The 207750-nt window shown below is 35.0% G+C and overlaps 2 protein-coding genes across 5 annotated transcripts; one reads left to right on the top strand and one right to left on the bottom strand.

Annotated features, from left to right (window-relative positions):
• Positions 1–4789: 4789 nt before the first annotated feature.
• LOC149805168 (RAC serine/threonine-protein kinase-like) lies at positions 4790–124705 on the bottom strand. Of its 2 annotated transcripts, none has more exons than XM_089947978.1 (11): positions 124619–124705; positions 106983–107062; positions 94723–94845; positions 89665–89876; positions 87495–87626; positions 79750–79815; positions 77827–78018; positions 74679–74807; positions 70930–71144; positions 62770–62857; positions 4790–11396 (listed from the first exon to the last, which is right to left on the bottom strand). In XM_089947978.1, the coding sequence occupies exons 2-11, from the start codon at positions 107038–107040 to the stop codon at positions 11151–11153; spliced, it is 1461 nt and encodes a 486-aa protein (XP_089804104.1). In that variant the 5' UTR covers positions 107041–107062; positions 124619–124705; the 3' UTR covers positions 4790–11150. The 2 variants fall into 2 exon arrangements, with proteins under 2 accessions (XP_089804104.1, XP_089804108.1); XM_089947982.1 differs by lacking the exon at positions 4790–11396 and adding an exon at positions 22309–33942.
• Positions 124706–124768: 63 nt separating this feature from the next.
• On the top strand, positions 124769–186456 carry LOC149805167 (AP-4 complex subunit mu-1-like). 3 transcript variants are annotated; one of them, XR_016418039.1, is made up of 13 exons: positions 124769–124921; positions 136233–136321; positions 139518–139624; positions 144605–144701; positions 149186–149299; positions 160110–160181; positions 163501–163566; positions 167349–167472; positions 168803–168909; positions 169281–169372; positions 170377–170475; positions 172504–172653; positions 180438–180555. XR_016418039.1 is itself a non-coding variant. In XM_089947962.1 (13 exons), the coding sequence occupies exons 1-13, from the start codon at positions 124864–124866 to the stop codon at positions 184565–184567; spliced, it is 1338 nt and encodes a 445-aa protein (XP_089804088.1). In that variant the 5' UTR covers positions 124769–124863; the 3' UTR covers positions 184568–186456. The 3 variants fall into 3 exon arrangements, 2 of the variants coding, with proteins under 2 accessions (XP_089804088.1, XP_089804097.1); XM_089947962.1 differs by lacking the exon at positions 172504–172653 and adding an exon at positions 184373–186456; XM_089947971.1 differs by lacking the exon at positions 172504–172653 and adding an exon at positions 184373–186456 and having other exon boundaries at positions 139518–139629.
• The last annotated feature ends 21294 nt before the right edge of the window (positions 186457–207750 follow it).

Below are 207750 nucleotides of genomic sequence, written 5' to 3'. Positions count from 1 at the left end.
AAGTCAAATTAAGTTCTCCTTATAACTTTAGAGCCATTTGAGATGAATGGATGAACCTTGATATAATTATATATCATCACATTGGGGGTCCTTCAGGGTCAAGGACATGAATCGAGATTCTGTTTTTCGTGATACTTTTTGCTATCTAATGTAAGAGTCATTTTAGATAAATGACACTTGACATGCATGCCTTGTTTGGAATCCTATCTTTACGGTTAAGATTTTAAGCTTTTGCAAAAGCTGCTTGAGGTACAGGGATGAACCTTGGTACACTTGTGTCTCTCAGTTTGATGGCATGTCACATATTACTGTTAAGGCCGCATCAAAGTCAAGTTTATTTTCCCCCTATACATTATTACTCTGAATCCCTTTGAGATAGTATCACAGGGTTCATAGGGAACCTTGAAAAATGAATTGTTCCTTCAAGGCCTTGAAAACACCATGAAAATTCAAAATATTGTCTGGGTACCCATGATAAGCCATGCTTTTCTTGAAACCAAAAAGAATTATTAATTAGTTTTTGTTTTACAGAACTAGATAAAAAGAAATGGGGAAAAAAACAACAGAAAAACAATCCCTCGCAAAGTTTGTGGCGGAACAGAAATTTTTCCACAACTGGCCACTGTGCACATTTTGAATTTCCAATTGTACGAAGCCCAGATTATCAGTGATATAAATTTGAATCATTCGCTTTGACATGGCTGGCTGCTGATTCCAACTTCAGTGGCTAGATGAAGAAAAATATAAAGTTTGGATTATGAGATTTTTCTTGGAGAGCTTTGCAAAATTATGCCAGAAGGATATTGATTTGCATGCAATGGGAAGGAGTGCTCCTTGGTCGCATGCTGCTGAAGAAAATAAAACCAAGCTCTTGTAATGGTGCTTAGTACAGGTAGAACAAGAAGCCTTCAGTATGAAGTCATTTTTGATGAAAGAGGTACGTCTGTGAACACAGAGATTCAAGTTTTACAATAGAAACTGTATATAGTCTTAATTGTGAATCAGGTTCTATTTTGGGACTGAGTGGAAATAGGACAGATGATAATTGCAATGAACAGGATAAATCTAAAAATATTGAATATGGCAGAGCTGAGAGAAATATTAATATGTCTAATATGAAATGGTTTAAAATATCCACATATAGTTTTTAAAAAAGCAATAATAAAAAAAATATCTGCTTTTTTTGTTTATGGCGATGAGTGAAGAAGACAGGAAGGTACTGAAAAAGACATTGAGACAGTGACAGCTGCTGCTGATGACTATGCATTGAAAGCAAAGATCCATAGGAAAATTTCCTTTATCATGACATTAAAATAATTTGAGGAAAAGTGAAAAGGACAAAATCGCTGAACTTGGAGCTCTTGAAAAATAGCTTGATGACAAGCTACAAGAACTGAAAAATTCACTCTAAAATATTTTGGACTTTTTAAATAGTGTAGTGTAGACAGAGTAAAATGAACTTTGTTCAGTGCCTCCATTATTCTAATGCCCAGATGTAGGATGTTTAATATTAATGGTAAAGATGTCAATGATCATACTATAGACATTATATTTTATTTTGTTTCTTTTAAAAATAAATTTGCAAGAAATGTTCCTCATATTGAGTAAGTAAGCATTGTGTTTACATAGTTTTATTTATGTATCCTTTAAAATTAATGTAATAATGCACCTTAAAAAAAATGATTTGGAACCTTGAAAAACCTTGAAAATTTTGAATGAAATATGCTACTAACCCTGGTGTCACGATATTAGTTTGTCCTGTCATTCTACAACTTTGTCACAAAGATCAGAGTTCATCTTGTGACAAATTTAGCAACCTTGCATGGTAAACGTGAGGTCTAAAAAAATTACAGTTTGCTTATTATAAGATAGAAGAGACAAAATATATCGTGAAACCCCTCAAGACCAAAACTTAAGGTAACTGAAATCCCCTTGAAACTAATGTAATATTTTGCCTCTAATTTGCCTTCATTTAATAATATACCTCAACTGAAATTGCCTTGAAAGTGGTAGATTACTGATGTTTAATTTGCCTTTATTTAATAAATATAACTTGGTTAACTGAAATCCCCTTGAAAATAAATAAGGTTTTGGTCTCTAATTTGTTGAGTCATACCAAAGACTTATAAAAATGGTACTAACAGCTGCCTCACTTGGCATTCAGCATTAAGAGGTTAATGTTAGGACTGGTTGGCCTGATGTCAGGATAATGTGACTGGGTGGGACATCATGCTACATGTCTGCGGCATGATGCCGCAGTGCTAGATATCACTATAAACTGCCACAATGCAGACATCATAACGATATGACTGAAACATTGTTAAAGCTAAGTTAAAAATCCAAATCACACACACGCACTCAAGCACGCGCGCACACGCACTCTAATTTGCCCTCTTTAATTAAATTTAACTCGGTTAACTGAAATCTCAAAACCAAACTTTTATGTTTGGTCCCAAGGACTTTGAGTTTTAAAAGGTTATACTATACAACTCAAGCCAGAATCCTATGACCAGTCTACATTACAGACCATTGTCAGTTTTCAGTTGCTGTTTCTGCTTATTGGAAAGCATATGTTACAACCATGTACTGCAGTCTGTCCATCCACCTGCCTGTTATAAATTTGGTTTATGTTTTTCTTTACATACCTTAGGTAATGCTCTACAGTTTCATAGTTTGCCTATAATTAGATTTTTAAAGAGAACACAAATATCCCAGGTTATCTCCACTAGGTTGTCCAGGCTGTTTACAAAAGACCTTGTATATCTTAGGTATTATTAAAAGAACTGCTAGGTGTAATTTTGGTTATAGAGTATACAGCTTGGCCTTACTTAATATGGGCACCTAAAAAAACAACTACCAGCTCTGCTAGTAACTTTAACTTCCTGGATTTCAAAGGAAAATTATAAAAAAAAAGCTGATAACTTTTTTTGCTTTTTATATATTTTGTAATTCATTCAATACACTTTTAGAGCTGGTATTGCTTCCTCTGGCAAAATTTGTTTTCCTTAGTTTAGTAACTGCTAAAGTTAGTGTGCTCTGAACTAATTCAGACTGATTATTTAAGCATATGGATTAAAGATCAACTAAGTAGTATTTCTGGATCTTGCTCATTAATGAAACCATCCAACATCTTCATAATATAAGCATATCTCTCCAGTTTGACCAGTTAGGTATATGACCTCCAGAAGGGTAACAAGCTCAGCCAATTGAATGCAAAATCACCTCATTAGTATGTATGGATATCACTCGTGATTGAACTTGTCAAAGATCTTAATGATATATGCATATTATTCTGAGTTTCATCGTAACTTGATCAGAAAAATGGCCTCCAGAGTCGTTAACCAAAGATCACCTCATTAATATCCATTGATCTTGCTTCTTATCTTATGTTACGTGTTTAGGCTCGAGTAAACAGTAACAAAAGAAAGAGTGAAAATGACAAGCTTTGTAAAACTGAACAAATAATTCATTTCCCTGAAGAAAGAAAAAACACTGTAAAAATGAAAAAGTAAGAACTAAATTTTTGAAGTCCTAGTAATGAAATGCTTTAAGGAATTCAAGTTAGAGTCCCGACGAAAAGTCCAAGATGGAAAGTGAGGACGTATAATGTAGCCTTTATGGTTGTAAGGTCTACAGTTCTGTGTTATTTACAAACAATAATCTGGTGTTTGAATTTTCGAATAAAATTTAATGAAATGGCTTTGTGCAAGAATTCTGTAAGGGCACTCAAATATTTCCAGGAAAAAGAATTAATCTTTTTGAATCCAAATAATTTGAATAAAAACTAAAATATAACTCCAAACTGCCACAAAGATGCTTTCCAGTGTAGAGAAAAAGCCAAACTGAGAAATATCTCTATAGACATTGGTATAAAACCAGACTACTAAATAGAGGTTGTTTACATACAAAAATAATGTACATGACCTTGATAAAAACCAACATTTTACTCCAAGAATAAAATAAAATAAAATGTTGTTTTCTTGTCTCTGATTTCTGAACCCAGGTCATGAACTAAGTCTAAGTTAGAAACGGTGTTTCCATTATTTGGTATTGGGAAAATACCAAATTCCTAGTAAACAAAAATACATTACATTGACATGTAATAAAATTAATAATTAAAAAATTTAAAACTTATAAACAGACAGTTAAATTAAATCAAATAAACACAACACTGAGATTTGGTGATATAAATCCACATTCCAAGTTGACTGAAATTGGATTAGAAATAAGGGCTCCAGAATGATAACAAGGAATTGTTGATGGAAAGTATATGAAGGCCAATGCAGTCCAGAGGGTCATACCATAAACTTACTTGGTTATGGCTAGGTAGGCTAAAAACATTACAAATTAAGTGAAGACAGCAAATTAGGTCACACTGGCCTATTGTTTAAAGTGTGAACATCAGTCTTTATGTCTTTGAAAGCTCTACATGGTACATTATCAGGGATATAGGCTAGAAAAACAAATGCCTTAAGCATGCTAGAATGTGAAAAGTGGGTCACAGAACAGATATGGCTAGCACTAATTACTTTTGGAGATTCATGTACCCATGTGACTGTACATGCAACAATACTTAAATCTTAATTTCTATTAGAGAAAAAAAAGAATAACCCAGAACATTAACAACAATGTCATCAAGAAAGTAGTACATGTCCTTGTGTCTTATTTGAACTTTGTGGACACAAAAGCATCTCTGGGGTATGGGAAGTATTTTGCTGTATATTTGATATTAACTTGCCAATGAGAAATGTGTATTTTATCATGCATAACAAAAAACAGAAAGACAGTCTTACATTGCAACCATTTTTAATTTAATTTTACAGTCCAAACAACTTGTGCCACTGAGGTATAACAGACTAAAAGTTAAGACATTACACATTTTAACATTACATATAGTACAAGAACAAGATATTATATATCACTACTGTCAAATACAGCTGCTGTAACAATTATAATCAGCCAGGCAATTGATTGAGTACAGTACAATTCTGAAGAGTGTGGTGGGCTATTACTGGATGTACCAATGCTCAGGTAGAAATTGAGAACAGTATAACTGACATTGAAATTGATCTTAAGTCATTACCTTTTTGTGATCTACAAATCATGTTTCACGAAATTTCAAGCATTTTCAATCTAAAACTATATTTCTATTATTTACTTGGAACTTGCATAGTTAGATCATTCGCCACCATTCAAAACAGGATGTCATGAAAAAGTCTACTAAAACCCAAACTGTATGCAAGGCTGTTAATGAGACAATAAGAATAGTACAAGTACTATTAAGCCCCCTTTTCTTCTCAGCAGTAACCTGTAGAGGGGATGAGCATCTAATGCAAATTTAGATCTAATAATGGAAGATTCTGAGGCAATTAGGTGTGGGAGGGGTGATTACTGGATTAGAATAAAAACAATTAGTCTCTAAAGATGCCAAAAAAGCACATCTACTCAAAAGGTCAGTGAGATTTCATTTAAAATACACTGTATACTGAGCTTTCTTACAGTTTTTTTAATTCATTTAAAATTATGAACATGAAATGGGATGTTGCTAGTTTTTAACCAATTCTATGTACATGTAAATCTAAAGCAAGATATCTTGTTAAATCAACATTTGTTTTTCAACAAAAAAATCATTTTGCTGGCCCCCACTCTTGGAGGATATTTTATCAATGACACAGACTGTACAAAATTTCTTATAACAAAGAGATAGGTTTGAGTTTGAGTTTTGTCTGACGAGTGGTCAAATCGGTGACAAAATATTGGCTGAAATATGTAGAGAAATACATGATGCGTTAAAATCTAATCACTGATCAATCATAGAAAGTTTATTTAAAATGTATATTTCTGCCAACAGCACTTTCTCCATAGGAAGAACTGCTCCTAAGACTTAATTCTTGAAACTTGCATTTAACATGCTCATCTATATGTCACTATCACAACATCAAAGTTTCAACGCAAGATTGATTTGTACATAACACAATATTGGATGAACAGAGGGAAATACTATAAAATGGATGAACATGACTGTACACCCCAGGCCATATTCAATGCAGGGTCATAAAATTAAAAAAACAATTAAAAAAAGAAAAACAAGAAAATAACACAAATCTGACAATACCTTACTTACTAGGGTATACTGTGCAACATACTATAAACTTGACCCTGATGTGCCTTTGGACGAATGTCTTAGCTGTTCACTTGTAATTTGTAATAGAATGAACAGTATAGACCCAGATCTTTCAACACTTTGTGCAAATATGGCTTTTGTGTTATGCAGATTGTATCTAGTTAAATATGGTCGGTCAGTCTCAACAAAAATTCTGTTGACTTCATGTCTACAACATGCTCTGCTGAGGCATATTTCAAATACCCACCAAAATCCCTGGAGCACGAAAACTAGGTCCCTCTGACCTCCATCTGCCTATGATGGGCAGTACCTCCAAGATGAACTGTCATTTTGTTTTATGACTGTAAATGCAATTGTTGGAGACATTGAGCTAAATACAAAAGCTGGGGCCCCGAGTGGCCGAGTGGTCTAAAGCGCTCTCCATTACGGATCACTACCATGTCACCTCTGTCTGCGGTGGTTCGAGTCTCGGATTCAGCCAATGTGGGTATGTGAGAAAGCTTGCCAGTAGCTTCTCGTGGGTTGGTGGTTCTTTCCAGGGTTTTCCCAGGTTCTTCCTCCACCATTAATACTGGCCACCATGTATAGCCTATCGTGTGCTGAAAAATGGCGTTAAACCCCACAACAACAACAACAAAAGCTGAATGTCCCCAATGCCACAACAGTGAAACCATCAGAAAAAAATGAGACATTTGTATGCATGCAGGAAAGTGCAAGGTGCATCCAGTCATGGGATCTTCAGACTAAAATTTTCAACTGAAAGCTTCTTGCATGTGAATTTTGCCAATAGAATTCAACTAGGAATAAATAAAGGTTGATTTGGCTTTTTTTGATTTTTGATGATACATGCGTGACTAAAAAAAGCAGAATATTTTTGTTCAGTAACAAGTTAGTACATGCAAAACGAATATATTCTAGATTTAAAAAGATATGTAATGACTTGTAACATTCTGTAATAGAATAAGTTAGGACAGTCTATATGTGCACATCTATCTCATCTGTACATGTGTAGAATAGATGGTATATCAAAAGTAAGTAATAAAGAATAATTTACATGAAAGAAAAGGTCGGTGACAGTGATTAAAACTCAATAGACAATATAGATAGGCCTTTCTGCAATACTCATTTGTAATTTGACAGAAAAATATAATTTTGTTCATGACAATTGTCACCAACTCATTGAAAGGAACCCATTTCAATAAAACATAAAACGCTATTGCTGATCACATAAAATTATAGAAATCATGTAAATTTTGATAATTTGGGGGGAAAATCTTAAACCACAATGCCTAGGTCATTGGTAACTAATTTATTTACAACTGAATTTCATCCAACAATGTATTTTAACCAGGTTTCCTTTGTGATCTCTAATACTGTTAAAATGATATCTCTCTGCTGCTGACAATTCCCACTCTACAGTATATACAATTTGCAGCAGAAACTTAAATTATTCTTTGAGCATTCAAAAAAAATATAATATACTGACACATTTGCAAAAGAGGTGTATATCATCAGCCATGTCGCATTATGCTATGTAATATTATATCTGTTTTTGACATTATGTATCACGATGTATCACATAAACTACAAAATACCTGCGTCCATGCTTGCAGAACGACTATCACTTGTATGATTGCATTATATCTAGCATAGGATATGTTTAGTTTCTGGGATGAATAAAAATGATGTGTTGTTTGTTTCTGTCTTTAAATGTTCACTGACCTGATATACTAAAATTATTTTAAAAACACCTTTATTATCATATACTGCTTAATAGACACATCAAACATATGATAATAGGTGGACTATTATCATATTTAAGACCTCAATAGCTAAAGTATCTTGTTCTAATTACATTTTTGTGCATGTACTTAAACATTTGGTTCACTCAAGACAAAAATAGATAGCATCCTTCAGGCTATGAGAACTCTAAAAATAACTTGAGATGATGTCATTTTCCCACATAAACATGTCTTCAGTAGAATTGTAAAGTGCTGAATTGGCATTATGACTGCATGCTCATGTTATGTTTTGTTCTGAATTTTGTCTTTCTTTGATATCTTTTGGCATATTATGTTTAACTTCCTTGTATTTGTACTCTATCAAGATAAATGATATTTTGTTTGCTTTCACAACTTGCCATCTTTCAGTCATATTGGCCCTGACCATCAGCCTTTTATTCTAAGAGTTGATAGGCTTATTCTTTACCACAGGTTTAAGTCATTCACAAGTTTGGTTCAGACCTGTGGTGCATAACTAATGTTTTACTGTGTAGAAACCATTCTTCTCCTTTTGGTCAGTGACCTTGGCCTTTGACTTTTTGACTCCAAAATTGATAGGTTTCCTCCTTAACCCATGTGAAAAAATATTCCAGATGTTTGATTTGGGTGTTACAGGCATGTGCAACTTTCTCCAGGGCACAGGCTGGATAGTGATATTTCAATGTACCCATATGATGTAAATGTAACCTGACAGAACCAGGTCATGGGCTGGACATGGCCTTCTGGTTGTAGGCTGCACATGCATCTGATATTTGCAGTAGAACCCGTGTTATTCTGTAGAAACCATTTTTATTCTTCCAATCCAATGACTTTTACCCAAGTATCAGCCAAGTTCTTCCTTATCCAAATGCAAGCCACCTATAAAGTTTGGTAATTGCAGATGGTGGTGACCTTGAGTTACTGCATAGAAACCAATTTTGTTCTTCAGTCACAGGTACCTTAACCTTTGATTGAATTCAAAATCAAAGATAGATAGTTGCTTATATTTAAATGAGTGGGTGCATTAATTTAAGCAGATTGTGGCATGCAAATTTACCTGAGGTGGACCAATGATCAATGTAAAGTATGGAGTAAGCTGCAAATGGAAACAATGCTCATCGGACATAAATATTTACCATAATGATCAGTCTAAAGTAGGGAATAAGCATAAAAATGGAAACAATGCATAGTGAAGAATACAAATTGTTCCTGTGTTATTGTTTCTTACCAGTTATGTACAAAATATCTTCATTAAATCAAGTTTTGTAGCTAATTATAATAATATAATTATTTTCATTAGAGGTCATCATCTGACAGCTGCGACCTGTATACATGTAAAGAAGTAAGATTTGGTAATTCAACTTTGAGCTCGAGCTTTTTTCTCAGCATATCAAAAAGTATACTGCATTTGTGAGTTCTCTGACACTAGTTTAGTACAAAATCTCAAAAGCAGTATGATATCCAGGCCTGGTTTAAAATGTCCTTTTCATCCACTGAATAATGGACATTTACCTGTACATCCCAGACTAATACATTTTTGGCTTTGTCTTCTGTTTGTTAATACTCTATTAATAATATGTATTATTATACAGAGTATGTATCTGATACTGGAGGTGTTCGTGTAAACAGCAGTCAGCAAATTAATTTTCAGTACATTCTGTAGTGAAGTAAAATTATTCTGGTGTTATTAATGCATACTTAACTATGTACAAAATTCCTTCACTTAAACAATGCTAAAAATTTTTTTGACATTAATGCAATTTGGTTCTTAATGCGTACCTAATGATTAGCTTCATCAAGAGAATTAAACCACAGCTACAGGCATTATAATATACAAAAGGCTGAGTTTAATATACAAGTAATAAATATTAAAACTAAATTATTACATACTGCAATAGTTTTTAAACATTTTCATTTTGAACAATGTAGCAAACAATTCAATCATTGTGTCAAAAAGATACTGGCCATGGCATGCATGTCAAGCCCTCCAATGAGGGCATTCTTTTAGCAAGAAAATTTAACATTGAGATTAATTTAGGGTATAGATAGCCATACATGCGCATGGATGCCAAAGCAATCACTATATTGAACGTTTGCACAGAGGGCACCACAACAATGCTATGGTGTATGGCACAAACTTTATATAAATTTGTATAAATATATTTTCATAAATTTATGCTTGTAATTCATCCCTTGGTAAGGGAGGATGATAAAGACATGAACTAATGCAGATAATAATGTTGCTTTGAATGTGTTGGAAATGGGCAATATTAGTAACTCTGCTTCCAAACAAATGTGAAAATGGAAAGAGGTACACTGACAGCAGCATTGTCATTGGATCTGGAGAACAGTGTTATAACATGTGATGATTACACCCTTACAAGTTGGATCCAAGTGCAAACTGCAAATACCCAGACCTGCCACTGCATAATGTGCAGGCAGATCATAATCTGTTTACAACTGGACTGGACTTACAAGTGTGTATATTATTAACTCTTTGCATTATGCTATGTAATACAATATCATTTTAAAATTATTTTACAAGACAATGCATTTCAAGGAACACTTTGTTTCCCCCTGGAATGTCCTTTTTGAAATGTTAGACATATAAAGTAGAATTTAATTGTAAACACTGACAAACTAGTTCTATTATGTCAAGTCTTGTACTGCTAAATACAATAAAATTTGTATATTAACATATAACTTTTTATATACGTGATAGTCCGTAGCAGCATTACCTTCAAATAAAATTGTAAGTGGTCATCATTGTTTGTGGACCTTTCTGATAAGACATGCAGTCAAACCTTCATTAGTGGTCATCAGCTGACCGCAGTAATCTGTAGACACATATAGAAGTACAGTCTGGTGTTCATTACACTCTGAGCTCTGTTATGAACCAATCAAAATGAATGTTGCATAAGTAAACTTATCTGAATGGTACAAAATCTCAAGCTGTACACATGTATAGAAGTAAGGTCTGGTAATCATTAAACTCTGAGTTCTGTTCCCAACCAATCAAAATGAATGTTGCATAAGTAAACTCATCTGATTGGTACAAAATCACAAGCTCAAGAGCTGTTTGATATCCAGTCCTGGTTTAAAATGTCCCATTTATCCATTAAATAATGGATATCCACCTGTACATCACCCACTAATAATGGACAGTTTAAAGTAGTCCAGTGGGTGCATTATACAGACAAGTTAATTTAACAACATGCATTTATAGGTCTCAGAAAATTTTGAGTCAGACAACTGAGTCTGTGCAGTTAAAATGTTTCATCCGGTGCTGCTGAAGTGCTGAAGTAGCTCCCAAAGCTGTCACGACTACCTCCATGGTACGAGAATGCTTCAAAGTAAGGCAATTCTGCATCCTCACTAATGGAGTCCAAATGTCCATGTGTGCCCATTCGGTCGTTTGGTGGAGAAAGAGCTAATGTCTCCTTGGCAAACTCATCAGGGATGTACTTTGTGTCCCATGAATTCTTCACATCGGGCTTCCAAGGGGGTGGAATCTGAAAAATAAGCACAGGTTATAGCCGTTAGGGCTTCCTAGTGTTATGTTACAACTGTTGCGAATCTTGTTTCATTCATAAATTCTTCAAATCAAACTCCAATGCTTTCATCTGCTGCACTTTATAGTGTAATAATTCATTATAATGATACATATCAGGGTTAAAAATAAAAACCTACTCAAAGAAAGAATATTTACATGCATCCTTGCCATTGACAGTGCAATGTTTATGCCCTTAGAGATAACACATTTCAAGGTTTATCAAACTGACATAAACAGCTTTAAAGGTAAAAGGGTAATTCATACTCAAACAAACAGGTCTTGTACTTGTGATCTTCATAAAGGATATCATTTTTATTAAGTTCTCATTTAAGTGACACACATGGCAATGCAGAGTATCCAATGGTGTCACTTTACCGCATTGGTAATCAAATATATTGTAAATTCCCACATCCTGATTTTGATAAACTGAAGTGGCTGACCTGACATAATGAAAATTATTGCAGTGGAACTAACAACAAAACCTAGGAACCAATGCAATGTGTTCTTTACAAACAGACTTTTATCAAAATGGGAGAAAAATTAAACAGATTAATTACAATTAGAACTTGCATATTAACTTTCACACAGACACACACATAAACAAAGATCAAAACAAGTTATCAATGGGTTCCATGTATTTTATGAAAAAGTTTGCATATGAAGTCATCATAAGGGTGGCTGATCCTATAATCAGCTGTTGCCCACACACTATGTATAATCAATAAATTAAGCTGTTCCTTCTACCTGAAATGCAGCCCAGCTACGGAGTTTGACATAAAATTGCTACAGGTAACTTACTGCATGCAAACAAGAGTCTCTCAAAGGGACTTATCCTCCACTGCCTGAAATTATCCAGGATTTAAGAAAGGGCCATTTCTTCTTTTAACTGCCAATTGCTGAAGCCATCTCTTGTATTCTTGAGTGATATAATTTTTATTCATGCTAGATGTTAAGACCAACACCATATATAAACAGAATACTGCATTGTTCTGAAGAATAGCCAATGTTGAAATTAAAACAAAATTCCACTTCCAGCTGATTGGTGGAACAATCCTGTTTGACAACACATTATGTTCATAATGAATGGTTTACAGGTGCCTGTAGATATGATATATTATTCACTTATTTTTCCTCCATTAGCACGGTTATAGAGAATTATGTTCAGTACAATATCCTACTGTCTGATAGCAAGCTTGTCTCAGTCAGCATTGTAATGTGGTTAACAGATACTTTTTTTTTACATGTCCTTTCAGTAGTAAAAATTTCATCTTATGTATTTCTTCAATACTTTTAATTTCAAAGATCCCATCTATTTGTTGGAGTGCTGACATTGTATGGTGTTTTTTTTTTTTTAATGGTTCTTTGTTCCTTCAGCTGAATCAAGTCTTACAGCCATGTCAATAATTATGAATAATTCCATATTAAACCTAGGGTATCATGGCAGTTTAAAGTGTGAACAATTCATCATTAAGTCTAGCATGGGATAGAAAAATTCCTCCTCATGGTAGGTAAGTAGCTCTGAAAGTCTTCTTCCTGACACCCAATCATTCAACTCATTTTACACTTACCAAACAGATGAACATAAATATTTTACTTACTCTGATTTCACTTTTATTTGTTGGGTATCAATTTTCATATATCATGAACTGAAATACCCAATGTAAAATGTCTCCCCCCACCACAATAAATGTAGGGATTTTGTTTTACTGAGCTTGTATTAAAAAATGTTAACTATGTAATACTTACCAGGTATATTTTTTCTGGCATTAGTTCCTAGTCCAAAGACATTATTCCCTCCAATTAGCAATTAAAGGTCCAGAATAAAAAATGATTCCAGTCTGATATCCCAGTGATTTTCAGTCAATGAGAATATCTTCCTTCTTTGAAATGAACTAAGACATCAGAGCAGGGAGGGAGGGAGGGAACCGTGCAACAAAAGCAGGTAAATATTATGCATTAAAATTTGTTTTACCTATTCAAGCTACATTTGAATAGCAGTAATAAATGACATGCTATTATTGCATTGTTCAATCTGCAAACCTGGTGGGAGACTGTAGGCCAAAGAGAAGCTGTCAAGTGAACTTAAAATTGTTGTCAGTAGGATGTTCCACAGATGACTGGTGGATGGCCTGAAAACTTGTTGGGCTGCTCCCATTGAATCCAAAGCATAAATACCCTCATTCTGATGTACCTCTGAATGAAGGTAAAATGACTCAAAATGGGACGAGAATACCAAAAGGCAGCTTTAATGACACCATCTAAAATGGAATGGATCAAAAAGGCCCCATACAACATCAACAGACTCAACCACATGGGATTCGATCTGAAAGAGTCAGTGAGAGATTGATAAGCTCTTTTCAAAAGTACAGTCAAACCATCTTGAATGATGGCTGCTGAAGAACCCATGTTTCTAGCAGTCCAACCAAACTCTGGAAAATGGCTTCTATTGGCATCTATCTGGACAACATGAAGAAGGGCACCTTGCTGGAAAGGGTGTAGAATATTAGCAACCCTATCTCCTTCGTTGCTTGGGTACTTTCAATATTCCTATATGCATCAATGCAGCAGAGGTGTGTGCATCACACCCAGCATTTTTTCAGCATCTTGTCTGAATGTTTGAAAATGTTACATATCCAATCAAATGGTCACCTTGTTTAATAATGACGACATACATATGATTGATATGAGACTAAATACAAAAGGTTTTAACATAGGTCACTCAAATGTACAAAGTATAGTGGGAAAAATAGACCGGATTAAGTTAATGTTGTCTTCCAAGGAAAATAATATACGTGTTTTAGGACTCACTGAAACCAAATTAAATGCTAACCACAATGATAATCTATTTCACTGTCAAGGGTACAATAAACCATTATGCAGGGACAGAGAGACAAAAGAGGGAGGTCTTGTTTTATACATTAGGGAAGATGTAAATGCAGAGAGACGACTTGACTTGGAGTCACATGAAATTGAGAGTACAGTATCTGGGTGAAAATTTCTCAAAATAATGCAAAATCATTCCTAATTTGTTTTAATTACAGGCCACCTTCCTCCAAAGCAATTTGAAATGAAAACTTTTTTAAACAAATGGAAAATGTTCTTGCAAAGGAGAAAGAAACATAAATACTCAGCAATATAAATAAAGACCTTCTCAATACTCAAATAAGGAACAACTAGATGGAATTTATTAAATCATCAGGCCTAACGCAGCTGGTACATGAGCCCACAAGTGTTACAGAAAAATCAAGCACTTTTATTGATCACATTTATACCAACCTATCAGATAATGTGGTTTGTGTTAACATTCCAAATGTTGGTCTTAGTGACCACTGTCCTACTTCTTTGACAAGAAAGTTTAAATACAAGAGAAATAAGAAGAAAAAAAACAATCTCTTACAGATCGTTAATTTTTTTTAATGAAGAACAATTTCTCAATGAACTTTATAAATTTCCATGGAATATGATCCAAAATTTGGATGACATAGATGATTCAGCTCTGATGGTGTGGACTGACTTATTTATAGATGTAATCTCTAAGCATGCACCATTGAAAGTACATCAAGTAAAGAATGAAATCCAACTTAATTGGCTTACTATTGAAATCCTAGATGCTGTGAAAACACAAGACCAATTCAAGGCTATGGGAAACCATGCGCAATATTAAGTATGGAGAAGTAAAATAATAAGTATGATTAAAAAAGCTTAAAAACTGAATTATCAATCATTGCTTGAAAACAAAAAGAGCAACACAAACTCCATCTGGAAAGTCTTCAATAAACTCACTGGAGGAACACACAAAGATCAGACAAATTAAATTCACTCACTGCTGGTAAATGACACCATAGTCACTGATGACAATGACACTGCAAATATTTTCAATGATTTTTTCACCAACAATACCACAAAATTATAAGAACCAGTGATAGAAAACGACTTTAATGAACCAAAAAAGTTCTGCAGCAGCAAAATCTCTAAGGAGGTATGTTTCTCTATCCCACCCATATCCAAAAACTTTGTTAAAAAATGTCTCAGTGAACTTGATACCAAGAAAGCAACAGGATTTGATCAGATTTGTCCACGACTCATTAAATCTTCTGCCTTTGCTATTTCAGATAGCATAACATTCATAATCAATTTAAGTATTGCAACCTCATCTGTCCCCAAAATAGGGAAAACTGCAAAAGTAACTCCTATTCACAAATCTGGTTCTAAGGATGATGCTGATAACTACCCGCCAATCTCAATACTACCAAACTTGTCAAAATTGATTGAAAAACATGTCCATGACTCATTCATGTCATATTTAACTAAACACTTGCTGTTACACCCTAATCAATCAGGCTTTAGACAGAAACATTCATGTCAGACTACCTTGATCTCCCTAACTGATAAATGGCTTCAAGCACTTGACCAAGGTATAATAATAGGATCTGCATTTGTAGATTTCAGGAAAGCTTTTGACACAGTGGATCATGAAATCCTTTGAAGAAACTGGAAATCTACCGATGTGATGAAAGCACAGTTAGATGGTTGATTTCATACGTAAGTGAGAGAAGACAACATGATGTTTATATAAATAATGTTCTGTCTGAACCCATAACAATTAGATAGGGAGTACCACAAGGCTCAATTCTAGGTCCATTACTATTTATTTTATTTATTAATGACCAACCACTTTTACTAAGGGAGTCAATATCATCTCCAGATCTCTAACTGGACAACTGGTGCACATGCAATGGCAGTCGTAAATACTGGTACATGTAAAACTAAAATATTACTTATCTCAGCATGGCACAAAAAGCCAAATCTTGATAGTGATGAACTATGTCTGACATGGAAGATACAAATTTGCAAATGGTCTGTCATGATAGAATACTTGGTGTTTTGGTAGATAATAACCTATCATGGACTGAACATATCAAACATATCAGTAAAATAGTCAATTCAAGTTTATGGCTTCTCAGTAGGATAAGACATTTTCTCCCTGAAAGACACAGAAAACTATTTTATAACAGTTACATACAACCCTATTTAGACTACTGTAATACAGTATGGGGTAATTCAAATGATAAAAACATAGCAAAGCTGGCACATCTTTGAAAAAGAGCATTTGGGCTAATATCAATCCAGAAAGAGAGCAAGGAAAATTTATCTGGTAAGTTAAAAATATTACCTACTACAGACCGAATCCATTTGAGAAAAGCCAAATTAATGTACAGGATATCCAATAATAGTGCTCCTGAATATTTACAATAATCACTGTTCCAGTATAGGCTACCTGGTAACACTCCCCACCTGTGATCCATGTCTACCAAACAGTATAAAATTCCCAAACCAAATAAGGAATTATTTTTAAAAAGTTTCCAATACTCTGGAACTTTGCTCTGGAATAGTATTCCAGTTGAGATTAGAAATGCCCACTCTATTTCCTTCTTCCAAACCCAATATATCCAGTGGCTTCAGAGATGCAGCTAAAATAAATAAATTCCTTTGTATGAGGACCTTAAGGTACTTAAGGAAGATTAGTTCTTAACTAATTGTGTTACCATCTTTTAAAAAAGTCATTATTATTATTATTATTACAGAATTCCTGAATTTCATCACACAAATTTTGCAACTAATTCTTCCATCACATTAGTTCATCTAATTAATACTACTCCCAGTTTCATTCTTGTTTTTCTGTGTGCCATATAAAATAAGAACATTGCAACCTTCATTGGAAATGCAAATGGATTGTAGTAAATAAGACTTGCTTTGAATGAGAGTTAGTGATTGAAATGACAATAAAGATGTATTGAATTTATGACCCATAATTGCTGTTCAAATGCTGTGTCATCTAATAATAATATATTACCGACTATTCAACTATAGTACACATTATTTGGAAAACGAATTACTGTAAATATATTGTGTCATCAGTAATTATTGACAAAATATGGTAAATATAAATATACAAATGTATTTTATCTTATATAGGCTTAATAACTTTATCATAAGTCATTCATTAACTTTACTTATGTAGTAAATTTTAATTAAGTTCATTTTGACTATAGTTTCTTTTGTTCCACTGCAAGGCATTGGATCACAATGTAATTTGAGTGGGTGTGACACCATTTAAGTAGCTATCTCCCTCCATATGAAAGGGATTGGGATCCTTAGACTTTCTCTGCTGACCCCTCCTGCCACTTCACCATGACAATGACTGGCATAATGGGTTCAAACTGGGATGTGATTTTGATTTCGATTGTTTTTTTGCTTAAAGTACATGAGAGTGGGAGCCATGGACCTTCCAGAATGTGGGCATTTCACCAGTTTAGCCAGGCAAAGTACCATGTAAAGGGAACAGTGTTGTTGATCCCCTAGATCTTATGAGGCTAATATAGAGATTAGCCCTATGAACTAGCCTTTGCATCCATATGGGTGGCTAATAAAAGGCTTTTGCTGTGATCCAATAAAACATTGTCGTCTCCAATGCCACATCCTGCTTGAGGTGAAGCAGCTCTGCTGAAACACCATAGACATCAGGAGTCCATATCTTGAGGTATAAACCAAGGCCTCAAACAGTTTCTGAAAGGCCACCGAAGACAATGATTCCTCCTTCAACAGGCTGAAGGAGGCCTCCAAAAGAGGTCAGCGTGTGAGACAATAGTAACTAGTGTCACTGCCTTCAGTTCCAATGCCTTAAGAACCTTGATGGGCAGATGGGTCCAAATCCCAGCAATAATTCCACAGGCACCTAATTTCAAAGTGGAAGACATAAATGGCCAAGAAGGCAAATGGAACCTGTGGCTACTGGCTGAGAATAGGGGTTAAAACACAAAAGTGGGGACAGACCACCACTGATGATAAGGGAGCAACATTAGGTCTGACTTGGGCTGAATCTGGAGAGCCTATCCAAACTAGACAGGATCTTGGTCTTGGAAGACATGGAAGGCTTGGGACATAGATCTGGTGTAAGTGGTAAACCCTTGATTAACACCTTATTAAAAAGCCACATCTCTTCCTTCTTTGTCACCTGTCCCATGTAGTGGGAATAAGGAAGCAAACCAAACTGATGGAGAAGACCAGGTATGATTTTTTTTCTGGGATTCATCTGTGTCCAGAAAAAACCATTCTATGTCCATCTGTTAGCACATGTTTATTATTGTCCTCTTGGGGCAATGCAGGACTATTTTGTCTAATGTCCCATGTGGGGAGATGCAACTAGCTCTTTGATCCCCTCTCCATGGAGAATGGGATTGGCAATTCCCTCTTGGTGCCAGAGCTTGCAAAAGCTAGTTCCAGTCCCATTTCCTAAAAAATGAGGTCAGAGGAAGCAGGGTAGATCTGGGCTGTGCCAGGTCTGCCAGACCCTGGTACCATGGCAGTCACCATGGTGGCATGCTTGGAAAATGAGACATGAGCAACTCACCACTGGGAGGTAGGAGTCTCAAACCTTCATAGTGTTGAACAGAAACATCAAAAGGAGGAACTGACTTGATCCCTTCCCTTTGATTGGTTCTCAATACTCAAAAGGTACATTCTGGTAGGGATTTAAATGAAAAATAAAAGAAGCATCATTGAACTGATCCTTTCCTCTACACTGGTGGTTAAAAACTGGTACTCAGTACAAAGACAATATTGAATGCCCAGCTTATGCTGATCAGTGCTCAGCACTCAAAACAGAAGAAAAGCACCATATTCCATAGGCAGTGAGAGGTGCCTGGTGATTGGAGCCCAGTGACAGAAACTATAAATGTTGCTTAGGGCATCACTCTGTGAATGGTGTCTGAAACCTGGAGCCAGTTACCCAGTGACCCAATGCAAGCCTTCTATAAAACTGTCAATTGTCACATATCCCAGTGACTAACATGCACTGACCCAAAAGCCAGTAATGGGTGACAGATCTATGATGACTCATCTGACACACTTTGTGGTGACTGGTGCTCAGTCACAGCACAAAGACCTGACACAAGTCACCACATAGTGTGTCAGATGACAGTGCAGATTTGTCACCAAACATTGACCTCTGGGTCAGTCAGTGTCGGTCACTGGGATGTGTTTATTTAAAGTTTGAGTAGATTTGGCACTGGGTTCCAGGTTTTTGACACTGTTCACCAAGTGACTCAGATCTTATTAGAAAGCCTCTATTCTGGGACATTGACTCCAATGAACAAGATCATATTTTCATTCTAGGTCAACAGGGCAAGACAATGACCATGCTTCCCTGGCATCTGGACGGTGAGGCTTGTTATCTGGGGCTGGCATCTTCCCTATGCATGGAGGAGTTGAAGATCCCTAACTCTGAGTTAACCCTTTAGTGGAAGCAGGCAATTTCCTAACTCTGTATATCCATCTCACTGAATCTGGCAACTTCTGTACACTAGGAAGAGTTGTCATTGATGCTGGCAACTTCTATATGCAGGAAGTGACATAGCTATAGGTGACCTCTGTACAATGGTAAGTGCCTAGCAACCTCTCTCATTAATCAGGCAACTTTCTTACACCAAAAGTGCTGTCACTGAAGCTGGTGACTTCCATACACTGAAAAGTATAATCGTAGCAGGTAACTTTTGTACACTGGGGAGTGCCTTAGCCTCTCCAGGGAATGGAAGGGGTCTTCCTGGCTCTATTGGCAAGGCAACTTTCCACTAAGTACCAAACTTCATCAGGGGACAAACAAATGCAGCAGTCATCCGTATGTACACATTTATGCAAGGCAGGTGGTGTAAGTGTCCTATGCTGCATTTTTATGACCACACTTTTGTGTACCTTTGAGGCATTATTGAATGCTGAATGTAAATACATACACAAAACAAAAAACTGGAATAATCAAAGAGTAGGCAATACTTATCCTAACAGAATTTATGAGTAGTTTGCTAGAAATGTACTCAAATGTATACAAGAAGGAAAAGAACGCATATATCCTGATTTTTGGAAGTGGACTAAGGTATCAAACTGGGACCAAGGATTTTTTGTTTTCTAGACCTCAAATCACTAACTTGTGGATGGAATAACATCCTTGGACTGGGGAATAGCACCAGGAAAAGATTTAGTAATGAGGTAACAGCAAGTAATGTAATACAGCTATTAAAATTCCACTTTTTTATGTCAGACTAGCATTAGTAAGTATAATGTCAGTTTTCCTGTTCCACAAAAATAGATCCCCATTAAAATAAATGAATTTTGTCCTCTGTGTTGTTTCATATTTTTATCTAAGTGCAGAAAAATCTACCATAGCACAAGGCATTAGCAGATTATAGTCTTGATGTCTACTGAAACATCAAGAATCGAGTGCTATCATCATTCTGTACACATGTAAAATATTCTGGCTACTGCCACTGCCAATCTTTGTCTCTTGAATCTTATCCATTATAAGTGAGTGATCGGGTACAAACAAATAAAGAGAGTTATCAGTGACCAATTATTTGCTATCAAATACATTTTCAGGCTGAATCAGTCTGAAGAAATAAGGACAATGAACAGCTCATACAGTAGAAAGAAGCACTATATATATATATATATATATATATATATATATATATATATATATATAAATGCAAAATACCATGTGTGGATGCAAGAACTTTCATAACAGTGGCATAACATTTTTTAATGGGGTTACTGCTGCTAATAATGCTGAACCAAATGAAAAATTTGGTATTGCACACTGTCCTGATAATTATACTTGTAATATTTCAAGCATTGTCCAACAAGGTATGCACATCTAAGCCAACAATGACTGATGTCCAGCCACTATCTTACAGTGTACTGGGAAAGCCTGCCAGTAGCTTCTCGTGGGTCGGTGGTTCTTTCCTGGGTTTTCCAGGGTTCTTCCTCCACCAGTTATACTGGCCGCCATATATGGCCTATCTTGTGCTGAAAAATGGCGTTAAACCTTAGAACAACAACAGTGTACTGGTAGTCACAAAACACATGTACATAACCTGTAAATCATTCATGAGATGATGAAGCCCAAGTGGTCTAAAACTGCTATTACAACTGCCTAATAGCCAACTGGAAAAGCGATTGGCTGTGCATCTGGGGTAAAAGGATGCTGCAACATTTATTTAAAAAATCTGTGGATTTATTTACTTAAAGAAGTATTTGAAGGTTTATTCTTCTTTCAAAAGTATTTTCAGCAGTATTTGATAGCAGACTGGCATCACATGCACAAATTTGAAAGGCCTCCATACAAGAATGCTTTACACAACAACCTAGTAAAATTTAATGGCAGAGATTTTCCAAAAAAATAATTTAAAGAGCGTCAATTCTTTTGAAACAGCTTCTATAATTTATACCAACTTGATTTTATGACACAATCAGTATCATTTCAAAAAAATTTTGATGCCTTCGTTCTAGGATGCTTTGTTAAATTAGTAATCTGTGTTAACATTTCTTACCAAACTTTTTAGAGTTGCAATTTTTAGTATCAGCAGCCTTAATGGCCTGTGAATTGTAAAAATGAAACCACTATGCTGTGGTGCTTTCTCTCTTTTGCCATGACTTTAGCTGTCGAATCTGATCCAATTAAGTCAAGCTTCTAGAAACTATTTTTGCATCAGTGGCCATACTTGACAGATCAGCAATCATTTTAAACACATCTGAACAAGACTTTCATGCTTGCATGCATTCTACCATATTTGTGTCAAAGTCTGATAAGCTTTTAGAAACTGTTTTTTGTATTGTGGCATTATTCTGAAATTATTTATAGGTTTTTCTATTTTAGTAAAGACAGCCATTTTTGAAAAATCTGAAAGTGCTTCATGCCAGTATGTATTCTTTTAAATTTGGTCCAGTGATTTTGGAGAAGGTGGCAAACAGCAACTGTGAATGGACAATATCACAAAATCTTTTGGCCTTACAGCCATGTGAATAAAAATAAGACTTAATATGTGTATACATTTTTATTTAAAATATATAACCGGTATTCTTCACTGATGCTAAAAATGAATCAATTGTGTATACAGAATTGTACTAATAAAATGAACCAATTGTGTATACAGAACTGTACTAATAAAATGAACCAATTGTGTATACAGAACTGTATTAATAAAATGAACCAATTGTGTATACAGAATTGTACTAATAAAATGAACCAATTGTGTATACAGAACTGTACTAATAAAATGCTGAGGTAAAGACATGGTTTGATAAAACAATGTTCAACCTTCTGTTCTTCACCTGACCACAATAATCAAGGCCATATGAGGTATAATCATATTTTTATAATTCTTCATGCTATTCAATCTTGATATGTTCCTCCCTAAAATTAACATGCAGAATCAATGAATTTGCATCCCCCACCTGCCATGGTAAAGTCATAAAAAATTCATTAATAAATCTGACTATGACCAATAAGACAAAGCTGTAAAGTTACTAGGCAGACACAGAAAGTAACCAACTGGTGAAAACTGTGTGATGGAAAGCTTAAAATATTCAGTTGCAACTTTGACCTTGAAGACAAGAACTAGATGATGGTTCATAATGTATCTTTCCATAATAATACTTTTAAGGATTTTTAAGTTTCATCTCTGAATTATTAAAGACTTTATCATAGAGTGGTAGGCAAAATAAGATGGAAAACTTAAAATACTGAGTTGTAACCTTGACCTTCATAACAGAAACCCAGTGTGGTACCTGACATACCTTCTGTCATGTATATGAATCCCAATATCAATTGATCTCAAATGACTCTAAAGTTACAGAGCTGAACTAGCGAAAAATATTTCAAAAAATTTCACAATTATTATTAAAAATTATAAATATTGAGCCATGACCTTGACCTTGAAGACAGAAACCCTAATGTGGCACAAAATACACCTTCTGGTGATGAAATTATGGGTATAACAATTCTCATCAATTAATCTCAAATGGCTCTAAGTTATAAAACAGAGGAAAGTGTGATGGACAAATAAAATACTGAGCCATGACCTTGACCTTGAAGACAGCACCCCTAATGTAGTAGCAATGCACCATATAATGATGATGAACAAAATTATACAAAGTTTCATCCCTTAATCTCCAATAGCATCAAAGTTTTCGATCACAAGGGAACATATGACAATAGCAAAATACCAAACCACAGCCTTGACCTTGAAGATATAGCACCCATTGTAGTGTGCAACACATCTGCTAGTGACTATGTACAAGTATACCATGTTCCATTCTTAAATTTCAAACGGTTATAATGTTAGCAGAAGATGGAAAGCTGAAAATAATAAGTTGTGACCTTGACCTTAAAGACAGGATCCCCAATGTGATAAAAGACATGTCTTCTAATGGTGATAAGCATACCAAGTTTCATTCAATAATAACAGTTTTCAAGGTATAAAACAGAAACGAAAGTGTGAACGACAGATGGAAATGCAGACCCTAAGTGAACTGCTTTTCTTTGAAACAGCAGAGGACAATAAGAATTCTGTAGAATATCATGTCTTGCCTGTCTTCTGATTCACAATTCAAAATCCCTGCAAAGGCATAAAAGCAAGAAAAGTAGTTTTTATAACTTATTTCTCCCTTGGTACATAGTACCCTTCAAGATGAATACAGTCATCATGGTGCAAGATTGTACATACAACATTACCAGTGTAATAACGAGATTTGCCAAACCCAAGCTTTATTTTGCTACAAAGTATAAACTTGAGATATGTTTCTGGATTGTAAAAATCTCAAAGAATCTGAGCTAATGAAAAAACTTAATTGCTGGAGAATAAAAAGTAGGTAACAGTGACCTACTTTTGCTTGTGATAAACAGTAACCTGCAATAATAATACAACTAAACATGTTTTTAAGAATATCAGAAACCAAGTTAAATGCAAACCTTTTATGCTGATGTCATCAAGAAAAATTATCTCTATGTCTCACATCTGCTTCACGGGCAAAGGAAACAAATGCATGATCAGTGAGAAAACCAATTCACCATCACATGTACATATTTGTATTAAGTTTATAACTGTACACAGTCTGGTCCCTTACCTTATTGATATGTTTTTACCCATTTCTAACACCCACTCCACAACAAAACATTGCGACCTTGATCTGTCTTTGAATCATGCAATGTCAGATCTACATTTACATAGTTTGCTGGTAATCATATACAGATTGAATAACACATCATAATCTGTCATGACTACTGAATTTATTATGGGCAACATTCAGGAAAAAGAAAGATTGATTCTTCAATAGTGATTCTGTGTTGCAGTAGAAATATAAGCAAAAATGAATCACTGAGATTAAACTATTTCATCAAACAGTATTGGTAAGATTCTGAAAAGCCTGAACTGCATTTCTCTAAAAAGTGAAGCCCAACATATACAAAAATGAAGAAACAATTTTTAGAACTAGGAGGCCTAAACCTGAGACTGTACCTTCTTATCAAGAGATCTGATAAACTGTCAGAACATAATGCAAACATGAACATTTCATTTGGTAGGTGGTTTATCCAACAAACAGGAAACTATTTTATTCAATGTGCCATCCGACACAAGGGTTGGCATTATTATAAATGAAAGACATGCAAGTTCAGGCACAAATAGACATCATGATATATTTAATATAATTCATTCCAGTTATGTGTTCTGCAAAAATTCACAAGTAATGAAAAAATCAAACAACAATTACAATGTGACACAGGAACTCACAACTTCAAAAAAAAAAGGCTTACAGACTGATGCATCAGTTCACCATGCAACAACAGCTCAAATGTTTGTGTCCAAATAAATACAACATGCTGAAAAAATCTGTCTCACAGGTATATTTCGATGGAATAAATTTAATTGAAAATAAAGAAAAACCATCAATAGTTAAAATATATGCAGGCATTATTAACTATGCTTAAATTTTTTTTGATAGCCAAAGTTTTCATTAATTTCATGCAAGGTTTGAAAAGTAGTGAACAAATTATTAAAAGCATAAAGTCATTAAAATTGCAAAACCTTCGTTGACCAGCAACATTTTGTAAGGCTGACAAGTATTTACAAATATTTAGAATTTTTTTATTACTGTATCCACTGAAACCTTGCATGATAAATGTCCTGAGAACATGTATAATTAGCTAAAGCTTCTAGGATGAAACAGGTGCCAATATGAGCATTCCCTTGGTTGCAAAAGAAAAAAAAAAATTGTGATTGTGGACTACTAGCTAAAGAGCAATGAAAATACAACTAAAAAATACTGCTGTTATTATTTCCTGGTACAGCATCTCCAATGCGAAGTATTAATGTAATTACCATACATGTTAGGACATGATAAAAAAAAAAAAAGTCCCAAAACTTATGGTAAAATTTTTTTCCACATAGGTCATATCCCAAGACTTAAGAAATGAAATAAATTCATATTGCATTTGTGATCCCCCCACTGCACGTTGCAATAAAACAGATAAAAAACTTATTTGATTTTTATAAAAAAAAGAAACTAACCTTGTATTGTTATAATTTATTCCTTTTTTTCAACATCAGCATTAAAGAATGAAATATATCCATGAAATCTGTATATAAAGCATATGCTTTAATACTGTATCAATTATATCTGATAACACACGCCACATTGTTCAATGACATGAACATTGAGAACAAATTGCGTGTGGTTGTGCTCATTTTCAATATGTTATCTGACTGAAAACTGGATCCAACAAAATCACAAAGAGGAAAATAATCAACCCATATCTTGAAGACAACTGTCATTCATGCATGATACGGTGTTGGGTGCAAAATAACCAAGACTGAATTATATCCAGGTCTACTGTATGACACTATCTCACAAATAAAAATCATTTGAAAACACATTCACTTGAGTGCAAGTGATCTCTTTGCCAGCATGGGTTACAAATGTATCACTACTATTTACCCACAGACATCAATGCTCCTCTGTATTAATTTTAACTACAGATGCCAAGCACATAGAAGCCTGGGTGAATAAACACAACTGGCAGCAAACAGTAAGCTCCTTCTTTGAACTTACAGACTGGACATCAAATACAAAGGTTATTTTTATTACAAAGCAATCCAACCTCGAAAGCCGACTTGGGGCGCTCTGAAGCTGGTTTTATTTTTAAAGGATATCAATACAACGGTTAATTCATTGCAAGGCAAGTGACTTCAGAAGCCAACAATGGATTCTTTTAAGTGTGCCAATTTTTTGTTTTTGATTATACAAAGACAGCTGAGATATGGAAGCTAACTTTGGTTCCTCATGGGAAATTCTGAAATTAAATTGAAACAATGGAACAATTTTTAAAGTGACACAATATAGTGCTTTGTGCATGACTTCGATGACCCAGCGTCACCCAGAAGATTTGAAGAAACAATAATATGGGGTTCAAAAGTGTGAGAATTAGCAAGACTGGTGTAGATTTGAAAAATTCTGACTTTACTTCTTGCAGTTTCCGCTTCAGGTGAGTTGCCTCCAACAATTTTTCACTGTATGAGAAAGCTATAAAAAAAATATTCATTTACTGAAAAAATGGATCGTACATGTGCAGGAGAAGGGTTGTGTTGATGAGATGCTGCTGCAATGGATTAAAGAGTTATTTTTTTTTTAAAAATAAAATTTCAGTTTTAGTACATTTTCCAACATGTAATTTTCAAAAAACTTAAAAGGTATTCCACAACTTACGACTAGAAAATAACGATGTGTCTGAGAACGTACGTGGTGCACAAAAAAATAACTTTTTAGTGTCCCAACAAATATGGTGTCCCAACATATATGGTAAATACAGTATTTACTCTGAACAACATGGCTATCATAAAAAATATAATCAGTATTCATTATTTATATGTAATGTTAGTTTATAGTGATACTTTGATAAATGAAAGTTTGAGTCATTTTGCTGATGTTAGTGTGAGGTGTGTATTACATTAAAGCAAATGCTTTCTAGAATAACAAGCATACATAAATATCTTATCTGGGCAATCAAATATTTTTCATACACAGGTATCAAAAGCTAACTTCAGTTGTTTATTTTCTTATAAACATTTTAATAATACTAAAAATCATATATTCTTTTGATCCTAAGTTTTACAAATGCAGCTGTGACAACACAAAGGTTACAAAATGAGGACTATTCAACCAAAGCTGCTTCCTAGGACATTCTGAAAGGTCCTAAGCAGTCTTGTTGATAGCCTGTTCAAGGGGGGTACCCAGCCCTCTCTAGGGTGCACTGTCCTCTTCCAGGATTACCCTTTTAAGATCCCAAGGGGTTTAATACTTGCATATGGTAACACTGAATATGTACAATTTGTGCATCAATACATCAGTCATTTATTCTGTTGCAGTGCAAGTACTAAAGTAAAAGTCATACAAGAAATGTTGGTATTCAACACTTGATATTTTAGTAATTGGTGTCAATTTATAGAACTTGATTCTGCATACCTCTAAATGGCAATTATTCACTTTATTTGGATCCTCATACATCAATATTCCTTCAAAAGGTCATTATTTACACACATCGAAAAGTACATAAGGCAAAATCAATGTTAAAGTATGCAGACAGTTTTGGGCAAGATCAACCTAAATGCGTGATACAGTACAATCTGGATTGAATGTCATGTACTGTGGTGTTTTATGCACGTTGATAAATTTATACTACCCTATATTGCAATGATTAGACTGAACATGCTCTTTTCTTGGCTCATTTAATACTTGGCCACCAGTGTAAATGTCCCAAAGTGATAATTTTCATCTGGAGGTTTCTTGATGACAATTAAAGTGCAGAGTGTCCAATAATCTGGATAGAATAGACTCTGGTTCAACAAAATCAGTATTATATTTTAAAACAATTTGTATTCAATTTAGGATGAATATGTACATACATGGCCTGTATGTCTTCTACTATAGTGTAGTGCATAAAAGTGCACTCTCAAAGAGAGGGTGTCTTCAGAAGATAATACTATGCTTACAATGCTGACTGGGGATCAGTTCTTGATTGAATTTGCTCTTTACCCCTTCAAATTACACAGTAACCATTCCATTTGTGCACTAGGCAAACTACCAAAGAACACAAAACTCCATGTCAATGTTTTTCATAATTCTGATTTTGAAAGTAAAGCAAAAAATATATTTTGATTACAGATTTTTTTAAAAGATATTTTGCAAGATTCCAAGAATCAAAGAACCAATTTTCACTGTATTTTTCTAGAATGAAAGACAGGTTTAAAATTCCTTGAAATTTAAATGATGCTGATTTCATAGAGAGACCCAAGCCTTCATAAAATACATATATAAAAGACAGTATGATATTATTTCAATAGGAAATGTAATCAACAATTTATAGGCATAACATTATTTACTTGATTACCATAAATTAAAAAAATTAATATAGTTCCACCTACCATGATTCATGATTTGAAAATATCTGCTTAGAATCTATTTTTCTTCAACATTTAAGAAATGAAAATGTGAACCCTTGCTACAAAATGGTTCACTTAACATGTGTTGCCTTACATTAGTGGTTCCCAACCTTCCTTGGTCATGACCATAAAAAAACAATTCTGAGTCTCATGACCCTGTTTCTACATTTTGATAAGTTATGCCACCCTAAAAATGAAACGTCTATGCGACCCTCCCCAATAATCCAGAACATTCTCACAACACTGATCAGGATTGCAACCGGTGTGGGTGGCTGGTGGTGGTGGCTTGCATTATTATTTACAAAATGTTCGTACCCAGTGATCAAGTAGGAAAGTGGGTCAGCACCCTTTCACATCTGCTCACAAGAATGAAATAGTCCTGACAGTGACCATACTGAGGATTCCTCATACACAAGCAAATAATTTAAATTCAGTTTATCTGCTGTGCAAATAAAATATGCTGTCAATCTGAAAATTGCTCTCCAATTTATCACCTATGAGTCTATTACCCATAACACTCAAATTATTATTAACATTTATATATTTATTATAATTATTATTATTATTAATTAAGAGAAAGGATGGCAATGGTACTCTGAGAGTCTGGTTCAATGAAAAATTAAAGTATTCACATGCTGGAGGTAGAAATAAAACGTTTGCATTCTCAGTTTATGTTATGGTTTAAATTTTTTTAAATCCTATGAAAAAAGAAAAAGAAATAAAAAGAGTAGTATTAATTACAGCAGAAATTTTGTATAGATGCTGGTGTAAAAGCCTTTAACATTTCTACATTAAAAACATTGAAGTATCTATATTCTGAAATGTATCCACTGAAAGCCATGTGACATGATATCTTGATACAAACATATTTTAATAAATGTGAACCATGGTAAGTGGTCTTTTAGCATTTTCATCCCTAAATCAGATGCCTCAAACATAAGGTTAAACCAGTGTTCAACAATCAACGTTTTCAGACAGAAAAACTTTAACTGGATATATAAAACTCCTAATTGTATCCTTCTAATGGCATGTAGTCCAAAACATATAATTTATTTAAATTATCATAAAAATATCTCAGATTGAATATTAGCTAATTCAGCTGATGATATCATGTGCAAAAAAATGTGTCTTTTATGGACTTGATATGCATCCTGACAGTATCATTTCAGCAATTGTAGCTAAGAATGCCAATTTATACTGCTACACAATTACACAGGCTTTATACCACTACACAATTACATAAGCTAGACTCAATCAAGGCCTTGCTATAATTACTATACAATCACACAGACTAAGAGTCAATCAAGGCTTTGCTATAAATCACAATACAATCACACCGACTAAGAGTCATTCAAGGCTTTGCTATAATCACTATACAATCACACAGACTAAGAGTCAAACAAGGCTTTGCTATACATCATTATACAATCACACATACTAGAGTCAATCAAGGCTTTGCTATGAATCATTATACAATCACATAGACTAAGAGTCAATCAAGGCTTTGCTATGAATCATTACACAATCACACATACTAGAGTCAATCAAGGCTTTGCTATAATCACTATACAATCACACAAAGAGTCAATCAAGGCTTTGCTATAATCACTATATAATCACACAAAGAGTCAATCAAGGCTTTGCTATAATCACTATATAATCACACAAAGAGTCAATCAAGGCTTTGCTGTTATCACTATACAATCACAAAGACAAGAGTCAGTCAAGGCTTTGCTATAAATCAGAACACAATCACACAGACTAAAAGTCAATCAAGGCTTTGCTATAAATCAGTATACAATCACACAAACTAGAGTCAATCAAGGCTTTGCTGTATAACATTAACATTTCAATGAAGCATCTCAATGCTTACTCAGGCCCACAATTTTATTTTTAAATTTCAACTGTCCTTTGTCTAGATTTAAGGAACCAATATTAATTCATTATCACAAATTAGGTAAACTTTTAAAAAATGAAAACAACCCGTGTATCTTTCAAACTGCTAATATTATTGGTGTGCTTGTGTGTACGTGTGTGTGTGTCTTCATTAATTTTCAATACAATATTAGGTATGTTTGTATATTATGTCAATTTTCTTACAATCAGTGTTTCCTGATGCACATGAAACCCTGACCAATAAAGCAACATGGCTGAAGGAAAAAAAACTAGAATATCAAGTTTTAAAGTTATTTAGAAGACCTATATTCAGAATGTTCAACAAAAGAAATTAAGATCAAATTAAATTTATCAAAATTACTGCAGGAAATTATTTTGGTTATGATTATGTAAAACATGCTTTCTATAACTGATAGTCTGCTATAGACACATGCAAGAACTGGTCCCCAGCCCAGGTGTGATCTGTGGATAACAAATGCCTAATGCACATGATAACACACAGCTCTCTGGCATGACATAAGACACTAAGACTTCTGACAAAAGCAGCTGACAATAGTTACGTAACTTTAGATACATCAATAAAACAGCTCTTTGACATGACATAAGACACTAAGACTTCTGACAAAAGTAGCTGACAATTGTTATGTAACTTTAGATACATCAATAAAACAGCTCTTTGACATGACATAAGACACTAAGACTTCTGACAAAAGCAGCTGACAATAGTTATGTAACTTTAGATACATCAATAAAACAGCTCTTTGACATAAGACACTAAGACTTCTGACAAAAGCAGCTGACAATTGTTATGTAACTTTAGATACATCAACAAAACAGCTCTTTGGCATGATATAAGACACTAAGACTTCTGACAAAAGCACCCAAAATAGTCCCATGAGCTTTACTTACATCTAAAGCAGTGACAGATTTGTGTAAAATTGTGAAAGCCATATAACAGTGAAGGCCATAACAGCCTTGCAATAAGCATGAGGTACTTAGTTTTGATCCTCATTACCACTACCTGAATGAAAACTGCCATAAAATTATTCGTCTTCTTGCTTTATTGCAATTTTTTAACTCAATGAGATTTTGTCTGAGACATAAGCAAATACAGAAGACAGTGGTGCTTTTTCCTTTATAAAAATCTTTTAGAGGGTCCTGAAAACTACATTATAAGCACCCCTCCATATGTTTAATAGTCCTACATGTAGGTAATAGTAGGGTAATGGTTTTTCTGGTAAATATTGACTAATGGATCTAAATGACCTTGACCTTACTGTGTAGAAACCATGATTTTCTTATCAGACTGAGCATGACTTTGACCTCTGTCCTTAAGACTATAAAATATACGGTTTTACTTCTACTATAAGTACAAACCATCCAAAATAGATGGTTTTACTTTTACCATAAGTACAAACCATCCAAAATATACGGTTTTACTTTTACCATAAGTACAAACCATTCAAAAAGTTCAAAGAACTTACTCTAGAACAAAAATTATTAAGTAAAAATCCATTTTTCTTTCATCAACATTGACCTTTGACTTTTTGATCCCAAATCAATAGGCCTTTTCCATACTTGAAGCGAGTGCCTTCCACGAACTTTGGTCACGGTTATAAAGCTATCATTTAAAAAAGAAAAATTCTTTCTGTCAGTGACCCCTACATTTGGTTGACTTCTTTTACCAAAGTATGTCATCCAAATTATAGTGGAGGTAAATGGTCAAGAATGTTTAGTGCAGAGGCCATGTTTTATTATTCAGCCTCAGTTACCTAACCTTTTTCAGACAAAATCAACAGATTTCTTCCTTATTCCATGTGCAAGCCATCCACAAGCATCAGGTTAGTGAAGCAGAATTAATTTTACTGAGAAGAAACCATTTTTTTCTCCTCCCTGTTACAGTGACCTTGAACTCTGACATTTTTTAAACCCCAAAATCAATAAACTTCTATTTTAATCAAAGTGAAAGTCATCCATAAAGTGGAGTCCAGGCTTGTCATATTTAATGTAACTGTGTTGAAACCCCTTTTCTTTTTTCAGTCGCAGTGATTACATCCTTTTACAAAGCTTGGTCAAAGTACCAGGTAAACAAGCCAAACTATTATGGAGACAGTTTTCCATCCATCAGTCCCTATGATCTTTATCTATAGCCTTCCTTGCCCAAAACTGATAGATTTCTTCCCTGCCCAAAATGGAAGTTACTTACAAAATTTGGGAATAGCAGATGATGGAGAACTTGAGTTACTGTCCAGAAACAAAATAGGATGCAGCTGATTATACATGTCATAGCATTACACTCATGTATAAACACTTCAAGAGGCTCTCTTATATGTAAGTGTTTAATTGCAGCCAATGTTTGACAGCTTCATGGATAGATTACAAGGATCTGTTGAACCATAACATAATGCTTGACAAGAAATGCAAACCATTTCTCAGATGCTAACACTTTTCAAAGTGAATTTATATGTATAACACCTTCATGTACCGACCTGAACATGACTTATGCATGAAACCATGTGACTCACACCATATATGAGAAAATTATGTAGCTAAATAAAATTTCACAAATGATGCAATTTAATATCCATCTGCACTTTCAAGAAAACTTTCAGTATCTAAAAATTCTCAAAACTTCATTTGAATTCTTTAGGGAAATGACATACATTGATCTTACACTTATACTTCTGGCTATGTTAACTTTCAAAATAAATTCATAAACTCAGGTTTACACGTACACCTTTAGGATGGAAAAATAGAGCTAAATAGAAATTTCAGATACCCAAAAAATGTTAATACACATAAGCAATCTCTTAGTCTCACAGATTATTTTGAAAACCGAGGGCAGAGAAAACTTCATATCTACTTCATGTTAGCAATGACATGATGAATACAGCACCTAATAATTGTGGTATTCATTGGTATTCATTAAACAATAACATTAGCTTGGAATTTATTTCTCCTTTGATGATAATAAATATTCAAGAAAATATTGTCAATTGAATGAAGGGTGTTTGCTGTACGAAGTCATGGAGAGGTGATGACACAGTTTTCCTACATGGACCACGTTGTTTCAAAACTCATAACACTGCCAGCCAGGCTAGCTTTACTGCCGTGATAAGAAAACTTTTCGAAGTAAGGCATGGCCTCCATCTCCTCCTCTATGCTCTCAAGCTGATGCGAAGATGAAGGAGGAGTAAGTTCTACAGATTCTCCAGTAAAAACATCATCAAAGTAGCGGGTATCTGTCTCTGAGGTCACTTGCGGCTTGAAAGGTGGGGTGATCTGATTAATGGAGATGAAAAAGATGATAATTATTATCATTATCATTACTATTAATCATAGGAATATTGGTTAATTTTTTTCAGTTTCAACAACATACTGAGTCACATTGATCATCCAAGTTCATTCACTTCTCTCAAGGTATCTCCCTTCCCCTTGATACAATTCAAATACTATCCACTGGAGAAGTTTTTGAGAATAATTACTGACCGACTTGTGTGGGTATAGTTTGAAATTAAGTCCAAAAGAAACACTTAAGCCACATGTTTTGGGAAACTGAGTTTTTACCTCCCTCGAATGACTTCAAATACTGACCATAATGCATGTCTGTTTATTTTAACTGACTGAACTGCATCTGATTTTCTTGATTGCGTTGTTCATGTGAATATTCCACAAGTTCCATACTGGTCCATCTGTAGGTACAGTATATGCATCAATAATGAGAAAATTAATTGGTTAATATCTAACACTTTCTGAGCCAAAGAAGGCTGGCCTATAAGCCAAATGTAGACACATTTGGACCTGGCTGACCTATAATCCAAATGATATACATACTTGCCAGGCTGACCTATAAACCAAGCTGTACAGATACTTGGGCCTCTTGTCCATCATTTGAAAGCAATGATTATAGTTTTAGGTAATGGAATATAATTGCAACTGTCACTTAACATTATCAACAAATCAATGTTTACCCATACTGCTTATCTTGGTACAGTGGCTAAAAGCCAGATGTCACCACAATTCACTAGATAATCTGGGTAGAGAGACCTTGGAAGCAAGCAAGTTCCTCCAAAAAATTGGGTGTGCATTTCTTAAGTCATTTAAGTTTTTCAACTTCAGATCAGCACCAATTCCATTTAGGACCAACTAGAATCATAAGAATTTTGTTTAGTGAGAAGGAGTGGGGATAGCAAGATTTTCCAGATGGCCACCATTTTTTTAAAAATAGTTATAAGCAAACTTCATCTATGTCTTATTAATAAAAAGCCTCATACCACAATTATTTTGAATCCATTAAGTCCTTTAAATGCTAATAAACTGATATGAAACTAATTAGATTGCATTGTATGTATGTGTTTATGTATGTATGTTTGTTTGTTTGTTGTGGGGTTTAACACCATTTTTCAGCACACAATAGGCTATGCATGGCAGCCAGTATTAATGGTGGAGGAAGAAACCGGGAGAACCCCAGGAAGAACCACCAACCCATGAGAAGCTACTGGCAAGCTTTCTCACATACCCATATTGGTCGAATCCTAGACTCAAACCCACGCAGACAGAGGTGAGATGTCAGTGACCTGTAACGGAGAGCACTTTAGACCACTCGGGGCCCCATGTGTGTGTGTGTGTAAGCATGCATGTATGTAGAGTCACAGCACTTCAGCACAATCCTGGCTACTGTGCCATGTAATTTTAGACATCAAGAAAAAGCCCCTCTCCCCAAAGATAAAGTCAAATGGGGGCCTCAACTATCAAATTCTATTTTAAGAATGGTGAAAATCAAGCTTGATATAGGTCTTCTTAATGTAAAGATCCATCAAAACCCAATAAATTTGAAAACCATGGAATTCATTCAAAAGTTATTGAGGGGAACACAATTTGTGGGACACATGGTGATGTCATGGGCAGACTGTATGACCACAACACAAATATTTTTGTGATTTTAACAGCAGTTTTAACATATTGGTTAAATGATGCTAAGGCAATGGGAGCTAAGTGTTTTTCACAAGGACACACCTGGGTGTGATTTTGTAACTAAGATCCTTGAATTATTACTGATCCTCTACCAATGGATCAACCCCTCTGCAAAAATATGGTCAGGTTATAAAAATATGTCCATGTGCACAAACAGCAAGTAGTTATACCTCAATAATCTGTACGGCCTGGTGAGGTTGCAAAATTTCTGTCACTGTTCTGGAGCAACAAATTCTTATAGGAATTGGTTTGTGTTTATGTTTTGTGTTTAATTTTAAAAAATTTAACATTGCTTTAACAATTTTAGTCATATTGCTATGATGTCTGAGTGTGGCAGTTTATTGTGATGTCCAGCACTGGGGCATGATGCCACAGACATGTAGCATCATGTCCACTCTGTCACATTATCCAGATATCAGGCTGACCAGTCCTAACACTAGTATCTGAATGCTGAGTACCAAGCGAGGAAGCTGCAAGTACTATGTTTATTAAGTCTTTGGTATGACTTGTCCTGGGTTCAAAAACAAGACCTCCCGGGTCTGAGGTGGACACTCTTAACTACTTAGGCCCCCAGAGTGGTCTACAGGAATCGGTGTGGACATATAGGTGTAAGTAATGACACTATGTATATAAACTACCAACCATTGATGGCAACCTCAAACTGTCTGCTGTCTAAAGAAAAAAAGGCATCAAACACTGTACCTTAGTGATGCAAAAGAAAATGCTGACCATAGTTATGTGAGCTAAGTATGGCCCTAACTTCAAGCAATGAATAAGCCATTTTAGCTCTGAAAGGGTTACATTAACTATTAGGAAAGTAAATTGAGAGAAAGACAAAAAGTTCTGGACCTGCATGTTGATTCCACCAGTGAAGCATTACTCTAATATAAGACCTTGACCTATTGGTCAAAAGATTAGGCAAGCATGCTGCTGAATGCAATATCTTAGCTTTGTAATAATAATAATAATAATAATAATAATGAGGACTTTGTATAGCGCCTAATCTTTAGAAGCTCTAAGCGCTTTACAACATTAGACAACAACTATAAGATAAAAATCATATATAATATGATTAAAACACAAACACCACGAAATTAGAAAACATAAGAAAACATGCTGAGAATATTTAAGATAGGAAACATTATTAGGTTTTTAAGTTTGTTCTTTCACTCGAAATAAGTGAGTTTTGAGAGCACTCTTGAATGTGATCACTGTCTTTATGTCTAAGTTCAGTGGGCAATTCATTCCACGTTGCTGGGCCCTGGTATGCAAAAGAACGCCATCCATACGACTTTGTTTTCATAGTGGGAATAATGAGTATACGATTGTCAGAAGAGGAACCTAAGTATCTTGCTGGTGTGTACACAAGGGTGAGATCAGATAGGTATGTTGAACTAGAGTCCGACAGTGAAATGTAGCACAGAGAACAAATTTTGTGTTTGATTCTGGATCGAATGGATAGCCAGTGTAGGGTACAGAGCAGCAGGGAGGTGTGCTCTGATCGTGGTACTCTAAGTATGATCCGAGCAGCTGTGTTTTTAACTTTTTGAAGTTTCTGGAGTAGATATTGAGATGAACCAGACAGAATTAAGTTACAATAGTCCAGTCTTGAAAGTACTAATGAACACACAAGTGTTTTTGTGGCATCAACTGAAAGATATTTGCGAATGGAGCTGATGCGGCACAGCTCAAGATATGCAGCCTTGCATATGTTCATGACATGTTGGTGCAATGTGAGAGTACTGTCCAGAGTAACACCTAGGTTTCGTACTGATTGTGTGAATTTAATGCTGGTGATGCAGATATTTATTGTTTGAGGTAAAGGATGTGAATGAGAAAGTCTTTGTGTTGTGATCAGAATGGCCTCAGTTTTATCATCATTCACCTGCAGCTTGTTACATGTCATCCATGATTTCACATCAGAAATGCACCTCTCTACACCTTGGATGGTAGCTTTAGTTGGGTGACTAGATTTGTATATTTGGGTGTCATCAGCATACAATTGGTGAGACAGTGGATGATAATCCATGACACTTGAGAGTGGCTGAGTGTATAGAATGAAGAGAACAGGTCCAATAACAGACCCCTGTGGAACACCACAACAGAGATCAACTGGGCTGGAGTGTATTCCATTTGCAGACACAATTTGTGTCCTGTTGACCAAGTAGGACTAGAACCACAGTAAGGCTGTATCATGAATGCCAAATACATGCTGGAGACGGTGAAGTAATATATCATGGTCTGTTGTGTCAAATGCTGCAGACAAATCAAGAAATCAAGGAGGGTGAGGACTGTAATCTTTCCGCTATCCAAAGCAGAGAGAATGTCATTAACTAATTTTAGAAGAGTAGTTTCAGTACTGAGGCAAGGGCGATATGCAGATTGTACATTGCTAAAAAGACTGTTTGAATTCAGATGAGATACAATCTGAGATTGAACAACCTTTTCTAAGACTTTTTATATGAATGGGAGATTAGAAACTGGGCGGTAGTCCTTTAAATCGTTATGGTCCAGTGTTGGTTTCTTCAGCAGAGGCTTTACAATGGCAGTTTTGAAAAATGATGGGAATTCCCCTGATGAGAGAGGTATTAATAACATCAGTTAGTGAAGGCAATACTGGATCTAAGCACTCAAGCAGCAGTGATGTTGAAATTGGAAGTTCACATGACTTTGGTGCACTCTTCATCAGGATTGTATGTACGAAATCCATAGAAACAAGTTCAAATGCTGATAATGGTTGCTTCTCAAATTTTGTATCCCAACTGTATGGTGACGACGAGTCAATTGAAATTGTTGTGTCAAGCTTTATATCTTATGGTTTGTACTTTGTCACAGAAGAAATTTGCAGAGATGTCATGAAGGTCGACTGGAGAGAAGGTAGTTGGAAGTGGTGTAGATTTGTTCCTTGTCATTAGCTTGTTAGTAATCTCTTTGCAGCTGGAACTTTCCATGATCTTAATAGACTGATTTCGCTGCATGGACAATATTTGTGACATTCTTCTTAGCAGCTTCATAGATTTGCTTATGAATAGTAAGTCTGGTGGAAAGCCAAAGCCTTTCAGCTTTACAGCGGTTTATTTTAACAGTGCGAAACTGGTCCCTAACACTGCTATACCATGGAGAACACTTTTGAACTGATACTCTTGGTAGCTGGGGCATGTTTGTCGAGCAATGAATGCAGACAATTATCGAGTTGTTCTGCTGTAGGAGGTAAGCAAGTTGTTAGGTTTGCTTGGTTGTCATGCATTAGTTTGGTTCTATTTATCATACAGAGGTTTCTCTTAGTAGAATATAAAGGTGGAGGGTTAGGGACTGATTCTTCCAGGATAAACAAATTTCATCATAAGCAAATAAACATATTTTTTGTTTGTGCCCTTGATCCCATGGTCAAAAAAAAAAAAGTGTCAAGATAACTATGAACAAAATCAATCAACAGGTTTGGATATATATTTCAAGTCTCTAGCAAAAGGTCAAAGAGACTACCAAGCATTAGAGAATGAACCGTCTTCACTTTGTAATGATTCATCTTGAGATTTAGAAAGGGTAAGCAAATGAAAATACAATCATCAAAAACTGGAGTAGAAAGAAAGTCTACAACACCTTGCTGGCCTAACAAAATATGACTGTTTCCAGTTCATGCAAAACAAATTGGATGGTTGGAATAGGACTTTTTAAAAACTCATTTATCAGCCGGCATCTACCAGAAGTCAACCGTGGTCACATGACCCCATTTTATTCCTTTGAGAAAAGACCTTGCCATAGTACAAGATATTTTACAATAGTAAGATGTACACTTTTTATATAATTACTTACATAATTTGCATTTGTTTGATATAACTTGATGAAAATTTTAATCAACCATGACTATCGAACAACATACAATGGAAGCCGTTATTATTTTTGCCTATTTCTGGTAGTCTATGTCCAGTAGGCACTATAAAATACTGGAAGAAAAGTCAATATGAGCATGATAATGCTATCACTGAATGAATTGAAATGTGGTCTGGACACAACAGTAACATCTGCTGGAACGTGTGCTGTTGTTTTTTCTTAAAATTTTGTTTTATTGTAAGAAAATTTCAAGGGTTGACATCAGGAAAATCAGTAGATCCATATATTTATGTTAATGATGGTTGTGGAGAAAAAAATAATGGTTATTATTTTGTTTTTTATTATTATTATTAAATGCCAAAAATATATTTAAATAATGTATATGAAGAAGAAAATAAACACTCCAAAAATATTTCAGGCAGTTTAATACAGCAATACCATTTTAATATCTAAATGACTTTGACATTTTCTCAGGCAATGATGTTACTGGTGCACATCAGAAACACCCAAACAATACCAACCTAGTTTTTAAGCATGACAAAGCAAAGCTATTCCCAACATTCTAGACACAAGTAAGTCTACACAGGGCTTTCTCTAACTAATCAAATGCATGATCACCTCATTAATATGCATGATTTTTGCTCACTGAATTCAAATATTTTTATGATATAAACACATATTCCAAGTACGATGGAAATCAAATCAGAAATATGGACGTGAGAGTAGTGTGTGTGTGTGTGTGATATGGATTTTTAACGCAGCTTTAACAATTTTTCAGTCATATCGCTACGATGTCTGCAGTGTGGCAGTTTATAGTGATGTCTAGCACTGGGGCAACATGCCGCAGACACGTAGCATGATGTCCCACCCAGTCACATTATCCTGACACCAGGCCTACCAGTTCTAACACTAACCTCTTAATGCTGTGCACCAAGCGAGGCAGCTGTTAGTACCATTTTTGTAAGTCTTTGGTATGACTCAGCTGGAGTTCGAACCCATGAACTCCCGCTTCCGAGGCAGACACTCTAACCACTAGGCCACCGGAGTGGTCTGTTGAGAGTAGTAACCAGTAAGTGCTGATGGACAATAAAAATGGACACTGGGCTAAACCATTAAGTCCACTTGATCTTATGGCTAGGTGGACTAATTTGATGAGATTAATACTGTTGTGGCTGCCAGAGGAAAAGAGATTGCTATGACTTGCTTTTTCACTAACATAGGCTCAGCAAATATTGGAGGAAAGAGGCAAGCTACAGAGAGTTAAATGGAACATTTTAAATGAATGAACTTTTGTGTCAAAGATTCTTTTGACAAATTGTTTTTCCTTCTTTTCTCTTATTTTTCTTAATATTCTAAATGTGCAACCAGTCTAGCATGATTCCAAATATGAACATAAATAATTAATGGCAGGTTCCATCTAACTGAGGGTGTTTAGTCAAATGACAAAGTTTAATGCTAACTTGGCATCACGATAGCACATCCATCTGAAGTGAAAGGCTCTCCTAATTTTAATCCCATGCCATTTTAACCCTGGTGATTTTCAATGTCGATTGATTATCATGACCCCTCAATGCTTCTTATTTTGGATGTGAGAATGAGTTTGAGCTGACAAGAGTGAGCAGTTTTAAACTGACTGACTAGCTTCAGAGAAATTCCTAAAAGTCCCTAAAAATCATGGTTACCACGAGGTATATCGGGCACCAATCTCATGGTACTGGATCAATATTAGCACAGCATATCACTTCAAACTTATGGTTTTGCATTGAAATACAAAACACTGGTTTGAAAAGCTAAAATATTTTAGAGAAGTGAATAATTTTCATCCATTTTCAGCAACACTCAGATTTTTTTTAGTCCAATCTAGATAGGTATGCAAGTCTCAAAGCTATAAATCCTTTGGCAGATGACTTTTTTTTACCCACACACTTCAAATTGTACTGTTTACCAGGTCACAAAGGTCTATAAACTGTAATGCAAACACTGTATAACATGACCTTCCTAATGCATATGTAGCTTTGGCAACAGGTAAAATGAAACAAGATTACATTTTCTTTCTCTGTTCTTGACCTCTGAGACGATGTCTGCAACACAGTCTTGTATAGCTTGACCAGTTTTTAAAAATGCGAATGGTAGTTCAACTGTGTATGTGTGTGTGTAAGATTTGGACTTTTAACGTAGCTTAAAAAATTTTCAGTCATATTGCTATGATGTCTGCAGTGTGGCAGTTTATAGTGATGTTTATCACTGGAGCATCATGTCGCAGACATGTAGTGTCAGGTCCCACCCAGTCACATTATCCTGAAACCAGGCCGACCATTCCTAGCACTAACCTCTTAATGCTGAGCGCCTAGCAAGGCAGTTGTTTAGTACCATTTGTATGAGTCTTTGTTATGACTTGGCCGGGGTTCAAACCCACTACCTCCAGCATCTGAGGTGGACGCTCAAACCACTTGGCCACCTGAGTGGTCCCAATTGTGTGTTAGTAAGTTGAAAAGATATAAGTGTGTTTATAAGCACTTCATTGCTTTGTTTTATGTAAAGAACAGAAGTGTGTCAATAAGTACTTAGTTTAGGTAGCTTGTCAAGAAATTGTATATGTCATTTATAATTTTCTTACTACACTGAAAATGACACTTAGATGTTCTATCTACGCAAAAAAAAAAAAACCCAACCCAGCCTCGGATAAAGATGACATCCTATTCCTTGGTTATCATATGGAGTCAGAATTTCTGGCTTTCAACCAGATGCAATTGATAAAGTCCTAGTAAGGGCACATTAACTATCTGAAATATAGTAATTAGAGAATAATAAGCCAAAAACCCCAACCTAGACTGAAATTAGTCACCTATGTTGTTAAACAGCATGGTTATTATTCTATAAATTTGTTAATACCCCTTTTAAACCTATATTCCCAATTAAATTTTGTTCCCAGTCAAACAAAGTAGTGGATGTTTAAATCTGTTGGATAAGATGCTACTATGTTTTAACATTCTGGGGAAAAAAATTGTTTTAAACATTTTTCTGGTTCCAAAACCAAATGGGAAGTTGTGACCTGTAATAAATTTGAAGGAATTTAATCAATTAGTCATAAACATTGGACTTTTGTCTTGGACTCAATTCAGAAAATGATTTTTTCCCCCACTTCTTTAGATCAGAAGGATGCACAATTTAATGTACCCATAAAGACTAACATAAATATTTACAATTTTCATGGAAGGGTACTTTGTTCCAGTTTGTCTCCTCCTGGGGATCCATTCTACTCCACAGGTCTTCACACAGATTTTAAAACAGGACTCAGATGGTCTTTTTATACTGTGGTGGTTTTCTAGCCAGATGAGAAGGTACAGACGATGCTTTCTTTGGCCAAGAGTCTTTTGGGGCAAATAGTTTGTGCCTGTACGGGAATTTGGCACATTTATTGGATTGTAAGGAAATGCCTTTCATGCCATTTTCAAACAGCCTTTACGTTCTTAATCCTTTCTGAGAAGGACAAGAAACAATATTTGGGACTTAGGATTGGTGACGTATATTGACTCAGTTCTGTCAGATAAACTGATGGATTACAAATACAGCCACTCAAGACAGTCTGAAAAATTCCTGCTCAATTTCTGGTGCATTCTTTTTAAGTTGGGTGAGTAAACTGCCCAAAATTAAAATTAATCTTTTAGCACTACATGAACAGTAGTAGGATTCAAGAATTACATAATATTCCTTGAATTGTCTGGTATGTTTTTTATGTAAAGATCAATATTCCACAATCACTATCATGTACATATTGGATATCAATCAAATATTACCAATGCCATTGCTTACATCAATAGTATAGTTGGCATAGTTTCATTGAATCTGTATTATTTTGAGAGGGCTGATTGCCAAAGATGTTCAGATAGAAATATTTACATTTCTACTTGCTATCTTCCGAGAATAAATACCAATTATGCACATTTTCCTCTAGAAATTTTGTCAGATTCCACATAGTAAATGTTCAAGAGGTAGAGAGAGATTCTGAGATAGTTTTTTCAACCTAATATTGACCTTTTTGTCAAGAGTACATTTTCAAATTGAGAAATTTGTTACCTGGATGCCTTGAGGCAGGAGCTTTTCATGTAGATGCCTTTTCACTTTGTTGGTCAGGATTCAAACCATGTATTTTTCCACGTTTTAAGCTTCTAGGCTGGGGTATCATAAGATTATAGACAACAGTGTTGATAAAGCAATATTTTTTGTATTTCCCATTGACCTTAACAAACCTGGTTTTCCATTTTTATGGCATGTCTTATTTCCTTTCCAATTAGACGTCCCAGACACAAAGACATTGTAACACTTGTCACTGTGGGGAGCTGCATTCTTTGGGGAAAAGGTTGACACTAACCACACAACTTGCATCAAGAAAGTCCTCCCAAGTCAACATGCTCTAGCAGCAGCTGTTAAAAGCATCATTGATTCTCAAAGTGAAAGTACAAGAAAACAATATGACTTGGCATGGGAAGTAATGGACAAGGTTTGACAAATATCAGTTCCTTTCATACCACTGAAATTTTAGTTATTTCATACCTGCCTGCTCAGAAAGATTTAGGCAAATTGTATAATATGATGACAATTAAATCCATGCTTTCAGAACTTTTACATTATTTGGGAGAAAATGGCATAAAGTCCTGTTCTACTAACTAAATTCTAGAAATAACCAGCTAGGAGCTTCCCTCCTAACCTTAGATATGTATGGACATGAGATGTGTGACACGTTTTAGTTTTTGTCAACAATGTATGCTTTACCATCATTCAACTTGAGGATGTTGTCTCTGAAGATGGCAGCTTTAACAACATTGTTTATTGCACCTAGGTACAAATGTTTAGGTCAGTGAACCTGAACAAGATCATTGTGTTTGATGTGGAAAAAGTTATCTCTTTCTGGAAATTTATACAAGTACAAGGATCTTTGTGCAGTGCACACTTTACTGTTTTGTATCTGGAAGACAAAGGATGGCTTAAAAGCAGTATTAAGTTTATCTGATATGGACAGTTTAAAGGCTTTTGCTCAGCAGTCATGTATGCAGTCTTCAAAAAGGATGTTAACAGGATATTTTTAAACGGCTGACAGGAGTTCAGACAAAAAGGTTCTGAAATTTTATTTTGGAAAAGTTGGTCTTTCAAAGAAAGGTTTTACTGATACAGTCATAAGTTTTGCAACCAAGGACTAGTCCATATATAAATATGTACCATATATGTTCAAGTCATTTCAAGAGAACATTATTTTCCTTTGCATGTAAAGGGTGATATTCTTGTTCTTTTTTAACATACTAGTGTACACATGTGAAGACTTACAAAAAATAATGGCACCCTCATCTAACCATTTTAGGATGGATCTGGGGCAGTGTTGGATTAAAGCTCAAGGCTGTTCCCTCTGTGCATTGTTCATTGTGTATGGTGATTGTACACCATGAGTTTGTCCCACCATGTGCTGGTTGATTGCTTTTAATTTTCCATGTAAATTTTCAGGAATTCTAACCTCACTTTTACAATCTGGCCTATGGTTTTGATGGGACTGAGAAACTTTAAACAGGCTGCTTTTTAATTGTCCAAGTCAGTGTCTTCTGAGGCATGCTTACATTTAATCCCCTCAATTTTATTTCACTTAATTTTGCATCTGTCTCTTTTCAAGAACTATGGATAAGGACCAAGGATATGGAATATTTTCACATGTTGTTGTTGTTGTTGTGGGGTTTAATGCCATTTTTCAGCACATGACAGGCTATGCATGGCGGCCAGTATTAATGGTGGAGGAAGAATCCGAGAAAACCCTGGGAAGAACCACCGACTCATGAGAAGCTACTGGCAGGCTTTCTCACATACCCACATTGGTCGAATCCTAGACTCAAACCCACGCAGACAGAGGTCAGATGGCAGTGATCCATAACATAGAGCGCTTTAGACCACTCAGCCACTCGGGGCCCCATTTTCACAGTACTGTTCTTATCTGTATGCAGAAGTTATAATCAATTAATCCATAGTCAATGAAAAGTCGCTTTCTCGCATTTTTTTATTTTGTACACTACTGCTTTGTTTGGTCAATGACCAACTTTACGTCATCACAAGTCTAGTGAAAAACAGCTGGCTGATATGACCATCCATTCAGACGAAGTAGCCATAACAAGATTTTCAAGATGGCTGTCATACTGGATGTCCACTTGGAACCATTTTGATTTAGGACTAACTAGACCACATGGAACCATTTTGATTTAGGACTAACTAGACCACATGGAACTATTTTCATTTAGGACTAACTCGACCACAAGGAACCATTTTCATTTAGGACTAACTAGACCACATGGAACTATTTTCATTTAGGACTAACTAGACCACAAGGAACCATTTTCATTTAGAACTAACTAGACCACATGGAACTATTTTCATTTAGGAACAACTAGACCACATGGAACCATTTTCATTTAGAACTAACTAGACCACATGGAACCATTTTCATTTAGGACTAACTAGACCACATGGAACTATTTTCATTTAGGACTAACTAGACCACATGGAACCATTTTCATTTAGGACTAACTAGACCACATGGAACTATTTTCATTTAGGAACAACTAGACCACATGGAACCATTTTCATTTAGAACTAACTAGACCACATGGAACCATTTTCATTTAGGACTAACTAGACCACATGGAACTATTTTCATTTAGGAACAACTAGACCACATGGAACCATTTTCATTTAGAACTAACTAGACCACATGGAACCATTTTCATTTAGGAACAACTAGACCACATGGAACCATTTTCATTTAGGAACAACTAGACCACATGGAACCATTTTCATTTAGGAACAACTAGACCACATGGAACCATTTTCATTTAGGAACAACTAGACCACATGGAACCATTTTCATTTAGGACTAACTAGACCACAAGGAACCATTTTCATTTAGGACTAACTAGACCACAAGGAACCATTTTCATTTAGGACAAACTAGACCACATGGAACCATTTTCATTTAGAACTAACTAGACCACATGGAACCATTTTCATTTAGAACTAACTAGACCACATGGAACCATTTTCATTTAGAACTAACTAGACCACATGGAACCATTTTCATTTAGGAACAACTAGACCACATGGAACCATTTTCATTTAGGAACAACTAGACCACATGGAACCATTTTCATTTAGGAACAACTAGACCACATGGAACCATTTTCATTTAGGACTAACTAGACCACAAGGAACCATTTTCATTTAGGTCTAACTAGACCACATGGAACCATTTTCATTTAGAACTAACTAGACCACATGGAACCATTTTCATTTAGGAACAACCAGACCACATGGAACCATTTTCATTTAGGAACAACTAGACTACATGGAACCATTTTCATTTAGGAACAACTAGACCACATGGAACCATTTTCATTTAGGAACAACTAGACCACATGGAACCATTTTCATTTAGGACTAACTAGACCACATGGAACCATTTTCATTTAGAACTAACTAGACCACATGGAACCATTTTGATTTAGGACTAACTAGACCACATGGAACCATTTTCATTTAGGACTAACTAGACCACAAGGAACCATTTTCATTTAGGACTAACTAGACCACATGGAACCATTTTGATTTAGGACTAACTAGACCACATGGAACCATTTTCATTTAGGACTAACTAGACCACATGGAACCATTTTCATTTAGGACTAACTAGACCACATGGAACCATTTTCATTTAGAACTAACTAGACCACATGGAACCATTTTCATTTAGGAACAACTAGACCACATGGAACCATTTTCATTTAGGAACAACTAGACCACATGGAACCATTTTCATTTAGGAACAACTAGACCACATGGAACCATTTTCATTTAGGACTAACTAGACCACAAGGAACCATTTTCATTTAGGACTAACTAGACCACAAGGAACCATTTTCATTTAGAACTAACTGGACCACAAGGAACCATTTTCATTTAGGACTAACTTGACCACATGGAACCATTTTCATTTAGGACAAACTAGACCACATGGAACCATTTTCATTTAGGACTAACTAGACCACATGGAACCATTTTCATTTAGGACTAACTAGACCACATGGAACCATTTTCATTTAGAACTAACTAGACCACATGGAACCATTTTCATTTAGGACTAACTAGACCACATGGAACCATTTTCATTTAGGACTAACTAGACCACATGGAACCATTTTCATTTAGGAACAACTAGACCACATGGAACCATTTTCATTTAGGACTAACTAGACCACATGGAACCATTTTCATTTAGGACTAACTAGACCACATGGAACCATTTTCATTTAGGACTAACTAGACCACAAGGAACCATTTTCATTTAGAACTAACTGGACCACAAGGAACCATTTTCATTTAGGACTAACTTGACCACATGGAACCATTTTCATTTAGGACAAACTAGACCACATGGAACCATTTTCATTTAGGACTAACTAGACCACATGGAACCATTTTCATTTAGGACTAACTAGACCACATGGAACCATTTTCATTTAGAACTAACTAGACCACATGGAACCATTTTCATTTAGGACTAACTAGACCACATGGAACCATTTTCATTTAGGACTAACTAGACCACATGGAACCATTTTCATTTAGGAACAACTAGACCACATGGAACCATTTTCATTTAGGACTAACTAGACCACATGGAACCATTTTCATTTAGGACTAACTAGACCACATGGAACCATTTTCATTTAGAACTAACTAGACCACATGGAATCATTTTCACTTAGGACCAACTAGATATCATAACCAGTCTTTTGCTGAAAACCAGGGGCAGGACTGGTACTGAATGAAGGGCTGTACTTGAGCATATATTGCAAAACATAAACTGGAAAGAAGTTGTGAAAATCTAAGTGCTGATAAAAACGTTAAAGTATAACAATATACTGATATATCATTATGTATCAGTACACTAAGTATCACAATCTGCATCAGTTCAAATTACTCTGTTCTGATATTTTAACCTTATCTGTTTATTACATATACTTGTTCATGGAACTAGTTTTAGTTAATGGCAATAATACTTAGTATCATGAAAGAACACCATAATTGGTAGAATCTGTGGTTTGGTAATGGATTATGGTCAATTACCATTGAATATGCCTCAGGCAGATCTATTAATCAATAAGCAGGCAAAGAGCACTGTTGAACTTTTGTTGTTTTTAAACATCAGAAAAGACGGTGAAATTTTTAAAAATTGTGTGTGTATGTATGTGTGTCCTTCCTTAACATACCTCAACAACATCCGTCTGAAAGCTTATGATTACTTACCTTTAACTTTCAATGGCCATACACATGCTGTGGGCTTAATGCTATTATTTCAGCATGTGATGCATGGTGGGAAGTTTATCAGGTGAAGGAAAAACCTTGGGAAAAACCACAAATCCATGGGAAGCTATTTGCAAGCTTTCTCAAACACACAACTGGCTGAACCCAAGACTTAATTCACACAGACAGAGGTGAGATGTCAGTGATCTGTAAAGGAGAGCACCTTAGACACCCAGTCACCTGGAGCCCCCTGCTATACACTTAATCCATTACTGTTTTACCCAAAATATGGAGAAACACATCTGACAGGGATTGTTATTTATTATAATAAAAACTTACAGACTTGGCAAATAATGCTGACAGCCAGTATCACATGGCTTTTCAAAATGGTTTGCCTGGGAGTAGTATATATTAATACATATTGCAATACAATCATTTTTAAGACAATATATTGCAATACAATTTCATCTGGCAATACCAATCCCAAACCAATATGTATCCCCATTATAATGTTTCATCCCAGGAAACAGGACTGGTAGTATGATGAAAGGGTTGGGTGGTATATGATGATATTATATTCCAAGTATGAAGTGAAATTAAGTAACACAATTTTATTCAGCTCATAGGTGGAAAACAGTTCAACCCAAAAATATAACTCTTCACTGCAATATTCCACCCATGGACGGAACACACTTATAGGAGTGGTATCAACCTTTCCATTATGGTTTCAATGGGTGCAGCCATATTTGCATCATATGAGATTCTATAATTAATGTTTTAATATGTGCCTGTGAATATTATATTAAAAATATATTTGTTCAGACAAGTTTAATTTACTATAACTATCACTTATCTGCACAAGAATTTAAGTTTATTCATTGCTTTGGCATCCTGAAGTTTCACTGTTTTATTCATCAATTAGAATACATATTTGCTAACTTGGGTAAAATGAAGTTTCACTGTTAACTCATCACTTTGAAACAATATTTGCTGATCAGGGTACCCTAAATGTTGAACCATTATAAATTGGGCTTTCTCCATGCAACTTCATCTGATTAGATATTCATGGGATGATATTTCTGTCCAAAATTATCAGACAGATCAACATTACATTTTTTTAAACTACAGTATTTGTGTACTATCAAAAATATTATTTCAAAATTTGTTCCCTTTATCATGCCAGCTAGAGCAGGTAATAATTTCTTTACCTTTGATCACATATTCTTAAGCTTCCGTGAAGATGGCATTAGGTAAAGAATTAAATATACACCAAAACAAGTAACTGAATAAATTCAAGAATTAAGCAAATGCAATAATTAATCAATCAAGAAAGAAAATTCTGTTCAGTACACCCATGAATATCAAATTTCCAAAATGAACTGAAGCTTTAAAATCAATCAGTTATTTTTAGTTTAATCACAATATGTTGGCAACATTGCAATAATTATAAATAGGCACAATGAAATATGTGTGTGTATGAGTTGGATTTTTAACATAGTTTTAACAATTTTTCAGTCATATCGCTACGATGTCTGCAGTGTGGAAGTTTATAGTGATGTCTAGCACTTGGGCATCATGCTGCCGACATGTATCATGACGTCCCACCCAGTCACATTATCCTGACACCAGGCTGACCAGTCCTAACAATAACCTCTTAATGCTGAGCACCAAGTGAGGCAGCTGTTAGTACCATTTTTGTAAGTCACTGGTATGACTCGGCCGGGGATTGGACCCACAACCTTCCGCTTCCGAGGCTGATGCTCTAACCACTAGGCCACTGGAGTGGTTCATGCTCTAACCACTAGGCCACTGGAGTGGTTCACAAGGAAATAAATAGATAACATAATGAAATACTCTCACATTCATCATGACTACATTTCGGTATGTTTTGATATTTTCAGTATAAATGAAGCCATTTTCTACATAGTGCAGTGTTTACTATAATGACTAGACTGGTTTAATAGTCCTCTATGTAGATAACTCAAACTTCTAGGCAGAAACTGTTTCTTCTTTCAGTCACAATAGGCCTGACCTTTAACCTTTTGACCCCAATATATATATATATATATATATATATATATATATATATATATATATATATATAAGCTTTATTCTAAACACAAGTGCAAGCCAACCACAATGTATAGTCCAGGTATGTAATTTAGTATTATATACTGTAGTGACCATGGACAGGTAAATATAGTTATAGTACAGGTAGACTTTCCTACCGATGGAATGTTGTTGTTGTTGTAGAGTTTAACGCCATTTTTCAGCACAAGATAGGCTATACATGGCGGTCATTATAAATGGTGGAGGAAAAACCAGGGAAAACCACAGGAAGAACCACCAACCCACGAGAAGCTACTTACTGGCAAGCTTTCTCACATACCCACATTGGCCGAGCCCATGACTCGAACCCACACAGACCAAGTTGAGATGGCAATGATCCGTAAGAGTGAGCGCTTTAGACCACTCGGCCACTCGGGGCCCCACTGATGGAATGTGTGTACAAGACAATGTTACATTATGTGATGAAAAAGAAAAACAAGGGGTAATGAGCAACCGGAAACTTCTTTAACCCAAACAGAGGTGGAAACCAGGGACATGAGTTGCACCAAGAGAAGGTATCTATGTGATGATGTTTTATTTGAAAAAAATGAAGTGGTACAGGGATTACAGAAATATAAGTGATGAAAAAATTTGATTGCCAAAAACAATAAATGTACTCCTGCTATAATTCCTGACCCAGGGTAGAAGTATGAGTTGTGGTCATATTATATTCTGATATTCAGGTATTGAGCTGCTAGCATAGATAAAAAATATTTTTTAACCAAAATGTGTCTCCATTATATATCTAATTCTTGAAGCATTGTCTCCACCCAGGGATAATAATGGTACTATGGCATGTGATAATATATTCAAAATAATGACGTGAATTATGTAGGGAGTTAACGAGCCACAAATGCGGAGAACAACTTTCACCAAGTGGCAAGCCACTTTATCCAATCAAAATTAAGTTGTTTGAATTTGAACATGTTAAGTACATGATCAAGACAAAGGGAGCACATAACTTGTATACCTGTGATGGTTTCTCTCTAGTACGTAGTCATCCTTTTGATGTTAAACTTACAAAATATCCATTTGATGTTAATTGCCTCCACCATACACAATGCACCATTGATACATGCTATTGGTTAGGTGGCATAACATATTAAGAGAGGCAACTCATGAAATCCAAGAATTGTCACCAGGACAAAGTACTAAAGTGGCTCTCTACAGTTTCGTATTTTGCAGTGGGTTAGAATTTTAAAGAGAATGACCCCCCCCCCCCCAAGCAGTGGGTTAGAATTTTAAAGAGAATGACCCCCCCCCCCCCAGGTTTCCTCACTGATTATACTCGCTACTTAAAAAAGGTCTTGTATATCTTTAATTCCCTTTGATTTGGTGTATGATTGATGGGTGTAATATGGGTTATATAGTATACAGCTTGGCCCTACTCCAGATGTGCTTCTTTCAAATACTGTATTATTATTGTATGATTTATTTTTTATTGTATTGCTGAAAAGTTTTAGTTGCAAGCATAAAAACAGTCCTTCTGAATAATTCTCCTGTATTTCCCTCCACAGAACAATATTTATTAATGTTAGAATTTCACACAAGCCTCCTCCCCACCCTGAAAAGTTAGCTATTTTGAAAAAGCACATTACAAAATTCTGTCAACATAGCAACCAATGTTATGCTGAAAGACAGGAAAATGAAACTTGCCAGATTTATTCCTGAGATGTCACCAATAAATTTTACAGTTTGAAAAGGGATCGAACAGATGCCGTTCATTAAGGCCAAAGGTCAAAGGTTAAAATATTTGCTTACTGTTTAATATAGAAGAAAGCAAATTTTCTTGGTCATCATTTATTTTTTAATTTCATTGCAAATAAATAAAAAGAAACATTTTCACTATATATTTCTTTCACTTAATGTAAGTTCTAAATTAAGCTGACTTCATTCCAATATTCTAAGACTTCTAATTTCCCCATAATTAAGGTCACTACTCACACAATTCTGCCTCAAGGCATATTGTGTAAGCAAGAGCAAAATAAGCATAATTAGCTTATTTTCATGGATAAAATCAATGTTAATGTACCATTTTGTTCAGAACATATGAAAATAAGAAAAAGAATTGCATAAATTTTCAAATTTGCATTAAGGTGGCGCTCTACAGTTTCGTATTTTGCATAGGGTTAGAATTTTAAAGAGAAAGAATTTACCAGGGTTTCCTCACTGGTTATACTGGCTACTTAAAAAGACCCTGTATATCTTAGGCTAAGTTCAAAGAACCTTTAATTCCCTTTAATTTTGGTGTATGATTGATGGGTATAATATGGGTTATAGAGTATACAGCTTGGCCTTACTCCAGATGTGCATCTTTCAAAAACTGCTAGCTCCACTTGGTCATATCCACTTCCTGGACTTCAGTGGTAAATTGTAAAAATAAAAAAAAAGAGCCGATAACTTTTTAAAACTTTTATATGTGTAATAATTCATTCATTGCACTTTCTGAAGCTGGTATTGTCTGGATGGGCAAAATTCATTTTCCCTATTTTAACAGATGCTAAAGATAATGAACTTTAGACTAATTCTAACTGATTTTTTTATCATAAGGGAACAGTCATTTTAGTTAGCAGTGTGCTTAGATCATGTACAATTACCGTAAGTACAATATTCAAAGAAATGTCAACCATATTACATCAAAGTAGCATAGAGGTATGCCATCATTATCACCACTGTGTACATTTCAAATGTAAACCACTTCACCTTACATATGTCACTCTCTCAAAAGTACATATTAACTGGTGAGTGCACCTTAAAACATTTGCGTGATCCGCCAAGGTGAAGATGGGTTTAACATATCAGAACCTTGGCTAGCGAAGATGGGTTTGGGACTTGTGATGGAATATCCTTATCTCTAGTTGTCCAAGTAAAGACTTAAGAGTATCAAAGATGCGAGTTCACACATATATGAACCAAATCAATGTATAAAGGAATGAAATGCTCTATTCCTTCAACAAATTAGTTTTGAGGCATGTTCTTTTGATAAAGCATGTCATAAAGTTTGGTGGGGACTAATACTATAAAATACATCCACTGGTGACTGTTAGCTTGATAGAAATTTTTTTAATAACTGTGAGAATAAAAACATTTCTTTCCAAAGTAGACCACCATGACCTAATTTTTTAATCACAAGTAAAAAAAACAACTGATGACATATCCATATGCAAAGTTGAAGGGTTTTAAAACTGACACTGTTTAGTCTAAGAATAAATGCTGATGCAAGCCAAACATGTGGATAACCTTAATTTACCATACAAAGTAAATCTATAAATATCAAAATTATTTTTTTATATAAATTTTTCTAACATATGTATGTTTAATTTTTCACAATTTTCATCCTAGTGCAGTCTCAAATTTAAGTTCAACAGTAAAATTTTAATAAAAGTCATAATATTTTATTTTAAAAAAGGGCACCAATAATGTTGAAGGCATAGACCCAATGGTGCCCATGATGACACCGGACAACAGAAATATACATATCAATCTTTTATGCCATTTCAATAAAATTAATATTTGCTAAACTGCAACAGCAATCATCAACTTGTATACTTTTGACAAAAGATTTAGATCTAAATTTATTTACAATTTAATTTTTTCTTCTTAATCAATGCTCATTCTTTGTATTAGAAGTTTCTTTCCCTTGCTTTGCTGTCCTTACTAGACCCCTAACTGGTAAATCAAGTGTTCGTATTTTATTGTATTGTATCGTATTCTATTGTAATGAAGACTACAGGAAGTGTGCATGCACATATTGACAAAAGGTATTGGTGATTTCACTTGTAGGACAACACAATGGGCCACAAAATGGGAGAAGTGAGTGTTGAAAGTTCAAAACTGATGTTCAAAAAGTCAGCTGAACTTCTGTTTTGCATATTATCTGGTAAGATGATTAAAAATACTAATAAAGTACTGTTAATACTATAAAAATACTGAAACGTGAATTATTTTCCTTCACTATGGTTGTTCTATAACAGCTACTGCATAAAACAGCAGCCATGAAAATTGTTTACAACAGAAAATCTGGAACCATTTCTACATTAGAAGTCATTTTGTCCTATGTTTGTATGATGGAATAATGGATAAAATTATTAACTTTTGTAAATAAAGGACCTGGATACATCCGTTGAGTTATAATTTGCATTCATTTAGTCTACAAAAGGTCTATTTTTGGCCTTTTTTTTTAAACCTCCAAGGATCATATCTGAAAAAAGTCAACAGTTACTATGTATATAGAATTGTCTGGCAAGTATCATCAAGTTCACACCAAAATTGACTACAGAGCATACCCCCCACACTTTAACTTTCCAACTTCCTCTCTGAAGTGAAAATTTACACAAAAGTCAATGTTTTATTTTGATAATTAAAGCACTGTTTGAAACAAAAAGGAGTTGGAGAATGGAATGTTCTCGCTGCAAGACAAAGTGAACTTCATTTCTGGGTGTAAATTTTGGCAAAATGACAGACACAAATTATCCCTTAGTATGTACCCTATGTAGTCTATTGATGTAAAATTGGCTAAATTCACAGTGGATATGGTTCTTCTTGGGATATGAGCTGATTTAAATACAGCTAGACAAAATTACTGTGAATATTTCAATATGAAATATATTTAAATTGAAACTGAAAATATGGCTATGATGTCACAATTTACATCCAGGAATTACCGTCAGATACAACAGGATGATTATACATTGAGTTTTAGAAAAATAAATGCTAGATGAGGAAGTTACATCCTGTTTTTGTTCGCTGACTGGAAAGAATGGGTATAGACTCAATTATTTGCAACTTAAGCTTTTACTGTAGGAGAGAATGAAATCAATGGCTAATGATAAAATTCACCAATGAAACATGTGACAAGAGCAGTCTGAACTGAGAGTCCTAATCCAACAATTGAGATAAATAAAAAGAACCTTTACAAATCAATGAAACCTAATTAATAAATTAGTTATCATATGCACTGAAATGAACCTTGTTTTTCAAAGAGTTAACAGTGCATTATAAAAATAATGCAAACCTGAACATTAAACCAAAAGATAAAAAAATTCTGTCTATCTCATTTTATAGGATACCTATTTATGATAGATAGCAAGGCATCTGTACTACATATTAGCGTTTTCATATTCCGTATCACCACAGCATAAACAAGAGACCCACATGAGACCAATATCACTCACTCAGATAGTTGACACATGTCACGTGAATGCAACTTCATACACATACAGGTGATGCTCGATTTATGCCAAACGAACTTCGATTTTAATGTTATTTATAGTGAAGAAATGATGTTCAATTTGTGCCACTGTGCTTATGTTTGCACCACTAGCATTATGTGCTGTGTGACTCATGTTCAGCTCACAAATGTACATCTACATTGCTTATGATTTTCACCAATTTCAATTTAAGTCATAACCTCAGAAATGCATCTATGGTGTAAATCAAGTGTTACCTGTACTCAAATTGTGGAGGGTTAAAAAAAAGAAGCCTGTGCACATAAGTTGCTACATTGCCTACTAATGTTATTGTCATCTTTCCATATGTATATAGGTTCACTTTTTAGGCATAAACAGGACATGTCATTTATATAACCAGCACTGTACCCTGGATTTCTCCCACACCATGGGGATTTAGCCCTAATTCATAACTTAGAAACAGTTCTTAGTCTACCAATCCTGGGGGAGTGATATGTGTAGTTAGCATGGATTCCTGGGTCAGACCTTATCCCATTTGGCTCTGCCACTGAAATCTAACTTCGAAGGCACTGACATCGGCACATTATACAACCAGCACTGTCCCCTGGATTTCTTCTGTCACAGAAGACTTAACTCTAATTTATAACTTTAGAAACAGTTCATGTGTTATTTTTGAAGTTATGTTTTTTTGTCAATTTGTTTTAGTAAAAGCCATATCTGATGACCAAATGACACCATATTTCTAAAATCAATAGTCCTTCATGCCAGAATGCTTTCTGTAAAATTTGTTTGTTGTGCTGATTATGTTTTGAAAAGGTATTTGAAGGACTTTCTATTTGTAGTAATGGTGTCCATATCTGAAGGCAAATTGGCATCACCTGTATGAAGCTGAATATCCTTATTACCAGAATGCTTGCCATTAAATTTGGTTAAATTATCTAAAGCACTTTTAAGAACTCGTTTTCTGTTTTTAAGTAATGGCAGTCATATCTGATGGAGGATAATCTTCATCTGAACAAGCCTGAAAGAACTTCATGCAAGAATGCTTTTGGACAAATTTTGTCAAATTCTGCTGAGCAGTCTTTGTGAAAGATTCAATAAATATATTTGTTTTTAGTTATGGTGATTATATTTGAAGAAACCTGAAAGAGATTCATGCCTAGCTTTCCTTCAAATCTGGTCAAATTCTGCTGACATTTTTAAAAAGTCATATATAGTACTTGTTTATAGATGCCATATGACATGAATGATCAGTCTTTAAAGCTAGCTTAGCCTTATGGGAAGGTGAAAAGTGGAGCAAATTTATGATGTCCTATGAATGACCTCAACTCCAACCATTTCTTGAGAAGTTAGCATGAAAGAACCATAACAAGTGTATTTTTAAAACAATGGTGCAGTTTTGAAATTTGTACAACATCATGAATATTTTAAAGCATACAAAACAACCCCCACAATTTCTTACATGTGGAGCAGAGACCTTTTTGGAGTTTGACATGGTCATCGTATGCATCCAGTTTATACACATATTCCAATGTAACATGTTCATATGGACATACAGCTCAACATCATTAAAATGAGTCCACACCATCAACTGTGTTATGTATTGAAGTGTGTTATATTGAGAATAGTAATAATATATAGAACCATGTCATACAAAGAGTGTGTGTCTGTGTGATTTGGATTTTTAATGCAGCTTTACCAATTTTTCAGTTGTTGTTGCTGCTGTGGAGTTTAACACCATTTTTCAGCACACGATAGGCTATACATGGCGGCCAGTATTAATGGTGGAGGAAGAACCTGGGAAAACTCCGGAAAGAACCACCAACCCACGAGAAGCTACTGGCAAGCTTTCTCACATACCCACATTAGCCGAATCCGAGACTCGAACCCACGCAGAATGAGGTGAGATGGCAGTGATCCGTAACGGAAAGCACTTTAGACCACTCGGGTCCCAGCAATTTTTCAGTCATATCGCTACAATGTCTGCAGTGTTACAGTTTATAGTGATGTCTAGCACTGGGGCATCATGCCACTGACATGTAGCTTGATGTCCCACCCAGTCACAATATCCTGACACCAGGTCAACCAGTCCTCTTAATACTGTGCGCCTAGAGAGGCAGCTGTTTGTACCATTTTTAGAAGTCTCTGGCATGACCCAGCCATGGTTTGAACCCATGACCTTTGGCATCTGAGGCAGACACTCTAACCACATGGCTACTGGAGCAGTCATATTAAGAATAGCATAATATACTAAACAGTGGTATAGCAGGCACTATCAAATTTTCTTATATAATGGTGTTTTAAAGAAATGAAGATACAAGATTAAGTCTCACATTGTTTTCTTTCAACCCATATTGTTATACATTGGAGTGATTTTGGTCATGGTTCCATGTTAGTACCATATTATATCATAACTGTGTTATAATAAAGTTCATTAAAATGGGTGAGAGCTGTACATGTTGTGTATCCAGAAATATAACAGTGTATTCACACATTATGTCACACCTAATAAGCTACTAATAACATTCTTACACTAAAAAAAGATAGTTCAAATAATTCATCAAAACCAATGTCTATTCTTTAAAGGTATAATGAAAACATAATCAGCATAATGTATGAATCAGAAGAGATGTATCATAACAAAGGTGGATGATTTTTGATGCTTCACATCTTTTGAGATGATGATATCACATCTACACCTGAGATAATACAGCTCCCCGTAACATCTTGGATATTAACAAGATGTCAAATTCAAGGCTAAGCAAAGCTTTCAGAATGGAAAGGAAATCTACAGATGGGAGAATGTGCTTTTTTGTGGTTTCAAAGTGATCAAACATTTCAGCAAGGCTGTAATTTCTGTTGTAAAAATGAAGTCTTTCTGGGGTGGGGGTGAGTTGGTATGTGGGGCTAAACTAATTTAAATACAGAAATACATATACTTACCCACCACTACTGCACTGCTTACCTTTCTACGACACTACAACCCACATTCCCACATATAAGCTACATGTTAAAACTCGATTCCTTCGTCCTATTAGTATGCAAGGTTGTAAAACTAAGAATGAACTTGGACCCAGTCCAATGCCTGCACCACACCTCATGTCATGTTTACCCTCTTCATTACTTGCACCCAATGTATAGGGGACTCTTTGTAAAATATTGGCAGGTATGTATTACATTATTAAAATTAGCTGTACCCATCTAAAAGACTATATTTTAATGGCAGTGAAACATTACCCACCACCTTTGCATTTTGATGAATTTTAATTTAGGCAGGAGGCTGATATCCTCAGAAAACTGGTACTAGAAATTAGTGTACTTACATTTATAGCTCAGTGTTCACTTTGTAAGGTGATAGGATATTGTGCATTGTGTTTATAGCTCAGTGTTCACTTTGTAAGGTGATAGGATATTGTGCATTGTATTTATAGCACAGTGTTCACTCTGTAAGGCAGTTTTTTTGTCTTGCAGCGCACCAAAAAGATCTAACAATTTTCACGGCACACCTAAAAAGATTTAACAATTTTTGTGGTGAAGAACTTATTTATTTTTACATATATATTTAATTTTAAATTTAATGTGAAGGATGTGCCTGTTTTCGAGAGCAAATCAGACTCTCACTTTTTTTTATTTGATTTCAATCAATGCTGAAAATCCAAACTCACAAAACCACGAAGACACAAATGGCTGAATTACTTTGATCGCTTTTGAACTGATTGCAGGTTTCAAAACGCTAGCAATTTTAAATATTTTTCAAAACTCCCACGGCACACCTGCAAATCTCTTGTGGCACACTAGTGTGCTGCGGCACACAGTTTGAGAATCACTGCTGTAAGGTGATTGGATGTTGTGCATTGTGTTTATAGTTCAGTGTTCACTTTGTAAGGTGATAGGATGTTGTGCCATTACAACCAAGCCGAATAAAAAAAAATGCCTCAACTCTTGTGCATGCAAAATAGAATGTAAAATAAGAAAGCAGTATGAGACCTCTAGGAATCAGTTCTCATCTCATCATCCAAGTCTGAATGATTAATAGAAGCCCATGAAGTAGCAATAGGTCTCATAAGATTTAATCCTCATAAAAAAGGTTTCTCTCAGTGAGGGACTAAGAAGTTCTCTTAATAGCTCTAACAATCCACCTTGACACAGCAGATGCCAAAATATCTTAGGAAACCTTAATAGTTAGAAAAGAAGCATCCAACCTTTCTTCTCCATTGTTAGAGGAAGCCATATAAAATTGTAATGCCCCAAGTGGGCGAAGAATTCTATACTGATTATCTCCAGCACAGATACAAATGAGACTGTCAGTGGGGATCTCAACATGAAGTGGAGCTACTGAAGGTAGCTGATTCCTGGCCAGAAACCCTGAGTTGGCAAAAAGCAAACATGATTCTTAATAACCACTTAACTGTAAACAACCCACTCCTATTGACAAGGCCTGAAGCTCATTCTTCCTCCTCACCAACTCTAAAAGCAAGCAAGAAAACTGTCTAAAGGAAAAGATTTCAAAATAATCTTCACTCTATGACTTTATGGGGTTATCACAATGCCCAAGAAAACATAGCTGATTCCATCCAGGCATTAATGTTGAGAAACTTGTCTGTGAAGGTTGCAACGAGATCAGAAATATGATCCGAGCTGATGGCAGGACCTTCAGAGAATTAGAGTGCGTCTAAAAAGGCAGCCTTATATTTTGCCCTTGACAGTAGACACCTACATTCCATCTCCTCAAAAAGAAACAGAAGTAAGTTGGCCACTGTGCTCAAAGACAGGTTTCTAAGATCCATGCATTTCATACTGCATCAATCATTGAAGATCCTCCACTTTGAATTGTAAACCCTGAAGTGGACTGCCTCTTAGCCAAGGTGAAGCAATTTGCAACATTGCTCAAAAAGTCTTTCAGCAGAGCATGAAGGTGGAGAACCCTGTAAAACAGACACTCTGTGCTGTGACAGCAGGTATTCCTCCTTGGTAACCTCCTGGGTTTATCTAATGACAAGTAAAAAAATTATGACCACTGAGGCTACCAGAATGAACCAAGCAGTGGAGGTCTTAACTAAATCAGTTGCAAAGGGAGGTTAGAAAATGGACAATCCTACTTTAGACTAAAGGCATCCCTGTCCAAACCCTCTTATCTGGAATGGGGGAAATGTAAAAGGGAAGCGTGTTGTTCAATCTTGACAAAGACAAGTCCAGCAGAGGTCTCCCACAGAGCTGGAAAGTAGATTCTCATGGCTCCTGGTGTAGAATCTATTTTATGAAGACCAAAAGGTCCCTTCTAGACAGACTGTCTGCCGAGATGTTTCTCTTGCTGGGAATATGGCAGACTAGGACTGATTTACTTTGAGTTTCCCAACTGAGGAGGTTCCAAACTTCCACACAAGAGGGTACTGCACATCTTTGTCAAGAAGACAATCTCTCCCTTTTGTGTGCCCAAATTTCCCCAAACTTATGTGAGATCTCACAGAGAAATGATAGTTATCATACAAATTTTCCAATCTTACAGTGAAAATGGAAATTACTATGACACTCAAGATGCCAACAAAAGAATGGATAACCATCTTCATGTGCATAACCTGTGCAAACGGTGTGAGAATCCACTTGTGACATTATGCTCTGAAACAAAAGAAACATCTTGAACAAAAATTGGGTAGGAAATACATATGCTAGCACAGGTACTATGAAGGGTGATACAGCCACAGCACCAGCTTACCAAGCAAGGTGCTTTTCTGTTTAAAAAAAATGCCTGAAATAACAAATTAATGTGGAACTAACACTGGATTTTTGTTGTTGTTGTAGGGTTTAATGCCATTTTCCAGCACACAATAGGCTATATATGGCAGCTGGTATTAATGGTGGAGGAAGAACCCGGAAGAACCCCGGAAAGAACTACCGACCTATGAGAAGCTACTGGCAAGCTTTGTCACATACCCACATTGCATTGTAGTAAGAACCATGGAGACCAACACTCAAATGAATGAAAGATACAAGTGAATTGCCCAAAAATGTTTTGAATCTAATAGCAATGGCAATTTTTGCAGAGGAAAATAACACAGCTACTCACATACCACTACATCCAAGAAAAAAGGTGAGTAAACAGGCTGATGGCCATTATGAAACCATCAGAATGGGATCAGGCTTATTTCTCAGTTCTAGAATCTTTCATACTAATAGGCAGAGGGACTCCTGTATAAATAAGCATCATGGAAAGGTACAGTAAGCATTGCAGTAGTGGTAGGTAATATATTATTATTTCTACTACAGCTGAGACTTTTATCATTATGACCTTGACACCAAGTCCTGGAGGAGAGAGTTAGAATGTCGCAGAATTAATCATCTTTGTTTCATACAAAGCAGAATGTAAATTTATCAAGGGCTTTCAGGAAATATATGCAAATTAAAAACTTTCCCTCAAACCATAACAAACTGACAATGCTTTCAGTAAGTAAATGACCTCTTTGTCTTGCTTTCCCATTAATGTAGAATGATTATATATGCAAGAATGTACAATCATCAAAATGTTTAAACCAACAAATGGTTATTGCAAATATTATTTCACTTCAAAGATATTGAGTGAATAAGAAAAGAAAAAGATATTTTGGGAGCACAGATGAATCTTGAATACCACCAAATAAAAGCATATGCAAGTAAGAATATTAATAAATTTCCTTACCTTCTTTGCTGCCAAGTCATCCCAGTTAATGGGTTCAAAGAATGGATGCCTCATTATTTCCTTCACATCATCTTCACCTCCCCCTAGTCTAAAAGAGAGAATAATGCCCCTAGTCTAAAAGAGAGAATAATGAACAATTCCTGTAAAAGTCAATTCATTTCCTAATGAAATAAAAATAAATAAAAAGAAAATACAATACTGTACAGAACAAAGCAAATGTAAGACCACACAGATACCTTAGTCTGTGTAATGGTATTATATATACTCACTTATAAGTCAAAACCAACCACAAACAACACAGACCCCGAACTGCTGTTGCACAATGTGCTTGTAGATTAGAGTCTATCTTGTTTGTTCTACAGATTACTCCTAACAAACTGCATAGATCCATATCTGGCAGTACATATGTGATGGCTCTTTGCAGCTGGACTTGCCTTATGAGCGAGTACATACCGTGATAGAAAACACATCAGATACAATTTTGGCCGAAGACGCATCACATCAAGAACTTCATAACTACCTTTGAACTCCGCCTGAATGAAGTGTTGGAATGCAACTTTAGCAAAGCATGAAAAAAGAAATAAGTGTTCTCTCGAGGACATCCATTTATGTGAATATTAAACAAAATTAACAAATCCTCCCTTCAACATAAACCTGGGCATGTTGTTGTTGTTGTTGTTGTGGGGTTTAACGCCATTTTTCAGCACATGATAGGCTATACATGGCGGTCAGTATTAATGGTGGAGGAAGAACCCGGAAAACCCCGGAAAGAACCACCGACCCACGAGAAGCTACTGGCAAGCTTTCTCACATGCCCACATTGGCTGAATCTTAGACTCGAACTGCCGCAGACAGAGGTGAGATGGCAGTGATCCGTAACAAAGAGCTCTTTAGACCACTCAGCCACTCGGGGCCCCCAACAAATAATGTATGTCCCTAGATAAACAAGTTGAAAATGAGAAAAAGAACTTATGGTTTTATGACTCAAATCCAAAAATAATCCAAGAATTAAAAAATAGATTCCTAGAAATAAAAAGTCCTAATGAAACTGACATTCAAATTCTGATGAAATCCAAAATGGAAGGTGATGACGTATGTTGTGGTCAGCATCATACTGATGTGTCAATAGTTGTTTGTTGAATCACTGAAAATAATATTCCAATTTGAATTCTGTATAAATTTTGATAAATTAATTTTGAGCACTATTATTTCCAGGGAAAAGAATCACTTTTCTTTAAAATAAAATAAAATAATTAGCCCAAAAGCTGGTCATGACATAAAATACCTGGATGTCTCCAGTGTTAAGGCAAGTATGACTATTATTTCTCAAAACATCAACACTAAATCTAGCGACAATGCAAAACAGATACCCAGATGTGGGTCAATCCTATGGAAAAACTTAACTGATACATGTTATTTAACACGTAGTCCAAGTATGGCCTTGATTCTACTTTATGAATCTTACTCTAAGAAAGAATAAAAAAATTTTAAATGTTGATTGCTACAAACTATCACTGGTTCTGAATAAAGGTCAGGAACTAGGTCAGCCTTAGACGCAATGTTTCTATAAAGTTGTTTACATCAAAAATATATAAAAAATTAGAATTAACTCTATTCCAGTAAATAAGGTTACATTACAAAAGCATGTACAGGGTTAGTAGCATATTTCTTTCAAAGTTTTCAAGTTTTTCCCAAAGTTTTTTTTCAAGGTTCAAAATCATGTTTTTCAATGTGCATTATTACTTTTAATTTTAAAGGATACATAAATGAAACAGTATGTAAACACAAGTTAATACTTACTATTACTCCATACAAAGAATACTTCTTGCAAACTTATTTTTTTAAATACATTTTATATACAAAAAAACAAAAATAAAACATGAAGTCAACAGTACGATCAATGACATCTTTCCCATTAATATTAAACATCCTACATCTGGGCATTAGAATAATGTAGTCACTGAACAAAGTTCATTTTACTCTGTCTACACTACACTATTTACAAAGTCCAAAATATTTAAGAGTGGATTTTTCAGTTCTTGTAGCTTGTCATCAAGCTGTTTTTCAAGAGCTCTAAGTTTAACGATTTGTCCTTTTCACTTTTCCTCAAATTATTTTGATGTCATGATAAAGGAAATTTTCCTATGGATCTTTGGTTTCAATGCATAGTCATCAGCCACAGCTGTCATAGTCTCAATGTCTCTTTCAGTACTTTCCTTTCTTCATCACTCATAACAATAAACCAAAAAAAGTAAAGATATTTGTTTTTTGTATCATCGCTTATTTAAAAACAGCCTATAAATATTTTAAACTATTTCATATTAGATATATTAATATTTCTCTCAGCTTAGCTGAGCTATATTCTATGTGTTTGGATTTATTGTGTTCACTGCAATATCATCTGTCCTATTTCCACTCAATCCCATATTAAGACAGTATAGTTTTATTTTAAAACTTAAATCTCACAGACATACCTCTTTTGTCAAAAATGATTTCTTACTGAAGGCTTCTTGTTTTGCCTGTACTAAGCACCATTACAAGAGCTTGTTTATTTTTCTTCACTTGCATGTGAACAAGGAGCACTCCTTACCACTGCATGCAAATCAATATCCTGGCATAATTTGCATTTTGCAAAGGTCACTGAGAAAGACCTCATAATCCAAACTTTTATATTTTTCTTCATTTAGCTCCCGAAGTTGGAATCGGCAGTCAGCCATGTAGAAGCGAATGATTCAAATTTAAACTACTGCTACATCTGGACCTCATAAATCAGAAGTTCAAAATGTACGACTTCGCAGTGGCCAGTAGAGGAAAGATTTCCATTCCGGCACAAACTTAGCAAAAGATATCTTGTGAGGCCCCCCCACCCATTTATTTTTATTAAATTCTGTAACATGAAAAGTGTTTATTAATTCCTTTTGGTTTCATGAAAATCAAGGCTTTTTGAAAGTACCCAGACAATATTTAGAATTTTCAAGACGTTTCAAGGACTTGAGGGAACAATTAATTTTTCAAGGCTTTTCAAGGTTTCATGGTCCCCTATGGACCCTGAATGGAATAAAACAAATTAAAACTTACAAACAATTAAATTAAATCAAATATAAATTAAATCAAATATATATAACAAGTGTTAAAATTTATTGTTTCAGCAAAAATTATTTTGGCTCCAAACTTTCATTTAAAATTAATCAGACATAATAAGAAATCTTCTGGTGAAAACCCAATGTTATACGACTTTCCATCTAAGACAAGTAGTGATAAGATTTTAAGGATCTCTGCTGTGGTGGCCATGTTGAATATAAGATTGACACAATTTTTATTTAAAACCAACTAGACACCATACAAACTCTTCCATTAAAAGCCACATGCAATACAACTTTCCACAAAGAAGTAGCAGTAACAAGATTTTAAAGATGGCTGCTTTGGTGGCCACATTGTATATCAGACTGGCACCATTTTCATTTAGGACTAAACAGACAAAAAGTTTTTCAGAGAAAATTCCACGTTGATATGGCCATTAATTAAGGATTAGTTGCAACGGAAGATTATCAAGATGACCACTGTGGTGGCCACATTCTGGACGAACAATACAACATAGGAAGTCTCCTTGATGATATGGCTTTTTGTTCAGGAGGAGTAGCAATAACAATATTTTCAAGATCACTGCAATGGTGAACACATTTGAAATCAGAGTGGCACAAAGGTGCCTACCCTAAAACTACTGTTTCAGGGACATTGAACATCAATATCAGGGACAGATCTTTATTTTCAGGGACAAATCATATAAACATTTAAATTTAGAGACACTGTCACAGTACAATTGTCAGTTTTCTCATTTTCTCTAACAATTGTTACATTTGCATCATCAGACCCCAGTGCCAAAACAGTTCTCCCATGGAACAGTATGCAGTTGCAGTACATTGTCAGGGAATATATTTTCTCTCCTGTGGCTGAAACTTTAAAGACAGTCACTGCTAGAACATTTGAATGAAAATTCCTGAGAATCAAGAATTGCTGTTCTTATAAATATGGGAAATAGTTGACAACTGCCACTGTCATTGCAAGAAAGGTCTAACTTTCATCCTTTCTACCAAGGTGAGTGATGTTTTAGCTGCAATTTCTTTCAGAATTGCCATTCCCTTGCTTCCTGAGCACTGAAACTGCTGAGCAACTTCTGAGGCTTTAAACATTTTCTAATGCTTTTGTAAACCAATCCACTGATGATAACGGCAAATTCAGTTCTGATATTAACTCAACTAATGTCACTTCGGCCCGAATCACACCCTTCAAACCTGGTTTAATGAATGACCACTTCACAATCTCTTTCCTGAACATCTGGACTCTTTTACAACAGAATTGGTTAGACTATCTTTCAATCTCTTATCAGATGTTTCCTCATCTGATTCACGCAAGTTTTGTTAGGATGCCATTTATAAGCAATCAGAATTCTTCTGATGTAATCAAATACGCTATGCAATATAGACCAGTAGGGATCACTTGTGAGGAAATCCAATTGTCCTTCATTATTATTCTGGTTCGCTGAACCTCCAAAGCCTTACCCTTCATTTAACAGAATGCAATGCATGGTAGCATACAAAGCAGGGAGCTGGACAATTATATCATCAGTTGTTTAAATTCAGTGTCCTTTACTCACCTTTTTTTTCCCCAACAGAATGAAATACAGGACAAAATGGCATACTTCTGGGGAAGCCTATATCTTTCCCGAAAAGGGATTCTTTCCTTTTCATTGAATTTTACTTACAATAGAAAACATTTTGGCAATTAGGTCACAAGTTTACTTCAGTTACAGAAGCATAACATACTGTTCCCTGTAACCTACTTTTTGGCTATAGTGCAAACACTGATGCACAACCTGTGCAATGTTAAACTCTATCTTAAGTAACACCTAAAAAATGTCCCCTTGAAGGGTGTGTGTGTGTGTGTGTGTGATTTGGATTTTTAATGTAGCTGTATGACCATTTAGGACCAACTAGGTACCAGACGAAATCTATTGGTGAAAACAATATGTTGATGTTGCCATCCATATGGAAGGATTAGAGATAACATTATTTTCAAGATAGCTGACATGGTGACCATATTGAGGGTTAGTCATTTTTATTAAGGACCAACAGAAAAGCATTAAAATAAACCATGTCAAAATCCCTTTCCATTTAAGAGCAGGAGCAAAAACATGATTTTTAAGAGAGTCTCATATTTGTCAGATCAGCAACATTTTAATTTATTCTGAACAAAACATTATAAGAATTCTTTTACCGAAAATCTCATGCTGCTATGAGTATTTATTCAGGAGAGGGAGTTTTCTTTTAGGACTGACAAGACATCATAAAAAGTGTTGTAGAGAAGATATACCAGGTCAATAGGACTTTCCATTTAAGAGGAGTTGTGATAACAAGATTTTGCAGTAGTCACAATGTCATAATGGCCCTCAGATTTAAACCATTTTCATTTAGGACCAACTACACATTATACAAAGTCATTTTGTTGACAACGCCCATAACAATATGAAGTTGCATTATCATAATTTAATATAATTTTAAAGACAGCCACTGCAGCAGCCACACTGGATAACCGATCAGTGACATTTTCATTTAAGACCAACCGGACATAAGAAGTCTTATGGTTAAAACCACACATCAATATAACTTTCTATATTGGTGGAGTAGAAATAGCAAGATTTTCAAGATGGCTGTTGTGTCTGGTAATTCTAAAGTACCCCCCCACAATATTTGGTTATAGTGAGTTATGCATGAAATACAGGCCACTGGGGGGTGGGGAGGCAATGCTGTGCTTAATGTGATGAGAGGACCCTCCACGCAGGATTTTGCATTTGATGATTCCAATAGATTTTAATATGTATTGGATTAATTTTTTTTTAACTCCTCACAAACTTCTCACATTTTGATTTTATCAATAGTCTGCACAGATAAGATACATGAAATTACCTGTCAAAATATCTATAGGCTTCAGTGAAATAAAACAAATTTATGGTGACTTTCTATGGTTGCTTTTGAATCTTAAGTCTTTGATAAAAATTAATACAATCTGATTTCCATGATCAAGGTAGCAGAGACGACAACCAGGGAAATTAGGGACATGAGGGTACATAATTGGTAATTCTACTAAAAAAATTAGACACACATCAGCAAAGAATAATTCCACACGGATGCCAGAAGACTGATAAAATCATTTACAAAGATTACAAAACATGCATAAATATAGCTAGATAATGCTATTTACAGTACACTATGTTTTGTATTCCTTTAATTGTCCTTGAAACTGCTTCTGGCTCTTTTTAGCTTTGCCAGAAGCTCTGTTTCCAATATCACTCATTTTTCTTTGAAGAAATGTTTTAAATGTCATTTTTCCCTTCATGCCCCACAGTTTGTGTGTGTGTGTGTGTGTGTGTGTGTGTGTGTCCATGCACATGTGTGTGTTAAGTTTCATGGAAATTCTACAAGTAGTTTAGAAGACATATCAATAACAAACTTGTGCAAACAGATGGACGTACAATAGACAAAAGACCATCCCATCAATTCCAATACTTTCATTTTTATCAAACGGGTGGGTCAGTGATTAGCATGCTGGCTATCATAGTGTGCCAAGGGAAAAAAACTAATCCACTTGCCCTGGCATGAGATAACCTCCATGTATTGCTGGGTAGTAAAATACCAACCAAAAACAATTTCTACCCCAACCTTGTTTTGGAGAGGTATAACAAGGAAGGATAACAGTACAGTAATACCTTGTGCATTCGCGTTTCTGGATTCGCGAATTCATGGATTCGCGAAATTTTCATTGGTACCCTCTATGTACATGTTTTCTTTATTTTATTGAATTGTACCTTCGTTATATGACTTCTGTGACATATGAAGTTTACCTAGTTTACCTTCCTGACAATGACAAAGAAAACATCAGTCATTAAGTTTACAGTCCCATTTGTTACTTGGTTTTACCTTACTGTGAGTGCAAAAGAAAACAGCAGCCAATGAATTAGTATAGGGGTAATATTAGTATATATGTACTGTACTGTAAATGTGCTAGTGTGGCAAATACCCATTAGGCGATACTGTACTCTATTTTTACGTCAACCATTTATTTCTCTTTTTAAGGGTAATGTATTAAGCTAACTTTTAAATGAAATTAAAGTGCTTTGGGAGCATGATTTAGGTCATATTTAGGGTTTAAACCCTAGAAATAAGCATTTATTAGCATTTTTAGTGACTCATACCAAACATTCGTGATTCCTCCTGATCTGCGACTGGTTCTGGAACCTAACCTCGCGAATGTTCGAGGTATTACTGTATTCTTTTAACATAGTAATTATTAAATCTCTGAATCCAAATCTGCAGACTTAATTAATGTTCAAGTTGATCTGAGTCTGTAGAACTGGAGAGAAGTCAAAACAACTAAAGTCAGAATTTAAACCCCAAGTACCAAAATAAACAAGTCAGGTTTACCAAGAATAATGCTGCCTGCAATCTACAATATTGCAAAATTTGACAAGCGCCAAACAATACATTAAAAACATTTCATAGATCAAATTCTACATGCTTCAATTTTAATTCTTAACTAATTAATTATTGGAACATAATTACTCAAGTTTTCTGTGATTGGTTGTTCATAGAAATAAGGACTATTGCTTCTCATAATGGATTTTTACCTCATAAAGAAATATCCAATAAATGCATGTAGTATCCAGTGTTTGTATCAGCCATATCATATTCCTATTTTTTATTAGTGCCATGCCCTGCCCTGCCTAGACCCAAGCCTCTTTTTTCCTGGCAGTTTTTATTTTCTAAAAGAGAAAAACCATTTCAGGATTTTTCTTCTTATATTTTCTGGACTGGTACTGTCTTCTTCAATCTTTAAAATATTCTTTTTTGCCATAAATTATGTAGCAAACCTATATAAAATTATTTCTGTTGCTTCCTATAGAAAAGATGCATGGAATAGCTGAAAGCTAAAATATACTTGCCGTGGGATAAACATCAACTGCTTCATGTTTTTAACAAAATAGAACAAAAGAAATAAATTATCAGAACAATTCCAATTCACTTGTTTTTTTGACTGCAAGTGAATTGAACAGCTTGACTAAAGACTGGAACCAAAACAGAAGACACAAACGAACATCTTCCTAACCTCTCTTTTGGATTTTTCATGAGAAATCCTCCCAGAAGTGATCTGGCATTATCTGATAATGTCCTTGGAAATTTCACAGCTTGTAACAGAATAAGTTCAAATAAGATATCATGGTCTCTGTTATAAAATGGCAATCGACCACACATCATTTCATACATGACAACACCAGTGCCCCACCAGTCCACTGCACGTCCATAATCATTGTCTTCCAATACCTTAAAGACAAAAGAAAATTGAACATTTGTGATATTATAAACACAAATTATACAGTATGCTCAAAATCAGTCAATAACAGTGGTAGTCTGATCAATATGGTAATACATGTATTGGAGTTTTAAAAAACGTACAAAACATAAATTAAAAAAAAAATTCATAATTTCCTGATCTTAAATTAATGACTTTATGTGGCAACATTTTGTACAAAGTAAACCATGTTTTGACAGTCTCTATTAGGTTTACATTAGCAATTTGCATTTTTGGTGCCAAATGCTAGCTCTTTAATTCATAATAATATTCAAAGATTGGTTCCAGTTTAACAATATGAATGGAACAGTCAAAGAAAAATGACACTACAGAAGTGGCAATTGATTGCCACTGCAAAACCTTGTCCAGACTATCAAATGCCACTTGGTATCACTAAATTAGTTGCTACAAGTTTTACCTTGTGAATAATTGAAAAAAGGCAGGGCTGATAACACTTTTTAAATCCAGTTGTCTGGCACACAGAGTTTTAGAAAATTCACTCAACCCATGTACCTTTTCATTTGTCCCAAACTTTCAATCACTTGGCTACATTTAATGAGATATAAGCATTTTGATCCAATGAAAGAAGAAAATAAATAATATACATCATATTTATTCCTTCAAAGGACACAATTGTTCAGCTTTCCATTATCAACATATCTTATATATGCTATTTCTTATTCGAATACAATAGCAAGAATGGAAAGGAATTTATTGGAATTCAGACTTTCCCTCACTTCTTCCCTAAAAACGTATCAAATGGCAGAACAAAAGCTCATGACCTTAGTCTGTTCTTGTAATTAATACCAAGTATACACTGGGTTTCAATGAAAGATTTTTAATGTCTAGTCTGCCCTATACGATACTGGTGACGATCTTACATTTTATATGACAGCCATGGCAGCTAATTTCAAAATCTTGTTATTGTTGTAATATATCAGAGATTGTGTCAACTCTCAGCAGTAAAAAAAAAGAAAAGAAATGGTCATATCTTGATTCCCTGGAAATCCATTCTGGTCAGTAGACAAATTGTCAATTTAAAGAATAAAAAAAGCAAACAACTAATAATTATTCACAACTGTTGTAGATTAAAGAAACTTGTAAGTATAATTTTGTATTGATCCTTCATCTTTTGTATCATATGGGGTAAAAATGAGTTCTGGACTTGAAGCTCAAGGAATTCTCAGTCCAAGAACTTAATTATATGTGACTATGACTGGACTGATCAAGAATCCTGCAGCTCTATTTCATTTCTCCACAGACTGGCAAAAGCTCCTGAACTTCATGTGCAGTCATGTTTATGTACTCAGGTTATATGGAAGAGTTTTAGAGCAATATTAAATGACCATTACTGGGAAGTAATGGGCAAGTGCTCAACCATGGCTGAAAAATACTCTTGTTCCTAACAATGAGAGCTTGATTTTCTGGTTTTAATGGCACTTTTATCACATTATCGGCTATATAATGCAAAGGAAATGGGAGCCAAATGCTTTTCCAATGGAGACACCAAGAAAGCGAACTCGGGCTGCCCAGGGCAGGTAACAAACCCATAACCCTTGGATTACAAGTCCAATGCTTTAGCAACTGCGCTACCACACTCCAAGGACAGTTTGAAATGAATTCTTGCTAACTTTAGATGCTGGGGTACATGCACCCCATAATTGTCAAAACAGGAGTTTACACATGGATATAAAATGAAACCTAAAGAGTAACAATACCCAATATCATAGGCTACTTCACTTGCTTTCCTTCACAGAATAAGACAACAGCTATGTTAAAAAAATGATTACGTTGTAACGGAATAAGAACCGTTTCTAATTTTTGCAGAACTTCATTAATATGTGAAAATCTTTATCATAATGGAACCCACTGAATATACTGATGATATAAGCATATTTACTAAGTTTGATTAAGTGCTGCCATATTCAACCAATCAGATACAAGATCACCTAATCAATATGCATTGGTCTTTCTCATAATTATATCCCTCCAAGGTTTTGATGATTTAACTGAATTTACCAAGTTTACTCAAAATCAGACCTGATATATGTTTTTTATAGTGGTAACAAGTTCAGACAGTAAGAGGCAAGATCACCTAATACGTATGTGCTGATCTAACTCATTTCTGAGATCGTATTCTCCAAGTTTGATAAAAAATCAAGTAAAAAACAGTGCCTCAAGAGTGGCAACAAGCTCAGCCAACCAGGTGCAAGATCACAACCTCCAGCATTCATGGTAAATGCTCAAGCCACTAAGGCCACCAGAGTGGTACTATGATTTGAACTGACTTACAAACTTTGGGCAAGTAAGTAAAATGGTGCAACATATTTATCATTAAGGCAAAGACCAATAAAGTGTGAACTCCTCACATAAGAACAGAGCGAGAGAGAGAAACATTCTAGAGACTGCCTGCATAAGAAAATGCCTTAAAATTACTCCAAACATGAAACTGGAAAATGTTTTCACAAATTTTCCAAAACAGCATGCCTCCTAGCATGACAGAACCAGTACCACAATATGGACATGATTCCGTGCCAATTCCATTATTCATGGCAGACCTACATAAGGCTTTCTCAGTAAGGCAGTCAATATTTTTCCATTAAGTTATACCAATTATAAGTAAGGTATAACATAAATCAAATACTGCTTCTGTTGCCATGGAAACCTTGCATTAAACAGCTCAGATGTATGATCTGATCTGAAGCAGTGATGCAGACATTATGTAAAGTACACTCAGACCAAAATTATTTCCAGTTAACTTTCAGAAACTGCAGTTCCAAACCCTATGTAACTTAAGACTTCTTGCTTTTTCTCCCAACTTTAAATAATGTTTGGGTTTATTTTGAATTTCATGTGGCAGCATCATTCATTTCAACCACCACAAGACATACTGAAATCAACACATGGTGTGCCAAGGTGTGACCAACCCTGCCTGACTCCCACCGAAGCTGACTGCTGACTTTGCACTTTCCTTGGCGGTTGTGTATTCCTAATGTACTATGATCAGGTAACAGGCAAAGAAAAAAACTTGTAGGCTTTGAGTAACCTACAACCAGTAGTACAAGCTAGTTCATGCATCAATAATTACCTTACTTAGTAATACCAATGAGGTCTTGAATGTAAAGCATGCAGTCCACTTATCTAATTCTACAATACCAAGTTATCCCTGCTAGCGCTATTTATGACATACAATGTACAGTCACTGAAAATGTAATATGTATATATATATGCACACACACACAAACACAGAATGCTGCACATGATTCCAAGAGCTGGGGACACTGTCATCCACCCTACAAAATCTGAGGGACACAGAACATTTTAGAGGGACAAAAACTGTGTAGCCACAAAGACGTGATGGGGGGTGGTAAAAAAGCTCACCATTATTTTATAATTATTAAGTTCTTTTTTAAAAAAACCGTTGAGTTGATACCACTCCCACACTAGATAACAACATGCTTAACGTGCATAACATTTTTCTCTGGAAAATGGTCTTCATTTCTTACCTCCGGTGCCAGATATTCTGGTGTTCCACAGAATGTTTTTGTGCTGGCACCATAAAACATTTCTTCTTTACACAATCCAAAATCAGCAATTTTGATATGACCATCTTTGTCCAATAAAAGATTTTCCAGCTGAAAAAGAGAAATAAACATCAATTTATCTGAGTTATTAATGGAAAAGATCAATAATTAAACATAATTCTAGAATGTGATTATTAAGTCACTTGTAAAACCAACAAAACTGAGTGCAATATATTGGCATAAATTTTATATTTTCAAAATACCACAGTCCTGATGTACTAACGGCTGCCACTTCTAAACAATATTCATGCTGACAGAAAGTAAAACATCATTAAAGCTTACATGTAGCACATGGTCTACACCTTCTATTATGATATAACCCTCACCTATAATAACCACAACAAGCATACTTTAGATGTAGATGCATAAATGCCAACCCCCAAGAAGTACCAGCATAATTATTGCTATTATAAGTGGCAACAAATTTGGGCATAAAAAGTGGAATCTGTATATTATATGACAGAATTACAGCACATATGAAAATGATACATTTATTTTTGCTGTTAACCTGGTTCTCCTGCTGGTCAAAAGTATTGCCACAAAGGGCAAAATCCATGTGGATTAGAACCAGAAAATATTGAAAAATTATTTATATTCAGCACTCACTGTAACTACATGTGTAAATTCACTGAATGATCATGAACTGGAACCCTGCAATGAGTATGATGATGTGCTCAATTACATTTTACTCTCATATCCTTCTTTTAAAGTTTGTAAAGCAGTGCTCATTTGTCCATCATATAACATCCACAACTTACACCAGAACAGATTTCACTTAACTCATTAACCCCTGGCACCTCGTTTATGTGTCAGGAGGTAGTAGCCTACTACTGTGCTCTGTAACATCAAGGACATTTAAGATACACAAAATTGGGTGGCATTATAGAAAGGTAGACAGATACAGCTCTACAATGATACCAAATAATCTGGACTTCCTAGTTGTACTACAAAACACAGAGGAAAAACATAACTTTGAGTCTGTTATGGTCGTAACCCTAACCAAAATTTCGCTCGTGGTCGTAATCAGATTTTGTGTCTGGATTTTAGACTTTTTGGCCTCAGATCTAAGGCAAACTGGTCTAAACTGCACAACACAGACAGGCTAACCTTTGCAAAAAGTAGGATAAGATGAGTGTTTGGAATAAAAAAGTGGTCTGGATACAAGAATGCTATAAATAGCAAAAGTAAAAATTTAAAACAAAAACAAAACAAAAGAAACAAAACAAATTTTACCCTTCAGATCATGTGTGAACAAAATAACCAGTGAAAAGCAATGTTTCTAACACAACTAGGCATTAGGTTAACTGGAGATCTCTTTGAACTCGATGTAATGGGATGTATTCAGAAATAGCCTCCAAAATGTGTTTCCTGCTTGCATTTTAGATGAAAATGACAAAAGCCTCAAGGTGTTAATGAGTTAACATCTGGCACAATATTCCTTAAAAGTAAAGACTTGCCCACAAATGAACTAGTTTATCAACATAATCCGTGTGGCAAAGTTCATATTTGAAGAAACTTGTCCATTTTTATAGAAATGGGTCATAAACAGTTGCTATAAATAGCAAATAAGGAAATTACCCTTATGCTATTCTTACGCAGAACTCTTCTTTTTAAGATTATTCTCAAATTTATTGAAAGGAAATAAAGAGATGATAAAATGACAAAACAAATTTATATCTATATAATTTTTCAACACATATAATAAAGGTAAGCGCAAAACAAAATTTGGTGAAAAATAAACACAGTAAGCATATTGGTTGTCATGTATGTAGATCTATTACAAAATCTTTATAAAGATGAATTTGCAAAAACTGATTCCCAAAGGATCTTGAATATTCACAATAAACAGCAATACATTTTGAATAAAAAGGCTGCAATATAACTTTAGATTTTTTTGTGTCAAAAGCACACTACTGCATATCCAAGCTAGCGCTTCCAAACAATGCCCATAGGGGAATAGTCCAACTCAGTGCCACAACACTGTATATGTATTAGTATCTTCATGTCCATCAAGCGATTTCATCGTTATAGGGTTACGACCATAACAGACTCAAAGTTAAGACCCTGGGGAAATTCCTCTACTCCATGGGCATAGACCAGGTTTTTGTACAGGTGAAATTATCTCCTCATGCAAGTTAATGTATGCATAATAACTGAGTGGGGAGTTTAACTGTTTTCCCAGTTATGACACTAGGGTAAGTCCCTTATCCCATAGTCAGGTACCAGGGTATACAATGGATGCATATTTGACTTCGTCTCCTCAACACATTCAAACCTAATTATGAATGATGGGTGTGAATCTCAATGGGTTCATGCTCTAGTGGCAGCATTCCCCTGGCCTTGATGGGTGTGAATCTCAATGGGTTCATGCTCTAGTGGCAGCATTCCCCTGGCTTTGATGGGTGTGAATCTCAATGGGTTCATGCTCTAGTGGCAGCATTCCCCTGGCCTTGATGGGTGTGAATCTCAATGGGTTCATGCTCTAGTGGCAGCATTCCCCTGGCCTTGATGGGTATGAAACTCAATGGGTTCATGCTCTAGTGGCAGCATTCCCCTGGCCTTGATGGGTGTGAATCTCAATGGGTTCATGCTCTAGTGGCAGCATTCCCCTGGCCTTGATGGGTGTGAATCTCAATGGTTTCATGTTCTAGTGGCAGCATTCCCCTGGCCTTGATGATAAGACTCACCAACTTTCAGAACTCTACCTGCCATTCATCAGAAATTGTTTCATTTTTTCCAAACAACTATCATCAGCCCCTAGCCCCACCCAATGGGCCATGTTTAATTTTTAAAACCATAGTGAACATGTACAGACAACCCCAAAACACATCCCAAAATGTTTAAAGACTGTACCTCTGATGATGTAGGAAGAGTTACATTACATTACAAACTAATGGACACATGACAAACAGGCAGAGGACAAAATTCCTACCTTCAGGCATAATTGTGTTCAGAATATCAGATTACAAGAGTTTTACAAAACACTATGAATAGAAGAAAAAAAAGGCATTCCCTGTATATTGCAATGCGTTATTACATGTGTGACAAGAACATTTTCAAAACAACTTGCCTTCAGATCTCTGTAAACAATGTTTTGGCTGTGCAAGTAACCCAAGGCAGAAATAATCTCTGCTCCATAAAAACGTGTTCTGCTTTCATCAAAGATTCTATCCCTGGATAAATGAAAAAACAGTTCCCCTCCATTCACATACTCCATCACAAAACACAGCCTGTCTGGAGTTTGGAAAGAATACTTCAATTGCTGAAACAAGATCACATCATAAAGCTGTTTTAAAAGGAGCAAGTCAATACATATAAAAGTATTACAAGAATCCTCTGCAAAAAATAAGTGAAATGTGTGAATGTATTGATATGTGTGTGTATATATATATACATTCACTCCATCAGAGGCAACTGTTGTCAATCCTACATCAGCCCCTCCCCGCTCTTCTCATCTTACCTTGGAAAGTTTACTCCAACATACATGTATAATTTGTCTTTTGTTTCCAGTTCTGTGGAAATACTAATATGCATAAAATCTGACACAATCCTATTTTTTATACTGTGGGTAGCAGTGTGTGAAACTCCTCCAAGAATCAAGAAAGCCCACAGGACTAGTAGTCTAAATATGTAACTATCCTGTCCATAATCAACTGGTCCTACATTTCATCATAAAAGACAAAATGCAATGAATGACTCGATGGTAAATGCTGGTGTACATATTAGCCCTTACTAGGATTATCTATGTAATCAAAGCAGGATAAATGAAGAAAAACTGAAGAAAAAATAAGTATATCATTTGATAATATATAAAATTTATTAAATTTTATTTAAATTCATTGTATCATGGCCACTATACTGACTAGGACAATGATGTCAAGATTGCCATGACACTTTACATGCACATTTATCCCATGGTCTAGTTGAAAATGGTGCTGCTTGGCTATCCAAGGTGGCCACCACAACCACCACTGTGAATTTTTTTTAGCGCTACTCTGGATTGTCAAATCAATATGGGGTTTTCACAAAAAATGGAAATGATTCCAGTCTGTTGTTGTAGGGTTTAACGCCATTTTTCAGCACACGATAGGCTATACATGGCGGCCAGTATGAATGGTGGAGGAAGAACCCGGGAAAACCCCGGAAAGAACCACCGACCCTCGAGAAGCTACTGGCAAGCTTTCTCACATACCCACATTGGCCGAATCCGAGACTCGAACCTACAAAGACAGAGGTGAGGTGGCAGTGATCCATAACGGAGAGCGCTTTAGACCACTCGGCCACTCGGGGCCCCGATTCCAGTCTGACCACCACAATGTGCACCTGGTAACTCTTATCACTAGTCCTAGATAACTGGACAATCTGATTAAAATCAGATCTCCACTGTCCGCTTATGGATCATGTTCTGGTGAGCTTTGAATAAAACCAATGGAGATGCGGCTTTCAAAAATCTGAAAGTGAATTAAATCGTTCAGTACACATTCACGCTCTTCATCCACACTGCTCAGTCTCCAAATGCAAATATTGAAGACTTTATCAGAATGAGTGATAAAATTAGCAATTATGGTAATAACATATCATAGGTTACCAGAACATGAACCCTAAGCCATCGCTGTCAGATCTTCATGTAGGACAGTACTGCATGCTAAATACTAGTATCAATAATGCCACTGAAGCATTTATGCATCACATAAAACAAAATTTTTCTCACTCTTTTTGACCAGTTTTGTTTGTCAAGTCAGCAAATTAAGTTTCTCCCTCTAACAATAACAAAATTATAAACTATGTGTGTCATTAATAAAAGAAATTATGTGGCTGCACCTTTTACTTTCCTATTTTGTAAGCTGTATACATGAATATACATGAATATATTGCCTATAAATTGCTCGCACTTAACTTGGATTAAAATCTGACTGTTCTGATGTCTCAACAAACTAGCTCATATAAAATATCAACTATACAAAACTGTTAACATTGCTTTCTGGATACTCACTGTCAAAAAAGGATGAAGTGTACTTTGTAAAACCCTGTTTTCTGTCAATGTATGCGCCACCTCATCCTGAAAAGAAAAGACAAACTATTTAGTGACAAAATCCAGGCATGTGAGCATATGGTCAAAGGGATGAAGGAGTGTGTTACAAAACAGACTCACTTTCATAACTGGACAGCTAAATATGAACATAATCTTTGAGGGAACTAGAGAAATTAAAGCAAATCAAAAACATTACAATTTTTTTTTATTAAAAACAGTACAAATGCCAATGATACATTTTGCTTGTACTCTCCTTTCTAGGAGAGTGTTATGCTTTGAACACATACAGCTATCCTTTACAACAGAATGCTTTGGTCTATTGGACATTATTAGATAAAAGAATCAGAGTAACGTACTTCAGGATTTTTGTTGTTGTTTTGACTGTCATCACTAATATACATGAATGCACAACTAACCCCTCACTAAGGATGTACATGTATCAGCTCAATTACTATACTGTAAAGGCTATGCACATAATCTACTGTAATTATTATTATTCAGCAATGAACCTGAATAGTAATATTTAGAATTATTTGAAAAACAAACACCAAGTCACCAATGGAAAAAATCAAGGAAAATTTGCACTTCACAATGAAATGATCATGTAAGGAAAGTAATTGGTATTAAAGAAATTATCGACAATTTATGGGACAAAAGCAACCCACTTAGTCTCACCATCCACAAGATGGCAGATGGCGTATGTCATATCATTGAAAATGATCCCATCTTGTATGCAAGAATAATAATATTACTGACAAAATAAACTGAGAGAAAAAACAAGTTTTGCTTCAAAAGCTTAATACAAGCAAGATTATTTCCTTCACAATTAAGATCAACACCTTTAGAAGCGTATCTTCTTGTTAAAAGTACATGTAACATTTTGAAACATGAAGTCCAAATGGGCCTGGTATCACTCAGTTGGGTAGCTTCATCATTTTTAAAATCAATGCTTGTATGCTTTTTCAAATTTGGTTGAATTCTGCTGTGCTGTTTTCGAGAAGTTGTTTAAGGGTTATATTTTCATTAATGGTGGCCTTATCTGATAGCAGATATGCATCCTTTTGAGAAATCTTAAAGACTGAGAAGTTTTTTAAGAGCTATATTTTCATTAACAGTGGTCTTATCTGATAGCAGAAATGCATCATTTTAAGAAATCTTAAAGCCCTTCTTACAAGGATACTTTTAGTCAAATTTGATCAAATCTTCTTGTTAGAGCAATTTTCTGTTTGTTGAAGTAGTAACCATATTTGATATTAGATTTGGCATTATTTCATGCCAGTTCACCTTAGAAAGTGAAAAATCAGAATGCAGGTTTGGTGCACATGTAAGTGTGTGAGAACACAGAAGCCTAACCTTGCCGAGATCTAATTTAGCATCAGGAATGCTGAAAAATATAATTTTCTCATTGCCTTCCACGGCCTTTCTGTAGAGCAAGTGTTTCTTGGAGCTCAGATGTTTCTTATCTCAGTTATTCCTCTAAAGCAAATGGCTATATATCCATCCTACAAACCTTGCCAAACCTATTCTAAGAGAGAACTGTATTACGACATACAGAAATGTATTAGCATCTTCACTGCTGTATTTGTGCTGAAATTCAACACTGATACATTTCTTGGTCTACACCTCATTGCTTCATTATCTGCCTGTGACATGATTATCAGAGCATGATCCAAATCAGCGTAAATTATTTTTCAGCTGCTCACATGCAAAGTAAAAAAAAATTAAATGACAACCTGCAAGCAAAAGTGATATTCAACTGTAAATATGTCTGCATCCATTAAAATAAATACGTTACTGAATGGTCATTTTTTTATTTTACTTTCACTCAAACTGACATTAAATGATTTCAATTTTGATTTTCTGGCTTCAAATTTGGAACCAGAACACTGGTTTGATAATCTGATTCAGACTGGATCAGAATGGTTTGCAGATTATCAGATAATAAATTTTAAGAACATAATTACACAACGCTATCTTTATAATTTGATCAAATAATGTTGAGTGGTTTTGAAAAGATGCAAGCAGCAATTGTGAATGGATGACTCACAACAATGATACACAATGGACAACACAATAAGCTCACCTGGCTTTATGACCTAAGAGCTAAAGAAAAATACTATTAACCGATACTTTGCAAGTTCCAAAATTTAAATAAGCACAAACATTTTAATTTTGAAACAGCTTAATTACCTACATGGTTATTGAGCATTTGACATGCATGCATGTGTTTATGCCTATGAAATATAAACTATACACCTATCCAGATTTTCAGTGAGTGTAATGATTTAACTGCATGTTAGGAGAATACTTGATATATATTGACCAATAGAAGTTAAGTCCAACAATGTAAAGGTACAAAATTGCACAAAATACTTCAGGAAGATATACCCTTGTAAATAAATGCAAATTTGTGGTCCCAAGTGATAAAAAAGTTAAAATTCTTTAAATGATGTGTAAAATAAAAAATTCTTTGCTGAGTTCACACAAAGAAACCTCTGTCTCACACAGTGAAACTTAACAAGACTATGTTTTACTGTCAGTGGGTAACTGGGTAATGGTAAGGTATGTACTCTAGCTGAGGTTCGCCCTTTGGTCAGGTATGTGAACACAAGTTGTACAGTACCACACACCTCATATCTACAATTTGTTCCATTGGAGGGATGCCTCTCTGGGCCGATGAACAAAGATTAGGACTTTATGCCCCTTACATATTTGTTGCAGGGAATAAAAACTTAACATCATCATTTGTTCAAGTTGAAAATCCATCAAACCATGATGATTTCTGTCAAATGTAGTCAGAGTTAGGTGCTGATGTGCATCATCTGAACACTTATAAAGGATATAATACAAGGAACTTCTATACAATTTGGTAAACAGCTATTGTATGGTTCTGAGAGTCATTAAGATTAAAACATTTTGCAGTAATACATGGCAGCCATATTGTATAGCATGTCTGCACCAATTGTACAAAATGAAAGGCCTTCATGCCATAACGCTGTCAAATTTGGTAAAATCTTTCAAATTGCTTATGCAAAAAAGCCATTAAAAGTTTTTTCTATATTTTAATAATGGCAACCATAGTGTATGATAGATTGGCATCATCTGAACAAATATGAAAAACTTTTATACCATGATATTCTATGCCCATTTATGCTTTAATTGGTCCAGTGTTTTTTCAAAAGCTGAAAATAATAAATGCTGAGGGATGATGCACAACATAATGGACAATGTATGCCAGATGCAGGGTTGGCCACACCATAAGCTCATCTAACCATGGCCTGGTGATCTTAAAACTTAGTTTCCTTTTTTTTTAAAAATGTCCTTACACTGTATTTCATATCAAAATGAAAAAAAGTGTCATACTCTAAATGAACAAAAAATGCATGCTGTGTCACTGGTCAACAGGGTTTGATATAGTGTAGAGGATACATCAAAGACATCAACTGAGATGTATTCATAAGCAATATCAAATGAGTTCTTTCCCTCTGAACCCAGGAAGAAAGCAAGCTTTGTATTTACTACTTACCCTTCTTCTCTCCAAATATTGTAATCATAATATGTGACGGGAATTCAATACAAATTGGAATTATGAAAGCCAGTGCTTTACTGTTTCTAAATATTGTAATCATAATATGTGAAGGGAATTCAGTACAAATTGGAATTATGAAAGCCAGTGCTTTCTGTTTCTAAATATTGTAATCATAATATGTGAAGGGAATTCAGTACAAATTGGAATTATGAAAGCCAGTGCTTTACTGTTTCTAAATATTGTAATCATAATATGTGAAGGGAATTCAATACAAATTGGAATTATGAAAGCCAGTGCTTTACTGTTTCTAAATACTGTAATCATAATATGTGAAGGGAATTCAATACAAATTGGAATTATGAAAGCCAGTGCTTTACTGTTTCTAAATATTGTAATCATAATATGTGAAGGGAATTCAATACAAATTGGAATTATGAAAGCCAGTGCTTTACCTGTTTCTAAATATTGTAATCATAATATGTGAAGGGAATTCAATACAAATTGGAATTATGAAAGCCAGTGCTTTACTGTTTCTAAATACTGTAATCATAATATGTGAAGGGAATTCAATACAAATTGGAATTATGAAAGCCTGCTTTACTGTTTCTAAATATTGTAATCATAATATGTGAAGGGAATTTAATACAAATTGGAATTATGAAAGCCAGTGCTTTACTGTTTCTAAATAGTGTAATCATAATATGTGAATGGAATTCAATACAAATTGGAATTATGAAAGCCAGTGCTTTACTGTTTCTAAATAGTGTAATCATAATATGTGAAGGGAATTCAATACAAATTGGAATTATGAAAGCCAGTGCTTTACTGTTTCTAAATAGTGTAATCATAATATGTGAAGGGAATTCAATACAAATTGGAATTATGAAAGCCAGTGCTTTACTGTTTCTAAATATTGTAATCATAATATGTGAAGGGAATTCAATACAAATTGGAATTATGAAAGCCAGTGCTTTACTGTTTCTAAATAGTGTAATCATAATATGTGAATGGAATTCAATACAAATTGGAATTATGAAAGCCAGTGCTTTACTGTTTCTAAATATTGTAATCATAATATGTGAAGGGAATTCAATACAAATTGGAATTATGAAAGCCAGTGCTTTACCTGTTTCTAAATATTGTAATCATAATATGTGAAGGGAATTCAATACAAATTGGAATTATGAAAGCCAGTGCTTTACTGTTTCTAAATACTGTAATCATAATATGTGAAGGGAATTCAATACAAATTGGAATTATGAAAGCCAGTGCTTTACTGTTTCTAAATATTGTAATCATAATATGTGAATGGCATTCAATACAAATTGGAATTATGAAAGCCAGTGCTTTACTGTTTCTAAATACTGTAATCATAATATGTGAAGGGAATTCAATACAAATTGGAATTATGAAAGCCAGTGCTTTACTGTTTCTAAATACTGTAATCATAATATGTGAAGGGCATTCAATACAAATTGGAATTATGAAAGCCAGTGCTTTACTGTCTCTAAATATTGTAATCATAATATGTGAAGGGAATTCAATACAAATTGGAATTATGAAAGCCAGTGCTTTACTGTTTCTAAATACTGTAATCATAATATGTGAAGGGAATTCAATACAAATTGGAATTATGAAAGCCAGTGCTTTACTGTTTCTAAATATTGTAATCATAATATGTGAAGGGAATTCAATACAAATTGGAATTATGAAAGCCAGTGCTTTACCTGTTTCTAAATATTGTAATCATAATATGTGAAGGGAATTCAATACAAATTGGAATTATGAAAGCCAGTGCTTTACTGTTTCTAAATACTGTAATCATAATATGTGAATGGAATTCAATACAAATTGGAATTATGAAAGCCAGTGCTTTACTGTTTCTAAACACTGTAATCATAATATGTGAATGGAATTCAATACAAATTGGAATTATGAAAGCCAGTGCTTTACTGTTTCTAAACACTGTAATCATAATATGTGAATGGAATTCAATACAAATTGGAATTATGAAAGCCAGTGCTTTACTGTTTCTAAACATTGTAATCATAATATGTGAAGGGAATTCAATACAAATTGGAATTATGAAAGCCAGTGCTTTACTGTTTCTAAACACTGTAATCATAATATGTGAATGGAATTCAATACAAATTGGAACTATGAAAGCCAGTGCTTTACTGTTTCTAAAGACTGTAATCATAATATGTGAATGGAATTCAATACAAATTGGAATTATGAAAGCCAGTGCTTTACTGTTTCTAAAGACTGTAATCATAATATGTGAAGGGAATTCAATACAAATTGGAATTATGAAAGCCAGTGCTTTACTGTTTCTAAATATTGTAATCATAATATGTGAAGGGAATTCAATACAAAGTGGAATTATGAAAACCAGTGCTTTACTGTTTCTAAACATTGTAATCATAATATGTGAAGGGAATTCAATACAAATTGGAATTATGAAAGCCAGTGCTTTACTGTTTCTAAATATTGTATTAATAATACGTGAAAGGGAATTCAATACAAATTGGAATTATGAAAGCCAGTGCTTTACTGTTTCTAAATATTGTAATCATAATATGTGAAGGGAATTCAATACAAATTGGAATTATGAAAGCCAGTGCTTTACCTGTTTCTAAATATTGTAATCATAATATGTGAAGGGAATTCAATACAAATTGGAATTATGAAAGCCAGTGCTTTACTGTTTCTAAATATTTTAATCATAATATGTGAAGGGAATTCAATACAAATTGGAATTATGAAAGCCTGCTTTACTGTTTCTAAATATTGTAATCATAATATGTGAAGGGAATTCAATACAAATTGGAATTATGAAAGCCAGTGCTTTACTGTTTCTAAATATTTTAATCATAATATGTGAATGGAATTCAATACAAATTGGAATTATGAAAGCCAGTGCTTTACTGTTTCTAAATATTTTAATCATAATATGTGAAGGGAATTCAATACAAATTGGAATTATGAAAGCCAGTGCTTTACTGTTTCTAAATATTGTAATCATAATATGTGAAGGGAATTCAATACAAATTGGAACTATGAAAGCCAGTGCTTTACTGTTTCTAAATATTGTAGTCATAATATGTGATGGGAATTCAATACAAATTGGAGTTCTGAAAGCCAGTGCTTTACTGTTTCTAAATATTGTAATCATAATATGTGAATGGAATTCAATACAAATTGGAATTCTGAAAGCCAGTGCTTTACTGTTTCTAAATATTGTAATCATAATATGTGAAGGGAATTCAATACAAATTGGAATTATGAAAGCCAGTGCTTTACTGTTTCTAAATATTGTAATCATAATATGTGAAGGGAATTCAATACAAATTGGAATTATGAAAGCCTGCTTTACTGTTTCTAAATATTTTAATCATAATATGTGAAGGGAATTCAATACAAATTGGAATTATGAAAGCCTGCTTTACTGTTTCTAAACATTTTAATCATAATATGTGAATGGAATTCAATACAAATTGGAATTATGAAAGCCAGTGCTTTACTCTTTCTAAATATTGTAATCATAATATGTGAAGGGAATTCAATACAAATTGGAATTATGAAAGCCAGTGCTTTACTGTTTCTAAATATTTTAATCATAATATGTGAATGGAATTCAATACAAATTGGAATTATGAAAGCCTGCTTTACTGTTTCTAAATATTGTAATCATAATATGTGAATGGAATTCAATACAAATTGGAATTATGAAAGCCTGCCTTACTGTTTCTAAAGATAATGATGCATAAATATTGGTGAAAATCTCCAAATGGTTTCAGTCTGGGTGTGCAATACAGAAATGCACACTGAACATCTGTATCAATGACCAGATAAGCCATTTATAACAAAATGGGTTTTGAAATCAAACAAAGTCAAAAATAATTATAGCCAAACCTGTCAATAAAGGTTGCACAAACTTACTGTTGACCATTGTGTATATATACTGGCAAATATGATTTAATTATCTTCATATAATCATATTATACATGACTTTTGAATGCACATGGATACTGTAAAGCTAACTGCAAACTACCTTTTTGCCCTTTGAAAACCAGTGTTTAACATTTAAAAGTACAATGTGAAATTCATAGTTTTCCTAACACTATGCCATTGGACATAACTGAGGCTTGACTAGATGCCATTACTAATAACTTACCTTTTGTATTATCACAGCCTTTTTCAAAATTTTGATTGCATATAGATGACTTGTTGCCTTCTCTCTGCAAAGAATGACTTTACCAAAGGTCCCTTTCCCAAGAACTTTAAGGAATTCAAAGTCATCGAGAGACTGAAAGAGATATAAAGAAAATCCACAAAATGGACAATTATTAAATATATATTTTAACATTACACAAGTTGAAAAGACTATGGGACAAAATACGGTGAAAGTCATCAATAATGTGCAACATCCAAAACAGTTTAATACACTCCGTGCACACTATGTATGAAAGTATTACATTTACACAAACAGCTGGATGTGCAAATTCACTTGAACAGTCTGATATATTTAAAGTTGATCCATGAAAAATAGTCTGATGTATTTAAAAGTGATCTAGGAAACAGCTTTATATATATGAATTTGCTCCATGAAACTATATTATTAATCTATGAAACAGACTGATATATTTAAAGTTGATCTCTGAAACAGACTGATATATTTAAAGTTGATCTATGAAACAGTCTGATATATTTAAAGTTGATCTATGAAACAGACTGATATATTTAAAATTGGTCTATTAAACAAACTGATATATTTCAAGTTGATCCATGAATCATACCAATATATTTAAAGTTGACCATTGAAAAAGTTTGATATATGTAAAGTTGATCCATGAAACAACCTGATACATTTAAAGTTGACCTATAAAACAGCCTGATATATTTAAAGTTGGCCTATAGAACAGCCTGATATATTTAAAATTGGTCTATTAAACAAACATATATTTCAAGTTGATCCATGAAACAGCCTGATATATTTAAAGTTGACCATTGAAAAAGTTTGATAGATGTAAGGTTGATCCATGAAACAGTATGATACATTTAAAGTTGACCTATAAAACAGCCTGATATATGTAAAATTGGTCTATTAAACAAACTGATATATTTCAAGTTGATCCAAGAAACAGCCTGATACATTTAAAGTTGACCTATAAAACAGCCAGATATATTTAAAGTTGAGACATGATATAGTCAGATATATTTAAATTTGAATCCGGCTGCAGTTCTGTAATTGAAAACAAGAATACTATGAACAGCACATGATGTTCCTGTCTCATGACCATTTCCCATTATGAACAGCACATGATGTTCCTGCCTCAAGACCATTTCCCATTATGAACAGCACATGATGTGCCTGTCATGACCATTTCCCATTATGAACAGCACATGGTATGCCTGTCATGACCATTTCCCATTATGAACAGCACATGACGTGCCTGTCTCATGACCATTTCCTATTATGAACAGCACATGAAGTGCCTGTCTCATGACCTTTTACCTACTAATGACCGTTACCTTTAAGCTATGGCCTTGACTACTGTATGATAAGGTGTGGAACCTAAATAAAGTTTCATCAAAATATCTGAGGGATTAAGAAGTACAGCATATGTGAGTAGACAGGCTAGTGACATGCCTTTTGCACTGTGAGCAATGGGTATGATTTTGAACTGTAAGAAGTACAGCATATGCGAGTAGACAGGCCAGTGACATGCCTTTTGCACTGTGAGCAACGGGTATCATTTTGAACTGTAAGAAGTACAGCATATGCAAGTAAACTGGCCAGTGACTTGCCTTTTGCACTGTGAGCAAGGGGTATGATTTTGAACTGTAAGAACCAATAGTTACAATATACAAAAAGCTAAATGTTTTTATAAATATTTTCATTGGTTTGAAAATTACATCTGTACATGGATAGAGGTCACTGATTTATAGTTTCCTTTGCTGTAACTGGGACCTTGCGGCAAACAAGTGTGACACATCATCATATTACAACTGGTTAATATTTTATTAAAATATTGAAAGTGGTTAAAAAGCTGTACTATGGACAAGGATGGAAGAGAGTTACATTTTCTCTAACTGTGACCTTCACCATACCAGGGTTTTGGATATGGTAAATGATACACCATCTAATCTCAATATATATTTGAGCAAAGGTTCATGAAAATATCTCCAGCCATGAGCTGGTAATAGTTACGAGATATACCATAACTTAATATGCCTGACTTAAGATGGATATATAAAAATCAAATCTAAATATGCCAAGATTATTATCATCCCTGCATATAATTCAGCACTATCCAGTAGGCATGTAAGTATATGACGCATACCACTTTCCTTTTCATTTTTTCCAGGGATGCAGGAGTTAGCTCTTCCTCTGTGACTTTAAGATTATCTGACACTGAGCGGATTGCCTCAATCCACTCGTCTCTCTCCTGTACTGAATCCACACAGAACATCCGTTCCACTATAGTTGTCCACTGTAAGCCACGGATAAGAAAAGTATGAGGTCTAGGCTTCTCCTGTTTCATCAACTGACAGTCTGTGAAAACAAAATACAAGGGAAATAAAAAGACCACTTTGGACATAATGCTTAAGTAATTTTTTGGGTAGCCATGTATTCCAACGAGTGATAAAATGTACTGATTATCAACTAACTGGTTTAATTTCTTCATGATCAACATGCAGCTGGGTCACTTTCTCAAGATTTTGCATGCAAGGACAACTGTATGCAGTGATGCATCTTTGAAGCACAGGGGACATTCTTCAATCACAAACTGCCTGTGGCCCCTAAATTTAACAAATTCCAGTATCTTGATTGTTTCAGAATAACAGGTACATAAAATGTGAATGTATGTAGACTTGTGTAAATGGTAATTCAACTTAAAAAACAATTTCTCCAGAATATATGATACACTTTAAAACAGGAGTCCCCTGAATGGACTTACACTCTACTGGGTGAAAAGATTTTCCAGGAATTCAAAACAAGACCGATTCTTCCTTTTCAGTCTTTGGTATGACTTGGCCAGGGATTGAACCCACAACCTCCCGCATCCGAGGTGGATGCTCTAACCACTATAACTAACTAGTATACACAAGGAACTATCTTTTTTTATATAAAGAGTGGTGTTCTGAAATAGAAAAGAAGATATAATGCTATGATTCACCTTGTCTTTTTTCAAGCCATACTGATATAGCTTGGTATTATTTTGACAATGACATCCATAGTAGTACAGCATTATATCTTGATATGCATTATAACAAGGGAGAGCTGTATATTAAATCCATTACACATGGTCTCAACACAATAAACCTAATGAAGAGGAAAAAATAAATTGTATCTGCAAATGAAAGTAAAGAATATGAATATACCTCTCCCTTGATATCTCGTGCACAACGGACTCCACCAACACAGATCGCACTATAAGCGAGGCACGAGTTACTGAGGGACCTCCAAAAACTAAATAAATCACTCTGACATCGAAAAAACTGTGGAGGGGGGAAGCAGCATTAGGGAACTGGGCTGTTTAATGACTGAATCCTCATTTTACAATCACGTTGATAATAATTTTTAATAACGTGATTTTTCTCATGAAGTTGTTCATTATTCTGTTTAAATAACATTTATTTTCAAAATATTCAACATATGAAAGATCGTTCCAACTGGTTTCAACAACCATCACGTGTACACGAAAAATCTGTATATTACATCACTGCTTTTTGTTTTCTTGATGAATCTGGTTCCCACAGTGGTGTTTAATAGTATCTTGCCAAATCAGTAGTCCACAATTTGGGAACTAGACTACTGTTGATACACCACCGAACAAGATTCCTTTTTTTTCAAAAACATGTGACATTTATTTCGTGACACATCTACGTCAAAACTCAACTTTTTACTGTTCAATTAGTACAATATTGATGTCATGATTTCATTGGAAGTAACAATGAAATTTCTTATCATCCCTGAGAATTCTCTGAAACTTGCTTGCCCACAATGGTCCGTATCTGTGAACTCAAGCTCTTTATTTTACGAAGTATTCATTTCGCTTGGCTACCTTGTTATTTTTGATCACAGTTATGGAAGAGTGTTAATTTAAGGTAGTTTATGTTACATACAAAATAACGTTTATAACAGTGTTCGATTGATCAAATGAAGTGAGTTCACCCGACATATGACCAAAGCCACTAGATTTTATGTTAGTTCGATTTTTGTGCCTTTTAACTTTTCTTTTATTCCACCTCCTTTTTTTAAATTCTAAAGACAAAATTACGTGATAATACAAAGGAGGCCAGCTTTTAATTCAGTGCAACAATATAACAAATACTTCCGCAAGTCTGTTATCAAAACACGGTCGGTAATTAATTAGGTTCTCAGAGAAACGCTCGTGGACATAGCTGTTACGATAGATTGATGCATTTTACGTTTAATTACAAGAGGACACATTGCATTTATGACAATTACACTTAAAAGGAACTAAAAGATGGAACCAGAACACAAATTTCAATTGATTATTTTTTAAAATTTAATTTGTATTTATTTATTAAAGTACTGCCTCCACTCGGCGTAAGTGACATTTTCACTGATCAAAATTTCTTTACATATCGTTAATTGCAGTGTACTAGGAATGTCGTTTGGAAAGAAAATGTAAAAAAATTGTATGATCTATTTTTAAATTCAATATTTCATAGTGTTGATTAAAATTTCAAGGTCCTATCTACCATTTTCAACGATAAAACAAGCAATACATCAAAGTTTTCATTACCAATTTTGATCATGATTTTCTTCAAGTTCAACAAATAGGGATACATTTTTGGGGTATTTTTGGGTTTAAAAAATGGGATCAACGCCTGACCCCGCATTATAAGCGGGTTCGTGAGTTATCGAGGGAGTGGTGTACATTAACAATGACACTCTATAGTAAGAAATCAGAAAGACCCAAAAACCAATACAAATTTCAGGGATTTTAGGACAAAGGATTCCATATTGCAGATCTTGGAGTTCCTGTACTGAATAATATCCTACATTAAAAAAGAGGCCAAGCATAACTCGTATAAGACCTCCTCATTGCAGATGTGGTGTCCCACAGGATACGGACCAAGATTCAAGATACAAGCTTATCTGCCAACCTTCCAAGTTCACAAATGGTAAAAATAGGGAAAAAAATTAGTGAATTTGGACATAATTAGTGAAAAATACCATGACAGTAACTCCATCCACTCTGACCATCAATACTACACTATATCAAGATCGCAATATAAAACAAAAACACTACATATATGCAGAAATATATCTGAATTTCTATTTATTATGGTATTCATAAACTTCACTTGTTCTTGTGGTTATTTATCAAGACATGATACTGTGGCAGACTTGAACTTCCTCAACTGCTTGATCGTAAATTTGTTTTCAAAACAGTTCAGGCTTCTTGCCTGCTGGTTGATCTTGGTGACTAAAATTGCTGAAAAATTTTCTGCACCTAAGGAGGCCCTAAAGTCTGTCTTATTTTTCCTCACTAGAGAAAATGCTCTTTCACTGTCACTGTTGCTGTGAGGAATGCACAGGAGCTGCAGCACTTTTGGTTCTTCCACTGGAAAATCTGGAAGCGATCTTTAAGTCCAGCAACATTTGTCGGAACAAATGTTTAGCATGGTGACCAGCTGATAAAGGTAGATTGTGTTCAACAAGAAAACTCACAAATAATGCTTCAGCGTTGGTAGCCTGCAGGTCTTCCATCGATGGCTTAAAATATTCCAAAGCTGAAATCTGTGAGTTCTTAATTTTCTCAACCTTTTTTGCAACTGACGTGCTTCCTCACATCATCTCTGCCACCATGCCCAATACTAAAATTTGAGGTACACTTTGTGCAAAAAGCATGATGTATATCAATGTTTAATGGCAGAATGCACTGCCAATTTTTGGTATATTCCAAATTAAACAACGTTTTGAGCAATACATTTCTTTTTCGTTAGAGGTGAAGCTATTTCAAGTAAGTGTTGGTGACGCATGCGTGGAGCAAAATTCCAGTTTGGCCCCAGTTTCACTCAAATGCATTTGCAAAACTACTCTTATACATATAGATTAAAATAAGCTAAAATGCTTGCTACTGGGCCAACTGTACCAATTGGCTGTAGTTCTAGTAATATCGCGACCAGCAGTACCGGACCGTTTTGGCAACTGCCAATATCATGACTAGCACTTAACAGAAAATTGGTTATTTTATTAAAGATTTAAAATAATTGAGAATTGGAAAACTCGTAAATTTTCTGCATGCGGCGTGAATCTGTGATTCACTGAAAAAGTCGTGAAATTCACGTCAAAATCATGATGGTTGGCAGCTATGTACAAGTATAGCCAAGCTGAATGAATACTGATCAGAATCAAGTTTTACCTTTACTAGGCAATGCCAACAACAAAAGTCCCTTAAAGGGACTGAAACTATAGCCAAAAAGAATTTCCATGAATTCAAGTCAAGACTATTTCTTCTTTTTAACTGCTGAGTGTTGAAAGCACTTTTTGTATTCTTAAGCAATAACAAGAATTAAAACATGACTGCTGTGGGAGCCATACTGGATACAAGACTGGAAACAATTTTGTTTAGGACAAAAGAGACACTGTAGTGAAATCCCATGTCATTACAACTTTCTCTTGAGGTGGAGTAGCAGTAACAAGATTTCACAGGCACCTGGCCTAAATTGGCAAGCCAATATCATAGGCCAGTAACTATTAAGTTTGTATCTCCTGAATGATTTGTCATTTGCATTATTTACAGAAAACTGACGCTATTTATATAACTGCTAGTTTCAAATCCCCCTGAACTGCAGTGATTGAATTGTAGCCCTAAAACATGCTGCATATGTTGCTTGTCAGGGAAAATGAGCCTATAATCGTGCAGTAGAGGGCAGAGGGAAAGGGAGCCTATAATCGTACAGTGGAGGGCAGATGGAAAAGGAGCTTATAATTGTACAGTGGAGGGCAGAGGGAAAGGGAGCCTATAAACATACAGTGGAGGGCAGAGGGAAAAGAAGCCTATAATCGTACAATGGAGGGCAGAGGGAAAAGGAGCCTATAATCGTACAGTGGAGGGCAGAGGGAAAGGGAGCCTATAATTGTACAGTGGAGGACAGAGGGAAAGGAAGCCTATAATCGTACAATGGAGGGCAGAGGGAAAAGAAGCCTATAATTGTACAGTGGAGGGCAGAGGGAAAAGGAGCCTATAATTGTACAGTGGAGGGCAAAGGGAAAAGAAACCTATAATCATACAGTGGAGGGCAGAGGAAAAAGGAGACCCTAATGTCCTGGAATAATCTGTCACTGGAATCATATTTTACTCTTTAAAATTCTTTTTTTTTTATAAATATTTTTCTTTCTGTATATTTTGAGCTCTTACCTTTAACTGTGAAGTCATTGAGTGGATCTGATAGGCCATGTTCTGGTTTGGACCTAAAACCGAGGAAGGAACCATCTTTTTTAAGGATGAAGTACCTTTTCCTCCAGTTCTTAATATGCTCTCCTGAAATGTACAAAACAATAATATAAATAAATAAAATATACATGAATTCATGGTTATAAAAATTCCAATAACTACGGCAAAAAATGATATTAGCAATGAAATATTTTTAAAACATCAATTAGTGAACAATATAGAAATGAGGAAATATGTTTATTCATATATTTACTTAACCAATTATTCATGATCTGTAAATATGTCAAGTTTTGCATAGAAAATCATTAAGTTGTTTTTAAGACTTCACTGACTTGAAATTTAGGAAAGAAAACAAAGATATCCACCCATGATGAATGGCCAGGTAACAGAATATTCAATGGATATCCAATGAGTCACATTGAAAAACCATATATTTCTCAAATAAATTTCTACAATCCCCACCCCAACCCAATCGCAGCTTATCTAATCAAACTGGCATTATACCACCACATGCCAAATACCTGGGCACAAACTGTGAAATGGTTCTGGCAAGCTCAAGTTTGCAAGACACTTGCCCAAAACATTGAGAAAGATAAAGGGGGGTTGTGTTTTTTTCATGATGACATATGTTCTGCAAGTTTAACACTGCAATTTTGCTACATTATATATAAGCACCTTTATTTATCGTTTACTTCATTTTTCTATTAATTTAATGCCAAGTTTTACTGAAAGTATGCCATTCTATCTTTAACTCTGTCAAGATCAGTGTCGCATTTACCTGTGCAATCAAGATTAAGTGAATTTTTAATGTTTGATGCTTTTGACAAACAGAGTAAATATTTACCTTTCAATTTACTAGTATCATTATAAAGCATTTGTCGACTTTCATGTCATAATCTAGTCACAGGTAGTTTGTGAGAAGATTCAGAAATGTGTCACACTTGCAAGTTATTTTAATGCATGTCACCAATTTAAAGGTGACTAAGTGGTAATTTTTAAATTAATACTATTTGGAAATAAAAGGTACTTGCCTCTGATGATTAGCCACTGGATTTTTATTACAACCGATGTACTGAACCTCTAGTACAAACAAGTGTGTTTATCTTTTACTGTTTAACAATGACAAGTGAAAACTTGGTGATGACTAATAAAATTAAAACAAAAAAAAGTCATCTCAATTAATTTTAAAACAATGCTTTGCCCGAAATTGTTTCAATTTTAAGGTGAATGGTAGACAATTCTTAAATAGATAAAAGTAACTGTTCTGTACATGTATCATCCAGTGTTGAGTATAAATAAATCATTGCAAAATGTCTAGCTTTCATTATTATTGATGTGGATGCAGAGATAAATCTGTTAACTTATCTGTGCACCAAAAGGAAACCTACGACGATTCCACAATCAGATCTAAATAGTAGATAAATGTTATGATATATTAAAATATTTTGAATAATTGGTTCTGTTCTTGGTTGTTTCATCTTCAGTTCAAGGTCACTCTCTTTAAATATCTAGCTATTTCCCAAACCCTTACCCATCCATCCATCCACGATTCTTTGCTCTTCTAACTAGAAATGCATTCTAACCCTTCCTTTTTATCTTATCCACATGTATTATTTACTCAGCTTGTTTGGTAACTAATCAGTGATATATGGTTTTATAAGGTGCAAGCAAACTGTAACAAAGCAAGATAACAAACGTTCTTTATTTTAGTAAAATAAGTATGAGGTTTTCAGAAGGAAAAAAACTTTCATTTTAAATTACTTTTTTTAAATAAGTCTGTAGTGATTTTATGTAGAACTTTATATTTTAGTGCAAGTTCAAATTTCCAGTCTCTTTAAAAAAAGTACTGAGCCAGTTTTATACTTCTGGAAGACTGGTTGATTGTTAATGGCAATTTCAACACATTACTGCCTATTTTATAATGAGGAAATGAGAACTAAGATGCACACAAGTCTTAGTCTTAGTTTTACTAATTTAAGTTCTTAAATAATTTAGGAAGGAGCAATGGTAGAAGTGTGGTTAGTATGTTGGATCTGTAACGGTAATGGCACAAGTTCAGATTCTGCCATCAAGTCAGTCTGAGTCAGCTACCATGGTGTGCCCATGGGCAAGGCACTTTACCACAATTTCCTTGATTCTAAATACATGTAACCTACTTCTGTTGCTGTGCTGTAAAACACTCCACCAAACTATTCTTAATTCAACAAAGCTGAAATAATTTTTAAATGATGGCCATATACTTAAGTTTTACTGTTTCTCCATTTTTATTCCAAAGTTTTATTCTGGTTTTAATTATCCAAGGGCAATGAACAAACTACAATTGAGGGTGGTGGTAAAAAAATGGGGATCCTTAAGTGTCCAGTAACAAATAACACTATTTTCACTTAAACACTTAACAGTTTTTACTCAAGTTAACACTACAAATCTGACTGATTGTCAACACACAACTGGATAATGTAAAGAGAAATTACTTGATCTTTGACCCCATATGACAAGCATCTTGTTTACAACTTTGCCAGCATCTGAACAAACATGATAACAAAACAAGGGAAATGATAACCCTGATGACCTTGATCTTATGAAGATGTGATGTTTATTCAAATGTCTCTCTGCATATACAATATTAGCAGATCTCTTTAAAACTTTTCAAGTTCAGAAAAAAGGAAGTAAAAAAAAATGGGGGGGGGGAGGGGAATAACCATGTAATTAATCAAATTCATAACTTTATCCATTAACAGAATGGAAGTTAAATCAGCATCTAATGGCAATGCAGCAGAATAATGGCAAATGCAACTAACTAAAGATAAAGTAAAAAAAATGTAGCCTAAAGAACCACATACAAACTTTTGTTATGAACACAGCTCCAAGTATTACGGAACTGAACATTTAATTTCTGAAGAGAGGTGAGGGTGGCTACTGATTAGATATGGAAAGAAATAAGTTTCATGGCCCTATCTCAAAAAATTTTGTGAACTGAAGAAACAGGATATATAAACACTGACACATAAGATGATCAAACCTTGGCTTTAATACATGAGATGACATCAAAAAGTGAGAAGCACAAGCGTACCATTGTTCATCTCTGTACATAAATATTTTCAGTGTTTCATCATCAAACATGACCTGTGCTTATGACAGGTAGCTATATATGCTAACAACATCTAAGCTAAAAGTAACTGGTAAATAAAACTATCAAAAGGTAGGTTACTTTGACCTACTTTCCCCTAGGATGGTTTAAAATGATGCCAGAAACAACATGACAAGGTTCCATGTATTACTATGAGACTTCAAACACGAGTTGCAAATAATTAAAAATTAAATTTGATCTGCTTTCTTTCTGGTGCAAATTAGTACTGAAGAGTGATAATGGTGCACTTGTTCAAGCATGATTAAAACAAATGGAAAACAAACTAAAGTATGGATTTTTAATGAAAAAAAGTGTAATATTTTTGACAGAACATCATTTTCATTAAAGATAGACACTGGTCAGCCAAATGAATGAGCACCAAGCCAAATGAATTTTCAAGTCTTTGTATTTGGTTTACTGACTTGCTTATTATACATTATTCTGTTGTTTTTCAAACAAATACAATTAAGAATGTGCAATAATAATAATAATAATAATAATAATAATAATAATACAAACTACAACAATAATAATAACAATACTGATAAAAATAATAATAATCATAATAATAATAATAACAGCAACAATAATAACAACAATCACTACTATCATCACATATGGAACATAATATGGGGTTAGTAAGCATTTATATATTTATTCATGCTATCAAGAATAAAGCAACGTGTAGTCTGCATGTTTATTACATCAAAGGAAGATGCAATGGATAGTTGGAAAAATGTCATTGTATTCTGCATGTTTATTACATCAAAGGAAGATGCAATGGCTAGTTGCAAAAATGTCATTGTAGTCTGCATGTTTATTACATCAAAGGAAGATGCAACAGCTGGTTGGAAAAATGTCAGTGTAGTCTGCATGTTTATTACATCAAAGGAAGATGCAACAGCTAGTTGGAAATATGTCAGTATAGTCTGCATGTTTATTACATCAAAGGAAGATGCAACAGCTAGTTGGAAAAATGTCAGTGTAGTCTGCATGTTTATTACAAAAGACGATGCAATGGATAGTTGCAAAAATGTCAGTGTAGTCTGCATGTTTATTACATCAAAGGAAGATGCAACAGATAGTTGGAAAAATATCAGTGTAGTCTACATGTTTATTACATCAAAGGAAGATGCAATGGCTAGTTGGAAAAATGTCAGTGTAGTCTGCATGTTTACTACATCAAAGGAAGATGCAACAGCTAGTTGGAAAAATGTCAGTGTAGTCTACATGTTTATTACAAAGGAAGATGCAACAGCGAGTTGGAAAAATGTCAGTGTAGTCTGCATGTTTATTACATCAAAGGAAGATGCAACAGTTACAGTACATGTAGTTGGAAGGTCACTTTTTTCAGCCCTGTAATGACAGTTTTGATCAATAAAAATTATAATATTGGGATATGTTCTAATGTTCTATACTTAAGTGCATGATTATTAAAAAATATCTTCATTGCAACTCAAGTCTTATATATAACTGCAAGTTTATAATTTGTGATTTAGGAAGAGTAATGATAAAATGATTTTCCATGAGGCCATATTGGCATCAATTTCATTTAAGACCAACTAAATTGTTTCTGTGAAAACCCCATGCTGATATGATATTCATTCAGTTAACAAGATTTTCAAAATGGTCACAGACCCCCCGCGTGGCTGGATCACTGCCATCTCACCTCTGTCTGCATGGGTTCAAGTTGCAGGCTCGGCTAAAGTCAGTACAAGAGAAAGCTTGCCAGTAGCTTCTTGTGGGTCAGTGGTTCTTCCCAGGGTTTCCGCCCCGAGTTCTTCCTCCACCAGTTATACTGACTGCCATGTATAGCCTATCCTGTGCTGAAAAATGGTGTTAAACCCTACAACAACAACAAAATGGTCACTGTGGTGGACACAATGAATGTCAGAGTGGCACCAATGTCATTTTATGGACGTGGTTTTGATCCTGCATAAAAAAAAACTTTCAAAATCTGAAGAGGGGTTTGGACTCCTCACACAATGGGATCTCAAGAGACAGAAAACTGCTCCTTGTGGACCTTATTACCAAAATATATAAAACAAAATAATCATTTGAAAAATTAACAAACTTACCAAAATTTCAACTTACTTGAAGAATTTCACAATATTCATTGTCACATCAAATTCTTCTCCAATAAATATAGTGCTAAAATTATTTCATTTGCATGTCAGTGTTTACATAGTAATTCAGTTATGATAATTTGTCCATGTATGCAGCAAATTTTATATTCCACTAATCCTCTTTCCAGGAAAAGTCTGTAAATTAAACACCAAAATACATCAACTACATACAAATAATCTCATAAATTCACTTGTCTCTTTCTCTACTAGACACAATTTGTTGATACCAATATGCCAGCATTGCTCTTTGTTGCAGCCTTGGCAAAAATTTCTCTTGCTTTCATTTTTATTACCACTGACATTTTCTGGTGCTGTGTTCAATCATTTCTTTTTTGTCTCAACATGGGTTTGATTCCTTTCAAACACCTCCGTGTATTGGCTGCAATTTGTGCTTCTGATATTCAATTACTTTGTACGCTGCTCCTTTTGGATATGCTGGTTGCTGTTCTAGTACTTATATTAATTAGTACCACTACTACTACAACACTGAGACTGCAACATCATAGCTAGCTGTTGCTCCAATATGCATAGCTGCCAACCTTCCAGGCTCACAATCAGTGAAAATAGGGATAAAAAGTTGTGAATTTGGACATTAATTAGTGAAAAATACCATGACAATAACTCCATCCACTCTGAGCGTCAATACTACACTATATCAAGTTCGCAAAATAAAACTAAAACACTATATATATGCAGAAATATTTATTTATTAAGACATGATACTGTGGCAGACTTTGACTTCCTCAAATTGCTGACAAATTTTCTGCAGCTAAGGAGGCCCTAAAGTGTGTCTAATTTTTCCTCACTAGAGAAAATACTCTTTCGCTGTCACTGCTGCTGTGAGGAATGCAAAGGAGCTGCAGCACTTTTGGTTCTTCCACAGGAAAATTTGGAAATGATTTTCGAGTCCGAGTCCGAGAACATTTGTCAGAACAAATATTTAGCATCCAGCTGATAAAGGTAGATTGTGTTCGGCAAGATAACTCACAAATAATGCTTCAGCATTGGTAGCCTGCAGGTCTTCCGCCAATGGCTTAAAATATTCCAGAGCTGAAATCTGCCAATGCTTAATTTTCCCAACTTCTACGCGTTTTTTGCAACCAATGTGCTTCCTCACATCGTTTCTGCGATGGCACACTAAGTGCAAAAAGCATGATGAATATCAATGTTTAATGGCAGAATGCACGGCCAATTTTTGATATATTCCAAATTAAACTTTGCTTTTTGAGTAATACATTTCTTTTTACTTGGTGGTGTAGACATTTCCAAGATCTTACATGCGATGCTTAACAGTAATCCAAATCAGTGTTGGTGATGCATGCGTGGAGCAAAATTCCGGTTAGGCCCCAGTTTCTCTCAAAAGCTTTTGTAAAATTACTCTTATACATATAGATTAGAATAGGCTAAAATGCTTGCTACCGGACCAACTGTACTAATCGTCTGTAGATCTACTAATATCGCGACCAGCAGTACCAGACCGTTTCAGCAACTGTGAATATCACGACAAGCGCTTAACAGGAAATCGGTTGTTTTATTAAAGATTTAAAATAATTGAGGATTGGAGAATTCGTGAATTTTTGGCTTGCGGCGTGAATCCGTGAAACGCTGAAAAAGTCGTGAAATTCACACCAAATTCGTGAGGGTTGGCAGCTATGAATATGTAAAAACCACGACTAGCCTAATTCAAATCTTTCTTGCAGATATCACAAAATGCCCATCCTCTGGCATTCAGATTTCTTATAAATTGATCAACTAAATTTCAAATAAATTTTGGCTTGAGCCATTCCTATTTCCACACCTTTATCCAAATTTTTTGTCGTCTTGTTTTCTCTCAAAAACTGAAGATGCCATATTTTGCAAGCATGCTTCACTCTTTTCATTTCCATCAGTTTCTATTATGTGAAGCTTCACTGGATGAACTGAAACTTTTGACCAATCAGAATACTCTTTACAATGATTGTATGTTAAATAATATACAGAATGAATACTTTACAAGAATCACTGAGGGATGGGACCAGATGGACTATTTTTAAAAACCCGATTGGAGATTACATAAAAAAGGACTACAATGAGGAACTGATTTTTCTACTAAGGAGAAAAGCAAATTCTACTTTAAAATTGAGAAAATCATGTCTATATTTTGGACCAACCGTACATCAAAAGTAGTCTTTTAATAAAACTATATGTTGATGAGACATCAATTTAGGAAGAGTGCCAATAACAATATCCTCAAGATAGCAGCACAGGGTTCCAGAAATCCAATGTCCATATTGTCCGAGTTGGAAATTTGACCTTACAGACAAGCAACTTTTGCATGATTACTTGTCCATAGACATGTAAATTGTGGTCTGTAACCTGATAAGGCAGTCAATCCCATTTTGTCAGAGCGATGTTTACACCAGCACCATTCATATTTACCAACAAGAACCATATGGGTCCATTGTATCTTTACATAGTGTATGCTGAAATATATCATTTAGTTCTGAAACCAGCTGCTGCTTCGATAAATACTAACCAATGAAGCAGACATTTAGGCAATAACTTTTTACTGTTACAGACTGAATTTCATTGGCTGGATGATAGGGTTTCTCTTGAGGAATCGGCTGTTCTGAACCAATCACTGGACAACTAAGAATGTATCTGAATGGATTGTTTCCTTACAAAGCAAGGGCTGAATGCTAATAAGTTGAATGAAAAGTCAACAAAACAGGGTAAAACTAAACTTCACTATGACAGTGAATAAAATCAAAAAAGATTTCAAAGATTCTTGGTTGCAGGAGTTTCCTTGGCTCAAGGCCAATGAAGATCAAACATTCACATCTTCTAATATATGTAAGTGATACCCTTCAACTAAAGAGAAGAACCAGTTGATTGTTTGCAGGACTACTTATCACAAGGAAAGACACTTAACACACCTGAAAAGTGCAAAGCACAATACATATTGGTTAAACAATAGTCCTGGAACAAGGCATTTCATGCATAACACCATGAAGAACTTTGCATAACCAGATCTAAGTCTGAGCCAGTTGATGTAAACTTTGAATGTCTTTTGAAAAATTAGGGACAGTTTTTTTCTATCAAAACTAATTTTCTCCTTATTTTAGCTGCCAACAGTGACTCAAGATCCCCTCCCCCTTTCAAATAAATTATTTAATAGGTCTGCATTTATAGTTTTCTCATGTCTATAGTATAATCTTTTACAGCAAAAATTAGACAAGTTGAAATATCTGGTATAATTTACATGTCACAGATCCATACTGCTTGCATTTAAATCGTGCAGCTTAATAAAAGTAAATATTTTAACAGTCCTGTCTTCCACCATTCTTTCTGAAAATACAGAAAAGTGGGTGTTTTATACAGTCATGAAACCTTTTTAATCTACTTGTCCGTGGACAACTTGATTTTGACAAAATTTCTGTACCACTGTCAAGGGCCTGTGATGCAGCACATTCTTGTTTTCCTTAAGTAGAAAATTCTCTGTGTTGTATGTTTATCATAAATATATTTTGTAACTTATGGGTTGCTTCACTTTTGCTCTGGCCTTACTGTCCTCAATTTTATCAAAGACATCCTGCAGAAAGTTTACTGGCTTATACAAGGCTGTGCTTTAGGTAGTTACCATACAAGGACAGTGTGTGTGTGTGTGTGTGTGTGCATGTATGAATGTCGAAGGGAAGCACAAGTATCTAGAAGGGGTATATACATGGGTGAGGTCAGAAAGGTATTTTTGAACTGGAGGCAGTCAACATTGTTAAGGTCAAAGTACTGTCTATTTCTTCAATCTGTAGGGAGAAGTATTCAGGGACTTTGGAGTAGTTTCATTTCTAAACATTTCAAAAGTCTCCAAGTCTTTCAATCGAAGTTGAAAACAGAAATGAAGTTAACATGGCATTGTTTTTTTTATATCAATCTGTGAAAACAGTAGCTTCCAGTATCATAATTAGTTGATGTTGTTGCTGTTGTTGTAGGGTTTAACGCCATTTTTCAGCACATGATAGGTCATACATGGCGCCCAGTATTAATGGTGGAGGAAGAACCCGGAAAACCACAGAAAGAACCACCAACCCACGAGAAGCTACTTGCAAGCTTTCTCACATACCCACACTGGCTGAATTCAAGACTCGAACCCACGCAGACAGACGTGAGATGGCAGTGATCCGTAATGGAGCATGCTTTAGACCACTTGGCCACTCAGGGCCCCATAATCAGTTGATGTTACAGTACTCTGGATGTGTTACAACTGCAGAAAACATTCACTCTGTATCAAAAGAATCAGCAGCTACAAACTTTCTGAGTGAAATGAATTAAATATTATGTAATGAGCTCAGTTTCTTTGAAGTGAAAAATATTGTATTAGGGGCTTTTAACACATTAACCCCTAGCGACGACTTAACAGGGCAGGAGGTAGTAGCCTACTGCCAAGCTCTGTTGCATCATGGTCATGCATGATACACTAATGTGGGTGGTATTATAGAAAGGTAGACAGATGTAGCTCTACAATGATACCAAATAATCTGGAATATCTGTGTGATGTGTGTGATTTGGACTTTTATAATGTAGCTTTAACAATTTTTTCAGTCATATCGCTACGATGTCTGCAGTGTGGCAGTTTATAGTGATGTCTAGCACTGGGGCATCATGCCGCAGACATGTAGCACGATGTCCCACCCAGTCACATTATCCCGACACCAGGCCGACCAGTCCTAACACTAACCTCTTAATGCTGAGCGCCAAGCGAGGCAGCTGTTAGTACCATTGTTGTAAGTCTTTGGTATGACTCAGCCAGGGATCAAACCCACTGAGGCGGGCGCTCTAACCACTAGGCCAACGGAGCGGTTACTCTGGAATATCTAGTTGCACAACAAAATACAGATAAAAAACTCAATTTTTGGACCCGACTTTTTCTACCCAAAATTCGCCTGTGGTCGGAATCCGATTTTGTGTCCGGATTTTAGACTTTTTGGTCCCAGATCTAAGGCAAACCGGTATGAACTACAAACAGACAGATAAGCCTTTGCAAAAAGTAGGATAAAATGGGCATTTGAAATAAAGAGTTGTCTCCATACAAAAATAATGGCTCTGTTTGGCAAAAAAAAAAAAAAAAAAAGAACTCCAACTTTTACCCTTCTGCTCATGCACAAGTCAAATAGCCAATGAAAAATGATGTTTCTAACACAACTAGGCAGTATGTTATTGAAAGATCACTGGGGATTTGGTGTTTTCGGATCTATTCAGAAATAGCTTCCAAAATGTTTCCTACTCGATTTTCAGGCGAAAATGACAAAAACCTCCAGGGGTTAATGTGTTAAAGGCCATTAATCCGCCTAGCTTAGCCGAAATGTGACACAATCACATATATACTGTTTGATATATTTAACCAGTGTGAGTAAGGGACAGCCTATTATTCATGTTGTGCAAGTGAATGCTAATTATAGTTAGCCAATGAAATATGGAGAACAAAAATAGTAACGTTCCCCATTCATAGAGCATGTGTTTTACTTGGTACACACAAAATTTACAGCTTTTGACACAATTAAGCAGATAATCTTCATAATATGGAGGTATTTACAGATGGATTGCGAGCAGGAACCAGTGTATTAATAATTTGCAAGTATCTTTCAAACTAAAAATGACATCATTTTATCAGCAAGCATAACATTTCTTTTTTGGACTCGCTTCAAATTACAAGAGTGGTCCAATCTGGATTTAGAGGGGACCAGATTTTTTTGAGGTCAGTAAAGATCAGATAACATATTACTGAAAACCAATGTTAAATGTAAAAAGGAGAAAGTGCAAACACACATATCAGTACTGTTTTAATAGAGGACCAATTTAACAATATCTGACATCTTTCAGTGATAACATCAATATGGGGAAACATTTTATAAGATTTTCCAGGTGAATGTCAGATTGGATTCACTTTAACTTAGGCCCAACTGAATAAAATAATGTCTTCTGTTGAAAACCCCATGTTGTTAAGACCTTCTATTTAGGACATGTTATAACAATATTTTCAAGAACTCTGCCGTGGTGGCCATATTGGATGTCAGATATGCACCATTTCATTTAGGACCAACAAGACATAACAAGAAGTCTTTTGGAAAACCCAACATTGATATCACCATATATCTAGGAGGAGCAGAAAACATAAGAAGTCTTACTATGAAAAGCCCACGCTGACAAGATTTCCCAATTGTGGTGAATAACATTGACAAGATTTTCAAGATTGCTGCCATACTTGCTGTCAGGATGGCACTGTCTTTCTTTTAATGAAAACTCATGTCAACAGGACCATCAACAAGTAGTACACATAATAAGATATCTTCCAGTGAAAACCCCATGTAGATAAGACTTTCTATTTAGGAGAAGTAGCAATAACAAGATTTTCAAGAGAGCTGCTGTGACAGTTAAACTGGATGTCCATGTTGTCTGTCTTCATTAAGGATCAACCCAACGTAAGAATTTTAGTGAAAATCCCAAACTGATACGTCCTTCTATTCAAGTGGAGTAGCAATAGCATTTTTCAAGATGGCTGCCATGGCAGTCATCCCAAATGTAGTTTAAGTTGAGCATGTCCTGTGAAACATTCCTGCCAAATTTGACTGAAATTGGCCCAGTGCTTTTTGTCAAAAAAATGAAGTTACTACTACAGTTCACCTTTTCAAAACCCAACTATTCAACAAATTTTGATAAAGCCCACTAACTATTCCTCATCGCCAGTGGAGCTAAAAATACAGCATTGCTCTGAGCACAAATCAATGGTGGACCTCACTGAGATTTATATCAATGGGCACAACTGAAACTTCATTGCTTAGGTCATAGTACAAGTGCCATTTGTTCAACATGAAGCAACAACCTGCCTAGCAGTCAACAACAAGCATTAAAAGATTAAGAGATGCAAGGATAGTTGGAAAATGAATTGACTAAAGAAATGAAACCAGAAAATAGAAAGCATAGTGATAGCTCATTACCTCTTTTCCAGAGATAACCCTCCTTGACCACAGCAGCATGGTCATCAGGAGAATTCATCTTCTTCACCGTGTTTCTTCACCTGAAAAACAAAAAGCACATTAAACTGGGAAGGATTGCAAAATGTGTTCTGGTGTTAAGGCACCTTAGAGCTACATGTATAGCATAGCATACTGTACAACATGTATAGCATAGCATACTGTACTAGTTATAAAAGAACTGCAATGATGGACCATTAAAATGCAAGAATGTGAAATTCAGAGATCATGTTAAATGATACAACAGCAGTTTTTCACAAAAATAAACTGTACATGGATGACAGACCATACCATATGCTTACTTGGCCTTATGGTCATGAAAGCCACGAAAAAATGGCATAGAATGCTACAGGTGTTGCATCCAAACTTTCCACAACAAAACATTTTTTCATTAGAGACATCTATAATTCTCCAATAAGCTACTAATGATTATACAACATATTCAAAATCTAATTTTGATGTTTGTAAACAAGAAATGCATTCCAACAACATCATTAAACCCGCATAGTGTTGATGAAGATTATAACCAAATTGTAACTGTTTGACTAGCCATAAGCTTCAACTCCCAGAATTACATTTGTCTGTGACAGACTCTTGTGATATATTTTCTGAAGAGTAAGAACCACATAAATATTCAAACTTAAATGATAACAAGAACACCTTATAATGCACCAAAGTAAGAGTCCATTGACGAGACTGATATTCCATAGTTCAAAAAAAATAATCCAGAATTTATTATTATTATCTGCTAGGTGCTGAAACTATCTCTGATATTCTTGAGCGACTAGATTTTCATGCAGTGGCAGTCATAATAGATGTAAATTTATTACAAACAGGACTCCATTAGAAGACTTTTGGTAAAAACCCATTGTTGGTATGACCATCCAGCTAGCCAGTTAAATGACAAGATCTTCAATATATTGATTGTGGAAGATGTATCAGATGTCTGTTACAGAATCATTTTCATTTAGGACCAGCTAAAAGTAGTCTTTGGTGAAAACCCAATGTCGATATGATCATCAATTCTAGAGTTGTAGTAATAAAAAAATTGTTCCTGATGACCACCATAATGGATGTCAGATCCTTTTACTTCAAGACCAACTAGACACTGCATGTCTTATGGTATTGATAAAAATTTCCATTTAGAAAAAGTAGTGAGAAGATGGCTGTCATGATGGTCTTATCTGAGGTAAGATCAGCACCAACCAATCACAACTAGTCTTCTGGTGAAAATTCTATATCAATATGACTCAGCAGGGGTTCGAACCCATGACCTCTCGCATCCAAGCAGATGCTCTAACTGCTAGGCTACTGAAGCGGTCCCATAATGGGTATCCCAGCTGTACAATTTTTATCTCAGTACTCAGCCACCTAACTTAACCAGCCAACCAGAATTTTCTCATAAATAGGTTAATTATTAATATTAATTAATATTAAGCATCATAAACACCTATTTATAGCTCCTATGCAGTCAAAAGACATGTACCAAAAGTTAAACACAATATTGATATACATAACCCTATTCATCCATAAATATGATTTTAGACAGCACTTAATCTTTAAAAAGATTAGGTACTCTAGAACAAAAAAAGATCACAATAACAACAACAAGAAAAAGACACCACATAATTATAAACAAAGTATGATAAAAAAATTAAGGGTAAAGATACGATAAGTATTTTCTTGCAGTTGAAAGCGGTGAGCTTTTAGAACACTCCTGAATAAGATCATATTATCATTGTGACCCTACTGAAACTTTACAAAACAATGTCAGACACAAAATGATGAATCTAAATTAAGAACATCACATTATCCTGACACTAGGCCAACCAGTCCCAACACTAACCTCTCAACGCTATGCACCAAGCAAGGTAGCTGCTAGTATCATTGTTTTAAATAATTCTTTGGCATGCCTCACCCAGGTTTCGAACCCTTGACAGTTGAGCCATGAACCAGAGCACATGTAAATACAGTTTTTGTAGGTATTATGTGACTCCTGTAATGACAAGTGCTGTATATGTTATGAATATGGTTTTCTCCTGGATGCTTCAATTGCGACAGGTTTCAAGTCAAAATCAGAATACCGCATTCAGGCAGGGATCGTCCTGGGCTTCGCCAATGTCGCAAATTGCGATTTTTTTTCCTTATTGGTGACAAAAATATCCCATCTGGCGATTTTTTTGGCGACATACTTTTTGGTTATTTAATTTGTACATACAATCATGGATTTGGACTGAATAAATTTAAAGCCAGAACGAAAGGAAGCCATAAACTTGACTAAGCAATGCATTGGAATCAATCTGTTACACAAACGATCCTTTGTTTGTATTGACAACCCCATCTTTACAGTGCATTGTTACATCATAATCTGCTTATGCTGACATCTGGGCTGAGTACTGTATGCTGCGATACAGTCAGTCATGCTACCGCACTATACCTACAACTGACCGACTTCTGAAGACGCGAATAGAACAGATACAGTTAATTGTATGGCTAATCCTTCTGGTTTTTTTTATACATATACCAATACGATAGTTTTGCTGAACCTTCATAGAAAACTGATAACCTTTGAAGTACCGACTACTGTGTATAAATACAAAGCAAATGGAAAAAATCTCAATCACAATTACATCTGTCGCCAGTGCAGCATTTTACTCATTGATCTTTTCCTTTTGCCATCAGTCCCGTGTTACGGCTGCAGAGACTTAAACTCTGCAACAAGAAATAGCAAAAAAAAAAAAAAACAGTTTTGCATAATTAATAATAATTATTTATTTCTCAAAATACAGGAGTGAAAGAATCCCTAAATTGGGTGTGAATTTACGCTTATATATACGGTCCAATATTGCCAGGTGTTGACTCGTGTAAAGTTTCATTCGTGGGAATGAAGATCCTATTTTTCTTGTCGAGAAAATTTATACATCATTCAGTGATCATTCTTGGGATTTAGGAAGCAATTCGCTACAAGCTTTGTGAAGCTAGCCATAAAAGGGGGGGGGGCTGCTGAGAGACTACTGGTGTCACCTGTCAGCACTGAGGACTGTGAATGTGGATTCAGTAAGATGAACCTCATAAAAACTGACATCAGAAATAAGCTCTGCATCTCATGTCTCGAGAATTTAATGAGAATCAGCATGTACAGATGTGAAAAATTAGACTTTGAAACTGCACTGAACAAGTGGGCAGCCCTAAAATCGCGACGGATCTTCATGTAACACTTTGTAACATTTTGTTAATGCTTCTTGTAATTAAAGTATTAACTAATCCATCTTTTGTAATTTTCATTGCCTGTTACATTAATAGACTAAATTAACGCTTGGAAAAATGTACACTACTTTTTTTGGCGACACTTTTTGAAAATTGGCGACAAAATATTGAGGTTGGCGATTATTTTGGCGACAGCTTTTTAAAAGCTAGGACCATCCCTGTTCAGGTGTGTATAACATGCACCAATATATAACATGCATGCCAACAATCATTTTGATCTGTTTTCATTGTGTACATTTGTCCAATTTGGATAGTGAATACAACATTTTACTGGTACCAAGACAAAGCAAAGTGACTACCAGTATGTTTAGCATATCAGACATTTAGCCTGTGCCAATTACTCTAAAAGATCACGCTGAATCAATGAAACACTGTCCATATTTAGCATGTGCCAACTACTCTAAAAGATCACGCTGAGTCAATGAAACACTGTCCATATTTAGCCTGTGCCAATTACTCTAAAAGATCACGCTGAGTCAATGAAACACTGTCCATATTTAAACACAACAGTCACACAAATATTGCTCAATCTACTGTAACAATGAACCAAGCTTGTTTTCCAAAGAAAAGTATATACCTATGCAGATGCATTATAACTATGTTGATCATATCAAAGCTTAGCAGGCACTGATTACAGTGAAAAAATCAATGAAGCATTAATTAAAAGAACTGTTTTTGATTCACTGTTAAGGAATACTCAACATTTATGGCACAAGTAATCATATTTGTTCCGCTGCAATGCACTACATTGCCCAGCTTTAGAACAAGTCATTATGTACATGTTTTGTTGGTCATAGCACAGAACAAAACTCTACAAACTGATGTGAAATGTAAGGAGTTTTTTTTTAACATAAACAATCAAAGGACAAGACTATCAAGCTTTGTAAGCATTATTTATTTCTTCACAAAGGCCAGCACCTGTAAACAATTTAGTAACAATGATACAGGTTTAATATTTCACAAGGAGTGAATGTGACACATATAGGGACTATACTGCCATTTTGTCAGATTGACTTTTAAAAAAGCTTTTACTTATTTTTTTTAAATGTGCACCCCCGACTTAAAAAGAGAGAATGAAAGTGTGCATTATGCACAGTTAAATACTGTGGCCTTTCATTCTTTTGATATTTTTATTATACAAATAAAGTGACTTTAATTTTTTAAAATTCATATCTTTCTACAACATTGGAAAGGTTGTTTGTTTTGGACATAGTATGACTTATTGGGCCTCTTACATCATAAATACAGCTGCAAGATTTGAAAAGTTATGTGACTAGCAATCCAAATGAAGAGAACCACAAACAATTTTGTCAATGGTGTAATTTCATCTCATCTGTCAACAATTAAAGACACAGCGAATGCTATACTCTCATTCTCTGAGAATCTGACGCTTATGAATTTCATGCAGGTTGGGCTTGATGCAAGGCTGTTCAAGTTTGCTAGGCTCAGTAGTAAGTAGCCACCCTATGCCAACACCATGCACTTTCTGCAGATTTTTTATAGGCAAAGCTCTCTGACCTCACACCCCAACATAAATGTTAAAATACCTATACTGGGTTGGAATGGTCAAAGGAAACTCAGACTAACAGTCTCTGACATAAACTATCTCTTTTAAATTTAACAAAACCAGTAATGATTTAAAGAGCCTCTTTTTAAATACAACAAGTAAACTCTTCATTGCAGCCCCAATTAGTTCCAAAAGAACTTGGACATGTCCCATCATTCAGATTTTCAAAAACTACCTAAGACAGTATAAACAAATGCTGGTTGGTAACATCTGAAACATTACTAGCCAGTGACTATTAAAATCATGAAAACTACTAGCACAACAGGAAATTTATTAGGTTCTGGTTAGCAGACAGATTTCTAGACTGAAGGATCATTTCAAAATACCCCGAGACTGCACAAGCTGATACATGTTTTCTGGGTTCTGGTTTCCCTATGTATGCACAAAACAAGACAGTGATGCTGAGCATGTGTGTGTGTGTGTGTGTGTGTTTTTGATGTTTAACCTGGCATTAATAAAGCTGCATAGGCTAGATCTTAAAGACAAGAAGTTTAAGACATCTGTAAATTGTTTTGTAGTTCTTAATGAATATTTTCATTAAAAAGTCACATTACATGTGTGTTATCTGACGTATCTCTTGAATAATAAACATTACTCAGCAGTTTTAATCGCAAGATTGGTCAACAAAAATTAGCAGATGCATGTAGTTTTTATAAGGAAAACAGACCAAAGACAGAGATTCATGGCAAGCATCAAAGAATTTTACATTCCCATGGGTAACTTTAAAAAAAAACAAACAATAGACCATTATTTGCTTTATGCATATGGGATTGCAACTGTGAAAGGAAAAAGTACAATGACAAACCAAGGAACATCAGGTTCAGAACATAATAATTTTGATCTTAAAACCTGTAGTAGACAAATCTGTTCGACTCTTAAAAAACGTGAATGTATGATGTGTTGCTTAAAAATGAAATGAAACAAAGTGAGGGCATAATATGACCATTTGTTTTTTCTTTCAGTGTCTTGGAAAATGTATTTATTTGACATAGAATTAAGTTAATCAAATACATCAATATCGAAAAATGTAACCTATTTCTTGATTCCTTCAATCTGCAAACAAAATTAAAATTTTCCATTCCTATAATACTAAATATTAATTATACCACAAATAAACATTAGCAATTTAATGATATTTTTTATTGGTGACATGACAATACACACAATGTTCCAAATTATTGCACGCAAAAAGAGTTTCATTATTGGGTCTCATGGTTTTAAAGCTGGTACTGCAACTTTTTCCAAGGTATCCTGACTACAATATTATAAATCCTATGCAGATCCTTGTTACACTGGCCTCTCATCTTTTATCCCTAATCTGCTTGAACAAATTTGTCCAAATGCACATCTAACTTGCTGCTTAGTCAAACATAACAAGGAATGCAGAAGTCATCATTTTTCAGGATCTACTCAATTTACAGGCAATGAGGAAAAGAACTATTGTGTGAGAGGTTCAACGAGTTTTTATAGCTCTATCGTCTGACTTGCTTATCATCACTGCTACTTACAAAAAAAATATATAACAGAACATACAACAGAACCCATGAAAGTTCCTGTTTGCTCAGTTAAACTTTCATAACCCAGAAAAAAAGACATTTAAGCATGAAAACATTAGGGTCAAGACTTTCAAGTTGTTTAGAGGTCTGTTAAGTGAGTAGAAAGTGGGAAGGCTATCAATGAATTTTGGAAATAAGTGTGCTGCTAAAGATTTCAAAAATGTACTAAAATCATGTACTTCTTGTCATTTCAATCCCTTAACACCACATGAAAAAGTACATCCTAAGCCTTGATTATGTTGCCATGTATTTTCTAGACTTCTTAAAGCTAGTAAAAAAAATATGAAACAAATAAGGAAATTTTGGTACACCCAACAAGTTAAATTGGCAGATTGCAAAATATTTGCATGAAATGACCTCCCCATGCCAAAACTGAAAATAACATTTTAAACAGAAATATCTACATCTTGTAAAGAATATGTTTTTACAAATTTGTTTTTGGAAGCATATCAAACACAGGAAATTTTCAAATATTCAGTAATCTGGGTCCATGCTAAAGTCAAATTCAGGCTAATCTGACTTTGACCCTTCAAGTGAATGAGAGAAATCGGTTGGATAATAGGGAACTGAATAATAACAATTGTGTAAATTCTTTAAAATCCTTCTCAATGTCATGTTATTTTTTCATACATACATGATCTCTTCCCCAAAATAATAGTTATTTTTTACACATTATTTTTCAATCGTTCGAGAAGAAAGAATATTTTTACATACGAAACATTTTGAATGACGTAATCCATTTATAAGTAAATCTGGAGTACAAGACAAAAGCCCAGACTTTCTGGTCAAAAAGTATTGACAAGACAAAAGCCCAGACTTTCTGGTCAAAAAGTATTGACAAGACAAAAGACCAGACTTTCTGGTCAAAAAGTATTGACAAGACAAAAGACCAGACTTTCTGGTCAAAAAGTATTGACAAATGCAAACTTCCAGTAAAATATTCCAACTAATTCTGAAGTTACAGCCCATCTGAAGTGGGGAGGGGTAGCATAGTTTTTTCAAATGCTAGTAAAAAAATTTTTAATTATAAAGATATCAAGCTGAAATTTACTATACTGCATATTTATGACCTGGGGAATCTGAGTCGGAGATCAGATTTTCAATATCTCAGATATCTGTGTAGATAAACCCTTAAAATTAACCTTTTGTTCATTATGGATTATTTGCTCACCACTACCTGGGCATCCATCACAAACATCAAGTTAAGATTTTATCTGAAAACTATAGCTACAGGAGACTGTACCAAATTAATCTTATTTGAATCAAGTTCATTGTTAAGTTGGACATGGGGCTCAAACTTGAGAAAAATCACAAAATGCAAAAATTGTGCTCTCATAATCAGTGGTTTGACCATGTGGTCTATTACCTACATAATGACATTTTTATATGATCAAAATACATACTTTAGTTGTTTTTGTGCCAAATATCAATTATATGTCTCAGTGCTTTCACCCTCAGATCATTCCAAGTTAATGCAACACTAAAAATCTGCAAAAACATACACTTAAACCATGAACCAAACAGCGACCCAAGGGATGGTAACAAAAATCAACTGTATATATGGTGCATCTTTGTATAAATGAAGTTTGGTTAGAACATATCTAACACTAAAGCAATGTCAATAGCCCATGATGCAAAATCTATAGGCATTTTACAACATGTTGCCACTCCATCCTCTCCAAACTGTGACAAAGAGTCAAAACCCATAGCCCACTGCATGTGTTTAGTGTCCTAAGAATGCATGCAGAAAATCTTGGACAAACAGAAGTCGACTGACACAATACTCTCTGAAAATAATCTCCGGGAATTCAAGATAATATTGTTTCTTCTCTTGAGCTAAGTACTAAGCACTAATATTCAAGATTGTCAAATGTGGAATCAATAAAGTCAGTAGGACTGGTACCATTTTCATTAGGTCAAAGAAGACACCATTAAAAGACTAGGATGTTGATATTGTCATTAACTGTTAAGAATTAGTGACAAGCTTTTCAATATATTCAATAGTTTTCTACCATGAAAAGTTCTGTACCACTATATCCCTGACCGTTATACATACCACAGTATACTGTACTTATATATGAGGGACCAACAATTTAATGTTCTGAGAAAGGGACATGAGACTGTTTCCAAGAAAAATTCCATCTTACAGCAGATGGAAAAATATCTTACTTTAAATTTATATTCATTATATTATTCAAAAACTTTTTATCCGGATATAAAATAAAATATCTCGGCTCCCCCCAAAAAATCTGCCCCCATTCATGAAAATTTAATGTGTATATTAACTGCTGTACAAGTTGTAATCTAAAAGCTGTAACTAAAGCGAGATGATTAAGCTTACCCAAAAGCAGATACCTTTTAAAAGAGATTGTGCCAACAAGAGAGATGGTTGATAAAAACAGGAACTGTTGTTACCAAAAAACCCAGATATACTACTGATATAACTGGCAGAGAAAAATGTGACTGGGATGCTAACACCTGAGCATGACATTTATCAGGGAGGGCCAATAAACGTAGAACACCAACTCAGCAAATGAGAAAACATATAGGACTTGAGAAATAATATAAAATTGAAACAGAAAACAACTGTGCTCCTGAAAAAAATAGCACAAACAACTGTATCAAACTATCATGCATCTTGGTGACCAGAGTTAGTCAAATCACTTGTGTCCAGGCAGCAATCGGAGGTGTCAAAGACACATACTTTCTGGTCAAAGTAAACTCCTGCAAAGGTATATGGCACCAGATCACTGCACTCAAACCAAAACCAAAGTGAAGACAAACTATTCAAAACCTATGTTTATGTCAGAAGTACTGTTTATGCCCTAGCATTAGAAAAGAAAGCTAACAATCTGAGTGAACATTAACATGTCATGCCTGAACAACATTTTGGCTCTCATAAAAACCACCATTAGCAATATGCATGGGTAGCATGGAGAACTTTAACCTGGATTTAATGTTAAGGTGTTCTTTGAAACCATTAATAGCTAATGTGATCAATAAAATCACTGATGCTTTTGCACTGCATAAAAATAAATGTCCCTGATGACTTTGAATCAGGGTTAGCAGCATATTTCTTTCAAAGTTTTCATGGTTTTCTCAAGGTTTAAAATCATGTTTTTCAAGGTTCATTTTTACATTAATTTTAAAGGATACATAAATGAAAATGTATGTAAACACAAGTTACTACTTACTATTACATCATATGAGGGATATTTCTTGCAAATTTATTTCTTTTATGATTATGATCATTGATATCATTCCCATTAACAGTAAACATCCTACACTGGGCATTAGAATAATGAACAGTCACTAAACTATGTTCATTTTACTCTGTCTACACTAAACTATTTACAAAGTCCAAAATATTTTAAAGTGAATATTTCAGTTCTTGTAGCTTGTCATCAAGCTGTTTTTCAAGAGCTCTAAGTTTAACGATTTTGTCCTTATCACTCTTCCTCAAACTATCTGATGTCGTCATAAAGCAAATTTTGCTATGGATCTTTGCTTTCAATGCATAGTCATCAGCAGCAGCTGTCATCGTCTCAATGTCCTTTTCAGTACCTGCCTTTCTTCTTAACCCACCCCATAATACACCAAAGGTAACAAAAATATTGTTTTTCTTTGTATCATCACTTATTTAAAAACAGCATCTGGATATTTAATTATTTTATATTAGATATATTAATATTTCTATCAGCTTAGCTCTAATCTATATTTTTAGATTCATCGTGTTCATGGCACTTATTTCTGTCCCATTTCCACTCAATCGAAATACAGAACTGGATCAAAATAATTTCATAATCAAGACTATATACAGTTACTATTGTAAAACTTGAATCTCTGTGTACACATACTTCTTTCATCAAAAACGATTTTATGCTTATGACTTCTTGTTTTGCGATATCAGCTGCCATTACAAGAGACAATGTGTTTTTCCCCCCAGCTGCATGTGACCATCAAGCACGCTCTCAAATTGCATGCAAATCTATTTCCTTCTTGCATGATTGGTATTTTGCAAAGCTCTCTGAGAAAGATGCCATAATCCAAACTTTATATTTTACTTCATCTAGCCACCGAGGTTAGAACTGACAGCCAGCCATTTAGAAGCATACAAATCAATCAAATTTAACCGTGGCTACATCTAGGCTTTGTAAAAATGTTAGTTCAAAATGTATGACTGCCCAGTGGCCAGTTGTGGAAATTTCCCTTCTGCCACAAACGTAGCCAGAGATCTTTTTTTCCTTTTCTTTTCTTAATTTAAATCTGTATAATAAAACTACTAGTATTTAATAATTCCTATCGATTTTAAGAAAATCAAGGCTTTTCAAGGTACTCAGACATCATTTTGAATTTTCAAGGCGTTTTCAAGGCCTTGAGGGACAAATTCATTTTTCATGGCTTTCCGAGGTTTTCAAGGTCCCATACAGACCGTGCTGAATAACTCCAAGATTATCATTTATGGTATGAACATGATGAGTGTTTTCATTTCACACTATTGTAACACACTAGACGAACACTAAGTCGAACTGATCTAGTACTTGACTATGTCAAGAAGAAAGACATCTGTTTGCAATGTACAGTGTTCTCCCCTGGGCTTTTTACCATAATGATCCTGATATGCTATCATTTCAGCCTATGCCACTTAAGAGCTTGGTGACATGTTACGTACTAGTGTCAATACCTTAATTGTTCCCAAGAACAAAATTAATGTGTTAAAAAAAAAAACATCTGGTCTCTAATTCAAAGCCCTATCACTCAAATGATGTGTTCTTCCTACAACCAGGAATATTACTGATTCTCATAACTGTTATCTTTTGTACGTGTCTTGGCCAAACTGCATCACCAGCCAGTGATGCCAGAATCTACTTTAGTGTGTTTATGTATTTCAGTCATTTTCGCTACCAGCTCATATATTTTCTTTGTTTGTACTTGGAAATGTTTATAATTAACATCACAAAAATGTGGAGTTTCTGACATCACATGTAATGTTTTATTTTATCTGAATATTTATAGATTGTCTGCCATATTAGTTGGGATTTGGTATCCAGTTATATGCATAACAAATTTAGTTTTTAAACAAAATTTGGTAAATTAACATATAATATTGTTTTCCCACATGTGTATAACTGACCACTGAATACTGGCAAACAGCATCGATCTGATTAAATAAGAAAATGTTTTCAGAATTTTTAAGTACAAAAATGTTAATCTTGTGTATGTTCTGCAGATAATGGTGTCCAATTATATATGTTCATTATATGTCAAGTTACTCCTTTATGTCAAGTTTCACTAAAAGGTTCAATTAAAAATGCTGTGAAGTGCTGTGAAATGAAATATTCTATATTATTAAGCTGTTTGTGCCTATATCCACTTAAAAATTGTGCAACGAAAGGACACCAAGTTATATGCGCAATTTTTCTATATCTTGCTTTTCTATTTATTTTTTAAGTCAAAATATGAATCTCTAAGGTCAGTGTCAAAAATATTCATTAAATATAAGCTCAAAGGTAGGCAACCAATGCATAAAAAATGTTGTTTACATATATTTAATTTCTGCCACATATGTAACACTTTTGGGACCCATGAACTCGGCCAAGTACAAAGAGTTTCAAAAACACATGATTTGTACTATATCTTCAAGTAAAATATCTATATTTTTTCATTCTATATTAGATGTCACATGTGATTCCAAATGAACTAGCATCACTTGAGATGTTTCAATCCAATGGAACTGATAAAAATTCACCAAGGACACAACTCAGCCAGAATTCTCATGATTGCTTTCAAAAATGTGTGTTGAAAGGACCTGTCTCAATCTCTGATAACAAGAAACTTACTGTAGACAAATTTAAGGTATATGGCCCTAAAAGGAAAACAGATCAATAATCCTCTTTTAACCCTAGAACACAAAAAGCAGAATTCAGAAGCTCCAAAAATTATCCGTTGGCTATGAGACAGCATGGAATCTATATATACAATGAGAGATGGTCCGTTCCATATGGAGATAAAAGAATATCTACAGTGTTTTATCAACCGATGTGTCAAATACACTGACTTTTCCAATTTGATGCATAAAATTTGTCACCGGTATATAAATCGTCACACCCCAATGTTATGTTTTGCTGATTAACAAAAAACAAAGATTCGGTCTACAAATCATCGATGGTACTTAAATTGACACACCCCAATATTATGTGTTGCTGATTAGCACAAAATTAAGGTTTGGTCTAACTACTTTAATGGTTAGATTAAAACTCTCACAAATAGGGAAAACACGAACTCATCGGTTTCTCACGCTAATGTTATCATAATACAACTGACTATGGAACCTGGATTTGACCTCATGTGACCTGTAACTGTCACATCATTTGTAGTAACAGGATGTTAGAATTGTATAATCACACCACCAAAGAAAGAGGCTGAAACTAAACACATGATTTTAAAGTGACTCACAAGAAACTATTATTTTATGCACACCTTTACCACTAAATGAAGCAACAATTTCCATTCGCTCAATTGTATGCCTTGCGTTGTTCCAAGACACTGTCAGCATTCAACTGAAAATGGCTCCCAAGGCAAAAGAATTAAAACTGATCCGAAACAAACGAAATTATCTTTTGGACTGCGTTTATGACTGACCGATGATAACAGTATTGTTATCGAACCAGTGGAGCCTTCATCAACCGAAAATGAGGTAAGGGTAACATGGTCATATTCTGACTGCGAATGTATGTCATGCTGTTTACAACAAAGATATGCAAATTACTTGCTATGTTCTTTGTTTTTATTTGTGCACATGCATCTACAAATTAGCAAAGATGTTTCCAGGCGGTGAGGGCATCGCATGACAAAATGACATAATCACCTCAGTATTCTCTCTTCTGTTTGAGTTCAGAAGCGGCATTCATAAAAAAAAATTTATTCAGGACCCTAGTCAGGCATCAATCATACAAGATTTGTATGGCTTTCAGTAACATAATAATTATGTCATCATAAAATAATGCTTTGTCATGCCAAGAAAGTAAAGATTGCACCAGTTTTATGACAAATAACAATAGTATACAATATTCTGTGTAGTGGTCAGATTTACCAAAGGTTCTTTATCATAAGAGGGCAATTCTGACCAAGAAAATGTAGACTTGTGTTTAGTTTGTAGTGAACTTTGAAGAAAAAAACCAGGAATAAATATGTAATTAAAAACAATAAATAAAAGGTTAAAGGTAGAAATCTAAATAAAAATAAAATGTTAATTCTCTCCAAAATTATCTCAACAACATCTGCAATTATCTATATAACAATCTGCTATCTGAAAAAGATAAAAACAATTTAAAGCTTTAAAATCGGTAAAGATAAACAAAATCTTTGTATTTTATAGATGAAACTCATATATGTACAATCCATATATGGTGGTCGGAATTGCACATATCAGAGGTCAGAAAAAGACACAACACAGTTATATTTACCCCCTGCATATACAGTCATAATAAAATCACTTTTCGGTTATAACAAACTCAAATTATGTTTTCTGAATAATGAAACTTGCAAGAAGCCCAGTTCACTGATTCCCATATCGTAGTTAGGTACACAGTAGTAGGCTTCAATAATGAGGTTGTCAATCCCACGTCAGTCAATGACCTCAGTAGTCGAATTATGACCAGATTACCCTACTTGTAAGATAAAACAAAATTTGTGCAACAATGGTTGAAAACGCAGCTGGCTTCGTTTTGAAGAAGTCAAGTTGCATAAAGAATGTGACAGTGAATATGCCATTGTCTTGGCATATATGTATAGAGGCTAAACAAATACCTCCATGACCAAATGTGCAAAAAGCAGTAACTTTCAGAACACTACACTGGCAAGGCATACTGGGTTGCCATAACAAAAAATGTTGACTGAAGGTAGGTCCACAACACTGGGTAGATTTGAATGCAGGTTTACAAAAACATTCATCCAAACAAGACATAGCAGTGAAAGTACAACTTAAGTGTCTACATTGGCTGAGTGTAGAAGACATCTCTTTTTCCTGAATACAAATCTCTTAATACAAGACTTAACAGCTGAAGAAACTGATGCCATTGGAATTCTGAAGAATTCTGCCAATCAGTATAACTTGGCTACTACCTGTTCAGAGTTATTGGAGAGACAAACGTTGAGGATAGTCTTATACATTACCTGCAAAATTCGTCATTTATGACACCAGTGGCAGATGAAAGCACTGACACAGTCAGCAATAAATGCCTTGTCATATATGCTCAGATTATTTCTGATGACATGAAACCATCAAGATTTTTAACAAATATAGAATGTTCAGATGCTTCTAGCAAGGGGATTGCCTTATTGGCTTTAGTCACATATTTTGTTGTGTATTTAAACAATATAATTATTTTGAGTCTGACTCACTGTTTTTTGCCTTGATGAGTCAAATGGCTTACATGAAGCCATTTATAGATACAACTCTGTATCTACCATGCATATATCCAAATGTGTTCCTTCTATACTAGGTGTGACATACAATTCCAACTGGAACATCTGTTGAAAGAGTTGCCACAAAAAAATATCCATTTAAAATGATGATGACCATCCTAAGGCAAAAACTGCCAAGCCTAACAATTAGCGACTGCTGCTGTACTATACAGGATAGAAAAAGAGCAGTTAATTGAAAAATGTCAATAATTTGTACACATTTTTGAGCTGAATCTCACTCTTTATGCTCCATTCAGTTAGGTCAACACAATTTTTTCAGTATTATTGAGAAACAAATTATAACCAATTTGTCTTTAGTGATTTGAAATCGCAGTTTAATAACAAATAACTGAACACCCACCCAATCAATTGGTTGCATGGTTTAAATGGCTAATCACAGCTACATAGAATAAGTAATTGTCTTTTAATTTATTTTATTCATGGGGATTCGTGGTAGTTCAGTTGGTCAGGAACTGGACTTACAATTGAAAGATCATGAGTCTGATACCCACCAATGCTAGCTGAGGCTGGTTGACTCAGTGTATACTTCGAGAAGATGTGTGTGTGATTATGATTTTCAACGTAGCTTTAACAATTATTCAGTCATATCACTACGATGTCTGCAGTGTGGCAGTTTATAGTGACGTCTAGATTTGGGAATCATGCTGCAGACATGTAGCATCATGTCCCACACAGTCACATTATCCTGACACCAGGTCGACCAGTCCTAACACTAACCTCTTAATGCTGAGCGCCTAGCGAGGCAGCTGTTAGTACCATTTCTGTAAGTCTTTGGTATGACTCTGCCGAGGATCAAACCCATGACCAGAGCGGTTCCCCTTTTAAAAGGCACTTAACTCAGAATTCCTCAACAAGATATGGCCAATATAAAGGTAAAAGTGCAACAAACAAAATTATTGTATTCATGATACACTGTACTTTGTAAATTTCCAATAAGGTCTATTATCAGACATAATTTTTGTCTTCCATAAAAAATAGCTGAAAAAATTTTTAAGTGGTGGTTGGGGATCCTCCCCCAATGGGGTCTCGAGTGGTAGCGCCCCAGATCCGGGGGTCCAGGTGGCTAAAGGCCCCTGACCCAAAACACATTTTATACTCATAAAAAGCTGCTCCTGGTGCAACTTATGATCATAAAATAAACCAAAATAATCATTTGAAAAACTAATAAACTTAGCAAAAATGTTCAACTTGACTTCAACAATTTCACAATATGTATAGTCACATGAATTTGTTCTCCAATACTATTGATGCTGAAATTATTTCATGTGCATGTCAGTGTTTTGCAGCAAATATATTATACTTCTCTTTTCATAACAAATCTGCAAAATTAAAACCCAAGTACATCAACTATATACAAATAATCCCATACATTCACTTATCTTTTTCACCAATGGACACAACCTGTTGATATGCCAGTCAAGCTCTTTTTGCGGCTTTGGAAAGATTTCTTTAGCCTTCCATTTTGTCACCACTGACTTTTCTGGCTCAATGTCCAATCATTTCTTTTCCTTTCTCAATGAGAGCCTTTTTCTTTTCAAGCTAGTGCTTGTATTGGCAACATACAGTACGCATATTCTGACAGAGGGCTACATATGTTCTCTCATGCATGAAATCTTTCTTCTTATAGTAATTAAATGCACTTTTTCCAGAAGCCTTCTGAGCTTCGATTTTTCTGTACGCAGCTTCTTTTGAAGTTGCAGTTCCAAACACTTCCAACCACGATTAACATAATTAAGATCTTTCTTGCAGAGGTCACAAAATGCCAGTCCTCTGGCATTCAGTTTTCTTATATAGTGACCAACTAAATTTCCATCACCTTTTTGCTCCAGCCATTCCCATTGCCATATGTCTTTTAAACCTTTATCTAAACTTTCCGTGTCAACAACTTGGGATGCCATGTTTTGCAAGCATGCTTCTTCTTTCCATTGCTATCAGTTTCCATTACACGAAGATTCAATGAATGAATTTAAATCTTTGACCAATCAGAATACTCTTTACAAGTCGTGTGCTAACTGATATATGGAATGAATAATTTTCATGGGTCATTGCAGAATGGGATTGGACAGACCATTTTTTTAAAAACCAGATCGGAGATGATATAAAAAAAAGGACTATATCAAGAAAAATCTGTTTCAAGTCAGGAGAAAAGCAGAATTCTGCATTAAAATGGTGAAAAATCATATCTGTATTATAGACTTATTCATCAAAGTTAACAGCCCAATCTTTGATCATATATACCAGTCTGATGAAGCAATAAAGCAAAACTGGTCACACATTATGTGTTGGTGTTGTGTATTATATATATATATATATATATATATATATATATATATATATATATATATATATATATTACAAATACTTGATACAAATTTTAAAAAATGCATCCACTGGAAGTTTAACAAGCACTAATTACTTCCTAGAATCCTTCGATTAGATAATCTTATGCAAGAAGAAAACATTACTGTTCTTCCGTCGATGAATTTCCTGAATCAGGGTCCTACAGAACTGAAATAAAGCTGGTATCTGTAACACACATTCAATGGAACTTCAGATCAAACACACTCGGACACTACCAATTTGAAAGACTCATAAGACAACACCTGTCTAAGAATTATGCCATGCCGGATTTATAGTTAATTCATTCTTGCATTGGAAACTTATACCTGGTTCATAAGTGTAAAGGTGTTCCTAACAGAAATATACCATTCTCGCTACATTACCTCGTTTACAACTGCCTCCCGGTCATCAGTTGATTATAAAATAACCCACAAGATCATATTTGCACTACTACTTCCCAAAAAGATTATCTCGCCAAATATCGCAATATACGTGATTACACAATTACCCACAATTCTCAACTGCCCGGATAACGAAAGCTGATTTCGTCGCTTTTACTTTTCGGACAATCATTAGGTGTCAGGCTCAGTAGTTATAGTATATACCTGTATTCGTGTAAGTTAAAGAAATGATTGCGGAAATATTAGTTCTATCAGAACAAATGACCACATTAATACGTAAAGTCTGTATCCTTTTACTATAGAGAGCAACTCATCGCTGCAGAGGTCTATTATTACTGTATACTTCAAAGGACTATATTGAATAATGGCCATTTTCTGCCCCCGTTTTTATGGGGAAAAATTTTTCTTGTAAATATCACAGATCTGTTCCTTATTGTATTATTCGATGTATAAATTCACCCTATTCTGCATTAAATAGACACATAACTTTTTTTTTCATACCAAAACATGACCTTTGAATATGGTCTGGTATGGGAAATTTAAGAGAAAATGCTACATTTGAGCAAATTAAACCAGAAATAAGATATAAGTGCAGGCTTGATCATACAAGGTATTTACACTGATTGATTAATTTTTATTAAAATTTTAGGTTTTCATAATAACTCGTGTGTTAACGTTTGCACTGATCACTAAAAATAAAAAAAATCTTGAATTTTGCTGTCTATGTATCATTGGCGTTGTTTTCCCTGTTGCACCATACCTACCGAAGTATTGCTACGCGTGAGCAATTAGACCTGCATTTCTTGAGTGCACTATATTATTTCCTTCATAATTATAATAGAAAAATTCCGGGAATAATAACGATTCAGATATTTTAAAACTAATGTTATCCATTCTTTCTCTCTTTCTTCATTCTATCTAAATTGATTGGGAACAAGATTTTTTGAAGAGGCGCTGAAGGGGCATTTGGAACTATATATATAAACAAAGACTACATGGATTAAACATTAAATGAAATTGTATTTTTACGTTGCCAATTTTTGGCAAAAGGATGCTTTAAATAATAGGGTATATATATATTATTTATTTTATACATTAATAACAAGGGTTTTTCTTCAGTTCCATCACGATACCGTTTGCTATGATTAATTCACTATTACAGCGTAATTCCATATATGTCATCAATTTTCTGCAGGAAATAACGTTTACAACCTGTGTACTTTTTCATTAAATTTTGGTAACTCTATCTTACTTCATATAGTAACAATAGCAATCTTTAAAATTCTACTATTAAATGTGCAAACAATAACTAATAGTCTGCAGTTATATAAAGCAGCTTGGAAAAAATGTGATCTGCATGATATACACATAAAACTGAAAGTTTCAATAGCTCAAACAGTTGAGCATTGATATCGGAAACATCTCACACCAAGTTCAAATCCACCAAGCTCTGATTGTTTTTTTTGTTCTTTTTTTTTTTCTTTTTAAGAATTAATATTGATATTATCAACAGCTGTGAATTTATTTTGAAATAAAATTAGTAAAAGCTCAGCAAAGCCAACAAAAAATAATGCACAACTGAAAAATCAATTTGATTTTTATTTCAAGCAAGGTAGCATTTTTATCAATATGTTATTCATCTAAAATTAAACATTACAATGGTGGCCAATCATGTCTGCATCAGAAAATAATGATAGTGGAACCCATGTTGTGAAGTGTTTATTCTTCCATATTTAGATAGTATAACTTTCATATAAGTATATTTATATTTTTGAAGGGGTGTGGGAGACAATTTATTGATTTTTTCTTCTAAAAATAGAAAAACAGTAGTGTATGTGCTATATAGCCATGAAAATATAAGGATAAAAGTACATAAATACATAAAGAACACTTGTCATTTCCATTGTAGGTAAGAAACTCATGTATTCGCCAAAGAAGTGAACATACAGGCCCCTGTTAACACCTCCTTTACTGCCATATTCAATAATATCAAACAATAATTTAAATAATTAAATAATATTAAACATCATTCAATAATATTAAACAATATTTTATTGAGGAATAGTTTTTGTATTGTACGATTAAGAACCTTTTTGTCAACGCATTTTAGGAAGTTTTAAGTTGACGTATAAGTTCGATATTCTATTTTTGTCTATGATGGACCATTTTAGAATAGTTTTAGAAACTAAACTTTATATATGGAGCTATACAACCTCAAAAATAATAAAAATGCATGTTGCAGATTTGAAACTGAGTGAATAGCTCATGGAAAAGCAGTATCGATGAGAAGTAAATGGGAAAGATGACAGCTTATCATGTCTTTTATGATAGTGTTTTGACACCCTCTAACCATGGCAACGAACATGTCAACACAAAACTGATGTCAGAAATAACTGTTAACCACCTCATATGTATATTATACATTGTATAAGGACATTTGGAGAGGGAGCAGAAAATGGCCCTTATTCAATATAGTCCTTTTCAATATATACACTTTTTTACGCTGATATTCTTTAATTCTTATTATACATAAATTATAAGTTAGTATCATCATTCATCAGTTACCTGCACAAACTGCACTTAGAAACAAAATTAAAGTCTAAGGTTTTGCTTTTTATGTCCAAATGTGTTATTTTTTCATGTTGTACAGACCAAGCAGATCAATGCAATCAAAGACAGTAGTCAGTACTACTGTATGATAGTACATTTTCCTAAAAACAGTCTTGGAGATTAAGCCCAAATGGTCATGATCGATGCCCTTTGTGCTGTTTTCGTATCTGTTATATATACATAACAATTTAAATGATATTGACTCAAATCTCTGTCACGACCCAAAATATGACAATGCACATGCCTTCTTCAGATCCCCAGTAGGAATTCACACATCCCGTAAATAGTAAAAGTACATATAAGACTGCAAAACATGAAATGTTCATATAAATGGCACTAAAGGTGCAGTGGCTTCTGTTATATGACTATTGTAGCAGTTTTTGTCATAGTTCTGCAATGTAAGACATTGACCTAGTTGTGATGTCGTAGCCTCAGCTTGATTTGTTGTGGCTGAGGCTATGAACTGATCCCATATCTTGTAATGGAGCAAAAAAAAATCATCACTGAAGTCAGAAAAACAAATAGTGTAGAAATCTACTACATAAGTATAATCATGCTGTGAAAGAAGTTTGGGTTATTTTGAATTTATTAACCCTTTACCTTATAGAGTGTATGGCTTTTTAGCCCTCCGATACACATGTAGCTAAGTTACCCAGTGCAGTGCAATATAAATAGAACACCTGTTACCTATTCGACACCATACATATAGGTCTGTTAACTATTAAGCAGTGTAGTGTATGTTACTTTTAACAGCAATTTTAACCATTTTACATTTTTGGTACACATCTATTATGTATGGAAAAATTTAAGAGTAAAGTCCGATCGTTATAGCTGCATAATAATTTTTCACGGAAGAATTTTTTATTTGCTTTAAAATCTTGAGAGAACTTGTTCACCGTCAAGTCAGTAAAGCCACATGACCAACCGTAGCTGCCATTTCTCATACTCGAAATTTACAAGTTCTTTGTCTGCGTCTACATCACTAAGTCATCTGAATTTGATAATTTAAAAAAACTGATTGCTACCTACATCAATATCAGAGCCTTTACCTAAGTTATTGAAACTTTCATAGTTGTGATTCTAATTATGAAAAGTACTGAACGAAATCCATGACCTCCATTTTGGAGAGTGAAGAATACGACCCAGTTATTTTAAATAGCAGGTTTCTACCAGAGCATAAACAACGACCATGTGAACTGAGGTAATGGTCATTCACAGCAATGAATGAGGTATCTAATAGAGGGTTTTCCTCGAAGGTGGCGCTATGAAAACCCGCTAAAAGTGGCTGATGTTTACAGCAGATGTCAAAAGGCGCTTCCATGTGAATGGAGTAGAGGCATCAAAAGGCGCTTCCATACAAATGGAGTAGAGACGTTTAAGGCGCTTCCATGCGAATGGAATAGAGGCATCCAAAGGCGCTTGCATGAGGTAAGGGGTTAAGCCCTTACACGATAAAATAAATTGGCATGGTTACACTAACCTCACTGTGTCCGCCATGACAGATAACACAAGACTGTCGCCGTGACCCCTTTTCTATGTAAGGCTTGCCAGACCATATTTGGATATTCTACGTTATGTTATTATAAATCAAGTGGCAAATTGGTGGAATTTCAAAGTTGCTGATAAACCATATTTACTTTTAATGCGCGGAATTTCTGACCCAAACCGTGCCATATTTTTACTATGATTTGTTTACGTTTCCAAATAAGGCCTCAGTGTCCTTATATGGCACACAAACAAACAAGGCTGAGAATGGAAGTAATCATTATTTGAACTAATATGGCAGAAAATCTAAATGAAATATAATGGATAAAAAGGTATAAAAAAAAAGATTTTACAACTATTTCTACAATGATTTGCGATACTTCCGATATTAAAAAAGAGGACTACTCAATTTATTTGATTATATGCAAGGAATATGTTCAAATTGTTGATATTAGGCTAAAAGAGTGCTGGGTGTGAATCACACCTGGCTTTCTCCATTGACACGTATATGATCATGTTAGTACCCTGTCCATGAGGTAGGAGTATGGGTAATAATATTAGTATTAGACATTGACCCAGGTTTTTTTCTTGAGGGGGTTGATGTCTTACTCCATGAACAATCAGTGCATCATAGCATTTTCAAGGTCAGTTCAGTTGACCTTGAAAATGAAGTAAAATTTTCTCAAATATTTTGTATAGTTGGCAGCAAGTATTGGCACTAAGGGAGGGGAGCAGGGGTGGGTATTTGATTTTTGTAAAGAAAAATTCCAACAGCCAAATAGCTTCAAAACAATATTCTTTCTCTGATTTATTGACATAAAAGCACAATTGTATCCATTATATTGGCTTTTTACAGTGTTTCCCTTTACCTTCATTTGTGCATCAGTGACCCCCCCACTAGTTTTAATTTGATCACCAGTTCTGACACCAAGGGGAATGTTGACTCTCATTCATATACTCCTAGGGGAAAACACCGTTTTAAAAAGAATTATCTTGTGGTAAAAGAAACAAATATATATCTTGGCTGAAACAAACTTTCATATCCTACCTCCAAGAAATGAATGAATCCTTATTGCTTTGTACTATATATATGTATATATATATATATATATATATATATATATATATATATATATATATATATATATAATTGCTCTGATGCCTTTCTCTTCAATTAAACATATTCAAGAACAATCAAGTGGTGGTATTTTTCAAAATCTGTTGAGCACCATTTTATTTGGTTGAAGAGCAATGGTAGCTTAGGAATGCCGAAGTCAGTTGAACTAAGGATTAATTTCCTTTAATGAAATGAATATGGTTAATCACATTTGCCCATATTTTATCAGACATCAGTTTCTTGAAAGTGTACAGTAAGTTATTAGAGTAAGTATTATATGACTAAAGTTCAGTGGACCCCGCTATAACATGATAATTGGGGTCCAAACAATTGGATCACATCAATAGCAGGGTTGCATTAATACGGGGTTTTACAGTTTACTGTATTATACTTTTTTCAGAGAACAACTCATTGGCACATATACATGTATTCATGTCTAATGTATATGATGAATAAGGGGGTATAAACACCATTTACTATTGTGCAGTTGTGGCATGCAGGTCATCCATAATGCATGTAATTCCATTGAAAAATTGCACACACACTTGCAGTATTCAATAATTGTATCCCAAATCATTGTGTCTGAATTCAACATCTAATACTGTATATAGTATGAAAAGAATATTAACACCGTTTACTTGCCATCTGATATTGTACCATTGGGGCTTGCAATTAATCCATAATACATGTAATTCCATTGCAAGAATTGCATACATATTTAAACTATTCAATAATTTTGTAACTGATCATTATGTGTCTGAATTCAGTGGGAAAAATTAACAGCAAAATTAGGTTAAGAAAGACAATGAATGTGTATGGTTCATTTTGTTGTAGTGTTTATAAACAGTGTCTGTACAAATTTCATAATAACTGCTAAAATTTTCTCATATGCGTTTCCGTATACATTTATCCATTCTAAATTTTCAGTAATTGACGCTTGTACTCCTATTTGTATGAACAACTACAGCAAGAATAATTAACAATCAACACATGCTTTCGGCATGCATTAACTTTTACTTCAGATTTTGGGAATATCGAAAGAAACTTGTGAAAACTACTATACTAGTCATTGCGCCAAGCGGAGAGAACAACTTGTGTTTGTGAACTTGCTTTTCTGTAACGGTAAAATATTTTTATAAAAAAATAGGAAAATAATAACAAGTTCATAAGCAAACACCATACACATATAAAACCCAAGAACTAAGTGCAGTAGACCTGCAATGGTCACAAGTCAATTTTATAAAAAAAAATTAAGCTGAATGCATGTACAATTTCATACCCTTCCAATTTCCAGGTAATAAAGTGGATATTATTTACTGGTCAGCTGATTGCATCTAATAACACCACCAAGCCCAGCAAATGTGTTTGTGGCTTTCGTTTCTTAATGTTTATTAAATTGTGATAATCTTTTATCAATCACTACATTGTCTTCTGCTTAGTTGTGTATGCAGTTAAAGAAGAAACACATGTTGGCTATTGTTTGAGCAACAATTGTATACAGAATTAATTGAAGACAATCACAAAGATGACTTACTGGCCTTACTCATGGATTAGTAATAAGTTACATTTCCGATAATGTTTATTTTTGCATAACACTTCAAGAACCTGGTGAAATTGTTAAATTTCAGAAGCTGCACCACGATCATATTATATTCAAATTCAGGTGCGAACTTTTCCCCAAGGTGATAATAAACGTTTTACACACTATTTCTCGTACTTTAAAAACATATTTTTTCCCTGTACGAGAAAAATACAAGTACATGTATTTAAAATTTCAGGAACTATGCCACAATTGTATTATATTCGAATTCATATGCAATCTCTTCCACAAAATGATAATAAATTTATTATACACTATTTTATGTACTTTTTTTTTCTTCATGTGCGAATGAATATACGAAATTTCGGGAGACACTACAACCGCTTATGTCTGAGTTTGTATTATGGTGGGATCGCACTGTAATTAGAGTGGAACATTTTCAATATGGACTGCCAACTCCCTAGGTCAGCTGACATTAAGTTCATGCTATGCAGCCCAAATTGTTCATACACTAAGACATCAGCCCACCCTCACCCCAGTTGTGTATACCTAGGTTGACATCTTACATTGTGGTACTGCTGCTGTACTAGTTACCATTGTATTGTAGTGGTGGTCTTGTTATCCCTTATTTAATTCTTTATCTCATGGTGTCTGTTACTGTGCATGCTATACATGGCAAATCCACATAGAGCAGTGCGCTATAATAGAATACTTGTTTCCTAAATGACTCTGTGCAAAACTTTCAACCATTTTAGCATTCTGTATATATATTTGTTATCTATAGGAAGGTTTGGTTGTAAAATCTTTATAGTTTGTATATTTATTTTACATGGAAAAGTTATTTATATGCTTTATCAGCTAAATGTCACCTGAGAATACCATTTACTGAATATTCAAATTTCTTTGGGAGAGAGGGAAATCTGTATGCAAAATTGCCAAAGATGGAAAATTATATGATGTGCTTATTTTCACTCCCCAAAAATTAATAAAAAATTGCATAAAACAATCTGGGATATTGGACTGCAAAAATAAAATCTTTTGTTTTGTTTTCTTCTGGTTTGATTTGTGGTTGTATCACACAGCTTAACTTGATTTTAAGGTTTAAAACAAAAATCAAAGCCACCCTACTACTAGCCCACCCCCCTCGTTAAATCATCAGTCCTTTCAAGTACTTACATACCATTGTCCCTACAGTGTCAGAATCTAGATCAGGGGTCTCAAACACGCAGCCCACAGGCCGCATGTGGCCTGCCAATCCATATCCTGTGGCTCGCCAAATGATTCGTGTCACAATGTGTCATGAGAGATAACATAGGTGATGCCCCATGCAGCCTGCAGGGTGGTTTGAGTCAGAGACCCCTGATCTAGATGGTAGCTCAAAGTTGTGTGTATTCAACCTTGTGAACATATGTTGTGCACTGCCATTAAGGACTAAGTATATGGTTTGCATTTCAATAAGAATTGAGTGTCTTCTGTTGTTTTCTTTTTTTTTAAGTGGCAGTCCTTGCCATTTGGAATTTAACTGTCCATATTTCAGAGGATTACTTTCTCTTTGTAACAGTAGGATACATTTATGCTGTTCAATGTAAGCCAAAGGGACCTCTCCAGTGGCCTAATGATTAGAGCATCTTCCTCAGATGTGGGAGGTTGTAGGTTCAAACCCCAGCCGAGTCATGCCAAGGACTTTAAAGGATGTTACCAGCTAGGTGATCAGCATTAAGATGTTAGTGTTAGGACTGGTGATAGGATAATGTAACTGGGTGGGACATGATGCTACATGTCTCCACACACAGGCTAAAGGTGTGCCTCCAGTCAAGTTGGTGCAAAAGTTTGTTCAGATTTCTTTGAATAAAGTATAAACATATAAATTCATGATGTGTTAGTGATCTACTTTCCACTGATCGGTATGTTAAACATCTTGGGCTACATTGTTTAAATGAACTCGGAACGAACATGAATTTTCACATGGGCAATAGCAGCAAATAGAATTATATTGTAAATAAACCAATTAACCTTTTTTAAACATGCATGTATTTAATATACAAGACTCTTTTTAAATGACTTTTTTTATGGACCTTCATCATGGTATGAGTCTGTACTACCCCATGGTGATGTTATGTATATTTGATTTAATTTAATTGTTTGTTTCTTTGTTTTAATTTTTTATTTGATTCCACATGCTATATAATGTAATATTGTTTATTAGACTTAATTTTTTTTAGAATGAAGTTCAGTTTTGTTTGAACTGACATTTTTAAAATTTTTATTGGTAAACACCTAATGATAGAAACACTGTATCTAGACTCTGGACTTGATTCAGAACCAGTAACAGTTTTAGTAAACAACTTTTTATATATTTTTTAAAATTCTTTCTCAGAGTAAGAGTTATTAAGTTAAGTCAAGGCCATACCTGGACTGTGATATTTATCATGTAACAAACTTTGTTTTGAGAAAGAATAGTCAGTCATGCCTTAACATTTGAGATGTCAGGGTGTTTTATGTTGTGTCCAGTTTGGGCTAATTATTTCATTTTGTTTAAATTGTTGAATTTCAGGTGATTGTTTTCCCTGGAAATACTAGTGCTCTAAATTAATTCTTGGACAAGGACATTTATCAAAGTTTATACAGATTTCAAAAACTGGAATAATATTTTCTGTGAGCCAACAAGAAACTGTTGACATAACAGCACTTTGCAGGTTACAACAGATGTCATTGTCTTCCATTTTGGATTTCATCGGGATTCAAATTCAGTTTCTTTCAGGACTTTTTATTACTTGGACTCGTATTTTTTAATTCTTGGATTATTTTTGGATTTGATTCTTAAAATCTTAAGTTTTTTTTCTTACTCTTCACTTTATATTCTAGGGAAATAATTTTTTTAAATTTTTACAAAGCTTGTTGTCTTCACTCTTTTCTGTTGTTTTTTTATTTTGGTAAGAGCCTAGGCTCTTATATATATATATATATATATATATATATATATATATATATATATATATATATATATATATATATATATATATATATATATAGAGAGAGAGAGAGAGAGAGAGAGAGAGAGAGAGAGAACATTATATACCACAAAGATGTATAAATGATTTTTAAAATGAAACAAAGCTTGCAGAGTTTCCTTTTGATGAAAAATGTATGAGTAGTATGTCAAAGATACAGCATACATAGTATACATATATTTTATTGACATCATATACAGATACACATACTTTCATTTCATACCAGAGACTTAGAAAATGGTACTAACAGCTGCCTTGCTTGGTGCTCAGCATTAAGAGGTTAGTGTTAGGATTGGTCGGCCTGGTGTCAGGATAATGTGACTGGGTGGGACATCATGCTACATGTCTACAGCATAACGCCCCAGTGCTAGACATCACTATAAACTGCCACACTGCAGACATCGTAGCAATATGACTGAAAAATTATTAAAGTTACATTAAAAACCCTAATCGCACACATACACACACACACACACAACAATGGAGTTAGGATTGATTAAACAAAATTATATATTGACAGCGAGAGTACACTCTTTACATCCATGCCCAGACTGTATGCTACAAAATGTAGTTCTGTACCTATTGCAGCTGGGTTTTTTTGCATCTTGAAGTACTTTTTCCATACTGCCATACTTTAAATTCAAATAGAAGTTTGTCACTGTCTGTATTTTGCTTGGTTATTCAGTAATCGACTGCTAGGATGTCTGTGCTGCATCTTGTTGCTGTCATCTATGCCACCAAACTCATTGTGAAATTTGAGGTGGAACACATGGCCCTGAACCAGAGTATTGAATTCTTTACCTTGCTCCAGTCTGCTTGGTTTCTTTTGATGGCCATGTTGCAGCAGAAGTATCTATTGTATGAACATCATGCTTGATACCAACCATGAAGTTAGTATTGAAAACTTGATCCTGGTTAGAATTGCCTCTAGCATGATGCTTTGCTTGATAAGCTCAGCCACAATATCCATATTAAACTCTTCATTATATAGATTGATGTCAATGAGCAGGTAATTTGAGATAGACCTTACTACTGCTTCTTGATGGGAGGCCATGGTATTGCTATGCAAGAGTTATTTTTGTTGTTTTTTGTTGAATGCCATTTTCCTGTGCATGATAGGCTATACATGGTAGTCAATATAACTGGTAAAAGAAAAAGATGGAAAAAATCAGTGAGAACCACTTACCCACAGGAAGCTACTGACATGCTTTCTCACATACCTACATTGGCCAAGACGAAGACTTGAACTCATGTGGACAGAGATGAAATGGCAGTGTTTGGTAAAGGCGAGTGCTTTAGATCTCACTGCTACCCAGGCCCCCCCACTATGTATTTTGCATAAAAAAGAGCATGGTTTGAAAAGGTTAATGGGGTTCCTTGTTCCTTGTTCTCACACATTTCTCATAAGTCTAGAAAAAAAATGGCATGTATATATTGAAGTGATTCCTGGTTCAGCTGAAGTGGAGATGTTGGGTTTTTCATCAAGGGATGGTGCAAAATAGTTACTTAATATGCTAAAAAATTTGAGGTGGTCCTTTTAAGGGAATCACAAAAGGAATACTTCATTACATCACAAACAAAACCTGCCTAATATCTTCCATCGAGAAGAAATAGTGTCATCCTATCAGAGACATTACATAAAAAGTTGCCAGCTCATAAATAAATGTACCAGTAAGTCATTATAGTGCTGTCTAACGAACTTTATGTATGATCAAATGTTACCTTTTTGCTCAACAACAAAAAAAAGAAAATTATAAAGAGCTAGTGCTTTTTTATTATTTGCTTTTACATCAATACAATTTTTGGATCATCATGTACTTAACATATACATAGATAGAGGTGGACATGAGGTGAGATCTGCTGCTGATCATTTTAAAGAAAAGATTAAGCAGTCTAAAGCTGCAAGCCTGCAGCCTCATTTTGTAAGTATATTAGCAGCCTCATTTTGTAAGTTTATTAGCAGCCTCATTTTGTAAGTATATTAGCAGCCTCATTTTGTAAGTATATTAGCAGCCTCATTTTGTAAGTATATCAAGAACCTCATTTTGTAAGTATATCAAGAACCTCATTTTGTAAGTATATCAAGAACCTCATTTTGTAAGTATATTAGCAGCCTCATTTTGTAAGTATATCAAGAACCTCATTTTGTAAGTATATTAGCAGCTATATTTTGTAAGTATATTAGCAGCTGAAAGGGCTATTTTATTTTGTTTTTATCTTCAAGCTTCTCTTTACCTTTCAGTGATGCTATGATCTGCCCTTGACCAGCATTTATTATAATTATACAAAAGTTATTTCCCCTGTGCTGCAAAAGAATAGTTATCTTGGCTGCTTATGTTAAATATGAAGGAAATATCTGGATTTTATTCAGTTATATTCAGTTGTTTATTCTATATATGAAGAACATTAATTCTTTTCAATTTTTACTCCAATTTATGACTCAAGAAAATCATAGCCCACTCCCATTTTCCTAAAGTTATTTTGAACATTAATTATTCAAATTGTAAGATATTTTTCTTCATGAAATTTAGGAGTTCATCCTTTGAAGATTGATGAGTACAGCCAAAATATAGCTAATCAGAAAATGTTTGGTTCTTCTGAAAATAGACCTAAAGAACTATGATGTAGCCATTTGTACAGCGCTTAACATTTGTTTGCATAAGTTTGTTATCATTACTCCTCCTAAACTACTGCATGTGATGATTGCAGTACATTCATCCCAAGATCTGGCTGGTCTGAAACTAAAATGATGCCCTTCGGACAACCAATATATCTTAAAAATCTTGTTATCACTAATACATGTGCTCCTAAACAGATTGTCTCATTGGCATGTGGTTTTCACAGAAAGACTTCTTATGATGTTTGTCTTAAATGAAAAATATACTAATCTGCATCCAGTATGGCTACTGTGTTGGCCAGCTTGAAAAAATTCTTCTTCTTGTTACTCCTGACAGGACGGTCATACTGACTTGAGGAATTTCCTTAAAATGCCATATTTTGATGGTGAATCAAAAAAGAACATCACCTTGTATCGATACCTATTTTATAATGTCTAGTTGGTCCTAAATGAAAATGGTGTCCCTGAGATAACCAGTATGGCCACCATGATGTCCAGCTAGAAAATCTTATTATCACTTATCCCCCTGAGTGGATGGTCATATTGACAACTCATATGACTTCTTATGATGTTTAGTTGATCCAATATCCAGTATGGACACCAATGTGGATATCCGAATTCTTTTGTAATTGCTACTTATCCTGAATGGATAATCTCCGTGACTTGGGTTTTTTAAGCTTTCTTATAATATCTACTTGGTGCAAGCTAAAAATATTTTTGCTGATGGTCTTTGTGGCCAACTTGAAAATCTTTTTATTATGATTTCTCTTTAAGGATGGTCATAGATGCATGATTTTCACTAAAACACATCTCACTATATGTAGATCATTCTAAATTAAAAGATGCCAGCGTAACTTTCCATTAAAAGTTGACAATACCTTGTGAAAAGCTACTTCTTCAGATTGATATACCAACAGTTTTTCTTTAAATATAACTTCTCTCTTGGAATACACATATATAGTTCTTATATTAAATTGATTGATCGAACTTCCCTAATGGCTATCCTTGAAAATCTTTATATAGCTTCTTCTTCTAATTGGACTTCCCTAAAACACTGTAGCGACTGCTACAGTGGCCTAAGTGGTTAGAGCATCCAGCTTGGATGCATGAGGTTGCAGGTTTGAACACCAGCTGAGTCATACCAAAGATTTATAAAAAAATAGTACTTACAGCTGTCTCACTTGGCATTCAGCATTAAGAGGTTAGTGTTAGGACTGGTCAGCTTGGTGACAGGATAATGTGACTGGGTGGGACATGGTGCTACATGTCTGCAGCACAATGCCCTATTGCTAGGCATCACTATGAACTGCTACACTTCAGACATCATAGCGATATGGCTAAAATTGTTAAAGCTATGTTATAAATCCGATCACACACATACACATGCACTATCGAACAGTATTGTAATACTAGTATGTAGCTGCGATCCTGACGGAAATGGTACTCATCTAACATCCAGTATGGCACTATAGCCAGCTGCAAAATATTATTATGACCACTCCGTTTGTATGAATGGTGGCATAAACATGGGGTTTTCATTAAAACATTGTATTATATCATTGGTTCGGATTGAAATGGTGCATATCTGACCACCAACATATCTGGAAGGAATTTTAAAAACCAGATTTACTTAACCTAGGGATCAAGTTAAAGGTCATTGCTTACATTTTTGTTCTTCATTGAGATTATGAAAACATTGATTTGTACATACACAAGTGAATTTGGACCAGACTTTATATTTAGTTACACTGCAGTGAACAAGTTGAATTTTAAACTTACTGGTCTTGACTTGGATTTTTAGTTGTACTGGCTTGTAAGCATAATAACACAAACAATTATGAATGGAATTATATCATTTAACCCATTTTGTGGGTATTTCTGAAAAATGCCTTGAAGGATTCTGGTAAGATAAATTTGTTGTTTTTCTCTCTTTTTATCTTCAAAACATGTAGATCTGTTTAAGTAAATGTATTATGTTTGGTACATGTAGTTATATCTTGTGACAAGTTCTGTGATCTTCTGTCCATGATACCAGGTTTAAAGTCAAAGGCCCTGGTAAAGATTTTTTTGCAGTTTTCTTGAGAAACATGTTAATTACTCTAACATAACAAATGGTATATTGTTTTATCTCAAGAATATGAGATGGTTTCCTGGAAATGCTTTTTGGATAGTAGAGCATCGGTTCCTTTGAGGATCTCTTGCTGAATTTATTGTGAATATTAGAATTAGATGGAATTTTTTTTACATGTTTAAGCAGTTAGGTTTTACAAGATTTTAAATAAGTTGTTTTTTTTAATGCACTTGTGCATGATTGGTGAAATAATAAATTAAATTTTGGATATGTTTTTCAGATTTGACTCCACGACGTCTAACAGATTTGTGACATTATTAGACATATGCAAAGCAAAGAGGAAATTATCTTTGTTACAGCATATCATTATACATAATTATTTCTAAGAATTGAGACTTTAATAAAAACAAGATTTAACCTTTTCTTCCAGTCAGAGAAAGGTGTTTATTTTTATTACATAAGAAGACATGGTCTGTATTTTGTGGCTGTTACTCACCAGGAAGTTTCTCCAGTTCTTGTGATTGAAATCCTTTGCAGGTATGGTATGTACCGTACATGAAGCATTTCTGTTTAGTAGTTATTTTTAATAGCTCTGCTAGTTATAAATCAGAAGAGCTTATTGGATGGCCTATTGTTTATTGTATAATGCCTTACCAGCTATTAGCACTGGCTTGTTCTCAATATTCCTCTGAAGACAGCTTTGAGGCTTGCCTTGAAACTTTATACACAGACATTCATTCCATGGTTTCCTCCTAAATATAAGACTTCTTATGATATCTAATTGATCCTAAATGAAAATGGTGACAGTGTGACATTAACTTTATAGCCACCATGGCCACCATCTCAAAAATCTTTTATTGCAACTCCCTCCCAATAGAATATCAACATAGGGTTTTCACTAAATTTGATAACTAGTTGGTCTTGAATGAATTTAGTGCTGATTTTACTTCAAATATGCCTACCATGGTAACCATCTTGTAGATCTGCTTGTCACTACTTCTTGTAAATGTAAAGCCCCATTCACATGTGGTTTTCACCTGAAGACTTCTTATGGTGTCTAGTAGATCATGAATGAAAATAATGCTGATCTGACATGTCTAGTAGATCATGAATGAAAATTATGCTGATCTGACATGTCTAGTAGATCATGAATGAAAATAATGCTGATCTGACATGCAAGATGGCATCCAATATGGCTGGCACTGCAGCTAATTTGAAAATCTTATCACTCAAGAATATCAGAAATGGTTTAAACACTTAACAGTTATAAAGAAATGGTCTTATTTTGAATTCCTGGAAATTCTACGCAGATAGTAGAGTGCCAGTTCTGTCAAGGGACTCATATTATCATCATAGTCTTTAATATGAAAGTCTTAGATACTTTACAAAAACATTCATCCCAAGGCCTAGGTGGTCCTTAATGAAAATGATGATGCTCAGACACCCAAGATGGCCACCATAGCAGTCATCATGAAAATCTTATTGCTTCTGCACCTGAACAGATGGTCATATCAACATGGGATTTTCACTTAAAGATTTCTTATGATGTCTAGTTGGCCATAAGTGTAAAATGTGCCAGTCTGACATTCACTATGGCCAGTATGGTAGCCGTCTTGAAATTCTCTTGGTGGCTACTTCTCCAGAATGGTAAGATATGCTGACAGTAGGTTATATTTGAAGAGTTCTTATGATGGCAAAATCATGCTGATCTGAGCCCATCTTTAAAACCTGATTTCTATACCTTTTGCTACATTGCTACTCCTGATTGCTACACCTTTTGCTACATTGCTACACCTGATTGCTACACCTTTTGGATGGATGCTCAGTCAATATGGGGCTTTCACCATAGTTGTCTAATTGGTCATAAATGATAATTATGCCAAACCAGATGTTTAATATGACCACCATGGCATCCATGTTGAGATTCCTTGCATGGCTACTCCTAAAAGAAAGAGAAGGTCAATCTGGTCATCTTGAAAATCTTACTGCTACTGCTTCTGCAGAAATGGTCATACCAACATGGCATTTTCCTAGATCAAAATGGTGCTGGTTTGACAACTAAATTGTTGTCACCAGTATGGTGCCATCCTGAAAATCTTGTTAAAGCAACTAATCCCAAAATAATGGTCATATCAACATAGGGTTTTCACCAACAAAAATGTTTTGATATCTAGTTGGCCATAAATGAAAATGGTGCTAATCTTGCAATTTCAATATGGCAACCATATGGCCATTTGAAAATCTTGTTATTGTTCAAGAGATGATTTCAACACAACAGCAGTTAAAGAGATGTAATGGTATTGTACGGATTCCTAGTAATTCAAATGACTCTAGTTACTATTGATTGTGAACGTGAAAAGCCATAGGAAAGTATTTTGATTGTGAATATGAAAAGCCATATGAAAGTATATTTTGATAGTGAATTTGAAAAGCCATAGGAAAATATATTTTGATTGTGAATTTGAAAAGCCATAGGAAAATATATTTTGATTGTGAATTTGAAAAGCTATAGGAAAATATATGCAGTGTGACCCCGCTATAGCACACTCCGTTATAACATGAATTCGGATATAATGGTTTGGAATGCAGAAATTCAGAGGCCCCATGAAAGGAAGCCGCAAACTGCTATAAAATGCACAGAAATTTATCAATTGTTACATAAACAAATTTTTTGTCCATGCTGACAAACCATCTAAACAGTGCATTGTTATATCATAATCCACTTATCCTGAAATCTAGCGTGAGTTCTATATGTTGTGAAATATCCACTTTTTTGTTGTTGACGTTTCTGGTAACGGAGATCAACCGGGCAAGGCATTGTCTCGTAATCTATCTTTCATTGGATTTTCAGCCGATTGCTAGTAATTAATATATTTACAAAGACTGACATTTGTGTGTGGATGGTAAGTAAAATTCCTCTTCATTTCACTTAGAATTAAGTTCTTCAGAATGCTCACATTTTCTGTAATAATCCCTATCGTCAGAACACCTGCATCTCTATCGTCTGTTGACCCTTTGTTAATTTTCAGACGCATGCGTAGAAGGCAGCATGACGCTGCTACCACAAATGGAAGAAAAAAAATGAATCTTTCTTATTGGTTTATTCAGTAGGCATGGAGGGACAGTGACTAGAATAGTCTAAACGCTGGCCAATTCCTTTTTAAAAATGTACCCAGATAAAATAGATTGCTGAAATTTCAAAGGAAACAGATTACCTTTGAAGCACCGACTGTTATGAAAATGTGCTCAGCAAATGAAAAATATACAAGTCTCAATCATGCAATACAATTATTTGATGTTGCTGCCACAATAAGAAATGGGCATTCGTTTGGTTCTCCATAGCTGTCCTTTAGCGGTGACTTCAATAGCGCATGCACCCTTCATCAAAGAAAGCCGACTACAATCTTTCAATAACAGCAGAGAACTTTTCTTTTCTACTGACTACCAAACTTAAATAAAAGTGGTGGAATCTGATGGATTTTTGCATTTTCCAACGTGATTTAGCACGTTAACTGTGCTGTGAAAGTTTCCTTTTTGTAGGAGAAAGGTTTATGCTTGCGAACGCTACCAACGGTGGCTTAAAACACAAACTAACTTTTACCGACTTGGAACGTACTTTAAAGTAAATGTGTTTTGTCATTCGTTACGTGATTGTGCTGTGTTTTTCCACTGAACTCAGACCAGTATGACCTGTTACAAAATCATTGAATATTTTAAAGCTGTGTGTGTGGATATTTTCGATGGAATCACTTGTATTGTGGATTCAATGTATATGATGAGGTTCGCAGGTGAGTACACGGTGTTGATACTCTATTCATGCTATACATTAGACATTTATATATAAACAGGATTCACGTATATGTACCAATTCATGGTTCTCTAAATAAAGTAAACTATTATATTATGTCTTCTGTTTTCACTACAGGTGTATTTCTCATTTAATATGCATCAATTCAAGATGGCAACTGTGCCGACAAAGCACGTATTTTACCGCCCACATTTATTACCCACCCCCACCCCCAATATTCTTTGGTGGGTTTTTTTTGTTGGGGGGGGTACATTTTCTTCAGCTAACTGACTTGGTTGCTTATAACACGGTTCGGTTCATAACACGGTCAGATTCTATGGCTCCCAACTACTGTGTTATAGCAGGGTCACACTGTATTTGTCCTTGATTTGCCATTGAAATCCTTCATCAACCAAGTCAGGAAATGAGAACTAATTTTTATTTCTCTCTCTAGGTCCATAACTTTATTTTTAATTTCTTTTAGGTCCAGAACAAAAGCACTTTACTCCCAATGTAATAATTTAAATTCTTTTTCATGTTTTAATTATCATGTTTTGCTTATGCAAATATTCCAAATCAGATGAAAGGCATTTAAAAGCAGTTAGAATAATTTATATTTGCTTTATGTTCATGCTTACTCTAATATCACAATTGCGTTGTGTCACTTTTACACATGGAAAGGTGTTGTACTTTTTCTAGGGTCCCAGATCTCTGACTTAAGGAACCAGTCATTCATAACTCTACAAACTTCTTAATATCTTCCTGATATAAGTATATTTGTTAAGTATTTAAAGTCTAGCATGGTCTCGTACTATGTTGATATGAAGGTAATTGTTTTGTGTGCATAAAAGTTTGATTTTTTTATGTCCATCTGTTACATTTTTCCTCCAATTGAATTGTTTCCATTCAATTACCTATCATGTCGCTGATCCTTAAGTAATGATTGAACTCCTATTGGAGCAGCTACAAGAATTAGGTCATCCTTACAAGAAAAATCTCATCTCCAATCAATACCAACAAAAAACTGCTGTTTAGAAATCTGTAAAATAACTTGGCTTTTTTTATATCATCAAGCAGATGTTTTTCCTTCATATTGCATTCACCATGTTGGTAATCGGAGCCACAGAGCAAATGGAAAGCCTTTGATTCTATTGGTCAAATATTATTTTTGGCCCTCTATTGGCAACAGCTATATCTTGCTTTTCATTAGCATGTAGTGTTTTGTTCTTCGAGTCTAAGAGTCATTGTTGACTGTGAACTTGATGATTTTTCTCAAAATGCCATCTCCTGAGTTGGATCTGCAACCACAATGAATAAAGAGAAAGCATAACAGAAATTTCATGAGAATTATGCAGAAGGTTTTCTGGCATGACAAAATTTAGACTAGGTGATGAATACAACAAGCAATAAGATAGCTTTAATCAGGCAAACTAATTTAGAGAGACACATGAAAACTTAAAAGCACAAGAGCTATGCACTTTCTCAGGAGAGTCATGTCAGTGGCTTTGATCCAAATCTCTAAAAAGTTTTTTTTTCTGCTGGAAATAATCTGTCAGTTATAAATGTAGAAATATTTTTACAAATTCTTTATTTTTAAAAAAAACTAAAACTTGCTGACAAAGGCTGGCCTATATTTCATACAATGTAACTTTCCAGATAGACCTATAGATTGATCTATTATGACTGAAATTAATGTAATATGTTAAAGTTATTTTTGAATTTGTTTTCAGATTTTACCACATCTGCAAGGACTTTTGTGGCATGGTGAATGAGGATTCCATTAAAGCCAATCTGTTGCTTATCTATGAACTTCTGGATGAGATATTGGTATGCACACATGCTGGCCTGTGTACACACACACACAAACACACACACACAACACACACACACACAGGTTATACTTGCTTGAACTTCTGGATGAGATATTGGTATGCACACATGCTGGCCTGTGTACACACACACACACACACACACACACACACACACACACACACAACACACACACACACAGGTTATACTTGCTTGAACTTCTGGATGAGATATTGGTATGCACACATGCTAGCCTGTGTACACACACACACAAACACACACACAGGTTATACTTGCTTGAACTTTTGGATGAGTTATTTGTATGTACACATGCACTCACTCAAGCATGCATGCATGTATGCCCCCCCACCAAATACACATAGGTCAAACATGCATTTATACACATGTGACCACTAAATGCTTGTTCACCTTTCAAACTTGGACAAATACTTTGCACTGAATAACATTATTGTTGCTGGTATTGTTATTATTATTATTATTATTATTATTATTATTTCTTGGGAGCTATTGGCATAATTTCCAGTTCCAAAAAATCATCATATAAATTTAGCAATTATAAATTATTGTGGTACAGGGTTTAATTTATGGATTTTGTCAAGTTTTCCCTATGTTTTCACCTTTAATGTTTTTAATTGTACAGTGAACCTCCTCAAAACTAAAAACCCTTGGAACCTACAATCTTTTTCAGTTTTGGTCACTAAGCATTTTGTAGATTTGAAACAAGTCTCTTTCTGCATGCTTATGTGGCGAGAGTGTGATAGAGAAAATCCATTTGTGTCTCTGTGTATAAAAGTGCAAATAGTTTAGAAAGCTGTTTTTATATTTTATTTTAAATACATGTATTTAATGAAGAATTAGCTGAACAATTTACTTTCCTGCCAAAAATAGTATCCTGTCACATGAATAAATACAGTTGCTCCACATATAAATATTGTCCTTGTCAGAAGAAACACCTGGGAAATGAGATATGGTACTTTTATAACTTTGCATATTTTGCACTAAAGATGTCATGTCCTGACACACATCAACACAAATCATATTGCATAAGGGTTCAATCTAATGCCTTAGTACTTGCACTTAGGCAGTTGTTTGTTAAAAGGTTTTGATTTGTTCAGGTGATAAGCTTTGACACTTTGATGTGTAACACAAAGTTCATGATCTTCATCTCTCCAGTCCCTGATCCAAAAGCCTTTGTGGTCAGTATTCTTTCCTTAAATTGGAATTATTTCACTGTGCTGAGCATGAAAAATTCTTCTCTAAACCATCCTGATCTAAAATGGGTAGAACTCACTACTCATTCTTTTGGCAACCAGAGAGACCAGCATCAGAGTTTGATGATGCAACTTTCTTCTCGTTTGATCTATTTTTCTAACATAACATATTTAAAACAAACCAGTAAAATGTGTTTTTTGCATAATACTTGCCCAATCATAATGTGACACACCCTTCCAAGCCCTCACCTTTCCCCCAACTACAGCTCTGGTAGAGCATGCATGTCCACTCCAGTAGTAATTGTCAGTTGATAAGATATGGCACCAGTCCTTCTGTCCAAGGATAGACCACTTTAGTCAGCCATGGTAAGCAGACGACCTTCAGCACTTCTGTTACTAAAAGACAAACAGCTTTTTATCTTCACTGGTCATATACCAGAAGAGCTTACAGTTTGGTCTGTCATCTGTCCATCCATTATTAGCACATGTTTATTATGCTGCTCCACCTAATTTACTTGGAGAATTACCATGAAACTTTCATCACATGGTCTATGTGGTCCGCATTGAAAATGGTACTACTTGGTATGGCCACCTCAATCTTATTAACTACTACTCTTCCTTGAATGGATGGTCATATTAACATGAGGTTATCATTAAAAGACTTCCTTGTGATGTCTAGTTGGTTATAAATGAAAATGGTGCTGTTCTGGCTTAAAATATGGCCACCATAACATCCATCTTGAAAATTTTGTTATTCCTGCTCCTCCTGAACATAAATTCATGACATATTTGTTTTCACAAGAAAACTTTTTATAAAGTTTAGTTGAACCTAAATACAAGTAGTACCAATCTGATGTCTAATATTACTGCCACAGCAGTCATCTGGAAAATCTTTGCTACTCCTCCTGAATGGATTATCATATCATAATTGTCTTACCAAATCTAGTTGGTCCCAAATTAAATGGTGCTTATCTGAGATCCAGTATGGCCAAAATCTGAAATTCAATATGGTCACCACATTAACCATCTTAAAAGTCTTGTTATTGTTGCTCCAGAACTACAAATTATATTGACACATTTTTTTTACCTGTAGACTTTTCATGACGTCTGATTGGTCCTAAATGAAAATGGTACAGCTCATACATCCAATGTGGCTGCCACAGTGGCGTCTTGAGAATCTTGATATTAGTACTCCTTCTGAATGGTGGTTTTTCAGATTTTATATGATGACTAGTTGGTCCTAAAAGAAAATGGTGGCCATTTTGAAAATCTTGTTATCACTACTTCTCCAGAATGATTGGTCATACAGTAGGAGAGCTTCAAAAATAGATACAATATCATTCACAAGTGTACTTGGTGGAAAATCAGCTTATATGAATTTATAGACAGTTGATGACTGGAAAATAAGACTACCATTCATCACTGATGGGTATAACTTATGTGATATTTTTAATGCTGATGAAATGAGACTCTTTTACAGAGGACTACCTGACAGGTCCCTAGTGCAGAAAGATCATGCTTGCTAATGAGGGAAAAAAGCAAAGGAGAGGTTGATACTATTGTTAGCATGTAGTGCAATTCGAGAAAAGCTGAACCCCTTAGTTATAGGCAAATCCTGCAACCCAAGCTGTTTTAGGTCATTTAGTTTAAGATCTTTGGATGTTGCCTATGAATCCAACAGAAAGGCTTGGATGACATCAGGCATCTTTTGTAACTGGCTTGTAGCTGTCAACAATAAAACGAAAAGGAAAAATTGGAACATTTTAATTATCATAGACCATTGCAGTGCACACCCAGATGTTCAGTTTAGCAATGTAAAACTGGTCTTTCTGCCCCCATATACAACATCTAAACTACAGCCCTGTGATGCAGGGATAATTCAGGCTGTAAAAAATGAATTATCAGACACATTCTTTCCAGAATGAATGAGTGCTTTCCAGCAACTGAAATATCTAAGGCTGTCACTGTTCTGGGTGCCATTTTATGAATTAAGTCAGTGTGGGATGTTCTGTCTGCATACTCCATTAAAAGGTGTTTTGCCAAGTGTGGTTTTTCTGTCAGTGTTGTAGCCATAAAGCATGGGAGAATGAAGAGAGTGAACAAGACTTGCATCCATCAATGGAATCTGAATGGCATGACATTGGAAGAATATGCTGATATGGACCACTGTCTGAAAAGTTCTGTTTTCTCAGGGCCACACTGGGAGAAGAATATTCTTCAGAAAGGTAAATTGGGTACTTCTCCAACTGCAGACAGTGATAGTCATCTGTTGGTGAAATTCTGGCTCAGGTTATTTCACATTCTACAGTCATAGAACATTTGAAGGAGATTAAAGAATATGCTTTACAACATGGCAATCGCAAACGTTTGCTTCTTTGCTCAGAAGTGGAGATACATGTTCAGACCAATCAGCTGAATAAAAAAAATTGTCAGTAAAGAAGTATAATGGATTTCTTAAAGAAAAGTGATTAAGTGCATAGAATAAGATATATACATCATAGCTAACTGTGCAGTTTTTGTTACATTCGAAACAACTCTAAAATGCATGGCCACGTGAAGTTACCTTATCGATATTATAAATATTACCTTTGTTTCACAAATCATACACATGTACATGTACTAATATATAAATTCATATTCATGTGATGTTCAAATATAAATTTGATTCATGTTGTTTTATAGATAAGACTTCTTACATTATGTTGTTAGGCCTAAATTAAAATGGTGCTATCTAATATCTAAGACCTTGGCAGCCATCTTGAAAATATTGTTTTTGCTACTTCTGAAGTGGAAAGTCATTTTGACATCGGATATTTCATCAAGAGAGTTCTTATGGTGTCTAGTTGGTCAGAAATAAATATAACGCAAACCCTCAATATACCAATGTGGCAGTCATCTTGAAAATATCGTTATCTCTATTCCTTCTAAATGGTTGGCTATATCAACATGGGGTTTTCACCAGAAGAATGGATATGACACCCAGTATGTCTTTAATGAAAATGATGCCAATCTGACATCCAGTATGTCCACAACAGTTAATTTGAAAATCTTATTATTGCTGAAGACTATCAAAGATGGTTGCAACACTCAGCAGTTAGAAGAAAGAAAAGGTCTCATCCTGATGGTCTTTTCAGCCATCAGAGTGTCAGTCCCTTTTCAGGTTGCTTGTTTAACTTGGTAGGACCAGATGTACAAGATTTTAATTTGTTTTTTTTGTCAGTTACACATTATTGAAGAACTTATTTTAAACTACAAAAATTGTTTTTCTAGTGTTTTGGTTATGTTCAGCTGGCAAGCACAGAGAAGCTTCGTCCATACATTCAGTCTGATCCAGTCCTTGTGAATGTTGACAGGACCCCAGCTGCAGAACTCAGCTCACGAGTGGTAAGATTATTTGTACAATGGTCCTTTGCTTTAAAGCCCCTCAGTATTCTACTGCACCCCAAATAACACATATGGCCATGGATCTCATAAAATTGGGTAAATTTGGTTGTACTGTTGCTAATTTGGTTGTACTGTTGTAAATTTGGCTGTACTGTTGCTAATTATGTTATATAATTTTAACTTTTAGTTAAGGACAACTATTTTATTGTCTTGCCACATTATAAATACGTTATTGTGACACAGCCTTCTTGGTACCTTGGTATTGGATGGTCTCAGATAAATCTATTTTTTAGAGTAACATAAAGAGGGAGCACCATAGACTGACAGTACCCACAAGCAGGACTTCTGTGGGTCCTTGAATATCTTGAAAGTTCTTTCAGGTCCTTGGATATCTTGAAAGTTCCTGCAGGTCCTTGATTATCTTTTCAAATTCTTGCAAGTTCTTGAATATCTTGAAAGTATATGAATGTTAAATCAGGTCTTGAAAATGCTTACAAATTAGCATAATTGCAATGCCAGTGGCTGGTACAGGAAAGTAACATTTCCATTAGTCAGAATGTTACCATGTGATCAAAACGAATTGCGTTCATTTCTGTATAAACTGTAAAGAGAACTACTTTTCCACTTCTATAAATAGAGTCACGTGTACAGCATAAGATAAACACTGCCAGTGAAGGCAGACATGAAGTAAGCATTAAAGGAAAACAACATTCTTACATTTTTTTATAAAAATAATTGAATACATTTGGCTTCCATTGGTTGAAGGACTGGTATTATGATGACCTTATTACGATCAAGCAGGACAATCTCAAGTGCTATATATAGCTACGTAACAGAAAAACCCCAAACATGTATTACTACGCTCAATTAAGATTTCTATTTTTTAATGATGCAACCAAAATAACATAACTAATGATTGAAATTTCAATTATAAGAGTTTAACATTGTTTTTTTCTGAGTTTATCGTGGTATAAACTGTCAGTTGCTGACTCACACAGCTTACATAACGCCCTTTGGGCATTATTTGCTGTGTGAATTGGCAACTGACAGTTTATACCACGATAAACTCGGAAAAAACGTTAAACTCTTACATGATTCCTGTCAGAAAAAGCTTGAAATTGCTTTTTTTTAAGTAAGATCTGATATTACTTATCAGATTTTCTGAAATATTTTCCATAATTTTGGCATTGTTGACTTGCTGCATGATTGAAGGAGACTTGAATTCTTTACAAAATATGTGTTAATCAAAATTCAGTCAATGAAAACAGGCACATCTGATTCATAATTTGTTGTTTTTGAAATGTATGAAGAAAAAATAATTAAATTATTTTCAAATATAGTTTGAATTTACACTCATTCAAGAATCATTGTGAATTAATTCCTTGAAAATTATTGCAAGAATCTTGAATTATACACTTGCCAAATTTGTATGAACCCTGCATGGGATACTATCAGAATCTTTTTAAATATGTCAGAGGTCATCATGAGACATCCCTGGGGTGCAGAAATTTTGTCAAAATCAAGTTTTCCTTGGACAAGTAAATTAAAGAGTTTACTTGTCTGTATAAAAGACCTACTTGTCCATATGTTATCTGTGACATGTAAAATATTCTGTATATTTCAGTCTAATTTTTCCTGTAAAAGTTATAATTAGACTACAGACCTGAGAAAACAATAAAGTTCATGCAAACCTTCAGCAATCTGGTTTTTTTTCTTCTGTAGTCCGTGTATTGATAATGAAAATAAGGAGAAAATTCATTCTGAATAAAGTTAAATGGTCACAAACACATCTGTTCACACAGATTATTGAAAAGAAAAATTATCAATAGTTTTGGCTTGCTGTCCCCATGTTTATGAAAGACATCCTGCAGAAAGTTTATTTCACCTGGCTTAGGCTGAGACTGGTTTGTACAGGGTTGTGCTTCAGACTGAGATCTCAGCAACTTGGCTTTATGAGTGAGATGCCTTGTTCCAGGGCCTTTTTTAACCAACATGTATTGTACTTTTCTCTTTTTTGGTGTTTAATAGTGTGTCTTTCTAAGTGATAATCTGTCATACAAACAATCCACTGGTTTTGTCTGCAGTTGCGAGGTGTATTATATAACAAGATGCAATTTTTCAATCTTCATTGGCCTCAAGCCAAGGAAACTTCTGCAGACAAGAATATTTGAATTCCCATTTTCTTTTCTTTTTTATCATATTCCTTCTTAGAGTCAAGTTTTGTTTTAGCCCATCTTGTTAACTTTTTATTAAACTTTTCATCATTTTGCCCTAGCTTTATAAGAAAATGATTCATCCAAATGCATTCCTGGAAGAACTCGTCGTAGTCACACATAATGGCTTCAAGTTGTTCAGTAATTCATTCTGACCAACAGATTCCTTAGGGAAGCCCTATCCTCCAGCCAATAAAATTTGTTCTAATCTAACCATCAAAAGACATTGCCTAAACCAGTACTATCTACTTCCATTGGTTGTATCATTAGATGCTCCACCTGGTTTCATTCCTAATCATTAAATTGCAATATACATTATATAAATATATAATGCACCCATATGGTACTTGCTGGTATGTATGAAAGGCACTTTGCATAAACATATCTCAAACAAAACAGGAACTACTGCCCTTTCCAGTTATATGTCACAATTTACTTGTCAATGTACAAGTCATCTTGCAGAAGTTGCTTGTCCATAAGAACAACATTTCAACTCGAACAGTACGGACAATGGATTTCTGCACCCCAGCATCACATCATTTATGACAGATTTATCATGCTCTGATAAATTTTATTATTTTATATGTAACCTCTTTTGAAAGACCACTTGTTGTATAAGATCTTTTGAAGACAGAAAGCATCGTTCACAGGACATGTATTCCCTTATTATGTTAAGACCGTCAGTATTATGGTGAAACCATTGGAATTCCTGTTGACTAATAGAATCCTTCATTTGCAATGATGTAGCAGAGAAGGAAAATTTTGATCTGTTGGATGGAATTTTTCTATCCAACACTGATGCATAATGAAGGGTTATTTTTTATCATATTTCTGCGCATCAAATGAGAGTCAGAGTCAACATGGCATTTTGTGAATACTGAAGATGTTTTAAAACAAAAAGATACCTAACCATGAAAAGTTCCTCGCTTTAGAATACATATCAACAATGCTTTAAAACAACAAAACACTTAACCATGAAAAGTTCCTCACTTTAGAATACTTTGGACGCTTTAAAACAATAAAATACCTTGAAAAAGTTTCTCACCTTAGGATAAAGCATAAAATGTTGGGATTATACTGAAATATTCAGGCTAAACATTACATTTTATAGGTAATGATCATACACAGTATGTATTTGAAATCACTGAGGTAATGGTCACACACAACATGCATTGAAACCTTTGAGGAAATGGTCATACAGGGCATGCATTGAAATCATTGAGGTGATGGTCATACACAGCATGTATTGAAATCATTGAGGTAATGGTCATACACAACATGTATTGAAATCATTGAGGTGATGGTCATACAGGGCATGTATTGAAATCATTGAGGTAATGGTCATACACAACATGTATTGAAATCATTGAGGTGATGGTCATACAGGGCATGTATTGAAATCATTGAGGTGATGGTCATACACAGCATGTATTGAAATCATTGAGGTAATGGTCATACAGGGCATGCATTGAAATCATTGAGGTGATGGTCGTACAGGGCATGTATTGAAATCATTGAGGTAATGGTCATACACAGCATGTATTGAAATCATTGAGGTGATGGTCATACAGGGCATGTATTGAAATCATTGAGGTAATGGTCATACACAACATGTATTGAAATCATTGAGGTGATGGTCATACAGGGCATGTATTGAAATCATTGAGGTGATGGTCATACACAACATGTATTGAAATCATTGAGGTGATGGTCATACAGGGCATGCATTGAAATCATTGAGGTGATGGTCATACACAGTATGTATTGAAATCATTGAGGTAATGGTCATACACAACATGTATTGAAATCATTGAGGTGATGGTCATACAGGGCATGTATTGAAATCATTGAGGTAATGGTCATACACAGCATGTATTGAAATCATTGAGGTAATGGTCATACACAACATGTATTGAAATCATTGAGGTGATGGTCATACACAGCATGTATTGAAATCATTGAGGTAATGGTCATACACAACATGTATTGAAATCATTGAGGTAATGGTCATACACAGCATGTATTGAAATCACTGAGGTAATGGTCATACACAGCATGCATTGAAATCATTGAGGTAATGGTCATACACAATTTGCATTGAAACCTTTGAGGTGATGGTCATACAGGGCATGCATTGAAATCATTGAGATAATGGTCATACAGGGCATGTATTGAAATCATTGAGGTGATGGTCATACACAGCATGTATTGAAGTTCTTTAGGTAATGGTCATACACAGCATGTATTGAAATCATTGAGGTGATGGTCATACACAGCATGTATTGAAATCATTGAGGTAATGGTCATACACAACATGTATTGAAATCATTGAGGTGATGGTCATACAGGGCATGCATTGAAATCATTGAGGTGATGGTCATACACAGCATGTATTGAAGTTCTTTAGGTAATGGTCATACAGGGCATGTATTGAAATCATTGAGGTGATGATCATACACAGCATGTATTGAAATCATTGAGGTAATGGTCATACACAGCATGTATTGAAATCATTGAGGTGATGGTCATACAGGGCATGTATTGAAATCATTGAGGTGATGGTCATACACAGCATGTATTGAAGTTCTTTAAGTAATGGTCATACAGGGCATGTATTGAAATCATTGAGGTAATGGTCACACACAACATGCATTGAAACCTTTGAGGAAATGGTCATACACAGCATGTATTGAAATCATTGAGGTAATGGTCATACACAGCATGTATTGAAATCATTGAGGTAATAGTCATACACAACATGCATTGAAATCATTGAGGTAATGGTCATACACAGCATGTATTGAAATCATTGAGGTAATGGTCATACACAGCATGTATTGAAATCATTGAGGTGATGGTCATACAGGGCATGCATTGAAATCATTGAGGTAATGGTCATACACAACATGTATTGAAATCATTGAGGTAATGGTCATACAGGGCATGTATTGAAACCATTGAGCAAATGGTCATACACAGCATGTATTGAAATCATTGAGGTAATGGTCATACACAGCATGCATTGAAATCATTGAGGTAATGGTCATACACAATTTGCATTGAAACCTTTGAGGTGATGGTCATACAGGGCATGCATTGAAATCATTGAGATAATGGTCATACAGGGCATGTATTGAAATCGTTGAGGTGATGGTCATACACAGCATGTATTGAAATCATTGAGGTGATGGTCATACACAGCATGTATTGAAATCATTGAGGTGATGGTCATACACAGCATGTATTGAAATCATTGAGGTAATGGTCATACACAACATGTATTAAAATCATTGAGGTGATGGTCATACACAGCATGTATTGAAATCATTGAGGTAATGGTCATACACAGCATGTATTGAAATCACTGAGGTAATGGTCATACACAGCATGCATTGAAATCATTGAGGTAATGGTCATACACAATTTGCATTGAAACCTTTGAGGTGATGGTCATACAGGGCATGCATTGAAATCATTGAGATAATGGTCATACAGGGCATGTATTGAAATCATTGAGGTGATGGTCATACACAGCATGTATTGAAGTTCTTTAGGTAATGGTCATACACAGCATGTATTGAAATCATTGAGGTGATGGTCATACACAGCATGTATTGAAATCATTGAGGTAATGGTCATACACAACATGTATTGAAATCATTGAGGTGATGGTCATACAGGGCATGCATTGAAATCATTGAGGTGATGGTCATACACAGCATGTATTGAAGTTCTTTAGGTAATGGTCATACAGGGCATGTATTGAAATCATTGAGGTGATGATCATACACAGCATGTATTGAAATCATTGAGGTAATGGTCATACACAGCATGTATTGAAATCATTGAGGTAATGGTCATACACAGCATGTATTGAAATCATTGAGGTGATGGTCATACAGGGCATGTATTGAAATCATTGAGGTGATGGTCATACACAACATGTATTGAAGTTCTTTAAGTAATGGTCATACAGGGCATGTATTGAAATCATTGAGGTGATGATCATACACAGCATGTATTGAAATCATTGAGGTAATGGTCATACACAGCATGTATTGAAATCATTGAGGTGATGGTCATACAGGTCATGCATTGAAATCATTGAGGTGATGGTCATACAGGGCATGTATTGAAATCATTGAGGTGATGGTCATACACAGCATGTATTGAAGTTCTTTAGGTAATGGTCATACAGGGCATGTATTGAAATCATTGAGGTGATGATCATACACAGCATGTATTGAAATCATTGAGGTAATGGTCATACACAGCATGTATTGAAATCATTGAGGTGATGGTCATACAGGGCATGTATTGAAATCATTGAGGTGATGGTCATACACAGCATGTATTGAAGTTCTTTAAGTAATGGTCATACAGGGCATGTATTGAAATCATTGAGGTAATGGTCACACACAACATGCATTGAAACCTTTGAGGAAATGGTCATACACAGCATGTATTGAAATCATTGAGGTAATGGTCATACACAGCATGTATTGAAATCATTGAGGTAATAGTCATACACAACATGCATTGAAATCATTGAGGTAATGGTCATACACAGCATGTATTGAAATCATTGAGGTAATGGTCATACACAGCATGTATTGAAATCATTGAGGTGATGGTCATACAGGGCATGCATTGAAATCATTGAGGTAATGGTCATACACAACATGTATTGAAATCATTGAGGTAATGGTCATACAGGGCATGTATTGAAACCATTGAGCAAATGGTCATACACAGCATGTATTGAAATCATTGAGGTAATGGTCATACACAGCATGCATTGAAATCATTGAGGTAATGGTCATACACAATTTGCATTGAAACCTTTGAGGTGATGGTCATACAGGGCATGCATTGAAATCATTGAGATAATGGTCATACAGGGCATGTATTGAAATCGTTGAGGTGATGGTCATACACAGCATGTATTGAAATCATTGAGGTGATGGTCATACACAGCATGTATTGAAATCATTGAGGTGATGGTCATACACAGCATGTATTGAAATCATTGAGGTAATGGTCATACACAACATGTATTAAAATCATTGAGGTGATGGTCATACACAGCATGTATTGAAATCATTGAGGTAATGGTCATACACAGCATGTATTGAAATCACTGAGGTAATGGTCATACACAGCATGCATTGAAATCATTGAGGTAATGGTCATACACAATTTGCATTGAAACCTTTGAGGTGATGGTCATACAGGGCATGCATTGAAATCATTGAGATAATGGTCATACAGGGCATGTATTGAAATCATTGAGGTGATGGTCATACACAGCATGTATTGAAGTTCTTTAGGTAATGGTCATACACAGCATGTATTGAAATCATTGAGGTGATGGTCATACACAGCATGTATTGAAATCATTGAGGTAATGGTCATACACAACATGTATTGAAATCATTGAGGTGATGGTCATACAGGGCATGCATTGAAATCATTGAGGTGATGGTCATACACAGCATGTATTGAAGTTCTTTAGGTAATGGTCATACAGGGCATGTATTGAAATCATTGAGGTGATGATCATACACAGCATGTATTGAAATCATTGAGGTAATGGTCATACACAGCATGTATTGAAATCATTGAGGTAATGGTCATACACAGCATGTATTGAAATCATTGAGGTGATGGTCATACAGGGCATGTATTGAAATCATTGAGGTGATGGTCATACACAACATGTATTGAAGTTCTTTAAGTAATGGTCATACAGGGCATGTATTGAAATCATTGAGGTGATGATCATACACAGCATGTATTGAAATCATTGAGGTAATGGTCATACACAGCATGTATTGAAATCATTGAGGTGATGGTCATACAGGGCATGCATTGAAATCATTGAGGTGATGGTCATACAGGGCATGTATTGAAATCATTGAGGTAATGGTCATACACAGCATGTATTGAAGTTCTTTAAGTAATGGTCATACAGGGCATGTATTGAAATCATTGAGGTGATGATCATACACAGCATGTATTGAAATCATTGAGGTAATGGTCATACACAGCATGTATTGAAATCATTGAGGTGATGGTCATACAGGGCATGCATTGAAATCATTGAGGTGATGGTCATACAGGGCATGTATTGAAATCATTGAGGTAATGGTCATACACAGCATGTATTGAAATCATTGAGATAATGGTCATATACAGCATGTATTGAAATCATTGAGGTAATGGTCATATACAGCATGTATTGAAATCATTGAGGTGATGGTCATACAGGGCATGTATTGAAATCATTGAGGTAATGGTCATACAGGGCATGTATTGAAATCATTAAGGTAATGGTCATACACAGCATGTATTGAAATCATTGAGGTGATGGTCATACACAGCATGTATTGAAATCATTGAGGTAATGGTCATACAGGGCATGTATTGAAATCATTGAGGTGATGGTCATACAGGGCATGCATTGAAATCATTGAGATAATGGTCATACACAGCATGTATTGAAATCATTGAGGTAATGGTCATACACAGCATGTATTGAAATCATTGAGGTAATGGTCATACACAGCATGTATTGAAATCATTGAGGTAATGGTCATACACAGCATGTATTGAAATCATTGAGGTAATGGTCATACACAGCATGTATTGAAATCATTGAGGTAATGGTCATACACAGCATGTATTGAAATCATTGCAGTAATGGTCATACATAACATCTGAGTTGTATACTAAATAAAGATAGTTTGCACAATGATACAAAGGTAAATAAAAATATATCCACTCCTATCCCTAAAATTAAATTAGAAAAAAATGATTTTTTCCTTATTTTAACTTTGATACAGATTTGATTAACTTTGATCAGTATTAATGAGTTTAAAAAATAACAACAACAACAATAGCTTATTTAAATCTAAACATGACTGTACTATTCCTAGGTCAGTCAGTGCACAATGACCTGTTTGCAGGATGAAAACTTCAAATGTTGCATGGCTTAGAATCATATTGCATTTCATTTAATGTCTGTATTGATTACTGTGAAAAAAACTCTAGTGATAATGAAAATCTGGAAGTTTTTGCCTATTTGTTTGCACTAAGATCACTGTAGAAGTCCATGCGATGAAAGAGGTCAGTCATGTGATATATTCTCCATCATTGTTCTATACAGGAGATCATAATCATATACAATTAGGAATGTGAGAAAGGCTGCATCCTTTGCATCTGTACCCCTAAATGAATATCAGTATTCACATGAGACATACAATCTTGGCACAATATACACTCACTATTAAGTCTAATCCAACTCTAAACTGCACAAACCCAGATCTTCAGTTGCATGATGTATTTAATATATTTGCATTCTGATTTGGAAAGAACATTAAGCAGTGGTGGATAGGGTTTTCTGATGTCAGTAAATGGACCTGACTTGTAAGTGTGTATACATGCTAAGTTTGATCAGAGCTAGAGACTCTCCTAATGTTGGAAGTTTAGCTTTAGTTTAGTACACGAAATGCTTAGAGCAGGGGTCGGCAACCTATTTTATGTAGCGTACCACTTTTTTCTGGAATAATTATAAAATGAATGAGTGTGCTGCCAGTAAGAGAGTAACACTGTTAAAATTTGAGATTTTTGGCTGCTCTTCACATGCCACACAAAACCTCTTGACATGCCACAAGGTGGCACACATGTCATAGGTTGTCAAATCCTGGCTTTGAGAATACAAGGCATGATCTGTTGGGGTATTATACACTGGTTACATAATGAATAGCATTGACTCTAATCAGCTGGCACATTATGTGATGGCCAATCATGATCAGTACTATTTGTGTAGAGTACACATTATGGATGCCCAGTCATGGTTAATACTCTTTGTGTAGAGTATACATGTGATGACCAATCGTGTTCAATACTATTTGTGTAGAGTACACATTATGTGATTACCAATCATGTTCAATACTATTTGTGTAGAGTACACATTATGTGATGAACAATCATGTTCAGTACTATTTGTGTAGGGTACAAATTTTGTTGTTGTTGTAGGGTTTAATGCCATTTTTCAGCACACGATAGACTATACATGGCGGCCAGTATTAATGGTGGAGGAAGAACTCAGGGAAAACCCCGGAAAGAACCACGAGAAGCTACTGGCAAGCTTTCTCACATACCCACATTAGCCGAATCCAAGACTCGAACCCACACAGACAGAGGTGAGATGGCAGTGATCTGTAATGAAGAGCATTTTAGCCCACTCGGCCACTCAGAGACCCCTACAAAATATGATGACCAATCATGTTGAATACTATTTGTGTAGAGTACATATTATGTGATGACCAGTCATGTTCAATACTATTTGTGTAGAGTACATATTATGTGACAACCAATCATGTTCAATACTATTTGTGTAGAGTACACATTATGTGATGACCAATCATGTTCAGTACTATTTGTGTAGGGTACACATTATGTGATGACCAGTCATGTTCAGTACTATTTTTGTAGAGTAAAATTTATTGGTAAATACAGTAAGCTATAAAATCTCATCTGTCAAAAAGAAAAGTTGTATTTTGTCTATACTTGCATTATTTTCTTATTTTCAGTTTGGGATTGAAACAAGAGTTGCTCCTGGGTCTGCTGCCAATAAACCAGTTGTGCAGTCATCTTTAGATGGGGTAAGATCTAAGTAATGTGTTACTTGTTGTGATGATCAGTGAGGTAAGATCTAAGTGAAGTGTTACTTGTTGTGATGATCAGTGGGGCCTTTGTGGAGAAGGAGACAATTATAAGCTCCTGACACAGTGTCAAAGACATATTTGCATATTATGTGAAGTTCTCAGTTATATCAATTTACTAATTACAGTTTGGTCCCAGTGGGCTGGAGCTATTGTCCCCCAACATAAATCACCCCAGCCCCATTGAGAAGCTATTGGTGTTCTTACTGGGATTTTTCCCCAAGTTTCTTTCTCCACCATTTATAGTGGCCACCATATATAGCAGCCTATCTTGCACTGAGAAATGTAGTTAAACCACAAAAAAGCAATACACAACATTCTGGCTGGAGAGAGGTAATTTCACCTATGTATTTGGAGTCCAGCTTTACCAGCAGCTTATGATGATTAATGCAAAAGCAATGTTAAGCTTAAGAGAATGAGGTAAAAGTTTTGGCAAGCAAGATTCACTAACATTTGATTGGGATATTTCAAAATAAGAATTCTACGATTACACAAAAACACCCAACCAGATTTTACCCCACATACATCCAAATATAAAAATTATGTTATTTATGTATCATATATTACACAATAATATCAGAGAAGTAGATAAGTTGCAATAGATGGTATAAATATTCTTTGAATGGTATAACATACAGTTCAGTTTGCATTTTTCTAATACCCACGTATACCACTGATACATATAATATTTTTTGTTTTAAAATTGTAATGACATACAGATTTTCAATACTTAGAACTTCCTATTTTGTAAGTGTTGTATACTGTATATAATCACTTTTAAGTCAAATCAAATTATCCTTATATGCTGTATCATAATGTTCACTCAGATTAATGTCTTTTTTGTTTGTTCTGCTGATTACTTCTAACAAGCTTCACATAACCAGATCAGCTGGCACATTATGTGATGTCAGATCTGGGTCTGTGCAGTTGGACTCATCTCATACACAGTTATAAACAGTACCCCAAACAAACCCTAGTTTGCATTACATACACAGCTTCCTAGTACCTCTATATATGGTTTTCTGGTTATGAAAAAGTATTGTTCAACTCATATTTAATTGGCTGTTTGCCAATTGAATTTATACACCTTTTCATTTCATTGATTTTTTTAGGAATTTTTTTAATGCAATTTTAGTTCATTTTCAAGATGTGCTTCCATTTTTGTCCAAGTTAGCTTCATTACAACAAAGAAGAAAACAGCAAATACATATTAAGATGTAACCATTTTTTATGTCAGTATAAACAATTTTTATGTCATTATAAACAATTTTTAAAAGTAAAAAAGAACTTTACTGAGATTTTATACCATTCTAGTACACATAAGCATTAAAAAAGAACACATAAAACTGCATGTTATGATATTCAGAGAAAATGATCTACTGCAAATTATCAGCTTTTTGTACAATATATGATACTTAAAGAACATTACTTTCAAAGGTATATTTGACTGTATTTTTGTGTTTCACGTAACCACAATTCTGGTTCTGCCAGGTGGCTTCAATTAATATAGCAGAATTATCCATATTTAGATATCTGCTGACTACTGGGGCAATTATCAATGCAGAATTCTTGACAATGACTGTATTAAATGTACAGTCCATAGATTACATTGAAAGTAGATGTAAGTAGATGTCAAGACACCAACTAGACATAAATGGAATTTTTCTTTTTAAAAATATCCATTTTTAATCCCAGAGTATAATAATTTTTAAGGACTTTTTTGCCCAAATTTAAAAGGACCTTCGCCTAAATGACTTTCTTCATACCAACATATGAAGTTCAGCAGAGTAAAGTTTACTCTGTAAATTAAACTGAGTTACTTACATGAATTGAAATAGTTGTACTTATTTCTAGTTATATATCCAGTGTCTTAGAACATGACCATATATCTAATTCAGATTTTATTGGAGAGTCTCAAAAAAGAAGCAGCTTTTGGTTTCAAAAATGTTTAATTAATGAAAATTATGCCAATCTGACCTCAAGTATGGCTGCAACAGCTGTCATGAAAATCATCTTGCTGATACTACTCCTAAATTGACATGGGGTTTTCGCCAGATGGCTTTTCGTAATATCTGGTTTTTCCTTTCAAAGGACTCTTATTTATTGCTTTTAAAGATCAGTAAAGGAGAAATCTTAAGAATATAAATTTTTCTTGCATTTTTTTTAAACATTATATGTAGATAAAATATTCATTTCTCTCAAAACATTTAACTAAATTACAGAAATTTTTCATTGAAATTAATGAAGAGTTAGAGTGTTCTAAATTAAGAATGTATTACCTCACTTGACAAAGACAAGGTTTGCAGTTCTATGTGACATCGTTCTAGAACAAGTCAACCAGTTGCCCTTGTAGAAGTGTACTTATTGTACATTTATTGTCCATTTCTAAATGAAGAAAGATACAGATCTACTGATTATACTGTTTTAAAGTAGGAAGTATTATAAAGAGCTTTTTTGAGCAGGCCCTACTGCTTATTCTTTTTTTTCTTTCAAGGCAGCCATATTGGCTATCATCAGAGTAAAATGAGAGACTAAGCAAGTGAAAGGGAGAGAAGAAGAAGAATGTTGAAAAAAACATAAGTCATCCCTTGCATTTAACTGCAAACATATATCTGTATTAAATATTCATAACAATAAAGAGCAGCAGATATCAAACAGAACATGGCAGATGTTATGTTAGGAGATAAGGGGCTACATTTAAAAGGGGGCAGGGGTCTCCTATGAAACATTTCAAAGAACTACACTTATTTTCCAAGAGTTATTCTCAATCATTTTTAACATAAATAGGATCTGATATATTTGTTTTCTGAACATGGTTTAAATGATATAAAAGTTGAAGACTATGCTAAGATCACACTTCTGCATTTAAGTGGACTACTTTTGTAATTATTCCAATGATTCTCATCTTTCTTCTCTCTCTCAATCTATCAGTGACCATGTTGACCTTAGGTGTGCATTTGGTTAGTTGTTTCTATTTCTTACATTTCTACATGATTGTTGTTCATTGCATTACTTATTACAGATTCACAACTCTATAATCTCTATGTAAGCAAGTTCTTTGTTTTGATGCTTACATAAAAGGGGCATGTAATACCTACACCAACTTTCGTGAGGGTAATACTTTTCAGTGCATTTCTTTTTTGATGTAATAAAATTTGTAATAACAACAAGCATGAAGTTTTAAAGTATGAAAGATTCAAAAATAAGTTAAAACATAAACCATGTTTGACCATTGATCACTTGATATATTTCCTTCCAGGAGACTGGTAAAAATGAAGTGTTTGTGGACATAGTGGAGAGAATGGTTGCAACAGTAAATGCTGATGTAAGTAAAGATGCTGTGTATCATCAGTATCAAAATACTGTAAACATGATAAGTAAGGAAACAAATATTTGGAAAGGTTCATTTACATGGGCAGCTCACTGGAGGTATTTTTGTTCTTTCTCTTTTTGTGTTGTGCCATTTGACATAAGCATTTTGATAGGCAGAGTATGAAATAGAGATTTTAACTTTACAATCTTGAAGCTGGCCATATTGTACTATTTAGGAGAAAAAAGTATGTTTGATTCTGGTTACATTGAACAAACAAATTAGGGTACATAGGTCAATACAAACCTTTAGAGTGGGTTGGGGGTCTGGACAGATTTAAATGAAGCATAAAATTGAAGATAAGCATCATTCACACCCTGAATTTAACTTCAGTCACACCGCACTGGTGGCCTAGTGGTTAGAGCAGCCACCTTGGATGTGGAAGGTCATGAGTTCAAACCCTGGCAGAGTCTTACCAAAGACTTATACAAATCATACTAATAGCAGCCTTGCTAGTTGCTCAGCATTAAAAGGTTAGTGCTCGGACTGGTCAGCCTGCTGTCAGAATACTGTGACTGTTTGGGACATCATTTTACCCCAAAAAATGTAGGATCAGCAGAAAAAATATGGTTGATCAGGTAACCAGAATGACGTATACTTTTTTGTTTTTGCATTATGAAACAGCAAATGCAAAGAAAATCTAATCTATGAGTAGCAAAAATACATATTTTAACTGAGAATTTCTTATCCAAACTTTAGCAAGGAGATGGGACATTGAAATTGTCCCTTTCTTTCCATAAAGGATATACAGTGAAACCCCATATGGCATGATTGTTGGGATCCAGAGTTGCATCGTGTTATGTGATATATATCATGTAACAGTGCTGCAAGTTAATTAACTAAAGAAAATTTAGCATGCAAGTCCCCAGGCTCTCTTTAGCATATGCATTGCATTTGCTTCTCTGGCACAGTTACCATCTTGAATCAACGGATATTAACCACAAAGGTGTGAAATGCATTGATTGCATATTGCATCTGTTGCAGTGAATCCATCATAATTCCATTAAAAAAATACATACAATACATACAATACAATACAATACAATACATACAATACAATACATACAATACAATACAATACATACAATACAATACAATACAATACAATACAATACAATACAATACAATACAATACAATACATACAATACAATACAATACAATACAATACATACAATACAATACAGTACAATACAATACAATACAATACATACAATACAATACATACAATACAATACAATACATACAATACAATACAATACATACAATACAATACAATACATACAATACAATACAATACATACAATACATACAATACAATACAATACAATACATACAATACAATACAATACAATACAATACAATACATACAATACAATACATACAGTACAATACAATACATACAATACAATACATACAATACAATGCAATACAATACATACAATACAATACAATACATCCAATACAATACAATACAATACACACAATGCAATACAATACATACAATACAATACAATACAATACAATACAATACAATACATACAATACAATACATACAATACAATACAATACATACAATACAATACAATACAATACAATACAATACAATACAATACATACAATACAATACATACAATACAATACATACAATACAATACAATACAATACAATACATACAATACAATACATCCAGTACAGTACAATACAATACATACAATACAATACATACAATACAATGCAATACAATACATACAATACAATACAATACATCCAATACAATACAATACAATACACACAATGCAATACAATACATACAATACAATACAATGCAATACATACAATACAATGCAATACAATACATAAAATACAATACAATACATACAATACATAAAATACAATACATACAGGGGCCCCGAGTGGCCAAGTGGTCTAAAGCACTGTCCGTTACAGATCACTGCCATCTCACCTCTGTCTGCGTGGGTTCAAGTCTCGGATTCAGCCAATGTGGATATGTGAGAAAGCTTGCCAGTAGCTTCTCGTGGGTCGGTGGTTCTTTCTGGGGTTTTCCTGGGTTCTTCCTCCACCATTAATACTGGCCGCCATGTATAGCCATATCGTGTGCTGAAAAATGGCGTTAAACCCTACAACAACAACAACAACAATACATACAATACATGTGTATGTATTAATGTTTTATGGCACCTCAACACAAAAGTGGCTATATGATGCTAACTAATGGTAAGATTCAGAAAAATGCAAAAATGAATGCACAAAAATTTAAGAAAACAACTCCTTCCAGATAAATGTTAAAATTAAGTACAATGAGATAAAATTCTATAAACTTGATTAAAATGTGTATAAACTGCATTCTCATAAACAAATTCTGGATTTTCTTTGATATGTTCTCCAACAGTTTATTCCAGTAGGTTTACATGAAAATTTATATACAGTCCTTTCTTAAGGAATCTACTGTAGTACCAGTACAGTAAAAACTGACTGTGGTATTTACATGTATCTTCTGGTTTCAACTTTAAACATTATGACACTCTAATCTGTGTATGAGTTTTCCCCTGGCTGAATAAATTTAGATAATGTCTTCATATATTGTGTGTGAATTTTCCCTGGTTGAATAACTTAAGATAATATCTGCATATTCTGTGTATGAAGATAATGTCTTCATATACTAAAATTTCATCAAAACAAAAGATTTTATACAATTTGAAAGGAAGTCAGGTTTCTGGGAAAATTAAACAGGTGTCTGTGGAAAAAAATTATATGTCACTATAATGAAAATTTGCTTGCCTGTTGATTCTTCTCTAGCACATTAGCAATTGTTGAAAACCTATTCTCTTTGTCATTTCTGATTCCATGTGATCTACTTTGATCTTGTCTGCTATGTATGAGACAGAATTTAGCATTCCTCTTCAGTACAGAATATAAAATTAAGGAATCAGTTGTTTTCACTCACTCTTGTTAAGTGCATCCACACTCTTCAAAAGTCACATCAGTTTCTGCCATCCCACCAGTGATGAACAACATCTTGGCATAAACAGTACTGCAGCTGCAAACTATACCCACCCAGGTCTGCTGTCTCAGTGTGTCCTTGAGAAAGTATTTAGCTCACATTTCCTTTGCATGAAGTGCCATTAAAACTAACCAACATTTTTTGTGAGTAGCAAATTTATAAATGTTTTATTACTTTCCTCATGGCCAACTTCATGGGGCACAGCAGAATCACCAAATTATGGTATAATTTATAGTGAATGGCTCTGATATATGTATTACATACAAAGCAATTATATTGTACCATGTGTACTCACTTGTAGGTCAAGTCAAACTGCATACAATATACACCCTTATCTACTGTCACTTAATATGCCTGCAGATCATGGTCTATATTGTTTGTTTTACTGATTACTCCTAACAAATGGCACAGACCCAGATCTGCTGGTGCATTATGTGATAACACATCTAGGTCTGTGCAGTTTGCAGTTGGACTTGCAAGCAAATATATAAGTGATTACACCTAACAAACTACACAGACCCGAATCTTCCAGTGCATTATGCCATGGCAAAACTGGGCCTGTGCAGTTTGCAGTTGGTCTTGTCTTATAAGCGAGTATATATGGGCTGTATATTAATTGTAAAATTTGAGCACACAATTATTCATGAATAATGTTTATGAGATTAAGTATGATATTGATATTTTATAATGGTATACTGTGATATTATGTTGTAGGGTGTAGTCTCAAGGATGGAAGTCAATGGAACAATCAAAATGAAGAACTTCATTGCGGGGAATCCACACATAAAGCTTGCTGTCAATGATGACCTTCTCATAACATCAGATCTCAACAGTAAAGGTCAGGTGTCTTCTAAGTTGTATATCTATACCAATAAATACTATAAATCATTGCAATATATGTAATAATATGTATAATGTCATATATGTATGAAGCAAAACCACATAGGTTTATCTAAATCAGGAGTAAGAATGAGTTTCATGTGGTTTATGAATCTGTCAAAGCCATCACCCTAAGATGTTTTCATATGGCTTATGAATCTGTCAAAGCCATCACCCTAAGATGTTTTCATATGGCTTATGAATCTGTCAAAGCCACCACCCTAAGATGTTTTCATATGGCTTATGAATCTGTCAAAGCCATCACCCTAAGATGTTTTCATATTGCTTATGAATCTGTCAAAGCCATCACCCTAAGATGTTTTCATATGGCTTATGAATCTGTCAAAGTCATCACCCTAAGATGTTTTCATATGGCTTATGAATCTGTCAAAGCCATCACCCTAAGATGTTTTCATATGGCTTATGAATCTGTCAAAGCCATCACCCTAAGATGTTTTCATATGGCTTATGAATCTGTCAAAGCCATCACCCTAAGATGTTTTCATATGGCTTATGAATCTGTCAAAGCCATCACCCTAAGATGTTTTCATATGCCACATCAAAATGAGTTCTTTCTTTCAACACACAACAAAAACTATGATTTTGTATTTATTATATACCCATTTTATACTATTTCTCAATATATATTTACCATCACAGTGTGAATAGAATTCAAAGCAAGCTGAAATTTATGGAGGTTCAGTTCAGGGCATCATAGAATATTGATGTATTTACATTGAAAATACCTAAATAGGTAAGTATGAGTGGAATATCAAAATATGGATTAAACATACATATTGTACATAAGATATAATTACTAAAATGTGGCAAATGTTATTGGTATTAAGTGAATATGTGTATATTGTTCTTGTACGCTTTTTTTAATCAGTTGTGAGTGTTCCTTTGTATGTTTAAACACACATGCATACATTCTGACAGAATTATGGCTCATCTCTACCTGCAGTACATGTCTAGTTTTATTTAGAAAAACAGTGGATTTAATCACAGAAGCACATATACTTCAGAGAGTTCTTATACCACCACATGTGTATTTGAATTATATCAAACTACTAACAGTGTCGTTGGGGAATTGTAGCCTTCTGCTTTGGACCATTGTAAACATTTTTAAATTGACAATTTCACAATCAATATCAATGACTATGATGCAGTTTCATAAATGTGGTCATGTTTATTTTGCTTTTAACAATTTTGGAGCATTTGAAAATAACATTTTGGTAGCTGAACTTGTAGTGAATAATTTGATGAAATGTTTTTTTTTTAATTTCAAGGATATGGAAACAATGTCCAGCTTGATAAATGTAGTTTTCACCCAAGTGTCATGCAAGGGGATTTCCAAACATCCAGAGTGCTCAGCATATACCCTCCTGTAGGGGAGGTAAGTAGAACATACTTTTATTTTTTAAACTTCAAACAGAATTTGTTTTACTCAGGCTAAGCCATTTGCTCCAAAAGGGAATAAAGAAAGTAGTTAAAACTGATGTTGCCACTTTGGCAATATCATTTCTATCCCACATGTATTTCAATATCTCTTTAGGAATTATATAATAAATTTATATAATAAATATACTCAGATTCATTAACATCTATGAGACGAAGAAATACATTTTTAACAGAACATACATTGAATTGATGAAACAATGTGGTGACTTGAAATAATTCCTTCAAAAACTTTTTTTCATGGGTCTTACGATGTACATGTCTAAATAAAGGAGAGAGAAAGTATTAAAATGTACTTTTGTTTTTAAGTTTTCAGTAATGACCTACTCAGTAACAGGGGATTTCTCACTTAACCAACCATTTACACTGCGTTGTTTTGTTGGAAATTCGGAGGGGAATCGGTAAGTAAACAGCTGGATCAAGAGTGACAGAACATTTGCATGATTTCATTTACTTGCATGTAAGGATGTTCACTTGCATCAAATCAGTGCTTATCTGCATTACTGATAAGGTCAGATGGTGACATAACACTGTCACATTGCAACATAACACTCACATTGCAACATAACACTGTCACATTGCAACATAACACTGTCTTATTTTGCTATAATAATAATAATAATAATGAGGACTTTGTATAGCACCTAATCTTTAGAAGCTCTAAGTGCTTTACAACATTAGACAACACCTATAAGATAAAAAACATATAATAATATTATTACCAAAAACAAACACCATGAAATTAGAAAAACATTAAAAAATAAAAAACATGCTAGAATATTTCAGGTAGGAAACATTATTAGGTCTATAACACAAGGAAAATTTATTTAGGTCATATGGTAACATAACACTGTCAAATTGTAACACAATTTTTTTATTTTATTACATAGGGGAAAAGTTCTTAGTTAGCATTGTGAATTAACACAAGGAAAGATTTCTTAGTTCACATTGTGACATAACACAAGAAAATAGCTGTTAGGTTAGATTGTGACATACTACTGTCACATTGTAACAACACTGTCTTATTTTGCCATGACACAAGTTGATATTATGACAAAATAATGTCACATTTTAACAAAACACTGTCTCATTGCCATAACACAGGAAGAAGCTTTTGGTTCACATTATAATATAACACTTAAAGAAATCAAACTTATGAAATTGGTTAAGTGTAAGAACTTGACATCATAAACATATTTGTTCTGCATGTTTCACGAAATTCATACCAAAGAAGTACCATAAAAATTCCTATAATTAAGAAACTATTATTTACAGAAAAATAAAGAAGGATATTGTTATTTCCAGATCTTCATTCTTAATTGCATGACAACAAAAATGTGATTGCCGCAACTATAAAGATATTGTACATATATTATCTGTACCATTTTGTTACTTTTTTTCACAGCGATTTACTTTTGACCTTGAGATTGAAAAGTGAGATCCCTTCCCAGTGTCAGGCTGTGAATGTCAAGGTCACAGTTCCAGTGCCTGACAACATCAGAAGGTATGCAGTTTCTTTGTTAAATACATTACCTGATCACATTGCATATAGAATAACTTTCTTTGCGACCATCAAATCTAGCACTCCCAGAAGAACTCGTCTTTCTGTCTATATATTATATGAAAAGCAACTCTTACAGGTTAACTCCCCTTCTGACTGCTAGGTGGCTGCCATTATATCTGGTTTAAACCAGGTTTTTTAAAATACTTTTACTGTTATGTGCTAATATGTCCTCCAGACATTCAGTGATACAGTAAATCAAAATGTTGTTTTATATGGCGCATGCAACATTGTTGTGAATTCTGGTGAATTTACTAATATTATTGTAAATTATCAAACGATACGTTATTGTCACAAGTGATTTTGATTATTCAGTTTCAGTGGAGAAATTTTTAGGCACTGTACATTTCAAATGTTACACTTCTAAGTCTTAATTTCATGATATCTCTCTATTTCTCTCTCTCTTTCTTTATATATATATATATATATATATTTGTGTGTGTGTGTGTGTGTATTTCTTGTATGCATTTGTTTGTTCCTCCTCTTCATTATAGAGATGACAACCAAGTGCAAGAAGTATAAATGATTTAAGGTCATGGAGGATGAACATGAGATGTGTCAGTGATATAATTGCACTTGGTACAAAAATGCTTGGTCAAACATTTCGAAAACTCATCTCAAGGGCTGCAAAAATGAGCATGCTCCAATACATCATGACATAATATCATGTCCGTATCATTATTTAGTCTCATGGAGGACGTAGACATTCCTCTCCACCCCTCATGATGCAGATGCAGAAACAGCACTAGAAAATACTGTATCCATGAATACAGTAGAATCATTGATTGGTTTCATGGGTAATGTTGAGATACCCTCTACAGCCTCCATTAAGATGCAAAATAGTGCCATAAATCAGTAGAATTGTTGATTAGTCTCATCTCATTGGTGGTGTTCAATCACACTCTCCACCTCCCCATGGTGACACAAATAGCCTCAGATGTACTGCATCCATGAATGCAGTAGAATCATTGATTGGTCTCCTGGGTAACATTAAGATGCCCTCTACACTACACCACACCCCACACACATGCAAATGCAGAAGCAATGTCAAAACATACTTTATCCTTGTATACAGTGGTAAGCTTACTTGATTCCAATCAAGCCTTATTGCTGATATGTTGACAAATAGAAATAGTTTTTTTTATATACTGTTATAAAACCATTCAGTAGGCATAGGGTCCCTGAGTGGTCTAAAGAACTCACCGTTATGGATCACTGCTATTCACCTGTGTGCGGGGTTCGAGTCTCAGGTTTGGCCAATGTGGGTATGTGAGAAAGCAGGGTTCTTCCTCCACAAATTATACTGGCCACCATGTATAGCCAATCTTGTGCTGAAAAATTCTGTTAAATCTACAACAACAACAACAGTAGACATGGTATTTGGTTCATGAAATCAACAACTTTACTTCCCTCACTAGTAGTTCAGGGTGGATAATCAATGTAGAGAAGTTGGACCTGGTCCCTTCTCATCATTTTTTCCATCTAGATATGGAACTCTTGACACATATTAGCTTGGTTTCTTTCTCCCAGACGCCTTGAAAGTATAACTCGTGTGGAAGAAAACTTTACATTGTTTTGGCAAGGAAGTTTCATTGGTCTACTCATTGCAAGGATGGACCTGTTGAAATGCCCGTTTACTACTGGATCTGTGATGGTCAGTGGCATAGGGATTCTTCATTAGAAAACTCTTCATATCAACCTCTTGGAAGTCAATGCCATTCTCAGTACCTTCCACATGTGGGTGGAAGATATCCATGTAACATAGTCCTGATAATGTCGGGCAGTTTGCTTGTGCTGACGTGCCTCTGCAAGAGGCAGAACAATCACTTGACCTTTACATAGGGGAATACCTTCGTGGGTACCTCCAATGTCAGGTGATATTCAAGTCTGACACATTCCTGTCCAACTCAGTGTCCTTGCCAACTCATTATCAAGGGAGGACAACTGTTTAATACAAACTTGTCCTTCCAGGAACCTTCTATTGGGTCTCAACTGCTTGAGCAGAGTGGAGATTGTTACGACTCTTCTGGGTACGTTATGGATTGCGTTGTCACCCTGTTCTGATTGACTTCAGCTACAGTGATGACAGCATACTTGGATGACATCCTCCAGAAACATATAGTAAGTTCTGTTCTTCTCTATGGCAGAAATGATCTCTCTCACTATTAAATCATCTAGGCTTTCTAGTGAACTGGGAAAAGTCTGACCTCTGTCCTTCCCAGCTTTTTGTCCATCTGGGTATGGAGTTTATCACCAGTCTGAAGCTTCTTCATATTTGCATCATCAGGATCATTGAACTCGTCAAGTTAGATTCAATCAAAACTTGGATTTCAGAGAGAGAGGTCATGGATTATTCACTGTGTTGGCAAACTTTAACCCACTTGGCCATCTTTTTATACGGCCCTTACAAATAATGTTGCTAGCACAATGGCCCCCCCCCTTGTCAAGTCCCCTCGATCAAACAGTTATGACCATGCCCAAGATACGATCATTCCTTTGTCAGTGTTGCAACCCCAATTGGCTGACCATGGGTATCCTTCTGATGAAGCCCTAAGCAGAAATAATAGTATGTACCTATGCCAGTCGGAGAGCCATCCCTGCCAAAACCATCTTCTTCGTGCTTGGCTTTTGTCTGGACAGCCTTGCAAGACAAATAATTGAAACCTTCGATTGTAGAGAGAATCTCAAGAACATGAAAGCCCTTCACTTTGAAAGCTTATGAGGGAAAGTGGCATGTTTTCATTGACTGGTACAATATCAATAACATCGTCCCTCAGAATGCCACAATCCTTCAACTGGCCAAAATTTTTCCATGGCTCTTCAAGGAGAAACATTTGGACCCAATTACTATCAAAGGCTACTGCTCCATAATATCTGACACATTCCAGCATCATGGTGGACTTTTTAAAGATCTAGCAGATATTTTATCCAATTTTGATCTCAGTCAGCTAGAATTTTTTTCAATTTATTTTCAGAATGGAATCTGTCCTGGATTTTAAATGGCACAATTTAAATAACTTCGAGTCTTTTACCAACTTATCACTAAAGCTACTATCATAAAAAACATGATTCCTTATAGCTTTAGCTTCAGCATGCAGGGTGAGCGAGTTACATGCCTTTTCTGTCAACCCAAACTATCTTCAGATCAGATGGTACTGTGGTCCTCTTGACACAACCAGGCTTTGTAGCCAAAAAAGGTTACTGTTTGTTGACAATCATCATTCTCTTGCTTTCTTTCATAGACAGGTCAAGACCAGTGACCATGCAAAATCCTGGTCTTGCACTGAAGCACTACTAGAAACATACAGAGACAAGTTATGGCATGCTCAAGTGCCTTTTTCTTTAACCCCTCAAGCCCTTTGAGGCTGAAATGGGTTATACACTCACTTACTAAAAGGTTTCACAAGATCAGAGTTGCTTCATGAAGATTACTGCTCATAAGGTTCAAGCCATCTATGTGAGCCTCATGTTCAACTATAACATTTTAATCCAGAATATAGTAGAAGCTGTGGACTGGCATGCAGAGTCAACCTTCTCGAGCTTTTATCTGAGAGATTTAGCTTAGCAGAAGCAAACCTTGAATCTGGCAGGTCCAGTGGTGACTGCCAGACCCATTTTTAAAAAATCAACACAGCCTATCAGCTTTACTGGATTCACCAGTGGATTCACCAGTGAAATTTTTGTAGGTAAGAAGATTTCAGTATTCATCTTGTTACCCATATGTAAGGGTCAAAGGTAAAGTGACCCCAGGCTGTGTTGCTTATGTAATTAGGAGAACGGGTTATCATTAGCATGGGGAATCCAGCCATCATTCCCAAGAAGGATACCTGAGGTAGAAGTAAGATGTTCAGCATGCCATCCTTCTTTTACCTATTGTCCTAAGAATAATGTGATTGGGGAACATATTTAAAGGAAAAAGCAAATTTTTATGTAAATTCTGTTTCTCCAAGAATACTTACCCAATCACTTTAATAAAAAACCCTCCCAACCATCCTGCATTGCAAGTATCCTCATTAGTATATTTCTCAGCTTATGAACTAGTGACACCTGGTGATAGCAAGGGGAGGTAATGAGCATGATATATATGAGTTATTGCCATTTGTCTATAGGAGCTGGACAGGAAAAGACACACAAGGTAGTAGGCTTCTGTCCATAACATTAATGTGATTGGATAAGTAATCTCAGAGAAACAATTTACTTAAAAATTTGCTATCCATGCACACCGACTGAAACAGCTATACTACATGACCTGCAGTTTATGCTAACTTTAGCATGCAGAATGAGTGAGCTACATATGTTATCCATAGATCCGAACTACATCCGGTTGCATTCTGATAGTTCAGTCCAATGACACAACCTCGTTCCTTCATAAGATTAGCTTGCTGTCACCAGTCAACCAACAATAACTATTCGTTCCCTCTCCTTGACCGATCTGTCAAGAGAAGCAAAGATGCAACACCCTGTACATGCCCTCAGATATTACCTGAGTTACACAGACAACACCTGCATCAACCATAAAAGACTGTGCCTACCAATGAGGGCAGGAATGCAAGACATAACCCCACAATCACTGGCCACTTGGCTAAAGGGATCTATTAAATCATTGTTCTCAAAACTCTCACAGGACAAGTTACACAATGAAGATTTCAGCTCATGAAAGATGAGCAGCTCCTGTGATCCTGGTCTTGAATGTAATGTTTAAAATTGGACATAGAGTCAACTGACTAGCACACAGCTGCCTTTTCTAGTTTCCATTTGGATGAAATGGCCTTGCTAAGGAGAGAATTGAATTTCCTTGGGTTGGTGATAGCACAGATAGTGACCACTTCCCATTCATGAATGCACACAGCCTTTGACCCAGACCTTAAATTTGCCACTTTCTCATGATTTGCTTGGGAATCTTTTGATAGCAAGACAAAAATAATCAAGTGCAGTATCCCACAGAGATCCTGCATGCATGTATAAACGAATTGTCTCTTGTTGTGCTAAACTGATATTAGAAGTTAATGTTCCCTCACACCCTTCCCTGCAGTGTGAGCATCCATTCGAGTTTTGCTCAAATTAAAAAATTAGTCTAAACCTGCTATAATAGTAGCCAGCTGGCAGAAAGAGAAGGGAGTTAACCTGTAAGAGTTGCTTCCCTTCAGCTAAGTAATATGTTTACAGAAAAACAATTTTTGGTCCTGGCAGGGCTGGACTCACATGTAGGAAAGAAAGTTATCCAAATATAATGTGATATTAAGTATTATCAGAGAAACATAATTTACTCAGAAATTTGTTTTTGCCAAGTAACTTATATTATTTGAGTAAGGCATTAGCAAACCTGCCAAACCTTATAATTAAATCTTAAGGCTTACTGGAAAGATCATTAACTCATTAACCACTGGCGCAATGTTTACTCATCAGGAGGTAGTAACTTACTGCCGAGCTTAGTAGCATCAAGGTCATGTATGATACACTAAAGTGGCTGATATTATAGAAAGGTAGACAGATGTAGCTCTACAATGATACCAAATAATCTGGACATTCTAGATGCACTACAAAATACAGAGGGAAATACTCATTTTTTGGACCCGATTTTCGGAATCTGATTTTGTGTCTGGATTTTAGACTTTTTGGCCTGAGATCTAAAGCAGACTGGTCTGTCTGAACTGCACAAAGACAGGCGAACCTTTGCAAAAAGTAGGATAAGATGGGCATTTGGAATAAAGAGTGGTCTTGATATGAAAATGTTGGGTCTGTTAAGCAAATAAACAACTTTTCCCCTTCAGCTCATGCACGAATGAAATTGCCAATGAAAAATGATGTTTCTAACACAACTAGGCATTAGGTTAATGAGAAATCTCCAGGAAGTCGATGCATTAGGATGTATTCAGAAATAGCCCCCAAAAGGTGTTTCCTACTCATATTTCAGGCGAAAATGACAAAAACCTCCAGGGGCTTATGAGTTAAGTTACAGCCTTGCAGAACAACAGCAAAAATTATACAAAAATATATTTCAGTCACATCCAGATATTGGCTTATCCATGTTCAGATTAGATTCAGTTATTCATTGAGCCAGACTATCTTTATGGGGGGGGGGGGGAGGTATAGATGCTTAAATCTGCCCATGTTTTTAATGTATCATCAAGCTTTTGTTCATACATTATTGCATCATTTAAATGTTGTAATACAAGCATGTTGAAGGCAAAAAGAACAATAACTCTTCTTAAAGTCCAAAACATTTACTGCAGAGGAATATTCAGATACTTAGCCATGTTTTAAAAACACAGCAGGAAAGTCAACAATTATTTTTATTGAGCATCATGTATAAAGGCCACAGTTACACTTATTGGACATCATATGGAAAGACAACAATTACATTTATTGGACATCATATGGAAAGGCAACAATTACATTTATTGGACATCATATGGAAAGGCCAGTTACATTTATTGGACATATGGAAAGGCAACAATTACATTTATTGACATCATATGGAAAGGCAACAATTACATGTATTGGACATCATATGGAAAGGCCAGTTACATTTATTGGACATCAAATGGAAAGGCTACAATTATTTTTTATTGGGCATCATATGGAAAGGCCACAGTTACATTTATTGGACATCATATGAAAAGGCAACAGTTACATTTATTGGACATCATATGGAAAGACAACAATTACATTTATTGGACATCATATGGAAAGACAACAATTACATTTATTGGACATCATATGGAAAGGCGTTACATTTATTTTTGTTATTTTTATTAGGCATCATGTGGAAAGGCCACAGTTATATTTATTGGACATCATGTATCAGTTTGAGTATTGCTTATGCCGAAAGTGGTGATTGTAGTCATCATATGAAAAATAAAAATAAAACATAAAGATTGTGTCAACTTGAGAGGTCTAGAAAGAAGTTATTGGTCTCCATGACATTATTTCCAGGAACTATGCTTCCTGATTAATTGTCCTCTAGACTGGTTTCTGGAACAAAACTTGACAAGGATTTGATGGAATGTTATTTTATGTTTATGAAATCTTAAGTGGTTGGGATTTCTAGCGTTAAATGACATTATTTATACAGTTATGCCCCCTGAACTGCAGTTTCTGGAACTGAACTGAAGGTCATTAAGTGTACTTTACAAACTTTGTTTAGTTAAACATAATGTTGCTTTTGCTGCATGAGACAGTACTTCGAAACATTTAAATAAATACATGTTTTGTGAGTAAACATTAATGGTGCATGACATTTTGTTGCATTTACTGAAAAGTTGTTTAACATTGTGGAAAAATATTTACTGCTTTACTGAGAAGGTATGGTTGGCAGGTCAGCATTAAAGTTTTTGAAACTAATGCAGTTAGATATTTTAAAAGATTAAAAGAGCCTAATATACTAGTTTGAGGAAGCCATTGTAAGTGAATAATGCAGAATGTCACCTCTGACAATTCACTTCTGTTCTTTTCACATGACAGGATGCATTGTGTATAGGATATAAAGATATTGTCTTCCAGTGCAGATTGGGATATGGCTGCAATTTTAGGATACCAGACAATCTGTAGGATCAAAATTTGCTTTGCTCCATTCAAGTTTCAAGTTGTTTGTGTGAGAAGGGCTAGAAAAAGTTTTGAATGATCAACTTTTAATCATTGTTTTACTAAAACTTAGCAAATATTATTCAGCATATTAAATAGTAAAAGCTAAACTAAAAAAAAATTTGGAAAAAAACTGCAACTTTACAGTGAATGAATTTGCAATGATTGTTATGTTGCATCGGTAGTCATGGTTGAGTCTGATAGCTAAGAGATTTTTCCACACGTGCCTTCAACTGTAGATTTTAAAAATTAGTCCCGACATTTTTCATTTTCTCCCTAAAATCGCTTGGAAATCGTCTGGAAATTAAAATCATTTTGATGCAGGAACCCTTTAATTGTGATGATGTTTGTTAGGGCAATAGTGTTCTCAAATTCATTTTCATTTAATCTGTTTATTACATAAAAGAGGAGTCTTAAGATGTAGACTGATTGCAAAAGAGATAAGTAATTCTTCACATTAAATCATCATTGGCAATTTGTCTGAGTAATCTATACACAATCTTTGCCATTTAAAATGACTAAGTGACTAGAAATTTGGTGTACAATTGAAGTCTGTTGATGTTATTGAATAATCTATGCATAATGTGATTTGTTCATAGTAATAAAGTAGCACAGACCCTGCTCTACTGACACAATTTATTATGGCAGATCAGGGTCTATGTTGTTTGCAGTTGGACCCCAAATGTTAATGTATACAGTAATACCTCGTGCATTTGCGTTTCTGGATTTGTGAATTCATGGATTCGTGAAATTTTCATTGGTACCCTCTACATACGTGTTTTCTTTTTTTTATTGAATTGTACCTTCGTTATATGACTTCTGAGACATATGAAGTTTACCTAGTTTACCTTCCTGACAAAGACAAAGAAAACGTCAGTCATTAAGTTTACAGTTCCTTTCGTTACTTGGTTTTACTTTACTGTGAGTGCAAAAGTAAATGGCAGTCGATGAATTAGTATAGGGGTAATATTAGTATACAGTACATGTACCGTACCATAAATGCGCTAGTATTGCAAATACCCATTAGGCAATACTGTACTCTATTTTTACATCAACCATTTATTTCTCTTTTTAAGGGTAATGTAGTATGCTAATTTTTAAATGAAATTAAAGTGCTTTGGGAGCATGATTTGGGTCATATTTAGGGTTTAAACCCTAGAAATAAGCATTTATTAGCATTTTTAGTGACTCGTACCAAACATTCGTGATTCCTCCTGATCCGCGACTGGTTCTGGAACCTAACCTCGTGAATGTTCGAGGTATTACTGTATTTAATTTGTAGTTGCTAGTTTTTTCTCCATGATTATAGGATATATTTAAGTGTATTTTGGACTTTATCTTGTTCACAACCACGTTCACTGTGTACCTGACTAGGAACCTTGATGTTGTTTTTATTTTGTAACAAATAATACATAATTATTATTTCTCTAGGAGTGTGGGTTAAATATTTAGGATCATTGTCAGTAAAGGTAAACATGTTTATTTGGGTCATGGTCTAGGATACTGGAATTTCCCCATGAAGAACCTGTTGTACCTGATGTTTCTCATGTTCTATATAATAATGTTGGTTACAAATTTTATGTGTACAACTTAGAATTTTCTGGAAACAATTTTTGGACCTGCATCCTGGTTCTACTTTTGTGTCTTAGTTTTTTTACATAATCTTGTTTACTTTAAAAATTATTTATCCTTGTGATAACATCAGGAGCAGAATCATTTGTATTGTTGTATTCAGTTTTTGATTTGGATGCAATTATTTATTCAAATTGTTGTTCTGTAGAATTACAAAGTGCTCAAAAATATTGCAGAAGAAACATTAATTTGGAATTATAGTTAGTTTAAAGAAGGACATCTTGGATAACATTATTGTGATTAATTGGAAGACATAGCATGTCAGCACACTTCAGGCCACTGGTACATAGTACATTCAGTTCTACAGGCACATCAACACCTTCAGTGCTGAATCTTATTTTGAACACCACTAGAATTTAATTTGAACTTTATTCATTAGGCCTGGTGATATAACTTTTTGGTCCATTTGGGATTACTTCACAATACTATAAGTTATTTTTAAATTTTCATTTGTATTCTTGGGAAATAAATTCTTGATTAAATGTTACAAAACTTGTTGGTTTTCTCTCTTTTGTGTTACTTTAAGACCTTAGAGTTGTAATACAACTCATAAACTCGTATATACAGCCAAAAAAAGGACAGGATGAACAAAAAGTGGTTTCATGCTACAGGAGCAGTTTGAAGATTTACCCTTCTTCCATGGTCACTCTGCATCTTGTGGTAATTGAGCATTTTTCATCTGTTTCCAGCATTTCACAGCAAATGAGCAGTGATACTCAATCAGCAGAGTACAGACAGGAATCCAGACAAATAATTTGGAATATTTCCCGATTTCCAGGAAAAACTGAGATGATGGCTCAATTCAGAGTAAGCACAGGGACAGAGTCTCAACAGAGAGTTTTATATCAAACCATTATCCATTGTTTCTTAAGTCATCCATTTCAGAAATATCTTAAGAATCATAAATTAAAATTATTATTATCAGTTGATTTTACTTGTGTGTAATTTTTATCTTAGCACATTATTAAGGATTTTGTTTCCTTTTAGTTAGGCTCAATTAGATATGTTCAGTGGAGAATCTTCACAGAACTGCTCACACACAATGTGTAACATAGGAAAAAAAATGATGATGAAAACTTCATATTATGACAAATATTGTGCAAACTTTTAAATTCACTTCCATCTGATGAAACAACTTTGGCTGTATATTAAAAACAATGTTAAATATACTTGTTACTGGCCAAATAATACTTTATAATTCATACTAGGAACAGAATAAAATATTTGAATTGTGTATAAACTAGCCTGGATTTGAGTCAGATATTTTGTATGAACAGAAAGGCTTTATTACTAGACTAGTTTAGAAGAAGTCCATGCATTTTTTCAATTTTAGAGTTACGGTTTTTAGCTCAACTGGTCTTAAGATTCTGTTTGTCTTACATTGTTGTCTGTCATGTGACACCCTTCAACGTTTACTGTGTTAAAACATCCCTGAAACCAATCCAGAGATTTTGACCAAATTTCATTGGCAGTATTTGGGCACAGTCTTTCATAGCTGTGGAGATTAAGCCAAACCATAATCAGTTATGGTTGCCAGTTAAGAAAAAAAACTTAAACAATTTTTTCTCCAAAGCAGCTGAAGAAAATTTAACAAAATTTTGCATAGAGGGTATCCAGGTATGTAGGTCTTTCAGAGTTGTGAGAATTGTGTTTAAATCCATTATCAAATATGGTCACTATTACTAAACATAGAAAAAACACTCTGAACTTCTCCAACAGAATTTAAACGAATTCAGCAGAACTCATTTACACATAAAAACTAATTAAAAATGCCTGGAGAAGGTTGAGGCATATCGAACCATCAGCTGGGGTAGTGGTCATGTCATCCCTGGTCCCCAACCAGTTCCGTTAACATTGTAACCTATCAGAGGGAAATACTGGGGTTCATGCAGTCATTCAGCATGTTACTCTGTGTTATTGTCATTGTGTTTGTATACCCTCTATCAGTCAGTTGATATCACCTGTTACTAGACCCAGAATGCAACTGTCATTGGTGATAAAACAAATTTGCAGTTGCGGGGGATTGTTAGAAAATAAGGCAGCTAGAAAACTCTCAATGAATGTTCAATTAAAGAAGAAATAAAAAATTGATTTCTAAAACTTGCATTTTAGACTGATGTGCTGTTTTGGTGGCATTGGCATATTTATATGATGCCACTGTTAGGAGACAAATGACATCACAGTATTTGATGTCAGCATTGCAAAGCAAGGTATGGGATATGTGTGACTTTTCCAAGAGAGTTGTTAATCCCAACATTTGACATTGGAACTGAATAAGCTATGATGCCATGGGAGGAAAGATTAGTTAAACAGGTAAAATGTTAAAAACTCCAAATTAAATACAAAAATTTGTCCAAACTTGATGGATAATGTGTAGTTGGTGTATTAAAAAATATTCTCTATCGTAATGTTTAATCTTGCTACTGACAAATCTGGGTCAGGCAGAATTAATTTATATTATCAGATACTCAGTATAACCTATGCTGTGGTTAAGTTGGTTTAAGTGTTTAGATACCTGGATATCTCTCCTTATCCATATATCCCTGAGGTGTTCTTAAATTCTTACTTCAAATTCCCATAATGTCTCCTGTACATATGCTCACAATATTTGACATCCTTCCGCTTCAGACTCTACATAATACAAGTACCAAGATTAAGTTACAGTACTGTTAAGCTGTATATATCAAGAACTATGATGAACTTGCTAATAAGTGAAATTGACACATATTAATCAGGTGGGGGCCTCGAGTGGCTGAGTGGTCTAAAGCGCTCTCCGTTATGGACCTTTGCCATCTCATCTCTGTCTGCGTGGTTTCGAGTCTCGGGTTCAGCCAATGTGGGTATGTGAGAAAGCTCGCCAGTAGCTTCTCGTGGGTCAGTGGTTCTTTCCGGGGTTTTCCCAGGTTCTTCCTCCACCATTAATACTGGCCACCATGTATAGCCTATCGTGTGCTGAAAAATGGCGTTGAACCCTACAACAACAACAATTAATCAGGTGATTTTGCATCACGGCTAAGTTTGTTATCATCCTAGAAGTCATATTTCTCAATTGATTTTGATCAAACTTGGAATGTTTGCTTATATCATCAAGATCTCACAATAATTAGATTCTGAGTGAGATCCGTGCTAATTATTGAGGTGACTTTGCATCTCACTGGCAGAGCTTGTTTTCACTCTGCAAGCCACACCTCTGATCCCATTTTGATCAAACAAATAATATGCTCTTCTGTTATACATCTGTTAATTTTTCATTTGAGAAAGAACCAGAATTTTACTTCATGTCCAAAAAGTTGGAAAATGACTGATGTCTGCTGATTTCTGTATCACCGTACTCTCAAATAAAGCTGGAACTACTTTTTCCTAGAGGTTTTCTGGTTACAACTGAACAAGCCTGAACACCACTGTCTTAGCCTTACTTGACACGGAACAGGGAATGAACAGCATTCTCTGTAATGAAACAGTATCATCACTTCCATCAGCTTGTACAATCCCATTGGAATTAACTTAAAACTACTGCATATATTCCCATGCAATGTCCCCATGAGAGCATGACATAATGATCTACCTGAAAATGTTCAACCATTATCAACCTGGCCTTGAGTAGAATCTTTCTTAGTTATTCAGCTGATGAAATCTTTGTGATGCAGAATTTGACAACTGCACAGTAACTATAAATTACATATATGGGTATGCTGCTCCTTGAATTTTAGAATTTATGTTATGTACAGTGATCATAGTGATAATTGATGACTGGTGTTTTGTGTGCTTCATTTCTATAACTGCAGTAAATTCAAGCACATATCAGCTAATCGGAATGGTATTCAGTTTATGATTTAAGATGAAGTTTCATATTCAAAAGATTGAAATGATAAGCATTTTCAGGGGAGGGGGATTTTAAGTTATATATAGTGATTTTATTAAATTATCTGAAAATTGATGTATAACAAAAATATCATTATCATAGTAATTCAATGTTGATTGATACATCATGTCTTGTTTTCTACATCAGAAAATCTGGATTGTGACTCAGCTTATATTAACTTATACCATCATTTTATTTGACAAACAGTATAATAATTTAGACCTTTGATGTGATAAATTTCAGCCTGCCTCTCTAAATCTAGAGACTGTATTTCTCATCCAGTTTCTATCAGACTTGGTATGGGTTGTTCCAGTTAAATGTACCTGGGAACCAGGGAGGCACTTTTAATTTGGGATACTCACCCATAGATACAGTTTAGAATTTTTTTATATCAATTTAATATGAACTTTATGAAATCAATTAACCCTGGCATATTTTCAAAAGACTGCCTTCCCCGGGTACCATGTATGTTTAAATGGAACAGCTCTAAATAGGTTTATATAATCAAGCTCTTGGATGACTTTTATTACGATCAAGAGGCCATTTATAGTAGTCATGCCTTTATTTTTGGAAAGAGTTATATCAGACTAGATTATAGTAAAATGAATAAACTTTACATGATTTAAAATTCAGAAGACAGTTAACATAAGGTTATGTTCTTAGAATACAGCATAAGCCTTCTTAGTGAAATGATCAACTGTTATGTTATGTTTGCCAGGTGAGCAATATCAGGCTCACTTGTGTCTCATGTTATTGTTTCAGCTCATTAGCTCTGGACCAGGAGCATTGAATAAACATGAAGTGGGACCAGCAGCACTAGAGTTTGAAATATCTAGCTACCTAAGCTCTGGGATGAAGATTCGCTATCTACGTGTCTATGACCGAGAGGGGTCCTTTATACCAATGAAATGGGTTAGATACATCACTGTTAGTGACTCATACATAATCAAAATATAATAATTCCGGTCAGTGCTAACTGAGCTATTGCAGCTGATACTTAACTGGTTATTGCAACATCTTAGATTGTCTTGATATAACAAGATGGGAGAAAGCATTGCTGCAGCTACAGATTAAACCAGAACCACTGAAAGCAATGTTAGGCCAACTAGACTAGAATGCCCCGACCGTTTGTGCTGGTTAGTAAAGGCTTCTTACCACTGACTAATATACTACCAAGCCATTGATGTAAACAATAAAGCTATTTTCATTTTTCTTTGTTGGGGATTAGTAGCATATTTTGAATGAATTGGTTGAAAAATGCCATCTGTGAATTCACCGCTGAAGACATGCCAGGGTCCTTAGATTTATATGGATTTTGAACAGAATTTCTGTGCTTGAGATGGGTCCATTTATCATTTTGATTTGTTGATGTGTAGGTGGGTGTATCTGTGGACAACTTTGGTTAAAGATGTTTCCAGCATTTCTATTTCAGTTCACTTCATATTTGGAGTATATCATCACATACTCCCTTTCTATCAGTGCCATACCTGCCACAGGGTTTTTTGGGTCATGAATTGGGAAACATGGTTACATTTTTTTTGGTTGAAGAGTTTTCACACTTATATTTCTATAACTAGTACTTTTTCATTTTAAATATCATCACATACTGACCAGAGGATTTTACAAAATCTATTTTTGGTCAATTCCTGTGTGGGGTCATAGGGTCAATATGTAGAACACCTTTTGTTACAGTTAGAATTCTAATTATTATGTTAAATGAACTTTTTTACTCAGTTCACTATATGTTTGGAGTATTGTATGATCCAAACTCCCATTTACCCTACACTGCTGAAACTTCCTGGAATTACCTTGTGAATGGGGCAATGGGGTCAAGAGTTGAATACCTCTTTGGTTTTTTTGTTGTTTCTTTTCTTCTGACAGTTGTATAGATATGATCCCAAGCTCCCTTTCTCCTTATACTCTAGGGTTATGTCCCTTGGAGTTGAGAAGTACACATTTTTATATTTATTATTATTTACATTAATATTATTATTATTATTATTATTATTATTATTATTATTATTATTATTATTATCAGTAGAGCTCCGGAATATAACATGATTACAGTCTTAAATAGCTGCTTGTACCACTTTTACTCTAGGGTGGATAGGGCCATTGGGTCAGAAATTACAATACTTCCTTTTGTTTATATTTTCTGCACAATGTTTGAAATATATAACAATTATTTTTGGAATTCCTGCCCTTCTGTCATTCTCTTGGTTGTTGCAGTAGGGTTCTTCTTGATGTTTTGACTGCTTATGAGAGGGGCATGTCATGTGTTTCTTTAAAACACAGTTCTTGTTTTGTCACTTATATTTCTATAACCCCTTAACCAAATTCCCCACTTGCTTGGAATAATATAATCACATTATTTCTGTCTGTTAGAAATACTTCTGCAGCTGGATTCAGCCCCAGGGGTCTGGTCATGAGTTTAAAAATAATTTTGGGGATACATTTTTACATTATGTTAGCTTTCATATTTCCTTTTTTACATATAGAATTGTTGTTTTGCGTAAATTAAGAAATACAATATGTAAACCAGCAACATCAGCAACTACTATCAGTGTACAATCCTCAACTTCATTAGACCACTCTGTCCACTGTAACAGAACTTATTTTCCTTGAAGAAAATCTGCAATGATCATGAATTAAGAAAACATTGTTTTAGTAATTGAAATATAGGTTATTGGCATGAGAGTTACTTTATTTATCTGTCTGTTATTACCAGTAAGAATTGAGACACATGTAATTGTATATTTATCTTTACTTGATTAGAAATCATTTCTTTTGATATAAATGTTATAAAGTTTGTTGAATATAATAAACTTTGATGATACATTCTGTTACATGTTTGTAGTGTTATTCATGTGCTAGCACCCAATTAGGACCATTTTTAACGAATCTGGCCTTTTGATATTGCCCAGAGTCCTGAATGTATGATTCATATTCCATCATTCATTCATCAATATTGCTATTTGCCACTTCTTTTTGTAAAAAAAAAGAATATAGAACCAATTTCAGCAAACTGCACAAAAATTGTATGTGGGACAAATCCCTTTAGAAATCATTTGGTTTCCATAGCAGCAGAAATTAAAACATATTTTCGTCTTCCCCAAAATGGCTCAGCCAGTTAAGATTACATTTGATATGAATGTTTCTTAGCACATGCTCTAACAAAATTCTTTCTGGGGTGGTTCTCTTAGCATGCAATGGTGTGGCTTTAAAAGTAAACATGCAGAAGACCTGTTTTCAATTTCAGTAGAATTGCAAAGCCAGTTTCAATTGAACATGATATTTATTAGGATGTGTTGTATAATTTTTAAATTTAGGTTGAACCCCCCTATCAATCGTGTGTGTCCATGGCCTCTGGATACACAATCCTATTTTGACTCCTCCTCTTGTGTCCCTGGATATAAAAACCTATTTTGACTTATTTGGACTCCAGGCAGAAATACTTTTAACTAACATGTTGAACACCACCAGTTTCTACTATATAGCTGGAAATAATCCAGTCAAGGATGCATTTCAGCCCAAGGTACCTGTGTTATTACATTTGCCTTTGCGACCATTTTATAACAGATGAGTGATATCAGATCTCTTAGGCCTCTTGTTTATACAATTGCACTAAATTTACTTACTTTCTACATGAAGTTTCTGATGTACTCTTGACTGCTAAAAATTTGGCACAATGGAGTCTCATTCATTAATTCATTCATTCGAACAAACAGACTGGGCCCCAAGTGGTCTAAAGCGCTTTCCGTTACAGATCACTGCCATCTCACCTCTGTCTGTGTGGGTTCGAGTCCAGGATTCGGCCAATGTGGGTATGTGAGAAAGCTTGCCAGTAGCTTCTCGTGGGTCAGTGGTTCTTCTCAGGGGTTTTCCCGGGTTCTTCCTCCACCATTAATACTGGCCACCATGCATAGCCTATCATGTGCTGAAAAATGGTGTTAAACCCCACAACAACAACCAACAGACAGACAGGTAGACAGACAGATAGACACTATGCATATGGACATAAGCCATTCTACTGTGTGTGCCTCCACATATTCTCATATACAAAACACCTCTGCATATGTACATTGCACATAATTATGATACAATAACACCTAACAAAATGCATTAGTATACCATAAAACTATGTAAACCTATCAAAATTAACTATGCTCACAAATACAGTACACCCGCATAGTTAGGCATACAAGGTACAAATACAATACACCCACATAGCCAGGCATACAAGGAACAAATACAGTACACCCATAGAGCTAGGCATACAAGGTACAAATACAGTACACCCATATAGCTAGGCATACAGTGTTCAATTACAGTACACCAACATAGAAAGGCATATAAGGTACAAATAGAGTACACCCGCATAACTAGGCATACAAGGTACAAATACAGTACACCCATAGAGCTAGGCATACAAGGTATAAATACAGTACATCCACATAGCTAGGCATACAGGGTAAAAATACAGGACACCACATAGTTAGGCATACAAGGTACAAATACAGTACACCCATATAGCTAGGCATACAAGGTACAAATACAGTACGCCCATATAGCTAGGTATGCAGTGCACAAACTGTACACCCTTATAGCTAGTCATGCAGTGCATAAAGACTACAAACTCTATGCCCACATAGCTAGGCATGCAGTACACAAACTCTACACCCATATAGCTAGGCATGCAGTACCCAAACGATTATGCCTGTATATCTAGGCATGCAGTAAACAAACTCTATGCCCACATAGCTAGGCATGCAGTACACAAACTCTACACCCATATAGCTAGTCATGCAGTACACAAACTCTATGCCTATATAGCTAGGCATGCAGTACACAAACTCTATGCCCATATAGCTTGGCATGCAGTACACAAACTCTATGCCTATATAGCTAGGCATGCATTACCCAAACTCTATGCCTATATAGCTAGGCATGCAGTACACAAACTCTATGCCTATATAGCTAGGCATGCAGTACACAAACTCTATGCCTATATAGCTAGGCATGCAGTACCCAAACTCTATGCCCATATAGCTAGTCATGCAGTACCCAAACTCTACACCCATATAGCTAGTCATGCAGTACACAAACTCTATGCCTATATAGCTAGTCATGCAGTACCCAAACTCTACACCCATATAGCTAGTCATGCAGTACACAAACTCTATGCCCATATAGCTAGGCATGCAGTACACAAACTCTATGCCTATATAGCTAGGCATGCAGTACCCAAACTCTATGCCCATATAGCTAGGCATGCATTACCCAAACTCTATGCCTATGTAGCTAGGCATGCAGTACCCAAACTCTATGCCTATATAGCTAGGCATGCAGTACACAAACTCTACACAAATATAGCTATGCATGCAGTGCACAAAGACTACACCCATATAATTTTGCATGCAATACATGAACTCTACACCCATATAGCTAGGCATGCAGTACATAAACTCTACACCCATATAGCTAGGCATGCAGTGCACAAAGACTACACCCATATAGCTTGGCATGCAGTGCACAAAGACTACACCCATATAGCTTGGCATGCAGTGCACAAAGACTACACCCATATAGCTAGGCATGCAGTGCACAGACTTTGCACCCATATAGCTAGTCATGCAGGACATAAAGACTACATCCACATAGCTAGGCATGCAGTGCACAAAGTCTACACCCATATAGCTTGGCATGCAGTGCACAAAATCTACACCCATGTAGCTTGGCATGCGGTGCACAAAGACTACACCCATATAATTTTGCATGCAATACATAAACTCTACACCCATATAGCTAGGCATGCAGTACATAAACTCTACACCCATATAGCTAGGCATGCAGTGCACAAAGTCTACACCCATATAGCTTGGCATGCAGTGCACAAAGACTACACCCATATAGCTTGGCATGCAGTGCACAAAGACTACCCATATAGCTAGGCATGCAGTGCACAGACTTTACACCCATATAGCTAGTCATGCAGGACATAAAGACTACATCCACATAGCTAGGCATGCAGTGCACAAAGTCTACACCCATACAGCTTGGCATGCAGTGCACAAAGACTACACCCATATAATTTTGCATGCAATACATGAACTCTACACCCATATAGCTAGGCATGCAGTACATAAACTCTACACCCATATAGCTAGGCATGCAGTGCACAAAGACTACACCCATATAGCTTGGCATGAAGTGCAGAAAGACTACACCCATATAGCTAGGCATGCAGTGCACAGACTTTACACCCATATAGCTAGTCATGCAGGACATAAAGACTACATCCACATAGCTAGGCATGCAGCGCACAAAGTCTACACCCATATAGCTTGGCATGCAGTGCACAAAGACTACACCCATATAGTTTGGCATGCAATACATGAACTCTACACTCATATCGCTAGGCATGCAGTACACAAACACACAACACAACACATAGCCAAAGAGTATAACAAAACACACATACAATCATGACATATACTTGCATATTAGTATAAAATTTAGCAAGGAATTAGAATATTTTGCATGATATTGAGTTCTGAACAAATTATCATCCCTCAGTAGAGGTTTAATAGAATGCTTAAATAAATACAAACAAACTGAATGTTTTAATAATACAGACAACTTTCTGTACTGTGTATACAATGGTGCACCATTACTTCCTTGCATTCCAGCTGTTGACTGTTTATCTTCAGTTATACATGTATAGGCAACTCACACTAAGCAACATAAGTGTTATACATGTTGTTCCATGATTGGATGTAAAAATCCTTTTCCACTTTTTGACAGGGAGTGTGGATCAGACTAGTCCTGGAATGGTAGGTATTGTTTGCAACAGGGATGGTTCTAAGATTGGTTTCAACATATCATTAATTTACAGATATGCATAAAAGGCTGAGAAACATAAGCAGTACTGCTCATGAACAGCTCTCTTTTTGTTAATATATTCGAAACTAGGTATTCCAAGCTGCCCTAGCTGAGCAGGTCCGGCAAAGGTTTCATACCCATTGGTCCAGAAAAATTGGGCTTTGTTTTCAGGTTTTCTCACAGGAACATACTTTAATTTGTATTGAAATGTCATAGTCTTATTATAGTAAGTTTGCAAAGTCATGGAAAAACACAATTTCTGGCGTTTCCAGTAACACCGCCCTCTGTAGTTTTACTTGTTTAGAGTGAACCTAATAACAAGGATTTTTTGTGTATGATTGTAGTGCTTTCATTTCTTGAATAATAAAGGAACTTGTCTAGCTTTGCAGTAAATGCCACTGTTGTATAGCTTCAGATTGTTTTTTTTTTACTCATCTGAAGTTGATGGTAATTGCATTTTCAGTTGGGATCATAAATTTCCTAAGTCCCTCAGAAACATTGAAAGGTCATATCTTGAAAAGTATTTGACCAATTTACATGATTTTTTCAACATTTTATTTTCATATTAAGGTCTTACGGATGGTAACAACAGCTTTGTGCTTTTAAGTGTATTTGTTGATATCCTAAAAGTGCTTGGAATACCTAATGAAACACATGATTTTACACTGACTGGCATGAATCCAATGCAAAATAAAAGAACAAAAGAATAATTTAGAATTCCAAATTTACAAATATACGCAATAATAAAATGTAGGCATTTTTTTTTTTGATATGAAAATAAAAAATTAAATTTAGGCATGGTATGTTTCTTGAGATTTTGGAGGTGGGGGTAGAGAGGGTGGGGTAAAGAAATGGCCTCAAATAATAGCAGGGGATTCCCCATTAGGTGCTCTCTTGTCATATCTTGCTTTCATTGCCAAATTAATTATCTGATATCATTGTGCATGCATGGATGATCTCTTGGACGTATAATTTCAGTAAAGTTCCTATTGAATGATTTCTAATAAACTAAATTTTGGACAGTCTGTCATACTGCATGAAAATTTTTAATTCAGTGACAAGTGATTTTTCAAGAGATCTACAATAAGTAAACTTCAGCATTATCATAAATGAGTATGTAGAACATCAGCAATACAAGAATATATGGAAGAATTGCCCATATCTTCTACTAGGAGAATATTCCTCACATTTGGAACCATAATTTGGTAGGGAAGAGTTTGTATAAGCTGGTCCTGGCAAATGGTGCTTGTATATTTACTTGTGTTTATGCCATGTGTGTGTGTGTGTCTGTGTGTGTGTGTGTGTGTGTGTCTGTGTGTGAGAGAGAGAGAGAGAGAGAACTTACAATCCTACTGGCTTCAGATATTCTTGTTATCCCATCCTTAGTATCCACTTGTTTGCATCCATTCATCACTTAGTGACACCTTCATTTCCACTAGCAGCAGAGAGGGTGAACCCACCTCATTTTATAAGCGTTATTTTGGTAAACTAAGGCTTATACAAAATCAGAAAAAAATACACCGGTAACGTACAACCAAGGTTTCTAACTTTCCGAGAGTCTCCCTGGGGGTTAGCTTCCTGTTACTTTTTTTTCGCGTTATCGTTTTCGAAAAACATATCGTAAGTTTTACTATGTTAACGCCTTATCGAGGTCACACCCTCTCTGCTGCTATCCAAAATTTTTATCAAGACCTATACGATAATGTGACCGTGGGTCATGTAAGTTTATTGTTATAAATCCATGTGGGGTTGACTGAGCCTGACTAAATAAATTTCTAAACTTGATTATGTCCATATCTCCGCTGCACCAAGTCTGATAAATATTTTGCAGAGTATGTGTAACAACACCATTAAACACAGCAAGAATATTGCAGTTATCTCTAATTACTTTTGGTATTTGTGTATATCGCTGAGTAATATAAATCACATCTGTGTTTTTATGTCTACCGCACAAGAATATTCTAGCTGGATTTGACTGTTTGTCCAGCATCACGTCATCATACACAACTAAATTATTAATAAATCCATCGAGGTCATCTACGGACGGCGTTTCATTGATATCAGTAATAAATTCAATAACATCTTCGTTGTTTATCATCTGTGCATCTTCGTTAAAGTCTTTTAACACTTCGTAGCATTGCTGATCATCCACAGATGGAGCTACTAAATACAATTTATCCCATTTTAACCACCTCATTATCAAATTAAGTAATAGTTGTGTTTTACCACTGACAGATGGACCTATAATAATCATTCGGATAGAATTTGGTAAAGCTGCATGATGTTTAACTATAGTTCATGTTTCTTTGTCGGCAAAAAATCAATTACATCCATATATCTATAATATTGATTTATATTGTGTGAAATGCAGAGTGCGTACTCCCACAAATGAACTAACAACTAATTTATTTCTAATCCAAACAATATAACAAAAGAGGAGGTGGTGTTGCCACTCAGTTAGCAAAACTACCAGTAACCAGGAGAAAAACATTTTCCAGGATATAACTATTGCAGTCCTGGCACTAGACTTGATATCCGACTTGACAGCCAAGATCAACCAAAACCCGGTGAGTATCCAGTAAACGCTATTGATAAAGCGTGTCACGCTCATGATGTAGCTTATAAAAGTAAAAACCTACAAGACAGACATATTGCAGTGTAAAATTAATTAATGCGTTAATTTCCATGACAAGATAAATCTTTCAAAGAATCATTAGCTAATTGGTTGGTGAGATCTGCAATGAAAAATTAGCATTAGGAGCCGGTAATTAATCAAACGATTATTATTATAATGGTGTTGATTTATTATAGCTCAAGAGGATACTGGAGGGGTAGAGCAGCAATTGTAAGCTAGCAGAAGCAGCAGGTGTCGAACGTTCTACTGCTGAAAAATGGTTAACATGACAGGCAATATGGCAAATTTAACTACCACCACCTAAACGAATCAAGCATGTACATTTAGCATCCCTGATGAAGTTCGTCAGGCTGATATTTTATTTTCACCACATGATACTATTAAAATTGGAAGACGTCGATTAACATACAAATACGCCGTTATCAACAAAGACAGCAACTGAAGTAGCTTATGCGTTTGAACAAATTTGTCGACGTGGACCTTGCAATGGCTACAGCTGTTACAAGTTCTGGCAAAGAATTTCAGGGCACAGTACCATCGCTGATGAAAAAACATAATGTCAAAATCAGACGAGGACATACTGCAATTCATCGTGATCAGGCAATTTTTGAACGATTTAATCGAACGCTTGCTGAGCAGTTATTTTGATAACAATATGCGAAGGAAATAATTCAAGACAAAAGATCTCGCGAGTGGGTTGCAAGATTACCAAGTGTGATAGCTGCATTAAATAATGAAATTACTCGAACAACTGCCATGAAACATATTAGCGCAATCACAAAAAAAAAAACGCATACCCTCACAACGGTGTGATTTTTCAAAACAATCAATATTGGGTAATGTGACTGTAAGATATTTATATGAACCCGGTGAACTTGAAGGTGGTAAAAAAAGAGCAACTGATCCTATCTGGAGTATTACAACACATACAAATTCCAGTGTGGTAAGATCCTCGGGTAGACCTGCAATGTACAGACTAGATTCAGCTGCTCCTCAATGTGGATTTACACGTGAACAATTACAAGTAATTCCTGAAGACACACAATTACCACTGCGATCACTTAACTTGCACCTCTACAATGATTACATTCAAGACAGGTCAGCATCACATTTTCGCGTATATGACCAAGACTACTATCTTTTCTATCCACGGTAAATTGTCTTGGATCATTATTTGAATATCGCCACATTATACAATTACAACTTGCACAATGATTATTCTGCTGCTGTTTTAGCGCTATGAGACAAAATCAACATCGAGATAGAAGTCACGTTGGTTTTGGTTTTTTTTTCACTTTGTTTATAATCAGGTAATTTTTTCTTACTATATCACTGTCATCGAGGACATCATTGATGGTTTCTGTAGTGTCTATGATAATTCTCCGCAGCTGAGATATTTTTCTGAATCAAGACACTGCGAGATAAACTAAGTTTGACCATTCGACACGATCATCGACAATCCAAACTTGAGTATCAAAGATGGTTAATCCTTGAGATGAAAGAATTGTCATTGCGTATCCCAGTACACGGCGATTTATCTGCGTTCAGCGTATCCTTAACAACACTGACATCAACTGCGACAACATTATTTAATATGAGATTCTGTTTCTCAGTCCTGGTATATCAACGTTGATATTCTGTCGTCGTATATCAGCTGGTCTATAACACAGCGGTACACGTAGATCTGAAATTTTTTCTTTATGCAACTGAAATAACCGCTGTTGAAGTGTATCACGAACTATCTTTCTACTTGCCATTATTAAATCATTTGGTGTACACACTTGCAGAAAATCTTTCATAGAGGTTTCTGAAATTATTTTGCGCATTATTTCACATTGATTTTTATTCGGTTGTAGTCTGATTAATTTCTTAAACTCCTTTAATTCTACATCAAGAGATCTATGATCATCAGTTATCTCCTCGTAATAATCCACACAATTATTTAGCCACCCGTGCGGAGATAACCCAACAAACGGTGGAGGTTGACCATGATCACCGCACATTATCACAGCTGTATTTTTCAATAACAGCCAGTCGAGAAACAGTTTTAATGTATCTAGCGATACTGTACATATCTCACCCCAAATGATGATCTTTGGAATATATTTCTCTCCCATTTGATCAGGAGTCCATGCGTCTCCCTTCCATCGAAAAAAGCTATGATAAGTACATGATTGCACTCCTCGTTCTCTCATTTCTCTTGCGAGTGTGTGTGTAGGTGTTAAAACAACCATATCATCTGAATTCTGTCAAAATAATTAAATAACTCGCGTTGTTTTACCAGAATCCCCTGGTCCGTTTAGATTTAGATAGACCGTCTTGTGTCTGGATACTGGATCATACACAGGTGCCGAAGACGATAATTCTGATATCTGATTATTTTCGTTATAAATATCTTTGATTTCAACATATGTGGATTCAGAATAATTATATAACATTTCTTGTTTTATTTTCCATTCGCCCCATGATGCATCAGTACTTGCAAATTGAGTCAGTAATTCTGTACATTTTTTTTCGATATAGAATGAATCCGTTGCAACTCTGACCGTGGTGGTAGGGGATCTATTTATCATCGATAATAAATTTATAGAAACATAAACTAGCATTGAACATCTTAAATGAGTAAACTGAGGTGACTCGCCATCAATACAACCAACAATTGTACCTAATCTTAGGCGTTTTATCGACTTACAAATGTATCTCTCTTTGTTGCATTGGCAATTATAAAATCATATTCAGCATCATCTAGAATTAATCGTGTATAATGCCATTTACGACCATATGCCCCGCCTTGAGTAAATTTATTCTTCTACTGAGATCTTTTGCGGTTTTATCATCATCAGGTAGTGGTAACCAAATTTCGATCTGAGGACGGTTTGATATAACTGCTTCACTTACAATCAACGATATTAGTATTTTACAATCAAGCATATGTCGTAATAAAACTATTGGTGCCCAAAGTTTTTCTGAAAAATGCCTACCAAGCCAAACATAACAGATCGGACGAAGAACCTTAGCAAACTCAAATACGAGCGAATCCAGTTTGATCAAAATCAGTCATTTATCGATACTTTAGTCATTTCGTTTGTGGGGTATCCAAATCTTTTAAAATATCCAGAACACTCTCCGTAGCCAAGAAAACTTCCCGGATAACACGCGACCATATCAACCGAGATAACGTCGCTGTAATTATACTTAGTATTCCACAATCCACCGTGTCCGTATTCACAGCAACTAAGCTGCACGTCTTCGAGAAATTCAAATCATGTTGGCGTCCACGAATTTTTCTCTCTTGCAAAGTGAGCTGCAACTGATGGAACGGTGAAACAATTATTTAGTAATTGTTTAGTATTCTCCATTGAAAATTTCTGCGCAAGATTTTTCACTTCTTCGTGGAGAGATTCTTTACGATATATTGCGCCATTAGGTCATACAAATTGATCATAATTTTCGTCATCGGAACTCTTAAATGACTACACTGATGCAGGATCGTTTTTACTTATTTCGTGAATAAAATCAAACATATTTCCCCTCCCAGAGTTTTCGGGGGGGGGGGGGGTAAATTCTTACAGTCCGATCTCGTGGAAATATTGTTACTGCACTAGTCCACGCGTGAGCATTATGATCAATGATATTTATTGGAGCTCCTCATTTTTTATAATTTTTCGAATTGTATAAAATCTCTCCTGTATCGTTGCTACTGTTATTGGGAATTTTAGTGTTTTTTCTAACTTAGCGACATCACTTATTGTAGCTCCGGTATCCTTAACTAATTCAGTCCATTTGTTTATTTTTTCACTTCGTATATCCGTTAACCCATTTCCACGCATCGCGTTTGTAAAATGTTCGATTACTTGTTCGGCTACACAATTCAGCTTTGAAAATCTCATTGGCACAATATCATTAATGTTAGGGTTATCATTTAGCTGATAAATTCCATAAATAACCGCGGTCATAGGATACGCTCGAGCGTAATATGGTCTGTCAATTCCAGTCAACATTCCTGGCTTGGAATTTTTACTTAGCACAGCGGTTTTTCCATTATGAAAAACAGGATCATGTATGTCACGGATAATCCACTCAGCGGAATATGTTTATGCTAGCACAATAAACTTTATTCTCAAAAAATATCTTCGATCGTTGAGATAATCAATAATCTTTTTGCCCGCTCATTGGTCATTGTGGCATCAACGATTTCGTCGATGACTTTGTCATTGGGTATAATTTTGAATGTCGACCACGTGTGAGATGCCCCATCATCACGAAATTCTTTTTTAGCATTCCGAATATTATTAATCAGATTATTCGTCGGATCAACCAAAGCTCGCCTCCGCAAGTCAGGGGTTCTTCTGTCAAGATCGAATCTGGATTCAGGAAAAAGGTTTTCCAAGCCTCGATTGTGGACAATCTCTCAAATTCTTCCATATTATATTTTAGAGAAGTATTTAAAATAAAAATATTATATATACAATGACTCAAATAAGGAATCAGTGCAGGTGGTTGTTGATAGGGTCTTCAACTCCTTGCAACAAATCTTGCGTAAATGAATTCTGCGGGCAGCATTTACAAAGTGTAAAGAGAGGGAGTCTTGGTCCAAAACCATGCTTACGGTGTGGTGTTGGAGTAAGAGGAAAAATGCAGTTGTGTGTTCAATTTTCTGGTAAAAGATAGAGAACTAAAATGATATTATGATATAAAAAGATAACAACCCCGACTCTGTCAAGGACACTGCTCTTGATAAAGTTATAAGAAACCCTGAAGAGTATATAGCTAGATTTATAAAGACAAATTATAATTTAGACAAATAATATCATATGTAAAATGTAGCAAAAAGAATTTGTCAGACATCCTATCATAAAAAATTATGAAGCATCTCGTGATGGTAATATCAGAAACTGACGACTAAAAAACCAGTTGGTTTGGTTAATAATCATGGTTATCTAGTGTTCATCGCCGTGGGGAAGAAGTATTTCTGTCATAAATTTATATTCGAATGTTTCTTTGGGGTACTCAAAGACGGTCTTGTGATTGACCATATTGACTCAGATCCCAAGCATAACTCTTTGGATAACTTACAAGCCATTACACGGAGCGAGAATTGCAAGTTCGGTCGTTCTGGAAAATGTAAAACTATTGCAAAAAGAACCGTCAAATTTATAAATATTACTACTGCTGAAGAAATTATATTTCAATCAATGAATGCGGCTGGCAAGTATTTTGACATCTGCATACCTTCCATAGAACAAGTTGCAAATAAACTATACAAATCAGATTACTCAAAAAGATACAAACAATGGATTTCATTTATGTTCCAGTAGTGTTATATAGACTATCAAGGGAAATAACTCTGCCGCGGATAGGTAATGTGGCTGATAGAGTTATCGTTGTTCCCTTGACACTGTCCCCTGATTTTAGCATTGACTTTGTCAAGGGAGATAAATTTCAGGATATTTGTAAATATTTTTTTGTGGTTAATTCTCTCTTCCGGAGTTTCTTGGGGTCAGGTATTCCTAAAAGTCACAGAATCTAACGGTTGGAAAAAATCAAATCGATTTTCGAAGGATTCGGCGGAACACAAAAGACATACTTATTACTATAATGTTAATTCGACAAACGCAGAATTAAATGACTAGAATCTTAAGAGAGCGGTGGCATCATATTTCAAGGAATTATCAGTTATCTCCATTGATTTCTATCAAGGGCTACCTGTAAAGGCAGGTGTAATCTTTTATTAAGGACAAATGATGTTTTGTTTTCAAAAATTTTTTTAAAAAATGAGGATACAAACAGCAAATAAGCTACGCCCATCGCATGAGCTACTGTTGGATTTCTGAGTGTCAGTTAGCTTATATATCATAGAACCCGTAGTATTATTGGGGGTTCTCTCCTGATTGCTCGAAACTCAATAGAGAAACACACATTTCCACCATGTCACCACGTGGTGGGTGCCCTTTTGCACTCTTTCGGGGTTGATTTTGGGGAGGGTGTGCAGAAATATATTGAGCGTAGAGAATTGCCCCCGCGTATGCTGTGCCGTCTTTAATTAATTGTAAATACTATATGTACTGTGCCGTCCATACTGTAAATACTATATATACTATATATACTGTGCCGTCCTTACTGTAAATTTTGTAAATATTGTAAATACTATATGTACAGTGCCGTTCTTACTGTAAATACTACATGTACTTTGGCGTCCTTAGAATTAAGGTTGTACATGCTACATGTACTGTGTCGTACTGAGAATTAAGGTTTACTGTAAATATATCTTCCTGAGCCTGCTAGACTGTCATATGGTAATCTAGGTTTACACATGGAGATTGTGCCGTCTGTAGAATTAAGATTTATGTACTGTGCCGTCCTTACTGGAAACACGCCCTCCTGAGCCTGCTAGACAGATGTTGGACAATCTAGGAACTCACATGGACGGGGTTGTTTCGTGCGCCCCTGAGTCTGCTAGACTGTCATATGGCAATCTATGATCTCACATCGGGTTGTGTCGTCCTTAGTGTAAAAAAAACCTTTTGGACTTGCTAGAATGTCATATGGCAATCTAGAGATTCACATAAGAGCGTACAATATTTTTCGTTTAAACGTATATTTAGTATATGATGAATTACGAAAATATCAATGATATTAGTTCTTATTTAAAAAATTAGAAAAAGACGGCATAAATATATCTGATGAACTAAATTCTGAAAAAAATTATTTCTGAAACATTACAAGAACGTAAATATGAAGGTGGATACACGCTACCATCGGAATACAAGTTCGTAAAACGAATTCAAACTGGCATATTTCAATCGTTAGCTACAGTAAAAGAAAGTGAGGTGAGGGAATTCGTCCCTCTCTCTCTTGCAGTAGGAAAAATTATATTAGAACTGTCTCGTGAATACGAAGCAAAAAATACAATCAATACTCGCATAAGACAATTAATAAAAATAATATCAGAAACTGTTAGTGGTAATGAAAATGAAAGTTAGAGTCATTCGTGGAAATCCAAGTGAAAGTGTATCAGGTTTTAGTCTCTCTTTTTTCTCTCACAGATTTTAGTTAATTTATCAGTTAAAAAAATATCCACCCGAATGATTTTATCAAGGAAAATGACGGGGGTTATTTTTTAAACTGTTTTTAATGTGCATCACGCGTCAGTGGCATTTTTAAAGTATGTGCTGTTCTGTTTGTCCTTGATAAGGGGAGACAACACTGTACGATTAAAAATCCTCGAAAGTCGTAGATTTTTAGGATTTCACATATAAATTCAGACCCAGCGTTTCATTTCTTAAGTCAAGCAGATTGCCGGATTGGTCAGTTAGTTTGAAATTTATTCTTGATAATAGCGGATTATGACACCGTAGATAGACCGGATTGATCATTTCTTGTACAATCAGATATCCCGGTGGGACTTGCGGTGTAAAAATATATAAGATATATCACTGCTATGCCTGATTTGATATATCTGTATTTGTCTGATAACTTCCATCAATTACATCACAAATAAGGTTGACTGCGATCGTTGAGGTTATATTTACATTCCCGGAGAAATATGACGGCCTTGTCCGTATGGGTCATTGGTATATCTGAGAATGTTATCCTGCTGCGGTGTTATCTTTCTCCACTTGGCAAATATTTAAGGAAAAAATTCATCGATCATATCAATGACTGATTTTTTAACTCGTCTGCGTTATACCCGGGAAATTTAAATGTCGGTAGATCTGCTTCTGTTATCGAATATGTATTTTAAAATCGTTGTTTATAGCGATTTATGTCGTCAGTATAATTAATTGTTGCCTGAATTACTCTTTGGTTAATATATTCCATATCAGATACGAACAATATTTCAATTTGTTTAATAATTTCCTTGCGTGAACGTGCTATATCAAAAAGATATTCAGTCAAACTTTGCTTTTGCTTTTCTCGTTGTATTTTATGTTCTTCATTAATAATTTTAAAGTAATTTAGGTGAAAAGCTGATTCTACATGATGTTCAAGAATAAAATACCAAGATAAATCGTCCTTACTCTTAAAAAGAAAATTACTGACCTCCGCTGCATTTTTTATAGCAAGTAAACGATTTTTGTGTGATGGGTTAATTTCCCAATATGATTGTTTATCCGTCGTAAAATCAGCCCGTGTAGGCTCAGGTATTGGTGGTGGTGCCTCCGGGCAACATCAGGCCATCCTAGCACTGCACTTATAGACGACTGATAGATATCAACGGCGTAATCTGGAGAATTTATCTCTATCGCGGTGGACAGTGTTGGTTCATGGACTGTTATGGCTATCTTGGATTCATTCCCCGTGATATTTTGTTATTCTGTGTTGAAAGCCATCATTGATTTGTTCGATCTGATAACTCTCCGTGGATATTCCAACAACTTGCCAGTCAGGAGTTCCATCTGGTTTATTTTTATTTGCAAATACCAACGAATTATTCGACTGTAATCGGCCGAATGATCTTGACCTGATATTTGGCCAACTGTAGTATACTCGCAAATGCACAAGGGCGATTTCTTTTACTTGAATCGCGGTTGGAAATTAATACCGAACTCAGGGTTAGTGGAGTTTACTGTTATCATCGTGGTTTTCAGCGGAGTTATATTTGCGGCTATCTACTGAAATAGTTCTGTCATTATTTAAACTCACACCATTTTCCAAATGGTGGTTTTCCAAATCGATGACTTCATTTTATATCTTAAGCATCACATCAAATTCGGAATCTGATATCGTTGCATCGTTGAGGCTTGATGATATCAGCGACAATTTAGAATACACGTTCGATGCCGTGTGTAATTTTACAACATAATCATGCAATTTTGTTCTCGTGCACGTGTATATCTTTTTCGCGATAATATTAAAAAACCCAGCGATGGTCGTCGATGATGAAACACATATTGTCACTGCTACTGCTGTTGTCACTGATTTTAGCGCTGATAACACCACACCGGTGGACGCAACGAGTGTGGATACCGAGTACACAATAACATCAATGAGAAATGCACGTCTTCGGTATTTTTTTACTTTCGTTGTATACTTGTCAATGATGGTTTTCAACGTTATTTGCCAATCACGTACTTAATCATATCTAAATTTTTGAACGTCCATTATATTTTACGCAGTAACCAATTGAGGCGTTTCAGCAACAAATTCCAGACACCACCAGTAAGATGTTGCGGTTAATTTCTTATCAGCTGCTTCCTGTATAAATGTTTCTTCATCTCCGCTATTTAACACAATAGGCACAACCCGGAAAACTTATCGGTTGAATGCCGCCAGGGATATGTAGTGTATATACTAAATTTTTCAGCGCTGAACACAGACAACCTGTATACACCAGTGACTTCTGCTGTATGTTTGATAGTATTATTTTGCTGTGACCATGTCGAAAATCCCGACGACACTCTGTATACTATATTGGTGATCTGCTTGTGAGGAATTTTAATCAGATTAATTTTGTTAACGATATCAGGAATCCCACTTATGACATCTTCTAGTGATTTTTTAATCGTTTCAATATTCGTCTTGATATCAGAGAGTTTCACGTCAGCAGTCAACGGAGTACCAAAGAATTCCTCTGCGGGTTCATTAATTTTTCTAAAATTTATTCGAAGATTCGTGAACATATTTACATGAACTTCGTACTCGGCTCGCAGCGTGGATAATTTACCATCTACTTTGTCCACGTATTTTTTTTTGTTGCCGCATCTTCGTCGGATGTTGGATCTCTTAGCATGACTATTTTATTTCCGTTCATGCTGAGTTCACCTGTCATTGTGTCACCGGTATTCTTCAAACGATTAGCAACGCTTCTTGCAATTTCATCTCTGATGGTTGTAAACGATACATCTGATTCTCTGATTCTACCCCCGTCAGCAAATACTGTAATGTTATCCTTGGTAGCACCGAGAACTCTACGAACTATATCATTCCATTTGATATTACTCGTTTTTAAAACGCCGTATTTATCCTGAGAAACAACAACTTCATCTCGGTCAAACCCAGAGAGGTTCATGATATCAGCGAGTTTGTCTTTAGTCGCGTAATTTGACAAATCTATTTCGTCGAACTTTTTTTTACTCTTAGTAGTATCAGAGCGGGATCTTCCGTTAATATCTACCATTAATTTCTTCGTCGTTTTTCCAAATGGTGATCTAAATCAATGATTTCTCAGACTGTTGACTTGTATAATTAGATACGACTTTGTGAGGTGGCTAACGATGATTTTGATACAGCGTCGAGTACAGCAATTGCTTCACGACCACATATTGGTGGATCGATTAATGTTTGTGTTGGTAGTGTTGAGTACCAGATTTTTACGTGAAGTGGTGTGACATAGTGTATAAATTCCTGCGGTGGAGCTAACCCATACGAATCGAAATAAACAATTCCACCGGGATCAATTGCGTATGCTACCCAATGAGTTCCGGGCCCAGTGCTGTTATCGAGATTAATAATACCGTTTTCAATATTGTTTGGTCGTTGTGGTAATTGATCTCGCATAAAAACACCTCTAAAGTTTTTTTTTTATTTTTAGTTGTTTAGCAGCATCAAGTAAATCAAAATTTGACATGGGCGTAAAACCACTGGCTTTCAACGAAGTGTTCCTGGAAGTCTCAGACGTTTTCCTCGATGAGTTCCTGGAAGCCTAAAGCCCTGTCCCGTTGCTTTTTTAATGCCATTCCAGCCTCTCGCGGCCGCCTCTGCAACGGCTGGAGCTGCAGCGGCTATCAATGCTGGTATTGCCGCGAGAAGTGGCAATATACCACCTGTCTTAACAGCATCTTTGATGACACCGGCGGAAAGTTCAAGCCATATTCCAGTTCGGGATAGTTTGGCTTTATTAAGATGTTTAAATTGACTGCCTGTCAACGATAGTTTATTTTGACCGCCTGTAATCTGACTGGTTTTTAGCGTTATTGCAGTTCCTGTTTTTTTTTTACTGATGCGGATTTTAGCTTTTTTAATCTGACCAGGAGTCAGACTGACACTAACATGATGATATGATGACATTTTATGATAATACTCGTATTTCTAAATCACATCGATTAAGGTAAGACATTAAGATTTTCTACTGGTGCATCAACGACTCGAATTTTCCACCACCACCTTCAAGTAACTTGTCGCTGAGTATAATCGCGATTGCTCTGTAATTAACACCACCACATGTATTCACGCTGGCTCTGAAGTGTGTATCAAGGACATATTGTCTGGATAAATAAAGATGCTCCATTGAAAAGTAATAGATCGGATGACTTTTAAAATCCAACTGTGAGATTTGTAAACCAATTTCTACATTTTGAACGCGCCCCATAAACGTCATTAACCGATGGGATACACGTGCTATACTATTTTGTTCATAGTTTAGTAGTATGTTTTCTGTCGGTTCTTGTTGTCCGTTTATTCGTAAGGAAACCTCGATAACACCAAGTCCATCAAATATCATATGACTACGTTCTTGTGAGTTTAATCGATTATAATTCTGAAAAGCAACAAATATATGTTGTGGTGCAGAAACACCTTGATGTAATGCTATATGCCACGTAAATACCCCGTTAATATCAGTTTGTATACTATCCGTGGTTGTTGTTAACCATGACAATAGTGATTTACCACTTGTCATAAAAGATAATAGCTGCTGTTCTTCTGCGATCGTTGGAGTCATTAACGGCATCCACAACGAAAGTTTTGTCAGTATTACTTTACCAGCATCATCAGCAAGTCTCCAGATAGTGTCGTCGTCGGTAGTCTTTCTCACAAGAGGAACTGTGTGTTTAGCTCCAAAGATAACTTTTCTAACATTTCTACAAAATCCAAAGATTTGTGACAGTGGAATCGCACACGAAAAAGCTCGACGGCCTCCCTCCAACATTGATCGGCGTGTTGCAAATCCTAGGTTGAAATCTAATTAACACTATGAACCACAACTTCTACATCTGCATCATCGGCAACGGCAGTGCGTGTTTTCTTTTTTTTTTTTGTGGTCGTCTTATGTTATACTGATCGCTTTCAGGGGTGTTAGTAGAGTCTTTTGCAAACATCATTGTGGGACCGGCTGATTTTGTAAAGTCATCAGAGTACCTTGCTAAACCGATTATAGTTGTGGCAACGTCAACGTCCTTCTGAATTACTTCGATGTTTTTTCCATCAATCAAGTAAGTGGCGCTATCAAACAATGCCATGATGCCACTGTTGACAAAACCAATTTTTTTACCCGGCTGCATATGCAGTATCATCGTTTTTTTTTATAATTTCACCTTCTACCTCCTTCTACCTCAATAAAAGCCTCAGCGGGTAGAAAGTATCTACTTGTATCATGGACTTGTAATGCAATTCTTCCACGCTGATTTGGTAGTCGTGCGTCATAAGAATAAAATTGATAACCACGCAGACTTATCTTTAAGGACTGGTGCTTCCATATCAAATGCTGTGTCGGATATACGTTTAAACATTTTTATTATATATATTTTCGTCGAACACGAGGATTACCGCCTCTGGGAAACTCCGCTTCCTGATATCAAACTTGAAACAATGTTCTTCTCTGCTTCACTGGGCCTTGATCTATTAGCGCTGCCAGTTTCTGATTTGCTGCTTGATTTATTATTTTACTGACATTTGTAGGCATGACTTCAGTGCTTGGTAATTTCACTGGTTGTAGTTTTCGTCGTATTAATCGTGCTAGTTTTTCTTTGATTGCTGAGAATGCTTTACCAGCAACGTTGACGATTGCAACAGGAGCTTTTTCACGAACAACGTCAATAGCTTTCATCGATAATTGTTTTGCAACAGGTGCTACGTTTGGAGCTAGCCTTCTGAATGCTCTTTCTCTTTGCGTTGAAGTTTGGAACCGCCTTCAATAGGCAACCTCTCAGATCACTCTCAGAGTTCGCCATATAGCGGACAAAAGGATTATCCAGGTGCCCATCCAGACTGAGCCGTGTGGTTCTTAAGGAATGATCTCAGACGTCAGCCTGTTGCAGAGGCACTTTTGCAACTGGAAGCGAGACCCTTTCATGTCTCTCCAGACAAGAGCTCATAGGCAGTGAACGCTTTTATCTAACATGGGATCGTATGTACGTTTACGCCTTCTCACATTTCAAACTAATTGCGCAAGTACTTAACAAGGTCAGGATCTCCACGTATCTGCTTATTCTGATAGTCCACCCCCATGTCCCCAATGGGCGTGGTTTAGTGACCTTCTCGACCATCCTGCCAAACGTTTGTTAGATTAGAAGAATGGTGAAGTTTATGAAACAAGGCGGCATTGGGGCTTTAATATTGTGAGGAGGATTATCAGAAATAGCACGATGAACTGTCTTCATCAAAGGACTGCACACATACAAAAAACAATATTATATGTTTGATTTGTCCATACTGGAATGACGAATGTATTGTTTTTGTTTTGAGGTTGGATATTGTACAGTTTTTATTCACCATGAGAAGGCTCCATTACAATGTTGAGCCCAATTTGCAATCATGAAGGGTGTTAATTAATTTATTAAAATATTTAAGTCTGGCACTTCTGTATTACTTAAAGTATGTCCCTTGATTCTCTAAATTGATTCAAATTCGTGATGCCGTCTGTTCTTTTGGCTAAGAGATATATATTCGTTTTCAGTGCCGAATTAATTATTTTACATCATTGTGCATGCATGGACGATCTCTTTGATATATAATTGCCCTTTTATTCGGGTTACTAGAACGCAATGCCTCTAAGATATTACAAGAAAATGTACAATCCTGTCTCAGTGGAAAGATTAGTGAAGTTCCACTCAGATCTGTGTAATAAATCTTAGCATAGTTCTTAATTGGCTGGTTTGTAGTCACACACATGTGTTGTTGAAACTCGTAAAGTGTGTACTACAAAAAAAGAAATAATGGTCACTGCTAAATGGAATCGAGATCCAAGTGCTTATAGCTTTTTTTATGAAGTATTAAATTAATCAGTGTAAAGCAGAGCTCTATTGTCCTGGAGAGATTAATTACTTAATTTAACCTGAAGGTATTCATAATATTTCGAATATTTCCACTTGGACCTGAATGCTCTTTAATGAAGCTTCCCAAAATAATCAAATTCTCACAATATCTATATATATACTCTGAAGGCATCTTAGCATGATTGGTTTTTAACTTTGTACAAATGATGCATATATGACGGCAAATTTGGCTGTTGATACTAAAAATAGAATTTTTTAAATAACTTCTTTTAAAATGTTGCTTGTCAGAATACCACCCAATTTGACAGGAAGATTCGTAGCCTGAAGGCTGTTCAAATTCATAGAAATGAAATGACTCCAGTGCACGATGGTTGCTTTACTAAAAACTACAAAAAATTACATAACATTTTTCGTTAGAAAAAGAAAAGAAACAAAAAGAAAACAAAACACAACGCTGAACAGAATTTGGCCAACTTTGACAGCAACTATCATTACATAGATGCAAGTTACTTTAGTGGATAAATGTATCGGTGTAGGGCGTCTTGCTGGATTCTGTGGCACATTTTAAGATGGTCGAGGAGGACGGGAAGGTTGTATAGTTTCAGATAACATTTCGTCTATCTCTCCTTTTATTTAGCTAGAAAGTACAAATATATAGCCTCATATATGAAAGAAAGAAGAAAAAAACT

This window comes from Sinohyriopsis cumingii, chromosome 2, assembly GCF_028554795.1.
Source record: "Sinohyriopsis cumingii isolate HCF-2022 chromosome 2, ASM2855479v2, whole genome shotgun sequence".
Taxonomy (NCBI): Eukaryota; Metazoa; Mollusca; class Bivalvia; order Unionida; family Unionidae; genus Sinohyriopsis; species Sinohyriopsis cumingii.
Note: the sequence above shows the minus strand (reverse complement) of the source record. Positions and strands in the feature narration are given on the sequence as shown.

What these genes read in the sequence shown, in the direction of transcription:
- LOC149805168 (XM_089947978.1), bottom strand. Translation starts at nt 107,040, where the DNA reads ATGAATTCTCCTGATGACCATGCTGCTGTGGTCAAGGAGGGTTATCTC. An exon ending in CAATGACTTCACAGTTAAAG is followed by an intron (nt 89,877 to 94,722) that starts GTAAGAGCTCAA and finishes TTGTTTTCACAG; the next exon opens with ACTGTCAGTTGATGAAACAG. An exon ending in ATGACTTGGCAGCAAAGAAG is followed by an intron (nt 11,397 to 62,769) that starts GTAAGGAAATTT and finishes CTTATTTTTCAG; the next exon opens with ATTCCACCCCCTTGGAAGCC.
- LOC149805167 (XM_089947962.1), top strand. Translation starts at nt 124,864, where the DNA reads ATGATTGCGGAAATATTAGTTCTATCAGAACAAATGACCACATTAATA. An exon ending in CAAGCCTGCAGCCTCATTTT is followed by an intron (nt 136,322 to 139,517) that starts GTAAGTATATTA and finishes CTTTTCTTCCAG; the next exon opens with TCAGAGAAAGGTGTTTATTT. An exon ending in GTGCCTGACAACATCAGAAG is followed by an intron (nt 170,476 to 180,437) that starts GTATGCAGTTTC and finishes ATCTGTTTCCAG; the next exon opens with CATTTCACAGCAAATGAGCA.